Source organism: Chelonia mydas, chromosome 8 (genome assembly GCF_015237465.2).
Source record: "Chelonia mydas isolate rCheMyd1 chromosome 8, rCheMyd1.pri.v2, whole genome shotgun sequence".
Taxonomy (NCBI): Eukaryota; Metazoa; Chordata; order Testudines; family Cheloniidae; genus Chelonia; species Chelonia mydas.
Window position 1 is genome coordinate 102,955,870 of NC_057854.1, and position 266,549 is coordinate 103,222,418.

The following is a 266,549-nucleotide window of genomic DNA, read 5'->3' on the forward strand; positions in this document are numbered from 1 at the left end:
CCTCTGGGGCGGGGTCTGCAGGCGGCTCAGCGTTGGCCGAGCCGTGCGCCCGCGGACGTTGTGGTCAGTGGGAGCAGAGTCAGGCCAATGTGGGTGCTTTGGAGACTCCCCCATCCCCAGGCCTAATCCTGCAACTGGTTTTGGAGATGCTCAGGGCTCCGTGTGCAGAGCCAGCTGCAGGACAGGAGCCTGTGTCCTTGCTTCAGCTGGGGCCCGAACGTGAGCTACCAGGCATCTCCAGTGTGCCCGTCACTTGGAGTGTCTAGGCCCACGAGCTCAACAATTCTCTCCTGGCTTTGCTGAGAACGGGCATTTGCCTCTGTCTCTTGCAGGCCTGGCCGCCCAGGCCCGAGGTGTGCAGGGCCCCCTTCCTCAGAGCCCCTTGCAGGACGGGGCCCAGCGTCCGCTACCCTGATCACAGAGTGAAGGAGCGCAAAGAACTCCTCTCCGGCCTTAGCGCAGAGCCATGCCCAGCAGAACCTGCTCTGGGGAGCCCTGGACGGCTGCTCCGGCTCTGCCTTCACGTGCCTCGCAGGGGAGCATCTGTTCGTGTCCCCAAAAGCCCCCTGCCTTGGCGGCTGCCTCGGGCTTTGCAAGGGCTCGTTGATCCTGGGGCTGCAATGCTGCTCTCGGGGGTTCCCGAGGGAGTCTCAGAGGGAAGTGCCCGCTGGGTAACAGGCCCGGGCCGGTGGGCACTGAGCAGGTGCAGTTGGGTCCTGCAGCGCTGGGTGAGGCAGCCGGGCTGGTTCCTTGGAGGATGCCCTCGGCGGTGCTGGTTCCACACACGGGGGGGCGTTGGCCATTGTTTGCCCCGTGGCTTTGCCAGGGAGCGGAATGGCCAGATGGAAACCCTGGAATAGGCTTTGGAAAGATCTAATGATGGTAGGGCCTGATCCAGGGTCCTAGTCACACCCCACTTGGGGGACCCCCAGCCAGGGCCCATCACTCTGGCCACACCTCTTCGCGAGGTGGCAGGGGCCAGCTGCTCGCAAGCAGTGTCCTGGGCCCCTCTCCATGTCGGGAGGACTCAGTCTCCAGCCCTCCTCCTGTGTGCTGCGGGGGCCCTCCTGGCACCACCCCAGCCGAGCCATGATGGGGGGCTCTGAGATCCCTGCTAGGCTGGTGGTCGTGAGGGCTCCCCAGCACAGCAAGTTTCAAGGTTAACATCACAGTAAGGCGCATAGGGCAGCCCCCCGTCCCCGTCCCTCATGCCAGGTCTCAGGCTCCCTGCAGACTCAGGCATGTCCCTGTGTCCGTCACACTCTGGGCGGTCGTCCCGTCCCCCCCCATGCCAGGTCTCAGGCTCCCTGCAGACTTGAGCACGTCCCTGCGTCCGTCACACTCACATTTTGAAGGGTTTGGTCAGACCCAGAACAATTCGCGCCTTCACTTTTGGTTTTAGACAAATAAAGGCCGATTGTATCGTCGTTGCCTGACTCTGGGACCCAAGACCTGGGTCTCTCCTGCCTGTGCCTGAATCGGGCTCTGGGCTACATTAGGACGGTGACATCTCTGAACTCTGACCTAACCCAATAGAGTAATTACTGGGAGTCATATTGCTGGGGGGGGGGGGGGTGCAGATGTTTCCGGCCCCTGGCCCAGGGCTCAAAGCATCGCTGAATTCCCCAGCGATAACTCGTGTGGTGTCAGTACCCGCATCTCGTGTCTCCAGCGGGTCAGGGCCCCGAGCAGCGTTCTGGAATCTTGCTCTTTATCCAGCCCGGTCCGTGTCTGGCCCCTGCGCTGGAGTATCGAGCACCTCCCCACTAGCCATTAATTTATTTTACACCCCGCCCGGGGGGGCTGTGAAGTGCCATTATCCCCACTTCACCCCTGAGGAGCTGAGGCCCACAGAGACTGGCCCTGATTCAGCAAAGCGCTTGCTTTGGGCCCGAGGGACATGCTCCCGGGCTTTGCTGCATCGGGGCCAAAGCCATGTGCCCACGGTCAGGCGACGTGTGTGGCGAGCTGGGTGCGGGGCCGGGCTAGGCTCAATGCACCCGGCCTTTCTCCCCCAGCCCGGGAGGCTGGGAAGTGGTTTTTCTCGGTTCCCCCAGGAGCCAGAGGAGCCTCTGCCCCTGCGCTGGCTGCGGGGCCCTGCTCAGGCAGCTGCGTTTGGATCCGGCCCTGTTTGTCATTCTGATCGTTTCTTTACGAGCTTCCCAAATATTTCCTGCCACTTGGCCTGAGTCGGGCCACTCCCTGGAGCTCAGCAGCCCAGAACAGCCTCCCTCAGGACTGGCCAGGGGGAGTCTGGTCCGAGCCAGGCACCACCGCAATCACCACCCTGAGTGGCAGGGAGAGACGCCCTGGCCTCCCCTCCCCTCCTGGCCACCAGCTCGGCAGCCTGCTCTGCTGGGCTCCCCAGCGCGAGGAACCGGGAAGGGCCGGTTGTCTCCCAGGGAGCCGGAGGAGCGGGTCCCACTCCTGGACAGGGTGGGGGGACACAGAAGGAAGATGCCCTGTCTGTGCCGCGGCCCTGGGGCACCCGCCCTCTCCTCTCCGGGCGATCTCTCCCCTCGAGCAGCAGCCCCGCCCTGACGCCAACCACCCGCTCTGCTCATGGGGGCCGAGGCTCTTAATCCTAGACCAGGTGCAAGCCCCGCCCCGGCCCTCAGCCAGCTCAGCAGGCGGGAGACCAGGGGTGCAAGTCACTTAAAGGACTTACTGGTACTCGACGGAAGAGGCGGGGCCTTTAAATACCCGGGCCCTTTATAGCAAGAGTTAAAGGCCCCAGGGCTGCAGCTGGGAGCCCCGGGGCGATTTGAAGGGCCCCAGGCTCTGGCAGCCGCTACCGCAGTGGCGCTCCGGGCCCTTTAAATCACCGCCGGAGCCCGGCCGCCACTACCCCGGGGCTCCGGCAGTGGGGCTCGGGGGGGGGGCTTTAAAGGGCCCCCCGCAGCGGCTGGAGCCCCCGGCCCTTTAAGGCGCGGCCGGAGCCCCGGGGTAACGGCAGCAGGGCTCCAGCCGCGCTTTAAAAGGCCCGGGGCTCCGGCAGCTGCAGGGAGCCCGGGGCCCTCTCAAGCGCCAGCCTGGGGAAGCCGGTCCGCTCTGGCCCGGCGCACTGGCTCTTGCCAGTACCGGACCGGCTTACTTTCACCTCTGGCTGGGGGAAGCAGCAGGCGCCAGGATCCAGCCCATCCCAGCGTCTCCGTGGGGCTTCCGGGGCAGCCCGCTGGAGAAGCAGGCTTCAGCCGCCTCGGGCGTGACCCACCGCTGGCTGGACTCCAATCCGCTGAGAGGCCCGTACTGTGCCAACGCTCCCCGCCCCGGAGCCGGAGGGGCCTCTCGTGGGGCCTGGCCCTTGCCCCACTGGGGCCCGTGCGCCCGCCCTGCCAACTAGCGCCTGGCAAGGCGAGCCTGGGAGACAGGAGCTGTCCACCGGGACAGGGCGGCTCTCGAACCAAGCCGGCCTTCGGGCCACCTCCCTGCGCCCAGAGCAGGGATCCTGCGCGAGGGGCTCTGGCCAGCAGCCCGCCCTGCAGCGGAAGAGGAAACTCGCCGGACAGGAAGGAATCAGGGGAGAATATTCCTGTTTCTGGAGCTGCTGCCCTGGAATGGGGTGAGGAAGGCTGGGACTGAAGGCGGAGCCCAGGGCTAGCAGGGGCTGCGGGTCAGGATTAAGGGGCACCGGTGAAGCTGGGGGTGGGGGCAGCCCAGGGTTAGGGTAGCAGGGGGCTGCGGGTCAGGAGTGAGGGGCACCGCCAGGGCTGGGCTCGCAGGGGCTGCAGGTCAGGATTTAGGGGTGCTAGCAGAGCTGGGGATGGGGGGAGCCCAGGGCTGTGCATCGGGGGGGAGGGCTGGGATCGAGCGACACTGGCAGAGGGCTGGGCAAGCCGGGGCGATGCGGCGGCGAACTGGGGGTAGGAGAGCGTGACGTGTCGGCCCTGCTCCGTGCCCCCTGGATTCCCGCTCTCCTGGCAGGGGCTGGGGCTTCCCGAGGCCAGTGGCAGCCAGAACCACGAGTGGCTCTGCTATGCAGCATGGTCCCTGCGTGGGGGGGGGGGCCAGTCAGCACCCTGGAGCCAAGCGGACATCTCTGCTGGGGGTGGAGGGTGGGTCACTGGGCCTGGCCGCCCTGGCTCTGAACAGCCACCAGCCAGAGCACAGGTCCCTCTGGACAGGGCTGGGCTCTGTGGCATGGGGCACAGGGGTTTGAAACGCTCTTGGGGCAGGAGATCCCCATCCTCGTGAACAGACCAGGGCCCCACGCCTACCCCAAACAGGGCAGCAGGGGTGGGGGCTGTTGGCTCTCACCCGGCTGACTGGAGCCATGTGGCTTGTGGAGAGGAGCTTGGAGGTTCAGGCTGGATTCGCTCCCAGGCCAGCACCGGGGGCTGAGCGACTTTCCAAGTCAATCCGTTAGCTCCCTGGCCGTGGGTCTCCCTGTGGGCAGCACCCCGGGCCTCGGTCTCCTGGCGATAGTCAGGGCTGGGCTTGGTGAGGCCCAGAACCAGCCAGGGGGAACGGACCCAGAGGGTAACTCCTTTCCGCCCCGCCTGAAGTGCTGGGTCTGGCTAGGCTGTGGGCAGAGCCCCTGTCCTGGAGGGTGTCTGCTGGGGAGCCGAAAGCCCTGCCTGGCGCTCATCGGTGCCATATCATCTGGGCACTCACCCTTCGCTGCTGGCAGCCCCAGCGCCCGGGCCTGGGACGGGACCCAGAACTGAACGCCTCAAGTGCAGGCCTTGGGTCAATGCAGCCTCTAGGCACCGTCCTTGAGCTGGGGGACACCAGAGCCCCCACACCGGCCCCCTCCCACGAGCCGCCTGGCCCTGCCCTGCTGCTGTCAGGGCTTCGGCGGGAGCCGTCCCTGGATAACGCAGGTGGCAGGCCAGTCCTGAGTGAGCGCCTGGTGCGGGGAGCAGGGCACAGCCCTGGCAGCGATGGACGAACTGCCAGGATTTACCAGGCAGTGCTGGCACCTGGAGAGGGGATTAAATCTGTGCCACTCCCCTGTCGGCCCCGTCTCGCTTCCCGAGGTCCCACCCCCTGGCAAAGCCTTGGGCTCCCAGCAGTGCTACCGGCTGAGCAGAGGCAGCCGGGCCTAGGGGCCGCAGCGCACAGCCCTTCGCTGGCACTGATCTGCGGTGCGACCCCTGCCTCAGTTTCCCTGTCTATCAAACAGCCCGTGCTGCCTCCGAGGGGCTGCGGTGGCTAAATAAATTCATTCACCTTTGCCCCCCGCTAGCAGCTTCCGTCAGGAATCCCCCAATGCTAACGGAATTATCTGGCCAGCTTTCTGCCCCCGCTGGTCACCCGGTTAGCTCATCGCTCAATTAATCCTCCCACGGGCTGGGGGAGAGAGGTCAGCGCTGTTATTCCCATATGGCAGGGGAAACGGAGGCAGGGAGCGGGCAGGGCTGTAACCCGGCAAGGGTTTGCGTGGGGTGAAGGCTGTTTGTTATTCCAGCGGGAACGACTGCGCCTAGCGCCCCTGCCTGGCTGGAGCAATGAGGGCTAGGCTGGCGTCTCGGTTGGGGTCTGGGCCTTGATCTTGGTAGGGGCTGGGCAGTGCCGGCACAATGCCCCCCTTCTCAGTCTCCATTGCAGTCTCTAGACATGACTCTAAAGCTGGGGGGGTGCCCCCCTTGGGGACGAAGGCACAAGGGGAGCTGGTCCCTTAGCAGGATGTTGAGGGCTGGTCCTCTCCTTGCCTGCTGGGAGCCGGCTTGCGGGAGCCATGCCAGCCCTAGTCCATGCCCTGCTCGGTTCTCTTGAAACGGCCCCGTGTTTATTTCTGGGCACCGTCGAAGTGTGCCCTGACCTGCGGGCCTCAGAAGCAGACGACCCCCTCCCGCTCTTGGGGGGCGCGCTCTGCACTCGGCTCCCGCGGACAGCCGAGCCTGGCGGTTCCCCCAAGCACTGCAGCTGTGCGTGGTGGGGAGCAGGGCGCGGTACCCCGCAGGGGTGGCTGAGAGCTCGGGCCCCGCCTTCAGGCCAGGCACCTCGGGGAGCGAGCGTAGAACTGGCCGAGCGTCGCTGGTTGGAGACGGGCACCTTAGGGAGGGGATTATGCTGGGGGGGGCCAAGGCACCAGCTGGCAAAGGGGCTTGGGGCTCAGCCTCCCCTGAGCTGGGTTTAGGGAATGAGCTCAGGGCTTCAGGGACAAGGGGGAGCTGTGGCAGGGCCCCAGGGGAGGCTGTGCCAGACGGGCAGCCTCAGGAAAGGTGCCCCAGGAGGCCAGGCTGAGCATGGTGGTGGGGGCGGGGGCAGCCCCATTGGTCACAGGCCCTGACTGGAAACCCCAGGAGAGGCGGGTGTAGCCCAAGGGAAGGGCTGTGGGCTGCTGGGGACAGTCTGGGGGTGGGGCGGGGGGGTCAGGGCGGCGCCTGGCCTTGGCTAGAGCACCTAACTGCGCTGGAGAACCCTGCTACGCCGGGGGTAGGCTGGGGTAGGACTAGCGAAACCCACAGGCCCAAGGTCAGGGGCTGGAGGGGGGGGCTGGGACCCCTCCGGGCCCCAGCCAGGCACAGTTCCCAGGCGGCCTCGGGCCATGTGACCCCATCAGCCCTTTGTGCTGAGCAGGGGGAGTCCTGCCCAGCCCCGGCTCGGAGAGCCAGGAAAGGCCCTTCCCCCTTGGGCCGGAGTGGGGGTCCCCTGGCAGAGCCACGTAGCAGCATCCTGGCTCCCCAGGCGGCTCCCATTTCCCACAGCTGGCCCGGGGCGATGGGACCGGCTGTGCCGCTGCCCTGGCTGCCCGTGCCAGGCTCTACAGAGCTGCCATGTGGATCATCCGTGCCGGGGGGCTGGGCTCCCGTGCCGGGCAGGGTTAACATCACAGGTGGACACAGGTCCCACCGGTGGGGAGCAGGCACGTAGCCCCGGGTCTCCCCAGCCCAGGCAGTGCCCTACCGGCTGGGGCAGCCTCCCCCCAGGACTCCTCCCCCAGGAAGCAGGGCGGGCGCGTTGGGAATTTGGCATGGTGATGTGAGCCCAGTGCGCCAGCTTCACCCTGAGTGCGAGAGGGCACCGCTCCGGCTGAGGCTGGCTGGCGCGTCTGGTGGCGGCCCCCGGCCGGGTTCCCCCCCACACCAGACTGTGCTGGGAAACGAGGAGCTTTAATTCAGTGCCCAGGCCAGCCCGGCTGAGACCCCCACGCCCAGACAGCGGAGCCACCGGCCGTGCCCCTGCTCTGCCACTCGCTGGGCCGGCGCTGTGCAGTCCTCTCGCCGGCAGGGTCCCGGGCGGGCTCAGTCGGGCGTGCTGAGGTGGCGGGAGTGCGTGTGCACGGCTTCCACGAACGCGCCCACGTGCTCGGGGCTCATGTCGGGGTACAGGCCGTGGCCCAGGTTGGCGATGTAGCGCTGGGTCCCGAACCCCTCCAGCATCCTCTTCACCAGCTCCCCGATCTTCTCCTGCCAACCCAGGACACCCACCGTGAGCCCGGTGCCCAGGGTGCTCACCCACCAGCAGCCCGGGGCCCCGGTCCCCTCACCAAGGCCTGTTACTCTGCACCGGAGCTGGGGCCCTGGGGTGGGGTGATCAAATCCAGCTGCCTTCCCATGCCAGACACCTGGGCAGAGGCTCCCCCTTCTGTTGGGCTCAGCCCCAGAAGCCCGGGTGACTCTCACAAGCACTTGGCTCTCACTCCCCTTCCCCAAGTGCCTGGGAGTTGGGCACTGGCTCCATTGTGCATCTGGGGAAACTGAGGTAGAGGACGTGCTTTGCCCCAAAGGAAGGTGGTGTCGGTGCTGGGATTAGAACCCAGGGTTGCCAGCTCCTGGCCGGCCTCCCCCTTACCTTGGGTGCGTACAGGGCGCAGGGATCCAGGTTCCCTTGGAGGGTAACGCGGTGACCTGTCCGCTCTCTGGAACAGAAAGGAAGCGGGTAAGTCACTGCACCTGGCTCAGAGATGGCGCCACTTCCCTGCCCGCCCCAGCCCAGGCCTGCCCGTGCCCCAGAGGGGTCCGGCCCCTGCTGGGCCACAGGTCTTCTAAAGCACCAGCTATTTCCCCAGCTGGTTCCCTGGTGGCAGGGCTCATAGATCGGGTCCCTAGCGACCAGGGCTGGCACAACACCGCCCCTCCAGCTAGCTGACGTGCTTGGCACAGGCCCTTCTCAGGGGCTGGCCCCCAGCAGCGAAGCCCCCGGGAGCTCGGGGGCGGCTGGGACGCAGCCCCTGGGTGGAAATGCCTCTCCTCTCCCTGCACAGCCACAGCGCAGCCTGCTCCAGCCCAGCTCCCCGTCTCAGGGGAGCCAGGTGGAGGCAGAGCCAGGGTCGCCTCGGAGCGGACAGTGTCCCAGCCCCAGGGTGGTCCCTAGGGCCTTGGCGTCATGCCCAGGGCAGCTGGGCTGCAGGACCGAGGGCCGCAGATGCTACCTGGCCCCGGGAGGCAAGGAGCTGCCCTCCGGCTCCCAGCCCGCTGCCGGCTCCAGGCCTGGCTGAGCCCACGCCCCCTGGCTGTCGCCCAGCGGGCGGGTCTCTTACCGAGCCGCCTGGGGCTGGATGGTCCAATCCAGGCCGATCACCTCGTAGCCAGCCTGGGCCAGCTCCTCCAGCGCGTAGTGCGCGTCCTTGGCGAAGACGATCTGCGAGGGGGAGAGATGCGGGGGAAGGGCTCAGCTGCCTGGCTCTGGCCTGAGCCGTGTGCAATGGGACGCGGCGCCAGCCTCTGCCCACCAGCGGCCGTGGCAGAGCGGGAGCTCCCCTGCCCTACGCCGTCCTGGGGCCTGTGACCCGGAGTCCCTTCCAGACATTCACCACAGCCCTCAGGGGGAGCGGTGCTGCCATTCCCCTGGGGAAACTGAGGCACACCAGAGAAACAGCCTGGTCCATGGAGCCAGCCAGTGCCGTCTCCAGGGCATCCCCTCTGGCTGGTCGGCTCACGCCAGCTCAGCCCTCTGCCTTTGGCTGCCGCGGCTGCTTCCTCTGGCGCGTGCCGTCAGGCTGGGACCTTTGCACTGGTGCCGACGTCCTGGGGCACCTTTCCAGGAGCAGGGTGGCTGTGGGGCTAGCGAACAGGGCACGTGATGCACTGATTGTCCTGGTGTCACCTAGGGGCAGGGTGGTGTCTGGAGCCCCGGGCACACGCACTGTCCTGCTGGCCTGCTCAGAGGGGTGCCCCTGCTGGGATGTAAACACTCCCCCTTTCCCAGGGCCAGCTCCCACAGGCCGGGGCAGACTGCTGCTCTCCCTGGCCCTGGTCCCTGCTCTCCAGCCCAGCTGGCTTCTCCCAGCCACAGCCCTGCTCCCTCCTGGCTGGGAGAAGCCAGCTGGGCAACGGTGGAGCCCTCGTGGCCTTTCCCCTCCCTACTCCCTGAGCCTACTGGGCATCGGGATCCTCGCAGGCACCTGCCCTCACACACTGGGGCCGCCCCCGTGACACTCTCAGCAGCGAGGGGGGCTGCGGAAAGCTGTCGGGTCGTGAGGCGTCTCCCCAGCACACTGCCCCACAGCTGGCCCCAGAGGGCCTGGGAGTCCGTCAGAGCGGCGGGCAGGCGGGCCGCTTCCCCTTGGGGCTGGGGAGGCGCTGGCTGGCACGCGGGTGGCTGGATCTCAGCCAGATGGGCTCGGCTCACGCCCAGTGCCGCAGTGGGGCACCTGTGGGGCTCCGGGAAGCACAGGAGCCCGGGAGCTTGCCTTGCCGAGCAGCCGGGCTGTGTCCATTCCTCCCCCTCCCGCCGGCTCTGGCCCTGCGGCCTGGGTGCCCTGGAGCCCCGTGGCAGCTCCACCAGCAGTAGCGGGCTGGGCACTCGCTACCTTGGCACGGTGCTTTAGCAGAAGGATGCCCTGCAGAGGGCACGGCCTGTCTGCAGCAGGGCAGCGAGGAGACCTGGTTGCTGGGCTCAGGCCCCTCACCCACCCGCTGCTGCCCCACTGGGCGCATGGGGGAGTCTGGGTTTAACCCCTTCCTGCGCAGCCTGCAGCACCAGCCGCCGGCCGAGACGGGACTGGAGAGTCCAAGCGCTCTGGGGTCAGGCAGTCCCGGCCTTCCTCCACCCAGACCCCTCTCCGGGGTGGAAAAGCAGCAGCAGCCCCGATGCCCTCCCCCCATCCCCAATGAGGAGCCTCCCGGGCTGGGAGCTCTCCCTGAGCGTAGACCTGCTGTCGCTGGGGAACCTGCTCCGGGGACCCACCTGGCGGAGGGCACTCAGGGAGCAGAGCTCTGGCTGGCTCTCCCCCATCAAGGGACGGGGCCAAAGGGAAGCCCCTCCCACTTGCCTCGGGCCCCAGCCCTGCTGCAGGCTGGGGCAGCTGGGGGCGAGGTTGGCCCCAGAGCAGCGTCACTGAAACCCCCTCAGTGGCAGTGCCCAGCCAGGCCCAGCGCCCTCCTTACCATTGGCACCGGGGGCAGCGCTTCCGCCTGCAGCTTGTTCTTCACACGCTTGGCAATGTCCCGGATGTAGGGCAGGGCAAACTCCCGGAACTGCTCGGGGCCCAGGTGCCCGGCGTGGGACTCAAACAGCTGGAGCGCCTTCCGGAGCCAAAGGGACATCAGGTTAGAGCCCCCGGCTCCCAGCGCCCCCAGCCCAGAATGGGTCCCCCATCTCCCAGTCCTCAGCACCCCCAGTCCAGAACGGGCCCCCAACTCCCAGTCCAGAATGGGCCCCTCCCCGCCCAACTCCACTGGTCTAAACCCCTAGTGGATACACAGCAGTAAGACCCCCCACCCCACGGCTGTGCATTTCCGGGTGAGGAGTGCCACATGGCTCTGCCCCCCCACGGTGCCGTGAACCTCAGTAACCCACTGCCAGGCTCCCCCGGTGACACCCTGTTGGCAGGTCTCGTTCCACGAGGCTGCCCGAGGGACCCCCAGCTCTCCCCGCCCCACCCACTGCACTGTTCCCATGAGCCCCCCCCCCGAAGAAGGCGCACCTGAGCGCCGGCTGCCACCTGGCCCACCAGGTACTCCACGATGACATCCCGCAGCAGCTGCAGCAGGCGGTGGCTGGCCTCGGGGTGCCGGTACAGCCAGCGCTTGGCCTTGGCCATGGTGTTGGAGCCGCCGCCTTCAATCATGTAGGACATGAGGGTCCACTGGGCGAGGAAGGAGAGTCGGCAGGGCACGAAGAGTGAGCAAGAGAGCGGGTCCCGCCCTGCCCCCCAAACACCCCACCGGGGGCCTGGCTGGGCCTCTCCCTCACCGGGACAGCCAGTCGCCCCTCGCCCGAGGGCTGGCCTGAGATGGAGGAAGCACGGGGCTAGGCTGGAATGCACACGCCCTCACTCCCGTCCCGGGGGACAGTGCAGAAAGGGGGGTACCGGCTGGATCTGCCTCTGAGCCAACACCCCCCGCGCTAAAGGCAGGGTCATTTCCAGTCCAGCGTCCCCTTGTGCTCCCGGCCGCCCAGGCAGGCTGATCAGCAGCTGCAGCCCTGGGAGCGTCCTCCAGAGAACACAGCGTGAATCCCCGCAGGGGCTCCGAGCGAGGCAGCCTGAGCCCAGTGGGACTGCGTGCCTGGCTTCCCAGAGCCGGGGGGGTCGGTTCTTACCGGTGCCCCGGAGAAGCCAATCAGGGGCACTTTGCCCTCCAGGCTGTGCCGGGTCAGCGTGATGGCCTGGAAGACGTAGCCCAGCTCCTCCGACACGTCCACCTTCTGCCGCAGCTTCAGCAGGTCCTCCACCTCCATGAGGGGCTCCGGGAAAGTGGGCCCTTTGCCGGGCACCATCACCACCTCCATGCCCAGTGCCTGGGGGGACGAACACGGGACAGGTGAAGGAGCGGGCGCCCACCAGCCCCCAAGGGGATCCAGCCCCCCAACCCGGGGGCAGCAATGCAGACCTTTGCCTCCCTTACCTGGGGCACCACCAAGATGTCAGAGAAGATGATGGCAGCATCCAGAGGAAATCGCCTCAGCGGCTGCAGGGAACAGAGTCAGAGTCAGCGCCGGACACACATGGAGCTCAGCGGCCTTATGGCCAGATGGGACCATCGTGACCCTCTCGTCTGACCTGCTGCACATCGCAGGTTACAGAACCTCACCCACCCGCCCCTGTAACAGACCCTGATCCCTGGCTGCGTCACGGACGTCCTCAAATCAGGGTTTAAAGACCTCAAGTTACAGAGAATCCACCATTGACACTGGTTTAAACCTGCAAGTGACCCATGCCCCAGGCTGCAGAGGAAGGCGAAAAACCCCCAGGGTCTCTGCCAATCTGACCCGGGGGAAAATTCCTTCCCGACCCCAAATACGGTGATCAGTTGGACCCTGAGCATATGGACAAGACCCGCCAGCCAGACAGCTGGGAAAGAATTCTCTGTAGTAACTCAGAGCCCTTCCCATCTAGTGTCCCATCACCAGCCACTGGAGATGTTTGCTGCTAGCAGTCGCAGATTGGCGTCATGCCGTCATAGGCAGTCCCACCACACCATCCCCTCCATACACGTATCCAGCTCAGTCTTGAAGCCAGTGAGGTTTTTTGCCCCCACTGCTCCCCTGGGGAGGCTGCTCCAGAACTTCACTCCTCTGCTGATTAGAAACCTTCGTCTCATTTCAAGTCTAAACTTGTTGATGGCCAGTTTATAGCCATTGGTTCTTGTGTCCACATTGACGCTTATCTTAAATAACTCCTCTCCCTCCCTGGTGTTTGTCCCTCTGATGTATTTATCGAGAGCAGTCATAGCTCCCCTCAGCCTTGTTTGGTTGGGTTAAACAAGCCAAGCTCTTGGCGTCTCCTCTCAAGGTAGGTTTTTCCATTCCTCGGATCATCCTAGTAGCCCTGCTCTGCACCTGTTCCAGTTTGAATTCGTCTTTCTTACACATGGGACACCAGATCTGCATCCAGTATGCCAGGTGAGGTCTCACCTGTGCCTGGTTCAGTGGGAATAACACTGCCCTGTCTCTACTGGAAACACCTTGTCAGATGCACCCCAGCACTGCATCAGCCTTTTCACGACCACATCACATTGGTGGCTCATAGTCCTCCTGTGAATGACCATGGCTAGAAAGGGTTAAACAGCCTGCAAAATAAATAACCCTCAAAGGACATGTGGGGAGACAATGTTTGTGTTTTTGTGTATTTACATACTTATGAGTAGGGTCCACAATGTAATCCACAGTCCCTGTCTATGCTGTATTCTGATAATTCAGAGCTCAAAAGAAGATCCTAGCATTTAAATGAATTGTAAACACGGGATATCTCGGTATTCATCTCTTTGAAATACACTGTGAATGCTGGAGGAACAAGCAAATGGCCTTATGTTAATTCTATAGCTAAGTACCAGTGATGGACCTCCTCTAAAGTCATCCTAATGACCTTTTGTTCCCTGAGGAACCCCAGCTTGTCAAAGAGAACATGTAATTGTAAAAAGATCCTTGGGTCCTGATTCTGTCATCTCAGATCTGCTTAGGCTTCATCGGGGGAAGTTTGAGTCGCAAGCCTGAGGTCCCAGTTATGCTGGTACCCCCTGAATATGATAGTTGGGCATCGGACTATGACCTATGAACTATTTCTGAAAGAACTCTCTGCAATACGAAGCTCACCATCTCTGCTATGAAGCTGCACCTAAGTGAATTGAACTCATGTCTGTCTGTCTATTGATATTTTAACCTTACCGTCTCTCTTCTGCTTTTTAATACATTTTAGTTTAGTCAATAAGACTTGGCTGTAGCCTGTATCTGGGTAAGATCTGGAACATTCAATAACTTGGGCGGTGAGGTGTCCGATCCTTGGGGATTGGGAGAACCTTTTCTTTTATACGATGAAATAAGATTTACAGAAATTTTCATCATATTTGACATGGGTACCTGGATGGAGGCCTGAGGCTGGATCACTTTGAGGGAACTGTGTTGTTTGGACTTCTGAGTAACCAGTGAGGTAATAAAGAAGCTGTTTTATGCTGGCGTGGTGAATCTAAGTATTGGAATATCCACCAGCTTTATGGGGATTGTCTGCCCCATTCTTTGCAGTTCACCCTAATTGAGTGATCACAGCTGGCCCCCACTAGGACCCCGGTCACAGACCAATACACCCAGGTCTGTCTTCTCCTGCCACTTCCAGCTGATACATCCCCAGCTTATAGCAAAAATTCTCCTTGTCAGTCGCTAAGTTCCTGACCTTGCACTTTGCACTATTAAATTGTACCCCGTTTCAATGACTCATTTTCAAGGTTGGCCAGATCTTCTTGCGCCGTCCAGCAGGCCCCAGGTTGCTGTCAGCCTGGGCCTGGCCCTGACGAGTCCACAGGCTAAGGAAGAAGAGGAGGACTGCTGGCACCTTAGAGACTAACAAATTTATTTGAGCATAAGCTTTCGTGAGCTACAGCTCAGCATCCAATGAAGTGAGCTGTAGCTCACGAAAGCTTATGCTCAAATAAATTTGTTAGTCTCTAAGGTGCCACAAGTACTCCTTTTCTTTTTGCGAATACAGACTAACACGGCTGCTACTCTGAAACAAGGCTAAGGAAGGGCGCACATGGGCTCTCCATCAGGGAAACCAGGTCTGCAGCCTGGCAGGAGGGTGGGGGTCTGGTGCTTAGCCTCCCCAAGCTGTCACACATGTGTCTCAGCCTGGGGTGAGTAGGACGGCCCTGGGCAGGACGACGGCGCCTCCCTCTGGTGGCCTGAGGGGGGCACCCAATCGGTGCTGTGACAGCCTCCCGGGGGAGCTCGCAGGGCTTCTGCGGCAGTGAAGAAAAGCCCTTCCTGGGGAGAACATCAGCCCAGGCGCTGCGCAGCCGCTCACCTGCAGGGTCAGTTCGCAGCACATCTTCGGGCTTCGGCAGGTGGCGAAGAAGTCCTGGGCAGCTCGGGTCTCCCGGAACTCTGCAAGCAGATCAGCTGGGTGAGGCCCTGGGGAGGGCATCCCTGGGGGGCCCTGAGCCCCACCATGCCAGGAAGGCAAAGGGGAACATGGCACAGAGGTCCCAGCAGCACCCTCAGCTACCCTGGCCTCTGCCCAGTACTCTAAGGTGAGCCTCTTGCTCCATCTGCCACCCTGCTCCTGGAGCAATCCCCAACTCAGCTAGAGCCAGCCAGCAAGGGGGAGCGGGGACAGGCACCCCTGCTCCAAGTAGGAGAAGGGCCCTGCCCGGAGTGCTGGCCCGACCTGCCTGGACCCTGTGCCTTGGCCACTCACCTGGGAGGTATCGGCCAGCCTGCCTCATGCACCAGACTGGGGTGTACTCCGTCTCTTCCCCTCTCGCCGCTCGAAGGAACGTGTCATTCTTCAACGCAGGGAAGTCTTGGGGCCTAAAGCAAGGGGGGAAGTGGGGGCAGGCAGTCAGGAGACCCAGCATCACCGAGAGCAATCCCCTAGGAGCAGGGTGGGGTCAGGAGACCGCTCCTCCACAGAGAGCTGCAGAGCCTGGCTACTCCCACCCCTAGGGCAAAGGGCAATCACAGGAGCTGGCCCTCCAACACACTGGAGTCTGAGGCGTTAGCTGCATGGGACCATGCTCCACATCGGGGCTGGGAACTGGTGCGTTTGCCCACCTCTGCCTCCGTGCCTCAGTTTCCCCACCAGTAAAATGGGGCTGATATTTGCTGTAACAAGGCGGTCTGCCCTTTTAAGGCTCAGGGAGTAGCCCAGTAGGCAGGTGCTGGGAACGAGCAGACCTAGCTGAACAGCAGCTGCGATTGGGGCTGAGTCCCAGCTGGTGCTTATAAAGGAGGGACCCAGGCCCAGGAGGGAGCCTGGCAGCGCGCTTCCCTGGAGCTGCAGCAGGAGGTTGGGAGGGGGTGAGCCGGGCCTGTGGTCCCACCCCCCAGGCAGAGAAAGGACCTGCTGGAGGCCCCGCAGCCTAGGTGAGGAACAAGCCTGTTGCCTTGTCATTGTCCCATCGTTCCTCTTTCTGGGTGGAGATTAGAGAAGCTGAGGCCAGCCCGGCAAGCGGTCCCCCAGCCCGCACTTGCCTTCCGCCTGGGGGGCAGTAGACATTTACTCAGCGCTTTGGGAACATGCAGATGCCAGGTATAACTTGCCAGCAGCCCTGCCTGGGGTGATGCAGGGCAGGGTCCCTGCACCTCCTCATTCTGCTGCTCTGGTGACAGCCCCTGCAGACCCCCTCCTCACACTGCATTACTCCCCTGGTGGGTTTGTGTGCAGCCCCCAGCCCAGCTCTTCCTTTCCAGGGGGCTGTCAGCCCCTTGCCCGCACTCCCACAGCCAGGAGGAGGCTGACACAGGCCACTCTGCACCCAGGGAAGGTTTCCTGTCTGCTCCCTGCTCATGCAAGCCCAAGCTCCGGGGGAGAGAGACAGAGTCCCTGACCCACAGGAGAGTCAGAGCCCTCCTCTGTCAGCCCTGGCTGCTGGCCCAGAGCCGGCTGCTGGTCCTGCTTCTCCAGGCTGCCAGGGGCTAGGCAGCAGCACCTCGCTGGGACGACTGCTTCCTTGAGGGAGGGGAGCTCTCTGCGCTTCAGGGTTCGGGCTAGCCCCTCCCCACTGGCTAATGGCTGGGATGACAGCAGAGAGGAGGTTAACACCCTCCAACACCTTAAGGGGAGCGGTCCTGGCCGGGTGCGGCAGGGAAGGGAACTGGGCATTCCCCAGGCCGGGAAGGTCAGTGGTGTAGTATCCCAAGTGATGTAGGATCTGGCTTGTCTACTCATGCATGACAACGGGCTGGGACTTAGCAGTCCCTGCCTCTCACCCCCTAGAATCCCACTCCCTACCAGCCCCAGATCTCCCAGTGCTCTACAACTATCCAGCAAGGAGAATCCCGTTACTGGTACGAGGAGGAAGTGGGCGCAGAGCGACGGAGACCTGCCTGGATCTCCTGGGTTCCAGTCCTGTGTCTCACCCTCATGGCTCCCTGCGATACCTGCGGCAAAGACAGGACGTCCCAACCACACAGTGACTGCTGAAGCAGGCAGGGACGCTCTGCACTATCTCGCATGGGCCCCGACACTCCTCACATCTCACTGACTGGGGAAAGGTGCCCAAAACACCAGTGTCACTGCCCTACACATGGCCTGTAAGTGCCCCACAGAGCCTGGCAGGATTCAGTTGAAGGGCGTTGGTCACAGCATAGCTCCCTCCCCACAGGCTGCTGTAGCTGGTTTTCCTCCCAGGCCAGAAGGAGAACTGTGTGTGGCTTCCCTTTGATCCATTAAAGAGCCCCAAGGGCTGGTGGCTGCGGTAGGAATCTGCTGCCTTCTCTGGAGGCATTAAGCTGCTCTTGGGGGTGGTAACAGATAATCCTGGATGAAACGTTTTAACTGACTGAGAGTGTGGTCGCATTTGCCATCACTGCCCTGTTCTGTTCTAGCTGCACGCTGTGCAGGACAAAGCCAGCAGGAGGTGGGAGCGGGGCTGTTGAGGCCACCTTCCTGTTCTCCCGCCTCCGCCTGCCCATCCATCACTTGCACAGACAATGTGCGGTTAGGGAGCACCACAAAGAGACAGCGCTGATTAAGTTATCAGAGGCAGCAGCTGCTCTGGGGAGATTCTGGGGACGGTGGGCTCCACCGAGGGGCGTCTCTGATGTGGACTTAACTCCCACTCAGCTGGTGGTAAGGCTGTATCTCAGCTGTGCAGGCCTGGGAGTTGTTTAGGCCTAGGACAGTAGGGCTGTAATCCCCTACAGTCAGGGGAACAGAAGAGAAGCATTTTCTATTGCCACCTGCCCAGCTACCAGAGACTGGCAGAAGGGGCAGACCTTGGCTTGGTTTCTCATCACATGGGCTGAAGGCCCCTTTTTGCTACAGCTACCGGACCCAACCACACTCCATGTGAACTATGCTGGAAGCAAGGCAGGGGCCAGCCATGTGGAAACTAGGCCCCCTGACTGGGTTGCACATGGAGCGAAGATAGGATCTTGCAAACCCAGCCCATGCAGCAGCACGGGGGGGGGGGGCCAGACCTGCATCACAATCTTGTAGTTAAAGTTCTGTCGGTGCTCCTGGGGAATCTGGGTTTCTGCGTTGGCTTCAGTTTTATACAGTATATTTTTGAAAAAATACATCCGTGACTTATAGGGCACAGTGAGCTGGCTGGGCAAAGTCCAGACCAAGAAACTTGACTCCCTAAACCTACAACTGACGGTGGAAGCCTCAGTTCATCCAGGCAGAGTCTCCTAGGGGTTTGGGACCACCTAGCGGCTGCAGTCAGGATCAGGACTCCATTGTGCTAAGTGCGACCGGAGGACGCAGAGTAACTTGGCAAGTGTAACTGCCAATTTACAACCTAGTTAACGTTGAGTTGTGTAACTACAGCTACGGCACCTGTCCCCAAGTTCCCACTGCCAATAACCTTCTTCAGTCTAGGTGATTTTTCTCCTCTCTCTACGGCGGCGTGAAAGGTCTGCACAAGCAGGAGAAACCCAGCGCCATTAGCCATACAGATGGCAAATCCAAAACCGAGAGAGAGAAATTCTCTAGTAAAGCCAAAGGAACTTGAATGGAACCATGTTCCATGGGAAGATACAGTACTGTCAAAATCAAAACACTTTGCAGAAATCGGGCAATTTTACCAGAATTCTACTTCAGGAAAAAACGGAAAGCACTTCCCCCGGTGTTGGCCACGGCATGTAGAAATGTTGATCATGGATTGTGTATTGCAACATGTAACATTTATCAACCAAAATTTTTTTTTTTTTTCTGGAATTTATTTTCATTCTGACCAAATCTCACAATTCTTCTCAAACCAGAACTTCCATCCTTCAGGCAGCCCTGTCCTCTAGTCTTTCACTAATACTGATCAAGCGTTAGTTGCAACCACAGGCTTAAGGAAACGCTTTAAAGGGCTGGTCCTTTAAAGTTTCCATATGGTCCCAAATGATGGTCCTGGCTTAGGGCAAGCCTACACCTAGACCATTGCATGAGCACGGCCGCGCCGTGGTGGTGATTTAATGAAGACGCTCTAGGCCGGCGGGAGAGAGCCCGCCGGCCGGTGTAGTTAATCCACCTCCAGGAGAGGCCGTCGCTCCAGGGGAGCAGCTCTCCCGCCGACACGGGGCTGCAGACAGCGGGCATTACGCCCGGGCCGCGGCCCCCCGAGGGCGGATTTTTCACGCTCACACGGGGCCGGACCGCAGACACAGCGGAGTTTACAGTCTCGCTGTGGTGGCGTGAGAGTCAAATTAACGCCTCGGTGAAGAGGCGACAGCCGAGGGGAAGGGGGGGGCGGTGTCCGCCCCACAGCCCCCCCCCCGCAACTGGCGCCGCTCGGGGCTGGGAAGAAACCGCCCCCCGAGCGACACTGACCCCGCGCCACGGCAGCGGGAGATTCATGCTCCTGGGGGAGCCCGTTCCCGGGGGGGGGGCGGCCGGGTTCCCGGGGGGGGGGGGACGGGCCCAGCCCAGGCCCCGGGGGCGCTGACCGGGGGGGGGGGGGCGTTTAGCGGGGCCGGCAGTTACCCCCCCCCCTGCGCTCTCCCAGACCCGGGCCGGGCGCGACGGGCCCTCGCGTGCGGCGGCACCAGCCCCGCCCGCCCCGGGGGACCCCCGACCCCGGCGCCGCGACTCACCGGAGCGGGCTGCTCCCCTCCATCCTCCTGCTCCCGCCGCCCGGGCTCCGCTGCCCCCTCCCCCCCGCGCGGAGTCACGCCCCCGCCAGGGGCCCGCGGGCGCCGCCATCTTGCTCAGGCCGCGCCCACAGCGGGGGCGGGGGGCGCCGTGGCTGCCCCGCCGGGTGCCTGAAAGACCCCGCCGCTGGCGGAGGGGTGCCCCTGGCCCTGCCTGCGCGCACGGCCATCGACCGTAAAGCCCGGTGTAGCGGCGCATTGAGAAACGGGAACCGGCTCCCTGCCGCTCCCCGTGCGGGGCGGGGGCAGGGTCTGAGGGTTTCCACCCCCCCCCCCAGCGCGGCGGTGACGCGCGGGGCGGGGCAGCGGCAGGAGGGGCCGAGCCGAGCCGAGCCGGGCCCGGACCATGGGCGACCCCGCGGAGACCCCGCACCAGCTGCTGGGCCGGGTCCGCTGCCTGGCCGAGTGCGTGGGCTGCTTCGCCCGCGCCCGGCCCCTGCCCGCCGCGCTCTGCTTCGTGCCCCGCCGGGTGCGCTACAAGCTGTGCCGGGACCCCGCCGCCGCCGGCTCGGGCCGCTCCCTGCTCAGCGTCAGCGAGAGCCCGGCCCGCGGCCGCGCCGGCAAGAAGCTCGCCAGGCTCGCCGTGGAGCTGCGCAAGGGCACGTGCGTGCGGGCCACCGGCGAGGAGTACTGCAACAGCCAGGGGCTGTGGGTGAAGCTGTGCCAGGTACCGGGGCGGGCCGGCCGGCAGATGGGAGAGACAGGCGGGCACAGAGGGACACTGGGAGAGACGGACAGACAGACACAGAGATGGGAGCGACAGGCGGACAGACAGACACAGAGGGGAGATGGAAAGACACAGTAAGAGACAGGCGGACACAGATGGACATAGGGAGAGACAGGCGGACAGACAGACACAGAGGGGAGATGGAAGGACATAGGGAGAGACAGGCGGACACAGATGGACATAGGGAGAGACAGGCGGACAGACACGCAGGCAGGTGGGAGAGACAGGCGGGCACAGAGGGACATAGGGAGAGGCAGACAGACACGCAGCTGGACACTGGGAGAGACGGACAGACAGACACAGAGATGGGAGCGACAGGCGGACAGACAGACACAGAGGGGACACGGAAGGACATAGGGAGAGACAGGCGGACACGGAAGGACATAGGGAGAGACAGGCGGACAGACACGCAGGCAGGTGGGAGAGACAGGCGGGCACAGAGGGACATAGGGAGAGGCAGACAGACACGCAGCTGGACACTGGGAGAGACGGACAGACAGACACAGAGATGGGAGCGACAGGCGGACAGACAGACACAGAGGGGAGATGGAAGGACATAGGGAGAGACAGGCGGACACGGAAGGACATAGGGAGAGACAGGCGGACAGACACGCAGGCAGGTGGGAGAGACAGGCGGGCACAGAGGGACATAGGGAGAGGCAGACAGACACGCAGCTGGACACTGGGAGAGACGGACAGACAGACACAGAGATGGGAGCGACAGGCGGACAGACAGACACAGAGGGGAGATGGAAGGACATAGGGAGAGACAGGCGGACACGGAAGGACATAGGGAGAGACAGGCGGACAGACACGCAGGCAGGTGGGAGAGACAGGCGGGCACAGAGGGACATAGGGAGAGGCAGACAGACACGCAGCTGGACACTGGGAGAGACGGACAGACAGACACAGAGATGGGAGCGACAGGCGGACAGACAGACACAGAGGGGAGATGGAAGGACATAGGGAGAGACAGGCGGACACGGAAGGACATAGGGAGAGACAGGCGGACAGACACGCAGGCAGGTGGGAGAGACAGGCGGGCACAGAGGGACATAGGGAGAGGCAGACAGACACGCAGCTGGACACTGGGAGAGACGGACAGACAGACACAGAGATGGGAGCGACAGGCGGACAGACAGACACAGAGGGGAGATGGAAGGACATAGGGAGAGACAGGCGGACACGGAAGGACATAGGGAGAGACAGGCGGACAGACACGCAGGCAGGTGGGAGAGACAGGCGGGCACAGAGGGACATAGGGAGAGGCAGACAGACACGCAGCTGGACACTGGGAGAGACGGACAGACAGACACAGAGATGGGAGCGACAGGCGGACAGACAGACACAGAGGGGACACGGAAGGACATAGGGAGAGACAGGCGGACACGGAAGGACATAGGGAGAGACAGGCGGACACGGAAGGACATAGGGAGAGACAGGCGGACAGACACGCAGGCAGATGGGAGAGACAGGCGGACACAGAGGGACATAGGGAGAGACAGACAGACACGCAGCTGGACACTGGGAGAGACGGACAGACAGACACAGAGATGGGAGCGACAGGCGGACAGACAGACACAGAGGGGAGATAGGCGGACAGGCAGGCAGATGGGAGAGACAGGCGGACACAGATGGACATAGGGAGAGACAGGCGGACAGACACGCAGGCAGATGGGAGAGACAGGCGGACACAGAGGGACATAGGGAGAGACAGACAGACACGCAGCTGGACACTGGGAGAGACGGACAGACAGACACAGAGATGGGAGCGACAGGCGGACAGGCAGACACAGAGGGGAGATGGAAGGACACAGTAAGAGACAGGCGGACAAACAGGCAGGCAGATGGGAGAGACAGGCGGACACAGATGGACAGGGGGAGAGACGGCGGACACAGGGACTCCCACTGGTCCATGCGGTATCCATTCTGTGCGTTTACACTGCCTGGCCCCAGGGTGTCTAAGCCAATGCCAGCCCCCCAGGCGCGGCGCTTTCGGGGCGGGCTCTGGGTCTGGCCGAGTCTGTGTCCCGGGCTCTGAATCTCTGCGGTTACAACGCGTAGGGACTGGACGCTGGTGCCTGGCTCCTGCCCGGGTGCTTTGGCGGCAGGCTGGGTGCAGGGGGCCGAGGCCTCAGGCCGTCGGTTGTAAGGAGTGGGGGGGGGTGGCGCTGTCCAGCGTTTCCATTGTGGGGCGGGCGGGCAGAGGGCAGATGACAAAGCTGGGGTCTGTGCCCCACAGGCCGGGGGCGTTTGGATTTGGGCCTCGTTATTGTTCTTGCCCTGCTGTGGGATTTTAATCAGACAGCCACTTCCTGGTTTGATGGGTGGGGTCAAAGCCACCTGGCTTCGGTGCTAATTACAAGGTTAAAGGTCGGGGAACGCAGCCCCGAGACCGCCCCTCCCATGGGCAGCAACTGTCTCAGAGCTGGGCCCAGAGCCAGACCGGCTGCGGGTGACGGGGTGATCGATCCCCTGGATCCAGATTTCCTGGCCGTGCCTAGGGGGCACCCCTAAGCTTGGAACCCCTATCCCAGGCCTGTCTGCCAGCCGCCCCCAGCCGGGGTGGGTTTGGCCCTTGGCAACTGACCTGCCGCGCCAGCTGCGTTTAAAGCGTCTGAGCTAGGCATGGCCGGGCTTTCCCTCGCTCACCGGGCCGAGCCTGCGCGCCCGAGGCAGGGAGCTGGCCGGGGTGGTTTTCGGTACCCCTGTGTGGTGACGGCCGTGCGCTGCTTTACGGCTCCAAACGGTCCTTTTGCCTTAACCCTGGCGTAGCAGGCACTGAGCCCGAGGGCGCGTGGCACGAGCTAGTTCTTCCGGAATAACCCCGAGTGTAACGCCCGCGGGACACGGCTCCTCCTTGCACCGGTGTTTTTGCCTAGATGGTGCTTTTCTGCCATCCGGCCCCCCTTCGCTACAACACCCCGTCTTTGCTAGGAGTTGACGGCCGTCACAGCCCTCTGTTGACTGCCTTGACCCAGCAACGGGCCTGAGGGGGACGTCTGCCAATCAGCCAGCACCTAGATACCCTTTGTCCAGCCAACTTTCACACCGTGTCTTGTGTGCACAGACCGCGTCCCCTGGTACCCGCGTCCCCTGGTGCCCGCATCCTCTGCCATGCTAGAGCAGATGAGACCGCTGGGCCCGGGGGTGTAACGGCTGCTCACCATCCCTTGGGAGGGAGAGTATTAGTGAGTGTGTTTGTCCTAAAGGCTTTGGTGATTTCCAGGCCCAGGAGAGAGTCTCGGGGCTCCTGGCATGGAGTTGAGCCACAGTTATAGTTTCCATTATATCCTGATTTCGCCCCATTCTTTAAAAACAATGCACCAGCCTTGGGGTTCGCAGGTAGCTCTGGGGCTGAAGGGGAGCGTTTGTGGGGGAGTTGAAGGGAACCAGACCAGGGGTTTGGGCCTTAGGACGTACAGCTCTCAGACACGGCTCCACCAGGCGTCTGGCTTTTTATTTTTCTTTCCTGGCTAGCAAAAAAGCCCGAAGGGGCCTGGCTTGCTGGGGTTCTCAGTAGCCCCGCAGCCCGGGGACGGCCCCTGTGTGCATCCAGTGTCCCCCTGCAAGGGTCAGAGGAGAAGATCACAGGGCAACTGTCTCTCCGCTGAGGAGGGCCCCCCCAACCACCCTCTGAGCCTCATCAGGCTCATCAGGTGGCTGGCAGGTGGGGTGGGGGCATTGGTGGGTATCCCCAGGCTCAGGGGTTGTGGTGGAGGGGAGTCCCTGAACCTTCTAAGGCCTGTGATGGAGGAGGATGGGGGAGGACTCCTAGAAGCCTGTGAGCAGCAGGGGGCGTGGGGCTGGGGGGGTATTTTTTTCACTGGGGGCAGAACTGAGGGAATCTGTGGGGTGGGGGCATGGTTTGCCAGCCACGTGGCAGTGCTAAGTGTCTCTGTGGGAGAAGGGCTCGGCTAGCCGAGGGCTCTTGGTTCTAGCCCGATGGCAGCTAGAAGCTGAAGCCGGACGAATTCCAACCAGGAAAGGGCTCGTTTTACCAGGCGGGTGAACGGACCAGTGGGGCGACAGACCAAGGGGTGCGGTGGATTCGCCGTCACGGTCGGGAACAGGCTGGCTCTGGCTGCCCCAGAAGGGATGGGCCGGGTGTGGGGAGCAGGGGGCGGTGACGCAGGCGGGCAGACGAGGTGATCGCACGTCCCTGTTGGCCTGCAGATCTCTGACTTGGTGGCCGGCCTGTCGTGGTGGGCACCGGAGCTGAGAAACCGACCACCGGCTCCCCCAGGGCCGCGGGCGCTGTGTGAAGCCGGGGCGAAGGGCTCCTTGACGGGCCGCGCTTTGCATTGCAGGAGCAGCTGGAGGAGTACAAGGGCAGCTCTGAGCTGGAGGAAGGCTGGATCCTGGTGTGCAAACATGCCGAGGGAGGGGACCGGCTGGTCCCGGTCGAGTCCACTGACAGAATCCAGAGGCAGCAGCAGCTGTTTGGGATCGATTATAAACCCGTGATCAGGTCTGGGGACGAGGCTCTGGGGGCGTCGGGCTTGGTCCGGGCACCGCCAGCTTGTTGTGTCTCCGTGTGGCTGCTTGAGGAGGCTGGGTGGCGTCCGGGGCTGGGCAATTCCCGGGCTGTGTTGGGCATCATCCTCTAGCGCCCAACTCACAGGGGAGATAAAGGGCTTGTTGTTGCCAGAGGCCAGAGCTGTGTGCGGGGAAACTCGGGGACCAGGGTTCTGATCCCGGCTCCCCAGGGCCGTGTGTGTCCGACGTAGTGACCACCTGCCCCCTGAGCCTGCCACTCCCCCCGCTGGGAGCCCTGTGCGTGGGCAGGAATCTCCTTCGCCGGCCTCGCAAGGCCAGGCCAGCCGGCCCGCCACCTCGTTCCTCTCTGGGGCCACAGCCATTGGAACAGGCCCCACGGCAGGCTTCTCCTGAGCTCCGGGGTGACTTTGCTGCCCCGGGCCTGGCGTGGGCTGTCCCCTGCCCAGAGGTGCTAACAGAGCTCGCCGAGCCCCTCCCAGAGCTCTGGTCTCTTGGGCCCCGGACCTGGGCCCAGCTCTGACCTGCTGACGCAGCCGCAGGAGAAATAACGCTGGCTTTAAAAAATCACTTTCCACGGGGGGCAGCAGTGGGTTTAAACAGAGGCTGATCTTTGCTCTTGGTGGGGAGGGGAGCCGTCTACCTTCTCCGAGCCCCTCCCAGCCCCCCGCCCGGCTCCCCCGTGAGGCAGATGGGGACAGGCGCACAGAGATTTGTGCACAGAGGTCTGTGGCAGAGCAGGGTTTGGCCCCTTCCCTGCCCCAGGCTAGTGCCCCAATAACTGGTCCGTCTTTCCTCCCAGGCCTTCCCTTTACCCCGCCGTCCTTTGCCTCGTTTCAGGTGGGAGCAGGTGGTGGATCTGACGTACTCCCTGCGGCTCGGCGCGAAACCCAAAACCATGGAGCCGGACGAGGCGGCGGTGCAGAAGCTCCGGTAACAACACGTCCCGGGGCGGGTTCTGCTGCGTTACCGCCTTGCCCGGGCCGTCCAGCCGGCACGCTCCTGTCCTGGCTGGGTGGGCCTGGGATCGGGGTCTGTGCTGGGCGGGGTCCCTCGGACGGAGTGTGCGGCAGAGCTGGGGCAGGGGGCTGTTCTCTACAGCGCCCCCGGCTGGCAGGTGCAGGGACAGTGGGCGTGGGCTCTGTGGGGCGTCCCATCCAGCTCGCTGGGCTGTTAACCGCACGTGTGCCGGACAGGTTCGTGCCCCCGACGTGGAGTTACGAGTGCGACGAGGACCTGGTGCATTTCTTGTACGATCACCTGGGGAAGGAGGATGAGAACCTGGGCAGCGTCAAGCAGTATGTGGAGAGCATCGACGTCTCCTCCTACACGGTACGGGGTGGGGCCGCTTTCAGCTGCGCAGGGACTCGGGGGGCGCTTGGCCGGTGGTCCCGTCTCTCCGGGGCTGCCAGCTGGGTGGAAGACCTGCGCGGGAGAGGAGCGTCAGGTGCCCCCTCCAGAGAGGTGAGGATCTGGCTCTAAAGGGAGCTCCCGGCCCTCCCGGAGCGGGGACGGGGGCAGCTGAGTCCCCGAGTGGGGGTGGGGAAGCGTTAGGGCCTCCTCCAGCTGCGGGAGGCCCAGATGGGACCCCAAGTCTGAAGGAGGACTCTGCTGTGGGCTTGGCTGCTGACCCGGTCTGAGAGTTTGGCATTAGCCCCCCGCTGCGCTCTGGGGCACGGTGCCCGCTCCTGCCCAGTCCCCTGGTCAACCCCCATCCCAGCATTGGACCCCCTCGCCCCTGTGCTGCTCAATGAGTGCGTGTGCGGAGCAGGATGTGGGCTGCCTCCGTCTGACCCCTCCTTCACCCCCCCCCACCCCCTTCCAGGAAGACTTCAACGTGTCGTGTCTGACGGACGGCAACGCGGACACCTACTGGGAGAGCGACGGCTCCCAGGGCCAGCACTGGGTGCGGCTCACCATGAAGAAAGGCACCATCGTCAAGTGAGAGCCGGCACTCCCCTCCCCGCCATGGGGGAGCCTGCGGGGGGGACATGTCAGCCCCGGGGGCCCGGTTCATGGGGTGGCCAGGGTCAGGCATGACCCTCGTGATCAGCATTGCCCAGGTGGGAGCCAACGGGCCCATCCCTGCACCCCTCCACTCTCACCAGGGCGGGAGCTGGTGGGCAGGGAGGTCCCACGGCCGCCCCAGGCTGCGTCCCACAGGGCTTCGAGGGGACCCCCGGTCTGTGTGAGTCCTGGGCACCCCGGCTCTGCCCGTGACATGGGGATCACGGGGAGCCGCTGGGCTGGGGGGCTCTGTGCCGGGGAGCCCAACTGCTGCTCTGTCCCCTCCCCTCCAGGAAGTTGTTGCTCACGGTTGACACAACGGACGAGAACTTCATGCCCAAGAGGATCGCGGTGTATGGCGGGGAGGGCGACAGTCTGAAGAAGCTGAGCGACGTGGGCATCGATGAGTGAGTGGGGCAGGGAGATGGGGCTGGGCTAGTGGTCTGAGCACAGGCCTGGGGTCCCGGAGTTTTACTGACAGAGGCTCCAGCTGGTGCCTGGAGAAAGGAGCTGGCCTCTCTGTGCCTCAGTTTCCCCCTCTGCTCTGTGTCTGTGGTGTGTATTAATGCCCGAGTGGCATTGAGATGCGTGGCACAGACCCTGGCGAGGGCTCTGCTGTCTCCCCATGCGCCGGTTACAGGAGTGGATTAGAAATCGGCGGGTGGCTAAGGAAATCCCCAGCCCGATAGCCGTGTCCTGCTTTGAGGCTCTCCTGGCCAGCTGCAGGCCTGAACGCTAGGGGTCACAGCGCCCTCCGTCTTAGCCTGGCCGCCCAGCCCAGCAACCGGTGACTCCAGCCCGAGGGGTTAGAAGTGGGGGGTGGGGGCTGGTCATGTTGCAAATAACGAGTCACCCACCCCTGCCCCCCCACATGAGACCGAGCTACCGTTCCCCACAGAGGGTCTGCACAAGAGCCCCGGGTTCCAACGAGCCGGGATAGTTTAGGGGGCAGCCCCCCTCCCCTCAGCCCGTAGCGGAGCGGTCCCGGTTAGCGGCTGTGGTGCATGGAGGGGGGTTCTCTGGCAGGACGGGGGGACGGCCTGTAGCGGGGCAAACTGCAGGGCCGTAACGCTGAGCCCCGAGCCGCAGCCTGAGCATCAGCTCAGCGATCTGGCTACTCCCCCTGCGAGGGACCAGCCGAGGGCTCCGTCCTGGGGAAATCAGCCATTGCCAGGAGATCTCTAAGGCTGGGCTGGCTGCTGCCCCCTACCCGCCTTCCCTCCAGGGCCCGGCGCGGCTGCCCGTCAGCACCCATGTGTGGACTCCCCACCCATCCCTGAGAGTTCGGACGGTAGCGCTGTGCTCTCTGGAGGATCTCCGGGCACTTTACAGACGCAATGGTGCTAACGTCTCAAACCCATGGAACCGAGGCACAGGGAGGCTGAGTGACGTGTCACGTGGTCAGTCGGTTGCAGGGCTGGGAGACAAACCCCCAGGTTCTAGCTCCCCTCACCTCTTCTCACTAGGCAGCCCCTCCTCCCTGGCCCGGGGTGAATGGATGCTGGCTGGGGGGGACAGGCGGCTCTGAATCCCACTCTGCACTGTCGTTCCAGGAGCTACATCGGGGATGTGTGTGTGCTTGAAGACATGACGACGCACCTGCCCATCATCGAGATCCGCATTGTGGAGTGCAGAGGTGGGTGGGGATAAAAGCCTGCACGATGGGCAGGCTGCACTTCCGAGGAGCCTCCCCCTCCGAGATCACCCCCTCCCCCATTGAGAACCCCGCCCTCTCCTGTCGGGCGCTCGGGATGTGGTCTCCTGAGGATGCTCGGCCTCCGGGTCTCCTTGGCCTTGTCCCTAAGGGAGCCGGCTGTGCTGGTGGCTAGTCAGGTGGCCACCTGGCTGCTGGGAAGTGGGCTGAGATCCCCAGGCCATGGACCGCCTCAGGGGGGCTCTGGCACCTGCAGGTTGAAGAGCCCCACGCCCCCAGCCCCGCTCCCACTGCCTGATGCCCCTGGAAGCCCGAGCCCTGGGGCCGCTGAGGTGCCTGTTCATAGGGACGAGCCCGCATCTCGACAGCCCTAGAGTTTGGCGGCTCAGTCCTGTCTAAACCTGGTTCTAAACCTGCCCCATGGTGGGTGCAGCCTCCTGGGTCCCTTTGATGGGGAAATAGCCTCCCAGGGGATGGGGAGTGGGTGCCCCTGGGGTCTGTCCGTCTCTGGTGGCTGCGGCTCCATCCCCCCCACGCCGGGCATTACCGAGCCGCGCTGGCTGCTGCCCCGGCGCTCCTGGACCCACCGGATCAGCCCTGCTCTTTCTCAGCAGATGACGGGATCGACGTCCGCCTCCGAGGAATCAAGATCAAGTCGTCCCGGCAGCGGGAGCTGGGGCTCAGTGCGGACATGTTCCAGCAGGCCAGCTTGGTGCGCTACCCCCGCCTGGAAGGGACCGACCCCGACCTGCTGTACCGGCGGGCCGTGGTCATTCAGAGGTACTGCCCAGGGACGCCAGCAGGGGGCGCTGAGCGGGACGCACCTGCAGGGCTCGCTTCCTTCGCCAGTGAGAACGCCGCCCCGACCCTGGGGGCAGGACGCAGGGTGACGCGTTGATCTGCCCTAGCGACGCTCACAGCAGGCCGGGACAGGGATCCCGTATCCAGGGGGATTTGGGGAGGCAGAATGGGGTCTGGCCCGGACACCAGGGTTCGCTCCCCATCTCCTTCTGTGAGATTTCACCGCTTCCTTTCTCATCACACGTGGGCAGGGCCCGAATCGGATGCTCTCCATCCAAGAGATGCCGCTTCCAGTGGCACAGCACCCCCTAGTGCTGCACTGGGGCACTGGGGTCAGCCCTGCCTGCGGGGGGCGAGAGCGCCCCCTACTGAGCCCTCTCCCACTCTGCCTGCCGCACAGCACCCCCTAGTACCAGCCACAGCGGGGTGTCCGGGTCAGCCCAGCAACCAGGGGAACAGACCCCGGAGCGCTGCCGACCCCCCTTGGTGCAGTGTCCTGGGGCGCAGCCCCTGGCTTTGCGGTGCCCTGGCTGGGGCCGATTCGCGTGGGCCAGGCCTTGCCCTGTGTCTCGAGCGGCCCCCGTTGCTCTCCTAGGTTTATCAAGCTCCTGGACAGCGTCCTGCACCACCTCGTCCCGGCCTGGGACCACACGGTCGGCACCTTCAGCTGGCTCAAGGTGAGTGACAGCCGGGGCTCCCCCCTCCCTGGCCTCTGGGGGGCTGACGCACCCCCCTCCCGAGGACTGCACGCTGCCCTGGGGGGAGTGCCTCTGGGGCCCGAGAGAGGGAGCTGCAACCTGGGCGTCCCCTTGAAAGCGGGGGGGGAGGAGAGGTGGGAATGTCGGGGGCGCTGCGGGGAGCCGAGGCCCGGCGCGGGAGTAGGAGCGTGCAGGGGAGCTGGCAGTGCCGCGGGGGGCCGGGGTGCGTTCAGGGGGCACTTCGGTTAAAAAAAGAGAGAAAATTGCGGGGGGCGGGGGAGTTGTGTGAGCACAGAGAACGCGTGTGAGACACGCTGCGACTCCGGGGGGGTGGAGCAGATAGACAGATGGGACGGGGGGCACCCGCAGGTCTCTAACCCAGGCCCCACCTTGCCCGGGCCAGCACATCAAGCAGTTCCTGCTGCTGTCCAAGCGGCGCACGGCGCTGCTCACCCAGTGTCTCAAGGACTCGGAGACCAGCAAGCCCAACGTCATGCCGCGGCTGTTCATCAACCGGCGCCTGGCCATGGAGCACCGCGACAACCCCGCCCTGGACCCCAGCTGCAAGAACGCCGTCTTCACCCAGGTACCGCGCCCGCCGGCCTCCTTCCCGGCCGGGGCCGGGAGAGTCCGTGGGGCTGCGGGGCTGGCCCTGCCCGCCCCCAGCCCGGTGCCGGCGCGCCCAGCGAAGCTCAGGATCCGGAGAGGGCGGGGATACTGGGAGAGGGTGCCCGGTGCAGGGGCAGCATGGCGGGGGGAGGTCATGTAGTCGAGGGCCGGGGGGGGGAGACAGAAAAGACAGGAGTGGGAGGAGCCATGGGAGTAGGAGGGGCTAACGGCACATGGGGTACGGAATGGGGCTTGGCCTTGGTGTGCTAAGGGCAGGCAGCTGAGGGAGGGAGAGAGATGCTGCTGTCTGTCTGTCCCTCTGGCATGCGTCTGTCCAGGCTGGGGCGAGTGGGATCTGACCGTCTGGCTGCGGTTCCCTTTGCTGCGTCTCTGTCGCCTTTCACGCCAATGGCTGCTCGGCTCCCTGCGGGGGGCACAACACACCCCTCAGAGCCTCCTGCCTCCGCCTCGGCCTGCCCCGCTGCCGGGGATGATGGAGGGAAAGAGGGACCCGGTGGGTAGGGCGCTAGCCTGGGACATGGGAGATCTGGGGTCGGTTCCCTGCTCTGCCACTGACTCCCTGCGTGACCACGGGCAAGTCACTTAGCCTCCCCCATGTGTCCGTTCCCATCTGCCCCGGGGAACAGCAGTGCTGCCCTGCCTCCCAGGGACCGGGGCCGGGGCCCTGTAGCTTCCTGCGGGAGCTCCACGGCTGGCCGGCGGCCAAGTCTCATTCGTGTCTGCCTGCTCTAGGTGCATGAGGGCCTTAAACCTTCCGACAAGTACGAGAAGCCCCTGGATTACAGGTATGGGGGGCCCTGCCGGCTGGGGGGAGGGAATGTGAGCCCCATTCCTGCGGGAAGGGCCAGTGTCCCAAAGCCACTGGGCCCCATCTCAGCAGAGAGGCCAAGGAGCCAGCGGCCCCCCAGGGCTGAGGTTCTGCCCCCCGAGAGGTCCCTCCCTGCCCTGGCCCTGGGTTGCCCGGTTGGCCCCTCTCGTGGGCTCCGAATGCCCGGGAGCGACCTGCTTTCTGAGCTGTCACCTTGGCTCCCCGCAGGTGGCCGCTGCGCTATGACCAGTGGTGGGAGTGTAAGTTCATCGCCGAGGGCATCATCGATCAAGGTACGTCCCCAGAGCCAGGCCCGGGCCAGGCCCCTCCCCGCCAGGCGCTCCGGAGTGGGGCAGCTGGGACGGGCGACACGGTCCAGTTACCCTGCAGCCTTTGGCCCCAGCCTGGCTGCAGCTCAGCCGTGCTCTCATCAGGACCAGGGCACCTGCCCTGTGTGCAGTGTGGGGGGGGTTACAAGCTGTCCCCACTCAGTGCTTCCCCCTGGGCCCTCCCCCAGGATCAGGATGGGGTAGGGCAAGGGGTTGGGGGTCGCTTCTCGTAGGGCGCTTTAAAGACAGTGGGCCCAGCCGCTGGGGCGATCGGCAAGAGACTTCTGGTCAGTATCAAGCCGGGGGGGGAGCACAGCCGGCTGTCAGCCTGTGGCCGGGGTTCGTGGTGCTAAGGGGGGGACGGTGTCTCCGGGCTGCAGGAGGCGGGTTCCGGGACAGCCTGGCAGACATGTCTGAGGAGCTCTGTCCCAGCTCGGCAGAGAGCCCCGTGCCGCTGCCTTTCTTCGTCCGCACGTCCAACCAGGTACCAAGGGGCTGGGGGCTGGAGCCGGGCTGGTCCTGCCCCGCTCCGCTGCGTGGGCTGGACCTGCCCCGTGCTGGCCGTGGGAGTCCCCCCTAGTCCTGTCACTGCGGCTTTGCTCCCTGGCTTGGGGGAGCAGGAGCCCGTGTCCATCGGGCAGGCCCTGGTGGCTGCGAGACGCACCCTCGCTTTTGGGCGTGTGGCTGGCACGCTCGTCCGTCACTAGGCATATTGCTAGGGGCCTTAATGTAGTGTTACGGGGTACGTTCCCCACCGGCCGGGGCACTGTGCCTTGCTCCGTCGTGGGCTGCCCATCTGGGCCCCCAGACTGCCCTTCCCACTCGCTGCCTGGGACGTGGGCGCCACTGCCTGGCTTCCCAGCCTATGCGGGAGTCACCAGGGTCCATGGAGTCTGGGGGTGAGGGGTGTCACACAGCAGGGAGGGGCAGCATGGACAGTGATGGGATCTCTGCAGCCTGGCAGCCAGCGGGGAGCACTGGGGAGCGCGTCCTGCCCCCAGTGGCTGAGCTGTGCCCCCACCCCTGGGTCAGGGCGCTGGCCGTCCCCAGCTCCTGGCGCCGGGGGTCTGGTGGGGAGCCCTGAGCACGTCTCCGTTGCAGGGTAACGGCACCGGGGAGGCCCGGGACATGTACGTCCCCAACCCGTCCTGCAAGGAGTTTGCCAAGTACGAGTGGATCGGTCAGATCATGGGCGCGGCTCTGAGGGGCAAGGAGTTCCTGGTGAGTCCCATGAGGGGGGCCCTTGCTGCAGGCCCGGCCTTTCCCCTCCTTGGCGTGGTGCTCGGGACCTGGGCTCCCCCTAATGGGCCCCAGCCCTGCTCCCCCAAACACCTGCCCCTTGGCCTGAGCCTGGCAGAGCCGAGGGTCCCCAGCACCCCAGGGGGCCCTGGCAAATCCCTGATCACCCCCGTGCAGTCTGCGTCCCCTGCACACCTAGGGCCAGGGGACCCTGCTAGAGACAGCTGGGAGCTTGGGAGAACGGAGGCATTTCAGTGATAATTCGGCAGTAAATAGAAACCGAGGCAGCGTTCGCAGGCTCCTCCCCTGCTCAGCTCTGCGGCTGTGCCCTGGCGGTCGTGGGGCCTACTGGTCAGAGCCTGAGAGCGGCAGCCCCGTACCCTCGGTAGCGCCGTGTGTTCCTCCTTCCAAGAGGGGCCCTAAATCTCTCTCCCTGGGCAAGTGTCATTGGGGGCCGGACTAGCTGGGAGGTGTCGAAGATGGTTGACCAGCGCTGCTGCCCCTTCTGGGGCACTGGGGTGCAGCTGGTGAGGTGTCCCTGCCCCTGCGATCCCAGCCACGTGTCTCCTCCCCACTGCAGGTCCTGGCTCTGCCTGGCTTCATGTGGAAACAGCTGACTGGGGAGGAGGTCAGCTGGAGCAAGGACTTCCCCGCCGTGGACTCCGTGCTGGTGAGCAGAAGTGGGGGGGGCTGCCAGTTGGCCAGGCATGCCAGGACAGCACCCCCTCCCCATTGGCTGGCTCGGGCCGGGTGCAGACAGGACTCGGTGACTGGGGGCCGGTTGTGTTTGGCCGCCCTGTGTTGGGGCGAAAGAAACAGGAGCTCAGAGCCGCCCCCAGGGTCTGTAGTGCAGCTCCAGCCCCCTCATCTCAGTACACAGATGCAGCCCATGGACACTGCCAGTCCCAGCATGCAATGCTCTGGCTTGGGCCAAGGGCTGGTGCAGCCCATGGAGATGAACGGTCCCAGCATGCTGAGCTCTCCCGTGCTGTGGGCAGTTGGGCCCTGCTTTGGCCCCCGTGACATAGCCCCAATGCTCTCCGGGGCAGGGTGGGGCTGGGGGCTTGCCCGGGCGGTCCATGGTGTCCCTCTCCAGCGAGTGCTCTCGCCCGGCCGCCCAGGTGAAGCTCCTGGAGGTGATGGAGGTGATGGACAAGGAGACCTTTGAGTTCAAGTTCGGGCAGGAGCTGACCTACACCACGGTGCTCAGCGACCAGCGCGTGGTGGAGCTGATTCCCAACGGCGGCAGCACCGTGGTGCGCTACGAGGACCGCAAGGAATTCATCCGCCTGGTGCAGAAGGCCCGGCTGGAGGAGAGCAAGGAGCAGGTAAGGCCGGCTGGAGTCGCAGTGGGACCCGGCCCCAAGAGCACATTCCTTCCTGTCCCCCGGCCCCTGGAGGTGACTTGTGCCCTGAAGCATGGGGGTTCTGTCCGTCAGTGTGTAGCCCAGCGAGCATCGCGGGCTGGTCTCGCTGGCTGTGCTAAGGTCCAGCCCTTTGTGGAGTCCTGCCGAGCGCCTGGCCCTCCTGTGTCTGCGACAGGCGAGACTCTCAGGGCTCCGTTCCCCTCTAACACCGCGGCCGGAGCGCTCGCTGCACCGTCTTGTCGGTGGGCCCAGCGCTACGCGCCCCGGCCCTAACCCCGTCCGGGGACATCCCCCGGTTGCTCTGCTTCCCCTGCAGATCACTGCCATGCAGGCCGGGCTGCTCAAGGTGGTGCCCCAGGCCGTCCTCGACCTGTTCACCTGGCAGGAGCTGGAGAAGAAGGTGTGCGGGGACCCCGAGGTGACGGTGGATGCCCTGAAGAAGCTCAGTAAGTGCAGGGGCTGCTGGGAAATAGTCTGCGGGACCCAGTTGCTGGCTGTGGCCTGGCACCCGCCGCGTGCCCTGGTGCCCTGGCCCGGTTTGTAAATGCACAGCCCCGTGCACCCCGGATCTGCATGCTCACGGTGTGGGGGAGCGGAGGGGGTTTCTCGCCCCCGGGGGCAGTCGCAATGTCCCGGCGGGGAGCAGCCCTGACCTGGCAGGAGCTGGCTGCTGTGTGTCTAACCAGTTCTGTCTGTGCCTCCCCCACAGCTCGGTTTGAGGATTTCGAGCCGTCGGACACCAGGGTCCAGTACTTCTGGGAGGCGCTCAGCAACTTCACCAACGGTGAGCGGCCGGCGCGGCCCAGCCCTGCCTCCCCCGTGGCGCTGACTCCTGCCAGGTTCCGGGTCTCACCGTCTGTACGATTCACTCGGCCTTCCCAAAGCAGGGCCCTCAGTCTGTCACCCTGGCCTGAGCCCTCATAGATTCATAGATTCATAGATATTTAGGTCAGAAGGGACCATTATGATCATCTAGTCTGACCTCCTGCACAACGCAGGCCACAGAATTTCACCCACCACTCCCACAAAAAAACCTCACACCTATATCTGTGCTATTGAAGTCCTCAAATTGTAGTTTAAAGACCTCAAGGAGCAGAGAATCCTCCAGCAAGTGATCCGTGCCCCATGCTACAGAGGAAGGCGAAAAACCTCCAGGGCCTTCCAATCTGCCCAGGAGGAAAATTCCTTCCCGACCCCAAATATGGCGATCAGCTAAACCCTGAGCATATGGGCAAGATTCATCAGCCAGATACTACAGAAAATTCTTTCCCGGGTAACTTGGATCTTACCCCATCTAAAACCCATCACAGGCCATTGGGCCTATTTACCATGAATATTTAATTACCAAAGCCATGTTATCCCATCATACCATCTCCTCCATAAACTTATCGAGTTTAATCTTAAAGCAAGATAGATCTTTTGCCCCCACTACTCCCTTCTCTCAGCCGTCAGCAGCAATTCCCAGCTCCCCATCGGAGCCAGGGACTCCCTGCCTGCCGGGGGCACAAGGCTGAGTCCCCAGACCAGCCGAGCACGGGGCTCAAGCACCTTGGCTAGCCTGGTGGGCTCCCTCCCAACCCGGGAGTGGCTGACTTCTGTTCTCTCCCCACAGAGGATCGCAGCCGCTTCCTGAGGTTTGTCACTGGCCGGAGCCGCCTCCCGGCTCGGATCTACATCTACCCGGACAAGCTGGGGTGAGTGTCCCGCCCTGGGATGCCAGTGCCCCCTGTCGGGGTACTGGCGTCACTGTGCCAGGGGCTCTCTCCCTGGGTCGGGTCTGACCCGCTTGGCCTCTCTCCCCCAGCTCTGAGACGACGGACGCGCTGCCCGAATCCTCCACCTGCTCCAGCTCCCTCTACCTCCCCAGCTACGCCACGTGAGTTGCACCACGAACGGCCCCTTTGGCCAGCCGCCCCTGCGTCTCGGAGCCCTGGTCCTGGGGCTGGGGGAGGTGCCGTGTCAGCTGGTCTCGGGGCTGACGCGTGAGCCCGGGCGTCACGCAAGCTGGGTTCCATTCCCGGCTTGCCACTTGCTGGTGGGGGCACCGCCCCTTCCATGCCTCAGTTTCCCCATGCGTCCAGTGAGGCTGATGAGCCTTAAGCCGTGGCTTGGTCAGTGCCTGGCTGGCCCCCGCGTCCCGCAGGGCAGTGACAGCGGCTCTTCTTTTCCAGCGCCAAGGTGTATGAAGAGAAGCTGCGCTACGCGGCCTACAACTGCGTGGCCATTGACACGGACATGAGCCCGTGGGAGGAGTGATGCCGCCGTGGGGCCGAACTGTCCTCTTTAACCCCCCCACCCCCACCCCGTCACGATGGTTCCACTGGACTGGCCCCCTTCCCTCGCCCCCCCGAAATGTGTGTATTCAATAAACACCCAGGTCTAGGCTTGGCTCCCCGGGGTGCAGGCCAGAACCAGCATGGGTCTCCGGGTCCTTGGCTTTCAAAGCGGCAGAGACCGAACCAAGCTGGAGCCCGACCGAGAGCAAGAACGGAGCCTGGCCTGGCTAGCAGCGGCTAGCTGGGAGCCCTGGAGATGTGCTCTAGCTTAGACTGCGCGTCGCCTTTCGCTCGCAAGCACTCGCAGGACCAGTCGCTCTACCCGCCCCTGCAATGCAGCCACCTCTGGGGTGGAGCCCGGCAGCTGTTTCGCAGCCGCCCAGCAGCGCAGCTGCCCGGTTTAGGACAGGAAGTAAAGGAGTGTCTCCCAGTTGTTTTTCCTTCCCCCCCGGCTCAGTGAGAACAGCGGGTGATCGGACCCCGCGGCTCTTCCCAGACGGGCTGCACTGGAATCTGCGCGGCCCGTTTGTTTCCCAGGCCACGTCCTGCTGCAGCTCACTGGGGGGAGGATTGTCCCCCGAGCAGCCAGGCACCGGGGCCCCTGGCCTCGGACTATCTTGTTATGTATCCCACAGTCATGGGGTGCAGTTCCCAGGAAGGGTGTCTCTCTCCTCACCCTCTTCCTCCTCCATGGGGCCCCAGGCCTCCTGCCTCTTCCCACCCCCCCAGTTTAACAGCTGTGACTGGTTCCTTCTCCCCCCGAACCCCGCTGGCCCCTGCAGTGCACCCCTCTGGCCACCAGGTGTCGCTTTAGGCATGCGCCGAAGACCCTGCAGCCCTGGGTGGGGTTGGGGTCAAATCCACTCCCTGCCCCGGGTCCCCACGACCTCACGGGGCAGCAGCAACCACGGCTGAGCTGTAAGCGAGGCCGCCATGGCGCTGTCTAGGAAGGCGTCCTCCCCCCTTTGCCCGGCAGGGGCATGGTGCCATCGGCCATCCTCCAGGCGGCTGCAAGTCCTGGAGCCCCTCGAGCCAGCACTGCCCAGGGGCCCCCGTCCCTCGTGCTCTGGTGCGTCTCGCTGTGGGGCGGGTGAGAGCAGGGGCCTGGGGCTCAGGACTCCGGGGGGTCTTTCCTCGGCTCTCTGCCCTGGTTTCCTCTTCTAATGGGGCTGCTGCCAGGGAGCTGGGTCCGGGCCTGCATGGGGCACTCGGAGCTCTCGAAGGCTGGGGTGGCACGGGGAACGCCCCCACTGCTAGGCCATCTCCGGGGTGCTGTCTCCATGCTCCCAGCACTGGGCATGGCTGGCCCTCACTCGGGGTTCGTGCGTGTCAGCACGTGGGCATTGCCCATGCGCTGCCAGCCCTGGCCTGGAGGAGCACGGCGCATCCCAGGTGCCCTGCGAGTGCCCACCCCCTCGCTCACCCCCGGGCACAGCCCCCTCACAGTCCTGCCCTGCCAGCAGCATCCCCTGGCCTGTCAGACCCTCACTGTGCCTGGAAGGGGCCCGTGGGGCTGCTGGCGGGTGAGCTGGGGACCTGCCCTCACCCCCTGGCAGCCAACAACTCTCCTTCGCTGCCTGCCGGGGCTGGCTTTGAACCCGCGCCCTGGAATCCTGTGCTAGCTCTTCCCAAGTGACTTCAAGGGGCCTGGAAGCAGCTGCGGGAGATGGGGAAGTGGGAGGGAGCCGTCCCCGCCGGCGCTGTGCGATTAGACTCTGCCTAGGCCAACCTGCTCCCTCCTCCCCCGGTCCATGGGCCAAGCCCAGAGGCTAAGAGCTAGGAAGGCGGCAGGCTTCTCTGGGTGGATCAGTGCTACCCCCAGCTCCCGCCCCGGCTCGCCTGCGCCCCGAGCTCAGCGGGAGTTGTGGGTGCTCAGTGCTGTCTGGGCTCAGGGCTATAAGTGGCAGGCAACGGGGGAGGGGGGGGGGCTTTTTCTGCTGCCCTGGGGTGGTGCCAGCAGGCCTGGAAGGGTTAAACAGAAGGGCTTGGGTGGGGTATCACCTGGGCATGGGGGGCTCCTCTCCTTGGTTTGGGGGACGAAGGGGCAAGTGCTGCTGGATCTTTAACAAGGAAATCTTTCCTCCTACCAGCGTGGGGTGTGTTTGAGTTAAATGTTCACTGATTGCGGCAGAGCCAGGGCTAGACCCCTCCCCTGGAAGGCAGGAGATTCACTGCTTCAGCCTGGCAGCTGCCTAGTTGAGTCGGCCGGGAAAAGCAGGGCAGACGAGGGCCTGGCCCGGGCCCAGGGCCGTTCTGTGCCCAGCTGGTTGGGCTCTCGGCTGCTTCCCCCACCGGGTCCTGTGGCTTCTGCCTGCGGCGGGGTGACGGTTCGAGCGCCCAGTGGGGCGGTGACCAAGGATGGTTAGCGGCTGCTCTGGGAGCTCCTGCCACTGGGGCTCATCGAATCATCGAGGGGGCGAAGCGCCCAGGGCTCTGCCCCACTCGCCATTAGCGCAGGTGCTGAGCTGGTGCCTGCCCCCCCCCCCCCCGCTCCTGCCCGAGCGCCAGCTGGGGACACGGCACAGCCCAGAGCGGCCGTGAGCAGGAACGTGAGTCAAACCGTATCCGCTGCAGCCAGGCTAGGCCCAGCCGGCTCCCTCCAGGAACACCCCCCTTCTAGCTGGAATCCCGGGGCAGAAAACACCCCGGTGCCAGAGTCCGGCCTGGGCGACTCTCCCCAGCTGGGAGCCCTGCTCCCTGCCAGCAGCGGGGAGGCCTGGCCTGTTCTCCCTGGGACACCAGCCCTCTTGCAAACCCCGCCGGCCCACCCAAGTGGTCGCTGGATTCCAGGAAGGCAACTCTGCTGGCACGGGGGCCGCGGGGAGGGGTGGGGAGCGGTTGGTAATGAGAACTGGGCTGCTCGTGCCAAGGTGAGTAATGGCCTGTTGCGCCCAGAGAGTTCCCAGCCACCGGCTGAGGTTTCCGCTCCCTGCAACCGGGGCCTGACCGCGCACCGAGAAGGACGCTGGGGCATTTGGTTTGGACCCAGCACCCGTCTCTTAGCCCTGAGATCCCCCGGCCCCGCCCTTGGGTGACGTGTCGTGCTGCTGAGATGTACCTCGCCCTCGTGGGGGGTGCTGGCCTGTTGCTCCCCCCTTCTTGGCTCGGGCCGAGGGGAAGTATGACCAGTGTGAGCTAGGAGCTGCTCTGGGCCGGGCACCGTACGTATGGAGGGGAAGGGGCTGAGGGCCAGGGCATGGCATAGGTAAGAGGAGCACACTGGGAAGCTGGCACCCCAATACCTCCCCTCCATGGAGTCCAGCCCCATTTCTACCTGGGTCAGCACCCCCCATTCAAAAGCTGCCACATCTTCCATATTGTGTGTACCCTGGGGGGTCATTCCCCAGGCTGCTGTGGGTATCAGGGTTGGGCCCCCCTATGCCCACGGGAGTGCAGAGCCTCCCTCCTGTTCCTGGCACTGTCTCCAGCAGCCTGTGGGGTGCGGGGGGGGGTCAGGTCCTTAATCCCAAAATGGAACCAGGCAGCTCTGGGCAGGAGCTGCTGGACCCCGACAGCCCGATGCCATTCCTGGCTGGGAGCAGGCCCCCGCCCCCGGCTGCACTGGTGCCCCAAGGGCCCAGAGCGCGCTGCATGGGTGCAGGGCTTTGGCCCGCCCGGGACTCCTTCTGGGAGCAGGGCTGAGCGTCTGGCTTCTGCTTCGCATGACCTTTAACGTTTCCATCTAAACGCTCCTGCAGTGTTTGCAGGATGTCTGGGAAACAGCTGCTGCATTCCGCCCCAGAGGTGGCTGCATTGCAGAATCGGCAGGGGGGGCTGCTGTGAGGCTTAGGTGACGTTGGAGGTCACTGGGTGAAAGGCTGTAGCGAAGGGCAAAGTATTATTGTCCAGACTAAAGCATGAACCTTCAGCCCTCGATCCTGCATGTGCCTCTTCCGTACTTCAGCAGTCACAGAAATAAGAATGGCACGATTGGGCCCTCCTATCCCCCCTGCCCTGGTGCGCAATGTCCCGTGCTGTTGTCGTACTGTGTCACGCTGGTTTGGCCCAAGCAGTTAGCCGGTATTTGTGCTTTTGCTGCTGCATTGTTTCCATTAGCAGGAAAAATCGATGCTGGGTCAGGTATTTCTTTGATGCAATCCTGTTGGATAGTTGCCTCTCATGCACAGCTGCAACCAATCAAACCCGAAGCCCCTGCATTTGCAATGAATCCTGAGGAAACATCTTGGCCCATATGGCTTAGCAGCTGATTGGCCCAGCCAGGTGGACTGTTGCCATGGGCAGTGACTTCCTGTTGTTTCAGCTATCACTACACAAAGGGGCATTTAATTGCTCCTCACATTTAGCCTAATTGAAAGGTGGCTCATACACCCATTGACTTGAACCAGGTCTGTGATTGATCTACAGCTCAAAGCCACGCTTGACGGCAGCTGCTAACACCATCCTGCATAACAGTCCCACCAGGGTTGTATCTAACAGTGACTAAGCCTTGGATGAATGGACCAACCTGGGCACTCCAGCTAATTTCACTTCCTTATTGCGCATTGTAACACTAAACCATCAATCATCCAAGACTCCCTAACAATACCTGCAGGACTTGACTTTCCCCGGGATCACCCTCGTACGCGACCCCTCTTACGCTCCCTTGCTGTGTTGTCTGATCCGGCAGGGAGCTCCCTGGGCCAGGGCCTTCTCTCTCGGCTTTGAAGGCGCTGATGGTGCCACGTTGGGGTGTAGGGGGGGCGGTCCCGGCCCAGGAATGGGGCCGTGCCCTGTGCTTGGAGCAGATCAGTGACAATATTCCAGCTCTTCTGAGGAGGTGACCGGGAGCAGCTTGACCCTCTCCAGGGAAAGGGAGAGCCGACAGCGGGCACCCGGTGACAACGTTGTTACAGGGGGTGATGTAGACGCCCCCCCCTCCCCCAGCATGTCCAGTAGCCCGGCTAATGCCGTGAGCCGCTTTCCGTGGGGTCGAGGCCTGTGGGCGCTCCCAGCCGTGGCGTTCTGGGGTTGCTGGCTCGGCTACACTGGAGCGAGGCCAGCGACATTGTGCCTGACGTGGGTCTGTGTCAGTGGAAAGGCGAGGTGCCCTCCCCCTGTATCTCTCCTGCCCGTAGGTGACCATGGCCCATTTCTAGGGAGCTCTGGGTGGGCCCTAGGCCAGCTGGTAGGAACCCCGGCTCCATAGCACGTCTTGGGGGGGGTGGTGAAACGCTTGCTCCCAGAGCACCCTACAGGAGCTGGCTGGGCAGCTGGGTTATGGGGCAGCATCTGCTGGGACGGTCGGTGGATGGAGTGCCCCAGGGGCTGGCTGCAGGGCCCAATCCTGGCACCCCTCCCCCAGCGGCGCGTGCTCCAATGGCCCATACAAGAGGGAGAACAAGGGATGCCCTCAGCCTCGTGGGCCTCTCAGAACGCAAAGGGGCGAAGCGGTGCCCGGCCCTGGGGCATGGGGAGGGGTGGCACTGTGCCCTGGCCAGGAATGGTCTCTGTGGCCCAGCAGGCCTAGGGGATGGCAGTTCCCAGGGCGAGTAGCCCCGTTGCGGGTGGATCAGTCCTGCCTGGGCCCTGCCCCGGTACCCGTCTCCTGCTTTGGCAGCACTGGCAGTAAACTTGGCTTGAGCTGACCGGGACATTGTGTGTGCCGGGCAGCAAACGCAGCGTTGCCCGAGAGCCTTCCTGGGAAGGGCCCTGCAGGAGCCAGGAGACGGTGCAGCCTGCCCCCCTGTGCTCCCCCTGGGACCAGTCCCGGGCCTGATCTGAGGGGCTGGGGACCATGTGCCAGGGACCCTGGTACTTAACCCTTCGGGCTGCGGCCGGCGCTGAGGGGCTTTGGTTATGTTTCCGCAGCAACCGCCGGCTCTCAGGCCAAGCGACTCGGTTCAGATGAAGGGAAAACAGCACCAAGAAGGAACAAAGGTGAAGTCTCCCCGAGAGAGCAGGGCTGAGCCTGCCTGAGAAACGGAAAGGGGCATGGGGGGAGTGTCCACCTGCAGCAGAAGAGTTAATGGGCTTGAGGGCTCAATTAGCCGACTGGGTTCTGCTCGTTAGCGGACCCAGCTGGGGAGGAGCTGAGCTGTGTTTGTACAGGGCAGCGCTCAGAGCAGAGGAAGGAGGCTGCGGGATCCACCCTAACAGCCCAGCCCTGACCAAGGGCTGGGGCCAGGGTAGACCCCAGGAGTGGAGCCAGCTGCTGTGACGGGCCTTGGCTAAGGGGTACCGCCCTCGGGGGCTGGCGTCCCGGCAGAGGAGCAGTGAGCCGAGGAGAACCGAGGGAGACTCAAAGCTCCCTGAGCAGGTGAAGTGTTTGGGGGACACCAAGGAGGAAGCAGGAACCCGCCCCGCTGAACGGAGAGTGGGGTTGCTGAGGGGCCTCGTCGGGGCGGGAGACGGGGGGTGACTAGCGCTGGGTGGGATGCTGCTGGGTGGGGCATTGATTCCCTGGAAGGGGTGGATTATGCTGTGACTTCCCGGGGGGGGGGCAAGGCTCTGGCCCATGGGGGGCCCTGAGGACAGGAAGAGGCAGATGTGCTGCAGCGCCGGCTCTTGCCATGAGAGGGCGCCCTGGACAGTGGATCCGTCACCAGCGCGGCACACAGCTCCCCAGCACCACGCTGCAGGGCCCTGAGCCGCCTGCCCCACCCTGCCCCATATCTTCAGCCGGGGGGAGCCCCCCTACTATAGCCCTGGCTGTGACCGAGTTATTAGCCCTCCCGCTAGGGGCAAGGGGGTGTGGGCGCAGCTGGGGCAGGAGAAGGCAGGATGGGTATGCAGGGGGGTGGCAGGGAGGGGATATTTGCCTCAGTGTCTCCCGGTGTGGCGCTGCTCTGGGGGCATGGCCGGGCCAGGTTGGGTTGGCATCAGTGACAGCACTGGCAATAGAACCCAGGCGTCCTGGTCACTGGCAGCGACCGATCATGCGAGGCTAGCGTATGGGGGCAGCTTGGGGGTCGGGTGGAGGGCTGGAGCGGGTGGGAGCAGAGAACTGCCAGCCCCATGCATAGAGTGGAGATTGGTCGGGGTTATGGTGAGCACTGGGAGGGTCTGGAGGCCAGGCTGCCCTAGGAGAGCCCCCAGCCCCTGGGGGAGAGGGGGAGTTGCTGGGAGGGTGGGTGTGTGGCTGTCTGCACTCCCCAGCGCTGTTAGCTCCCGGGGCAGTGGCCCTGCTCAGACCACACACAGACCCCCGGCTGCTCCGCTGCCCCAGGGAGATCAAAGTCCGGCCGGTCAGGCCTGGCCTGCGGCTGATCGAGCTGGGGAGGCAGACTGTGAGGGGAGACCCAGCCCTGGGGCACGGGGAACCAGTGCCACCAGCCAGCCCTGGCACGTGGCAGGGTGCAGCTGGGCCGCAGAAACGCGGCCGTGGGGTTGCGGGGGGGATGGTCCCCTGCCAGCCCAAACCAGCACCGGAGAGCCAGCCCCTGGGTCCAAGGCCAGCAGTGCAGCCAGCACGGCTGGAGGGTTCTGGGGTACAGCCCTGGTGCTGAGGGGGTCAGGCCTGTGGGCTTTTCTGATCTACAAAAGGCCACGGCTTCCCCCAGCAACACCGGCTGGGTCAGAATCCTAACCACACAAGAGCAAGCCCTGTGTTCGCCAACAACTCGACAAGCTCCCCCATGCTCACCAACAGCCCAACAAAAACCCTGCCCCTGTGTGTCGAAGCGGGACTGTTCTTAATGTTTCCTCTGAATAGTGTGGAGGTGCCTCAGTTTCCCCTATGCAGTTCTTAAGTATCTAGGGGGTGGGGTAAGGGTGTATGGTTGTTGCAGAGCCCTAGAGGGCAGGTGTGTGCAGGGGTCTGGACACAGAGAATGGCCGACACCCTGTTTCCTGGCCACTGATGGCCTGGGCCCTTCCCCCCTGCAAGGTGAGAGCTAAAGGGCTGGAGAACAAAGGAATCAGGTGCCCTCCTGGCCTGGGAAAGGGACAAAGCCCGAGGGGGGGCGGGGGGGGCTGGAGAGAGTTTCAGTTTGGGGCTGGCTGGGACATGGAGTGAAGGGCAGACTTGGTTGTCTGGCTCGCTGCCCCCCAAAATGGACCCAGCTGAGGGGTCCTGTTCTCTGCACCTACAAACTCTGTTTTAGACCATGTTCCTGTTGTCTAATAAACTTTCTGTGTTACTGGCTGGCTGAGAGTCACGTCTGACTGTGGAGTTGGGGGGCAGGACCCTCTGGCTTCCCCAGGAGCCCACCTGGGCGGACTCGCTGTGGGAAGCACACGGAGGGGCAGAGGATGCTGAATGCTCCGAGGTCAGACCCAGGAAGGTGGAAGCCGGGTGAGCTGTGTGTCCTGCAGACAGGCTGCTCCCGGAGAGGAGACTTCCCCAGAGTCCTGCCTGGCTTCATGGGGAGCAGTCCCAGAGCATCGCCCGGGGACTCCGGGACACCCTGTGTTCAACAACAACCCCTGCCCCCTACAATCACAAGCAGGCTGACAACAACACCCGCCCCCGCGCTCACCAACAGCCTGACAACAAACGCCCCCGTTCTCATCAACAGCCCGACAACAACTGTGCCCCTGTGCTCACCAGCAACACCCGCTCCCTACGATCACCAACAGCCCGACAACGACATCCGCCCCGTGTTCACCAACTGCACGCCTGCCCCAGCTCTCACCAGCACACATGCTCACCAATAGCCTGACCACAACCAGACCCAGCGTGCTCACCAACAACCCAACCGTAACACACCTCCCTGCGCTCACCAACAACCTGACAACACCCGCCCCCCTGCTCACCAGCAGCCCTCTAGTAACAACCCATTCCCCCACCCCCACTCACCAACAACCCAACAAGAACAACCCAGCCATTCTGCTCCCCCCGCACTCACCAGCAACCCGGCCTGCACCCCCGCCCCGCTCACACTCAGCCCCACCTGCTCAGTCGTGAGTCGCGACCCTGGGACGTCAGTCCTGGGCACACGGGGCCATGGTGTGCAGACAACCACTCTTAACCCGTCGCTGGTCCCCGAGGCGCCGGGGCCCGGGCCCAATCCAGCACACCCAGGGCCTCCGGAGCCAGCAGCTGCTTGTGGGGCCTGGAGGAGACGCTGCCTTGACCGCACTGCCAGTGGGCTCTATGCCCGGTCTGGACCGGTCACTAACCAGCATAGTCCCCCGCCACGCTGCTGTGCTCTCTGGCACCCCCTGCAGGCCGAGGGGCAAACCCACTGCCACAGCACAGGGATGAGCCGCCGAGTGGGTACCTGGTACCAGCGCCCTCTCCCGGCAGGAGCTGGAACTGTTCAGCAGCATGTCAGAGACCAGAGGGGCATGGGCTGGGGCCCCAGGCCTTTGCTGGTCCTAAACCCTACGCCAGCTGGGGTTTCCTAGACACACAGGCGCAGTGCATGTGCCTTCTAATTAGCGTATAGTCTTTGAACCTCGCCGCCTTTGTGTCCGCAGACTACAGGCACTTCCAGCTCAGTCAGTCCAGCGGCTACACGCACACGGTCCCAGCACACGGGGCTTTTCCCTGCCACGGCCCCATGGTACGTCAGATATTGCAGTACAGCTGAACCCCCAGCCAGTATCGGCCACCCTTCGTGCCAGGCGCTGGACGAACACAGAGCGAGAGCGTGTCCCTGCCCGAAAAGCTCTGACAAGGCAGGCAGAGGGTGAGAGGGAAACTGAGGCCTGGAGGGAGGGGGAAGGGACTTGCCCCAGGTGACCCAAGTCTACTGCCCTGCCTACCTGTTGTTTTGTTTAACACCATCTCACTGCAGAGCTGCCTGGTTTGAAGGTGTATGTACGAGGGGGCAGAGTGAAGGGGAAACTGTCCTTCTTTACTTTCTGCCATTCCCACTGCCGCGGTGGGACCCAAATACCTGGGCTTTCCTGTGTGGCATTTCTTTCCTTTCTTAGCACCCTCTTTTTCAACCTCCATGTGTTCTCTTCATCTCGCTGGTGTGGTGACTTGCTTGACCTTGGGCTATTTATCTCAAACACCCCCACCGACTGCCTGCCAAGGCCGCCTCTTTGGCTGAGTTGCAGGTAGCGTCTGGTGCCCCCCCCCATCCCCGAGCCCCCCAATAAGGTGTGTGATTTCCTCAGACAGCGGGAACGGTCACGAGACGCGACGGCCAACGGTCACAGACGTGGTGACCTGGGAATTCCTCTCCTCCCAGCTCTGGACGTGACCTCCTGAAATACCCCCGTCCCCGCACTTTCCATTCGACGTGACTTTTTGGTTTTGTAGCCTTGTTGCCATGTGCTGCGCCCAGAGCAAGCTGCGTGAGGCCTGTCTGATTTCCAAGCCCGGTTTGATGTTAATTACGTTTTTCATGTGACTCCCACAAGAACCGGCGCTGCTCCCCAAGTGGGAGATTCATAAACAAATTGGCGGCCGGAGACAGGGCCTGGCAAGATTTATGGGAGGCGTGATCCTGGTTCCGCGCCCCAGTGCCCGTCGCGGCATGTCAGAGCCTCGCCCCGGGTCGGGGTTGGCTGGTAGACGGGGCAGCGGGTTTCATGCGCCAGGTGTGGGTTTCAGGCCCCCCGGTAATCGGCGAGGTAGCTGCCATTCTTCGGATTTCACACAAACAACAACAACCCACCTTCCCTCGCATCTCAATGGGCCCCTTTGTGTGCGGCCGCCCGCTGAGGGGATGATTTATGGCAGCTAATAAGCAACGCGTGTCTGAGGGCAGGCCCCAACCAGCCAGGTGACTCATCCCAGCCGAGCTGTGTTTCCCCCACAGTCATCCTGGGGGGGTCGGGGAGGAGCGAGACGGTGATTAACAAAACCTTTGGAATGAATCTTTTCCCTCCACCTGCCTCCCGCCCTCCCCTCGGCCAAAGCGCAGGCGCGGCGTGACAAACAGCTGGCGCCGTCCCTTCGGCGGCTGCTCCCTGGCTGTACGGGTCACCCGGGCCCTGCTTGGCTCCGCGTGGGCTCGGCTAGGACCTCCAGCGGCTCCAGCCAGCTAAGCTCTCAAAGCACGAACGGGGAGATCTGAGCCAGTGCTCGCGGGGGACCCAGAACAGTGTACGTTCACAACCCCCCCCGCCATTTAAACACCCCCACACTGAGTGCCTAGCCCTGCTGGGTGGGCGGTTAGCCTCCCGACTTTGACACAGCGACGCCTGCCTGGAAGCTTGCAGCAGAAAGGGGGTGCAGGGAGAGGGGCTGCGGCCACCCTCTGGGAGCAGAGCTGAGCGGAGAGCCCAGGAGGGGGAATGAGCTCCCGGGTCCTAGCCCTAGAGGAAGAGTCAATCCCAGAGGCATTGTGGGGACAGGGCAGACTTGGCCGCTGGTTACAGGGTCCCTGGGCTGGAACCCAGGCCAGAGGGGGCAGGCCTGGGGCCCCTGCCAGCCACTCGGAAGGCCGGGCTCCCTTCTCCAGCTGCTCGTTCTCCTTTGCTCATTAGCAGCCCCCTTTTCCCTAGAGCGATACAAACGGGACGTCTGAGCGGCAGGGCCGGTAATTAATGGCACCCAAACAAACCAGCGGCTAATAGCGGAGGCGGGGGGGCAGAGGGGGTGTTTTCCTGGCTACATTGGAAGTTGTTTCCCCTCAGAGAAAAAGGCATGTTGGTGAGAGAAGAAACCCCCATTGATCCCACCGCAGCCCCTAATGAGGAGGAAGGGGGCCAGCCAGGGGATTAGACCATTGTAGAGAGGCCTCTTGCTCTCCCATACACTCAATTGGTGAGTTAATGGGCACAAAGGACTCCCTGGGTCGGGAGAACGGCAGCACGAGCTGGGACTGCCCTCTCCTCTGGCATGGCCGAGGTGCCCCCGTCCTCCTGCTGGGGGGTGCTGCCCTGGGGGCAGGGATGGGCTGGGGGGGCCCCAATGCTGCTTTGGAGACAGGTGTGACATTGCACCCCATGTTCTTCATCGAGATATGATTACGGCATGACTCTGATGAGTTTTATGCAAGACTGGTCATGTAAGCTATCATTGAGAAGGTTTCGATTGACTGACTATGATTATCCTACTTGTATGCATGTATCATTTCGGTATCTGAAGTTAGGAATATTGTCTATGTATCTATTACAAATGTTTTTACCCCTGCAAAACCCTAGCTAGGCAAAAGAGTGTCTGTCTAGATGGCTGGCTGGGAAGGACCCATTCCAGTCAATGGACTATTGGGAGAAAACAACAGGTCTTAGAAGATGCTAATCTCCCACCGGAGAGCCTTCCTGGGGAGCCATGTCATGGCTTCTATGACACTCCAGGGGCATGTGACCAGATCACATCGTGCTGGACTCCATCTTGGGATACCAGTGCTTTTCCACTGAAAGACGTGGGAACCAAGCTTGGAGACAAAGGGTTCCCGCCATATGCAAAAGCTATTTAAGGTAGGGGAGTGACATCATTGTGGTTCTTCCCTGACTCCCCACCCAAAGAGACTCCGGGAAACACCTGAGGAACAAGGACTGGACTGAGGGGAAGTGCTGGACCCAGGCTAGAGGGATTTCTAGCCTGCGAAAGGAATACCTGGGGTTTTAAGCTGCAAGCAAGTGCAGCTGGCCCCTCAAGAATGCCTAAATCAACAGTTAGGGTGAGAATTTGCTATTCATATCCAATCTCTTTAGTATATTAAGCTTATATTGCATTTTTGTTTAGTTACTAGGTAATCTGCTTTGATCTGTTTGCTGTCCCTTATAATCACTTCAAAATCTATCTGTTGTAGTTAAAAAACTTGTTTTTGTTTTGTCTAAAACCAGTGTGTGGAAATCACGACTCAGGGCAGAAAGACTGGAGCCTGGGAGAGGGCTTGGCAGGCCGGTTGCAGCAGTATCGTGTAAAGGGAACCCAGGATGGTGGGTCAGGTGGGTCTTTCCCAGGCAGGGAGGGTGTAGGGGGGCAGGGAGCAGCCTGACAGGAGGGTGGGGGGCTCAGGGAGCCAAGCTGCCCTGAGCAGCTGGGCTCTTTCTGCTCCCCCCCGAAAAAAACCCCTCACAGTTCCTGGGGTGGGTGGGTGTGAGCGCTGCCTGCTTCCGCAGCAGCTCTGATTGGCTGCTCTTCCCCAGGAGGTGGGGTAAGTGGGGCAGGCAGCCAAAGAGAGGTGGATTTCCCACCCAGCCAGGCATAGGTGCCAACTCAGAGGATGCTCCGAGGCTGTAGCACCTATGGGGAAAAAATATGGCAGCTCCCGCCCGCGGCGATCAGCTGTTCAGTGGCGTGCCAGAGGCGAGGGGGAGGAGCGAGGGTGGGGTGTGCTTGGAGGAGGGGGCGGGAAGGGGTGGGGCCTTGGGGGAAGGAGGGAGTGGGGGCAGGACCTGGGGCAGAGCGGGGGTCGAGCACCCTCGGCGCATGTGCAGGCAGAGTTGAGACAGCCAGGATCAATGGCGGTTCTCGCCCCGGCTGGGCTGGCTCCAGCCCCAAGCAGAATCAGGCGAGCGGTGGGGAAATCATAGGAGCTGGCGGCGCTGTGGATGGGAACCACACCCTGGCCTTTCACCTCTGGGTGCTGTTTGACAGGACCTGCACCCTGCTCCACAGGCCAGGACTGACAGGGCCCGGCAGAGCTGGGGGCAGCCCAGCACTGGACTAGGAGGGGCTGCTGGTCAGGACTGGGGGGTCATTGGCATAGCTGTGTATGTGGGGTGAAGGGGAGCCCAGGGCTGGGATAGCAGGGGCAAGGGTGACCATCTCTCCAAAAGGCAAAAGCGGGACACATGCAGGAGCCCCGCCCCTTCTCCTGAGGCCCCGCCCCCAGCCAGGCTGGAAGCTGGAGCGGGCTCGTTGTAGGAGCCACCCAGGGAGCCCAGACTGCTGTGGGGAGCCCCAGACCTTTCATCTACCCTGGGCAGGTGCCCGAGAGCAGCCCCACAGTCCATGTCCCTGCCCTCCGGGACATGCCGCCCAGGGCAGGTGGATGGTCTGGGGCTCCACACAGTGGCCCGGGCTCCCTGCGCAACTCTTCTTACTGCCCGGCTCCGGCTTCTCACCTTGCCAGGGGGCAGGGCCTCGGGGGGTGGGGTCTCGGGGTGAGCGGGGGCTAAGGCCCACCTCAGCCCCCTCCTCCCCCCAGCCAGAAAGAGGCTGGCACGACCCCTGAGCTTCAGGAAGGCGCGGAGCAGCACCGCAGGGAATCCAGGACAAATGCTATCCTGGAGACATTTAGCCCAGGACTGGGACTTAAACTCTGCGTTTCGGGACTGTACTGCCCAATTCAGGACGGGTGGTCGTAGCAGGGGCCCTGGGGGTTGGGAGTGAGTGGCACCAGCTAGTGGATCTCCACGCAGGCATACAGTTCTGCCCACACAGATTCATTGCAGGATTGGGGCCTAGGTGGGTGAAGGAAAGTGGCAGATGCATCAGTGCTTTGTATAGAGGGCGTGGAGGTTTTTGGTGGGGAAGGTAAACGGGAAGGGAGGAAATCTCCTAGCCTGTAATTTCTCATTGTGCGGGTGCTTTGGGGCGGGGAGGGGGGCAGATGCGGTCGTGCTGAGAAATGCCTAGGTCAGCTGCTTGAGTGAAACAAAAGTGAGAGGCGATCCCTGTCTGGAGCTAAAATGGAAACGGGGAGTCAGCACATCCTGCCCCGCTTGCTAAAAAAAACATTCAAATTGCAAACAAATGTGGGGCGGGCTCCAGTGCTAACAAGCTCTCCATCCGGGGCTTTCAACAGGCACTGAGCTGTTTACTGATGTGGGAAGCCAGGAAATCTCAGCTAATTCCACGGACCCCCAGAGGTAACACAGCATCTACTTTCTCCTGCACTGAACAGAGCCACAGGAGCTGGGCCGCCAAAGAGGGATGGAAAAAATGACTCTTCTAACAAATCATTGCTTCCCTAGGGTTGCTGGCAGCTGCCACTCAGAACTCTGTGGAGACAAGGGATCGAACCTGTAGCATCCTACTTACAGGGACCAGCCCCTTCCCACCATAGGGTGGAACCAGGGTTAGCACTATAGAGGCTAAGGCGCACAGGTGAGCAGTTCTTGTCCCATCCCCTAGGGGGCAGCACTGATACAGACACTTTAGCTAGTACAGCTGGCTGGAAAATGGTGTTGGAGTTTTTTTCCCGGTGGAAAGTTTTGATTAAAAAAAGGTTTTGTCGAAAATTTCTACATAAGTTTGACTTTGTGGTGAAAACTAAAAAACTAAAAAGCCTGCAAATATCTGTATTTGGAAATGCTGCTGCAGTATATCATGGGAGCTATAGTTTGAGTGCCTCATGCTCCGGTTCTCCTCCAGGGCTCCTTGGTTGGACTCAATTTCCCATGATGCACCATGGAGGTCCCTCATGGTAAAGGATGCCAGTTGCATCATAGGAGTCCATGGTCAGGATGCATCCTGGGAGATGTAGTTTGGCTGGGGAGACTGGCCGAGAGAGGAGAAAGGAGACAAGGGGAAACTGGACTACGATTAATTCCATGAGGCTCCATAGCAGCCTAGCCAAATGGAAGTATTTCAGGTTTGGGCCACACTATTGTCAAACGTTTGGGCTTTGATAAATTGAAATTTCCTGCAGAAAGCAGGCGCTTTGCAGGAAACATTTCATTTTGTCAAATAACCAATTTTATACTGAAAACCAGTTTTGTGGCTTGTCTGATTCCCCATCCGGCTTCGTTTGACACCTATCTTTTGTTTGCCAAGAGCCCTCTGTGCTAGCCACTGCTGTCTGACTAGCACGGAGTGAGCCCAGTGCATGCGATACCTACCTGAGCACTAGAGGGTGCTGAGTGACGGAGTCAGGGAGCAGGGAGGATGGCAGACGGCAAGGAGCTCTTGTGAGCTTGCATGGGTGAAGAATCCAGCCTGTTCCTGCCGGGTGCTCCCTTGCTTCAGCCTGAATCCAACACCGGGGAGCAAGCTGCACAGCTGATCTGGTGTATCGCCACACTGTACTCAGCAGGTGGTGTGACTGCAGTGCTGCCTTCTGCTGGATGGAATCAGATCTGCTCCCCTGTGTGTCCCAGGCCCTTCACTGCTAATAGAGATTCCCCTCAGCTGACATGGTAGAGGCTTTTGCAGCAGGGAGCTCTGAGCTCTTGCTGTGATGTCCCGAGTGGAGCCATGGAGGTGGAGTTTACCAACGAAGCCAGCTTGCGGCCCTGGGACTGCTCTGCCGGCTGGTGTTTCAGTCGAGGCAGATCGCGTTGCACCCTGGCTGGAGAGGCCTTATCCACTCATCAGTTGCCAACAAGGGGCCTTGGGCGGGTTGCTTATCAAGACGGGCGTTGGCTCCTTTGGCTCTGTGCTCAGCCCTCTGACGAGATGTGTCCCAGTGAGTTATCGGCGAGGACGGCTCGGGAGGGGAACGCAGCACCCCATGCTGCCCAGCAGGAGAGTGCCCTGCAAAGCGACTGAGCGTAGATCCCCCGCCGGCTCCCCGCACCCTACCGCTGCTAGCTGGGCCCACAGAGCTTTATGCATTCGTATTGCACAGCAGCAGTATGATTGTTCTGCTTTGCTCGGGGCCGAGCGGCCTGTGCGCTCCCATCAAGCAGTCCAAGCCCTGCCCCTGGAGCTGGGTCAAATCGTGCTGCCGTTTGGGAAGCAGGGCAGTCCAGGCTCAGGCACCGGCCCGGGACTCGGGAGACCTGGGTTCCAGGCCTGGCTCTGCTGGTGACCTGCTTTCCCAAAGTCCAGTGGGCTGCCACTCCCCGTAGAGGATCCAGGGATCTCGTGTCTGCTCAGAGGCAACGCGTGGGCACCAGGCAGTGCATGGGAGACCTGGGATCCAATTCCAGCGTCTTGCCCCCCAGGCTGGGAGAGAAGGACTCATTCTCCTCTCATGTGGCAAATGCCATGACTCATGCTGACGGTTGGGGGGTTCTGCCGCTGGCCAGGCCCTGCTCAGAGCGGAGCAGCTGCTTGTGCCTGCAGCCCCAGGGCTGCTCTGCTCTGCTCTGGGGCACGCTGCAGTATTTTCACGCCGACCCCCGTGCGCCAGCTTGCATTTTGCTTTCCAGAATTTAACTTGGGTGTGGTCGTATAAGCAGCTCCCTTCTCCAAGCCAGGCCTGAGGCTGAAGCGCTGCCGTCTGGGCCCTCGAAAGGGGAAATCCACAAGGCCTTTAGCCCATTAAATCACAGCCAACCCTGCTAAGGCCACTCTGCCCAGCTCCCGCAGTGGCCAGATGTCAGCTTCCAAGGGAATAATGGACGCTGTTGAGTTCAGTGCCGCCCAAATCTCCTCTGGAAGGTGGCTAAGACGGGCCTGGCGGGTGCTTCCACCCCAGGAGAAGCAGAGCCGGGAAGCCTGACGCCTGCGGGAGGTGCACACAGAGAGACCAGAGAGGGAGCAGAGGTGCAGTCAGCCCTCCAGCTGTGATCTACGGTTAAATAAAGGTTCGGCCAGTGGCCGGGGGTGGACGCGGGAAGGCGCTACGTGCTGTGTTCCAGTGGCTGTTAATAGAGGCGAAACCAAAAATCCCAGCCCGGGCAATGTAATCCCAGGCTGGATTTTCCCTGTCGTATTCAAGAGAAAACCTGGGCTGGCAGGTGGGGAGTGGGAAAAGTCCTTAAGCACCTGGCGAACTCTAAACAGCTGCGCTTGCACCTTCGACGGCCTGGCAGTTGAGGCCCAAGTCAGGGCCCCAGGAGATCTGGCTTCTAGTCCCTGCTCTGCTGCTGACTCTCTGGGTCCTTGAGCAACTCCCTTCACCCCGTTTGTCTGTTTAGACGGGAAGCTGTGCAGGGCAGACTGTGTCTGTGCAGCACAACGGGGCCCTGATCTCCGCCCGAGCCCCAGAGGAGCTGTAATATAAAGACTCTCGCGTGATTACGTCTCCTGCCTCTCAGATGTGCACGGCGCTTTACGAACATGCAGGACCCAGCGACTCCCTGGCCTGAAAATCTTCCAGCAGGGACGAGGATAGAAAAGGATCGGTTCCTCCAGAGAGGAACATGTGTTCTCTAGGGCCAGTGAGCGAAGCGTGGAGCTCGCTTTTCGGGTGAGAACCAGAAACCCTCCCAGCAGCCTGCCAGGTGACTGAGGCTCATAGCGTTTAAAGATCTCCTGGAGCAACGTAGCACTTTTCATGTTGTTTTGATCGGGGCGAATCTGTGCTCCTTTCCTTTGTTAATTGCAGGGGAAAATGTTAAGGGAGTGAAGCCAGGGAGGGGCTGCCAATGTCGGTGAAATGGGATGGTAAAGATCGAACCCCCCCACTGCTCGCAAAGTGGGCATGGGGCAGCCAATGGGGCGGTAAGCACCGCACTCCAGCAAAGTATGCGGGGGAAGGACAAAAATCACTGGTGTTCTTTGCAACAGCGCAGGGATACTGCAGCCCGGCTAGACTGTAAAATGCTGAAATGAGGGGACAAGCCATCCCTGTGGAAGGTCACAGACATCACTGCAGAGCCACCGGGGCACATTGGGCCCAATCTTTCCAATTCTTCTGCAGGCTCTTGTGTTCCGCGGTTCAGTCCGAAGGCTCAAAATACAAGGCAGCCCTGGTCTGCGGGGCTGTAACCTGCTGGAGGCGTGGCAGGGGGCAGGTAAGCGTCTCTCTGTGTCCAATTTAGGGGCCCAATCCAGTGCCACTGACTTCAGCTGAACGATTCCCCTTTGGCATCAGTGGAAGTTGGGTTGGGCCCACTGGGTCTGAGCCAAAGCCAGTGGGATTCTTTCCATTGTTTTCCCTGGGGGTGGGATCAGAGCCGTGCCATTACCCGCTCCAGATGGGCGGTGGGTGAATGCTACCTGGGCTGGAAGGCAGCCCTTGGGCAAGTGGGTGTCAGCTCTGCTGACATCCGTGGAGCTGCCCCTGCTCTGGGGAGCTAGCATACACAGTTTCCATCTGTCCCCCCATCAGATGGCTGGGGCAGTGGTCGGGTTGCGTTAAAACCCCTAGAGCTGACAGTATGGGTTCAGCAAGGTGGATTCTGGCCTTTAACTGCAGCTGAATTGGGCCCCCGGCTCTGTGTTGCAGAGGGAATGTTGACCTGAATTGTGTGTAAGGGCACCTCCTAGGGCACGGTCCTGGCGGTGCTGCCATGTGCAGGCTCGTTCTGTTCCGATGCTCACAAGGCTTCCCAGGGAGAGTTGTGCCCAGAGGCATTTCTGTGACGGATCTTGTCCATCCCAGTGAGCTCAGCCCCTGGCCAGATCAGACCTAACGTCCTTCTTGAACAGATCCAACCTCATCTACACAGCCTGATGCTTAATCTCTCAAAAACTGTCCCAGAAGGCACTAGGCCTAGGGCCAAACCCTGGGCGATGGGCTGGGATGCCCAAGAACAGCCCCTGGCCTGTGTCCCCACCCCCTGGGGTGCACTGCTCAGGTGCAGGGGTCTGGGGCTCCCCACAGCGGCCCCGGGTGGCTCCTACTACTGCGTGGCTTTGGCTTCTGGGGGCATGGCTAGGGGTGGGGCCTTGGGGGGGAAAGAGGAGGAGTAAGGGGCAGGGCCCCCTTCTCTGGCTTCTTCCCAGCCTTTATAGCTCCGGACTAATAAGATTGGCAGTTACCAGGCAAGCACAGGGCTATTCACCCGGCCCCAATCCATCCCCCTTGATTGGGGCTGGAGCGGCAGGACCGGATTAAGGGCTTCTCAACCAGCACCCTGCCACAGGGACCAGTGAGGTCTCAAGTGGTGGAGTGCAAGGAAGCAAAACACTGAGTAGGTGAACTTAGGTTGTTTAAGACGATAAGGCCCTAAGTGCATTTAATGGATCATATATTGGTTAGTAATAATATAAGCAATATAATTGTTGGCTAGTTTTTAGTGTGGTTAATAAGACCTCTGAATAACCTTTTCGGGAAGGAGTGCAAACAAAGCCTTTTTGTCTTACTAGATATTCAGTTTCCGGAATGTCCTGAATACACCTGACTTGGGTACAAGACGACAAAAGCACAATCAGAGAAAGCAAGGGAAATCCCCATCTAATAATAAGACTAATAGCTTTGTTATTGTTAATAAGTAGCGTGACGTTCCCCGCTGGTGTCATCCGGACTGGTGATCTGCTAGGTCACTCCAATCCTTGACTCTGGGAGCCAGCCTTACCCTGCTCTGCTGTGAGACCCCCCACGCCTGGGCTGTTCACACACAGCCTCTAGCATGTAAGCTGCTCCTTGGATTGCTCAACCGAATGACACTAGCCAGTATCTCTGGTCCCAGACGCAACCCTAGGAACCTCCATCTTGCCGTGTCCAGTTATGCCCGCTGGATGCTGCAAGCTTATATGAGTTTGTCAATTTAACAAAGAAATTGATATGTACCAGGCTTGTTATCTCAAGGGGAGTCTCTGACATGCTTCAAACCAAACACACTGCTTCAGATAGGATAAACAAACAGATTTATTAACTACAAAGATACATTTTAAGTGATTATAAGTCAAAGCATAACCGGTCAGATTTGGTCAAATGAAATAAAAGCAAAACGCATTCTAAGCTGATCTTAACACTTTCAGTGCCTTTACAAACTTAGATGCTTCTCACCACAGGCTGGCTGGGTTGCTCTTCAGCCAGGCTCTCCCCTTTGATCAGCGCTTCAGTCACTTGGTGATGATGTCTGTAGATGGAAGTGGAAGAGAGAGGAAGAGCATGGCAAACGTCTCTCCCTTTTATCATGTTCCTTCTTCACTCTTTGCTTTGCCCCCTCCCTTCAGAGTCAGGTGAGCATTACCTCATCGCAGTCCCAAACTGACCAAAGGAAGGGGGGTCACTCACTTGAGAATCCAACAGATCTTTTTGTTGTTGCCTGGGCCGGCATCCTTTGTTCCTATGAGGCTGGGCTGGGTTTGTCCCATACATGCCCTGATGAGGTGTGAACTGCCCGTCTGCTCTTGGAGAGTTTTTGCCTGGGCTTATTTTAAGCCATGAAGACACATTTTCAGCCTCATAACTATATACATGAAATTATAACCTATAAGATTATTTTAACAATAATTACTATAACATCACTATACAACCATGCTCAGTGCATCATGAGCCTTCCGAAGACACCCACCATGACAAACTTTGCATTGGATATCACACAATCATTTTATAAGGATGAACATGGGGGTGTAAGGTGTTCCCCCGAGGTACAAAGTGTCACAAGTAGATAATATGTTATATAATCTAGTGTGTAGTGTGGAATTTCATATATGGCCATAACTATTAGGCAATGAATCAGAGGAGGGGGTGTCGATGAAATTGGATGTTGATAAAAGTAGGGTGTCCTCTTGGGTATAAAAAGAGTGTGCTGAGATAAAGGTTTTGCCTTTATGTATAGCCTTTGTTTGTGTACACCCAACTCATTGGCCTGTTACCCCCAATTGATCCCTGGGGTGTGGCATTCTGTACCTATGCTGAAATAAACCTGTTCCTTGGATTTGAATTCAGAGTCAGCAGGGATTTCTGGCTGCTACAGCAAGCAGTGGTTGTCTGCTTTGCTAAGTTCAGAAGATAACCTGTGGGCTTGGTTGGTGGTCGTGAGATATCCTTCCAGATATCAAGGAGGTCTCTGACTGGCTGCAATAATGCCTCTTCTGGGAGAAATTAAGACAGTTATAATAATTTTAGCTGCTGTGGGGAAGCTTTGGCGCTTTCCCAGAACCCTACTGGGTTGGACTTGAAAATACTATTCATCTGTGCAAATAGTTTCTATTGATCCAGCAGTGCAGATGCTTCTTAAATGGAGTGCCTTGGAAGGAAAGTGGGGTTCAAATGCCAGGAAAGAGATCTGGGGTCCATATTCAGTTGTTTAGCTCAAATTGGAATCAGAGCCCTGTCTGATCACGAAATATTTCCAATACCATATGCAACTTATCAAATAGGAATTTGGAAATAACAAAAATAACAGCAGTTCGGGAGTAGGGTGACTAGATTGCAGATGTGAATAATCGGGAGGGGGGTGAGTCCTAATAGTCCCAAATATCAGAACTGTCCCTATAAAATGAGGTGTTTACCAGACAACAGGTGCCCCGTGGAACAAGCGCTCTGCGTGATGAATGGTGCTTGGAGCAAAGACCAAAGTCCAGTGAATGAGGACGTTAAGAACACTTGCTCAGTGTTTCCTGACAAACTTGAGCATAACATTCACTGGGCGGGGGGGTGGGGAGAACATTCTCCACTCTGAGAAATACGTGCATGGTGCTGTTGAGGTAACAGTGCCACCAGCACGTTCTGCCTACGTGCTTTTGTCTGTCATGGTATTTGGTGGTTTCTTAAAGCCCCAGCGCCTGGAATTGTGTGATAATCTCAACTTCCGTTTAAAATGTAGGCAAGCTTCTAGGCCTCGTATGTGGGGAGAAAAGCTCAGAAATGGGAGCCACATGTGACCCTAAAGCTCAGGAACCAGAAGGCGAAGAAAGAACCCCCAAAATCTCACGAGGGCTAGGCCAATCTCAATGATCATTTGCGGCCTGACTCCTGAGGTTTGAACGTGTGGGCTGCCCATGCTGCTTCTGACGCCCTAGAAAACGGAGCTGCCAAGGAAGCCCCCACCTTGACTGGAGATGGGGTCCCCTTCACCCAGGTGTAGCCCCCCCTCTCTTCAGTATCCAGGTGCTGTCAGTGAGCCCTGTATCTCTGCAAGGGGGATCCCCCGCCATGATCCACAGCTGCCTTAAAGCCCCCCTTCATTGCAGTGTGTGCCCCCTGCCCAACCAGGGGAGGGGGCTGGCTGGCTGAGCCCCTTCTGCCCGCAGCCAGGGAGCTGCCCCCGGTGCTGCCCCCTGCACTCCAGGGCTTCCTCCCTCTCTAGCCTGCAGCAGGCTGCTGGGGATCGATGACTCTGTGCTCCTCCCCTCCCCGCAGCTTGCTGCTGGGGGATCGATGACTCTGTGCTCCTCTGTCCTTGCTGCAGTCTCTTCTGGGGGATCTATAGCTCGGCGCTCACCTACCCCCTCCCGCCGTTTCCGGCCGCCTATCGATTCTCTCGGCGCTCGTTGGGAAACCGCAGCGCAGGCGCAGTAGCTGCCGGTGCCGCCATTGCTGTCTTGGGAGAGAGAAGCCGGTGCAGGAGCCACCTGAGGTAACGGCGGGGGCGGCCCGGCCCGGCCCGGCCGCCGTGGGGCAGAGGAGCCGCCTTGCCCCGGCCGACAGACCCCGGGCTAACCCCCCGCCCGGCAGCGGGGGCGGTTCCCACCCCCCGGGCGGGCCCGGGGTCCCCCGGCTGCGGGGCGGCGGTTCCCATCCCTCCGGGCGGGCCCGGGGTCCCCCGGCTGCGGGGCGGCGGTTCCCACCCCCCCGGGCGGGCCCGGGGTCCCCCGGCTGCGGGGCGGCGGTTCCCACCCCCCCGGGCGGGCCCGGGGTCCCCCGGCTGCGGGGCGGCGGTTCCCACCCCCCCGGGCGGGCCCGGGGTCCCCCGGCTGCGGGGCGGCGGTTCCCACCCCCCCGGGCGGGCCCGGGGTCCCCCGGCTGCGGGGCGGCGGTTCCCACCCCCCCGGGCGGGCCCGGGGTCCCCCGGCTGCGGGGCGGCGGTTCCCACCCCCCCGGGCGGGCCCGGGGTCCCCCGGCTGCGGGGCGGCGGTTCCCACCCCCCCGGGCGGGCCCGGGGTCCCCCGGCTGCGGGGCGGCGGTTCCCACCCCCCCGGGCGGGCCCGGGGTCCCCCGGCTGCGGGGCGGCGGTTCCCACCCCCCCGGGCGGGCCCGGGGTCCCCCGGCTGCGGGGCGGGGCGGGGCGGTTCCCATCCCCCCGAGCCGGGCCGGGGTCCCCCGGCTGCGGGGCGGGACGGGGGGGGGGCGGTTCCCATCCCCTCGGGCCGGGCCGGGGTTTAATTACATGGTTGCGTGTTGTTTATCTTAATTTTCAATGTTCAAGCCTCAGGAAACGGTTGCCTGACATCTGCCGAGGAAGAATGGCTGGTTTGGTATTGGGGAATGAATAGTTTCCCCAAGTGGGGGGCTTCGGACTGAAATGTTCTGGTGTCATTTGGGTGATTATGAGGAGGGGCTGAACGCGTTATTCTATGGTGCCGAAAACACCCTCTGTTTTCAGTTGCAGTTTGTAAAGATGGAGTTTCAAGCAGTGGTGATGGCAGCTGGTGGGGGATCCCGAATGATGGACCTAACTTCCAGCATCCCTAAGCCCCTCCTGCCAGTAGGCAACAAACCTTTAATCTGGTACCCATTAAATTTGTTAGAGCGAACTGGATTTGAAGGTGAGAGATTGCCAGTTGCTAACCCATACATTAACAAATTAATTCCCCTGTCAGGGCAGGGTAGTTCTCTACATAACACACAGGCTTGGCAGAAATTCAGTGTTTATTTTTAATAATTTTTCATGGATAATATGGGTGTTTATTTGTAACTATAATTTAGATTTTTATTTTAATGTTTACAGTTCTGTAAAATTATGGGTTTTAAACTTTAATCATCAATGTAAATTTAAACAGTTGTGAGAAATGATGGGGGGGGGGGAGACAGTAATTACTTAATGACAGTAGACATTGAGATTCAAAAAGTTAAAGCTTTATAAGCGTTAAAAAACAAATTGTCAACATCACATGTCAAAATATACGAAGTAAATAAATTAAACTCTTATAAGTTCTCAAGCAGCATTTGTCTTACTTTGCCTAGCTAGCTGTAAATGTCTATTATTGTAAATGGAAATGTGTTTTGTCAAGTTGTGTGTGTATGGTGGAATTGACTCTGATGCTTCCAAGCCTAATAATACAGTATTTGTTATGGCTTTATCCGCTCTACCTTAAAGTGTGCAAAGCAATGGGATTTCCATCCCGTCCCTTGGGAGACTTTCCATAGCCAAACATGAAGTTTCTCCTCATAGTCAGCCTAAATTTTCCCCTTTCCTTAATTTTATCCATTACTCCTAATTATACCCTTTGTAGCACCCTAAATAATTCCTCTTCCTGCTTGGTGGAAACCATTCATATACTTGTAAATTGTCATTGTCTCTGCTACTTAGTTTTTTAGATTATTTTTCTCCATCTGTATTAGTTCATATTTTTCCAGTGTTAACGTTTTAAAATTACTTACAGATTCATAGATTTAAAGTCCAGAAGGGACCAGTTAGATCTAGTCTGACCGTAGAGTTTCCTATAAAAAGAACAGGAGGACTTGTGGCACCTTAGAGACTAACCAATTTATTTGAGCATGAGCTTTCGTGAGCCACAGCTCACTTCATCAGATGCATACTGTGGAAACTGCAGAAGACATTATATACACAGACACCATGAAACAATACCTCCTCCCACCCCACTCTCCTGCTGGTAATAGCTTATCTAAAGTGATCATCAAGTTGGGCCATTTCCAGCACAAATCCAGGTTTTCTCACCCTCCGCCCCCCCACAGACAAACTCACTCTCTTGCTGGTAATAGCCCATCCAAAGTGACCACTGTCTTCACAATGTGTATGATAATCAAGGTGGGCCATTTCCTGCAGAAATCCAGGTTCTCTCACCCCCTCACCCCCCTCCAAAAACCACACACACAAACTCACTCTCCTGCTGGTAATAGCCTATCCAAAGTGACCACTCTCCTTACAACCTGCATGAAAATCAAAGTGGGCCATTTCCAGCACAAATCCAGGTTTTCTCACTCCCCCACCCCCATACATATAGTTTCCTATAGTTACCCATGCATTGAACCCAACGTCTTGTACTTGACCAAAGCATTTCTTCTAAAAAGGCATTCAGTCTTGATTTTAAGACATCCAGAGATGGAGAAGCACTACTTCCCTTGGCAGTTTGTTCCAGTAGTTAGTCACTCTCACTGTTTTAAAAAATCGTGTCCAATTTCTAATTTGATTTTATCTGGCTTCAACTTCCAACCACTTGTTCTGCTTTTCCATTAAAGAGCCTGTTAGTACCTGGTATTTTCTTCCCAGGAAAGTACTTATACACTGTAATCAAGTCGTTTCTCAATCTTTTTGGCAAGATAAAGAGATTGAGCTCCTCAAATCTCTCACTGTAAGGCATTTTCTCCATCTCTCAAATACCTTTGTGGTTCTTTTCTGCAGTGTCTCCAGTTTTTCAACATCTGTTTTAAAATGTGAACAACAGAACTGTACACAATATTCTAGCATCTGTCTCACCAATGCTGTAGATAGAGGTAAAATCACCTTTCTATTCCTCCTTATTACTCCCCTGTTTATACATTCAAGGGTTGCATTAGCCCGTTTTGCCACAGCATTGCCTTGGGAGCTCTGTTGAGTTGCTTATCAGCAATGACCCCTAAATCCTTTGCAGAGTCACCTATGCAGTTTCCACTATACAGTTCCCCAGTCTGTCGGTATGGCCTACATTCTATGTTCCTAGTTGTATACCTTTGCATTTGGCTGTAATAAAATGAATTTTATTTAGGTGGGCCCAGGTTATTGAGCAATCTAGATCTCTTTGTGTGACTGCCTTATCCTCCTCATTATTTACCACTCTGCCAATCTTTGTGTTGGCAATAAATTTTATCAGCAGTGATTTTGTATTTACTTTCAGATTATCGATAAAAATGTTAAATAGTGTTAGGCCCGATAGGACTGATGATTGCGGAACTCCACTAGAAACATCCCCTTCAATCATGATTTCCCCATTGATGACTACTTCTTCAGTTCTGTCAGCTAGCCAGTTCTTGATCCATTTAACATGTGTTTTATTGATATTGTACAATGCTAGTTTTAAATCAGAATGTCATCCAGTACTAAGTCAAACGCCTTACAGAAGTTTATGTATGTTTGTCAAGGTTCCTTCCCCACTCTGAACTCTAGGGTACAGATGTGGGGACCTGCATGAAAGACCCCCTAAGCTTATTTTTACCAGCTTAGGTTAAAAACTTCCCCAAGGTACAAACTTTGCCTTGTCCTTGAACCATATGCTGCCACCACCAAGCGTGTTAAACAAAGAACAGGGAAAGAGCCCACTTGGAGACGTCTTTCCCCAAAATATCCCCCCAAGCCCTACACCTCCTTTCCTGAGGAAGGCTTGATAAGTTACAGGTGAACATAGACCCAAGCCCTTGGATCTTAAGAACAATGAAAAATCAATCAGGTTCTTAAAAGAAGAATTTTAATTAAAGAAGAGGTAAAAGAATCACCTCTGTAAAATCAGGATGGTAAATACCTTACAGGGTAATCAGATTCAAAACATAGACAATCCCTCTAGGCAAAACCTTAAGTTACAAAAAGACACAAAAGCAGGAATATATATTCCATTCAGCACAGCTTATTTTACCAGCTATTAAACAAAAGGAAATCTAACACATTTCTAGCTAGATTACTTACTAACTAACAGAAGTTCTGAGACTGCATTCCTGATCTGTTCCCTGCAAAAGCATCACACAGACCCTTTGTTCCCCCCCGCTCCCGATTTGAAAGTATCTTGTCTCCTCATTGGTCATCTTAGCTTCTTAACCCTTTACAGGTGAAAGGGTTTTGCCTCTGGCCAGGAGGGATTTTATAGCACTGTATACCTATCTGTGATTTGGGGGGGCGTGTCATAAAAATATAGGGAAGGGTAACCACCTTTCTGTGCACAGAAAGGTGGTTACCCTTCCCTTTATTTTTATGACAATGTTGCATCTACAAAATTTTCGTTATCAACTGAACTTCTATTTTAATCAGAAAATCAGGTCTGTTTGATTAGATCTTTTTTCTATAAAACTGTGTTGTCTGGCGTTAATTATACTTAAGGCTACATGTATGTCATGGAGGTCATGGAAGTCACGGAATCCATGAATTGTAGAGACCTCCGTGATATTCTCTGCTTCAGCCCCAAGTGTTGCTGGACTCTGGAGCTGGCAGCCAGCAGGCCCTGGCACGGTTCCAGTGACGGGGCCCCCTGCAATATTCCAGTGATGGGCGCCAGCCTCATGTGGGGGGACACACCTTGGGTGAGCGGCTGGGGGTATCCCATTTTCTCTTTGGGAAATATGGTCACCCTGCAGCTTCCAGCCACCGTGGGCAGAGGGAGTCCCCCCCTGCAGGTCCTAGCTGCCATGGGCAGAGGGGGAACCCCACAGCTCCCAGCCACTCTGGTGGCGGGGGAAACCACAGAGCCGCAGCAGCAAAAGTCACAGACAGGTCTTAGCTTCTGTGAAATTTTGTTTATTGCCCATGACCCCTCTGTGACTTTTACTAAAAATAACCATGACAAAATCTTAACCTTAATTATATTCTCATACTTCAATTCCGTATTGATTTTTTTTTTAACATTTCCAGCCTGTTTAGATCTCTTTGTATCACTGTTCTATTTTTGCCAGTGTTCACAGGTCTCAGTATATGAATTTCAGTAACTGGATGTCTTCCCCCAATCAGACAATTTAATAAAAATGTCAAATAAGACTGGATGTACTAACAACCCCTGCTCCACTGGCTGTTCCCCCCCCCAAGTCAAGACATTGCCATTTATCATTTTCCTTTCTTTAGGTCCTTTAGCCAGTTTTGAATCCAAGGCAGTTTTTGATTTTGTGGGACATTATAGCAACTGCTTTACGTAAAATCAATTGCAATTCCATGCTCCCTTCACATTCTGGTTTTATAATTCTAGTAAACAAAATAAATCAACTTTGAAAAGTAGCTCTTAGTCAGCAGTACCAAACTGCCCTATTGTTCTCGTGTTCATTAATTTTCTCCGTCTCATTAATTAGTCAATCCAGGATGGCTTCTTTGGTTAGATTCTTTTCATATTGGATCATTCGTTCATCTGTGTAACCTGGGGACATTTCTGGTGCATGTCTGGTTGTGTTTGTTACCTACCATAAGTTTTTGGGAAAGTCCCCAGGTGTACAGTATTTTGTGAGTTTTATCTACTTCAAGACTAATTTCAAGAAGTTTTGCTTTTCACCTTGTCCTTCGTTCCTGGGCGTCAGTAGTAAATGCCTATTGCGGTTGATGTTTTGTTTATAATGTTTGTTCCCTTACCTGGAATAGGCTTTACCACCATAGTCTTCATTTTCCCTCTGTATCTCCGTGGTGGTGTTAATGCTCCCACATACCACTCCATCTCCCCAGGTCCTTTCTGTCTTTCCTATCTAGAGTGATCCCAACTGTGTTGTACTCAGTCAAACTACAGTATTCCATTTCCCTCTCAGGCAGGTGCTAGGCGAGTTCATTTCACTGTTGTCTCTAATAGCACGTTTGGTGTTTCTCTAGAGCGAGCTGTGCAAGTTGAGAGGTAGGGGAAGAAAGTTAACTCTGTATCTCTCATTGGTAAAATTACTGATCCTTAGGTTCACCAAGACAGGGACATTCAAGGTGTCAGAGACATTATCAGACATGTAGTTTAAATAAATCGCTTGCTAACAGTACCAGGATATGTACCCTGCTCCCCTCTCAATTTCATACTATGCCTCTCACAATGAAGAAAAATGTACAAAAGGTTACTTTCATTTCAGTCAAAAACTTAATCCTCTAGTTCTGTGAAATTGATTAATCTGGATCTAGTGTTTTTTTGGATTTGAAGAACTCCGTTAAATCCATTCATGAAGCACAATGGAAGTTGGAGAAAGTTTGAAAGTGTGTGTGTATCCTGTACATTGGATAGATGAATACATTAATATTTGTTGCCTTATTTCCCCTCACCCCTCTCTTCTTTTCTACTACAGAGGTCATTGTGGTTACAACCAAAGAAGTCCAGAAGTTGCTAAATCTAGACACAAAGATGAAATTAGATATAGTGTGTATCCCTGATGATGCAGACATGGGTACTGCAGACTCACTAAGGCATATTCATCAGAAAATTAAGGTACAACTCTTTTACCTTGGCTAAAGGATGTCTCGTTTAAGATTTTTCTTTCACATGTGATTTGAAATCATAGCAGTTCTTTAGGAATTCTACTGTGTAATGATATGACTCTCTCTACTGTTTGTCATACAACACCCAGAACAACGGCGCCATGATCTTGGTTGGAGCCTATAATACAAATAGGCATGCAGATGATTTAATTTCAAACCACAGAAGTAAGGAAATTCTGAAATAGGTTTGAAATTGTCTGTTTTGTCTACTTATTTCAGTATGTATAATCTATTTGGAGCTCTCGCCAATACCTAGGCACACTGTGTAAGTTAAGGACAGAATTTCTGCCTTAATATTGAATTTACTTTTGTGGATTGAAGTCAGATGCTTAATGTTTTAATGTGTTTGGTTGTTTCTTCCCTCCCCCCTCCTGTGTTTTTTAATTCCCTTGCCAACTCATGGCGTTAAATTCTCTTTTGATTCCAGTGGAATGCCAATGGACCAGGTAAGGTTCGAAGTATCCATATCCCCCCCCCCCCATGTGGCATAGGAAGAAAGAAACACAAGTATAAGCAGAGACTTTCCCCTTCTTATGTGCAGACACCCACAAAGACAAGATAAGACTCTTAGGGTATATTTACACAGCAAAGAAAAACTTGCGGCTGGTGTGTGCCGCCTGACTTGGGCTCGGGCTGCGGGGCTCTTTCATTGCTGTGTAAACCCTGAGGTCTGAGAGCCTGGGCTCAAGCCCAAGACTAGAAGTCTACACACAAATGGAAACCCCCCCTCCTCCCCCCCGCCCCCCCCAAACCTGGCATGGGCCTGCCAGGGGTTTTTCTTTGCCGTGTAGACATATCCATACACGGCAGACCTACACTCTGGATACACGCAATGGGAGTAATTCAGGAAAGGTGATTCATAGGATGAGTATACAGAACAAAATAACTCCAATGGGCAAAGCTGTGCTACAAAGAGGACTGAAGTGCAAGTTACAGTTCGGAGCTGTTTGGGTGGTATTCTGACCCAAGTGTGTGAATGCAGTAAGGAAGCAGGACCACTGCTCTATCAGTTGTATTGGCTGGCTGGATCTATCCCTAATCAGTTAGGCATCGCTCTTTTTGGCCATCCTTGCAACTCTCTTCTGGAGACTTAGGAGACAGCAGTGAAGAGGGTAAAGGGTAGGGAGAAGAGTAGAAAATGCCATACTGCTTCAGTGGAGGTATATTTTTCAGAGAGACTAAAGAAGGTCCGGAGAGGAATTGAGGGTAAGAGTTGGAAGCAGCGTGAGGCTTTGCTTTAGTAAAGGTTTGCGCCCTGTGAATGTATTGGCGGCCTGCAGTTCCCTCTGCTTCCCATCTTTGTTTGCCCAGCAAAGATGGAAATAGTGCCCTCTCGTTGCAAATAATTTGGCACTGAATTCTTGAGCAGATTGCTGCATGGTGTGTATTTTGGAGCCATTCCACTGGTTAATGAATACAGTTGGTATACCTCTTACAGGATATGTCATCTCCTGTCTGGTATAGGTGAGAGAACTGCACAGTCGAGGAAGCTGAAAATTTGCTGAGTCTGTCTAGTAGAGCTCAGGTATAGCAGGAGAGGAACCTGGTTGGAGAAGCTGAAGTTTCCTTGCTGAACCAATTGATGCTTCTGGCAACAGTTTGCTGGCAGCCTTATCACAGCCACTGCCAAAAATTGGTGAGAAGTCTGTACTGGTTGTTGAAATTTTTATTTGTCACGATGAGTTAATTACCCACCAACAGAAGAACAAGTCTGTTTTACACAGTAAAAATGATGTAACGCTCTAGACAATTTGCCTGTATTTAGTGCAGGTGAGGGAGAGTAAAGCCAAGATTATAAAGTACAGTTAGAAATAACCCTCCGGCCAGTTCAACACCTGGTTGCAAAACTCAATAAATTATGAATAGGTATTAGACCACTGGAAATCATGAAATGCACATGACCTAGCTGTTCTGTATGTTCTCCTATGCAGGCATGTCACGCTGTTGTGACCCGCTGTCTCAGCACACTGCAATATAGAGGAAGCTATTGCAGCCATGGTTAAATTAAACATTTTGGTTTTGCAAAGGCTAGATGAGTCTCCCAAGATCTGACTTAAAAAAATTCGTACAACTGACATCAGAAGAGCTCAGGTCTGCTGAGCCTGTAAGTGCTGTGGGGAAAAGACTTTCTCCTTTCTCATACTTACCTGGCCTCTATCACAGTGGTATTTGAGTGCTTTACGATCTTGAATGCATTTGTTCTCACACCAGCCCTGTGAAGTATGATCATCCCCATTTCACAGATGGGGAACTCAAGTGCATAGAGACACTAAGGTCACAGAGGAATTGAACCTGTCTCCCTAGCCCTAACCACTGGACCATCCTTCCTCTGTCCCTTGTTACAGTACTAGTCTTGATTATTCAAACACAAGACAAACTCTCTCAGCTGAGAGCAGCAAGCAGCTGGTTCCACTCATCGTGGGCTCTGTCCCCTGGTTATTGAAATGAATGAGGGCAAAGCAAACTTGTGCAAAATCTCCTCAGTCTCCATTTCACCTGCTTTGCACCCCCTGCCTTTATCTGTCAGGCATGTCTGCTTTGAGATTTGACTCAGAAGGTGTTTATGCTGTATGTAGGTGTTTATGCTGGATTGGAACACCGGTCTGTCCAGTAAACTCTGCCACTCAGACAACATCTCATGTTTCATAATGATTCAATCACCAGCCCCCATCTTGACTTGTCAATATAGTAAATTCTTCCTACTCCAGCCCTTCCTAAGTAAGGATCTTATCCTTAAACATCTGTATTTGGGAGTTAATGGACAATGCTGATAACTTAATCCCATGAATTCTAGGCTTTGAGTTCCTAGGTAAAGGCATCTGGATCTGGCCTTTCTTTGCCTGAATTAGCTCCTTCAGAATTAATTTATTTTCAAGACCTTCTGTGGTGTTCAACACCAGTATTTGAACACCTGACAACCCGGTAACAGGTTTATCCTCACAACACTCCTGTGAAGTAGGGGAGTGGTATCGCCACTTTGCAGATAGGGAACCAAGGCACAGAAAAATGAACTCAAGTGCCCAACATCACACGGGCAGTCTGTGGCAGACCGGGTAATTGAACCCCAATCTGTAAAATCCTAGACCAGTGCCTTCGCCACAAGATCCTCCTTCCTCTCTTCCATGTGTGAGATGCCAGCTTGTTCCAGGTGGATCAGGACAATACACAAGTTCAGAGATTATTGCTGAAGTCGCTTTTTTATTGGAAACTGCTGAAATGCTATACCAAATAGAGGTGCAAGCCCTCAAGACACAGTGGTTGAATGAGCAAAGTGGATCAAAAGGAATACTTGGTTTAGTGGGAGTATGACTTTGTCTAAATTTTATAAGTAATTGAAGAATCATTTAATTTGAACTTCAAACTCTAGTTGGGATTGTTAATGCTGACATTAATTAAATGCAAAACACTGATAATGTAACATTAAGATCACATGTTTCAAATCACCAGGTCATGAAATACAAAAGTTAACCTGGCTAGGTTGCACATATGTAGTGCTGCTATTCCTGTATTTCTTAAGCCTTCCTTATAAAGGGTCACTTACAGATTTTATATCTGTCTGAAAACTTTGTACTGATTGTTACAAGTAACATCTAACAACCCCAATCCTTCAGTGGCTGCCATGCAGGTGTACCTTGTGCAGAATGTGGCTGAATTCAGCAGGGCTCCGTGTAGGTCTAGGAGTGTGCCTGCATTGAACAGTTTGCATGATTGGGGTTTTCAAATGTCAAATATCCCAAGTATACTGAAAAAATATCAAATTTTGTCTATGTGTTTGGTCAATTTCGTTGCTGTCTTTATAATCAGTTTCCTTGATATGTATGCATCTTTCACACAGCAACAGTGCGGAGAGAAATTTTTTTGTAAAGTAAAAAAGTGTGATTATAAAACCAAAAAGTTGGAAAGAGGACTCGGGCAGTTATCATTATCAGAAACTAATTTTAACTTAGGTTTTAGAAAATTGGCTAGATTTCAAGTTGACGGTGTTTTTATAGTGTATTAAACAGTATATGTTATAAAACATAAAGCCTCTTGACTGAGTTAATATTGTGCAAGTTTTAAATTTTGCATTTCCTGACTTATTTTCTTTTTTCTCTTAAATGTGCAAACATAATATTGCAGCAGTGTAGTTCTTTGCCGTTATTTATGGAAGACTCCAGTACTTTCTGTGGTGTTTCGATAGTTGCATCACCAGTGGAGCAGAAAACTTCAGACCCAGTGGTGTACAAAACTGAGATGGATACATACAAAAAATGAAACTCCTGTGGATCTCATCCACATTGTTTTGCTGGCAGCACAGAAAAAGCTGCTTAAAGTAAGGGAACAGCCTCCTTCATTGAACCTTTTAAGGTAGTTTAGCTGTTTAGTCACAGACAAGTGGCTTTGCTGGATTCTGCAGGAGAGAAATAAAGCCTCCAGTTATACTGGCAGTGAAGTCAGAGGCAGCCACAAACAGGCTGTTTATCTTGTACAGAATGTTAATATTCCATTCTTCTTATTAGCTCTTGCTGTATATTCCTGTCTGTTTTCAGAACCTTGAGTATCTATAAAGACTAGGAGTGAAAATTCAGTAGCTTAAATAACTAAGACCCGCTTATATCAACTTCTGCTGTATCTACCTACTAGAGTTTTCCATACCATAGGAAGGTAGCCAGAAGGGGTCACTGAAATTTTCTTCTTGACGTACAACTTAACTCTTTTTTTTTTTTTTAATTGGAGACCTGCTAATGGTGCACAGTCTATGTAACTATCACCTATCTTATCACCGTTCCTATCACCGTTACCCACCCTCCTTCTGATCGATTGCATCCACTTGTACCCAGGGTTGTGAGTTCAATCCCTGAGGGGGCCATTTAGGGATCTGGGGCAAAAATTGGGGATTGGTCCTGCTTTGAGCAGGGGGTTGGACTAGATGACCTCCTGAGGTCCCTTCCAACCCTGATATTCTATGATTCTATTTACTAGTGTCACATTTTGCCTTAAATCAGACCATAAGGCCCGATCCACTAAGGGACTTGGGCATTGCAACACTCAGTGTCAGGGGGACTAACTTTTAGGCACCTAGAAAATCACAGGAACAGCTTTGTGATCCACAAAGCCTGAGGTAGGCGCCTCGGATACCTGTACAGTACATGGCGGGGGCGGAAAGTGCCTCAGAATGTGATCCACTAGTCTGGGTGCCTGAGTCCAGGTGGCAGGGAGGCCCCTACTGCTGCTAGTGATCCATGAATGGGACCCCCTCTCTTGGAGTCAGGTGCCTTAGATGCTCAAGTAGGTTCTTGCAGGAATGAGTTAGGCACCTGCCTCACTGCACAAAAGTGGGAAGAGGTGGTGGGGCCCACCTTATACCTTTAGGTCAGTGCATAGAGCACTTGTTTGGGATGCGGAAGGCGAAGATTCACTTTCTTCTGCCTGAGCGGGGGAGAAGATTCGAACAGGGGTCTCCCACCTCTCAGGAGAGTGCTAACCACTGAGCTACGGGAGAGTCTGATGTGTGGCTGCCTCAATCTCTCCTCTCGAAGCTGTTCCTCTTTGCATGAGTAATTAAACAGTGATTGGACCAGAGGGGCTGGACCCTTTGTCTTCACCTACCAGGTCAGTGCTATAACCACTGGGCTGTAGAATATCTGTGTGTGTCTGTCTGTCTGTCTTCTCTGCTCTCTGGATATATGAAGCAGGTGGCACTTGCTTTGCCAGGATGCCTCTAGACTTTGTTAGTGGAAAAATAACTAAACTTCTAAAGAATAGGCACTCTAAAAAGTTAAGTCATCCAAAGTCCTGGTTTTCATTGGGGATAAATGTGAAAATAACTTTTAAGTAAGCATGGACTAGGCCAATCCATTTGAGTTGTGAGCAGACAAAAAATGAACAGTTTTCAAAAATAAAAGGAATACTGTTTTTTTCAGACTCTTAACTGTAAACCTGCTGTTCTGATTAATCCTTAACTTTCCCCAAATTCTCTGGAGTAAAATGAAGCATGCAATGTTTCAGGTTTGAGAATTTTTAATTTGAGTTAGAGTTTGATCAAAACCAAGTTTATAATAGAAATGGTCTTACAGTAAGACTGTAGAGCCTAACTCTGGTTGTTAAGTGGCCATGGGAGTGGAAAGTACTTGGCATCTTGCAGGAGGTCCTCAGCAACTCAAAGGATCATATTTCCAGCTTTGGAATCACTAATGTAAGTCCCTAAGATTGGTCAGGCAAGCAAATCTATTAGTATTTCAAAACAATAGCTGCCTCATAAGTAGCAACATTACTTTCAGAAAGGATAGCCACATGTGGCTAAGTAGAAGGGACTTGTACACAGTGATTGGCATCTTTATCAGAATCTGAATCTCTGGAATCTTTGTTGGAATTTGATTTCTCTGGAATTATTCATAGGAGTAATGGTGCTTATGTGTCAGCATTTGTCAGATCATGGCCCAGTCACTATTTGTTTAATGCACCTAAATTATGTAATCTCAGTTACTGGTAGTAGTAGAATCATTTAAAGTTTTAAAGATCAGCAACAAGATTTGCTCTACAAGGTTAGCGTGGGGGAAGATAGCATGGTTATAGAGTTAGGGATGGAGAAGACCTATTAGTCAGATTTTGAAACATTTAAGACCTCTACTAATTCAGAGGTAAATACATAAGATGAGTGGGGAGAGATAAGAAAGGAGTGTCATGTGTGAGGTCCAGCAAATGAGCCTGGCTGTCCTGGCACCAGCTACCAGGAATTAAGAGAGATGCTGAACTTGGTCTTATAAATTTGGAACTTTGCACTCTTGTAGCTGCTAGAATGGGGAAGGTGCTTTCTGTTTCTTCTCTACCTCTGGTGCTTGTTGTCTGCTGGTGGGGTCACCCAGGAGGAGGTCTCCATTAGACCTTCCCCAGCCTCTGTTTGGTTTTTTTGACTCCTTCCCAGTATCTGTTTCTAATGCTTACCTATGTTGCTGCCCAAGGCTTTTTACCAAGCCAGCAGCTTCTGGAGTATAAAATTGATGTAAATCTGAATATCACCAGTGAAACTGATGAGTCCTGTCAGTTTAACACCTGCTACTTGGCAAAGGTCTTAGCAGCAGGAAAGATGGTGGTGGTGTGTGCTGCAGACTCAGGAGGATGATACTGCATTGGTTTACAGGTGGTTCATGTTTACATGGTTACCTTCACAAGCAAAAGAACTAGACTGGCTTTTAATTTCTTTTGATCTCTGTTAACGTGTTCAGAAAGCTTAGATTTTGAAGTAGTTGATATATGTCCCTTTTCAACAGGGCGGGCTTCCTGCTCAGCTGGTGTGAGTGAATGGTTTTTCAAGCCCTGCTATTAGGTCATCTAATCCAGCCATCGGGGCTAGGTAGGGTAGCTCCATTCCATACATTTCCCAGTGCTTTGTTCAGTGTAGTTTCAGGGCCTGCCAACAGGTGTTTCAACCACTTCCCTGGAGGGATTGTTCCACAGTCTACTCGTTGTTGTAGTTAGGATGGATTTTTTCTAATATTCAGCTTAAATTTTCTTTCCGTTGATTTCGTCCCATCACTCTTAGTTATGTTCCCTTGTACAGCTGCTGGTAGATGGTTATTTTCTCACTTAGTTGCCATGTAGCTAAGCTATACATATTTACCTCCTGTTTAATTTTCTTACAAGTCAGTCTCTCCACAGTCCTTTTTGTGCTGGGCTTCTCTGAATTGCCTCTCATTTTTTGCAACAGAGAAGCAGTTTTAATAACTCTAATTAAAAGCTATAAAGGACACCATAGTGTTGAGCTCTTAGAGGTACTTTCAATGTACTACACTTAGAAAAAATAAGTTTTGAAAGTTTTTTTTATCTTAAATGGGGAGGAAGAATCTTCTAAATCGTGGGTCTTCCAAAGCAAGGGCTACAGCAAAGGTAAAATTTTAGCCTCTCCGTTGGGTAACTCGCCAACACCAAATTCATGATGTTGTGTTTGCCTGTAGTGTTCTGGCAGGCACTTGATGCGATCACCTCCTCTGGGTTAATCCTTTGAGCTGCTTGTGCCATTTATCAAAACTGCTTCAAAACTTTCTGTGATCATCATTTCTTTTTGAGAGTGTAATTTAAAAATGAGTTCTTTTTAAACTGAGGCTTCTCTCATTTTTGGCCACTCTGTTTTGATGCCAGGTTTCATCAGCCCCATGCGGTTGCTGTCTGGTGCCACCCTCTCAGGCTGGAGCCCTCTAGGTGGCAGGTTGAGAAACCTGGTTAGTAATGAAATCTGGGTTTTGGGCGGAGGGAGGGTGGGTATACCTGTGTGAAACATTTGTCTTCACTAAGTCCATATTTTTTCATCTTTTTAAGCTTTCCTCTCCATTGTGTCACCCACCTATACTCTGGCCAACTGTTAAAATGTGACATTCTAGGAGAGTAATAGCAATGAAACGATTTCACATTTTCCTTGATGAGCCCTTAGTTGTGTTAACGGAAGCCCTGACTAATATACTGTGAACTAATCGGCATGCCTTCTGCTACTATCTCCGGTAAGTGCTTGCATATGGAATGTTCCGTCTCAGGTGGTCCACCTGGTTTTCCCAGTTTCGAAAGTAAAATTTCCAAAAATTGTAATAAAAGCCGGCCATTACGGAAAAAAATTCCCTCCCCGAACAAATAAACAAAGATTGAAACTCCAGATTCTCCTGGTATGTGCATCTTTTTGAGCCATGTTGTGGAAATTGTGATGTCACAGTGGTGGTCTGTATGCTGCTGAGGGTCACTGATCCGTGTAGTCTTGGACAGCATGGCTAAGCGCTTCACTTCCTCTGTTGAAAAATCTCCTTTCCAAACACATGATGTAAGTAAACTCACTGTACTGGCTGGAAGGGGGGAATCTGAATCCTCCTTGTACAGTTGAGCAACATTTGGTGACAGTGGAAAGAAAAACTTGAATCCCCGTAATATACAGATATATATTTTTGTACTGTCAGTGGAAATAAAAAAACCGAGTGACATTCATCTATAAGAAGACAAACAGGATCTTTTTCTAAGCAGCATTTAATTTTAAACTCGATAAGCAGAATGTCTAGCTCGGTTAAAAGCATTTCACCAGTCTCCTCAGCATGGCTGTCAGCAAATGCAAATAAAAAAAGCCTTGTCTCACCCCTTTGTTTTGATGACTCTAAAGAGACTGTTCTGCTTTTCACATGACATTAATGTGCTGAACAGAAGAACTAGATGGCTCAAGGGGTTGGCAGTGGATGTGTAGTGTTCACCTCTGTCTCGGCCTCACATCCAGCCAAGGCAGAAGTGACTAAGAGTTACCACTGTCTGATGGCTGTTGGATGGCTTGGGTGAAATGAATTGTGGGTTCTATGTCATTGTCCAATTCCTAATGGACAGTGGACATGCCCAAACCACAGTCACCGCAGCTGACAGTCTTAGTGGTGAAGTACAGATACTGACAGGCAGCTCTTGCCCCCCGTTCCTGCTCCATGGGCCTCTGAAGCAGGCTGGTGACGCTGTGTGGGGGAAGCAAGCGGTGCTGTTGTCCTTGTACCTGTTTGGTGGCTATATACAAGGCTCCCTCTAATCGTGTTCTGTCTGGCACATTTCCAGAGTTAAATTGTTTTTCCAAACTTAAACAAACAAACAAATCAACAACCCCAAAGTTGCACAGCTTTAAAATGATATGGCTACTTATTTTGCTGCCTGTTTACTGTGGATTAGCAACAAAATGTTAGAAGCTTGCATGAGGCAATTGATATTAACCTGCAGAGCTGTGAATAATTACGATGATTCTTGATGCTTTTACAGTGCCTCGCAAACGCTGAGTCCTCACAAAATCTCATGTGGGGAAGATGAAATGAAGCAGGGAGTTTAACAGCTATTTGCAAGGTCCTAGAGGGAGTCACTAGATGGCCCCATCACTTATTCTGAGGGCCTAAAGTTCCAGGCATCCAGTCCTGTGCTGAGTCCACTAGACTGTACCTCTCTGAAGCTTGTTTGCACTTGGAAGTTGTTTATAGATTTTAATTGTCGATATTTTTTGCCCATGTTAATATGTTTTTCCATTTAGACACTTCTGTACACTTCCATGTGAGTTTCACAAACAAGATGGTATTTGAATTGCAAAAGTAGTGGACTCTTTACAAAAGTATCTAATTAAAATAGCTTTGCTAAAGTGATCCTGAAAAATTAATGATTTTATTCCATAGCAGTGCAGACTTTGTGTGCTACCATTATAGTTTTCATTTAATGGTGTAAACAGCAGAAGTTAAAATAGTCTTCCTCTTTATCAGTGAAGCCTTTGCAATCATCTAATGTTTTCCTTATTTAAAATAAATCACAACTTTTGTATAAATATTTTATTGCAATGTGTGTTTTAGGAAGAATTAATATGACTGAAATGGGAATATTTTAAACATAAAAAGTCTTAAGTAAAAATTAATCTGAATAAATCCCATTTGGAACTCCTCTATTAAAAAATATTTATATCCAGCTTTCATGGAGGTATACAGACGAAGTGTTTTAAGGGAATTGAGAGTAAAGGACTGTATGGCTCTGAGGTTGATAATGGAATACGGAACCTTTCACTTCTAGGTTGCTTGTTCAAATCCATATTTGTAGTGATCAAAAGTTGTTGCATTTGATGCATATTCAGAGGCTTGTATGAAATGAGTTTGGTGACCTTGTTCCCAGGAGATATTCTGCTGTTATGAGGGTGTAAAAATCTATACAATGTTAGTTCACAGTCTACACAATCTAGTTCAATGGCTGTTAGCCAGGATGGGCAGGGATGGTGTCCATAGCCTCTGTTTGCCAGAAGCTGGGAATGGGAGACAGGGGATGGATCACCTGATGATTACCTGTTCTGTTCATCACCTCTGGGACACCTGGCATTGGCCACTGTTGGAAGACAGGATACTGGGCTAGATGGACCTTTGGTCTGACTTAGTATGGCTGTTCTTATGTTCTTACACAACTGTATCAATATCTCAGACACTGCTGCCAGTAATTGGCAACCTTCTTGGCCATCTCAGTGGAGAGGCCAAGGGTTGAAAGAGCCTTGGAGACCTAACTATTCTCTCACCCTAGATTTGGGCCCTTCAAGTCAGGTTTGGGGCCATATTTAGGATGAGAGTTGTCCATGCTGTTCCTGTTATCAAGAAAAATAGAGAACTTTGTTCTGTGCGACTGGCAGTTCACTTGGGTGGTGTACATGGGCTCCTGCGATGCCACCTCGGAGCAGTGGTCATTGTCTAGGTTTCTCTGCTTGGTGTCCCCGTCCAGTGCCTTCATTTTTTATCTTTTGACCTTCACTCTGTCCCTGATCGTTCATTTTTTGTTCCCTGTAAATGATTGATTTCTGGGTTCATTGGCCAGTTCCTTACCTGGGGGGTGAAGGCTTTTGTTGCTTTGCTGGGCTCTGTCCACCAATTCCAGTTATCATGAAGAGTGACATTTTTTATAAGCACTAAATTGATCACAAATAAACAGAAGAATTGAGATCCAAGAGTTAAACTGAGGAAAATAAAAACAATGTAATGGGAAATTACATGTTAAACTTATGTTTAGGTAGTCCAAGTTTGTTGGAAAGTGAGTGGGGGAGTAGGTGACAACAAAATGAACACATGTTCTCATAATGATCCCCCAAAAGGGATTCTCCTTCTTTCTGAATTTGCAGTTTGGTGCTGTTACCAGCTGTAGTTAAATGCTGATGATGGGAAAAGACATGATCTCAATGGTATGAGATTGAGGATGCCCTTTACTTATTACCCTTCTTCCATGGTCTTCTACCTTGTTGAAGGTCACGTTGAGGGTAACTGAAATTGCTGCCCAAGAATTCAGCTGTGTGTCTGCTCGAGACCTAGTTATTTCTGCATTTGTTTTTACTCGGCCAGACACTGGAGAAGTGACACTTCACCAAGTACCAGATTTATCTGAAGAAATTCTTGCATTCTTCTGTCATTTAGGCCTCACTAATCACTTTGGACAAGAAATCTGAGGACTCTGGAAAGCTGCATGATGTTGGAGAAAACTATGAAGATTTCAAAGCCTTATTTAATAACAAATGTGGTGGAAAATTGGACAGCTGACCTGGTTTAGGAATATTCAAAGAGTGTGGATACAGCAGAACAATGGGTTGGATTACATCGGTGGTTGAGCACCCATAATTTTGATTTATCTCTCTGGCAGCTCTCTTTATTCCTGTACAGGCCAGTCACGTCATCATGGACAGTTCTGGGGGAAGGTATAGCTCTTGGTTCAAAGGAGGACATTCTGAAGCCCTATACAGTTGAGTACGTTTCAAGGTCTCAGTGATTCATTCGGCCTAGAATATAACGTGGAACTGACGAGGCCATGGTGCTTCTGTTCGTCAAAGCAAAGCTGAAATTGTTCTTTGCACAGTGACTTCTTTGAGGGTTTGATCTGGGAGATAAACGTATTCCTTCTCCCCTGCACCTCCCAAAAGCAGCGTATTTTATTTTAGAATCAAACTGATAATGACTGAAGAAATGATCTTCGAGGCCTCTGTTACTTATGCGTCTTTTCATCTTGCATGCTGCTGCTGTTTTATATTCATAGATTTGAAGGTCAGAAGGGACCGTTACAATCATCTGGATTGACCTACATGATACAGGCTAGACAATTCCTCCTAGTGATTCTTGCATTTAGCCCAACATCTTGTGGTTGTGCTAGACAATATCTTTCAGAAAAACATCTAATCGTGATTTAAGGACTCCAAATGAGGGAGACTCTACCACATCCTTTGATAACTTGTTCCAGTAGTTGTTTATCCTCACTCTTAAATATTTCTTATTTCCAATTTGAACTTTGCTGGCTTCAGTTTCTAGCCACTGGATCTTGTTATGCCTGTGTCTGCTCCATTACAGAGCTCTCCTGCTATTAGATGTCTGCTCCCTGTGTCAGCAGTTACAGACTGAGATCAAATCCCCTCTTAACCTTTTCCCCAATTAGCTAAATAAGTTGATCTCCTTTATTGTTATTAATCTGTATTATTGTAGTGCCTGGAGCCCTAATCAAGGGGTCAAGATCAGGACCCCATTGTGCAAGATGCTGTAAAAACAGAACAAAAAGATGATCCCTGGCCCCCAAACAGCTTGCACTCTGAAGATCAGACAGGAGACAACAGATGGATATGGACGGGGGAATACAAGGACCCAATGAGACAGGATTGGCCAGGATGACAGGCTATGGTCTCAGCCCACTGGTGGCCTAACCAGCATCAAGTTTTTTGTAGGCATCATAGAAAGGAGTTTGTAGGCAGGTTTTGAAGGAAGATAATGAGGTAGCATTCTGGATATTTATGGGCAGCTCCTCGCAAGCATAGGGGCAGCATAGGAGAAAGCACAAATTGAACAAGTGGGCAATGGAGGCTGGTATCATGGGCTAATTGGAGGCAGGAATCAACATCTAAGTAGTGAGAGATGCTAGGGAGGGTGGGGATGGGCAGTGAAGAGCCTTGAAAATGAAGACGAGTCACTTATGTTTGATGCATAGAGAAGGATTAGCCAGCGAAGGGATGCAAAGAGAGGATTGACTTGGTCATAGGAAAATGATCTTTGCAGCAGCATCCTGAATGGATAGAAGTGCAGAAAGGTTGCATTTGTCAAGAGCAGAGAAATGAATGTATTGTAAGGTATGTTTTCCAGACTTCAAATCTAGTGGTTGTTTCCCACATTTGAATAATAACGTCACTATACTGAAGTTTTGTTTTGAGAGCATACATTCCTGAACTCGATATGCTCATCCTTAACCTCCTGTTTTCAGGTGCTTAGGGTTTTTTTAAGTTATCTTTTCCATCCCAGATGTCAATTTTGGTAATATACTCTGGGCTGAAACGACTCATTCCTATTCTCTGCCTGTGTGAACTTTAAAAAATTTGAGTTTTGCATGGCTGTTCTTGAGACGTTGGGATAAGATAGAACAGTGTTTGCCTTGTGAGATCCCTCCTGAGATGGTGGGCAGGATGATCCGTACTAAAGGACAGGCTTTGGGTCTCCTCCCAAGCCCTTGTTGGCTTTCCTTCAGCTCACTGTGGCAGAGGACAGGCAGTGAAATGGGCAGGTTATATAGGTGAAAGTGGTTACGTGGCCTCAAGACAGCTTCACCTGGGAGTTCAGGGGCCTGTCCTGGCTCCTGGTATTTTCCCTATTTCTTCCGCTTTTTCCAGAAGAAACTATATCTTTTTTTTTTTTTTTTTTTTAAAGGGATTGGACTCTTCTTAAGTCTTCATCCCCTGCCCGCTGAGGAAGAACAGTTTTCTGATTCGGGGTACATCTACTGAGCAATTAAACATCCACGGCTGGCCTGGATCAGGTGACTCGGGTTCTCAGGGCTCGGGCTGTGGGGCTGTAAAATTGCGTTGCAGATGTTCAGGCTAGAGCCTAAGCGTTGCGTCCCCATTAGAAAGAGCCAACCTTGTAGGACAGAATTTATCCTCCTAAACTGCTTGAGGTTATACTCACAGGAGTGGCTAACGTTCTAGAGTACCAGTAAACTCTAGCGCTTGAGGCTCAGTGCACAGCCGGTGATCATTTTTTATTTTATTTTATTACTAGATAGGAAATCTTGGCTTGGTGCTAAATGCTGCCATTGAGTAGCAGTGAGAATTCCCCACCAAAGGTGGACGTTTCAGTGAGTAAGTAACAAAGTCCTATAGATTCTGAAAAATCAAAGCAGAAGGTTACGTACAGATTCCCTGCTGCACTTACAGCAGCAGCCAAAGAGCCTCAAATACCCTAAAAAGGTCATGGATGTGGTTATTGGAGGGGATCTTTAGAGACTGAGGGGGCAGCAGGCTCTGCTATCTCCTTGGATGCAATTTGATTCTTAACTTGAGCCATGGTGGGTAATGCAGTTCCTATGGAAGGCAGATGCTTAGTCGAAGCAGTTGCCCACAGCAGAACTGTTCTCTTTCCTCCATTTTTAGAATTACAGGGACACTTGATACAAAATCTGATGATAATGCAACATATCGTTAAGATTTTGCCTTCCCAAAAGTTAGGAACATCAAAGACCTGATTCCAACAGTAACTGTAACTTGGCCCCGTTTTGGTTATACTGTACTATATTAAAGTATGAATGCCATATAAAGTAAAGCAAAATATTTCATTTGTTCAAATAAATTGAGTTGTGCTTGCTGTAGAAACCAAACCTTTCAACTTCCTGCCTTTTGTTCCTGTAACATCTCAACTGTAATCTTGCATTACCATAATTATTTTTTGCATTTAACATGTCTTTCTTTAGTTCCCTTAGAAACTGTTTGTTCCCCCTGGTATGCATCCGATGAAGTGAGCTGTAGCTCACGAAAGCTTATGCTCAAATAAATTGATTAGTCTCTAAGGTGCCACTAGTCCTCCTTTTCTTTTTCCCCCTGGTGGTTATGTGTTAATTTAAATTGTATGTTAATGCAACTACTGAAATTTGTTCTTTTTCTCTTAACCCTGATCTTGTCTGAATTAGAGATTTTCCTTGTAGCATATGTTTTCTCATTTTTTGGACTCGTGTTTAGGTGACCGTTTTTAGTCTACAAAGGTCCAGCCCTTTTTCTGTAACTTTACTTGATAGAAAAACTATAATGGATGCTATTAAAAACTGAACATTCCCTGCCAGTAGCCTGTGGTTACCTTGATATCTTCCTATTAATAGAACAGGAGAGATACTTCAATCACTGCTGAGTAGGACATTGAGTTTTTAGCGGTGTCCATTGTATGCAGGGTGTGAGCAAATCCAAGGGGTTTGATTAGGCTGGGATATCACACTATATAGTTGTTGTATGCCTCCTTTGATCTATATTGTGAATTAGTTCCATTTCAAAATATGTTTTCTGTTTTTAAATCAATCTCGTGTTGAAATCTTAAGATGCTCTTTTGGGGATTTATTTTCTTCATTGTGTAGGCATCCCATGGTGGGCAGGGTTTAAGAAGACATATTGGCAAGAACTTCACACTAAAGTTTTTTTTATGATGCCTGTCACCATGGCATCTAAACTTCCATGAATATCTTGATGTTTTAGATTGCATTCTGTCCTCCTGTTGATGCCTGGTGTGGTATGGTGTAATGGATAAATACATTTTAAATACTTTCCTAATAGTACTGGCATGGATTATGCCGCTTGTAGAAGCAAAGTTGCTGAATGAATAATTGGGTTTCCGATTAGGCTGCTGCTGCACCGACCAAGTATTCGCCTTTTAAAAACATGCATCAAGGTGGGATTCCAGTAAAAACTTAAGACTGGGGCAGCTTTCTTATACTTATCTGCCACCTATGACACCGTATGGAGGAACGCCCTTCTCTTGAAAGCCATCAAAATGATCTCATGCAATGCAATGGTAAAATTCTTCCCAAGAGTTTGGAAAATGGTTTTGCATTTTCCTTGGTGACCAGGTCACCAGCGACCTTCCTTGAAAGTCGTCACGGAAATTTATCTATGCTGAGGACATTGTTATGGCTGCGCGGGATTTACTTATTATGAGAATCCTTTGGGAGTTCCATTGTATTCAAGGGAACAAGGATCTTTCAACACATGAAGACCTACATAACATACCAAGAGTCTGACTCAAATTCAGAAAACCTTTTTGGCTTGCAGTGCAAGAGCTTGACAACTCCGGGTTTCCCCCAAAGATCGATGGCAAGCAAAGTGGAAGGATTCATGTCCTGAACAAATTGCTGATCAAGGACCCAACTGAAGAAACCAGTGGCTTTTCTCCCCCGTGAAAAATATGATCCACTGATTTGCCTCTGCACATCACATGGCAGATGCACCTACCTTCCTCCTCCATAAATGGCGGCTGAGACACCATTCTATTTGCCGCTGTGGAAAGAGACTGAACTATAGAACACCTTGTGAACAGTGTCCCCAACGATCATATCCTGATGGTATTTCTGCCATCCACTCCACATCATCTGAAGCAATCAATTGGATCGCCAACCTAGACTTGGACATTTAACATTGCTGTCCTTAAGCCACACAGAAGAAGACGAATACTTACACGCCCCCTCTAGTATCTGGATACATCACAGTTATAATGCATTGTGGGGAAGTACTGTTATCCCCATATTACAGATGGGGAACTAAACATTTGAGAAACAAAGGATTTGTCTACACTGTACCTTAATGCGCCCCTGCAGGGGGGTGTAAATTCTAATGTGCATCAGCATCTCGTTCACTAACTAGTCCACGTGGACCCTGCTGGCACGCACTAAAAAGTTTCTTAGTGTGTATTAATGTAGTCCTGTTTTGAAACTGGACTATATTAATGTACACCAGGGAACTTTTAATATACAACAGCAGCATCCATACAAGCCAGTTAGTGCACACATGCTGGTGCACATTAGAATTTACCCCCCCTGCTGGCACAGATTAAAACATTGTGTAGACAAGCCCTGAATGACTTACCCAAAGTTACACAGGAGATTTTTGGTGGAGCCAGGGTCTCCTGAGTCCCTGGCTACCACTCTAACCACTGGACCATCATCCCTGACTGGGCTATCTTCACCTCATCTTTTATCGACCCAGTCTGAATAATAAGTTGCTTGTTTTTTTCTTTCCCTTGTAGTGACTGAGCTTGCAGGGTGTGTGCTTTTTAAGTATGACATATGCTGGGTTGGTTTTTTTTTAATCGGTTCATGTTGCTTATCATGTTTGTATAATAGTTTGGGGTTGGTGTAATCAGTGTTGCGTTTAATTTCATTAAGATTTTGTTGTGTGTTCAGTGTTTGCATAATTCATTAAATCGAGTGCTAAGGGACGTGAATGCCCATGTGTGCATACAGTATGTCTCCTTTATATCGATGCTTTGTCAGGCCTGTGCACTGTACTTAGAGTACGTCTATGGAGTACGTATTTGAACAAATACAAGCTGAGCCATTTGTTTTCTTTCTACTGCACCAGCCTTAAGAAAGTAAAGAAAAACACGCACTTCTCCGAGGGTGCTAGTAGGGTTTATTTTTTCATTCAGCCATTAGTTTATTCTTTCATGGGTTCAATGCTGGAAAAAAGTGCATCCATTAGACAGTGAGGGCTTTATTTATGGGGGGAGTGGGGTTTCAAAGGGGAGGCTGTTGAGTCCCCAAAGAGCCTTTCACGATGTATTCTCAGCATGCTTCTGAGGCCAGCGCTTTGCTCATCAGGAGGAGAGGCAGAAATGTGGGCTTTACAGAGCAGCTGTGTGTTTCACTGGTCCCTGTGCTCGCTGACGTTTATTTACATATTGGGAGAGTAAATGGGTAGAACAGATGGCAACCAGACATTTGGTGGTTCTGTTCCCCTGTGCTCCTCAGGGGTCTTGCATTCAGTCTTTGCAAAAGCTCGTCCTAAAGTGAGAGAGGGGAAAAACCCAGGGGCCTGTTCACAATTACGAAAGGCTTGTTGGCAGTTTACTACAATGATAGATTAAAGCACTTAGTAAAATGTTAAATAATTATGAGATTTGTTTTACAAGTCAAGATAGTCGTTCCTTACAATATGTCTGGTCTGTCTCGTTGTGAATGCATTTAGATTTAAACAGGGCTCCTTTCCCTCTACAAAATCAGGTAGAAGAAAAGTTGGTCTGTTTTTAAACGCCGTTGATAAATCCTTGCCCTTCTTTGAAAGTATTGCGACTAAATTCATGCTCTTGCAGAAAACCAAATATCTGGAAGTTTTACAGCTTAGAAAGACTGACTGTCTTTCAGAGTATGTAACATTCATTGCGTGTTTCACTCTTTGCAGCTGGAGCTGGAGGCTGAAATCGTTGCTTGTACATATTGGTTTGCTGATGTAGAGTTGCTCTTGAGTGGAGGGCAGCTGACATTGGATTGTTTGGTTTGTTTTTCAGATGAGATAATCATAGCATTTCTCCTAGGCGAAACCTCCATATAAAATATGGATTTTGAAAAGCAATATTAGACGGAGAGAGGTAGGTCACAATTTGGACCCGTCAGACCTCCAACCTGGATGTTATCCCTTCAAACTAAGGGGCCATAATCTTCATAATAATAAATTATTTGCGCAGATAACCTGCGCTACAAATGATAGGCATGGCCATGCACAGGACCAGCCATCTCCAGGTGCAGCCTGCTAACACTGTAGCTGTGTCACAGTCTGAGGCATTCCCCGAAGTGACAGGTGAACACCTGAAAATCTCCAAACCCTTTTGGGGAAAGACTCTGCAGGCCCTTCAGTATCTCAGACCTCAAAGGTTTCAGAGTAACAGCCGTGTTAGTCTGTATTCGTAAAAAGAAAAGGAGGACTTGTGGCACCTTAGAGACTAACCAGTTTATTTGAGCATGAGCTTTCGTGAGCTACAGCTCACTTCATCGGATGCATAGCCACGATATGCTATGCATCCGATGAAGTGAGCTGTAGCTCACGAAAGCTCATGCTCAAATAAACTGGTTAGTCTCTAAGGTGCCACAAGTACTCCTTTTCTTTTTTCAGACCTCAAAGTTATTCCTAGTTATGACTTTTGCATCTCCTAATATCGGATAAAGGGCTATCTTGCAATCCCATCCAAACTAAAAAGAGCACACTCATGTTTTCTCTTTGAATTGATGTGCTGTTCACAGTTAAAGTAGAAATATTGGCTGAATTAATTCAGCTCCTATCGCAGTGACGTATCGTGTGGTAGGAGCTTCACAAACAACATCAGTGTCTCTGTGCCAGAGAGCTTACATAGTAAATGATGGACTGATGAAAAAATGAAAATAACAAACACCAGGGAGGGAAGAAGAACTGTGTCCCTGAAACATAATGTTGTGATTATGCCATTTAGGAGCAAAATGATTGATAAAATTAATAAATAAAGTCCAAACTCACTAATTTTTCTGTTGGCAAAACTCTAGAAATAGGGTGTTAGGAGCAATTTAAATGAGGTGAGGATAGCTGTCTGACTAGTTGGTTTTGGAAAAGTAGGTATTCTGCCACTCATAGGAAATTGAAAGCGGATCCTAAACAAGAGAGCATCTGGTCTGACATGCGTATCTGTAATTGGCAATAGTGGGGAATCAGTCGTGTTTCACCTCAGAAGTGGCTGTACTTCAGTGGTGAGTGAAGTGGTTCTCTTGTATAGTTTGCAATGCACTTTGGGATCCTTTGAGATCAAAGTTAAATATAATAGGAGTTTGCTTATTAAAATTTGCTGCAGGACGATGTTGGCTTTTAGAAGGCATACTTATAAAGTGAGCAAACAGAGGTGTGATGTCTGAGTAAATCAGGTGCCAGATTTGTCCAGCATTTGATTTTCCAATAAGAGTGACTTCATTTAAATACATTTTAAAATTGTTTAGGCAAGATGGGAAGTTAACTATTCAGATTACTCCAGAAAGATCATTATTATTAATTAACTTAATATAGCCATGGCAAGTGTTGCAGAACTTAATGGCAGCACTGAAGGCTGTGAACTCATCTGTGTGTCCATAATCCTGCTCCTTGGGTTGCAAAGAGAGGATGACAAATTGGATGCTTGCATGAGCTTTATGTCCCATTCTTGGATGTGTGCTGGCAATGGTAACAAATTCAGTAACCTTACCGCTAGATATCCTCTTCATGCCAGTAAAAACATACACCCGGAACTCTGTCTGGTGGCTTAATGTGGATCTCAAATGAGAAAGCCATGAAACATTACAGACTCTTTGTTGCTAAGGCATCCCAAGTTGACAAGTATGTGGTATTTTGTGTCTTTGAAATGTTTGTTTTTTCTTCTGTGTTTTGGCAGACTGATGTCTTGGTACTGAGCTGTGATCTGATCACAGATGTTGCTTTACATGAGGTGGTGGATCTGTTTCGAGCTCATGACGCGACACTCTCCATGTTGATGAAAAAAGCTCATGAACCCACAGAAATGGTACCAGGACAGAAAGGGAAGAAAAAGCCAGGTATGTAGACTAACTGTTCTTCCTACTCAGTGCACATGAGCAAACTAAAAATCCAGCAGAATGGGGTCCTGGCTCCAAGGCACTAAAGTCATACAAAAGAATAACAAGAATATTACACCATTTGAGAATGGAAGGGCCAAGCCACCAAGTGACCTTAATGTGTGCCCCAAGATGGAGAGGCTTTAAAAGAAGACAGCTTAAACTATTTTGTTCGGCTACTGCTTTAGACTAAAGGATTTAAGGACAGGGAATAGGACTGAAATGAAAGCTTGGATCATCCCTCCCCTGAAGACCACTGAAAGAAACACTGCTTTATACAGCGAGGGTAGATAAATGACTACAAAATGCCACCTGAGAAGGGCGTTATTACAGTTTCAGAGTCAAGCACTCAGAAGTTAAGAAATGGCGCTAAATAAACCTGCAGCTGCACATTGAGCAGTGAGGGTAGAACAAAATCTGAAAGAGCTCATTAAGTGAGCACGGTCCAGCCCAGACACTGAGAGAGGCAAGGATCCTGTGGGAAAAATAGTATGTGATCATGTAATTAAAGGCTGTCTCCTAAGACATAGGCACAGGGGACATGCAGTTTTTGCCCCATTGGGCAAAAAGGGTCTGGGCAAAGAGCCAGAGAAGGGGAGCCTAGAACTGTGGTGAGAAGCCCAAGGAGACAGGGACTGACTAGGTGAGGAGAATGGGTCTGGGACATGGAGTGAGGGATGGGGCAGAGACAGGACTGAAGCGGGGCAGGGACAGCTTTGACAAGCTACTGTTGCTATCAGTTTTACTCCATTAGCTCATGTGGTGGAGGTCTGTTCAGTACATCTAAAGGTGGCAACCCTGCTGATGAGCCATGTGGATGTCCACACGATGCCACATGATGGAATCTGTTTTTTTACAATTTGCTCTTTTTTAAAAACCCTGGAAAATTGTTACAAAACCCTCTGTTGCGAGTATGCTATTTAGGTTGCACAGTCAAGCACTCAAAGCTCAGGGAATGCCACAGTTAAGGGTGCCTGTGGATCCTGAATCCTGGCAAGCTCTGTTAAACTAACAATGAATGTTGCCATCAGTTCATAAGTCTGTAGAAGTCAGAGATGAGCGAGATCTACCAGACCGCCCCAGGCTGATAGTTATTCCTTGTGGGCCTTTTTCTATCATTTCTAGATGTTTAATACCTCTGCTGGAGAGAACTGGTTTGAAATAAACTGAGTAGCTGTAGGACGAATTTGCTGCTGCAGTCCGCTTTAAACAGAGGCGTTAGCCACAAAGGCTAACCCACTGACCTTCTTTAATAATGCTGGTGCGCCTTGATGCCTTTTTAAAATGTGCGATATAATTCAACCGCAAGTTATGGGGTCACTGCAGCAAGTGCTGGGTGAGGTTCTTTGGCTTCTTATGTAGGAGGTCAGGCTAGTGATCATAATGGTCCCTTCTGGCCGTAACGTCTGCGGAACATAGTCATAGGAAGCAATGCAAACACAGTAGGACCCTGAGGAGTGATAGTAACCCAGACAGGCAGCGGATGTATGAAGAATGAAGCCCAGTATTCGGGTGCTGAGCTAGTCTATTCTTATCTCTGGGCATTGAGGCAAAGACCAAGGCGTACATGCCAAATGTGCCTGCCATGATTTTTCTGAGACTGTCGTGAGCAATTTAAGCATCCAAGCGAGACCCAACATATGTGCCTCAAACCTGTCCCGGTCTCTGCCTCAGTCCTGTCTCTTCCCATCCCTGGCTCTATGTCCTAGATCCCTTGTCCTCCCCTAGTCAGTCCCGGGCAAAGGATTTTAAACCATAATTGTTTATGCCTTTATATGTATGAAGAAAGACTGAAAGGATTGTGAGGGTGTGGTTCTTTCCTGCTTGTTTTTCTTACCTTAAAGACCTTAGGAATGTCACCGATAATCCGTAGGGTTGGGGAATGACCTCATGATGGATGTGGCCTGTGATTTCTCTCACCTGAATTGAAAATGGGTGGGAATGGTGAATTTTTAACAGATGTTTTCCCCAAATGTCAATTAGGCATTGGAGTTCAATAGGTTTGTTTAAAAACAAAGATTTAGAAATTTGACTAACAATTCCTCCCCTGAATTGCTCAGCCTCACTCTCTTGTGATGTCATCATTTCTCCACTTCTCAAAGTCCCCAAGGTAGGCAGAGCCTGGATTTCTAGGGCTGTGTCTACCCTGCCACTTTCAGCGCTAAAACTTTTGTTGTTCGGGGGTGTGAAAAAACACCCCCCTGAGCGACAAGAGTTTTAGCACTGAAAAGCGCCAATATAGACAGCACTGTATCTCTGGGAGCTGCGCTCCCGGCGATAAAGCTACCACCGCTCGTTTGGGGTGGGATTTTTATCACCAGAAGAGCTCTCCCCCGGCTATAAAGTGTGTCGACACTTCCCACGTCACAGTGCTGCCGCGGCCACACTGCAACGTGGGTAGTGTAGACATACACTAAGAAGAACTATTTTTTATTGGGACAAAAATCTTTCAAGCCATCTTTATCCAACATAAAAATACAGACCAGGGTTCAAGTCCATTTTTTTTCCCCATTGTGGGTCATCTTTAAGTTACCATTCCTGCACATTCTCCCTTTTCCCCTTCCTTTCCCTCAGGGACTAATTAAATTAGTTATCTGCCTGCAACCAGCCTGTTAACATCAGTGCATTTCAGAACTGTCCTTTTTCACTACAGGGTTTGGTGATCCATTTTGCCTGGTCTGCGGCACAAAAATAATCATCTCTCTTGCCTGTGCATGGGAAAGCACATTTTTATCTCTGTTTCTCCTAGGGATAAAACATAGTTCACTAACATTTATTATACCGTTTTTTTTCTATCCACACAGGGAAGAGAAAAACCTGTTTGGCCACAACCATGTTGCACAATTCTGTTTTAATCATGGTTCTATTTTTTATTGTAGACAGGCTTTTTGCTGTACAGACATAAAGATACAGTAGACTAGATGATGGCTTAGGACCTGACTTTAATTTAAGAAACATGATGCCCTTATTGAGAAACCTGTCGCTATTCTGTATGTAGGTGCAGACAAGGATTTCAAAGGGTTAGGTGCAGTAGGCATTTGTTTATCTGTGCTTAGAATTTGGACCATGGCATGTAGCTTGATTTACTGCCTAGAATGAATAGAGCCAGTGCTCTCAAGAATTTTGTGAGTTGGTTAGCTCGATCTTAATTTTTCACGTTGTGTGTTCAGGGCCTATTTTTGTGCTCCTTAGCTATATAATTAATTTGAGAGGGGAAGCTTCTGAAAGGAGCTAGCTTGATCACTTGGATCAAAGGCTGCCAGTGGGGAAGCTTTCAACAGCTACTTAGTTTTGGCCTTATTTTGGTGGTAGCTGTTACTATGGCAGCTATTAAGATGCAAATAGAAAGAAAGCAAAGGAGGAAAAGTGGAATTAAAATGCAATTTAGCTGGAAAAAAAGAAGACCGTAAGGAAATTATTTCTCCCAAGGCACTCACTTCTCACACAAGGTTGATGTGAGTTTTAGGAATTGGGGAGGGTAAGCATATGCCAGCAGTTGACCAAAAATACTGTCTCTGGGAAGAAAAAGAAAAGCTTGTGTCAGAATTGTGCCATTGCAGATATTCCTGTGCTTTCAGCTTCAGGGCAAGGGAACAGCTTGTGGATACCACCAAAGTTGTGTTGCATTCCATATTCATTGCAACGTGAAATCACCTTCCAACTGGCTTTCCCCCAGCTCTCCTGAGCTCTTCACTCTAGAACTGGTTTGACACGTATCCATAGAGATTTGTGAGAATGAAGTTTTGCTGTCACTGTATGCAGTGCTTGGGACGGACTGTTCAAAAAGAAAGTACTCTAGACCATTAGGCCAAAGTCACTCCTAGTGTATTGCCATTGATTTCAGTAGCGTTACTATAGAGAGAAATTGACACAATAGATAGTGTGAAAATGAGGTATCCCTTTGGGTGGGTGCCCTTTTTAAACCAATACGTGTCCTAGGGCATCCAAGTATTAGGAGTCTGGAGCTGTGTGTGCGTGTAGCCTAGATGTTTGTTACTAACAAAACGTATATGAAAACAGGATACTAGTTGCGAAGTCTTGTCTGAAATCCATAATCCTCTCCTCACCAGCTAATTGCGATATGAGAAAAGGAGAGTGATTTATGGTGAAGGAGAAGGCGCTGGCTCGGATGAGCTGTTAATTATCCTGGATTCTTTTTAGTGCAAATTGAAGTAGTAGTAAAGAAAGAGGGAAGAGAATTACACATTAGCTCAATCAAGATGAAGCATTGCATGCTGGGACCCGCTGTCTCCGCAGTTGGCATCTTCATATTAAAGATGTGGGTGGTTTCAGGGGCCATGTTTTAGATCTTCATGAGCCGCATTTTGGCTACCATGGTTGAAAGGATGAAATAAATGTATTTTGTAGAGCATTAATGCAGGTTCTTAGGCTTGATGGGTTAATCTCTGCTTATGTTTACGTATTTTGAAGTCCGGGGCAATTTGACCAATCCTCCTTGTTGTCCTGGATTCCATTAAGATAAGACTGTAAAATAGCTGTGTTTGATTTTCTACTTCAGTGGAGCAGCGCGACTTCATTGGAGTGGATGACACAGGAAAGCGGTTGCTCTTCATGGCTAATGAAGCTGACTTGGATGAAGAACTTGTCATTAAGAGATCCCTCCTTCAGAAGTAAGCCCTCTGGGTCTTAATGGAAATTTAGCTTGGAGTGGGGAAAAAAATTGGGGATGGGATTGATGGAGAAAGATGAACTGGGGTAAGTTGAGGAGGGGGAAAGAATTTTTTCCTGATGCATGGTAGCTGGCTCCCACAAATGGCAATGAAAGCACATGTTATTTTTCAGTGAAAAGTATTTTGCACCTACAACTGGCCAGTGTCCTTGTTTGGCAAGAACAGAAGGATTATCATGAGAAAGGGATGAGTGAAAGAGCCATGTGTTCTTTAAGAAAAGCCAGGGTGGCTAAATTCAGATGTTGTTCAAATTCAATAGTTTATATTTGTGATGGATGCGTTGATGGAAATGAAAAATTTGCCTCATTGATATATATCCAAGGCGGTCACAGAATTGTTACAGCTGGTTCCCGATTGATGTGCTTGCTGTTAGAATTGCGTTCTGTGGCTGTGATCATTGGCAAGCCAACGCTAGTTGTTCTCTGTGGGGCTAGTAAAGAATATTGCAGCTATTGTTATCGGAGGCTTTTCTAGGTGGTTTTGTCATTGCATTTACGGGTGGCTACGGTATGGCAGCTTAGCAGTTGCTGCAACATATGTGATTTTAGCTGACCTATGATTGATTTTACAGATTTATTTCACCAGTGGATTTTCACTCCTGTTATCTCACTTAATTTAGCTTCTAGCGTGAGAATTATTCAGTGTTCATCCTGCAGACCTCAGGGTTACCCATTCAACCCCATTGCCTTCAGTAGATTTTCACAAATGCAACTGACTGGCACTTAATGAATCGTAGTACTGATGATGTACAAACTGGGATGGCCTCTGAAGTTCTCTCTGTCTTGCCTGTGTTCGTTGTGTAGGCAGAGAAAACCAGTGAAATGTTACTTTTGTCACTCAGGTCAGCACATGTGATTCTGCGAGTGTGCAGGGAGAAGATCTGCTAAGAGAAGACCATTTATACATGATATTTTGGAGAAAACCCTATTTTAAGCTTCACAACACTCCCCTTAGGGTAGTTGAGAGTAAACGTGGAGTTTGCTTCTTGGAATGCACAAGGGGCCAAGATCTTGGTTTCACGCCTCACCCTGTAGGTGGCACTTGCAGCTGTTTGGCATTCTGGAGCACCACACTGAAGCTTGGGTTCGGTATTGATTCAGAGGAGGCAGCACCGCGTATTGAATCACCAGCACCACTGTGTTGTGTTGTGGCCACTCTGAGTAGTGTAGACCAGTGTTTTGTGTACCCTTGTGCAGTGATTCTCAAGCTGGGGTCCTTAGAGATTGCACAGGGGGTCCTCAAAATGCCAGCTATCACACCAACAATAGATAGACTCTGCAGTGAGAAGCAGGCACACCCATCTCACTGACATCTCTAATTACGCTGTTCTTTTTCTTAAAGCATTACTAACAGTACATGTTTATATGAAGTACACATATCCCTTTGTCCATCAGTTTCGGGTCTGTGATTAACATTGCATTTGAAAAGGGGTCTGTCGAAAAAAAAGTTTGAGAACCTCTGCCTTAGTGCTTCCATCTTTGGGAAATTTTAAGGAAAAGGCTTTTCCTACACTACACTGTTTGACTTAAAATTTCCCAGTGGTGCAATTCCATGGGGGTAGCCATCGAAGGAGCGCTCTCAGAGAAAAAATGCTGTCAGCCAATGACACGTTAATCACTGTGTTGTCTAGACCTGCTCAGAAGCTAACTTGCTCAAGACCTGAATTTTTCAGGTGAGAAACAAGCAAAACATTTAAACAAAATAACCTTTGAAGCCTCTTTTAAATATCATCATAAATCAGGACCTGGGGATTACAGTGGACAAGAAGCTGGAGGTGAGTCAACAGTGTGCCCTTATTGCCAAGAAGGCCAACGGCATATTGGGTTGCATTAGTAGGAGCATTGCCAGCAGATATTCGGCACTGGTGAGGCCAGATCTGGAGCATTGTGTCCAGTTTTGGGCCCCCCACTAGAGAAAGGATGTGGACAGATTGGAGAGAGTCCAGCCGAGGGCAACGAAAATGATTAGGGGACTGGAGCACATGACTTATGAGGAGAGGCTGAGGGAACTGGGTTTATTTAGTCTGCAGAAGAGAAGAGTGAGGGGGGATTTAATAGCTGCCTTCAACTACCTGAAGGGGGGTTCCAAAGAAGATGGAGCTAAGCTGTTCTCAGTGCTGGCAGATGACAGAACAAGGAGCAATGGTCACAAGTTGCAGTGGGGGAGGTCTAGGTTGGATATTAGGAAAAACTGTTTCACTAGGAGGGTGATGAAGCACTGGAATGGGTTACCTAGGGAGGTGGTGGAATCTCCATGCTTAGAAGTTTTTAAGGCCCGGCTTGACAAAGCCCTGGCTCAGTTGTTTTAGTTGGGGTTGGCCCTGCTTTGAGCAGGGAGTTAGACTAGATGACCCCCTGAGGTCTCTTGCAACCCTAATCTTCTGTGATTCTGTGAAAAGGGTGTGTGCCCAATCTTAATTCCCATTGTAGGTCATCATCCTTCAGCTAGTATCTGCTGGGTTGGTCACTTCTTGTTCTTTGGACTTCCCTCGTGTAGTGGAATTATAGCCCGTTGATCTCATGTAGAGAGAGAAGAATTTCCAGGGCACATTTGATTCCCCTAGAAAGAAATCTGTTTCACTTTCTATCTTTCTATCAATACTTTGAAAAGTTATGGTGGCCTTGTTGCATGATTGTTATACTCAAAAAAAAAAAAAAAATTCAAGGAGAACGCTCTCAATACATAGCTTGCTCTTCATTTCTGGTTTGTGTTTGATGGGTGGGTGGGTGGCGGGGCCGGGGGGGGGGGAGAGGGGTGAATTTTCTTTTACACTGTCACACCAAGAGAAGTTATCAGAACCTCGTTGACTCTCTTGTTTACCCATGGCAAAAATCTAGATCTAATGCAAGAGCTGGTCAAAGGAACTTTGCTTCCACCTGTCACAGGTGGGAAGCTCCTCTGACAAAAGATCCAAAGCTGTAGAACACTTATTTAAAACAAAACAAAATATCCCAGAAAATCCTTTGTTCTGACCTTCCCTGCCTTTTTCTTACCACTGGATTTCAAGCTCTTTGCTGCTGTAAAAAAGCAGTGGGAAAGGGCTAAATGCAGACTTTCCTGAGTACCTGTTGTGGATTAAATATTCATTTGCTCCTTACCCAGAGGGGGTCAGCAGTAACTAAATTACTGCAGAATGAACCTTTTTTGAGGAGGAGCAAAAGTTTACCGAGTGATCTAGTTTTCTCCCTAATATTCTGCTCTTCAGTTTGGCGTATGATTTCTTTGAAGTAGTGTTCCCTTTCTGCTAGCTGTGGGCAGTGATTGAGGTTAACAAAGGGAAGCTGTGCCACCTTATACATCAGACATGTGATTCTGGACATTGCTTCTTCAATTGTGAAAACATCAAGCCACGTTTTGACAAAGTATCTTGTTCTTCTGTTGCTTATATACCTGATCTCTCTCTTGATCAAGTCTTCATATCTACTCCTGAGGGCATTCCGTGCCAAAAAACTAAACATTCTGCACCAAAATATTTTAAAATTCTGCAAATTTTATTTGTTAAATAAATATGGATGCTCCAGCATGGGATTGGGGAGCACAGGCCTCTGGCTGCACAGAGGTGGGAGATCCCTGTGCAGCCCCTCCTTCCCCCCCCCCCCCCCCTCCTCCTCCTCCTCGGTGACACAGTCTCAGTGGTGAGGCTTCACCCAACCCTGACACAGTGCAAGAACCCAGCCTGCCCCAGAAACACTTCAGGGCCCTGTCCTTCCATGCCAGGTGCACCAGGTGTGGGCAGGCAGGCTCAGCAAGGCAGGATCCAGGTGTGGAGGGGCTTAGTGTGTGGGGGATGAGAGGGTTCTGTGTGGGGCAATCTGGGTGTGGGAGGCTCAGTGAGGGATCTGGGTCGGGGGTATCTGGGTGCACAGGGGGCTTGTTGGAGGGCTCTGGGTGCAACAGTAATGGGACTCTCCAGGTGAAAGTGGTTGGGGCTCAGTGGAGGGGGGGATAGAACTCAGCAGGGGGGTTTGGTGTGGGGAGCTCAGTGGAGGGGATCCAGATGTTGGGGGAGTGGGGCTTAGTGGGGTGGGGATTCAGGTGTAGCTGTTTGGGGCTCAGTGGGGTGGGGATCCAGGTGAGGGTGGCTCGTTGGGGTGGTGCAGGGGGAGTGAGGCTTGTTATGGGGGGTTCTGGGGGAGGGGGGGGCTCAGTGGGATGGTCTGTGTATGAGGGGATCTGGATGTATGGGGGTTGGGTGGATGGGGAAGCAACTCCCTGTACAGTGATCTCTCCTCCTGCAGCTGAGGAGCGATGGGTGCAGGAAGTGTGTGTGTGGGGTGGGAGGGATTCTGCAGAGCTTCCTACAGCTGGGGGTGGGTCTGAAATGGCCCCAGATGCCATGCAGGGGAAGAGGAAGTCCCGTCCTCCTCAGCCCAGCTGGGACTAGCAGCTGAGCCTGGCTCAGGGTAGGATTCACCAGCTGGGTTTTCCCCAGTCCAACCTCCTGCCCCACAGTGATTTACTTCTCTGCAGTATGTTTCAGGTGCCCAGGGCAGCCGGCAGAGAGGGTCCCTAATCCATGAACTATTACAAAACTTTTCTTACAAATTACAATTACAAAACTTTTCTTAAACATTACATGAGTATATTGTCTCATACCATAGAATTAGAATTTATAATCCCTATTCCGTGATGCGATATCTTTGAGCTATAATGTATCTTAATTAAAACTACCTTTAGATAGGTTTTTTCCTCAAAAAGCATTTGATCAAAATCCAATTTAAATAAAAAAAAACCCTGATTTTTTAAAATCATTGATTTTTATCCACCCCGCTTCCCCATCAGAGAGCCATTTTTCTGCAGGGAAATGAGGAAATCTGCAGGGGACATACATTCTGCACATGCACAGTGGCGCAGGATTCCCCCAGGAGTACATATCGTCACAAACACAACAGGGTCAGATATCCATGTGCAGCCCCATTTGTGGATATGTAACAAAACATCAGGAGGGGACAGGTAAGCAAATTTGTTGAGAGCACCTAAAGAGAGCAGTGCTGTTAGGGAAGGAATTTTCAAGGAAGAGATTTCCTGCTTGGGTAATAGGGGCTTATAGAAAAGTTATGAATAAACTGTATGGTCCCTTCCTTAGGTGAATTGTGGTAAATGGCTGAGAAATGAGGCATAAGAACGAAGGAAATGCCGTGGGGAAACTTCTGAGCCAAGCTGGGGTCCTTTAGAGAGAGAGAGAAATGAAGGCAGCATGCTCATCCCTGAAGCCTGAATTCACCAGTTACGTCTCTCTGACTAGGGCTTGGCAGGCCATCAAACTGAGAAAATAATGAGAATTCCATGGGCTTTTTTTCCCCCTTTTGAAAGAGGGGGCTGAAGCATTTGTTGATTACAGGGACAGGGAATTGTTTTCTCCACCTTAGACATTTATGGTCACACAAAGTAAGACAGTAAAAGACACCTGTTGGAGCAGGTCTAAATTTGGAGCATTTCCTTTTAAGATACCGTGGGATGTTTCAGGGTGAGTCGTCCCTAATAAACCATCCGTCTTCGTGGGTGTTCCATCTGTGTAAACGCAGGTGCTGTGCTTCTCCTAGAGGATATGCTAATAAATCACCAGGACAATCTCAGCTACTCATTACCTCATGTGCTTCAGACAGAAAAGAATACCTCATATATAAATGTAGGTAGTAATTATGGGAATAACTCTGAAGTAACACCGCAGACTTGTTTTTAAGATTTTTTTTTAATACAAAAAAGCAGGGGGGAGGGGGTAGCGTTGGAGAATCTTTTTCTTCTCTTCCCCCTCATGCTGTGAGGATACAAATTAATGATGTAGCCTCACTTTAAGGATCTGCTAATAGGAAAAAGTCAACATCATGTCAGGTGCCTAATGGGAGTTCAGAAAGAGCATTGGTACATATTATTTCTGTTGTATTGCCATACGATCCCACCTTCATTCTGCTCATAATTGGTTTTAAATAAGGGGGTCTTATAGACTCACGGTTAGTCACTGAATATTGATGGTCTGTGCAGCAGTGCACCAGTCAGGAAGTTATCTTTCTGAAATACTCCATGACTCTTAGTGTTACTGACTCATCTACCTTTTATTCTCAAATGTAACGCTATGAGAACGGGGAAGGGTGTGTGTGAGACATACACAAATGCAGTGACTCCCGTTGGGTAAAATATTTTACATAAGTTTGTCACTGTTTGTTCACATATGTTGGTAAAATTGGAAGGCTTCCGCATTAAAACTTACCTTAAAAACATCTGTCTTCTCTTTGCAAGCAGTGAGGGATTGGACACCATTGTGGAAAGATGTTTAATGTTAGGTTTCAGAGTAGCAGCTGTGTTAGTCTGTATTCGCAAAAAGAAAAGGAGTACTTGTGGCACCTTAGAGACTAATAAATTTGAGTATAAGCTTTCGTGAGCTACAGCTCACTTCATCGGATGCATTCAGTGGAAAATACAGTGGGGAGATTTATATACATAGAGAACATGAAACAATGGGTGTTACCATACACACTGTAACGAGAGTGATCACTTAAGGTTGTGGTTCTGCTCTGAAAAGTCACTTTTTAAGAACTACATGAGAGTCTATATTTGTCTTTTCAGGGACTCTAGATTTGTGCAGTTTATAAGTAAGAATATTTTCTAATTGATGTCTGAAAGTCAAGCTGGGTTCTTTCTGCTCATGCATCACTGAAAATGAAAATTTTCCAATTTGAATTTAGTTATTAATGATCCTGTTGCTGATGCATGAGCACCAAAGAATCCTGCTCCCTTTCTCAGGGCTGTATTGGCTCTATAGTGCTAACAGCAGTTAAAGTGTAGTAACATTTTTGCCAGGAAAGTAAGCAGAACTGACTCTGAATTAAACCAGGGGACCAGGTCTATTGAATAAAAAGCTGCGATTTTTACATACTAACTTTTCAGAGTAAAACCACACTTTAAAAACCATGGTATGGCTTTAATCATATTGCTTTACAAATTAATATCTTGCTGAATAGTTCAGCAACAGAATATTGGCAGGTTAGCCGCAGTATCAGCCACCGGTAGGGAATAGACATTCTCAAGGTACTCTTTGTAGCTCTTGCTTGCCTGTTTATAAGTTTCTCAGTTCATTAAGTATAACAGCCATCAGCTAAAAGACATGCATTTTTTTCAACAAGTCTGCATTTTTATTATGCTTTTAAACTTTGCTTAACTTTAGTTTGCTCTTTGCTGAAAATACATTGGGGATGGATATGGTCTCCAACTTCACACACTGACGTATTTTGGAATTACTTTTTTATGGTTCTTAAATAGATACTGGAGCCAAATAAAAATAGATGTCGTTTTTCTCTTCGGTGCTGTGTTTTTATTTTGCGCTTGTACAACAAACATATATTCCGAAAGCCATTTACTGAGTGTTGAGCTCTGTGTTTTGAAGAATACATATACATTACTGATTGGTATGGATCTTGGTATGTTTTGCTATTCAGGCGGGGGGAGAGGAAAAGATTGAGAGGAATATGGAATATACCCTTGCTTTATTTCTGGAAGAAGGAGCGTGCCTGCTTCCAGGTACTTGAATTGCGAACAGATAAAAATAGAGTTCCGAGACTTAAGAATCGAATCTGGAAATATTTGCAAGACCATTTATTGAATGTAGCTAGAAAAAAGTTTGGAGATGAATTTCATTTTATTATCTGATTATTACTAGCATTACAAAAAGTGCAAGACTAAAAAAGGAGAGGAAGATTCGGTATTTGGTTTTTAATTGTTACTGAGTTTGTGCTGAATTGACTGTCATTTGTCCATATAATGTTTGTTAGGGCTTGATTTTAGACCAGCGTTTGTCCTGAGAGTCTGTTTTATTATTCAGAGTTTCCAGAAGAGGAAGAAATTAGTGTTGCTTGGACATCTTAGGAGGCATGTGCCTGGTGATACAATATTTTGTGTGAACGTATCCCCTTAAACGATACATACGCTAATCCCCATCACTACCCTATCCAGACGCCTGGATCTTGAAACTTGATCAATATTTTGTTTTAAAGAGAGCTTTTGATATATTAAAATGTTCAGCACCATGTCTGGGATCTTTTATTAATGGAACAAGTTAGTGTATTTCACGGGGTCAGTGCGAAGCTTGCCCATCCTTGTTGGCTATTTTTATGGTATGTTAACTCTAATCAAACCAGCTGTTCCTATGAATACTTTGGGAAAAGACACAGCGCTATTAAACGTTTTCTCTTTGGGGTTATATTTTGATGCACAGAGTATATTTGGTGTTGTGTAGCAGAGCAGCCTGCTGAAATTTTGAGGATCTCAGTTTGTGGACTACGTTCCTGAAATAACCAGTAGGTAATAGAGGCACAAATGCGCTATTGTGCTGTTGGGACATCAAAGGTCAGAGGAGTTATCTATGCCTGTTTGAATGCTGTCAGATTCTCCTCTGCCACATGTTAGACATGTGTTACTCATCAGTGAATTATGGAACTCCATGATGCAGAGCAGGCAGGAATGCAGGGGAGAAAAAAAATCACCTAGTTTTAAAGCAAAGTAAGAGTGAAATGAGGCGCATAAAATTCTGTAAAAGTTAAAAGGTTCAATTCTGCTTGGAGCTGAGGTCCTGACTCCCTCCCCTGGCCAGAGCTCATGCTTGTAGTTGTCTTACTATTCTGTACTTTTTTTTTTTAAAGTTCCTTAATGTCATGCCTAACAGAAGGGTTTTCAGCTGGCAGGAGGGAAATACCTGTGGAATTCTTGCAAAGCATCATTCATCTATCTCACTAAGAAACCTTGACCTTAAAGAACTCTTTCTTAAGCATAGTCATTCAGATCTCAGATACACTGTACTGCAGGGGTACAGAACAGTGGTCTCATGTTAAAGTTAGCAACCATTTGATTGAACAAACTGTTACATAATCCTTCAAATGCCAATTTGTTACACCGACTGTCTACTGGGGCTCTAGATTGTGAATGACTTGTTCTTGTTGCTAAACACAGATCATAAAAATCGATAATGGAAAGGATCAGAATACACAATTAGCTGTGTAAAGTTAGATATATGTGCCTGAGACCCTTACAAAGTGAGCATTCTGTTTTACTTACAGTAATGATATGTCTTTTTAAATGATTCCACTCAGGCTAAAATTCTCCATTCCCTGTTGAATAGCCATTATGTGACTCTCCCAAAACAGAATTGTGCTGGCAGTTTCTGGCATTACACAGGAAATGAAGAGCATAACAGATTTTCTTTTCTCTTGCTAAGACGTGCTTCCCATGAGTTCTTCCAGTGGATGGAGTAAATAACACAGATATTTTTCTAAAGACAGTATGTCCTCTGCATTTCTATCTCATCCAGAAAATTCCCCACACGTTCCCTGGCTTTAGATACTTCCCCTCGCTAATTCATTTTGATGCTGCTAAGAAGCTTAGATGGAGGTTCCTTTTTAGGTAGAAAATTCCCTTCTTAAATGGTCCAGGAGATTTCTTTTAGCTTATATAAGGCTCTCCTTCCCCAGTGGCTCAGTCTGAAGTACTTTATTGTACTGTGCCCTTCCCTACTTCTGATTCAAGAGATTATCACAAATTGGATCTCCTAAATGGCAATGCAGAGTACGGTGCCATCCACTGTTTTGTATTTTATACATAATTTACATATATTTAAACCCTGGGCAATAATATCTATTAGTATTTTGCTGACTGGTCATCTTGAAATCCTTTCATCTGGAAAAAATCCAAGTCCTTAAACTGAGAACAGTGGGAGCTGGTGGGTGGTTGGCACTTCTGAAAATCTGGCCACTTTATTTAGTTGCCTAAATAAGCATTTAGGAGCCTAACTTTAGGCTCTCACATTTAAAACTTTGGCTGATGGATCTTAACTAACTCCAAAGGTTGGATACAAACCAGTAAAAAGCAAGGGAGATTCAAAGCTACAATTGAACTTATCCTCTTGTTTCCTGTATATAATTCTTTTAACAACTGGTGAACTTTACAAAGGCGTGAAGGACTGTCTTTCAGACTTCCCTTTGAATTTCCATGCCTTATTAGCCCCAAGTCATTGCATTAGATAGAATTTTGGAGACCTTAAGTATTTGCCTTATGTGTTCCTAACTTCTCTCCCCTTCATAACAGTAGTGACTACAGGGCTCTGGGAGCAAGGGTGAAGGCATCGGGGGGCAGAGGTGGTGTTTTCATCTACCTTCCCGGTTGAGGATAAGGACGCAGGTGGGGACACGTGCATTCTGGAGATTAACGCATGGCAGCGCAGATGGTGTCAATGGGAGGGTTTTGGCTCCCTTGACTCTGGGGAGGAGGACCCCTGGGAAAAAATGGGGTGTACTGACCAAGAAAGGGAAGGCCATCTTTTGATAACTCACCAACCTAGTGAGGAGGGCTTTAAACTAGGTTCAAAGGGGTCAGGCAACAAAAGCTCACTGGAAGGCATAAAAAAACGGTGATCTTAACAGAGGGCTAGATGTTACAAGAGGCTTGGAAAATTACAATAGTGCTGTTGGAGCGAAAAGAGGGAAAACCATGGGACAATCTGCTGAGCATCTTAGATGTCTCTACACAAATGCAATGAGTCTGGGGAATAAACAGGAAGAACTGGAAACATTAATACACAAGTTAAATTATGACTTCATTGACCTCAATTATGACTTGGTGGGATAAATAAATGGTGGCAGGAATAAATTAAACATATTCATTCATGATCTGGAAAAAGGTTGAACAGTGAAGTGGCAAACGGGGGGATATGGTAGAGGTCTACAAAATCATGAATGGTGTGGAGAAAGTGAATAGGGAAGTGTTGTTTACCATTTCATACAATGCAAAAAATGGGTCACCTGATGAAATTAGTAGGCAGCAGGTTTATACAAACAAGAGGAAGTACTTTTTCACACAGCACACAACTAACCTGTGGAACTTATTGTCATGGGTTGGTGTGATGGCCAAAAGTATAACAGGGTTCAAAGAAGAACTGGAAAAGTTCATGAAGGATTGATTCATCAGGGACAAAAAGAAAAGGAGTACATGTGGCACCTTGAAGACTAACAAATTTATTCGATGAAGTGAGCTGTCGCTCACGAAAGCTTGTGCTCAAATAAATTTGTTAGTCTCTAAGGTGCCACAAGTCCTCCTTTTCTTTTTGCGGATACAGACTAACATGGATGCTACTCTGAAAAAATGATCAGGGACGTAACCCCATGCTCTGAGTGACCCTAAACCTCAGACTTCCTAAAGCTGGGAGTGGAAGGTAGGAGTGGATCACTCCATGATTACCCTGCTTTGTGCATGCTCCTTGAAGCTCTGGTTTGAGTCACTGTTGGAGTTAGCATACTGGGCAAGATGGGCCATGGCCTGACCCAGTATCACAGCTCCTAAATTCTTATGTAAGAACTTAGAAGACCTGGGAATTTATAAACCAGGCAGCCTAACTTGGATACCTAGAGAGATACTGGAACAAACTATTAAACAATCCGTTTGTAAACACCTAAAGGATAATAGGGTGGTAAGTAATAGCCAACGTGGATTTGTCAAGAACAGATCATGCCAAATCAACCTCATTTCCTCCTTTGACAGGGTTACTAGCCTAGTGGATAGGAGGGAAGCAGTAGACGTGATCTTGGTTTAACAAAGGCTTTTGACACAGTCCAACATGATTTTCTCATAAGCAAACCAAGGAAATGTGGTCTAGGTGCATAACCAGTGGAAAGACCATACTCAGAGTAGTTATCAAGGTTCGCTGTCAAACTGGGAGGATGTATATAGTGGGGCCCTGCAGGGGTCAGTCCCGGGTCTGGTACTAGTCAATCTTTTCAGTAATGACTTGAGTAATGGAGTCGAGAGAGTGCTTACAAAATTTGCGGATGACACCAAGCTGCAAGCTTCCTCCTTTTGGAGGAAAGGATTAGAATTCAAAGTGAATTTGATAAATTGGAAAAGTGGTCGGAAATCAACCAGATAAAATTAAATGAAGATGAGTGCACTTAGGAAGGAAAACTCAAATGCACAAATACAGCAGTACTGTTGGAAAGGATCTGGGGATTATAGTGGATCTCAAACTGAGTATGAGTCAACAGTGTGATGCAGTTCCGAAAAAGACTAATATCTTTCGGCGATATATTAACAGGGGTGTCACGTGTAAGACATGGGAGGTAATTGCCCCACTCTGCTCAGCACTGATGAGGCCTCAGCAGGAGTATTGTATCCAGTTTTGGGCATCACACTTTAAGAAAGATGTGTACGAATTGGAAAGAGTGCAGAGGAGAGCAACAAAAATGAAAAAAATATTTGGAAAACCTGACCTCTGAGGAAAGGTTAAACAACCGGGCATGGTTAATCTTGCCAAAGAAGACTGAGGGGGGACCTGATAAATCTTCAAATATGCTAAGGGCTGTTATAAAGAGAGTGGTGATCAGTGGTTCTCCCTGTCTGTTGAAGGTAGGACAAGAGGTAACGGGGCTTAATCTGCAGCAAGGAAGATTTAGGTTAGCTATTAGGAAAAACTTTCTAGCTATAAGGATAATTAAACTCTGGAACAGGCTTCCAAGGGAAGTTGTGAAATCCCCATCATTGGAGGTTTTTAAGACCAAGTTAGACAAACACCTGCCAGGGAAGATTTAGGTTTATTTAGTCCTGCCTCAGCCCAGAGGCCTGGACTAGATAACCTCTTAGTGTTCCTTTCAGCCCTACATTTTTATGGTTTGATTTCTATTATATGCACTAGTCCTTCCTAATGTATTAATGCAGCATTTGTAGAACTGGATTTTTGTCTTTTGTCAAATGAACTATAGCGTTGCTGAAAGCATTTCTGAACTTCCCACTTTTGTGATTTTGAGTCTCAGCCAGGTAGAACAGTAATAACAGAACCAAGGCCAGCAGTGCTATAAATTTCAACTAGACTATAGAAAAAAACGCTGATTTCTGTTTGTACTTTTATTAAAGATATTTATGCAGGGCAGGTCTTTCAGCAAGTGTGATTATTTTCAGAGGGGCCCTATTTCCATTCGTGCAATAGAATGTGTTAGGGATGTGTGCTGAGAACAGCACCTGAGGGGCAGGCACCAGACAGAATGGATAAAACCCCCTGAGAATGAGACTTCTCCAAACTTCTGCTCTTTCTGTCCATCTTTGTTTCTAAAACCACTTGAAAAATATTGTTCCTCAGGTAGGTCTCCTTCCGAGGTCCCTGTTTTAGCATTTGAATGAGTGCCACTTTCCCAGACCAAATGGCTATTATAGATTTAAGCTTTTCAAGTAGGAAGGTATGTGAGCGCATATTTAGCAGCACCCAGACTCTATTGAAAGAATAATAGACTCTTCCCACAATCAACTCCATTCTTCATATCCATACTGCCAGACCTCTGGAGCCACCATTGTGTCAAATAATTTTATTTCCCTGCTTATGTTCTGTTTCTTCCTCCTTTCCCCTTCCCAACCATAAAATCCTTCTCGAGTGATTGATTTATGGAATTTAGATTCCTTTTAGATCAGTGCACACTTAACAGCAAATATGTCTGTTTATTGAGGGCACATCTCCATCAGCCCAATTACTACTTTCTGGTATGTTTTTGATATCTTTCCGCTTCAGAAAATAGTATATATCTAAAGTCTAACGACTGTATCTTTTGCATTTGTTTTTTTTCAGATATAAATGCATAAGCCCTGGTGATGTAGGTTTAGAATGCACTTTTAAAAATTGCATTACTGTATGGTGGCGGAGGCCTGAAAAGTTTGGACTCTGACAAGTCTCACTATAGCATTAGACTTTATCTAGCTGAAAAAGGGGAAGGCAAGGCACAAGCAAAGTAAACCGTTCTGCCGGCTGTGAGCCCTCGCATACAGAGAGCCTGAAGCCTCATGGTGCTTGGGAATATAACTGATCTCTTAATCTTTTTTTAAACTCTGATATTGCAGGAAGGTTGTCTGGTCTTAACTCAAAACATCAACTTCACAGTGCTCTATTCGTGTTTTTGTGGAGAAATACAGAAGTTAATTTGTTGGCTTACTATAGACAGTCACTGGGATGAAAGCGTCTGTCTTTTCTGTTTCCTCTGGGATTCCTTTCGGTGTATGTGCTCTGGTGCCTGAACGGACAATAATACTTGCCTGCCTCATCAGTGTGTCAAGACTTAATTCATATTATTTATATAAGCTCCTTACATGCAAAATTCTATGTAACGGCAGTCCCCAGACTGTAGGGCGTGCCTCCCTAGAGAGGTGCAGGGGGCACATGGTGGGGCCCGGGGGTGGGGGGGGTGGGATGGAGTGCCACCCAGCTCTGACCCCCAGACGTAGCTCTGCTCCGCCCCGCCCCCTGTTTCATTCCCTCTCTGTCTCCAGGCCAGCTCCGCCTTTAGCCCTAGCTCCTCTCCTCTCCCCAGTTCTGCCCCCAGCTCTGCTGTTGAGGAAGCTCTGGCTGTGCAGTAATGGGGTGGAGGGCCTGTGGACAGATTCCATTACTGGTAAGGGGGCGGGAAGCGACAGGAAAAGTTTGGGCACCACTGCTATAGGAGTAAAAAGTAGTCGTATTAACGACTTGCTACTTTGTAGAATCCAAATAATAACTGTTCAAACATAACCAGCAAGAAGCAGCTGCTGTAACGTTTCATACTTGTATACCGGATGAATTAAGGATCCTATTTAAACCTGGATTTTCAGTCTTGACTTTGGATTTTCTGTGTTTGTCAGTCCTCTAATATTTAAATATATTATTATATGGTTTATTACATACTGTAATGTTCCATAATATTTTTAATGTAATTACTACAGTGCATGTAATTTCCTCTCAGATTACTTTAGTTTCCAAATGTTCACAATAAAACATCAAGGATGTGGAGTGAATTACTGGCAAAACAATTGGGTTTGCCCAATACTTGTTAACCCTGGTGTTTATTTTCCAGTCATTTACTTCTAGACAGGTTGACCCAATGGTAATTTTTTAAGGGGACCTAAGCTCCTTGGGGTGGGGGCTGGCTTTTCGTTGTACAGCTGTACAGTCTTGGGTTGGGCCTCCAGATGCTACTACGGTACAAATGTTAAATAATTGCAAAAATCTATCGTTTCTCTCACTTTGGCTAGTTTACTTTCATATGAAATGAATTATCCAGAGATTGATTTCATCAGCAACAGTCTCTGTCAACGCTTCTCCTCCTGCACATTTCTTCTAACCAGTGTTTTTAAAAACCTGCCAACAGTTCCCCTATATCTAGTCTTGGTTTTTATTCTCTTTTTTGCCCTGTTCATTTGGGCTGTTGTTTGGGCTTCTTGCATGTCTTATTAATGAATATTTTATGTTTGAAGTGACAGACTAGAAACAAAACAAGAGGCGATATGATTGCTTTACTAAGTAATGACCTCATGAAAGGTCAATTTCATAAGTGAAGATATAACAAATTCATCATAGGTTAAGAATGCTATAAATGGAAGAAACACCAAACCAGGGGTGGGAGTGGGGCTGGGAGTAGAATTGAAAATAACATGAGGGAAGGAGGTCCACGTTGGTGGCTTCTTTTATCCTTAGATTCTAAGGCCAGAAAAGGACCATTATTATTCAGTCTGACCTGCATAACGTAGGCCATAGGACTTCATCCAGTAACTCCTGGTGCAAGGTTAATACCTCGTGGTTGAACTAGTGTATGTTTTAGAAAGGCATCCACTCTTGATTTAAAGACTGTGAGTGATGGAGAGTCCACCACACACCTTGATAAGATGTTTGGGTAATTACCCTTGCTTTAAAATGTACTTGTTTTTTTCTAGTTTGAATTTTTCTAACTTCAACTTCCAGTCATTGAATCTTATGTTTTTTACTGCTCGACTGAAGAGCCCTGTAGTATCAGATCTCATCCTGTGTACTACTTATAAACTGATCAAGTCACTGTTTAAGCTTCTTTTGGTGTGTCTACACGATGCTGCATTGCGGAGTATGGGGGCGTGAATTGCAGAGTGCACCAAAGTGTTGCACGCCAACTGCCTTGTGTGATGCTGTTGACATGAACTAAAAGGCATCTGGTTCACATTAACATAGTCCTCTTTCAAACAGGGCTCCCTTAATGTGAGCTGGGTACCTGTTAGTTCACGCCAGCAATGCACTCTGCAGTTGTCACCCACATAGTACGTGCTGCAGCGCAGTGCAGACTGCGAAGCGACACAGATTGAGCTCCTTACGTTTCTCAATGTAACTGGAGGAGGCATCACAGAAAAGGAGAGTTTTAATAAGGACAGTGAGAGAGCTTTGCAGATAATAGTAACACGGTTATGTGGTTCCATAGATAGCTGTTGTAGCTTCTTAGATGAACGCGCTTCTGGTTTCTGCGTCAGTCAGAAACAGGTGGGTTTTATAAATCATAAAAGTGGGCTATTGCTGCATTTCTACCATTTAAATTTTTCTGTCTTCTCTTATAAGGCATCATTCATACTTGACCCTCTCATGAGGAGATAGCACTATAGAGCTTGTTACCTCCCTTTGCTGGAGAGGAGTTTTCTTGTTCTGTCTTGTGTAAATGTGAATAAATAAATAAATCTTGTGATTATGGAGCAGGAAGATGTGGAATGCTGTGCTAGGTAAGCAGAATCTCCTAGCTACATCTGGGTATAGCTGGAAGTGTGCTCCATTTGGAAAGGGTGGCGACTACCTCTCGAACTTTATTCCACGCTCAGAACGTTCCCTAAATACTGCAGGTTTATGGGCACACAGCTTTTCTTAGTAAGACGACTCTTCAAATCTTTTTATGGTGCGGGAAGTCTTTTCATGACAAGCGAGAGCCTTAGGAGAGAGGTGTTCTGTTCCAGGTCTTGTAAGTGCTCGTTCCTTCTCAGTGTCTTAGCTTTCTTGGTGCAGATGTGGAAAACAGCAAGGATTTTTGGCCACTCAAGGAGAAGGATCTGATCAAAATAATAAATTCTTGCCAGATGACTGTCAAAATAAACCACAGAATACTAGAAATTAGAGATTGGGAAGGACGTTTTAGATCAGCTAAAGCATCTCCTGCCAGCCTAGACTTTTTCTCTCCTTAAAATTGCAACAGGATGGAGCAGGTATTCCTCAGAAAGCTGAGCTACATGTCACTCCTCACTTCAGTTTTTCCAAAACTTTTATCAGGACAGCATTGAATGAATCACAGCTAGCCATCTTCTCACCTTTACAGTGGTGAAGTCCAAGGGCAGTTTACAAATTAGTTTATCCATTTCCTGGTTTCCTCCCCCTCACTCAATTATGATGTTATTAATTATTCATATCACAGTAGCAGCTAGGAGCCCCACTTGTGGACCGGGACCCCATTGTTCTAGGCAGTGTACAAACTGAACAAAGAGCCAGTCCTGGCCCAAAGAGCTGCCAATCTAAATTCAAGACAAGAGACAACAGATGGATACAGCCAGATGGTGGAGTACAAGGGAACAATGGGACAGTTCTGGTCAGGGTGACAGGCAGTGCTCTCGGCACACCTGATCTCCTAAACGAGGGTGGAGTGTGTCCATTGAGAAGTTGTCCATATGATTTTGTTCACCGTTTTTGAAGACTCCAATCTTCATACTTGTTAAGTTGCCAGCTTCATCACTAACAGCCTTTCTCACAAGGCACTAAGAAAAACAGTCCTAAACTTTAATCCAGAGGAGTGCTAAGTCTGTCTGTCTTGCTCTGGGTATTCTACAGCAGCCTCTCACAATGGTATCTGAGTGTTGACAGTGACCAGCACTTTGCAGGTTATCAGGTAATAGAGAAAAGGAGGACTTGTGGCACCTTAGAGACTAACCAACTTATTTGAGCGTAAGCTTTCGTGAGCTACAGCTCACTTCATTGGATGCATACTGTAGCTCACGAAAGCTTTTGCTCAAATAAATTGGTTAGTCTCTAAGGTGCCACAAGTACTCCTTTTCTTTTTGTGAATACAGACTAACGCGGCTGTTACTCTGAAACAGGTAATAGAGAGGCAGTCAGTGCCTTGTCAGAATGAGCCCTTAATCTGCAGAAACAATAATACATCTGTTGGAATGAGTGAGAGTAGCGGGAAGATACTAGATTGCAGTGATTCTGCAGAAAGCCCTATTCATTTGGGTGTTTTAAGTCCAGGCACCTTTACAGATTTCCTTTGTCAGTCAAAAGAAGAACAAAATTATACCTCTTTCTGATCCTCTCTTGGTCTCTCTGAATCATCTTTGTCCTTAACCTTTCCTGTGGTACAGAAATGTTTTCTCTTGGTCTCTTTGCTCCTCTCCTAAACTATTCTATTCCCACTGCTCTGCTCAGAATTCTTGGGCAGTATCGCAGATATCCCCTCCTGGGAGGACGTTGATGCCCGCTTTCTGCGACTTCTTGCCAGGAATTATTCAAACATTAAAGAAAAAAATATACACCATTCATTTTCTTTAGACTGCAGCAAAGGGCTTGCCGTGTGTGAGGGTCAAGGATGGCACCAGCACATCCAGCTGAAAGCTAGCAGGCCAGGTCTTTAAAAACCAAATCCAACTTCTCTAAATTGGGTTAACTTGTTAGAATTGTTTGATCCCTGCCTGCTACAATACTGTAAATAGTCAGGTCTCCCAAGGCTCTCTACTGGGGCAGTGCTGTTGAACATATGCATAAATGATCTATAAAAAGGGGTAAACAGTGAGATGGCAAAGTTTGAAGATACTAAATTAATCGAGATGATTAAGTCCAAAGCTCTTTGTACAAAGAGTTACAAAGGGATCTCACAAAACTGGGTAACAAAATGGCAAATGAAATTCAGTGTTGATAAATGCAAAGTAATGCACATTGGAAAACATAATCCCAACTATACATACAAAAATGATGGGGTCTAAATTAGCTGTTACCACTCAAAGGGTATGTCTACACTACGAAATTAGGTCAAATTTATAGAAGTCGTTTTTTTAGAAATTGTTTTTATACAGTCGATTGTGTGTGTCCCCACACAAAATGCTCTAAGTGCATCAAGTGCATTAACTCGGCGGAGTGCTTCCAGAGTACCGAGGCTAGCGTCGACTTCCGGAGTGTTGCACTGTGGGTAGCTATCCCACAGTTCCCGCAGTCTCCGCTGCCCATTGGAATTCTGGGTTGAGATCCCAATGCCTAATAGGGCAAAAACATTGTTGCGGGTCGTTCTGGGTACATGTCGTCAGGCCTGCCCTCCCTCCGTCCGTGAAAGCAACGGCAGACAATCGTTTCACGTCTTTTTTCCTGAGTTACCTGTGCAGACGCCATATCACGGCAAGCATGGAGCCCGCTCAGCTCACCGTCACCGTATGTCTCCTGGGCGCTGGCAGATGCGGTACTGCATTGCTACACAGCAGCAGCTCATTGCCTTGTGGCACCAGATGGTGCAATAGGCCTGATAACCATCGTCCTCATGTCTGAGGTGCTCCTGGCCGCCTCGGTAAGGTAGGTCAGGAGCTCCTGGGCAGACATGGGCGCAGGGGCTAAAATAGGAGTGATCTGACCAGGTCATTCTCTTTAGTCCTGCCGGCAGTCCTATTGCACCATCTTCTGCCGAGCAGCCAGGAGATGAGGATGGCTAGCAGTCCTACTGCACTGTCTGCTGCCAGCCAAAGCTGTAAAAGATAGATGGAGTGGATCAAAAACAAGAAATACACCGGATTTGTTTTGTATTCATTTGATCCCCCCTCCCTCCCTCCGTGGAATCAACGGCCGATAATAGTTTCGGTGAGGTCTGTCAGGGGCACCTTGAAAAGTTTAATGGAGATTCAGTCCTGCCTGAAATACCAGGGGGAGGGATAGCTCAGTGGGTTGAGCATTGGCCTGCTAAACCCAGGGTTTTGAGTTCAGTCCTTGAGGGGGCCATTCTGTGACAGTTGTTTTTGTTTCTCCATGATGTAAAGCCACCCCCTTTGATTTTAATTTTCTGTAAGCCAACTCTGTAAGCCATGTCGTCAGTCGCCCCTCCCTCTTGTCAGAGCAACAGCAGACCATTGTTCCGCGCCTTTTTTCTGTGCAGATGCCATACCACGGCAAGCATGGAGCCCGCTCAGATCACTTTGGCAATTAGGAGCACATTAAACACCACGCGCATTATCCAGCAGTATATGCAGCACCAGAACCTGGCAAAGCAAAACCGGGCGAGTAGGCGAAGTCAGTGCAGTGACGAGAGTGATGAGGACATGGACACAGACTTCCCTCAAAGCACGGGCCCTGGCAATGTGGGCATCATGGTGCTAATGGGGCAGGTTCATACGGTGGAACGCCGATTCTGGGCCCGGGAAACAAGCACAGACTGGTGGGACCGCATAGTGTTGCAGGTCTGGGATGATTCCCAGTGGCTGCGAAACTTTCGCATGCGTAAGGGCACTTTCATGGAACTTTGTGACTTGCTTTCCCCTGCCCTGAGGCACAAGAATACCAAGATGAGAGCAGCCCTCACAGTTGAGAAGCGAGTGGCGATAGCCCTGTGGAAGCTTGCAACGCCAGACAGCTACCGGTCAGTCAGGAATCAATTTGGAGTGGGCAAATCTACTGTGGAGGCTGCTGTGATGCAAGTATCCAACGCAATCAAAGATCTGCTGATATCAAGGGTAGTGACCCTGGGAAATGTGCAGGTCATAGTGGATGGCTTTGCTGCAATGGGATTCCCTAAGTGTGGTGGGGCCATAGACAGAACCCATATCTCTATCTTGGCACCGGAGCACCAAGCCGGCAAGTACATAAACCGCACTTTTCATTAGTGCTGCAAGGGACGTTTCATCAACATCAACGTGGGATGGCCGGGAAAGGTACATGACCCTCGCATCTTCAGGAACTCTTGTCTGTTTCAAAAGCTGCAGGAAGGGACTTTATTCCGAGACCAGAAAATAACCTTTGGGGATGTTGAAATGCCTATAGTTATCCTTGGGGACCCAGCCTACCCCTTAATGCCATGGCTCGTGAAGCCGTACACAGGCAGCCTGGACAGTAGTCAGGAGCTGTTCAACTACAGGCTGAGCAAGGGCAGAATGGTGGTAGAATGTGCATTTGGATGTTTACAAGTGCGCTGGCGCAGTTTACTGACTCGGTTAGACCTCAGCGAAACCAATATTCCCACTGTTACTGTGCTGTGTGCTCCACAATATCTTTGAGAGTAAGGGGGAGACGTTTATGGCAGGGTGGGAGGTTGAGGCAAATCGTCTGGCTGCTGGTTACGCGCAGCCAGACACCAGGGCGGTTAGAAGAGGACAGGAGGGCACGGTGCTCATCAGAGAAGCTTTGAAAACCAGTTTCATGACTGGCCAGGCTACGGTGTGAAAGTTCTGTTTGTTTCTCTTTAATGAACCCCCTCCCCCCCCCCCCTTGGTTCGCTCTTCTTCCCTGTAAGCTAACCACCCTCCCCTCCCCCCTTCGATCACTGCTTGCAGAGGCAATAAAGTCATTGTTGCTTCACATTCATGCATTCTTTATTCATTCATCACACAAATAGGGGGCTAACTACCAAGGTAGCCCAGGAGGGGTGGTGGAGGAGAGAAGCACCAGGAGGGGTGGTGGAGGAGGGAAGGACAAGGCCACACAGCACTTTAAAAGTTTAAAACTTATTGAATGCCAGCCATCTGTTGCTTGGGCAATCCTCTGGGGTGGAGTGGCTGGGTGGCCGGAGGCCCATCCACCGCGTTCTTGGGCGTCTGGGTGAGGAGGCTATGAAACTTGGGGAGGAGGGCGGTTGGTTACACAGGGGCTGTAGCGGCGGTCTGTGCTCCTGCTGCCTTTCCTGCAGCTCAACCATACGCTGGAGCATATTAGTTTGATCCTCCAGCAGCCTCAGCATTGAGTCCTGCCTCCTCTCATCACGCTGCCACCACCTTTCAGCTTCAGCCCTCTCTTCAGCCCGCCACCTCTCCTCCCGGTCATTTTGTGCTTTCCTGCACTCTGACATTGTCTGCCTCCACACATTCGTCTGTGCTCTGTCAGTGTGGGAGGACCGCATGAGCTCAGAACATTTCATCACAAGTGCTTTTTTTTTTTGCCTTCTAATCTTCGCTAGCCTCTGGGAAGGAGAAGATCCCGTGATCCTTGAAACACATGCAGCTGGTGGAGGGAAAAAAAAGGGACATTTTATAGAACAATGGGTACACTCTTTCACGGTAAACCTTGCTGTTAATATTATATACGTAGCACACGTGCTTTCGTTACAAAGTCGCATTTTGCCTCCCCCCACCACGTGGCTAACCCCTCCCCCCTCCCCGTGGCTAACAGCAGGGAGCATTTCTGTTCAGCCACAGGTAAACAGCCCAGCAGGAACGGGCACTTCTGAATGTCCCCTTAAGAAAAGCACCCTATTTCAACCAGGTGACCATGAATGATACCACTCTCCTGAGGGTAACAGAGAGAGATAAAGAACGGATGTTGTTTGAACACTAGCAAACATACACTGCAATGCTTTGTTCTGCAATGATTCCCGACTAAGTGCTACTGGTCTGGCGTGGTAAAGTGTCCTACCATGGTGGACGGAATAAGGCTGCCCTCCCCAGAAACCTTTTGCAAGGGCTTTGGGAGTACATCCAGGAGAGCTTTATGGAGATGTCCCTGGAGGATTTCCGCTCCATACCCAGACATGTTAACAGACTTTTCCAGTAGCTGTACTGGCCACAAATGCCAGGGCAAATTAATCATTAAACACGCTTGCTTTTGAACCATGTATAGTATTTAAAAAGGTACACTCACCAGAGGTCCCTTCTCTGCCTGGCGGGTCCAGGAGGCAGTCTTGGGTGGGTTCGGGGGGTACTGGCTCCAGGTCCAGGGTGAGAAACAGTTCATGGCTGTCGGGAAAACCAGTTTCTCCACTTGCTTGCTGTGAGCTATCTACAGCCTTATCATCATCATCTTCCTCATCCCCAAAACCTGCTTCCGTGTTGCCTCCATCTCCATTGAAGGAGTCAAACAGCACATTTTGGGGTAGTGATGGCTGAACCCCCTAAAATGGCATGCAGCTCATCATAGAAGCGGCATGTTTGGGGCTCTGACCCGGAGCGGCTGTTTGCCTCTCTGGTTTTCTGGTAGGCTTGCCTTAGCTCCTTAAGTTTCACACAGCACTGCTTCGGGTCTCTGTTATGGCCTCTGTCCTTCATGCCCTGGGAGATTTTGACAAAGGTTTTGGCATTTCGAAAACTGGAACGGAGTTCTGATAGCACGGATTCCTCTCCCCATACAGCGATCAGATCCTGTACCTCCCGTTCGGTCCATGCTGAAGCTCTTTTGCGATTCTGGGACTCCATCATGGTCACCTCTGCTGATGAGCTCTGCACTCACCTGCAGCTTGCCATGCTGGCCAAACAGGAAATGAAATTCAAAAGTTTGTAGGCCTTTTCCTGTCTACCTGGCCAGTGCATCTGAGTTGAGAGCGCTGTCCAGAGCGGTCACAATGGAGCACTCTAGGATAGCTCCCGGAGGCCAATACTGTCTAATTGCATCCACAGTACCCCAAATTCAACCCGGCAAGGCCGATTTCAGCGCTGATCCCCTTGTCGGGGGTGAAGTAAAGAAATCGATTTTAAGAGCCCTTTAAGTCGAAAAAAGGGCTTCATCGTGTGGACAGTTGCAGGGTTAAATCGACTTAACGCTGCTAAATTCGACATCAACTCCAAGATCTCTTTGCTCAGGTCTACACTAGGAGTCATCCTGGATAGTTCTTTGAAAACATCTGCTCAAAGTGCAGTAGCAGTCAAAAAATCTAACAATGTTAGGAACCATTAGGAAAGAGATATATAATAAGGCAGAAAATATCATAATGCCACTATAGAAATCCATGGTACACCCAAACTTTGAATACTGCGTGCAGTTCAGGTCGCCCAATCTCAAAAAAAGATATATTAGAATTGGAAAAGGTACAGAGAAGGGCAGCAAAAATGATGAGGGGGATGGAACAGCTTCCATATGAGGAGAGATTAAAAAGAGAGGGACTGGTCAGCTTAGAAAAGAGACAAACCAAGGGGGGATATGATGGAGATCTTTAAAATCATGAATGATGTGGAGAAAGTGAATAGGAAAATGTTATTTCGCCCTTCACATAATCCAAGAACGAAGGGTGACCCAATTAAATTACTAGGCCGCAGGTTTAAAACAAACATAAGGAAGTACTACTTCAGGTAATGCAGAGTCAGCCTATGGAACTCATTGCCCCAGGGGATGTTGTGAAGGCCAAAAGTATAATTGGGTTAAAAAAGAATTGGATAAATTCATGGAGGATAAGTCCATCAGTGGCTATTGGCCAAGATGGTCAGAGATGCAGCTTCATGCTCTGGGTGTCCCTAAACCTCTGACTGCTAGAAGCTAGGACTGGACGACAGGGGATGGATCACACTCAATAAATCTGCCTGTTCTGTTGATTCACTCTGAAGCATCTGGGACTGGCCACTGTTGGAAGACAGTATACTGGGCTAGATGGTCCTTTGGTCTGACCCTGTATGGCCATTCATATGTTCTAATTCTTTATGAGGATCTTTTATTAATATCATTATACCAAAGTGTGGTATACTTTTATACTGTACTGTCACTTCTAGATTCATTTTAAAAGGGAACGTCATCCTCTTTACAAGAAATGGAACTGCAGAGCTGCAGCGGTTGTATTTCCAGAAATTCCTTCATGTAATTTGCGTTTGATTGTTGGCAGGTTTGCAAGATTATATGAATATCTGATGCAGTCACATTTTTAATTTAAAACATATAGTCTGAATACATGTAAAATGTATATTATTTGCTTGTAAAAGGGATCTTGTGGGAGTATATTTGGGAGACTTCTTATCTGCACATGGTCATTTTTAAAGTAGTTCAGTAAATACTCATGCTTCTAAATACCCTCTCCCCCCCCCCGTGTGTGTGTGTGTGTGTGTGTAAGTACACATTGGAGGCCTTAGTACAAATCCAGTGCTCTATGCAGGCTAATTAAATTAATGCCTCCATGGAAGAACTTGCAGTTTCTGGAACTGCTCTTATAAATCTCAGTTATAAACATAGACCTAATTTTTGTGTAGTTTCTCTCTGCCTCGTGAACATTGTTCTGGGAGTTTGAGTGTTATATGTTTGTGCCCTTATTTTTACAGCAGAATATTTTTGTTGCAGCATAACTCAAGCCTTCATTACAACTGAGCAAAACTACCGGACAGTGATGACGTATGTGAATTTCACATTCATCATAAGTTCTTGTGCAATTTTGTAGGACATCTGGGCTGCGGGTCACGTTTCTAAGTGTTTCTTAATCACTTGAGTGTTTCTGCCACTTTTTGCAGAAACTTTGATTTCAGTCTCTGACAATGATTGGGAAGCTTTTCCCTATAGTCCTGGAGTGTAAAAAGTGCCTCCTGTGGTCCACGGAATTTTAGTCTGTCTCTTTCCCTCCTCCCTGCTTTGACTTACCTTTTAATGTCCGTGGACATTACAAATCCCAACGTACAGGATTCCATTTTATCTCCCTTGTACATTGAGATGAGCAGTCTCCAGAGGCTCCATTAAAGGTGAAGTTGACTTCAGTCTTCCCCAGCTTTTTTAGCGATCGCTACTGAAGTAGTGCCTAGCAGCCCTGGGTGCTGTACAAACAGAGCAAAGACACTCTGCTTGCCCCAGAGAGTTTACAGTCTCAGTGGATTATGGAAATTGGTTGTGGCCTTTGGTTGGATTTAATTTTGGAACCCCAACTGTGTGTGTGGTGGGGGTTGGGGGGAAACAAGCTAATTTTCAGTGAATCACTGAGTAAATTAACAGTCCTGCTCTGAGGACTGCAGATTCTCAAGTTCAGATACTGGATCCTACCTGCTCCTGTTGAAGTAAATGGAAAAACTCCCATTAACTTCAGTGGGAGCAGAATCAGAACCCTTGTATTTTGAGGAGTAAGCATGCCGCTGGATTTTTAAGGTTCATTTTGTGTGCTGGCCACTGATTCTTAACCCCTCCTACTTGATACTTCACTCCTCAGAAGGAACAACTGTAGAGTCAAGCCTTTATCATGTCTGCATTACAGTCTAGGAAGCCAGCATAGCTCTTTATAGTTTCAGATGGTTTCTAATACATTTCTTTCTTTACAAGCTGAGGGCAGGACTGGACATGAAACACTCTGTTATTGTACTTTCACTCTCTGCACTTGTGTAATTTTTGACTGTTTTACAAGCCAGTAATTTAGGAGCCACAGGCTAGGAAGCTTGCCCAGAAATCTGGCATATTTAATTAGTGCTAGTAAACAAGCAGAGTTTCAAATTTAATTCTTCCTTCTTTCATTCCTATAAACCTCAAGCCATTGAAAGCCTACTTCTGACATTAGTCTCGTTGGGGCTGCTGGGGAATACCGAGGCAGGTTTTAGCTACGTCTGGGGAATGGGCCTAGTCTCTTCCAGGCAAGAAGGGAAATGGGAGTTGTTTTTTTTAATAAAATTTGAGATTGTTAAAAAAAAATTGTAAGTGATAATCTGCAGGTCATCAACCACAAGGGTCCTTTTTACTGTTTGTTATGCTAAATCGTTCAAGATGGGAGAATTGTCCTACAAGGCATTTATCCTCATTGAAGTACAAGGAGCTGATTTGTTGCTACTCTGGTACTTGCATGGAGATGTTTTTAAAGATCAGATTACAGAGCATTTGAGTTCAGCAGCCAGTCATTGCCAGTACATTTCCTCTAGCCGTGAACCTTTAGGTTGGTGCCACAAGTGGACAAGCTAAACCGTAAAAGTATCAGTTGCTGTTTGTGTTTTTGCTCCTCAGCCACATCCTGTGGTCTGTGATACATGTCCTGTGTGGAAAAGGCCATTCTGTGCCACTGCACTAATATTCAGGAACTATTTTAAGTCTGGATTAGTAACATCTCTTCTACCAATTCAAGCATGACAGCCACGGTATGTCTCCAGACAAGCAATATACCGGTAAACACGCTAGAAAACCATAAAGCTCTTATTAGTTACAACTAGAAACCAGACTTTGTAACTGCAACCACATAAAACAAAGAAATGACACCAGTATTTACATTTTAAAAATACAGTGATGGACACCATCTTGTTGGCTTTCAAGACAGCTGCTTTTCTTTTTTAAAAAATGTTTGTTTAAACAGACAAAATCTCTGCTCTGTGGAACCCAAAAAGCTTGTCTCTTCCACCAACAGAAAAGTTGGTCCAATAGAAGATACTACCTCACCCACCTTCTCTCTCTCATATCCTGGGACCAACAAGGCCACAACAACACTGCAAAAATCTCTTGTATTTATTCTAAAAGCAGTTCCCCCACCCTCAACCCGTCTTCTGCATTAAGTAAGTTAACAGGTGAAGAACAAGGTTCAATTTGCATGGAGCTTCTATTCTGCAGTAGTCCTACAAAGGAAGGTACCCTACTGCTCTAAACACTGGCTTAATCCATTGGGTTAGCCAAGATTCCTGCTCTAATTTTCCTCTGTTCACTGTGCTATTTTAACCGCAGTCTGGTCACTTTGTAAAAGGAACAAAATTACCAGCTCTCATTCTTGAGCAGTTATGCAGGCCCTGGTAAGTGGGTGAAAGATGAAAAAGACTCTTTAAATACCTAGACCTGTCTTCAGTGTACGGTGTGTGTGGTATGTTTACATTCAGTTGGAGTTTAAGGATGTAGGGTTCCAATTTTAACATCCTCCCGAAAGCATTTTAGGTGTAAGCTCGTTTCTTCCTAGTAAGTAATATGATGCAGTGACTTCTGTTATTGCCATTAAAAGATCTGGAAATTTTAAATCACGAGTAATCTATTCTAAACAGAAAATAAGCCAGTGTGGTTCCAACCACTGTAATTTTGTGTTTAAAAATGTTAATTTGAACTCTTGGTGAACATCTTATTCTTTTTGCAGTAACGATAGATTTTTCCTGAGCTTTTTTTCTGCTGGCGCTTACATCCGTGGCCCCATGGTATTTCTGAAAGTGTTCTTTATAAACTAATAATTAGAACTCTCTGCATGTAAACATTTTATCTGAATTAAAGTGATGATCGGCAATCTCTGTTAATTGGTTTTAATCTAATTCCAGCTCTGCTTTGCTTTTAAGTCTGGTTAGAGATGGCAGTCGTACTAGAGTTCTGTCTTTTCTAATTACTAGGTTAGTTTTCATTAACTAATTTTATACCTTTGGAATATCATTAGACAAGAAACAAATGTGTCCTGTGTAATTTATGGCTGTTGAGGAAAATATTATTTAAATATCCTAGTGTGTGTTTTCTATAGCCCTTATTACAGAAAGGTATAACTTCACTGCAGGTCTCTAATCTGGGTGTTGCCTATCCCCCCTGCCGTTTACACACCTCTCACCTGGGCTTGTTAAGCCCAGGGTAGCATGCATGGCTGAGGAATAGGTTTGGGCCAGGGTTTCACTGAAGCCTGGGCTGGCAACCCACCTATTTTGCAATGAGGATGCAGGCTAATCAAGCTTGGGTGCTGGTTATTGACCAAAGCCTTCCACAATTTCAGCTGGTATTTTGTTGCCCTCTATCTCTTTAGCACGGTAGGGCTTTCCAGTATGGATGTATCACCAAGGATAGGTAAGCCTGGGCTGCTCTGGAGTGAAGATATACCCAAAGTGATGTTCATTAACTTCTGGCTAGGCTGGAGCCATTCAGTTGATTGCCCTTACCTGACAGACTAAATAGGTTTCCATTCATACATACTGAGTGAGATCTGTCAGGGAGCAAGGTGGGGCTGATGTGTTACCGGCTCGCAAAAGGGCAGCAGTTCTGTGAATCTGCAATGCGAATCTGTTTACTTCTTTGTTTTAAATCCTTGTTGTGTATCAAAAGTGAGACAGAAGCACTAGGCCCCGAAGGAAATTGCAGTTCAGAACACTAATTCAGCAGAGACGTGACCACAGAGAGCATGAAATGACAGTACTTCTCTCACCATATATCAAGGTCCAAGGAAATAACAGTGCTACTGGATTTACTGCAGAGGAAGTCCTATATGGGCTTAGACCGAGACACCTTTAATAATGTCAAATATAAGAATACTTGACTTTTTCCCTTTGGGTTTATACATGCTTCCTGTCCCCTCTCTCTTCCCTCCTACGCTGTAAGCTTTTTGTGGGGCCAGAAACAGTCTTACCCAAGTTTTGCACAGCACCACACTCATAGCGCTAAATAATGATGAGATCATAAAAACAAGAGTTTAAAAAAAACAGAAAAAACTCGCTCCTTCTACCAGACAGTCTTTGCAGGCTCTTCTTGGGCCCCATGGAACGTGATTATGGCAAAAGAGATGAATATTGTGTTGGATTTGCCAAGCAGGGGACTCCAACTCCCGTCAGCCTGCTTCCCACTGCGCATCCCCTTCCTCCTGGCCAGGTGAGGGGGAAAGGTCCTAGACCAGGAATGGCTGGGCTCAGTTTGGAAGCCTCTGGTGTACCTTGGCTAGCCATGAGCTGCAGAGACGGTGAAACAGCAGCCAGGTGGCAAGCAGGGATCTTGAGAGAAGCTGAAATCAGAGCGGAATCCCTAGAACTGCACTGAGAGCTGCATGTGGAACAGGCTGTGACTGCCGAACCATACAGCTGGGTGCAGGCCTGTGTGGGACTTGCTGGGGAGCAGCAGTGGTTGGGCAGGGAGTCAGTGCAGAGGGGCCCCAATGAGAGATGGTAACTGAGCCTGGTAAACGCTTGAACAGAGACTGGACTGAGGAGGGCACCCCAGGCATTATCCCTGAAGAGTCTTGACTCTTTACTGGGCTACCCAAGGTACCCAGAACAACTGCTGCTGCTCACTTTGAATTGTAACTGTCTAAGGGTATGTCTGCACTATGAAATTAGGTCGATTTTATAGAAGTCGATTTTTAGAAATCTATTTTATACAGGTGATTGTGTATGTCCCCACTAAGTGCATTAAGTCAGCGGAGTGTGTTCTCAATACCGTGGCTAGCACCGACTTATGGAGCGGTGCACTGTGGGTAGCTTTCCCGGAGTCTCCACTGCCCATTGGATTCTGGGTTAAGCTCCTAATGCTTGATGGGGCAAAAACATTGTCGAGGGTGGTTTTGGGTACATGTCGTCAGTCGCCCCTCCCTCCCTCCCTCCATGAAAGCAACGGCAGACAATCATTTCGCGCCTTTTTTCCTGGGTTACTCATGCAGACGCCATATGACGGCAGGCATGGAGCCCGCTCAGCTCACCGCTGCTGTTGTGAGTATTGTAAACACCTTGCGCGTTATCCTGGAGTATGTGCAGAACCAGGCTAAGAGACGCCAGCACGAGGACGATTGTGATGAGGACATGAACAGAGATGTTCCTAAAAGCACGGGCTGTGGCAATTGGGACGTCATGGCGGCAGTGGAGCTGGTTGATACAATGGAATGCCGATTCTGGGCTCGGCAAACAAGCACAGACTGGTGGGACTGCATAGTGTTGCTGGTATGGGATGATTCACCATGGCTGTGAAACTTTTGCAGGCGTAAGGCCACTTTCCTTGAACTTTGTGAGTTGCTTTCCCCCACCCCGAAGCTCAGGAATACCAAGATGAGAGCTGCCCTGACAGTTGAGAAGCAAGTGGTGATAGCCTTGGGAAGCTTGCAACGTCTGACTGCTACCGGTCAGTTGGGAATCAATTTGGAGTGGGCAAGTCTACTGTGGGGACTGCTGTGATCCAAGTAGCTAATGCAGTCACTGATGTTCTGCTATCAAGGGTAGTGACTGGGAAATGTGGAGGTCATACTGGATGGCTTTGCTGCAATTGGGTTCCCTAACTGGGTTAGAGTGATAGACGGAACACATATCCCTATCTTGGCACCGGACCACCTTGCCAACCAGTATATAAACCGCAAGGGATACTTCTCAATGGTGCTGCAAGCACTGGTGGATCACAAGGGACGTTTCACCGACATCAACATGGGATGGTCGGGAAAGGTGCATGACGCTCGCATCTTTAGGAACTCAGGGCTGTTTAAGAAGTTGCAAGAAGGGACTTACTTCCCAGACCAGAAAATTACCGTTGGGGATGTTGAAATGCCAATATTTATCCTTGGGGACCCAGCCCTACCCCTTGCTCCCCTGGCTCATGAAGCCATACACAGGCAGCCTGGACAGTAGTAAGGAGCAGTTCAGCTATAGGCTGAGCAAGTGCAGAATGGTGGTAGAATGTGCCTTTGGATGTTTAAAAGCTCGCTGGAGCTGTTTGCTGACTAGGTTAGACCTCAGCGAAACCAATATTCCCATTGTTATTGCTGCTTGCTGTGTGCTCTATAATATCTGTGAGAGTAAGGGGGAGACGTTTATGGCAGGGTGGGAGGTTGAGGCAAATCTTCTGGCGGCCGATTTTGAGCAGCCAGACACCAGGGCGATTAGAAGAGCACAGCTAGGCGCGCTGAGCATAAGAGGCTTTGAAAACCAGTTTCATGACCAGGCCAGGCTACAGTGTGACAGCTGTGTGTGTTTCTCCTTGCTGCAAACCCGCCCCCTTTGTTGATTTTAATTCCCTGTAAGCCAACCACCCTTCCCCCTTCGATCACAGCTGGCAAAGGAAATAAAGTAACTATTGTTTTGAAACCATGCATTCTTCCTTTTATTAATTAAAAAAAAAAAAGTGAGATAACTGACAAGGTAGCCTGGGTGCGGTGGGGTGCAGGAGGAGGGAAGGACAAGGCCACATTGCTTATTGTAGCCACTCTACAAATCAAAACTGTTTGAATGACAGCCTTCTGTTGCTTGGGCTATCCTCTGGAGTGGAGTGGCTGGGTGCCTGGAGCCTCCCCCACTGTCTGGGTGAGGAGGATATGGAACTTGGGGAGGAGGGCAGGCAGTTATACAATGGGTGCAGCAGGAGTCTATGCTCTTGTTGGCTTTCCTGCAGCTCCAACAGATGCTTCATCATGTCCATTGGCTCCCCCATTAGCCTCAGCATCGCCTTCTGCCTCTGCTCTTCATGCTCGCATAATGCTTTCTGCCACTGAATGCCTCCATGCATTAAGCTGTGCCCTATCAGTGCTGGAGGACTGGGATAGGGATAGGGAATGCTCAGTGGTTTGAGCATTGACCTGCTAAACCCAGGGGGTTGTGAGTTCAATCCTTGAGGGGGCCATTTAGGGATCTGGGGCAAAAATTGGGGATTGGTCCTGCTTTGATAAGGGGGTTGGACTAGATGATCTCCTGAGATCCCTTCCAACCGTGATATTCTATGATTCTATAACTGCATGAGCTCAGAAAACATGTCATCACGAGTGTGTTTTTTTTCGCCTTCTAATCTGCAGTCACCTAAGGGACGGAGATGTTTGGGGGAGCATAGAAATATTTGCACCTGGGGGGAGATAAAAAGGGAGAGTATAATTTAAGTTGATACATTTCTGAGAACAAAAGGGAGACTCTTTCACAGTGAATCAAGCAGTTCACAGCAGACAGCACATGTGCTTTTGGTACACGGTCACATTTTGCCTTTTATATTGAGCACCTGCCAGTATGGTGACACATCACACATGGCTGGGCAACAGAATTCGGTTTCCAGGCAGCCATGGTAAGCCTTTTGGTATGCGGGGTTGGCTTCTTCCGCCTTCATAACATGTGGGAATGGTTTCAAACTGTGGCGCCATCCTTTCCCATAGCAAGCAATGCCGGTTGGGTTTCACATTTAAAAGGAGGGGCTGCAGTTTTCGGGTGGATGTGCAGCACACACCTCCCCCCACCCCACCGCATGGCTATTCTCTGGGATGATCCCTTCATCCCTCCCCCCGCCGCATGGCTATTCTCTGGGATGATCTCTTTTAGCCAAGCACAAAGAACCCAGCATGAATGGGGTCCTTTTACTGTTCCCTTACAAAAATTCCCCTATTTCAACCAGGTGACCATGAATGATATCACTCTCCTGAGGCTAACACAGAAAGATAAAGACCGAATGTTGCTCGAATGCGACCAAAACCCAGGACCGTTCGCTGCCATGCTTTGTGCTGCAGTGATTTCAGACTACTTGCTACTGGCTTAGCGTGGTAAAGTGTCCTACCATGGAGGACAAAATAAGGCAGCCCTCCCCAGAAACCTTCTGCAAAGGCTTTCAGAGTACCTCCAGGAGAGCTTCATGGAGATGTCCCTGGAGGATTCCCGCTCCATCCCCAGACACGTTAACAGACTTTTCCAGTAGCTGTACTGGCCGCAAATGCATCCCAATTCTTCAGGGCAAATCAAACGTTAAACACTATTGCGTTTAAACCCTGTACTGTAGTTACAAATGTCCACTCACCAGAGGTGCCTTCTCCAGCTTCAGGGTTGGGGATCCCGCCTTGGGAGGGTATTGGCTCCAGGGTGATGCAAAGGTCTTGGCTGCCGGGGAGAACGGATTCACCGCTTGCCTGCTGCACATTCTCCTCCTCTTCCTCATCCACAAAATCCTCCTCCCTGTTGCATGAGACTCCCCACTTGCAGGTGTTCATGGACAGTGGTGGGGTAGTGGTAGGGTCCCCCCCAGAATGCCATGCAGCTGATCATAGAAGCGGCATGTCTGGGGCTCTGACCTGGAGCGACCGTTTGCCCCCTTTGTCTTTTGGTAGGCTTGCCTGAGCTCCTTAACTTTCATGCGGCACCGCTGTTTGTCCCTGTGTGTCCCTTGTAGCCTCTCTCCACCATGCCCTGTGCGATTTTTGGCATATATATTCGCATTTCTTCTTTTTGATCAGAGTTTGGCCTGCACAGATTCTTCTCCCCATACAGCAGTCAGATCCAGTGTCGCCCTTTCTGTCCATGCTGGAGTTTGTTTGCGATTCTGGGGGGACTGCATGGTCACCTGTGCTTGCCACGCTGACCAAACAGGAAATGAAATTCAAAATTTCCCAGGGCTTTTACTGTGTACCTGGCGAGTGCATCGGAGTTCAAAGCGCTGTCCAGAGCAGTCACATTGGAGCACTCTGGGATAGCTCCCGGAGGCCAATACCGTCGAAATTGCGTCTGCACTATCCCAAATTTGACCCATCCTTTAGGTCGATGGAACAGGGTTGGTTGTGTAGTTGCATTCATTTTCAAATCGACCTAACACGGCTAAATTCGACCTAGCGCCATAGTGTAGACCAGGGCTGAGCCTCTGAACCTAGGGTATTTGCAACCTTTTCGTTTCCTGCCAGCCCTAGTAAAATACCCCTTCCCTTAGCTGTGTGTGTCTGAGTGGTTATTGGGACCTACCGGGGTTAGTGCCTACCAGGCCCAGCTGCTGAAGCAACTTCAGTGCCTGCCTGAGTCGTGGTACGCCCGGCACGCTACTGGCATCCTGCAGGTTTGGTGCCCTCTGGCTCTGAGCAGCCACAGTAGTTATGAAATTACACCAGTGTGTTTTGCTTTTTGTTTGCATTGTAAAAGCAGCATGTGAAGAGGAGCCGTATTTGCTGGTGTTTTATGAACATGCCACTTTTAGCTTCAAACGCTCTTTTAGCTTCAAACGCTCTTTTAAAAGACGTTCTTTTAAGACTACACAAGTTCAGTCTTGAAAAACCCATGCTTTCCAAATGAGGATTTCAGCTCTGTACCACTCGCTGCCCCTCTGCCCATGTGTGGGGCTGTGCACAACGGGGCAGGTGGTGGAGGGGTTTTCAAATCTTTCTTTAATGAATTGATTGGGCAGAAGGGGATGGCTTTCATTGGCTGCCCATTAGGTTGCCACCCTATGGGAGCCATAGAGCACAGTGAAAGCTGGTGATGTTATCCTGCTGCTGGCACCACTCATTTTCACCTTGTCTTTTCTGCCCCCGGTTAAGTTTTTAGTTGCATTGTGACTATTTTAGTTGCAGTTTGGGGTGCCTGTTTTAGTCACCGTGTGGAGCCCAGCAACTGCTTTAAATCTGCAGATTTTGCAGACCATAGATTTCCTTTGAGCCAACCACTAGTAAAATCCACCTCATCTCGGAGATGACATTGGTGAAGGGGACTTGAAAGAAAGCTTCACCGAGAGCACACCTGGAGGACTCTGTGCAGTTTCTGGAGTCAGGTCCACGTTACAGCCACCTACAGCTTTGACCCAGTTTTTAGTTTCACTATTTCCCATGCATTCGTTGTACTTATTTGATTTAAGAAAATTTATTGGATGTCTACTGCTTGGCCCTTTGGGAACTGGTGTAGAAGGGAGCAACTGGAGCTGCTCTTCAGTAGCATCCCTACAGTCCTTTGACTTCTGATGTTTGCGTAAAGCTTGTTCCCCTTCTGGGTTGCCATCTTTTCAGTCCTGCCGATTTCATGGAATAATTCTTTACCCAGTGACTTTCCACTTGAGCATGTGTGTTGGGAGGGATAAAAAGAGCTAAAGGTTGTAAGTCTTTAAGTTGCAGACCTTCAGTTGTTACTCCTTCCTTAGTAAAACAGAAAATCTTCCAAAGCTTGATTATCTTCCTTAAATCATTTTCTAGCCCAATATAAGAAAAATGAACTTGGAGACTGGATCTGATCCAAACTGACTAAATCAAGTTCAGTTCCAGTTAGAATGGAATCACTTTTAATATGCAATAAATGGCTATGCTGTTGGCCCGATTATAGGTGTAGTTTCAGATGTTATATGGAATGTATATAATATTGGTGCTTACCATTTTGGGCTTTAATTTGTGCTTTAAATGTTCACAGCTACCATTTGTGCTTTAAATGTTCACAGCACTTGGCAAACATTAGAAAGAACTTTTCCTGTTGTGTATGGAACAAATAACTGCCAGAGTTCCAGTTTAAAATCTGTGAATGCCGTCTCTCCCTCTCCCATTCCCTCCACCTTTTTACTGTGCTACTTCTCTTGTCAGTCTCCTCCTTCATTCACCCATTCCCTCTTCCCCCTCATTCATAAGAACCCCCTCATTGCTTAGTGCCTCCTCTCTGGCACATGCTCTCTCCCTTTCGCTTTCACAGTTTCAAATCAGAGTAAGCTACTGCAGAACAACATGTCTACCCTAGGGCAGTAGTTCTCCAACTTTTGTACTGGTGACCCCTTTCACATAGCAAGCCTCTGAGTGTGACCCCCTCCCCTTATAAATTAAAACCACTTTTTTATATTTTTAACACCATTATAAATGCTGGATGAAAAGCGGGGTTTGGGGTGGAGGCTGACAGCCCATGACCCCCCCATGTAATAATCTCACGACCCCCTGAGGGGTCCTGACCCCCAGTTTGAGAACCCCTGCCCTAGGGGATTGCATCAGTGCAGCTACACTGGTGCAAAATTACCCCAGTGCAGGCAAGTCTTTCCACGCCCTATCCCACATCATCTCTCCATCCCTTTTTCTTTGCATGCATGTGTAAGAAGGAGAAAGATCAGAGAGAGAGGGGGGGGGATGGGATAAGAGGAACTCGGTGCCCCCTTTTCCCCATCACTGCTCCCAGTGAGCGCCCCCAGGAGGGGAATCCAAGCCTCTGCTGCTCTGGATCCCCAGGGCTGTGTTAAGCTCCTAGAGCCTCCGCACATTGCAGCACTGGTTTCTCCCTGGCTCGTTTCCAGGGCACTGACTCTCTGGAAATGGGGTTCTTCAGCCAATGTGTCCTAAGCCCCCAAGGTCAGCACTGCCCGAGGTACCCCAGTCACTTAAACACTCTGCCAGAACTGCACCCAAAGGTTGGAGTTTACAGTGCAAGGCTCTTTGGACATGTATATTTTGCACAGCCTAACACCTTTATACTCTGTTATACTTATCCAGCTTCTGTGACCTTGCTCTCTCCTGGCCTGAGCTTCCTCTTCCTGTCTGGCCCCTGTTCCTGTGTTTCTCTTAATTTTTAAACCTCTCCTGGCCTTTTTTGTTCTTCTCTTGATAAATTTCCACTGATCCTACCTTACTGCCTCCCTTCAGAGGAGACACCTAAACTGTTATTTCCCCTAAGGATGCAGCTGCCTTTTTGCAGGTTTCAGAGTAGCAGCCTTGTTAGTCTGTATCCGCAGAAAGAACAGGAGGACTTGTGGCACCTTAGAGATGAACCAATTTATTTGAGCATAAGCTTTCGTGAGCTGCCATGGCATATCTGATGAAGTGAGCTGTAGCTCACAAAAGCTTATGCTCAAATAAATTTGTTAGTCTCTAAGGTGCCACAAGTCCTCCTTTTTTTCCCTGCTTTTTTGCATAACCCTTTGAGGTTTAAGTACTGTCGTCAGCCTTAAGTATTTTGCTTTGTATCTGTCTGGGGTTATCTGCTACAGGCCCCATCCGCAATATTGGATCCACATACATACAGGCACTCGTAATACAGCAGTCTTTCATAACACAACGTCACAGTATCAATCGGAATTAATAAATTGTACAGATCCATCACCCACCCCACCTCCATTCGGCCACTTGCCCTGGGGATGGCCAGGAGGAACTGCAGACCCAAGTGGAGGAAAGTGCGGTCTGCAGCAGCAAGCATTTAGCTGGGTAGAGAGCATGGGCACTCGACGACAAAACCAGCCGGAAAGCAATGGCACTTACAGTGTCCCTGGGAATTGGGGAGGTAGATAGTCTTGCTATTCCTATTTTACAGATGGAGGAACTGAGGCAGAGTAAGTGATTTGTACAAGATCAGACAGTGAGTTAGCAGCAGTTCTCTGTCTAAAATGTAGATGCAGGAGATGCTGGATGAAATTCTCTGGCCCATGTTATGCAGAAGGTCAGACTTGATCATCATATATCACTTTGGCCTAAAACTCTATTAATCCTGTGCTCTGACCATTAGCCTATACAGCTGTATACCCTGGGTAGAAATGTTTCAGTCATTAGCGTTCTGTCTCAAGGGTAATCAGCGGTAAGAAGTGCTCTGTTGAGAGGCATTGTTTATCAAACAGTTTCATGGTTGTAACAACCCGTGTTGTATGGCATTCTTAATCATGAGTATTGTTTCAGTTTAAAGAAATCTAGAGCTATGGCTTTATCCTTTGTTTTATCACTTGCATCATATCTAGGAGTTGAGAGAGAGAGATTCTGAATCATAATATCCTGAGACCTTTATTTCTGACCCATTTGCATCACAAACCATTATGGTAAATAAAGCCACCTTCCTATTGCAGGTGCTGTACCAATGCACTGACTCTTTGGAAGCAATAGTGTATTAAATAGCTAGGTACAAAAAATTATATTCCTTATGTGTAATTTTTTAAGATCTCTCCCATCAGCTGGTGGTAATGTGCTACTGGAATTAATGTGTGAATATGGCATATCCACTCTTTATAACTGTCCTAAGAAACTAAGTTGCGTCTTTCCTCTGTCAGTAGCTAATGTTCTAGCGTGGTTTGGGGGAGTCCGGAGCTGCTGCAGGGGCCATACTTTGGATGAGATATAAAATAGGTTCCAGTCACACATGCTCACGGCACATTTTGTAAGACTAGCAGTATTAGCCCGTGTCCTTGTTAAATTCCAGTTTGGGTAATCCCATCTCTGCCAATTTACATTCCTCCCACAGTTTCCTTTGGATGGAGTATTCACTGCTAGTTGTAAACCAGTCTCCCAAACTTGTCACGAAAGCTTACCAGCCCAGGCACAAAATCTACTACTGCTATTTTACTCCCCCATCCAAAACCCTGTCTGATCTGGGTGGGTGGGTGCACAGAATTTTGCAAGGCTGTCCTTAAACTATGCCGCTGTGCACGGTAAACAGCTACTGCATTTCAGCCCAGAGGTGACAGCATTTCGCTGGTGGGCAAAGTGCTCCTTAGTTACAAGTAGGTACATTCATTTTGTTACGTGCTTTGGGATCTCTTTGGATTAAAGGCACTGTATCAAGTTGAGGTTATAAGTGGCTGTGATTTTGAAGAGCTGAAGTAACAGTGGGTTTTTTCCCACTGGTAATTTTTACAGCCAAGAGCTGTACTGTAAATGAGCCATACATTTTATATGGACTTTTCTTCTTTAAAAAAAGGAATGCCTGAGATATTTAAAGGTTGGCTAGCAGCTTTTGCTGTAAGATTTCTGTTAGCTCTGAGCTGTACACTGCTTTCACATCCACAGCTTTACGTGAGAATGGCATCTCTGTGTTAACAGTCGAGAACAGTGATGTACATTTGGAACAGGTGCTGACCCTGTGAGAGTGTAAGAACATAGCACGTAGTGCAGGAGATAGGAAAGATCGGTTACAGTGTGTGGGTTATACAGAATAGAAGTGCGGTATGTCCTTGAGTTAAGAAGATTGAGTGAGGAGTGTGATGCATACTTAGAGGATTTCATGGTGTGTTTTAAAGGGGAACAACGCACCCTAACCACCCATGACTACAGGATGCCTGTAGATCACACGCCAATGAGTTCAAAGGTCAGAGGCCAGATTAATCCTTGCAGGTGTGAGTGCCTTTTCCTTAGGACAGGGCTCCTATTAGTGTTAGAATATGGACAACTTCAAGTCCTTGGGCTTCATCAAGGGTATTTCTGCTTTCAATCCACAGCTGTGCGAAGTTATGGGGAGATGCCACAGGATTCCTTGTGCTCAGCTGGTTTATTTGTGAGGTGGTGGGGTTAACGTGGCAATATCTTATGCTTAGCAGAGAGACTTTTTGGCTTTAAACGTTCCCTGTGCTCCCTGTAGATTTATGGTTTTGACCCCAGACTGGCATTACTGCACTGTCAGTGGGAGTGCGAGGCTGGTTTGAACCTTAAGCTCTTAGTGGTCATCTCTCTTAATTAGTTTACAGTCCAAACGAGTGTCCATTTTTTTCTTCAAACAAGAGGAGTCTCCACTATCAGTGGCTGATTTCCCTGATGGAGGAAATCCTGAGCGAGAGCGGTTATCGGGCAGAAAAAGCTTGGAGCTCCATTTTCAAAGCGGTGGGAGGGGAGATGTCTGCATGAGTGCTGTCAGCGCTGCTGCCCGTTTCTGAGCGGCGTGTGAGGGGCTGCACGCACAGACCTTTCTGGCTGCTCGTGGGGGTTTTAGTGCAGACACATCCAAACGCAGGATTTCATAGAGCCGCCTGCCACGGAGCGCTAATTTGACAAATGAAATAACTTTTTTCATTCATTGCAAGCCTCCTCTTTTTATCCCCCATCTTCCCCTGACTTCTCGTAGCTTCACCAATGTAGATTTTCCTCCAGTGAGCCCCTCAGACCTCCTCATTAGGGCTTGATTTTTCAAACACTTACTGCCATGAAAGGCGCTTACTACTGTGAGCAGCCCCCTTGGCATCCGTGGAAATACGCATGGTAGTCAGTACTATAGACTGATCCTGCACCATTGCATTCAGTGCGAGTTTTGCCATTTCATTTCAGTGAGGCTGGATCAAACCCTAAGTTCAGTAGCATTTGCTGGACAAAAGTGTTGCTCGGTAGCTTGGTGTGCTGCTTAGGAAGGTTTCCTATGTGACACAAAAGAATTCAAACAGTGGAGGTTATAATCGCTGCCCATATAATGCTCCACCCAGAGAAGTGTCTGGCAAGTTTTTTAACAAACAAACCTGCATTAATTATTTAACGCTTACCCAACTGCAACCAGCTCCTCCTAGCAAATACTGTGTGACTTTGATGCTGCCTTATCTGTTCAGGCTGATAAACCTGGGTGTATCAGTATTCAAGACAGGGGTTATTCAGTATTTGTTTCTCTCCCTATCAGCTGGTCCTTGTGGCTGTGACCTGTTTTTCATACTCTTGCAAAGATTGTAGCAGGATGCCATCCTTCTTTTGATCTTCGTTACCACGTGCTCGTTTGAACGGGTGATGGAGTTTGCTGCCCGATTAGATTACTTCCCTATTTTTGCTTTCACCTGAAGATAACACTAATACATTAAACCAAATTTTTTCCTTAGTGGTCTGTTACGATAGAGTGGTATTACCAGTCTCGTCTAGCGTGGCTGTCCTCACCAGAGGCTTACAGTGTTTAGACCAGAGCTTCATCCACTTGACATTTGAAGCTGTGATTATAATGGAATCTGTGGCTCTGTTCTGTTGCAAATCACTTAGGTGATCTCTGAAGCACAGGAATCCTCCTCAAGAGATATCTTTGCTTTAGCCAGCCTATTATTCCCTTCTTGTCCACTTGTGCCAAACTGTACGCTAGCCTGGATACTTACCATCGGTTTGTCTTGTTGATGGAGCAGATATTATTTGATGGCGTTGTGAGCAGGATAGCCTCTTGCTTCTGGCTGTACAGTGTGCAGGGCTGTAATTTTGTAATAATGATACTTGGACTTAAATATATTTGTTTCAAAATGTTGCGGAAAGATCAGCTTGTAAATGCTCACAATGCCACAGGGAGGTAAGTACTATTGTCTCTATCTTGCCGGTGGGGAAATGGACACACGGAGGTTGTGACTGACTCTGGACCACACATGAAGTTAGTGTCAAGCCATTATTAACTGAGGAGTTCCTGGTTTCCGCTCTTCTGTTTGAGACATGTAATAGGGTTGGCTGCCTCCTGAGCTCCCCCTGGTGGCCAGAGATCACTGTGCAGTACCCTGCCTCTGTTTCCTTCTCTTCAGGACCTCTTAAGAACAGTACATAGGCTTCTCTTTGGGTTAAAGCCACCCGGGCCTGGAGCTGGTTTAATAACAAACATTTCAAAAATCCTCAGGGTCCCTAATTTAAAGTCCATCCCCACAACCTAAAAGCTCAGACTTAGCTCTGGCATCTTCTAGCCGGAGCTCATCTCCCCAGTCTGTTCTCACAGCCCGTCCTCCCAGCTCTTCCTAGCTGCAACTCAACCTTCTGGCTCTGGCCTCAAGGCCCAAACCCAGTCTGGGTTCCCCCAGGAGCTTCCTGCTCACTGGGCTCTGGCCTCCAAACTCCCCTGATATCAGTGTGTTCCCTGCAGGAGCCTTTCTCTGTGCAGTTTCCTGAGCTTCCCTCCTTTTCTTTGCAGCTTCCTGCTGCTCTTTGTAGGGCAATCACCTGATCTCTCCCAGGTGTGGCTCCATAGTAATCAGGGTTGGCTGGCCACAGGCCTTCCAGCCCTTAGGGCAAGCCACCCTGGTAGTATTCACCTTTGCACTTAAGGGTGATTGCCAGGTCATGTGCATTCAGGAAGGGGAAACCCAGCATTGTGTAGGGAAATTGGGCTTTTTGAATTAAACCCTAAAGCTAGGAATTGCCTCGCGGCGTTTTCCTTGCTTTTCCCACAGCTTTGTTTTCTGTCTTTCTGTTGCTGAGCTGTCTTTTCCCTCTTCCTTTCTCACATGTCTGTTGCGTCCTCCCATTATTTCTATTGTTTTTTCCCCCTCTCTTTTGCTTGCTCCCTTTCCTTTCACTGTGTCACCTTTATATTTTCTCGGGGAGTGGAGGGCGGGGGGAGAGAAATGGTCCTGGCCTTTTGCAAACCTCTTTTCGTGAGAGAGACTATCAGAATTCTCCATCCTACATAGAAAGGAGGAAACCGTTCCCAGGATGCTGTGCAGGAGGACCTCGAAACTCTTTAAAACTAGTGGGATTCCCTATCTTCTTTGCATGTAGAATATTGCTATAAGGGCTTCCTTTCATAGCCACATCCGGCCCATTGATAACATCAGTCCTGGAGCATTACTAGGTGAGCTCATGTTTTTGTTAGTGAAGTAATCCCCTCCAAGTTTATATACCAGTTTTTAGTGTAACACACTTTACATTACAGTAAAGTGCTACACTATTATTGCAAGATCTTTCCTTTACAAGTGGGATGTTAAGACAATGTATATTTAGTTCATAATACCGTTAGCTTGAGCTGAATGACACACTTGAGAAATGCTCCTAAATTAAAGTAGAATTGTCCTGCTTATATGCCTTGATAATCCAATCCAATAAATAAGAGACATACACAGAAAAACATTTTCAACAGAACACTCTGGTGTTCGCTGTAGTCAGGTATAAAGAAATGTTCCCTGCATACTAGTATTATGGGTTTCTGTCACGCTCTATACAGAGAACTCCTCTTTCCACCTCATCCCAAGACAACTGGCCCAGAGTTGTAAGTGATCCTTTTCCTGCTCTAACTAACTAATAAAAGTAAAAAGGCAAGTGCTCTTGATCCTGGTGAAAGCAGAACAAAGGTGTGTGCGTGTGTGCGTGTGTGCGCGTGCGGGTGGGGGAGTACACACTGGTAGGATGTGTTGGGTCAAGCTTCATAATTGAATTCAGACATCAAAGGGGAAAGAGCTAAAAATGAAGTCCGGTGCAGGTGGGAGTTTCTCTCCTTACTAACCCTTCTTGGTTGATGAGTCTCGTTAAAAATATCTCCCACAACTTGATAGTGTTTTATTGTTATTGACTAACCTAGCACGGTCCCTATGTTCTGCTCTGGCAATAGGAAAGGTGATCAGTCATCCCTCTCCTTGTGCCAGAATGTTTTTGAATGAGACGAGTTTAGTATGGAGAGAAAAGCAAAATCAATGTGAAATGCCAGAGTCCTCCGTGTATGCTGTAGTACAGGGCTTCACACCGTCTTTAAAGAGAAAGAGGATGCGCAGGGGGAAGGAATAAATGGGCCTCACTGCTCTAGAGGATGTGAACTGTCCTTTGTTCTTAACACAGATTCAAATCAATAGAGAATACTGAGAGTTGCCAGAAATACTACTGCTGCGACCAGTTATAGGTAGGACCTCTGCATTCACAGCTGGTCAGCGAGGGCCGGTGATGAGAGAGTATTTGAATGGCCTTTTCTGGGTGACTCCATCACATAACCACGTGCTCTGTCCTGGAGCTGTAACCTAGTATGGCGTTCCAGTGGGAAAGGTGTGCCGTCCTCTTCTCTCAAAGGCCCCCCCAACGTGGTGTTGGAAGAAATACAATTATTGGCTCCTTGAAGTGAGTCGTGTTCATTAGAGGAGTAGGACATTAAAAGGTGCTGGAGTTGCAATGCCCACATGTTAGTCTTTAAATGACTGTACCCTGACATTACCCGCTGTAACTTGCAGCAGGCTGGGCCCGTTACCTTGGCTTTCTCCCCAGCAATATACAATCTCAGCTTACAAAGGAAATGTAGCAGGAATAATGACTTTTGCGGGGAAGTGTTTTCCCGTGTAGTCGGTCAGTACAGAGCCAGCAGGTGTACATTTATAGACAGACTCCAGTGATGGCAGTCATCGCTGTTCACCTCTTTGTTAAGCCTGCAGTAGGTGGGTAGGAATACATTTGCCCCTTGTAAACTTTTATTATCCAATGCTTTAACAACAAGGTAGAGCTCTTAAAAATGGCTGTGGTGTGAGTTCCCTATTTTCTTTTCTCTTCCAGGCATCCTCGAATGCACATCAGGACAGCGCTGGCGGATGCCCATCTATACTGCCTGAAGAAGTACGTGGTGGACTTCCTTGCCGAAAATAGGTAAGGAATGGGCAGAGGGAGGTGGTGATGCCAGACGTTTAATGTGATACGTAGCTGTCTGTCTACAGGGTTCTGTTAAACTGCGTTTTGCATCTGTTTCTAAAATCAAATAACTTGTCCAAACACTTAAGCTGTGTTTAAAAATCTCTGATTTCTAACCAGAGCCTTTGTTTTAACTCCTGCAACAGCAAAATTAAAAAGCAGACAAATTTGCCTCCGTTCTGATAATGTCACCATGTCCCTTGCTTCTACCTACACAGCTGTACTTCCTAGGCTATTCGTTTCTTCTAGGGTTTCCTCACTGAGTCGAGTCATAAATACATTTCACGCCTATTTCTTTTTCTTCCGCACACGCTCAGTAATCACCTTTTTCTCTCCCCCTCCCCACCCACTAAACCTGTAGGCTATCTCTGTAGCATCCTGTGCTCTTAGTTTGTGGTGTTCCCATGTGGAAACTCTGAGACCACCCACCAAGGGTGAGAAAAACATCCATTTATGGAAGAGGAGAGTGATCCTGGCTATAACATTTCATGAAACAGGAGAAAAAAATCAACGTGTTTACCTTAAACCAAGCACAGCTAGTAGTTCAGCCTGGGGACGACTTTCAGTTCCTAGATCTTCTGTGGCATCTGTCATGCCCACTACAGATCGTGAATGTGCACCAAGTTCTCGGCTATATTTTCCCCCTTTGAAGTGAGGTGGAGGCTAAAGGTCATGACTAGATGTTGAATTCATAGCCATATTTCTTAGCAGAGCAACTGACAGGAGAGAGAACATTGAGGAAGGAAGGAATTTCTCGTGGCCTTGATCACGAAGGAAGGCACAAATACATGATGCATGCCCTCTCTGGGGTATTTGGTTGGCGGTTCCACGTGTGGAAAGTTTGCAGGATCAGGGCTGTATGTGTGTGCCTTTTAAAGGGAAAATCAGTAACAAATCCCCAGGGGACACTCTCACCACTGTTGAGTGTAGTGCTTCTCTGTTGCTGGGACTGGTACTTGGGATCATTTGTACCAGTCAGTTGAATTAATCATAGGCACTGGAAACAAATCTGCAAGATGGAAATGCTTGATTGGCCCCGGGTAGCTGGTTCTTGGAGCAGTCAAAGCTCCCAGTGCTCTGTGAGAGTTCATTTTAGAAGGCAGGTGGCATTTGTGGAGTCATGTTTATGGGTCACATGACATCAGAGTGAAACATAGTTTGCTCCTTTCTTTCCTAAGTGAACACATAGGGCCAAATTTTCACAAAGGCCTCAACCCATTTAATTTTACAGGTGCAAATGATGATGTTAGATGTGTCATGCCTTTCACAGCCTCACTGTCTATAATGTGCTCTCCTGGTCTGTTTCTTGTCTTAAATTAGCTGGTAAACTCTGGGTCATCTCTGTTATATGTTTGCACAGTGCTTCGCATAACTCAGGCCTGGTCCCTGTGTGCTAGACAAATAATCATTTCAGAGGGATAGAAAGCAGCATCTTTTTATTGGCATCCATAAAAGGCCTGTGCAAAATTAGATAGCATTGTTGAAAATTTGTCTCATAATATTTTTGAGGCTTTATGCTACTTTCTTTGAAGCCAGGTGGAGGTTTTACTTCGGCAAGAGCAGGATTGCACTTTCTGTTATGAAAATGCCAAATTCTGTTCACACCTACAACTGCTCCCTGTCCTCTTTACAAGAGCTCTTCATTTGTGCAGTTATCATTGGTTGTCTTTTATCTGTGTGCTGAACATGTCCACATCTCTTAAATTAGGTCTGATTTTCTAAGCCCTTTAAATTATAATTGACTTCTTGGCTGCATGTGTCATACCATTTAGTTAACATTTTCAAGACTTGATAACAAAACTCAGATTACCAACCACAGGTGGCTGCTTGTTTATCTTTATTCAGCTACATGTTTGTTATTCAACCAATAACCAACTGCGAGAGAGCCAACTATGGTACAGTATCTCCATGCTTGGAAAATGGGATTCCTGCCACAATGAATAACCCAGGCTTTCAGGCTTCCGGCATTGGTGGGCATTCTCAGCTTGTTTTTCTTTTCTGGGGGAAGGGAAGGACAGTGCATACTCAGAGATCTTTCCATGCTCAGTAGCAGTATTCCAGGACTTTTGAAAGATCCTGTGGAATATTTTTGCCTCAAAATTACTGACGTTTATATGATTGTTTTTTAAATACTTTGTTTTTCAGTCCAGAGAAAACTTTCATTAAGATTTTATTTCTCTGCAATTCCATGCTGGAGCTGGAGAAGCTCAGATGCCTTGTTTAAGTTTGAGTGTGGTTAAAACTAACAGCAGTGCCTGAAGTGAACAGTGAAGCTGTTGTACTGTGCCAGGAAGCACTGACACAGTGTACTTCCTTGGTATTGCAATATTTACATTGTGTTAATATTGGAACCTGGGGATGTGATGGTAGGAATAACTTGTCTTTTTCATTGTTGCAGCATGAGTGAGGGATCCACACTTTGTTTTCATTGTATTTTAACATACAAAAGGAGAAAACACCTGGCCTAGCAGTTAAAACCTTGGCTCCCAGGGCCAGCTATGGTGCAGCATGTTGCAGAGGAAGATTATGATTACTGGCAGGTTGAGGGATTGCCTGGGGAGCAGTTGTGCTTTTGTCCTTTATTAGGAAAAGTTCAACTTTTACAATACTTTTCCTATACCTTTTTTAGAAGGATTTCTTCCTCCAGATATGTTAACTGCAATATCAGGATACTTTATACATACTACCTTTCAAAAATAATAGTAATGAATCTTGTGAATCCATTTTTGTAAAGTGGTAGGGAGCACAGAGTGCCTGTCATTCCGGACAGCATAAGGGACTTGTCTACACACAGCGTGGCACCAGTTTAATTGAAGATGTGAGTTTTAAACTGGTTTAATTATATCAGTGCACTTTTGGGAGGGGAGGCACTTAAATCAATTTGAATGTCTTAAATTGGGCTACCTTAAATCAGTTTGTAGTCCATTTAAAACCATCTGATTTAATATACTGAGTTGCAGTTTAAATAAACTGGTGCACACACTGTATGTAGACAAGTCCAAAGTTGCTGAGCATCAGCTATAAAGGGGGGGAAATATCCTTTAACAACAGCTTAACCAATTCACAGTTGGTTGAAGTACGAGTGTTGCTTTGGATATTAGAGGGTCACACCCCAGAGAAGCCATCCAGTAGTGCAACATTTCTAGAGAAGACCCTGCTCTTGTGGTTCAGGAACAGGATACAGTGTCAGGATTCCGGCATTCTGTTACCAGCTCTACCACAGGCTTCCTTCGTGACCATGGGCAAGTCATTTCGTTTCTCTGTGCCTCAGTTTCCAACTCTGCCTGGGATATTGGGAGACTAAATTAATCAGTGTTTGTAAAGTGCTTAGAACTATCTGATGGAAGATGCTATGAGAGGGCAAATTCTTATTAACCAGTCCATAACTCAGCTCTCTGAACTTCAGGCTTGATAATATATTAAATGTGATGGAGTAACTGATATTCCTGCTAGAAGTTCTGTTATATTACAGCGAAGTCTGTTGGCAAAGCAAACGAGTTCTAGAGCTTCCGAAAAGCAAGGTTCCCTAGTGCATCTGAATGATAGTCTGTGAAAACTGCCATTATTTTTGTCTATGTATTATGTGTACATCAAATACTGCAGTTTTTGTGTCCTTGCAAATCAAGAGGTCACACACCCTTGCTATTGTTTGTTTAAACCTGGGAGAGGTTTTTCAGGGTTTATTTCTTCACAGAAGGAAAAACACTCTTTGCGTGTGAAAAAGTAGATCTTTTTGGCAGTTAAAATACCCCCCAAACCCCACACATCTCTCAAACGCTATCCCAATTCTGAATTCCAGCGGAATAGGTCTATAGACTTGTGACAGTCCCACCCTGCCCTTGGCATAATACACACACGTTACACTAAGTTGGTCTAAACTTGCTGTCTTCCTGGGGAGTTACCTGTAATGTAAACTTAAACACCGAGAAACAGACTTGGTCTAAAATTTACCCTGAGCTTGGCTGTTCCTAGGGATTTTCCCTGCAGGACCCTCTGTTCCCTCTGCCTGCGAGAGATTGGAGCTAATGGGACCACCTTGGTGTTGGCGCCATGGTGAGTCAGCAGAATATCCCTACATCTCTGAGCAGGAGACCCTGATACCAGCGTGACTCAATAGAAGACCTTACTTCTCTAGGCAGGGTCCTAAACATGGCACCTGTGAGAAAGTTTTTCCCTTTTTTTAAAGCCTCCTTTATGAGGATAAAGATAACTCGAGGGCCAAATTGTTAGTGTGAGGAGACCCTCGGAGTAGTGAGGGAGAATGGAACAGTGCTGGCCGTGTGTTAATTACAGGAGCCATTCTGCCAGCCTGGGGCTGGACGGCTCCTGGTGAGCCCTGCACCTCCTGGAGAAGTGCACAATATTGCTTCTCTTAAAAGGATCAGCACGCAGCAAAGGCCAGCACGCTGCAGACAGCATGCTCACACCCCACAGCTGGCAGGCCTCACACCCTTGGGGCTCTGTGATGCTGGCCAACATGGGAGCCAATCCCCTTTTCTGGCACTCTCTCTTGAGCACTAGGTTGGAGTTCTGCCTTGCTGCTGCTTGCAGGGGGATGGAAAAAGAGTCCTTACCCCCTTTTCCCTCATGAGCCCAACCGGTAGCAGAGGGAGGATCTGAGCCTGTGCTCTTCAAGCACGCATGCTGTGCAGGCAGGTGTTAATATCCGTGCAGTACGTGCTCAAAGTTGGCTTGCTTACAATCCCCAGGAAACTTTTAGTGGAAAAATTGTGATCTACATGAAATAACATGGTAGATTTTCATTTGTTCCTTTTCCAAAATATTTCCAAAGCTCTACCCTGGCACAATTTCTGTTTAAAAAAATAACACAGCACCTTTTTTGCTTTACAGAGCTTATCACTGACACCCCAAAACTCCCTTTGTGAATTTGGCAGAGTGGAGAATGGGTGTCTGTGCAATAGGTATGGGGGTGTGTGTGTGTGTGCGTGCATGCAATGTGTGTTTATAGTACACAGGATGTATCAATAATTTTGTGCCCACAGTCAGTTACAGGCACAAAGGATAGCATTTATGGTGATGGCTAACTACTTGATTGTACCCACAAATGTGGCCTCAGCATCTGAATGCCATCATTTTCACCCTCAATTGATGGTGGGCAGTAAATTAGAGGCCAAGTTGAGGCCTCTTTAAAAAATATAGCCCTACTTATAATTTTCCCCCCAAATCATTTTTATTGTGTATATAATATATGAAAAATGTGGTTCTTGGCTAAGATCACTTTTGTCAGACTTCATCTTACTGCAGATTTTTTCTGACCCCATAAAATACATGTTCTCCTTCGAGTCCGTGTAGATCCCATTGGAACTGCACATGCACCCCATGCATGCGAGATCAGAATCTTTTGCCTACCAGCCTGTGTCTGGGACATGCGTGTACCCTGAGTCACCTCATGCTCCCATAAGAGGGCTTAAAGAGCGGAGCGGCCCTGCGCCCTTTGATTCCTTCTTACCACTCATGGCAATGAGGTGCAAGGTGGACTGTATCTGATCCGGTTCTGACTTTCAAACCTTACTTCAGTAAAGAAGCTTCTTCCCGGATTCCTTTTCATTCCTTTCTTTCTTTTAATTTTCTTTAAGAACATAAGAATGGCCCTACTGGGTCAGACCAAGCGTCTGTCTAGCCGAGTATCCTGTCTTCCGACAGTGGCCAGTGCCAGGTGCCCCAGAGGGAATTAACAGAACAGGGAATCATCAAGTGATCCATCCCCTGTCACTCATTCCCAGCTTCTGGCAAACAGAGACGAGGGACACCATTCCTGCCCATTCTGGCTAGTAGTCATTGATGGACCTATCTTCCCTGAATTTATCTAGTTCTTTTTTGAATTCTGTTATGGTCTTGGCCTTCACAACATCCTCTGGCAAGGCGTTCCATAGGTTGACTGTGCGTTGTGTGAAGAAATACTTCCTTTTATTTGTTTTAAACCTGCTGCCTATTAATTTCATTTGGTGACCCGTACTTCCTGTGTTATGCGAAGGCGTAAACAACACTTCCTTATCTACTTTCTCTATACCAGTCATGATTTTATAGACCTCAATCATATCTCCCCTTAGCCGTCTCTTTTCCAAGCTGAAAAGTCCCAGTCTTATTAATGTCTCCTCATATGGAAGCCATTCCATACCCCTAATCATTTTTGTTGCCCTTTCTGAACCTTTTCCAATTCCAATATAATTTGTGTGCCGTCCTCCCACCCCTCCCCACCCCGCCCAAAAAAGAGGGAGAGCGAGCAGTTAGAACAAACAGAGGGGAGACCTCCCTGTACAGTGGGGTGAGGTGCTTCTTGACAACCGCTAGCTATGGCGGACTCCAAATCCTCGGAGTTTAAACTCTGTACTCACCATAGAAGGTAAGAGTAGCTGCCTGTTCTGTCTCGGGGAAGCACATGACCCCAGCAAGTCTGTTGGCTGCTGCTCCTTTTGGTCTTGCATGTGAAAATCCTGAGATGTGAGCCTCAAGTTACTCCTCTTGGAGCAACCCATAAGGGTAACTTCAGCTCGAGGATCTTGGCTGTCCTCCAGGCAGGAAACTAGGATTCTTCGAGTGCCGTCCCTGTAGGGGGTCCACTTCAGGTGACGGTGCGTCCCGGAGCCCTTGATCAGAGGCTTTTCCATAGCAGTGCTTGGCTGGGCCGTGCGTGCACGCTTCAGCTGTCTCACGGCACCTGTCTGTCCCGTTGAGTGCATGTATGCAGGCCCTCTCTCTCCCCCATCCTCCCTCCAGTTCCTTCTCAACCGTCCTTGACTGAAGACGGAGCTCTCCGCAGTGCGACAGCCCTTTCTCCCTGGAGTATAAAAAAATCAGTAGTTAAATAAGTTTTCTTCTATTGTAGTTTCGTAGTTCATTTAAAAAAAAATTTCTTCAATACTTAGTTTTTTAGTTCTCCTTAGTTCATAGTCCCTCTCTCAGGGCACGAACATTAACATTAACGACTATGCCAGGTTACCCTGGCTTTAAGAGATGCGGCTCCTGCCACGAGGCAATGCCTAGATCTGATGGACACGCTCAATGTGTGAGGTGCCTCGGAGAGATGCACATTCCTTCCAAGTGCGTCCATTGCAGCAACTTGTAGGCATGAGCCCGCCGAGACTGGGACTTCCGCCTGAAGATGATCCTAATGGAGAAATCACTTCTCCCAGAATCAGACAAGGATCCCCCTAATCACTTCCTCCCCCAATAAGGAACAAATCCATCCGAGTCATGACAGACAACGTAGCAAGCATGTTCTACATCAACAGACAAGGGGGGGCCTAATCCCACTCCCTGTGCACCGAAGCCATGATGTTATGGAACTGGTGCATCCGCTACAATATAGACATCTCAGCCTTTTACCTTCCTGGATGCCAAAACACCACCGCCAACACCCTCAGCAGACACTTCTCACGGGAACACGATTGGGAAATGACCCTCCACCGAAAATTCAGATAATGGGGGTTCCCTTCCATTGACTTATTTACCATGCCCCAGAACAGCAAATGTGCCTCGTTCTGCTCCAGAGCAGGACTCTGCCCCCGATCCCTAGGGCATGCCTTTCTAATCCGGTGGGACAACTCACTTATGTACGCATTCCCACCAATACCACTAATCCACAGAGTCCTACGCAAAATAAAGGAAGACAGCGCTACAATCATTGTGATTGCCCCAGCGTGGCCCAGACAAACGTACCCATACCTGTTATGTCTGTTTACCCATCCGCCACAGACTCTCCCATTAACATGAGACCTTCTGTCACAGGACAACGGACAGGTCCTATGTCCGCAACTAGAGAAGCTCCACCTGAAAGCGTGGTTCCTCCATGGTTCCACGAACGCGAGCTAACCTGTTCAGAACAAGTGAAAAATATTTTACTAAACAGCAGACGCCAATCTACACGCATTACTTACCTGCAGAAATGGAAGCGTTTCTCCACGTGGGTGTTCAAACAAACGGATCGCTACATGTACCGCACCATTACCGGCGGTACTAGACTATTTGGTTGAACTGAAGAATTTGGGACTATCGCTAAGCTCTATCAAAGTTCACCTCGCGGCGATTAATACTTTCCACGACACAATCGAGGGGTTTTCAGTTTTCACATACCCTATTACAAAGCGCCTCATGCTTGGCCTACAAACCCTCTATCCGGAAATACGTTTTCCCCACCCCCACGTGGGACCTGATCTTAACGTTCAAGGGCCTCATGAGACCTCCATTCGAACCAATGGCTACCTGCTCCTTACTGCACCTGTCCATGAAGGTGGCTTTCCTAGTAGCCATTACCTCCGTGAGATGAGTTAGTGAGACTGGTGCACTAATGGCCAACCCACCCTACACCATCTTTTTCAAGGACAAGGTCACATTACGACCCCATCCAAAATTTCTCCCCAAAGTGTCATCAACCTTCCAGATCAACCAACCCATTCACCTTCCCACATTCTATCCCAAACCGCACACGTGCTCACAGGATGCTGCCCTACACACCCTAGATGTCAGACAGGTGATAGCCTTCTACCTGCACAGGACGAGATCTTTCCGAAAATCATCAAGACTGTTTGTCTCGACAATGGAATGATCCAAAGGGTCAGCAATATCCAAACAACAACTTTCAAAATTGATATCAAACTGTATAGAACTCCCTATGGGCATCAGATCCCATTCCACACATGCCATGGCAACTTCCGTGGCTTTTCTTCACAATGTACCCATTTCAGAAATTTGCGAAACCGCCACTTGGGCGTCAGAACATACCTTTACCGATCACTACGTCATTACACAAGACTCCAGGGACGATGCCATACTTGGCCTTTCGGTCCTCTCTACTTTGGTTAGCCGTATACCTCCAAAGTCCACCCATCCTTCATGGGTACTGCTCTACATTCACCTGAAGTGGAGCACCCACAGGGACAGCATTTGAAGAAGAAGAGAAGGTTACTTACCTTGTGCAGGAACTGAGGTTCTTGGAGATGGTTGTCCCTGTGGGTGCTCCACTACCCACCCTCCTCCCCTCTGCTTTGAAGTTTGATAAGAGGACTCTAAGGTAGAGAAGAAACTGAGTGGGGGCGCGCTGTGCATGTGCGCTCAATGAGACAGACAGGTGCCACGAGACAGCTGGCCCGGCCGAGCATTGCTATGGAAAAACCTCCAATCAACGGTGCCAGGACGCACCGCCACCTGAAGTGAAGCACCCCCAGGGGGACACATCTCAAAGAACCTCAGTTACTGCACAAGGTGAGTAACCCTCTCTATTGTCTCAGTGAGCCCCTTGGCTGCTGGGCACCACACTCTCACTTCCAGCAGGGAAACAAAGGTGCCAGAACCCCTGACAGCAACATCCCTGACACTGGCTGCGTTTACCTGTGCCCCGAGGTGTCGGCAGCACTCCAGGGCAGAGAGACCCAGCTCTGTCCCCTGAAAGGGGCAGGTGCTTCTGCACCAGGCATAAACAGCTCTTAAGTGGGCAACACATCCTCCCCACAGGGAGGACTCTAGGTCAAGGGATAAGCCCTCAGCACAGGCAAAGGACAGCACCAAAACACCACAAGAGAAATTGAGATGAGTCTGGCCAATTGTACCGACTTCCAGGCTGGTGCCAGAAGGTTTCACGGCACTGAGATATGCTTTTACTCCTCCCTCGCTGCCCCTCTCAGCACTGGACTTGGCAATGGCCCTTGCACGGGCCATTCACCAAGTAGGCATTGTGAGTGGGTAGAGCATGCCCAGTGCAGAGAAACTCTTGGAAGAATTTAGCTGAAAAACAAAGTCTCTTCTGAGTATGTGTGAACTGTGATGATGATTATTATTTATTTATTTTTTTGCACTCTTATAACTTGGCCAAATTTGGGCATTTTTTCATGGGGATGGCAAATGACACATCCCTGACACAAAGGTGAACTTGTGCCAAATTTCAAGTCTCCGCACCAAAGCATGGAGGCTTCTCATTTTTAAAGGCCGGGGGTAGAGGGAGGATTGTTTGTTAACGTGGACAAAACGACACATTTTCCCCTAATCTCAGTCTTGGAAACGACTGAGCTATTTTTGCTGAAACTTTCCCCCAAAAAAGCAGCCTGAGGCAAACACCTGGTATGGGTGCCACTAGTATTCCTTTTCTTTCAGCTGAAATAGTTAAAGGTTGGCAAAGTTTATAAGCAAGTGAAAGCAAGGTCTTCTGCTTCAAAGTGCTGGTCAGCCTTAACATTGGGTGGCACCACTTGCCTGTAATAAACATAGATGACAATTTAGGGCCGGAGTTTTCAGAAAGCAGATACCATATTGCATCTGCCCTTGTGTAGTTACTTCCCTTGTGGATGTGAATCTTGCGCAATTTGTGTGCACAATTGTGGTAACTGCATTTGATAATGCAAGTGGGCCTTTGGCCTTAATTTCCTGAAAATGAGACTCTTAAGCATGTGTATAAAAGAAATGACCATGGTTACTAACAAATGCGTTTCTTACATATTGGAGCACTTCTCCTGTTCCTATTTCTTTTCAAGATCTGGGTATAATCTTTTATGTGTCTGTGCATATTAAAAACCACATCTGTGGTTTGAACCTAGCAATCTTGAGTTGTTTGATGCAAGATAATATACTGCTTTTATTTACAGCCACTTGGACAGTGGAGAGTTTTATTTCATGGCGGGACTCCTGATACTAACAGGGCAAATTAGAACTACAGTGAAGGACAAAAATAATAGAGAGTGATAGTGTGATTACTTTGGAAGGTCTGACTTGGGAAAAGTAGGCATGATAGCCACAGTTCCCCCGATACAGTTAACTTGTCACTCACCACCCTAATGTCTCTCTCACTCCCGGCTGAGCACTCTGCCCGCAGGGGCTTTATGGAATCAGAGGGAGCTGATTGAGAGCTAAGGAAAAGGATTAGATCTTCACTGTTTTTTCTCAGGACTGTGGACCTAACAGCCGGGGTTACCAGCCATGAACTGTTCCCAGAACTGAGGGCTAATCTCCTTTACAACAAACTGTGTAATGAAAGGCCAGCTCGATCTGCTGGCTCACTTTTAATGAAGCTAACCGTTGCCTTTTGCACTGCCGAAATAAATAGGAATAAACTGGGCTTTTTCTCCTCCCCTGTGGAAAAAACAGGACAGCAGAGAGACGACCTGGGTCTTTTAAAACTGGGGGTGAGGGCGAATTTGTATGAAGGCTCATGCTTGGATGGCTGTGTGGTAGGTTGTACATGGAGGCCCCTTGCAAGTTTACGTTAAGGTGCTGCAGACTAAACCTGTGCGTTTTCCCCTTTTCCCCTGTAAATGCCTTTTTTATCATTCAGACTGTCACCTGTGTTTTCTGGCAAGAGCTGCTGGCTGGGGGAGGTCTGGCAGAGCTAAACTCCCGGCTTGGTGGTCTTTGTACGGCCTTAAAAACAGAACCTGCTCTGTGAATACCTGCAAGTTAACATGTGTCAGCCGTATGGTTGGAATGTTTCCCTCTTCACTGTAAAGAGGGGTTTTATAATGAATACTTTCCTTGTGATCCAAATGGGTAAATAAACAAACAGCTCCTGCAGGAAGTGTACTGTATGTAGACAGAGCAAAGAGCTTGTAGCTCTCCAAACCAGCAAAAAAAATCCCAGCCTCACCCAGCAGTGTGCATTTAAGCAAGTGGAACATGAAAGGTGAGTTTATCGTCTCCATTTCCTTTCACATCAGATGTTGCCCCTTATCCGGCATGACACGACTCAGAACTTGCCAGATCATTGTCCTTTTCTGGTATTGATTCAGCCTGTTGATGCAAAATTCGTTTATTGAAACTTAAATGGAAAAAACCTCAACTGTTCAAATTAGATCTGAGTAAATTCTCAACAAATCCTATCTCTGATGAATGCAGCTTCTCTTTCTGTGTGTGGAATATCCACAAGCAGACCTCAGCTTCCGTGAGTTTGCTTATTTGATGGGGTCAGTTTAATTCTGTGGCTTGATCAGACATAGATCCTTTGGTGTGAGAGCTCAATATGCCATATTTGAAATTTGAGCCATGCTGGTTGGTTATGATTGGTCCAAAGTCACATGGTGGTGTTTCTGATCCCTGACTGGGTGAGCATGCAGGCACCTCTCTGACAAATACCTGAAAGTGAAAATGTTGCTGTTTTGGTTTCTGTAAATACTTGTGCGTATGGTGTTGAAATTTGCGGTCCCTGAGCATTTGTGCTAGTACGATTCAATAGGCCTGATCCTTAGCCATTAACTTCAGTAGAGGCACTCTGGCTGAGGATCGGGCCCATTGACTCTAACTGCAGAAAGTGCATTCAGAAAGGACATGAAAACATCCAACGCTGATTCACTTAACAATTAAAGCAGTTTTGAGAATTCTTTTTGCATTATTCAGGTCCTGTAGCCTCAGTGATTAGCCCCCAGTCAAATTGAACTTTGTCTCCATGTAACCCTTAGTATGTTTTTTGAGCCAGTTATGTGACTCTCAAGCCTGTCTCCTCTAGACTTTTTAATCTTTGTCTCCTGGACAATATTATCCAAGCTTCCCCATATCATTGTACTACCTTGTTCTTTTCCACACAGTGCCTCTTGTGTATAAGGCAGGATAGGTCCATTTACTCCTGCCATGCATTCCTCACTTGATGACACGGTCCCCTATGTATACGGTGACAGCATACTGCACCAGTTTACAGCTGGAACTGAATAGCCTAAAACTTTCCTCTCCCAGGTTTCTTTCTCCCATTAGAATTAAAAACTGACAATTTCCCCATGTTTATACCAGGAAAATAATTACCGGGGGGAGGTGCTAGTCCCTCCCGCCAGGGTTAACTTGGAGGCTGGCTTCCAGTTCTTTTCTCTCCACCCCAGATCCATCACAAACTGTCTGATCTACCTGAATGATCTTGATCTTCTCTCATCCCAAGCTTGAATTTTTTCTGGAAAATTAAGGAAAACTTTAACAATTCCGCTGTTTCTCTCTCTCTCTCCAAGGATTTTTCTAAAAACGTTTGGTTTCCTCATAGCTCTAAACCCATTTCTATAGAAACATCAAATATCAGTGCTCTGTGGCAGGGTTAGATGAAACAATGGGGAAACACACTAGAGCTGACAGGTGCAGTGGGAAATGACCTAGTGCAGGCGAAGCCCACAGCTCCTTCACAAGCAGTAGGTACTTTCATAGCTTGTGGAGATTATGGAGATATTTTTCAAAATTTTTTTCAAAAATACGAAACAGACATATTGTGAGAATATAAAATTCACAATAAATGTGTACACATCTATCCACTTACTATAGAGATGTCTGTATTTTGAAGTGTATACATTCTGTAGGCACATCTTTTAAGATGTATTTTATATACGTTTATCTAAATGTATACATAATACACCATTTTTTGATATACAGACACCAGTTTGACTGGTGTGTTATATACACACGTGTTGTCTAGGCATAATATCAGAAAGCCTCTGTTTGATGCACACTTTGCAAATGAGCCTGGCCCCCAGGCAGATGCGGGGGAGGTGTTGGCAGGGAACTGCAGGTGGGGCTGATCTGGCAGAAGGGGATGCTGTCTGGGAAAGATTGTGATCCATTACTGAGCAGTTGGTGAGGACTGCCAAACTCCCTGGGTGGCCTCCAAGGGCAGCAGAGACTTCCGTTTAAAGAGCAATTCTGAAAACGTGTTGGCATTCCCAGGCAAAGTATCTGGAGCTGTCTGGTGTTCCTGGGTGGCTCTAGGTGGGCAGAGTTAAGGGTGTTTGGGTGACCCTGGGGATATGCCTCTCTGTGTGTGTGCGCATACTTTCAGATGGTTTGAGCTTTTAGTTAAGAGGAACCTTTGTTTCTATGGTTTGTTTTTTAGAAAGCTACCTAGTTCTCTTAATGTTATTTGGCTGAAGTAGATTCCTGGGAATATGACTGCTGGTATAAATGAACCCAAACACTGATGGAACTCAAGAACAGTTTTGCTGTGTCCTGCCTTCACTCTGTCCCTTCCATAATTTAGTCCACCCTACTTTCAGGTTTGCTGTCTGTGATCATAGCCTGTGTGCTCCCTCTGGCCGTCATCACTGCCAAGAGTCCTGAGATTTTAGAGGCAATCCTGGGGGGTTGAGAAATTCACTCAGAAACTTTGGCCTAAGGTCAAAAGCCTGAGGCTAGCCAGGAACGCTGAATGATGGCTGTAGAAAGGGTCACATTCAGGTTATGAAAGCAGAAGGTGGTCAACTTGTCAGAACCAAAGGTCCTAGTTAACGAAAATCTGGGACAACAAGTATGGCAGCAGGCAGGAGGACTTGTTTTTCAACAGAATGTTTCTCAAAGTTTCCATGACTCATTTGTGGATTTTTAGCTCCAATAATATAAAAGACGCTGACAAATTTCCTAATTAACGTGAGATTTAAAAAATATAGATTTACTCTCTTTGCATCAAAAAATTTTATAGCAAAACAAGGGGGAAAATGAAAGAAGCACTAATGTTTGTTCAGTGCCCTGATTAATGCTGTGGGTTATCAGGTTAGGTACAAGGAACTGCCTAACAGTTTACTGGCCCACCTGGTTACTTTGGTTAAAATTAGTCTTGGGTTAGAACAGTGGTTCCCAAACTCGGGTTTGCGAAATGTTACAGGGGGAAAAATTCCCTAATGGCGGACAGAGCTGTCCCTAGAGAACCTGGGCAGCACGGGGCCAGCAGCCAGGAGCCCCTGGCCTTCCAAGAGCTAAGCAGATCAAAGCAAGCATAACTATCACACTGAGAAGATGTAAATGTCAAGACTCCTTATAAGAAATAGAAAGGGAGGTGGATATTTTTTGCTGTTTTTAAAATTAAATAGGCAGCTAGTGTTGTTTTTAAAATTATTATGAAGAACAAGTTTTAAGTTTTGTTGTAACATGCATTGTTCGCCTGTTCTGCTCAAAACCTGAATGCTTGTGTAGGAGGAACTCTGAGTTGGCTTCTTAAATACCTTCATGCTGTTTCACATCTGATACTCCTTGATGAAACCTAGGAGCCTTGTCTTATAATAGGCTCATTCAAAGTGATTCAAGCTACGAAAGTGAGATCTTGTAAGAGTGTTGCCATTTTCATAATGTAATAAAAATACTGTGGTGATAAATAATAATTAATAATAAATAGTGTGTAATAAGCATGTCATAAAAACAAATTTTATATTTCCAAGATCACTGCTTTTATATTCAGGTAAAGGAGGCAATCCCTGGAAATATTCATTTTTAGGAGGGGGTTCGCGAGACTTGACATTAGTGAAAGGGGTTCACAGGTTGTTAAAGTTTGGGAACCACTGGGTTAGAAGAAAATGAATGGGGAGAGAGGTTATTGAGAGATGTGAGGAAAAATATGTCTTGTAGCAGAACGCAGTACAACCCCCCACCCCCATGCTGTTTAATTTTTGCTGCTTTTTTTTCCCCTTCTGCATGTAACCCACATCTGCTACCTCCAAATTCTTAGCGTGTCTCAGAAATTCCAGAGTTTTTTGCCCCGAATCAATAAGGAGACGGGAAAAAGGCTTGTAATTGCTTCTTCCATTGTGCTCGTTAAAACCACATTGTGGGAAATGGACCCAAACACTGTCTTTTAAGTGGTGTTGAGTCTGAGGCAGGTGGTATTAACTGAGGACTGCATTAACTCTTTTCAAATCTCTTTCCTATTTCCTTGAGGAAACATGCCTGGCGTGTATATATGGCAAGGGCTGTTTCCCTGCCTCTTGCATTGACATTTTAATTTGGTCCATGATATAAATATCATTTCCCTAATCCTCCTTGCCCTGGCCTTGTTTTGTCTTTTTCTTCAAAGTGAGTTGACTTTTTTCTTTAAGGGAGAGTGGTGGCGGGAGGAGGGGATGGGAATGGTGGCTGCTGCTCTAGTTTAGAGAATTCAAAGCTGGGGGGAAAATCTCAGAGTAACTGTTGTTTCTTTCTTTGTATTCACATGGAAATTTTTAATCTCCATCAAAGGATCACGAGAAAATAACATTGAGATTCAACAAGAGAGCTCCCGGCTTACATGGAATTTTTAAACGTTATTTGGCTTTATCCCTTAAACGATGAGAACCATGAACTATGTTACCTACAAGCTTCATCATTAACTTTTCTCTTTCTTCCTCCACCCCTCTATTTTTTTCCTCTTTCCCTTTTTCTTAGATCTTTATTATCCTATGTAAACATGCAAAGCTCATTTTGGCCGATGCTATAATATTCTGTAGGATTTGTTAGTTGTGTATATGTAGACACTTTGAACTTTAACCAGTAGTTCTGATTAGAAATATTGCGCTATATTCTACTTTTGATGTGAATCTGGACTATCTGCAGCAGTCAATGGAATCACTCCGGTAACAGATATCAGAATCTGACCCACTGTGTTACATAGCACTACACGAACGAACATTATACTGCTAAAAAAGAAAGGGACAGTGCTAAATAAGGAAAACACAAACCAGTTTCTCCTTTGTGGTTGTGAATCATAAACACTGTCTGCATCTATGGAAATAGCTGATTCTAATTAAGACGTGTCACCCCCCTCCCCCCCCAGTAACTAACCCGTGGAAAAGAGTGACTGGTTTTACAGGTGGGTCCTGGCAACAACAGTAGATTTCACGCTTTCACACAGATAAATTAAAAAAAAAAAGTGGGGGGGTTGGGGTTGGTAATAACATGCAAATTCTCATTAGTGCTGTTTTATGGTGTTTAATGTTAAACTTGGAAGATAAAAACGAATGACAGCCAGTAAATGGGGCTGACACTTCTGTTACAAATGTCTCCAGCAAGTGCAAAATAGCACAGGGAAATAAAGGCTGTGGGTGCTTCCATTCCTGCTGTGGGTCAAGCCAATGGCACCATCCTAGCACCTTGACTTAATGCATTTTGTGGGGGAGGGGAATACATCAAATGATGTGTTTAAGTAGGCAATGTGGTTTGTGATTTTTTTTTGTTAACGATGTTAAGGAGTATTGTGACACAGGAAATCAAGGTTCTAACCAGTTTTGGTTAATAAAAACCATTTTATAGCAAACCGAGACTAAATTCCAATTTAGCTGATCATATTCTGCCTCAACTCCACCTTTTGCTTCAGCTGGATCCATTGTTCTTCACTTCCTTTTTTGCCATGTTTTCGCAAGCTATAATGCTGCTGTGTTCTAGCCAAGAGGCGGCTTGACGTGATTCCTCTGTGTGTGTGAATGTACGTGTGTGAGAGAGAGAATGTATAGAAATGCACAACACAATCAGGGCACTCAAACAACCTTATCTCTGTCACGGACTCCTCTAACTTTCTGTACAGTTAAAACTCATGGAGATCTTGTGCAAAGGCTACATTTGAGTAGTATTTTGGGGGAACGAATGGTAATTTTTCTCCTTACTCCTCTTCATAACTGAAAGTTTTTCCTCTAGCAGAAACCTAAACTCTGCATAGTGACACCATGCAAAAATCATACGATTATGATTAAGGCATTCTAGTATGTGGGACCCTGATTAAATTAAAGTGATTTTTAACGACACACTGGATTCTCTCCCCCCACCCCATGGTGTCATCAGAGGGCAGAGTTAAGGTTGTTTGGATGCTCTAATGATTGTTCCATACCTTACTGTGTTTGGATTTTTTAAAATTTAACTTTAATTGTGAATTTCTTAAGTTTAGAATGCCTTGGTTTTGGGATGATTACAGCATCCTGGTATTATAGTTTACCCTGAGTTACTGATATTACTCTCAACTTTGACTCTATTTTAACATAGTTTTTGTTTGGACATCTTTTTAAAAGATTTCATACACAAACCACTCGAAATTCAACTTTTCTCTTGCACCCCCTGTCCACACACCACCAAATTCCCCCTGCCCATGCATCCCAGCTTCTCCCTCTCCTCCCTGCAAACACACATCAATACACCCTTGTTTCCCTCTGCCTCCTGGCCTGCCTGTTGAGTAGCTTTTGAAGGTATTTGGAATTAATGGTCATTTTTGGCTGTTATTTTTCATAACTGAAATTTTGAGTCATTACAAATTGACCCCTTCAAAAGAGCCACCTTCTCCCATTGTTCTCAGCAGGACTGGAGCTCCAACGTTTTGTTCTCTCTCTTTACACTTGATAGAGTCGCAGCATGTCTAACACTTGGACAGCTATATTGAAATCCTACTTTCTGCTGAGATGAAAGCAGACAGATGTGAACATTTAAAAATAGAATCGTAGGGAATGGAAGCTGAAAATGGCTTGTGATTTTAATTACAATTTATGAAAGTCTTAAAAGCGGGTACATCTGCTTCTTATCCCCCATATTTTTCTGTTGGGTGTCAGAACACAGTCATCCAGACAGGCTTTTTGCCTTAACTTTGCATTACCCCTTACTACTTCACTCTGGAAATAGTAGAGGTTTCCTTATGTCATTTTCATTGTGTGTTTCGGCCTTCCTTGGTGCTTGAGTCAGAGTGGTACTAATACAGACGCCATGGTGGTAGAATAGGAAAGACTCCTTTTCCCAGATTTAACAAGCTTATCCTTTCTTCTCTGACTCTTTACATAGGCTCTTGTAACTGCTCTTTAGGATTTTATTATTATAAGAATATTTTTATAGCGCTGGGCCAGAAACCCTTTCTTCTTTAATTTTCCTGAATCTGTGTGCAGGGCAGTTGGCTTCCTCCCAAATTCTTGTTAATTTTTTTTTCCTGATTAAGGTTTTTCAGACCTAATCCTTCTGTCTTTCTCATTCCTTGCCTTCATTCTTGCCCCGGCCAGATGTTTGTTTGCCACTTTTCAGACTCTCAAAAAATGTTCTTACATGGTTACTTTGAGTAGCCACATTTGCAAAACATGTCAAGAGAAATTTCCAAATCTTGATTACCAAATGCCTCACTGCTAATATTTTCAGCAAATTCCCTTTAACAGTTCCATTAATTCTTGTTTAAACAGTGTGAGAGTGAGATATTCTATAGGTGACTGGAGTTAGGCCCACCTTGTAAGTGAGGAATATGGATCACATTTCAGAGAATGCTGGGCAGATTGTAAAAGTATGGCCAGGAAAGAATAAAACATCCAAAATAGGACAAAACTTTGTCTTTCCCCATTTCTACCTCTTTCACGTCCTACTCTGTTGTGTTGTTCTCTGCTTCAGACTCTTTAAGACTGTGCCAAACACTCAGATATTTTATAGGTAATGGATCCCATAAATGCCCTGGCCAGCCTCTGAGGGAAAAACATGGTTGTCGGTTTTGGACAGAGTATAAAACCCAAGCAGGAAACCGTTGCTGAATGGCACAGCTGCAGGCAAACATTCTACGCTAGTAAACTGCCCATCTGCATACCCACACGTATGTCAGAATGCAGGGTTAGGAGACCATGGCACAGAGAGTCTGTAAATGGTTAGCCGTGAGAGATGTTGTGATTAAAGAACGAAGAGTTTTGCTTCATTAGTTCCTGAAATATGGCTACCTCAAGATGATATATAATTATGTTGTTTTGACGATTAAGGACAGATTGCCGGATAGAGCACATGGGCTTTCTCTCAGGACAAAAGTGAGACGATCAAAGGCTTAGATTTGGGATGATTCAGATGGTTCCATATGCAAAACCTAAAAAATTACAGGGCAGAATATGTAACACAAATGTTGCCTTCCAACCTCTGTTGTCAGTATGCCAGGATAGTGCTTCATTCTGGTCTTTGTGGTAGGTCTGATGATCTAATCTGAACTTGCCCAGGGAAGCTACAGATGGAAAAGACCTTTTTGGTTCCCAAACCCATTCCAGCGTCACACATCCCAAAGGATACTGGGGCGGGATTGTTCTGTGCTGCATATTTTTCAGGACTTCCACCACTTGAGAGTCTGTTCTGACATCTAATAGATCTCACCGCCTAGAAAGCATTTTCCTAATATTCAACCTAAATATTTCCTTCTTTAATTGAATCCATAGTTAACTCCTAGTTCTGCCCTGGGTACCACCCTTTCTTTCTCTGATGTCTGCATCTTTCCACTGATTATGGATATCCCCTGCTATCATTTAGCCAAGCGATACATATTAACCTTTCCTCACACATTACAGAAGTTATACAATCCCCTTTGTATAGGCCAAGTTGGATTAGTTTGCTAACTGGTTTTCCCAGCCTTTAAATAATTAGCAGACCAGCAACAAAATGCATATTGTTAAAGTAATGAAGCAATAACAATAAAACTGGTTTCAGACCCAATGTAAAGAAGTTATAGGCCACAGGCTACTTCTCCTCACGTAGTAAGTACATCAGTGATTACATGTGTGTTATTTTCAAACACTTTTTATTGCAATTTCAAATGATCTTCCAATGTTAGCTCTCCAATAAAATACTAGCCTTCCAAGCTCATGTGCAATAGACATGGCATTGGCCTTCCTGGGAGTGGGGGGAGAAGCAGGCTTTATTTGTTGTTGTAGAAAAGCAAAGGAGTAGCCCAGTGGAGGGCACTAGCCTAGGACTTTGGAGACCAGGCTGTAATCCTGCTCTGCCACTTACTTGCTCTTGCCCTTTGGGCAAGACACTTCGTCTCTCTCTGCCTCAGTCCCCATCTGTACAATGGAGATAACAGCCCTGGCTGGCCTCACAGGGGATGGGGTGTTGAGGGTAAATACAACAAAAGTTTGTGAGGTGCTGAGTTTCTTTGATACTGGGGCCAAATAAGTACATAAGACAGAAAGAGCCAATGCCCAGTAAAGTCAGTGGGACCCCTTCCATTGACTTCTGTGGCTGTTGGATTGAGGCCCTTAAAGAATATGACACCTCATTCCTGAACTTGTTAAGATATGTGTTAAACTTCCTTTGGTTAAGGAAATAAGTCTGAAAATGTTCTTTGGGTTTTCAGATGTGCAGTGGAACAGGACATCGTTATGGCTTGTGATTCATTGTTTTCATTTAAGGATTGAGTATTTCAGATATTCTTGAACGTTTCACTGTTCAACAAGTAGTTTCTTTATTGTTTTTCCTTGAGAAGGGCGTTGCAGCAGGCGCTGGATTCTCTTATTTTCCTGGCACTGTGTGTCGTCGTTTGCAGCCATGCACTGTGGGTTCCAAGCATCACCATTGTGATCCAGTAGTGTTTTATACTCCCTTTACAGACCTGAAGGATTTGAGTTAGAGAAATGGGGAATTTGCTGGGAAGGTCAGAAGGTTTCTTTGATTCCGTATCTCACAAAGAAGGTTGAGTGAAGTCCCTTCTAGGTTCGTATATAGTAGGAAAGCACACGTTTAATGGAAGCTGTCTGAGTGCCAGTTGCTCTTCAGCATCTGGCATTTTTATTTCTGTTAAATAAGCAACCTGCAAAATGTCTGCTAGATCTTCTGTGAAGAAATCAGATGCATATCAGCACTTAATGTTCATGGATTTCATTTGTGGTCATTGTTTTTTCCTAGGTCATTAACATCTATCCGAAGTGAACTGATTCCGTATCTAGTTAGGAAACAGTTCTCCTCTCCTGCATCCTTACGACAAGGACAGGACAGCAAAGAGCAGGATCAAAAGAAGGATCAAAAGTCATTAGGTGAGTGAAAGAATCAGCTGGTTTAATGAAGATCTTGAAGCATTTATGCTGCAGTTGAGCTACTGGATAGACTCCAAAGTTTGTCTAAATCAGTGGGTCCTTTTTCTTTTTTATGTATTCAACATGCTTATTATGGTAATGTTTAAGGACCAGGCAAGAGGGGAGCACCATTGTGCGAACCACTGCACTAACACGAAGCGGTAGACGGTCCCTGCCCCATAGAGCATACAGTGTAAACAGACAAGACAGGTGCAGTGTGAGGGAAGAGGTGGAACACACAAGCAGGGTGAGTAGTGTGATGGTGGTAAATGTCATGTTAGTTCCATTCTTCTGGGGAGAGGGATTAGGGGGTTACTTGAGGGGAATAAGCTAAATGGAAAGAAAAGGGAAGGGCATAATTTGTTGGGGAAAAGTCAACATGGTTTTTGTAAAGGGAAATCATGCCTCACCAATCTGCTAGAATTCTTTGAGGGTGTCAACAAGCATGTGGACAAGAGAGATATAGTGTACTTAGATTTTCAGAAAGCCTTTGACAAGGTCCCTCACAAAAGGCTCTTAAACAAAGTAAGCTGTCATGGGATAAGACAGAACATCCTCTAATGGATTGGTAACTGGTTCAAAGATAGGAAACAAAAGGTAGAAATAAATCATCAGTTTTCAGAATGGAGAGAGAAACAGTGGTGTCCCCCAGGGTCAGTACTGGGACAAGTACTATTCAACATATTCATAAGTGATCTGAAAAAAGGGGTAAACAGTGAGGTGGCAAAATTTGCAGATGGTACAAAACTGCTCAAGTTAGTTAAGTCCAAAGCAGACTGCGAAGTGTTATAAAAGGCTCTCACAAAACTGAGTGACTGGGCAACAAAATGGCAGATGAAATTCAGTGTTGATAAATGCAAAGTAATGCACATTGGAAAACATAATCCCAACTAGTTCTCTGAAAACATCCACTCAATGTGCAGCAGCAGTCAAAAAGGTAAACAGAATGTTGGAAATCATTAAGAAAGGGATAGATAATAAGACAGAAAATATCATATTGCCTCTCTATAAATCCATGGTATGCCCACGTTTTGAATACTGTGTGCTGATGTGGTCGCCCCATCTCAAAAAAGATATATTGGAATTGGAAAAGGTTCAGAAAAGGGCAATAAAAATTATTAGGGATATGGAATGGCTGCAATATGAGGAGAGATTAATAAGACTGGGACTTTTTAGCTTGGAAAAGAGACTAAGGGAGGATATAATAGAGGTCTATAAAATCATGACTGGTGTGGAGAAAGTAAACAAGGAAGTGTTATTTTCACCTTCGCATAACACAAGAAGTAGGGCTCACCAAATGAAATTAATAGGCAACGTGAAAAACCAAAACTCTTCCCTGTTTTGTTTGCCTGCTCTTTTTAAAGACCTAGAACCCCAAGATTTCTTGTTGTGCTTTCTGGATTTCCCCTTGTTCAGGGGTTAGAAAGTCAAACTTCTTTGGGCATTAAAGAGGAGTTTCTGAGATACAGGCTTCTTCCCCGCTGGGACAGGCGGATGCATTATGGGGTTTATCCTGATCTCCCTTATGTTGGTGTAAATCAGGAGTAACTCCATTGTAATCAGTGAATCAACCAGATTCTGGCTCTGTTTTTCTTCCTGTGCCACAGTGCAAATCAATTTAATTGTGAAAATATGGGTAGTGGGTAGGGTACTAGACTGGAACTTGAGCCCTGGCTTCTGTTCCGGGTCAACCACAGACTTCCTGTGTGACCATAGGCAAGTCGTTTAACGTGCCCTGGGCCTCAGTCCCTCAGCTGTAACATGGGGATGGTCGCACTTCCCTACCACACAGCAGAAAATCCTTAATGATTGTAAAATATTCAGGTGAGGGCCATGGACAGGTTTCCCCTCCCCAAGATATTTTAAAGCTGCTGTGTCTAGAACCCTTCTGTGGAGAGTGTTGCTACCTCTGTGAAGCCTGCCTCATGTTGCATATGTATGTTCTGCAGACATCTACAGTTATGTGAAGGGTGATAGCTTGCTGGAATTTGCCCCAGATAAATCATGTTGGAATGATCACAGCGGAGATCTGAATGGAGGACAAGTGCGTTGCTACGTCCATATCATGAAAGAGGGGCTCTGTTACCGAGTGAACACTCTTGGGTTATACATTGAAGCAAACAGACAGGTAAAGAAAATATAAAAATTGTATATGGGACTACAGCATGTGTGTGTGTAATGTTGTTATCTGTAGGGATAGCTTCATCAGTGACACGCCTCCTTTTGGTGAGGATTGCCTGGGGACTCCCTCAAGTATCCAGTTGCTGACTGAGCACTTCAGCATGGTCACTGCAGAGGGTATGCGACTTGGGATTTAGTCCCAGTTGTACCTCTGACTCGCTGGGCAACCTCGGGCAAGTCATGTAAATCTTCTGCCCCCGCTGTAAGCTGGGGATGATGATTCCCACCCCTGAGAGCTACAGATGAAAACGAATGTTGTTGTTGTTGGGGGGCGCTGATAGCAACCCACATATTTAGGCTGCCTAATAGCTTCCATTCTAAACGTACCATTGCTTGAGCAGATTTTTGTCCAGTGTAAACAATGTAATGCAGGGCACTCCAGCTGACAGAGAAGATAACATCGATCAGTCACAATTCCAGTTCACATTTACCCTGATATAGGGCTTCGTTAAATATGGGATGGAAGGGAAGGGCTAGAGAGAGAGTGTGGCGTTAGTAGAAGGCGTTAGTGACCTGAGGATTAAAAGCTTTAACCCTGAGGATCCCATTTTTTGCCAAACTGGCAGCTGCCCTGTACACATCTTCACTTCACCTATCAAGTGATGGGGTGTGCGCAATCAGGACTGGCTGATTTCTTTGGAGTTTGGGGAGGCTGGTGAGGACTGGAGGGATGCTGCGGGGGAGGAATCGGGGACTGTGGCTGGGAGATGAAGGGGCTGGGTTGGTATTTCTGGGAGCGGCCAGTCCTGTATGCCTCCTGGTTCCGTTTGTGGTATCTCATTGGAATGGATGGGTGAATGAACGCAAACCATAGCTGGGGGCAGGGCAGAACTGGTATGAACCCAGGAGTTGTGGGCTTAAAGGCTCTGCGTGCATTGGGTGGGGAGGAGCTGTTTTGGTGCCTATAGCAGAGCACACAGAAGGTAGAAAGGGCACAGTGCTGCTGACAGAGGGCAGCGAGCAAGTTCTGTTATAAGCCCAAGGACAAGTGGGTCGGAAGGGTTAAGGGAGAGCGCCACTTGCTAGCAGAAGTGAGCATGTGCATTTGGCAGCAGTCGCTTGAGTGAAAAGTTATTGAGTTGAGCCAGTCAGGCTCCATGTGGTTTGGGTTTGGGTTTTTTTTTTTTTTAACCTAAATATTCTACATTTTGGTCAGTGCTGGAAATGCATTTGCTCCTGGGTGGTACGTAACGTTAGTACTTTGAATTCACTTTGGGACCTGCAATGTTGGGGAAGATTTTCCTTGAATTTTTAGCTTTCCGGAATGGTAAGGGTCCTAAGGAAACTCTGCGGAGGTGAATCATATAACAGAACTGAACGAGGAGCCCTGGAAAAGGAGCTCTTGTTGTCAGTCCTGCTGCATTTTGTTTCTCTTACCACTGCGGGTAAAAGATGCACCCTTCATTTTATCTGTGGTTTTCTCCTCTATTGTTCTGCTCTGAGGAATCTTTGAGTCGCAATTGCTCTCCTCTTGGGCTTTGTAGGCAGTTCTGGTGCCTTCTCTCTACGGCTGCGACTGGCAGCTCAAAGCGAGCTGAGTGTTAAGAAGGCAGGCCTATGGCTACTGCACTGTACTTCTAATGCCAGAAGAGGGGCAGCATTCTAACCCATTGCCCTCATGGGGAGGAGACACTGGACCTGAATTGTTTCACTTCCAGCTGGGTTTCTGGATGCCTGAAGCCAGTGTGTGGGCAGTGGGTTGAAGGGGGAGTTAGCTTCAGTAGCAGGAAATAGCTTCCTTCTAAGATGAATTAAAGGCAAAACATTAAACTTTCCCTTGACCCAGACACTCCCTCTAGCTCCTGCCCCATCGATAGCCTTCCTTTCCAGAGCAAAAAATGCTTGAGCTTGTAGCCTTCTCTAATCATTCTGGTCACCTCCTGTGCTGTGCTACCCTTGACTGATTTCAATCTGGGTTTTGCCCTGGCCACAAATGAGAAATCATTCTTCACGTATGTAACCACCTCCTCCTTTCTGCTGATCAAGGTTGCTTCTCCCTCCTCATCTCCCAGACCTCGGAACAGCCTTTGACACTATGGACCATTCCATGGTACTTCATAGCTGTTCATTTCTCTCTTGGATCCCTTCTGTCATGGCTGCACTAATGTGTCTCAAGCTAGGACAGCATCCCTGTGCCAGGGCATAACCACTGGGGTAAAATTGGCCTCGTTGGGATGGCTCAGTGAGTTGTTGCTTTTCAATAGTGGCTGCATCTTATGCATCAGGATCTCACCTTTCATCCTTTAAACAGCTCTGTCTCTAGCCCTGGTGGTGGCAGAGACAACCTTCAAGATGTGAAGAGTGGCAGATGCAGCAATGACTGCCTGGGGCTGCTGGCAGCCTGAAACGGTTGCTTTCTGAGAGGGGTGAATTTAGCCATTCATCTCATTGCAGGGTCTACTCTGAACCTTTACGACCGTTTAAAAGCCAGCATTGTGAACTCTTTCTGTGTTGATCAGAGCATGTCAGAAGGGAGAGGGCTCATCATATCTGTACAATCCACTGTGAATGGCATCTCATTGTGAGACCACAAGTTATTTTCTTTTATCTGATCCCTACACCTCCCACCAGATGGAATCCCATGAGGTTCAGTTCTCTGCCTTCTGCTTTTCTTTACCGACCATTTCCCTTTTGGTGATCATACTTCTACTATTACCTTCACTGCCACACTTGAGGTGATACTTGGATGTCTGTACAGAGGTGCTACTCGGACTCCTCTCTGTCTGTCTTAACCGAATGTGGCTTTGTCTCAGCTCCGTTCAACTGAATATCTTGAAAGAAGCGGGAGTATCCTGAAACAGCCCCATGACCTCTCTTCTCAACATGGACCTTTCATTGTCCATGACCTTGGCATCCTTCCCAACCCTGAACTGTTCTCCTCCTGCATCTTGCATGTCAGTCTGCCCATGGCCACCTCTGCAGCATTGTCTGTGTGCCCCACTGCCCCTCCGCTGCAGTCCTCAGCCATGCTGTCATCTCCTCTCGCTCAGTCTGTGCCCCCCTGCTCTCTCTGTGCCTCCCTAGCCTGCCTTCCCTCCTGCACAAAGAGGAAGGGTGGGATTATCCCGTCCTCCTGTAACACTAGCTCCCCATTCATTTCAGGAGCCAGTTCAAATTGCTTTTCATGGATTTGTCCCTGGCTACTTCCTGGACCTCGTCTCTCTCTATTACCTTCTCTGCTATGTCTTCCTCTCTAGCACCCGCCTTTTCCTCTGCAGCTTCTGCTCTCTGGAACAGACACCTCATCACCTTTTTGTTTTCCCCTCACACATCTGAAATAGTTCTCCCTTGCCTGTGCTTCAGCTAGCTCCCTTCTGACTAAATGCTTTAATTTAGTCATCCTAGGATGTCCGAGTACTCTGTTGTGTAATGAGTCCTGCATAGTTGCTGTGTTGTGTCAAAGCATGCGGAGTTACGTTCTGTAGGGGAGACACTGTACGAACTCAAATACTGCGCGTCCTTTGAGTTCTGTGGGAGCCTTGCAGCTTGCTGCTGGTTCCTGATTAGACCTACCTACGCAGCAGGGTGTGCAAAGAGGAGACATACTAATAGCCAGCACTGTACCAGTACAGCCTGTTTTCTCCTGTGGAGTGAAGAGGGTAACTAGCACGCATCTGGTGCAAACTTAAACCACAGGTGGTAAAATGATATCTTCTGTAAATGAGCAAGTTGACGATATATACCGAAGTGCCATGAAACAAAAGCCTGCTTGGATTTGTCCATGTAATACACTGATGTAGCATTAGCTTGTTCACCTGTGACTTGGGCTCTCCTCTTCCAGGTTCCTAAGCTGTTACCTGCTCTTCTGTGTCCAGAAGAACCATTGGTTCACGTGTCCGCTCAAGTCACTGACAGAAGCCTGGTGAGTGACTGTTCCTGTGGAATGTGTGAGGGGAGGTGGAACTATCTGCTAAGCCTTAATTTCGAGAGCTGCTTCTTGTAATTCAACTTCTGTCTCAAAAACGTAGCCAAGGTTCTGAAGCTCTGAGCTAAGATATGACTGAACACAAAATAAAATGTCCCGATCGTGTATTCTCCTTCAGCTGCATATTCTAAATACTACTGAGTCAAACAGAGTGATGGAAAACAACCCAAAGCACCCACATATCCTTGTCCATCAGTTCCTGCCCTTCAATCTTTATTCATTAAAAACAGGTTTTACTGTTTGTACTATACTGTTTGATACTATACAAATTTTACCCCAAACCACTGCAGCGTCTTGTCCCGCAGCAGGTTGATGTGAGGTTTGGCAGATGAGGCTAGACAAGCAGTTGGCTTTCCAAAGGCCAAAAGCTTAGCGGGGTTTAGTATTTTAGTGCTGGCTCTTAGCTAAAGTATTTTAGCTGAATCCCAGCTCCAAACCCCTATGCTTTGGGCCCACTTTGGTGAGTTCTGCACTCACGCAATTAGTCCCACTGACTTCAATAGGACTGCTCACATAGGTCCTTGCCTTCATGTTAAAGAGCTACACAGCTGGGCCCCGTGTACTGAAGTCTTCCTGAGCTGGGAGGCTTGTGGAAACTGGCCAGCTGTCTGTCTGGGGAATGGTCACCAGGCTGTGCTCAGTCAGGGGTCCTGTTGAGCTGGCCACCGCAATTTATCCAAACCCTGGAATCCATAGAAGTCTTAGGTGTTCTCCAAGACATTCAGATCATCAAGGTCCTGCTTTGTATGTATTCAAGGGTAATATCTTATTTCTTTGCCACTTCCTGTATTCCCCATTTTTTTTTTGATGCGGTATTGCTCTGTGACTGCCTGTTTCAACACACAGGGCTTGTCTCCGGGAACATTTAGCTTGCAGCAAGCTGGGCTGTGAATTTCCCCCGCACTAGTCTGTCGCTTACTAAGAATCCATCTTGACCCTGCTGCCGCACACTAACAGTTCCCTACTGTGCTTTGATCTAGTCCCATTTCAAAGCGGCATAGATCAAAACGCACTACAGCGTCCACACAGACACTTGGTGTCTGAGGGCTTCCTGCAAACTAAGCGTTCATGGAGACAAGTCCATAGATTCTTCTTTTAAATCTGCACTCTACAGATCATACATGCTTTAGACCTGTCCACCAGGCCTCACCCACACGTACTCACTTCTTTGAGGTATATGCTTTACTTCCAAAACTGCATACTGGGGAAAAGATCTTCCCCTTAATCAAGAGTAAGATAGTTAACCTATGAAGGGTCACTTTTAAGTGTAGCTCTCATCTATGAACAAAGTCATCATCATTCACTCCTGGTTATGATATAGGTTTATCTCAAAGGTGAGGTCTTTGCTGTAGTTAACATGATAAAATATAATTTCTTACCCTTAAACATGCTCCAGACTGCGAAGACTTTACAAGCCTTTGGGTAGTTGAATTTTGATGTTTGCTAGGTTTTTTGAAGATGCAAAATATGTTGACAGTAACTGTGGAAGTGTCTTGTGTGTGCACAAGTAAACAAGGCCTATCGCTGACTTATAGCTTGTATTATTCATGGTATCTAGGTATATGGAGAATAGTCATGTTTTTTTGATAGAGATCCTATACGAAGAACATTGATTTGGGGATGACTTAATATATAGCCATGATAGTTTGACTAAGTTTCCACTCTGTTCCTCTCTAGGTTGGATCTGACAGCATCATTGGTTCATCCACGCAGGTTGGAGAGAAGACATCCATTAAACACTCCATCATTGGCTCCACATGCACCATAAAAGACAGAGTTAAAATAACTAACTGCATCATCATGAACTCTGTCACAATTGAGGAAGGGTATGTTACTTCTTTGTATCTCCCTGTCCTAAGCTGTTTCCCTCTCTGAGAAAGGCACTGGGATGCTGGCTGTCCTCGTGAGAGATTCCTGGCCATGGCAATTAGTCTCAGGAAGAAGCTTGTTTCTCATCTCCTGTGGGATGTAAGAATGAATCAGAAATAAGTCTTGTCTAGTCTCAATAGAATACTAATAACAAGGGAAAGAGTTAACTAGAGGGGTCCAGAGAGGGAGGATTAATTCCATCCCATCCTTCTGGAGAGCCTGTCATCTGCACAGTGTATTTTAAGTCATATAGATGGAATGGATTCACTGGTCTGTATGAGGTTGGATTGCATCCTTCCAATACTGAAGGCTTATTTTAAAGGCTTAGACTTCAACATTTTTGGTATAAACATCTGCATACTCCTATAAAGTTGCTGATGTAAAAATTCCACATTTACCAATAAAAATCTTCCTACTGCCTCAGTATTTTGAGAGCCTCCACTGACATTCTCTTAGGTCTTTTCATTGTCATCTTGAATCTTTACATTAGCATTACAATTGCTGGAAAACGGGGCAAATAAATAAGCTTTCCCAAAAGGAAATCTGTCATATGGTAGAGGTTCCTTGTGTGTGAGACTCTAGCTAATGAATGGGTATCCACACAAACAGTTACCACCAATACTTAGGCGTTTAAAAATGAGACCTCCTCTGTCTTGGCACCATTAAAATTCTAGCTGGTCACTGTGGCAGGACAGGAGCAGACTCGTTAACTTGTTAGCCTCATTAATTCGTTAGCCTGGCATGCTGGAAGGGCTTGCAAATTGTAAAAGATTAAACCAATAAAAATGAACAGTTTTGAAGCTAGTTGATCTTTCATCCTGCCTCGGTGCTTCCCAAACCTGGAAGGTCAGTCATTACTTACTTGCAACGTCCTCTTCATGAGAGGATCTGCTTCGCAGATCAGAAGAAGAATCAGCCCAGTCATCAATGATTCCCAGACTTACCTTCCATAGATTCCCCCTGCCCCCCAATACACACAAGTTCTGGGGCTCCTGTTCTCTCACGAGTGTCTTTGAGAAGCGACCTAGGTGCATGTAGACCTTGCTTTGTATTGTGTGTGTTAAATATTCAGGGAGGAGCTCGCTCTGCTCCTAGTCTCCAAGGTAGATGATATTTATCCCACTTTTTTTGTGTTGTGCTACTGAAACGTCCCTTGACTCTTCAGTGAGGGGAAAATGACCAAGCAGTTGCTGCCTGAAAGTTCCCACCTCGTCTTACAACCAGCTTCCTGTGGGTGTCAGTGGAAAAGAAACTGCTCAATAGAGTCTATACAGGCCTTTATTAATTCCCTGCTCCTTCATGCCATGAGGTTTGCTGAGGGTCCTTGTGGGAGAAGTCAAACCCTTAAAAAATGCCAAGTTGGCTCTCACGGTCACATGCTTGAAAACAAAAAACAAAAGGATGTTGGGTCTGTGGAGAATACTACTGTTACAGAGCTAAATTACAGGTAAGTAAGTATGGTACGTCACTGCCAAGTGTTTAGTCTTTAATAGAAATCCACAGTAATTTCAAGCACATCATAAATCAGAATTCCTTGGTGTGTAGATAATAGCTGATCTCCAGTTCATTTGTAAATGGCTCCAGTATGGCAGTCTCGCAGAATTTGCCGTCCTCTAAGCACCAGGAAATACTCTGATTTGACAATGAGCTACACTGTTGTCTTGATTAATGGATTGGTACCACAGGCATTCTGGCAGGGTTTTGCGTACGAGGTAAGCTGCTCTACGGTGAAATCACAAAGGGGCCTAAATATATAAATAGGTAGATAACAAAAGTAGCTAATGAAATCCGTATGTGTTCCTCTGCACTGAATACACAGCAATGTTCTGTTCTAAACCCTCAACAGGGAATGTTATCCTAATAATCATCATTCAGAGTGTGCCTTTCAGTATATTCAAATATTGATTTGAACAGCAAAATACCATTGTGGGCACGCTGGTTTTGTTTTCTGACTAACCTCCTCTTCCTAGCCATTATTGTAACAAAGCCAGTGCAGCCGCTCTCAGCACTCAGTCATGCTCCAAAACGTAGCAACAGCCTTGATAGTTCCAAAAGTCTATAAAGGTTTGTTTCAGAGTTCAACATGGTTCATATTGTGTGTGATAAGCTTGTGTAAATATTGTGCTGATACTTTATTCCTGTATCACATTATGTAAATCTCTTGGGTTTGCTGGCATGGGAAGCCTCTAGTGAACATCTAGGAATGTTTGGAAATTCATCTGGAAGCTGAGTTTTGGTAAGAGAAACCATACTCATAACTTAATGAAAAGGAAAAATGACTGCAGTTATTTTGACCTTCATTTCTTTCAAATCCTTAATTGCAGCTGGTGGATTTTTTTTTTTTTTTTGGTGATGTGTCCATGGCTGTAGCTTCTGGATACAGCACATAGATTAACTTTGTTGATGTTGTTTTAAACTACCCCCAATAGACAGCTCCCCTTCTCAAACAGGTACCCTATCTCTCCTGCTTCAAACATCCATAAATAACCCAGCGATCATCCCAGAAAGGACTTGTTAAAATGGTGTCCTGCACTGTGGTCAGAAAGTCGGTAAACTCTGGCTCTTCCGTACCACCAGAGGGAATGATTTTCTCACATGGGGACCATCCAGTGACAATGCTCTGCCTCCAGTCCCCCAAAGGTACGCAAATGAGTTCCAGTAGAAGTGCCACAGCATATCTAAGCCATGTTGGTGTTGCATAGGAAGAGAGGCAGTCCTAAGGCAAGCCAGGTCTATCACCGGGTAGGTTTTTAGATATTAGACATGACACCTTTGAATTGCACCTTGAAGCAGATGGAAAGCAGTGCTGTTTACAGAACACAGGTATATTATTGCAAAGTTTGTATCGAGGAAAGGAGAGAAACACTTAGTTAACCAAAAGATGTAAAAGTCAAATGAGCCACTGCTGCTCCTTGGGAGCCCGAGAGCTGATGGGTGCCCCAAAGTAGCCCAGCATTCTGAGCCTATCTGGCAAGGTGTGTTGGTACTCTAGGGACAGGTGTCACTGCCCTTGGCAAGACCTTTTCTTGCTTCCCCTTGCCAACCAGTTTTCACCACTTGCTTTTCTGGATTGAACCTCGGCTAGTTCACGTTTTCCCTGTTTCACATCTTGGCCAGGTATAGGGAAAGCAGAGAAGCTGCCCCATCTGTATCTGATTGAAAGGCAATGTAGAATGATCCCTAGATGTTACAGTGATGGTTGCCTTAAAAATAAAAAAGAGAAATAGTTGAGTGTTGCCAACATTTTGGTGGCACTGCAGCCCAAAATACTTCAGTCTCTCTAACGGTTTCATGGACCCACTGAACTGGAGCTGAGAGAGAGGCCCTGTATGAGAGGGCCTATAAGGCTGCTGAGCAGCTACTCCATACTACCCACTGAGGCCTATCAGAAAGAAGGGAGAAGAGTTACTGAAAACCAAGCCCATGCTCCCTACCTGGTCTCTTGGGCACATCAGCAACAGCTCATGATCAGCCAAATCAAGAGCTACTGGAAAAGCTCACAAAGACAACATGCGTACCCAAACTTGTGGGCTGGATTAACTAGTGACAGTAATTCAGTCCCCATGTTATGGCCAGTCGTGACATCGGAGTGTTAGGGATCTAGAGAAGTCAGAGTGATTTAGATCAACCCAGAGCTGCCTCACCGTGACCTTTCTAATAACTTTCCCCAAACAGGAATGTTTATGGCAGCTCACACATGGCAAGAACACAATCACCAAAGGATGATTTCTTGAGCAAGGGCCTAGTCACCATTTGGTTAAGGGACATTGCCCTCCTGGAAGGAAACATTCATGATCTCTGTCCGTGAAGGAGGTGCAAATCTTCCAGCATCCATGGGCACATTGCTCCATCTTGCTGGTTAGCGCAGTAATTGCCCATCTGGGGGTGAAGCCAGAGGCACTCCGAAGAACCTGCATGAACACTGCAGAGTGTGGTTACAGTGTTTTGAGGCCAACCTCAGAGGCTTTGATTCACTAAGTAAAGTGCAAGGGAGGCAAGGAGGTTTTTCTCCGAATCTCCTGGGCACATCACTTTGCATTTCCATGAGATATTGCAAACAGTGGTGATTCCAGTGTGAACCCAAGATGCTGTCGGAACTGCTGCATTTCCTGATATTTAAGGATTCACAAAATTCCATTTCCCAACCAAAGAGTTTTTTTGGAAGCCGCCTCATGAAATTTAACACCTGCTCTTGGAGACAGGTAAACAGCTTCCATGGGAGCAGATGGGACGATCACAAGGTGCATCCTCATAAAACTGGATTGGCATTCTGGGGTTGTGGTTAGCTAGTCATGCAAAAAAACTGAGCTAATCACCTGGATGATACTTCCAGACTGAGACAACTTCTTCCAAAAGAAATAAACCGAGGAATTTTGGACCCTGTCTTACAGCAGCATCTTCATACTGTTCTCAGAGTTCAATCCATTTCTCCATTGATGGTTTACATTGATCGGTCCAGTGGACCAAAAGCAGTTTTACTGTGGAATCTTCAGAAGAAAGCAGGCATAGTACAAAGTTATTCTGTAACCTGGCTCTTGTCAAATGATTTGGGTGGACATGAATCCTTGTCATAAGAGATTACAAAAGGATTAAAGAAGTTAATAACGTAGGGAAAATAATCAGCAGTTCCTCCTTAATGTGTTTCCCACTGCACAGCTAATTCTTCCATCAGTTAGACAATAAAATAACAAGTATTACATATGTGCTGAATGATGGACATGCTTGACCAAGTTTGGAGAGACGGGCAGCTGAAAGCTGCTAGAGGAGGTAATTCATAGAACAGTGCAAGTGCTGAGAGATGCTGAGTGCCCAGGTGACATGCTGCAGTGTGGAAAATGTTCTTGTTCCCCTCTGGACAGCTCCCTGGAGCTCAGTGACAAATGACTGCACTGAGTTACATAGAGGAAAACTACTAATCGAGCTGAAATAATAAGTCACCTGAAAACTCCTGCCTCTCTATCTACACTGCACAGTAGCTGTGAGCATCTTCAATCTGTCTAGCAGCTGGGGCTGACCTTTCTACTTATTGTTTTGGTTGGGGTGGAGGAGGTGCAGTACCAAGGGGTTCTGAGATTTGTGTGTCTGAAAGTCTTTGATGTAAAAGTCCTCTGACTACAGGTCATTTATAGTGCAAGCACCCACGGCAGTGCCAGCCTGATGGTGATTGAAACTAGCTACCTGGGGAGACAGTGCTGATTACAGAGAGCGTTGGTATCACTAAATTCCATCCTGGTCCCTCTGCTGAACAGAAAGTACTGCTTGGAAACAGTTTTGTAACCATCATGATTCTGAACTGAGCTCCCTAAACTTGTTTCATGCAGTGCCTCGGAAGTACACTGGAGCTGGGGTCGCTTACCTAGATCATCGCTCCCAGCAGCTCCCCGCAAAGCTTGACCTCTCTGAAAATCAGGCCACTTCTTTAGGTGTTTCAATATGGATTTAGGAGCCTAACCTTAGCCCCAGTTTTTTGAAATCTTGGCTCAAGGTTTTGAGACTGATTGATTGATCCTTCAGTTTTCTGCACTGTGGGATTTATTTGGATTGTAAACTCTTTGGGGAAGGGACTGTGTTTCTGTTCTGTGTGTGGGGTCCAGGTCCATGACTGGCCTCCTATGAGCTGTGGTTATAATAATCATGGAGAGGGCCATTGAAGATTTGCAGGTAGGGGTGTGGATGGGCATAGGTGTGTAAAAATGCACTCTTAGTGTTATAATTACCGGAAGTACCCTGTGCATCATCTCTGCTCTTTGAACGTGGAATCCAAGAGTTTCACTGGGAAAAATTCGAGAGATGGGAACATAATGGAAGATTCTGGTTCTTGGGTAGCTCAGAGCTTAGTTGAGGGCGCAAGACGTCAGGAGCTCAGACAAAGTAGCACAAGGCTCATGACCAGCTTTATAACTAAACGCTATTTTAGAATTGTCTTGTTGAATTTTGGAAGTCAGTACCATAGTAACTGTATGGTAGATTGATGAACTGAAGATACATATTTTGCTGCATCCTTGACTAATACCTTTAGCGAAACAGCAGGCAGGCATAACCAGCTCTTGGTAAGTAAGAGTTTCCACATCAGCCATAGATACTGTGTTTGGCACTTTCCTTAGAAAGTAGGAAGCCATCATGGTGGTGATGGCAAGATGCTTATGATCCAAAATTACCTCAGGATTCCCAATTAAATCAACACCTGTGAGGCTTGGACCTTCTGAGTACAAGCCAAGGAAGCTCCTCCTGCTACACCAGTGCTTTAATCAGAGTGGATGGAAGCAAAGCCATTATTCAGAGATATTTTTTTTTAAGGCCAGAAGGGACCATTATGATCATTGAGTCTGGTCTTCTGCATAACACTGGCTAGAGAATTTCATCCAGTTATTGCATCTAGCCCATAGTTTCTGCTTGTGCTGGAGCATATCGTTCAGAAAGAGACGTCCAATCGTGAGCTAAAGATTTCAGGTGATTCTGAATCCACCCCAGCCCCTACTGGCAGGTTGTTCTAGGGTTTAGTTTACATATCTGTTAAAAATGGGCACCAGAAGGATCCAGGCTTGTCAAATTACAGCCCCTGTCCTGAGTCGCTTGCCCTCTGAAGTCAGCATGCTCCACATGGATGCAGGGGCTCACCTGCATGGATGCAGTTGCCCCATTAAGGTCTAAACCTGGAGAGTCCTCAGGGGAGGGGCTGTATCTCCCTTCATGTCTTGTGTGCTCAGCTCTCTCATGTGGCCACTCCCCAAGAATGCTTTGCTTGCAACTCTGTAAGGCTTCGACTGTAGAAATGTCATGGTTTTCCCAGTCTCAGTTGCGTGGCTTTATTTGAAACTGATGTGTCATAAGATTCCCCAACAAAAAATGGTATTAATTCCTGAAGCAGAATGCCAAAAAGCCAAAAGGGACTAGGGAGGGAAAGATTCCTTTCAGAAAGGAGTAACAGCCACCACTCGCCAGCCAGCCGGACACAACTGGCCATCTCGGTTCAGGAGAGGTGCAGGACTGGAATTGCAGAAGGTGGCTCAGGTCAAGTTTAAAGCGCTTGACTGCTTTATGGTCTGGCTTGTTTGAGTGCAGCTAACCGGAGTTTACTAGGTGTTGAAAGAAATAGCATAACAAAGTTAAGATTTTAAACAGATTGTCATTTCTGGCAACTAAACGACAGTAAAAAAAAATTTCTGGGACGTTCAAATGAGAGAACATTACAGGCATGAAGAGTAAGTGACTAAGTCTTTACATGTGCTGGTTAAGCTTTGGCTCTAGGGAGTCTATTGTGACTCACCATAGTGCCGTATGTGGTGAAATGGTACTAATTTTTCAATGGCAAACCCAAAGCACAAATGTATTTCAATTCTTGTGTGTCGGAGTGTGACACGTGCCCAGGCAAAGAGTGTTGCGGGATTTCAGTGAGATTCTTACTCTCACCGTAGTGTGTAAGGCAGAACTAGGTGCGTGGCTTATGGTGATATGAGCATTTCCGTGCTAGTGGAAGTCCTCACCAGTGGCAATGATGTTGAGCTCATTGCTGAAGTGAGCAGGGTTCTGACTTTGACTGTATATTAGCCAGATTTATTTTTTATATTGTATGTATAATCAATAGATTTAAAGGGACACTGTCAAATTTGACAAGTAACAAACATGCCAATCTTGCAAGTCCTATAAGGTCAGCCTCTCCTTGCCAATAGGCCTTGTAGATGAGACGGTGTATCCTCTTTCTTCGGTGTATCATGAAATCCAAGTGCAAGCAGAGTTGGCAATTTCCTGGAGAAAAATTAGGTGAGGAAAGTAAATACAGGCTTAACCCTGGGAAAAATAATGGTATCAGTGTCCAGCAAACACAGAGTGAATCTTTCCAAACTTTGGGTACATCCATTCAGAACTGAGGAATAGGCTCCGTCTGTCCACTACATCAAGGTTGGTCTTCTGCCTCAGAGGGCTGCGTGGCCGAATGGACCTAGACTGCTAGTCTGCAACTCCGCATGCTTCTGCTTGCTTAGTGCTGCAAGCCTACAGCACTGCATTATTGGTGTTTTCATACAACTGAATGCTTTAACTTTTGTTTATATAATACTGAAAACAGAAATGAGTCATGCCCTGTAACTTCCTTGAGAGGAAAACCCAACCAAAATGTATGCAGACTTTCTAATGTTCAGTATTCTAGTTACATATGTTTGTACTATGCCCACTGCAGTTTTATGTTTTATTGGTATAACCCTAAACTAATCTATGAATCTATGTAGCCTTATGTAGCCACAGTCTGAATATTTAACTAAAGCTACATGTAATGTGGTATGCATTAATGAAACAGTTGAAATAATAAATGCCTTAAACTGGGATTAACTGTTTTTTCCCAGGGTGGTAAAAACCACCTCTGTTAAATATCATGCCATCCCTGAGTGCAAAGTGTATGGTTTATAGATTAGATTGTAAAAACTTCTGAGCAAGGACCTTGTCGTCTCATGTATTTGCAAAGCGTATAACGTGTTGGCACTATATAAATAAATATGAATACCATCTAAACCCAGCGTGGGTAGAACTCTCCGTGTGTGTCTCTTCCAGTACTGCATTGCTGAGGAGGAAGAGAGAAAAACCTACATGCTTTAGGTCAAATTCACCACTGGTATAAGCAGATGCCACTCCATTGAACTCCATTACACTTGGAAGGAATTTGTCCCTTTGATTCTAAGACTGTTGCAGTATGTGATAAAGGGGTTGATGATGATTTCCAGGTATGGGGCATATTTGTGTCCTTTATAGTGTCTCTTTAAAGGAAGGTCTGTAAAATCAGTGGACGGAATTTCAGCTGTTTGACCACACACCAGCAGTGTCTGGACATCACTAAGAATTTTGGGTTCAGATATCTAATTTTTGTAAAGAGACATTCTCACCTGTACAGCCATTTGACCATACCTGTCTGTGTAAAGCAGTGGTTTTCAACCTTTTTTTCATTTACAGACCCCTAAAAAATTTCAAATGGAGGTGCGGACCCCTTTGGAAATGTTAGACATAGTCTGTGGACCCCAGGGGTCCGCAAACCAGAGGTTGAAAACCACGAGTGTAAAGCCATCCCTTTCCATTCTCGCTCTCCGGTATGTACTTATCACAAAGTAAATGCCATGACTGCTGTATCTCGTTTTGCGACCCGGAAGAGCACTAGTAAGAATAGGGAAGAGTTTTAAAGAATACTGGCTCATTAAAGGAAACTTAGTTATAGTTCTTCCTCTTTTTCTTCTGTTTCTATTTATTATGGCAGTAACAGCTATTAGGATGGGGGCCCCACTGTGCTAATGAACTATGCAAATGCATCCGAAGACACAGTGCCTGCCCCATTTAGCAACCAACCTAAGTAGACAAGGTACATATTAAGGGGAGAGGAATACAATCAAGCATATACAAAATATGTGTATGCATATATTAGTTTGCAAGTTTTCATAACTATATAAATGAAGCTCCAACAATTCCCATCTGTGCCATCGTTAATAGGCTGAGTCCTTGGGGGCTTTGCAATGGAAGTGGGTTTGGCGAGATCTGGAGGATTTGTCTCTCTCTTTAGGGCGGCTTTTCCACATGTAAGGAGCTAAGTGTAAGACAGAATAGAAACGTGTGTGTGAGAAGCTGGTCAGAGTAGTAAAGGTGAGCGAACAAACGGATGAAGTTGTAAAGGGCCTTGAGAACAAGAAGCTGATGTGGTGAACCCGAGGGAGCCGGTGCAGGGTTCAGCGATCGAGGTGAGGTGGTCTTAGCAGCTGTCTTTGATATCAACCTGAGGTGGGACGGAAAGAAGGAGCTTACAGTGATCAGGATGGGAAATCATAGGAGTTCTGGGTGTGTAGGAAAAAGAAAAGGATGACTTTTAAAACCAGTAAGGAGGAGTAAGCAGCAAGATTTGAACATGACCTGCTTTTACAGGGCAAAAGATGAGCAAGAATTATCACCATTGATTCTATATTGACCAAAACTGGGATCTTCCCTGATCAGACATACTGAGATAATAAGCTACATGTTGGATTTTGTTAAACAAGTTCCAGCTACCTGTCTTGAAGCAGAAAGCACAAATGCTTGCTGTAGTTGTTACTCAGCTAACGGGCTTAACAGGGACCACATGTGTCTAGTTGAATGCTGTTCTGGTTTACCACATGTCTCCAATTTAATGCTACTTTCTATGAGAACATGTACAAAGGGAGAAAACAACAAGCAAAGCAAGCTGGATTGACTACTAACTGCAGATTGATTGTGAAGTTTATTGGTTGTTTCCTTGATAGTGCTAAATCAGCACCTGATGTATGAAATGGAACGATTTGAAGAAAGCTCTAATTAAAACCAGGATGGAATGAAGAATTTTATAGGGGTTCAGCACAGAAGTGGTCTTATTTTTCCCTTTGGATAATACCAGTACAAAGGAGAGATCCCTTTGCCAAGGCACCATTTGTGTGGCATTGTAAAATATGTTTTACAACACGTCCCCTCATGAGACGGAATGAGGAGATGCAGTTGCTTCGAACCCAATAGTTTGCAAAGCTGGAAATAAACCTGAGCTCATGCCGTGACCCTCAAACATTTTATGTCATGCCCCACTTTTTAAGATGGCAGTTGTCTCCTCCAGCACCACTTCCACACGTTCCCTGTGGCAGCTGTAGAAGTAGTCAAATTAGGGCAGTTATGGAGAAATATTTCAGCATGTTCTCAACTACTTTGCTTAATAGGGATGGACTTTATGTACATGCTTAAAGTTAAGTAGGTTTGTAAGTGCTCTGCTAAGTTGGGGCCTGAGCTTCTTAAATGTGAGCTGCATGGCTGCTGGGTTATGCAGTCCGTTCTGGGCTCTGTATTTCTTCTCCCTGAATGTAGGGCATTACGTTTAGCAAATCTCCACTGCAAGGTCTAATCCCTCCGGGTAACGCTGTGATTGGGTTCCGTCCTCTCTCGATCTCTGTTTGTTGCGCCTCCAGTGTTGGGTGTTGTCTGCACATTTGATCAGTTGTTGTTGTTTTTGGTGAATTATGTGTTAACCAACAGCCATTAAATGGAAAAGGTGGGTCTTTCTGGGAACCTCGAGAAAGGAGTAACTTTGAGCTACTTAGAGGACTGATTTTCAGCCACCTTCAACTCTGTTGAAGTCCACTTTATATATTTAGGGCATTCCTCCTCATAAAATACCTACATCTTTTGGATGTTTGAGCTGCTTTTATCACTAATCCCCCAAAAGAGATTATTTTTGGCTAACGTTGTTTTACATCAAGCTGCATTACATATATTACCACTTTTTTAACATGGATACAGATGTTTCCCTGATAGCACGAGGAACTCTTGCCGGTTTTCAGAACATTTGGTTCAAATAAAAATTACATCAGAGGTTAAGCTTAAATCATTGTTCCACTCTGAAGAGTGACTATGTGAAATGACCACTTCCAGCTCAGCCGATCTGATCCTTGTGTCTCATCAGAGTTATCTGGCTTCAGAGACACCAGTAAGTTTCTGCTCCTGCTAGACGTGTAGATCCAAGAGGGGAGGTTTTCAAAGGCACATATGGCAGTTAAGCACCTGACTCCCATTGACTTCCAAAGGGAATTCTGCACGTAAGTACCTTTGAAAATCTCCCCACGTGGGTATGGGAGAGTGAGGTAAACTTCTGTAGCATCAACACAATTGTTAACCAAGTTCCTGTGGGAACGATGGGGTTGCACAAGTGTAAGAGAGGGGGTCATTTGAAGACCATGAAGAGTGAACAAATGTAGCCTAAGGCAGAACTGGGATGAGGAACTTGTTTTACTGCTAATGGGAGAGAAGGAAAGAACCTGGCTTGGCTGTCAGGTCCCAGGCTCGATTGGCAAGACAGACATTTAGAAAAAGACTTCTCAAATGGGGTTCACTTTGCACTGAGGTTAATGTGATGTCCTAAATGGGGCACCCCACAATACCACAAAGATCTGCGCTTGGAAAATCCCAAGGAGAGTGCCTTCCTGTTATGTACTCCAAATAGCACGGCATCTGCCTGGGGTGGGTCAGCTAGCAAACCTGAGGATTAAACCAGAGTTGGAAATTAAGGAATAATTGTTCTGTTTCGAGCCTTTGAAATGAAGAACAAATGGCTTCTGCATCAGATGAGTATCCATGTGATCACGGGCGATACAGCCCTCCTAAAATAAGACCTGTAAACGAATGAATCCTGAGAGACCAGATGTCATGCTCTGTGGTTCCTACAATGAAAAAGGCTACAACAGATCTGCCATGTATTACAACTGGACTTTAGCTAAAATGAAGGGCCACGGATGAACTTACTCCAAGATCAACAAGAGGTAACTAAACTGAAGTGTCAGAGGTGAGGAACCACTTCCCAGTCCACCTTACCCGGAAACCAGTATCTCACCTTCTAAAACCAGTGACGGTAGCTCAGAGGCAGTTCTTCTGGGTCAGTTATGTGAAGGATCCCATGAATTGTAACTGGAAAATATGAATGCAGGCAAGTACATATAATGCATAGTGCAATATTTAGGGTGTGAGGCAGGAGAAGTGTAAAGCAATCATACCATGGTAATGAGCACAGTACGTATACCTGTCTAGAAAAGAGACACGAAACAAGTTCCTCAGCAAGTACACCCTCAGAGATAATACAGATTGCTTAAGAACTTAGGGGGTTGGTAGGAGTTTTGTGTTACCTCCCTAGGGGGAGAACTGGAGATCAAAGCCCATATTCTTTTAACAGACTGGTTTCTTTAAAAATTATCTCTTAAATTTAAGCACATTCAGTTGTCATCTACTGTAGCCTTTGGGATTTACTTGAGTATATAAATGGAGGAGTTGCATTATCCCAATTCGTTATTAACATGTGAAAAGGTATTTTTATGAAAGTGAAGTTTCAGGATTCTCTGGGTTCTGGCTTGGAAGCTCTCCATTTTCCCCATGATCATAGTGTTTGACCCCTTTGATTGTGTGTCATGGCCCCCATGTCACTGGCTGGGAGAGACTAAGCGGGACTCCTTTGGAAAGTATCGGCAGCTGCTAGAGAACCATGCTTTACTCTTTCTTTCCTTGCTTTTCATCTGCCACCCTGATGGCCTCTTGTGGTGGCTACCATCTTTCTGGCCAAGCAGGACTGGCTGGACCTCCTTAGGGATGCATCAGTGCTGCCCTGTGTTCAGCCGGCCGTGTAGCTCTGGAACAGCGCTCTGTACCCCATCCCTCTTAGAGCTTGTACATCTCCATTCCAGAGCCTGTTCAACCTCTCCTCCACTTCTCAAGCCTTTCAGTGAGAAATCCTCCGTCTGATGTGTAACATCCCTAGCTTGCCTTGTTGCCTATCACCTTTTGTTGCACAACTGGATTAAGCTAGCGGCCCTGGATATTTTCCATCTCCATTTCAGCCGTTTTGCTGTAAGGCAAACGTGTGACATCCATACCTTCCTAGCTTGTACGTCGAGGGCCAGCGCTCCACTTGAGGTCTTGACCTCCGTTATTTAAGCCCCTTTCTTCCAGGAACGTTCATCACTCTAATCACGGAGTCCTAAATAATCAGTGGGTAGCCTGTAATTATGGGTTGTGTGTTGGATTCCTGCAGACCGTTCCTTGTGTGCTGAGCATTGCATATTTTGCAAAGGTTAAGAAGAATCCAGGACCACAATTCCTGGGAGATCTGACTACCTTAGGTGGTAGATGCTTTGCTTTTCTTAAGTCGCATGTTACAACTGCAATTGACAGATTTGATTTAAGAGTTTGATTTATAGACGGATAGCCAGCCTGAAAGTCAGCAGTTCCAGGGCTGCGTAAATCAGTCTGTCTCTGGGACTAATATTTCCTTATTTATAAGTTTGACAGGAGATGGAATTCGTTCCCAATTCTTTACATTTCTTTCAAATGCAATCGACCTCCCTGTCCTCTGGTTTAAAGCTATGAGATTTTGCCACAAATTGGGGGGTGGGGAATGGAGGGAAGTATGCCAAGTCCAGGGACTGCTTTGCAATAAAAGCTCCATGTTGTGTGTGTTTGGACATTGGCTCAGCCCACACAAGAGATGGACTGCGTTTTTGGCTTTCTTCTCTTCCCCCCCCTCCCTCCCCCTACAATCTCTGACCTTTTAGAAAAATAAATAGAAGATAAAGAAGGGCCTGGAATGTTGCAGAATGTGTGTACATTTTGCTCTCTGTTGTTTTCTGCTGGGATTAGTTGTTTACAATGTGGGGAGGAGGGGAGAAGAGGTGGGGGTAGTCTGTGGCTTTACTGAAATTAGTGGCATTTCAGAGTGATCTTGTTAGGTGGTCTGCAGCTTAAAGACCTAAATCCTTGTAATCCTCCCACCCCCCCGCCTCCTTGGCCATTACTCTTCTTCCTCTTGTTCCCTCCCTTTTTTTAAAAACAAAGTCAGTCTCTGTCTTTCAGAGACACACATACTCACGCTCTCACTTGCACATTGTACCTGTGGAGCAAACTAATATGCTTTGGCTAGCCGACATCTACATCTGTTACCACTGCAGGACTGGGCTTGTAAAACACTCGCTCTAGAATGCAGACACACACTGCATATTTCTATTTATTTTCAGCAAAACACCCAGCTGCCAGACTTTTCAGCTGTGCAATCTCACTTAAAACAAATTCTAATTGAAATTTCAGCTGTAAATCAAACGACTCAAATTAGTTCTTGTGGGTTTGAATGTCGTCCTCAAGTTTTAAGGTCAGAAGATATCCATTTTCACAGTGCTGAAAAGTTGAAAAATATAGTACGTTTTAGGAAGAAAAATATGGTTCCCATTAGAATGCAGTAAATCAACTGTGTGCATGTACACCACATGCAACAATGTTCATCAAACTGACAGCTATCAGAGCTCTTACCAGGATAAAATAGTATTGAGTATTGGACACAGCCAGGAAGTACAGTGGCCAAAGAGTTAGAGAACACAATAGACTTGTCCTGAGATGTAACATTTACCCTGCAAGAGAATAAAAGTTCCTTCCTCGCTCTTTATGTTAAAAAATAAATAAAAATAAAATAAACACACAGAATACTTCTCTTGGCAGCCTGCAGAGCATACTTTTTAAAAAGGCATTTACAAGTGGTTTCAAAATGGCTGCATTACATCTGTCAGCGATTGCAAGGAACACCCACAAAATGTGTTTATATCTGTTGAAGTTTTGCTCCACCCGAACAATAAAAACTGGATCCGCTGCTATTTTATGGGATTGGGGGGACAATGTTGTGAATGATTTTAAAATTCTAAGCGCTTGAGTGCTTTTATAAGCTTTGGAGGTGGTAATTCCCCCCCCCCCCCCCCCCACTGGCGGTGAAGAAGGGCAGGTTTCCCCTGGTTTGCTAGCACCTGGCCTGCATCAGCAAGTTTCCTCTGGTTCCCTGGCATCAGCACAGCCTACCCCAACCACACACCCACTTTGCAGGAAAACTCGCTTATCATTGATGCCAGTACAAAGATGATGACAGCAGGAGCAGTTTCTAGGTTATAACCCCAGCTTCTCCTTATCGAGCCACCTCCAAGATTTTCTCCGCGCTCAGATCCAGCATTCTCCTGTCTGAGCCTTGTCAGCCACTCCTGAAATCCCTTCTCTGCAGACATGTGCACTAGTGGGAAGTGGTTAGGGCTTATAAACCGTTGGTGGAATCCTGAGACGTGCTGAGCACTTGCAATTCCTTTTGTAATCAGGAGGAGTTAGGGGTGCTGGGAATGCCCAGGATTGGGCCCTATGTGAGGCTGGGAAGATATCCGCTAGAACTGGCCCACGCAGTGCTCACACACTGATAAGGCTCTCTGAGCGTGGGGCACGCTGTGAATAGGTTTTTCCTTGCTAGGAAAACGCACAGAAGCACCGGGCAGTCTGTGCTGAACTGATTCATTCCTTAACCTGACCTTTACTTATAAACATTATTTCTAAGCTAATACTCTCTTCTGGAACATGATGGCCTCCAAACTGCTGTGCAGTACTGGAGCTGCAGGAAAGGCAGCAGTTGTGACAGTGCTATAGTAACAGAAAGCAAAGACAGGGTGGTGCCTTTTCCCCCTTTGATTATCTTATTAACATTTTCTTCATAGAAACCTGGCAAGGCAACCTGAGCTGGACAGCTCCAGAGTAAATCCCTATCGCCTTTCCTCCGGGGGGAGGGACAGGGCTCACGCATGGTTGTAGTCAGAGCACATGTTTATGGTTTCCCCTTCTTACACCCCAGACCTCCTCTTGTATACTCCTGGGTCTGAGCTGATAACTTCTACTGACTGAAGTGAGGGTTTGCTCCTTCTAGCTCCTGTTAGCCCTGCAGACTCGGTGCAGCTGTCAGAGGGAGCTGGAATCTGCCCTGGCTCATACATCAGCAGGAGAATTGCTGTCTAAGTTTGGGTGGCAGAATCTGTGTCTGATGATGGTGTGTGAGCGGGAAGGAGCTTAGGGTGAGTTTGTAGGGCTGGCAGGTGGTGCTGGGGAAGCCTGTCTTAACTCGGGTCACCGCAACCACATCCGCATGGTTCTGCACTGAATTCTAGAGCTCTGTATACACCACATTCAAAGCCCTCATGGGGTTGGCTGTATCTAGCTACACGATAGATTGCCTGTCGATCAACCACCGGGACCTCCAGTGGCTGCAGCATTCTGCCAGAACAATGAAACTGTTAACCAACCAAGGGGGATGCTCCTGAGCAAAGATCAGAGTGGCTGGGGGCTTCACCACATGTAAAACTGTGGAACTCCATGCTGCCGGAAATCACTGAAAGCAAGATTTTAACAAGATTCAAAAAGGGACATTATTTGGAAAAGAAGAATATCCAAACTTGCCATAATTAATGCTAAAAATAGTTTTGTGTAAGGGATATTGAACCTCATGCTTTAGGAGGAGACCTAATTTGGGAGGCAGATTACTCCACATCTCCCTGCTGTGGGGTTCTTACACTTTCTTTGAAGTATCTGGTGCTGGCTTTTGTTGGAGACAGAAAACTGGGCTAGATGGACCCTGGTTAGTCCCATGCTCCCCTGTTACCACTCAGCTAAATGCAAAAATCATCTCTCAGTGTAACTGTCTTTCAGTAACTTCTACATGCACCCATTCTTTGTGTACCCATTCTGACAGCTGGTGGGAAGGTTCTATCAGAGCAACTAGTGCAATGGTCAGGGAACGGGTGGAATTTGGGGAAAGTCCAGGCAAGATGGGGCTGCATCAAAGCTTGGCCTGCCTGCAGAATCCTGTGTTAGGCTCCTCGGATAGCGTGGAGCAGTTAGTTATTACACTTGCTTGAATCCCTAGTTAAATTCTGTATCCAACTTCTTTTTGTGTTCCCCTTACAGGTGCAGCCTCCAGAGCTGCCTCATTTGTCATAACGCCGTGATAGAGAAAGGAGCTGACCTCAGGGACTGTTTGATTGGAAGCAGCCAGCGTCTGGAACCCAAATGTAAGCAGGGGGCTATATTTATAATGGTCTTAGAATTAAATAAAGGGACTGGGTATTTCCTGTACTTCCTACCCTAGGTTTTATCCTTGTTTCCACCTGGATGCAGCAGTAAGCTAATGGGCAGGTTCTGCTCCCACAACATGGGGCCTTGTCGCGTTAGGATGGATTTTTTTTGTCCAAGCGACATCCTCTTGAATGAAGGGGAGTTAAGGGACTGGTGCTCCCACTGAAGTCACTGGCGAAATTCCCATTGACATCTCTGAGATCAGCACTGGACCCCGAGACAGTCTGTTCCCAGAGACCACAATCAGCCTGCAGGTTGCCATTGGCACAGGGCATCGTTATTTTGACTAATAATCTTTGTCAACATCCAGGGGAACAAACGCAGCCCACCAAGTTGGCCCGTGCAGTCCCCTGCCTCCCGTGCCTTTGAAAGTCCTGCTGCCCACAGGGACCAGCGCACATCCCTCTCTTGAGCCAAGGGGACGTCGTTAGAGTCAGGATTGAGTGTTACATGCATTAAAATCTGCTCCATATTAGCTATCAAGGCACCTGCGACCAGCTCTGTTTTATGCAAATGAAAAGCACCTTCTGGGCACTGAGGAAGGGAACAATCTTTGCCTCCTGGGTAAAGTCGAGACACCATGTTAGCACTAGCATCTTGGCAAATGCCGGAGTAAAATTGTCCTGCCTTCACAGATGACAAAGGGCAGATTGTCTACATGATTCTATCACAAACAGGGGCTTTAATGAATATTTATGGGGTGGGGAGCTGGCAGATCTCTACTTCAGGGTGTGGAGTGATGACAAAAGTGAGAGTCTGGACAGACTCCATGTGAAGTCATTCCTTCTGACCTGGATTTGGTTACTCGCTTTTATGTTCAGAGTGTACTTTTTAATTTTAACTGGCTCTAGTGCCTGGGCTCTGTGTTGTTAGCCCTGCTGTAGACTTGTCTACGCTACAGTTTTCTCTTTATTTGGAAACTTAAGAGTGAAACTGTTGCTCATGAAAGGGAAGTGTTTACATGGTGGATGTGATCCACAGATACAGCAGGCCGGCCCCATGCTGGTGTTCTCACAGCCAGGCCAGCACACCATCGTTTTGCAGCACATGCAGCTTTGCCAATACACTTCAGTTTGAATCGACGGGATCTCCTGCTCCTGCAGTCCTGGCCTGCCAGCCCCATGTCCTCACAGGTTTGCCAGTGTACCTCAGTCCTGCTGCTGCTCCGTGGAGCACAGATTGCCAACAAGGCTGAACTGTGTCACATTTTGTTAGTCTCTGCCATGAACCCATTTTCACTTATCAGTGGCATGAGGCTGTTTTCCAGGGATGAGAAAACATGTGTTTTGAGAAACCATGTGGTTTCCCAAAGCCCTCCTGAGCTCCAGCTGGGCTGTAAGTTTGGGGTCTGAGAACGTCAGCTGCATTCAGTTTCTTTGGTGAATCCTATCAAACAGTTTGCTGTCCGCATGGATCACTGAATACTTCATGCTGACACCTAGACGCTGCCTCTTCTCCTCATGGTCCCCGAGTGCTCTGACGAAGCAGTCGGGGGTGCGGGAACCATTGGATTCACTGGCTCTCTAACCCCTTTTGCAAAATGAAACCTAGTTACATGCGAGCAGGATGTCAGAAAACTGGCTACCCCAGCTAATGGGCAGTTGTAACTCACACCAGTTCACCTCCCTTTCCTTATGGGGCATGCGTAGGGTGGTTCAGACGGCACAGCTGAGAGTCTTGGGGTTGAGTTAAACAAGTTGGGCTGAAAAGCTGGAAGATGTTCCCAGCAGTCGGGCCTGTGAGGCTGTGGAATAATCTGATCAGGGCAGTGGTGGGAGCCCCTGTCACTTCCTGCGGGGCGTGGCACAACCCTGCAGACAGGGAGCAATCCTGCATTAGCTGTTGGCGATAGGTTGGAGGCAGCCTGCTAAAGCTTCTCTAGCTCTAGGGTCCTGAAAATCAAAAGAATATTAGGCACCCGAGAGGCTTGAGAGCTGATAGTCTTCAGCACCCTTCCAATCCTGGCTTGACCTCAGTCCCCGCTGCAGCTAAATGCCACTGATACAATGTGGGCGTGGAGCTGCTGTGTCGCTTTAGTAAACATCTGAATTTGTGCAGCTTGGTTCCTGAAAGCCCTCTCTCTTGCTTGTTGGTTTTATTACCATGCTTAGGAACCCTCCACTTTCTTGCCACTTTGATGCCTTAATTGGGGGAACGTGTTAGCAGAGAAATAACAGCCAAGCTTTCTGAAAGCTCCCTGGCCTGGGTAGCAGTTTGAAAGACATGTTGGTGCCGAAGATAAGGGAGGTAAAGGGATGGATGGCAGTTCTAGAAGAACTTAATTCTGCAAAGCTTTTGATGGTTCACTGTTTCCAGAACTCTGTTAGGTTTACACTCAGCCTGTTTGAAAAGATGAGCTGAAAAGAGCCATAGACATAGGGATATTTTATATCCCTGGAGTAAGTGGGTGCAACTCCCCAGGGAGTAACTAGGCCAGATTCAGCAGAGAGCAAGTCACGCCTCTGGTATAAGGTAGTCAAAAACCAGGCTTCAGTAGTAAATTGACATAGCCTTCCTTCAAAGCAGCGTTAACAAAATAGATGAGACCGGCTCACGGAGTGTGGAACTAGCAAAACACATGCTAAACATCCCCACTGTTCCCTGGGTTTTGATGCCTCGTCTCAGCCTTCATCTCTGTTGCGCTGGGGCAGGGCCCTTGCCTGTCCATTTGGTTGTTCGGGGGCTAGCATGTTTTAGGGGCTCTAAAAATAATAACCCTCCCAAAACTACGTGCAAAGGATGTTACAGTTGCACAGCAAACGCCCAGAAGTTAGGAAATGTTAGAATGAAGATTGGGCGTTCACCCTTCATTCAGCCCCCTCGTGCGATGCTCCAGGAGCCAGTCTTCGCGGGATTGCAGGCTCTCTTTTGTCCGGCTCACAGGATGGACGGTGCACACGGTGTGAGCCGCTGCTCAATATTTGGTTTTCTCCTCACTGAACAGTGTGTGGCTCCGGGATTTACGCACTATTCCAACCCTGTGAAGACAGAATTCTTGATTTCCTCCAGGCTGTTTTGTGGCGCTCATCACCAGAGTGTCGGCGAGCTTCACCAACAGGCATGGTGGTGTTTTCCCTCACCCCTGTGAGGGATGGGGATGTTGTTACCCCTAGTTTACAGATGAGACACACAAGCACAGCTCCTTATGGTATTTAGGTGCCTAATGCCCATTGGTAGTAATGGCAATTAGGTACCTAGATACCTTTGAGGATCTGGGCCAGAGAGGTTAAGTTCAAAAGGATCCACCAATTCTGGGTGCCCAGTTGGAGGACTTCATTTTTGCAGAGCGCTTAGCCCTCTCTAGCACTTTATATGTTCAAAGCAAAGCTCCCATCACCTTCCCTTGGAGCTGTGAGTGCTCTCAAGTTGGGCACCCAGAAAACAAAGCACACACAATTATCAGCCACCTGTGAAACTTTGGAGTTGCCCAGCATCTCCCAGGAACTCTGTAGCAGAAGCAGGGATAGACTCAAACTCTGCATGGCCGTCTTTACCGTAACCATACAACACTTCTTTCTCTGCCTGCACTTCCCTAACCCTTCCCCAGAGCAGGTGCATTCTGTGCACTGAATGAAGCAGGGGTCCTATGGTCATTGGCACGTTTCTGACTGATCCCCGTATGTCTGTTTTCCAAACACTGGATAACGATGCTGTATGAGATCTGGCCTTCGGTGGTGGTATGTAATTTCCCTAGGACATCCATTCAGTAATACTTTGTCCTCTACTTCCTGCTGTTGCGGACTTTTTGGTTCCTAGCCCCGGGATTCTCAGCTGGGGAAATTCAGGCTTCCTGCATGAGAGGGTTAAGTGAACTGCCACATAGTCTGCCTGTTGATTGTGAAAAATCTGCCTGGGAGGCCTCAGTTCTTACCCTTGCGGGAATATTTTCACATGCTCCATCCAGAGAAAATTACCACTTGTGCGCTCCTAGAATTCAGCCACATTAAAGAGTCCGGAGAAATACCCTGATTGCCTACGCGAGGAAAGGAAAACTCGACATGCGCTCAGCACAGCAATCAGCAAGCTCTTGTGGTGACAAGCTCCTCTTACTAGGCACATGCTGCCTTGGGGAATAAAGTCCTTCAAGTTGACATTTCTGACTCCCCCTGCCAGCAGGAGTAATTTTGCTGATAGTTAAGAGTAACAGTATGGGAACACTCAGTGTAAGCCACTTCCCAATCTTCAGCCCAGTAGGCCACAACTTTTGTACAATCAAAATGCCAAGTATCTCCTTGATAGCATGTCAGTATCCTCCCCCACTGTCATTCCTACCTGGGTTTCTGAACTTTGGCCACATCATCTGCCTCTCTCCCCTGTGTCCCAATGTGTGATTGGATCCCCTGAAAAGTCAATCTCCTGCCATGCTTGCCAATCCTCCCAGCTGCGTCTGAGGTGCATTGCTGGTGGCATTCTGGTTCCTTTGAAAAGAGCCAAGGATCTCTGCCTGTGAATCAACAAACAATTCAGCACCCGCTTCCATTTTGCTCTGCTTGTTTCTTGCATGTGCAGTGAGGACATCCTTCATTTCAGCCAGATCATTTGAGCGACTCTGCCCTGAGCTACTGCTCTTCCTTGTACTCTCTCTGTTAGGCCACTGTGTAAAGACACCACTGCAGTCTGTCCCCTGTCCCGTCCCCCCCTTCCTCCCCCGCCACACCCATTCAAGTTCTAGCTCCCACTGACTCCCTCTCCCATCACCTTGGCCAGCCTGCCTTCTGAGGCCCCCTAGAGCAGACCCACCATGCTTCCCAGTGGCCCCTGCTCTCCAACTGTTCCTCCCCACACCGGAAGTCTGATCTGACCCACAGGGACAACTGCCTCACCACCTGTTGCCTCCCGCCACCCCGTCCAACACGAACAGCCCAGCCCCCCAGGAGGGTTCAGGTGTGCAGGGTTAACACAGATTGAGCAGTCAGAGTATGCCTTTGCTGTGTCAGCCCAAATCCTGAGGGTACCATCCTCCAGAGTGGCACACCAGTGTTAATGCAGGCTTGCTGCCAGGTGTGTGTTGACCCTACCACTCAGCCAGAGTTCCAGAGATGCTCACTTGACTCCCGGGCACCCCCAGTTTTCTGCCATGTGGCCCTCTGGATTGCTGGGCAGAGCAATGTGGCTGCTGCTTCCTTTGACTCAGTTAACAGCTTACTCTCAGCTTTTCTCCTTGCCTTCCTTTGCCTCCTCAGCACCATTTCCAGGCCAGCCATGCCCATCTGCTTGAGATTGCAGCCTCCTGAGCACCGATCCAGGGCACCCCAGATTCACGACGTCTGCAGTCTCCCCTTGGGTCAGACGACCAAGCGGGCAGGCTGCTGCACAGAACACTGGGGGGCCGCACTTTGGTCACCCCTGATGTGTGCTGGGGGGCGGGGAGGGGGCGCTACAGCAGGCCTTGGCAAACCCCCTACTGCCTTGTAAACCCAAACACCTTGGCCTCCACCACCTGCTTCCCTTCTTTATCTCCACATGCCCCTTCCAAACTCCCCCCAGCCTGCCAGTGTCAGACCGCAGCTGCTTCCCCTCATCCTGCTCTCCCTTCACTTCCTCCTCAGGGCTAGCCACGGCGTCCATGCAGAGAGCCGAGCAAGCGGTGCTTCTCTCTTGCTCTCCCATCCTTTCTGTCCAGGGGAGATGCTGCTAGGAGCCACCCAATGCGGGTTTTCCTGTGGGTTTCTGTAGCTTCCCCTCCCCCGCCTTAGTTTTAAAGAGAGCAAACACCCAGCAGTGGCTTTCCTCCCTGCTGTACAATGGAGCAGTAATTCTGTGCCAGGAACTGTTTTCTATTGGATTTTAACGGGTTTATAAAACAGTGCATGTAATTGAGTGAGTAAACGAAACGTTTTCTGGAGCCCCCGAGGGCTGGGCCTTCGGGGTGGTCCCGGGCCTCCACCCTAACCTTGTTTTTCCCCTCCTCCTTCTCCCCTTTACAAGGGAGCGTTGCCACCACCAGCAGTGTGTCTAGGGGCTAACTGAGCAAACAACAAGGAGATGCTTTCATGGTGCTCTTACTGGGATGCCACTGCGTCTCCTTCCCCCAGAAAGCACGGCCCGTGCTGGAGAGGAAAGCCCTGGGCCATTAGCGCCCAGGATTATGGCTGGGTTTGTGCTGGGATTCAGAGTAATTTCCGCCCCTGTGTTTATTTGCATTACAGTTTGTTTTGAATCGAGCCACAGAGGCTCTATGGCTCCCCACATACCGGGCTTGCGTTTCTAAGGCGCTTGGACGCACAGTGCCTGTAAACAAACGCCTTGTGAAGCAGAATTGCATCTGTAACCAGTGACAGATTTTTGATTTGCACCCAGTGAAATCTCCACAGACATTCGGCTTGAGCGCCCAGACCAACTCTGGGCTGGGCCGCGTCAGCAAATTGCAGCAAAGTGCTAATTGGGTGTTTGAAGGTGTCGAGCCGCTCTGCGTTTGCATAGCACCAGAAGATGCTTTAATCCCTCTTCTTTCTGCGCAGTCTGAATGCAGCTGTAACCCTGGAAGTGTCACAGAAACCTGAAGGGCGAGCGGGATGGGGCTCCAATGCTCCTCTCCCTATGCCCAGGGGTTCGGCATGAACTGAGTTCGCGGAGATCAGGCTGAGCCACTGGTGGGCAGAAGCCGTGTCTGTAACTAAACACTGTCTGTATTCAGCTCTCCTTAGGCTCTGATTGGCACACAGCAGGGGCTCAGAATGACCTTTCATCTGTACCTAGGGCTTTCCAGAGAGGTCAGGGAGGAGGCGGGCAGTGGGCATATTCTCTCCTGCCTCTTGCATGCCTGCCAGGTAGCTGCTCCGCTTTTAGTTTCTAGCCAAACCATTTCACTTCGTATTAAAAACCAGTACACGGATTTAAGTTTCACCCCCAGACAGGTGAAAATGGGTCTGGTGGCTTCATTGTAGTCTCTGATCTAGCAGCAAGGCCCAGGGGAGACTACAAACTTTCAGAGTCACTGGCCCACTCGTGCTAAGGCCACACATCACATACTGGGGCTGGCTGGCTCTCCTTGGTGATACCAACAGGCAGTGTAATTCAGCAGACCGAGCGAAGGGGCTGGGAGTCTGGGAACATGGGTTCTTTCTCTACCGTATCACTGACTGACTTCATGACCTTGGGCGAGTCACTTAGCCTCTCTGTGCCTTGGTTTTCCCATCTGTAAAATGGGCATGGTGGTGTTCAGCCGCCGTTGTAAAGCATTTTGAGTTCGTCCAATGTTAAAAATGTGAGCTATTGTAAATAATTGTGAGCTGTAGAAGTGCAAAGTACCCCAGAAAGGTGGCAAAATATTTTACAAGATACAGCAAAGCTCCACAAGCCTAGGACAGGAACTGAGGGACACGGGATGAAATGAAATGAGGTGCGTGTTAGAATAGATTAGTGCCACAAATGAATATACAGAAACCGAAATTGACATGGGTCTTTACAAACTTCAGTGAAGACCCATTTTATCTGCAAGCTATAATGTGATGAATCCTGCTGGAATCTATCCAGGGTCTTATCCCCATCACACAGATCAACATGATTGGCAATCTACTTGGAAGGGGTTCAGGAATGGAGTAGCAGGAGTTGCCCCAGGGCCTGTCTGAGGTGTATTGGGAAGGTTGCGAGGGGGCGAGGAAAGGAATAGCAAGACGTGCTGCGGGTCTGGTTTGAGGTACGTCAGCAAAGCAATGGGGGGTCCAGGACTGGAGAGGGAGTAGGTGCTACAGGCTGGGACTCGGGTCTGTTGCTTGCATGGTGCCTACCTACATCGTGTTCATACGTGGCACCAGGACAGTCAGTCCTTCATTATGTAGAGCACCGGATTTTCCCTGGCATGCCTCTCTGGCCAGTGAGGAGTCTAACAATAAATAAAGACACCGAACCAAAAGAACAAATGGGAGCGAGTGGTGAAGATTAGATTTCGAAGTTGGAAATCCAGGCTGGGGCTCTGAGGCATGCCCCATGGGTTGGAAGGCTTGTTAGGAGCAAAGTGTCCAATTGCCCACTATGGTACTGAAAGTCACAGGCGATTCTGAGTTGTTCTCCCTAGACTGGTGGGAGGGCCTCTGGAGTGAGTCCCTGATTAGCCCATGCAGTCCCCATGCTGAAGAGATGAAGGATCGGCAGGAGTGGTGCAGGGATAGGATGACAGCTGGAAGGAATCTTGTTGCAGGGCCAGGGCTCCTTGAAACTTGGCATTATGTTAAAATGGAAGGTCTCCTGGCATTAAGTGTGTACCTGGAGCACATCAGCCGCGAGGAGAACACCTTGACTTGCCAATGGATCGGGACTGCTAAGGATTTGCTTAATCTTGGCTTTCCAGCAGCCTGGCAAACTCCTCCTTGCCCAGGAGAGTAACGGAGATGGGCAAGTAAAAGAGCACGAGTCTTTACCATCATTATGGCCGCCACCCGCCAGCATCTTAGTCAATTCCCTGTGTGTCCTAGGCCCATCACTGCAGTGTGTGAGCACCTCATGACCTTGCACAGATTTGTCCTCACACCGTCTGGGAGGCGGGGCAGGGCTGTGATCCTCACTGGACAGCTGGGCCCTGAGGCACCGAGAGGCTAAGTGACTTGCCCAGGGTCGCACAGGAGTCTGGGGCAGAGCAAGGGATGATTGTGCCTTGGCCACTGAATAGTCACTCAGCTGGTGCAAAGCTGGGGGAGTAGCCAGAGACGGGACCTTGGCAAACTGGCCCCTCCTGACAGCTGGAAGTCTGAGTCTCGTTTTCCAATTTCACCTCTCCAAGAGGTGGGATACGGGAGTGTGAGCTGGGGTCTGCCTTAAGGGTCCCTGCTGTTAAGCCCACAGACCCTTGCTCACTGCTGATGTTGGAAAGGGCCTGTCTGTATTCCTGGATCCTGGGGGCAGGAAGCAGCAAAGGAAAATCCTGCCTGTTGACTTGTAAAAAGAAAAGGAGTACTTGTGGCACCTTAGAGACTAACCAATTTATTTGCGAATACAGACTAACACGGCTGTTACTCTGAAACCTTGACTTGTAAAGTGAGCCTGTTTGATCAGGGATCATAGATGCTCACAATCCCTTCACAAGTTACTTGTGACACTGGGCCTGATCCTGCAGGGTTCTGAGAGCGCCCAGCCCCTGCTGACTGCAGTGCAAGTTGTGGGCACTCAGCCCTCTGAAAGGCCCAGCCAGACGTAACGTTCCTGTCACTGTTTCCCCCCGGGTTTGATGCTTCCATGCCGGTGCCTAGACATACACCTGTCGGTGGCAGCTGTGCCTTGTGTAGTAAGTGGCACATACGTGTGAGAAATCTCATTCCATTACCCTTCTGGTGTTTGGTCAGTGGTATAGGCCTTCACCATGTGGGTGGGACAGTGACTAAGACACACGGGGATGGGGGGAGGGGGATCAGCCAAGCAATGTGGAAATTCACTGGAATCTGCTTTTCCCGTTTTCTCCTGAAGATGCTGATTTGAAAAGTGCTGGGTTCCAAACTCTGCTACAAACCCCAATTCCTCCTCCTTTTTTTAATCTTTCAGCCAAACACATTAACGAAGTCATTGTGGGCAGCGAACAGCTGATGGAAATCTAACATGCCGGTTGTAAAGATGCCTTCAAGGAAGCCAGAGTCCGCACCTTCGGAAGACCCTTCGTCTGGAGCGGGCCTGGCAGAGCTTACAGTGTCATCGCTCCTTTCCCATGCAACTTTGTATTTATGTCTCAATAAAGAAGCATTTCCCGAGTTGTCTGTCTCTCTCTGGGCCCCTCCCCACCTGGCTGATCTGCCTGCTGCTTTGTAGAGTCCGATATCGGTGCCTGCCCGCTGAGCGAATGCACTGTACTTTTCCAGTAGCACTAAGCTGGGACCACACAGACTGTGCCCATTCAAAAGAACAACTTAGCTGATCTCATTCTGATACAAACCCAGGCTCTGTGGGCTTGCACCACCGTCCCAGTACCTTAGGGAAGCCAGGAGCTGCTTTATGCATCTTAAGGACACAATGGGAGGGCTGGAAAAGCTCAGCAACAAAGCAGGGTTACTTCCTTGCTGTTCCTGCAGCTTCTCCAACTTTCCCACCCCCTTCTTCCCTGGGACAGACACGTTGAATCTACGCAGCTGTTTTTAGTCTATACTGTGATTGAGGCTGGTGCGCCAAAGGCGTTCCCATTCGTACCCTCTGGATTTGGCCTGTTGCTTTGAAATTAAGCCCGAGACCGCACGTGTGGGGAGCGGGGAAGGAGGAAACCTGAACATAATTAGAGGTTATGTCACCATCAGTGCTATCAGCCTTATTTTGACGGCCCCTTTGCTCGAAAGCCCAGCATGTGTGAAGCCATGAGGTCCCTCTCCACGCACTTAAACTGTATGTGGGTGACTCACGAGGCGAGATGAGTAACAAGCTGTCGTGAAATCCAGGGCCTTGTGGTTGGTCGTCCTGCCAGGATGGGAAAATACCTAGATGGGATTGAAGCGCAAGCTGTTCTTGCAACTCTGCGGATTGGACTGGGGTTCCTGCCTAAACGCTCTTGACTGGAATCCAGTTGGATTCAGCGGGGCGCTTATCTGGGCCTGGCAGTTTGGCATGGAGAGGCACTTCCAGCTACTGGCTGGGAAAGATGACATGTCATTACTACAGAGATCCATTCAAAGGCGTGTCTCGTGGGCACAGACCCCCTGGCGGAAAATCTCAGCTTCCTGGCCCAGACAACGAGGGAGAGGTTATAATCCAGCCCTGCCCTGCCTTTCATATCTTAAAAACCCACATTAAAGACCCGCCTAATAATGGGAAGGGTGGTGTGCTGGCTCGGAGGGCTGTGTCAGGCTGTGGAGAGCACAAGGCAAGCTAGAGTTCAGTTCAGGTTAGCATCACCTGCGAGGCTGGTGGGTGAATAGATGTCAAATCCCTTTCCTCCAAGGATCTCAGCTGTTTTGTGTATGTTAATGAGCTATGCCTTGTATGGGAGGTAAGTATCAGACCCATTTTACAGATGGGAAACGAAGGCACAGAGAGGCTTAAGTGATTCACTTAATGTTCCGCTAGAAATCTGTCAGAGCCAGGTGTAGAGTCCCGATCTCCTGAGTCCTGGGGCTTCCCCTTCAGCCCAAAGCCATCCTTCCCTTCCGTCTATTGATTTACGCATCTTCTTAAAAACCAGCTTCCCCTAGGTTAATAGCTTCAGTTTTCTCTCCTTGGGCCGTAGTTCTATGGTAACGCCTCGCTTTAGCCCTTTGGTTTAGCTCATTTAAGGAGAGGCTCTTCATTGTGCAGTTAGAATTGTAGTATTAATTTAGCGTTCTCTGACACTTTCAAACCTCGCCGGGCTCTGAGAAGTATTCTTTTCCCTTTATGACCTGCAGGTGTTTGGTGTGAGATAAAAGTAGATCGCAGAGCAAGATTTCACAGCCCGAATTATCAAAGCAAAGAGTCCGTCTTGATGTACTCCACGTGTGTGGCAGTAATGATGAAGAGTATTTCGGAAGAGTAGTTCCCTCACAAACCCCCAGGCAGGCACCGGGAATTAACCCTTGCCGACCTAGCGTGGTCTTCGTTGACCAGGTGAATCTACGAAACTAGCTATCAGGGTGAAATTTTCAGAAGTGCCTCTGTGACTAAGCGCCTAAATGACTTTTGAAAATAGGACTTAGGCTCCTAAGTCACTGACGTGCTTTTGAAAATATTACCCCATAGCTTTAACGCATGACTCTCTGGGAGTGCAAACGTGGTCTTCCATACAGTACACATGTGGCTCTTCTCACCGTTGATCTCCCATGCTGTAGCAATTGAGCGAGTTGGTGTCTCTTACCCATTTGCAATGTGCCCATCACCAGGGTCTTTAGGCACTCTGACCGTGATGTACAAAGCAGCGTACTTTTGAAAGGATCAGACTTGCCAACCCTCTGTAGATGTTGGCGCTTTTGGAGAAGGCTTGTTCTTGAACGTTTTCAAGGGGACACGGAGCTGGCTGTTAGCGTCACTGTTGTGAGAAGGCTCATGAAACAGGGAAATCCTGCAGGGCGCCCTGAATGCAGCAAAGCCGGGGCTCACCATTTCCAGTGACAGGAAGCTCGCCAGCGGAGGGCCTGGTGCCGCGAACATCCAGCCCTTGGCTCCTGAGAGTTTTGCCCTGGGCTCTCATCCCCTTCAGCGTCTGTTCCCTTCAGCTGCCGAGAAGGGTCTCAGAGAGAGAATTGGCATCTGACTTAGCTAGGCGTCAGCCCATTGGGCGCTTTATGGCTTAGTAGCTCGGGAATTGGCGAGGAGGCAGTGTCAGACCTGGAGTGCTGATGTGCGATCTGGCCGCTGAATGCTGGTCCAGCCAATGGTCCATGTGGCCTTCACCTTCAATCCTAAAGAGAGCCTGTTGCAGACATCCAACCTTAAGGGGGTGACAGCATGGACAGCTATTGCTTTGGCTGCATCTAACAGGAAAGAATACGACCTGCTGGCTAGGCAGAGAGCGGATGGCGTTTCAGGCCGCAGCTGCTGGTCGCGGGGCTAGGAGCACAGAGAAATCCAGAAGAGCCCTAAGAGTTCATTTGCCTTGACAGTGGGAAGATGCTGTCAGTGGGAGGCAGGCTCAGGGCTCCTGGTCTAGGCCCCTGCTTCCATTCACTCCTGTGGTTGCCCCACGTTGTTCAAAACAGGCAGCCCAAGGGCGTGTGATCTCCATAACTCCAGTGGCCAGGCCGTCCGGGAGACATGATGAGCTGGTAGGAAGAGAGAAGCAGCTGGTTGTCGATTGTGCCCAATGTCATTGACCTGGGGCTTCCCCTATCGGTCGGGGTAGATGGGCACAGAGATAATCAGAGCTTTCAAATCCACTGACCTTTGGCGACTAATCGTTTGGACTTTGGAGTGTAGCCTGGGGGGCACAAAGGAAGGTAAACGGACCTCCTGCTACAGACGCTCAGTGCATCCACTGAGCATCCTGGCGTCCTTCCCTCATCCATGTGCCTGGCAACAGTGTGTCCTGCTGGGGTTAGAGGACAGAGACCAGCTAGTATTTACTTGGGGAGATGTCGCTGCTTTGTTCACCGTGCTAACCCCAATGTGATCCAGCTCACAAAAACAGACCTGAAGCCGAAATCCTGGGTCTGAACCTTACGTTACGTTTCACGTAAGTCAGAAAACATTGCTGAGCTAGAAGCCACATGCCCTCCAATGTTCTTCACCCAAAGCCGCATCATTCCTGCCAGCTTGCTTGCTTTCGCCCCTCGTCTGCCTTTCAGGCTGGGCTGGCTTGGGCTCCGAGAGGAGTATTTGTCAAGATGCCCTGCTGGTCCCACCAGCTGTGCCTTCACTATCAGGCCAACTGCTGTGTGGCCCAGGGACAGAAATGTTCTGACATCTCGCTTTCTGCACGGCCGGGCTGCACTGGCCAAAAGCGCCAAGGAGCAAAGGCGGGTTCGCCTGGGTTCTAAAAGGGCAGCTTGGTTGTCTCCACAGGCCGGGCCCAAATGCGACACTTTTCCCAATCCCCTTGTCAGCGTGTCAAGATCCGCCAGTGCTGAGACCTGCATTCGAAATGGGGACAGCGACTCCCTCAATCCGCAGCTTCCCCAAGCACCTGGAACGCAGCCCATGCCTTTGGCAGCGGCATGCTGGATCACGAGCTTTGATTGTCCTTTGATTATGCTGAGCGCACCCACGAGTGGCTTCCCAATAGACAGACAGGGTCCCTCTCCCGCAGAGCCTCAAATCTGGACTTCGACACGACCCCCAAGGAATGGTAACACACCGGAGGGAGCGGAGCAGGAGTCTTGCAAGGGTTGAACAGTGACGTGCTAATTGATCCCCCGTCTCGGTGTCCGTTCTGTCCAGCCCTTGTCCGTCGGGGAGAACAGAGCCTGTGCTAAGGCACAGGCCTGAGAGTGACACAGACCTGACGCAGCTCTCCGGTGCCAGCTCCAGCCAGCTGCCTCCCCTCGATCTCCTTTCGCCATCAGTAATGGGGGGGGATACCACCGTGCCAGGGCTGCGGGGAGTCGGTGTTCTAAGCTTGGAGATCCTCGCGCACAGGCTGCGAGGGGAAGAGCAAGTCTTGTTCTCTCGCCTGCCGGGGCACAGCACTGGGCGAGGAAAGCAGGCAGGCCAGGGGTGAGATTCAGCACGAACAGCGCTGAGGGTAAAATCTGCCCTGGGAGCTGACAGTGAGAATCCCAGCGAGTGGGTCCTGGGGGATTGAGGGGTCACTGATTAGCTTTCAAGAGGGACCCTGAGCTCCCCAACTCTAGCAGGCTGAGCATCCACTGATGGCTGCAGGAGCTTGGCTGGGTGAGTGCTGCAGGATTAGGCCCATGTACAGTTTCTTTCTTGTCTCTCTCTCTGGATCCTGCAGGTTTTTGGTTTATCTCCTGGGTGCCAGGAGCCAAGATGTGCAGCCTTGCCCCTACCTCCCAGACCAGTCAGCATAGAGTAATTCCTGAAAGGCCTTCTAGTCAGCAATCTCAGATCTGTTCGGATATAAATAAGTAAGGCAAGAGATCAGCAGCCGATATAAACTTGTGTGTTTACAGCTTTTAAAAGGCCAATACTGAATTATTATCTTTGTAAAGGAAGCAGTAGGGTTGTTGGAGTGAATCCAAGGACAGCTGATGAGCCTGGATTGGTGCCTTTACAATTCAAGGCAAATGGTGGGCTGATTTGGAGAGGAAAAAGGGATTTTCTTATTTTTGTTTTTCAGAGAAAATAAAAGGGCAGCCTGCCGCTTCCCCCTCCGTCCCCCGCCCGCAAAGCAGCGAGCTGCTGGTGTTGTATGCATAAGCTACTCCTTTGTGCACCGTCTAAATGGTTAATTGTGTTTGAGGAAGATGTGCGGGCGGCCTGGGAGACCACCCAGCACGACACAGACAAGAAAGAGCAATCTCTGCGCGCTTTCAGCAGAGAGAGAGCAAAGTTGTTTAAAAATATTTAATTTACTGCATTCCATTCTGCTGATTATAAATTGGCCATCCAGGGAAACGCGGCTGCGTGCGGGGAGGGATCCAGGAAGCAAGAAACAAATTCTTGGGATTGGTTTGGGGTTTGTTTTTTAAATCTTCCTCTGCTGGTTTATTGTGAGTTTTAACCCTGGGTTGCCAAAAGCATGTAGATCCAGTCACTGCCCGCCTTTTCCACGAGCTGAAATCTGATCAGTTTGCTCGCGGCCGGCTCTATGGTTGCGTATTGGTCATCAAAGCCTCCTTGCTTCAATCCAAGGGTCTGTTAGAGCCCTGTTATGTTTCACAGGCTGCTTCTCTCTCTGCTCCTCACTTACGTGTGGGGGGTGTTGGGTTTTTGCCCAGGGTTGGCACCACAGTATCCTGGTGGCCTTGGCGTGCAAAGCACTGCGGTGTGCCCACCTCGGGAGGGCATTGTGAACATTTCAAACCCGTTTCTCTCTGGCACCCTCGGGCAGGAAGAGGGTTTAGGGCTTAGCTGGGGGCAGGGGAGGGTCGAATCCAATTTTGACCCTTTTTTTGGGCTTCGAAGAACCCTCTTCCAAAGGACTAAAATGCTCCTGGACTCCCCCTGCCCTGCGTGCCACTGAGGGGAAAGCCGCAGGTGCTGGTCGCGAGGTGGCAAGCGCTGACGAGATGTTTTCGAGCGATGCCGACTTCAGACTGTTGTCGTCTGTGCTTGGATGCGAGTCCAGCGGGAGGGAGCACGTACCAGCGAGCTGTAAGCAATCACCCGGCTGGGGGTGCCATGATCGGGCCTGGTTTGGTGATGCGGGCGCTGTGAAAACACCACCACTTGTTTTGTGTCGAGATCTGCCATGTACAAACGTGACATCTGTTCCTCCCCACCCCTGCGCCAGCCCCAGAGCCCAGCGATCCTCCCAAAACGTTCTGGGGCACGAAGGGTGTAAGGGAGGTACAGAGAAGAGCCACCTGGTGTGGGGTGCTCTCGCGCGCGCACCGCCCCCCAACCACGTCTGCAGAGGCTCGCCCTGAGCTGGTGCATCCTTCGATAGCGTTGAGGCATCTCGTGTGCCCTCGGGCAGGTCAGCCTGTCTCGGGGAAAGCCCCAAGATTCCCCAGGGCTGGCACAGGCTGAAAGCCTGGATGGATGCTAGAGCGCTGTTTCTTAGGATGATTTATTCTCTGTGTTACCGTAGCGCCTAGGAGCCCCACTCAGGGCCCAGGAGCCCAGCGTGCCAGACGCTGCATAAACCCAGACCACAGCCCCTGCCCCAAAGAGCTGGTAATCCAGGGATATGCCAAGAGGCAGACGGATGCTGACAGACAGGCGGGAGTACAAGGAAACCAGGAGAGGGTGCTGGTTGGCAGGGCAGGCTGGGGTCTCTGCACACCCGCAGCCTCACCTTTTCCCAGGCATCATGGCAAAAGCGAGGGCTGAGGATAATGAGGCCGCTCCATGGGTGTTCCCATGGGCTCCTCCCAAGTGTGAGAGTCAGCACGCCGGGCCTAATGCGAGGACTGTGGTGTGATTTGGGTTGGTGACTGTTATGGGTCATTCCACTCGATCTCACATCCCTCAGATATGCAAAGTATGAAACCTAACCACGAACACCGCTGCGTGAAGATGATTTCTGAGTCACTTGGTAGCTTGATCCATTGCCTGGTCTGTTGATGTTGTTGTTATGGCAGATGTCAGCAGGAGGCACCAATACACACAGTCTTCTAAGCCCTATTTCATAGTGTGCGAGCAAGTGTTCAGTTTTGGGAAGACATGCTGCTCAGGGCAGAGGCGAGGGCTCCGTGGAGGAGGAGCTGTGCGAGCAGCTGCAGAGGTTGCTCTCTGCTGGGGGCTCTGAACAGAGTCGACGCTTGAAGCAGTTGATGCTTAGGAAGTGGGCATTGGTGATGGGCTGAGAGCCCTGAAAGAAAGGATTTGCCTGTGTTCTGTCTGTGACCGCCTCTGTTCCATGCCAGGGTAAATAACCAGGTACACTTAGAATGTCCCCTGACTCCGTATCCTGGATTTCTCCTCCACTGGGAAGCTACCAAGGCCTGGACAAAAGGCTACTGGGGGGCAGAGGGGCAATGCTGGAGCTGGGCAAAGAGGGCAGCTTTGCCCAGCATTGGTGGAGCGCCGCGATAGCTCTGTTGTTGTTCCAGATGCCGAGCTCCCATTTCCACTGTATTTGTGGGCAGTGAACACTTCACTGTAGTCCTGCTCCTCGGGAAGCAGCGTGCTTTATCAGTGAGTCGGGGGAGCAGGACTCCTGGGTTCTTTTTCTACTCTGCCGCTCACTTGCAGTGTGACCCTGTGCAAGAGAAAGGTGCCTCTCACGTCTGCTTCACCGGGCAGAGCCTGGCCAGTCCCTTTGCCATCTCCTCCCAGCTCCGATGCTCCACATTGTCTCTCATTTCTGTGTCCTCTTAGGGACGCTTGCCAGTTCCAGGCTGTGTTTAAAAACAACGTGGTGCCGGACTCTGCCTGCCGCATATCCTCCGCTGAGCCCAGGCGAGAGCTGGGGGGGTGCGGAATCGTTACCCGGGCCAAGCTGACTGGGGTCCAGCAGGCGCAATTCGAATGTTCCCAGACCCCTCCCTGCGGAGCTGAGACTCACCCCGCTCTCTCCCCTGGCCGAGGCTGTGACCAGGGTACCCGACACCACCCAGCGTGCCGGCTGGCCCACGGTCCAAGCCGTAGAGCCAGGACTGGAACCCAGGAGCCCCCCTAGCTAGCAAGCCAGCGAGAGGAGCGGCTCTGCCTTGCCGCTGGAGTGGAAGGTGGCTCTGCTCTCCAGCCCCTTTCGTGCCCAGCAGTTCAGGACAGGAAGTGGAGAAAACCGTCTTCACTTCAAAGCATAGGAGGCCCGTGGCTCAGGCCTGAACGCTGGTGGCTACCTGAGGCTCCAGCTTGGCCGGGACACGGAGAGGAAGGGTCCAACTCCGGGAGCAGGGCTGAAGGGGGGGCGGGTTAGTGAGCAGGTCAGGACTCGACCTCGCCTCCAAGCCTGGCCACGTTGTTGGTCTCAACAATAACAGTCTGAACAGTTGTAAAACGGAGCTGGTGTCAGCCCCCTGTACATGTCTGTGGGTGCTGGGCCCCGGGAAGGGTCTGTGGGTGTGCCCCCCACCCCGGGAAGGTGTGTAGGTCTCAGCCCCCCATTGAAAGTTGGTGTGTGTCAGGGCCCCCTGGGAAGGTGTGTGGATCTCAGCCCCCCATTGAAAGTCGGAGGGTGTTTGCCCCCCCACCAGGAAGGCCGGCGTGTGTCGGGCCCCTCTCCCTTGGCAAGGTGGGTGGGTGTTAGGGGCCCCCCGCAAAGCCGGTGGGTCTCAGGCCCCTGTGATGTCTGCCTGCCTTCCCATGCGAGCGGCTGCTTTCCACGGTTACTCTCCTGCTGCGCCCTGCGAAGGGCCAGCTTGTGCGGCAGGCTTTGCACGGGGGGATCCTCGAGCTGCTGCCTGCACGTGGATCTCGAAGCCCGGAGCCCCTCACCGCTGGACTTGGCTCCTCACTGCACTTACCCGCTGGAGGCAGGATGCCCCAAAGCGGCACCTCCCCTCGGCCAGGCAGTGAGAGCCACCTCTCCGTGGGGCCGTGCCACGGGTGGGCGTGGTGAGCTTCGCGGCTGGGCTGGTCCAGCCAAGGCCTGACCCTGGGAGCGTACAGCCCAAGCCGGAAGGAGGGGATCTGTACTGGGGGCGAAGGGGCCTGGTGCCCCCAGATAGAGACCTCCCTCCATACCGGCTGCTGGAGCAGCAGGGTGTTAACACCCAGGAGCAGGGACCTCGCGGTGCAGCGCACGGCTGGAGCGAGGACTGAGCGATGGTGAAGGCCGCCGAAGAGGTCGGCTCAGCCTCCCCCCGCCCCATTTGCTGTTTCCTTCCCTTTCCTCTTCCGCACCGTGGGGTTTCCTCTCTCCTGTGCGGGTTGTGCCCACAGAGCCCTGGGGTGTGGCGGGGCCGGGCACCAGGGCGCCGTTGCTGGGTCCCAGGGGGCTCTGCCAGGTGCTCCCCACCCCTTCCCATGCAGCTCGTCCTTGTCCAAGGTGGAGCCTGCAGCTCCCCTTCCCTCAGTGCCTGAACCGGGGAGCTGGGCCAGCCCGGGGCAGGGCCGGCTGCCTTCGGAGCACCAGGTGCTGAGAGCTCCCCGTGGGGCGACGCCGGCCCGCGTCCTTGTTCTGCACCTTCGGCCTGGAGCGGGATGGGGGGGTTGCTCTCCAAGACCCAGGCAAACCATACTTCTCCCAGGTAGCTTCTGCTTTTCCCCTGCAGGCAGGTGGGCAGCCCGGGCAGCGCCATGGGGCCTGTGAGGGGCCGAGGGCAGAACCCTGCTGGCAGGGAGGGAGCCTGGGCTGCCTTGGACCTGCGACGTCTCCAAGGGTGCCGCCGTGGCCTGGGCCATGGGGGCGCCCTCCTGAGCTTGGCTGGGGGCGAGCTCGGCCACAGGGGAGCGTGGAGCAGAGCAGGGCCCAGCCCGCTCCGGTGGGCCAAGAGCGAGAGCGGAGACCAAAGGGCTTGTGTTAGTCTGCCAGTGTCACAGGCCCCGGGCAGAGTCCAGGCTGCCCAGGGCACTGGGGCTGGGCCAGGCTCCCCAGCCCCACCCCGGAGCCAGCCCTCGGGGGCTCATTACTGAGGGGGGAGGCCCATGTGGATCGGAGATGATGGGCCCAGAGACACCCCACTGAGCTGTCCAGTCCGACACTCGCCCTCCCTAACACGTCTCAGCGACCGCTCACACCTCCACCATCTCCCAGGGGCCAGGGGTCTGTTCCTGGGCCCAGCTGCTCTGACGGGGAAGGAGTTCTCCCTAGGCTCCAGCCTAACTCCCTCCACCCCAGCGTCAGGCCTTTGATCCTTGCCCTGGCACCACCTGCAAGGTGCTTCCAGACCGTGACCCTGCCTCCTCGGAGCCCCCACGCTGGGGCAAGGTTCGCTCCATCAAGGCGGATGGCCAAGCAAGCTCCTGTGGGCTCAGTCTCTCCTCGGGCATTTCCTCCGATCCTTGGCAGTGCCCTCATTTGTACCTTCTCTAGGGCTCCCATGGCCTCTGGAAGGTGCAGGGCTCAGACCTGCCCGCGGCGATATCCCCTGGGGAACTCCCTGCCACAAGATATTCCTGAGGCCAAGAGCTTAGCAGGATTCAAACAAGCTCTGGACATTGGTGCAAGCAGGAAAAGCCACAAGCTTGGACAGGAGCCAGAGGAGATGAGGAATGCCCCAGGGCATCACCCAGCCACTGACTGATGCAGGAACAGAGCAGATTTGCCCCAAACCCAGCTTATCCCATGACTGCCTCTGGAGTAGCTGGCCACGGCAGGCACCGGCCACGGCCGAGGAGGTAAGACGTTGCCTTGATGTCTGTGGGCCTGATTCAGAGCAGCAGTTACGCTTGTGCTACGCCCCCTGGAAATCAGTGCGAGTTACCCTCGCAGACGTAAAGTTGCACCTGTTTTTAGTGGTGTCTCGAGTAAGGCTGGGTTTAAGCCCGGGCTTCGGTGCTTTTCTCAATGGGGTCCCTGCCCTGGATCCAGGCCCTGATCCTGACTGGTGCTGAGTGCCCTCCTGTTTGGCTTCACAGGGAGCGGAAGGGATCGGGCCCTCAACAAGGCACAGAACCTGCCATGTCGTCCTCTGCCCCTGCCTCCCTTGTGCGTCTAATCCCCCTGCATGGCCCTGCCTCGCCCCCAATCCAAACGCTTGCACTGATGTCACATCCACTTAGTGCCTTCAGAAAACATCTCGCCCTGACACCTAGTTAACTCCTCGCCCGGGGTCCCGGGCTCTGGCTTTCTCCTTCCTGCCGCTCCTCAAGCCCGCTGAGCCGGCCCTCCGGCAGGCGCTCCCCTGCACTATTAAATATCTGTCGGGGAACAAGAGAGCCAGATCGCTTACAAATTAATCTGGAGTTAAACCTACAGAAAATGAGAAACGCTGCTTTGCAGGGGATGGGGCTTGGCTGGGGCTCAAGAAAAATCCATCAAATCCGCCCTGTTTGGGGAGCGCGGGGGCGCTGCTGTTTTCTTTGTGGCGGGGGAGTTGTCAGCGGCACTTGCAGTGGGCCATGGCCTGTCCTGCCAATTCAACATCCACCAAACACACCAACCGGGCAACCTGCTCCCCTGTGCCGGGGCAGCGGGCCGCAGAGCACAGCAGGGATGGGCTGCGGGCGAAGGGGGATGTGAGCTCTGGGGCGAACCAACACCTCTCCGGCCCCAGTGCGATCGTGGCCAGGGCCTGCGGGCGTGCAGTGGGCAGGGCTGGGTAGACCGGGCGATGGGATGAGAATGCACCTTGGAGAGGGTGGTCGCTGCGGGGGCATCGCCCCGGTTTAAACCAGTTGGGGGATAGTCAGCAGCGTCTCTGCAAGGGCATGTCCAAGGAGCCTGTCGCCCCACGCAGAGGGTGAGCACAAAGCCTGTTCCCGTGGGGCCGGGGCTCCCTGAATTTCACCCCCCAGGAGCTACGGACCAGGCTGCGTGTTGGATGTCGGAGGGCTTTGCAGCCGGCCCCTCTGACTGGCTTTGTGCAGTGGCACTGAAAGGGGAGTTCTCCCTGGAGCTAGGGAGGGTGCCCCAGGCGCGCAGCCGCCTCTGGGGAGGAGCACGGCTGTGGACCAGCCCGTGGCAACGCTTCGTGACATGGCAGGGCGGGAGGAGAAAACGAGGCTCCAGGCCAGTGATAAAGACATGGGAGCCCCGGCTCCAGGTGAGGGCTGAGATTCCTGGGGCTGGGGACTTCCCGCCGCGGCCAGGCTGTGACCTCCACAGCCCATCTCACCAGCCCCCGGCATGTGCTGCTTTCCCAGGCTAGGTTGCCAGGTGTCCAGTTTTCCAGTCAAAAAGGGAGCCCGGCAGTGTCCGGTCAGCTGTGCTGACTGGACGCTGAAAGTCCAGTTGTTCGCAGTAACGGGACGCTGCCAGTGGGGGGCGGGAACAGCAGCAGCTGTGGCTGGAGCCACTTGCAGGAGCTGCTGACCCCTGGCAGAGAGCAGGGGCTGGCTTCCAGACGGGCTCCTGAAGGCAGGTGCCACCGCCCCGGGGGGGAGGGCGGGATCCTGTCCACCCCCCTTCTGCCTGGCCATGCCCCAATTGCCCCAGCCCTGGCCCCTTGCTCCGGGGACTGAGCTCCCCCTCCGCCCCGCGGTGCCCCGATCGGGCACGCTCCCTGTCTGCTCCTCCCAGCCCGGCTCTGCAGGCCGCAGGTGAGTCTGGGGGGGGTAAGCGAGGGGAGGCGAACGAGAGATGGAGGGGGGGGGAGAGAGGAGGGAGTGGGGGCGGGGCCTCAGGGGAAGAGGCGGGGCAAGGGTATTCGGTTTTCAGCCATTAGAAAGTTGGCAACCCTACCCCAGGCACGGGGGCCCAGCTGCTGCCCAAAGGCATCTGGGCTCCAAACGCCCCGCGCGCCAGGGAAGCCAGGAGCCTGAATACCTTTGGGGATCTGGGGCTGGCTTCCTTGGGTGGCTAACAGAGCCCCGGCAGGAATCCGCGTCCACAGCAGCATCTGGGCCGGATCTCTTCCCCCGGGCCGCCGGAGCTGGCTTGTGGGACCCCCGCTGCTGGCCCGGGCACATCCCGCAGTATCAGGCTGCCTGTGGGAGCAGCCAGGGCCTTGGCTCGTGGCTGTGCCCTGCTCTGCCACGTGGCGTGGCAGGGACGCTCCTGGCGAGCCGGAGATTCCCCTGCCCACGCTGCGCCCCAGCCCGGGAGAGACAGCTGCTTCCAGGCCTTGCTCTCGCCCCTGGGGCCAGCCGTGTGCCGGGGCGGGGCGGGGCAGCGGGGTTCCCCTTGCTAAACGTCTGCCTGGCCTCTGCCGGAGACCCTGGGCCCGGGCTCCGCGCCAGGCTGAGCCGTAGTTCGGCTTCCGCAGGCCGGAGGGAGCAGCCAGCCCCTGCGGTGCTACCTGACCCCGGGACGGGGGAACCACGGCACGAGGCTGCTGGACTACAGCCGGGTTTCCCAGGCCTGGTTAAACCTGGCCTCGGGCAGGAGCTCGCGCTGGCCTGCGGCGAGCTGACGCCAGGCTGGGCCGTGCGGGGCTGACAGCGCGGCTGCCAGCAACCTGCCTGATTGGAAGCCAAGCTCTGATGCTCCTTTCCCGGGCCCAGCACCTCAATCCACCACCCCGCCCCCGTGCTGCCTTCTCTGGATCCTTCTAGCCCCCAGGACCCCCCTCCTGCGCAGCTCAGCTCGTCCCGTGGGCCTCGGGCAGCCACACCAGCCCCAGCCCTTCCCCAAGGCCCTTGCAGGCGGCCCGGCTGGCTGCTCGGGGTGACTCATTCCTGGTGGGCCGGGGGTGGGTGAGTGGGGGGTGGATCTCAGGTGCCCATGGGTCAGCGCTGGCCGTGTCCGGGTCAGGCTGCCCTGCAGTGCTGCGCCTTCCCTCTCCTTCTCCCAGCTTGGGCCTCGCTGCTCTCGGGTGGCCTCTGGTAACACCAGGGAGTCGCACCCTCGGGACGCCCCGTCCCTCAGCCTCTCCTCCCGTCGAGGGGCGTGTGGACCGGCTGGTCAGTGGGATCTGTGTGCGCCCACCTCACTGGCCCCCGCTTGGCAGCCCGGGCTCTGCAGCTCCTGCTTTTAGCCTGGTTCCGGGCTGGAAGTGCCAGCCCGGAGGGCAGCCGTCCTGCTTGCCCCGGCGTTCCCTTCCCAGCGTGCCCAGAGCTTTCTGCCACGTCTGCTTTGCAACGCCTGGGTCTGGCCAGAGTCTGCCTTCGTGTGCCACCTTCCTCTGCCGCGGGGCAGCTGCCCGCCATCGCGCTGGGCCTGGACCTGCACCCGGGTCCCTGCGCCACCCCCTGGGGCTCCGGGACAAGCCCAGTGACTGGTGAGAGGGCGCAGGGCGGGGCGGCGAGATAAGCCAGGAAGCAAAGCGGGGATGAGATGTGAGAACAGAGGCCAGGCTGGCGCCGCTCGTCCTTTGGCTGGCGCAAGTCAGCCACCGAGGAGCCAGCCGCCATCCAGCGGTGGGACCAGCTGCCGAGAATGTGTGCGGCGCTCTGCTGGGGGGGGGGGGCTCTGTCCGGCTCTCTCGAAGGGGGGGTAGCTTAGAACTTAGCCCTGTGCCAAAGCGAAGTCAAAAGCTCCTGCCTTGTTTCCTCCAGGCCAAATGGCTGGGAGCGGAGGAGGGGATCTGTGCCAGGGGGGCAGAGAGCCAGAAGATAAAGGCTTGGCATTCCCAGGCGGCAGGGGAGGGGCCAGGAGTCGGCTGGGCGGTCACCCCAGCTTTCGGGGGGCTCTGCCGCTGCTCCTGACCCTGGCCCCTTCACAGGGCACTTCCGAAATTTGTCTCCTGCGCTGCTGAATCACGAGCCAGTTCCTCCCCCCTAAAACCGCCACGGCCCGAACGGAGCCGCCGGGAGCCCCAGGACCGAGTTTAGCCCGGCGCTGCTGAGCTGGCCGGTGGCTGCGTCCAGCCGCAGTCTGTTCTCCCAGGCCAGCGCCTGGCAGGACGAGCCACGGCCCGGTTGGAGCCCGGACACACGGGCTCTCCCTGCCACCGGCTCCTCGCTCCTGCAGGGGGCGGTGCTGCTCTGGGGGCACTGGGGGGCGTGTCGGTTGACGTCCCGTGTCGGTTGATGGCTGGAGGCTGAGCTGGACTGCACCAGAGCACCCTGCGGCCTCCCGGGGGCTGCGTGTCCCTGCTGCTGTCGTCTGCCTGGGGCAGGGCTGGAAGGGGGCACCCGGCTTTGGTTTTCGAGGAGCCGCAGGTGCCCCAGTGCGGGGGTGGGAGGATGAGGCCTGAAGGTGCTGGGCTGACCAGATGCCCCGAAAGAGGGGCATGGGAGCATGGTGGGTTGGCAGGCTCTGGGGCTGGCTGGGGGACTGGACTGTGCCCTCGGGCCGAGCACCGTCCATGTCCTAAAAGTACCTTTACTCAGCCGGTGGGAGATCTTTCTGGCTGCCTCTGCTGTGTTGGGAGGGGGGGCTGCTCCCTGGGTGTGCCCTGAAGGGGGGATGCAGGCCGCAGAGCAGGGCATGCAGCTGGCATCCCCCTGTGCCCACTAGGGCCAATGGATGGCACCAGCTTCCAACTCCCTGCGGCCAGACTGGATGGGCTCTGGGCAGGTGCAGCTCGGGCCCCACCCTGGCTCAGCTCACGGGCACGGCAGCAGCGGGAAGCCATAGGTGGCAGGGGGCTGGATATGCCTCCAGCCCCGTCCTGGGATCAACAGGGGCAAGGACCAGGTGCCCGCTCACGCCAGGGCCCCCTTGTCTCAGCAGAACACTGACCAATGCATGGCTGGAGCCAGCCCGGCGCAGACATTGACACGCTAAGGACGTGTTCGGCGTTTCGAGGTCACTGAATGCTTGGGAGCGGCTGCAGCACTGATCTCAGGGATAGCAGCCGTATCCCAGAGTGTAAGGCGATGTCCGAGCCTCTGTCAGCGTGTACATCACCCGACAGGAGAGAGCCACCAACTGGCGAGAAGTGCTGGTCTCCACCAGAAGGCGTCACGTCCTGCCCGATGCCGGAGGCCCAGTGACACCAGGCGGACCAATGGGGAACGTTAAAGAGGACAAAAGATGTTGTTTTCAACTCTTCGTGCCCTCAGTGAAGGTGTTTTGCAAGTGGATTCCTCCCACTGGCAGAGCTCACAGCTCAAAACACCTGCGGGGAAGGGAATAAAACCCCCAATAGAAGGAACTGGATCTCTGGGGGACAAGCGTTACTAGGCATAATCAGAAACTCCCCAGTGCTTAGCCTGGCTTCGCCCTGAAGGACAGACAGAGCTTGCTTATTACAGAAGCTTCTGTTACATTTGAGACTTCAGCTTGGAACTCGTGTGTGTGTATCCGTGTTTATCTGCTTTATCCCTGTAAATAACTCTCCGGTTTCCTTTCCCTAGAATAACTCTGTAGATGGTTTATTATGAGCTGCTGTTTGTGGTGTGAGATCTGAGGTGCAATTGACCAGGGTAAGTGACTGGTCCTTCAGGACAGGGAGTAACCTGAATATTGCTGTGATCCTTGGTGTAAGGGGCCCTCTGTCACAGAGGCCGGCTCCCTGGGGGGTGAGACAGGTCAGATCACCCAGGGGGCTGTCAGTGACTCCATGGTCTGGCAGTTACAGCGCCTGGGTGGTGAAATCTAAGGACAGAACTTGAGCCAATGTGAGGTGCATGCCCGGCGAGGCTGGTACCCACGCTCATGTCACGGGACAGAGTGACCCGGGATCACTCCCAGGCCGGGGCGGGTGTCCCTGTGCTCCTACCTGCAGCGAGAGCAGAGGAATAGGAGGGGGGAAGTTCCCGGGGACCCAGCCCCACCTGGAGTAGCTCCGCTGGGCCCTGGGTGCATGTGACCCCCCAGCAAAGGGTTAATGAACTCTTCTTTGATGCTGCTGGCCGAGCGTCCCTCCCTTGGACCCCGCTCGGCCAGTGGCTGACTGGCCAGGGTCTGGTCTGGGTTTCCCTGGGTGACTCTGCTGCCACGCGCTCTCCTGGGGCCGAGCCGCGGAGCCGGTTCTTCCTCCTCTTCGCTCCTGTCGTTGAATTGAGCTTCTCTGGGCTTGTGGAAATTTGCTGACCCCCAGGAGCCGGGGAACGGGGGTGGCCCAGCTCTGCCCCCCCAGCTCAGCCGCTGCCCCTCACTCCCGACCCGCAGCCCCTGCTAGCCCAGCTCTGCCCCCCCCAGCTCAGCCGCTGCCCCTCACTCCCGACCCGCAGCCCCCTGCTAGCCCAGCCCTGCCCCCCCCAGCTCAGCCGCTGCCCCTCACTCCCGACCCGCAGCCCCTGCTAGCCCAGCCCTGCCCCACTCCTCAGCGCAGCCGGTGCCCCTCACTCCCGACCCGCAGCCCCCTGCTAGCCCAGCCCTGCCCCACTCCTCAGCGCAGCTGGTGCCCCTCACTCCCGATCCGCAGCCCCTGCTAGCCCAGCCCTGCCCCACTCCTCAGCGCAGCCGGTGCCCCTCACTCCCGACCCGCAGCCCCCTGCTAGCCCAGCCCTGCCCCACTCCTCAACGCAGCCGGTGCCCCTCACTCCCGACCCGCAGCCCCTGCTAGCCCAGCCCTGCCCCACTCCTCAGCACAGCCGGTGCCCCTCACTCCCGACCCGCAGCCCCCTGCTAGCCCAGCCCTGCCCCACTCCTCAGCGCAGCCGGTGCCCCTCACTCCCGACCCGCAGCCCCCTGCTAGCCCAGCCCTGCCCCACTCCTCAGCGCAGCTGGTGCCCCTCACTCCCGATCCGCAGCCCCCTGCTAGCCCAGCCCTGCCCCCCCCAGCTTAGCCGCTGCCCCTCACTCCCGACCCGCAGCCCCCTGCTAGCCCAGCCCTGCCCCACCCCCCAGCTCAGCCACTGCCCCTCACTCCCGACCCGCAGCCCCTGCTAGCCCAGCCCTGCCCCACTCCTCAGCACAGCTGGTGCCCCTCACTCCCGATCCGCAGCCCCCTGCTAGCCTAGCCCTGCCCCACTCCTCAGCGCAGCTGGTGCCCCTCACTCCCACCCCACAGCCCCTGCTAGCCCAGCCCCCCCCAGCTCAGCCGCTGCCCCTCACTCCCGACCCGCAGCCCCCTGCTAGCCCAGCCCTGCCCCACTCCTCAGCGCAGCCGGTGCCCCTCACTCCCACCCCACAGCCCCTGCTAGCCCAGCCCTGCCCCCCTCAGCTCAGCCGCTGCCCCTCACTCCCACCGCCCAGCCCTGCCCCTCCCCAGCTCAGCCGGTGCCCCTCACTCCCGACCCGCAGCCCCCTGCTAGCCCAGCCCTGCCCCACCCCCCAGCTCAGCCGCTGCCCCTCACTCCCGACCCGCAGCCCCCTGCTAACCCAGCCCTGCCCCTCCCCAGCTCAGCCGATGCCCCTCACTCCCGACCCGCAGCCCCCTGCTAGCCCAGCCCTGCCCCTGCCCAGCTCAGCCGGTGCCCCTCACTCCCGACCCGCAGTTCCTCAATCTCGGGGCTCCCCCAGCTCTGCTGATGCACTCCACCAATAACCCCCCACTATCCTAGCTCTGGGCTCTACAGCCCCCCGCCCCACACACACGGGCCTCTCCTGAGCACAAGCTGTGCCCATCCCACGGGCCTGTGCCACCCTGCGGTGCCCTTCTGAGCTATGGGAGGCCACATGCCCTGGGGCGGGGAGGGTGGTTTTGAGCACCCGCTGCCCCCTCCAGCAGGCCCAGGCCTTCCTGCTTTGCACCGCGGGGGAGCCTCAGCCATGACTACCCCTGATCCTGGGCTGCATTGGGGGGGAGCAGGTCTCCAGCTGGGCCCTGCTCTCATCACCTGGGGACGTGGGGGCCTGGCTCTGCTCCAGAGCCGGCAGGGCGGCCTCGGGGCCCCTCTGGGGCCTGAGACCCACATGGGCAGGACGGGCCCTGCCCTTGGCAGCTGGCGCCCGGAGCCACCCTCATCCAAACGACTGCCAGGGCGCAAATGTCTCCGCCCCGCCCCTGCCCCGCTCAGGCTGGGGTGAGCCGGCGTCGAACCCACCACCATGGGCAGCCGAGGGGGAAGAGCCCAATCCTGACACCAGGCGTAAATCCCCAAAGCGGGCTTTGCAGGGCCCCACCCAGCCATGGAGGGCTCATGGGGGGCTCTCGGCAGGGGCTCATGGAGGCTCTCGGTGGGGACAGTGGGGACAGCACTGGGGCTGTTTGCAGCACCAGGGTCAGACAGTGCTGTGAAGCCGCTGAAGGAGTTTCCCGGCCTGCCCCCCCTTTGCATCCCAAACCAGCCCCCCCCAAGCCTCCAAGGACGACAAAAGGGCCTGTTTGGGGGCCCTGCCACCTGCTCGCCCCCACCCGCCACTAGCCCTTAAAAAGGGGCCAGACAAAGGGCCTCGCCATCTTAAAGGGGCCCATTCATTAGGGTGACAAAGGAAGAAAGAAATCTATTAGCATAATTAATCCGGGGGCTGGCGGTGGGTGGCAGGGCCCGCTGGCTCTCGAGGGGGCGTGGGGACGCCCGGCCCCACCTCCACACGCTAGGGTAGCTGCTAAGGATATGTTTAGCTTTGTAAACAAAACAAGCCCCCTCCCCCCCCCGGCCCGGTGCCCCCCATCTCACTCCCTTGCTTATTTGGGGTGGCCCCAATGTATCCCCCTCCTGCCCTTGCCTAGGGAGACACCCCCGCAAGCCAGGGCTGCCGGGGGAGCCCTGCTGGGAGCAGGGCGCTGAGCTGGACCCGGCCGGGCACACGCGCACGGTGGTGCCTGTTGCCAGCCAGCTGCCATGGGGTAATACCTGAGGCTGTGCCTGTGTGTGCCTGACCCACGGCCTAGACCCACCAGCTGCCTGTGTGTGACAGGGTGCCCCGGGCATGGGGCTCAGCTAGGCGTGCAGGGGGGTGGGTGTGACGGGTGCCCCGGCACTGGTCTCGGCTGGGTCCCTGGGCGCTGTGAGGGTGGGGCTCAGCCGGGGTAGATATTCCTTTGGGGGCTATTTTACATTTGAGCTCTGCCCTAGTCTGGCTGCCGGAGGTGGGATGAGGTGACTGGGAGGGTTTAGGGGGGGCTAGTCTGGGCCTCTTGCTGGGTGAGTGGGCAGTGTCGGGAGGCATCCAGATGGGCACCTTTGGTGTTTCTGCTGCAGGGCAGGTGCTGGGGGTGCCCATGTATGCCCCAGAGCTGTGCCACAGGGCAGGCAAGTGCCAGATCTGCTGGCTACGGCCCATCACCATGCCGGCTCAGTGGGACGCTCCCTTCCCCCGGAAAGACACCCCAGTACTCAGCCTGCGAGCGTGGGCTTGCCTGCCTCCTCTTCTTCACTAGACTGCTGCCTGGCCCCGGGGGGGAAGCCTGCTTCATGCCGCCCTCCTGGCTACTGTGCCCAGCAGCTCAGGGGGTTGCAGATCTAGCTTCTTCCCCCCCCACCCCAATGGAGTCATCAGTAGGAAGCCTCGGCTGTACTCCGTCAAGGGAGAAGCTCCTCTAGCGGGCAGCTGTAGTAGGCTCTTATCCTCCGATGTGGAGCAGCCACCAGCGGGGGCAGGAAGCCGCGCGGCATGTGCGGTGAGGGACACGGGGACTGAACTGCGGGTCTGGGAGGTGTCTGGCCATGCGGGGGGGAAAGGGGGCAGCACTGGCCCTCCGGCACCGCTCTTCCCCTTGTCTCCCTGTGCTGCTCACTGTCTGGCTTGGCTCACCCCACGGCCGCCGCTCGGTCCTGTCCCCGGCTCCTCAGCGCAGGCCCGGGGCACCCAGCACGACCGGGCTCCGTTCTCCCCCAGGGGAGCCTGCGGGTTGGTTGAAGGGCCTGGGCGGAGAAGGCCTGTCGGAGCCCTGGGCGGCACTCGGCCGTAGGCCCTGGGGGTGTATGTTCCCCAGGCGGGGGCCAGGGCAGAAAGTTCCCTGTGTCCCCAGTTCTCACCTTTTGGCTCCTTCAGACAGGCTGGGCCCAGGCCCCTGAGACCCTGAACATGGCTCGTGCCCAGTTCTTTTGCCATCCGGCCGAGAGGGACGAAGGGAGAGTGACCCAGCCCGGGAGCGACCCCATGGATCTGCTGGGGCGGGGGGAGTGCGGCCTCAGCGTTTGCTCCGTGGTCTGGAGGGGCCAAATGTGCTCAGCTCCCCAGCCTGCAAGAGATGGGCTTGGTCCAGCGGCCTCCTCTCGGATCGGGACCAGAGACTTTGGCTCTGCCACGGCCGCCCCGGCTCGGCCATGGCCCGGGCCTGCCGCATCAGAGGGGCCGGGCAGGTTCACCGGCGATGCTGGCAAAGTGCTTCGCCGGGAAAGCGCTGGGTACTAGCTGCGTTTTCTCTGCTTTCTCCTGGATTGGTAGAGTTTAAAACCAGCAGGGCCCGGCAGCTCCCCCGCCCCGGCACCTGTGTCTGGGCGCTGCCCATGGGCTCAGAGGCAAAGCTGGGCAGCCGGGGAGCCGCACAGGCCTCGGTAGGGGATGGGTGGCGGGTGGCTGTAGAGGGCAGCAGGCGAAGGGGCTGTGATTTTGGGGGGTGGCATGAGGGGTGCCCCCAGCCCTTCCTCAGCCCCCCGGGGCAGCAGCAAACCCCAAGGAGAGCCGGGCCATGGCACGCACCGGGGAGCCGTCTCCTCCGCAGCATCCGTGCAAAGCCGCCAGCGTGTGACTGGGTCAGGGCCGTCTGGCTCACCCCCAGCCTCAGGCAACTGGGCCGTGCCTTTGTGTTTGGGTGGCACCCCTAGGCAGGTCCCCTGTTTGCACCTTGGGCAACGGGCTTGTCTGTGCTAACAGGAGGGCCGAGCCAGGGAGCCGCGGGGCACCACTTCCTGCAGCAGGAACTGATAACTTTCCTCCTTACCTGGCACTACCGGGGTGCTCCTGCCTGGCCAGGCCCCCAGTGTGCCCATATTAGCACTGGCCTGCCTAGTGTGGCTATAACACTGCTGCCCTTTGCTGGATGGAGTCAGAACTGCTCCACTGTGTGTCATATGCCCTATACAGCTCACAGCGATTCTCCCAGGGCTGAAGTGGCAAGGGCTTTGGAAGCAGGTGGATCCAAGTGCTGTCCTTGGTGCCATGCTGAAGCATATGAGCAGCGTGGCATTAGGCATGGGCTGCTCTTCCAGCACCCTGGCCTCCTCCAGGACTGTCCCCCGAGGCTGGCGCCTCACTCGGCAGCCGTTAAGGAGTCCGGTGTGGCCAAGCAGCCAGGCCTGGTTCACAGGGTGGGGTGGCTCCAGGAGTGGGACTGGGCCATGAAGGGCTGTGTCTCCTAAGGGGCAGCTACCCCATTAGAACTGGCATTAATTGGCCTTTGTGGGCAGGCCCGGGGTCGGGCTCTGCCCATTTCACATAGGCCCATCACCAGGGTGTCTGAGCACCCCACAGATGTTCAGGAGAACACTGGGTTCCTTCTAGACAGCCCAGCCCTCCTGAGATGCCCGCTGGGAGCTCCAAAGCCGGCCACCCAGGAGGGCTGAAATTCAGGCCAGCCACGTTCACTGGTGGCAGAAGCCCTCTGCCCAGAACGCTTCGCTCCCATCCCCCACTCTCCATGGCGCAGGGCTGAACGGGCGGTGCCCAGCCTGTGCCCTCCAATCCCTGCAGGGCTGGAAGGACCCGCTGTTGTACGGGCAGCCAGGGCAGGGCAGAGCCCGCGGGGCTGGGTGCTCACCGCTGAAGGCCGGGAGTGGACGTGGGCTAGTCTAGCCCAGCATGTGGGTCTGGGACTGGGGGGCAGATGCCCTGGCCAACAGGACAGGGACCAGGCCCCTGGGAGATAGAAGGCGACGTTTCTGTGGCTGGAGTCATTTGCCTGTCTTATGGCCCTGAAGACCTGACAATCTAAGCAGGCTGAGAGTGGGAGGGAAACTGAGGCAGGGAGCAGGGGCGTGACTTGCCCGAGGCCACCCAGGGGCAGAGCTGGGAATAGAGCCCAGGTCTCCTGAGTCCTGGCCCAGTGCTCTACCCTTTAGGGCACCTGGCTGCCAGGCACCTTTTGGCAGTCGGCGTGTCCAGCAGCAGTGAAGCCAGGCTCCCGCCCCACCTTGGTGCGCCCAGTGGAGGGTGGGTGACGGCTCCCGCCCCACCCATCCGCACCACCTCTGTCTCCCTGGGCAGCTGCCTTCCCTCCAGCCCAGGCCGGTGGGGCAGGGGCCAGCCCAGGGGAGTTAGGAGCGTGCGGCTGAGTCGGGGCTTGGTGGGGAGCTGCCCACACTGACAAGTAGCTCATTAGGGCGGCGTTTCACTTGCCCTGTCTGAGGCTGTGGGCCTGCGCGTGGCATGGCTGGCAGGACTCAGGCCCCCGCTGGGGCCGGCGGTGTCCCAAAGACATCGGGGACTGGGCACTGGGAAGCCTGGCTGTAAGTCTGTGCCAACCTCCCCGACCGTCCGGCCAGCCCACCCCGCCGGAGGCTCCTGCCCGCTCCCTGCCCCGTTTTCACCCCCAGGGACCACAGGCCCCGAAGGCTGGGCCAGGCCAGCGGGGGGGGGGGGGGGGGGGGGGGGGGGGGGGGGGGGGGGGGGAGAGTCAGACAGGGCAGGGGATTGGATGATCTCCCACAAGTGAATGCCCCTCCCCTCCCCCACTCTCCAGGGGCCTCTGCAGCTGGCGGGAGGCAAACCGGCAATACCTGAGTGCAGGAAGCTGGCATTGCCCCTACCCGCCCTCCACCCATCCCACCGCTCTTAAATTCTCAGCAGCTCTGCCCCCTGGAGCGCCCCCGCGGGCGCAGTGAACGTGAACGGGCTACAACAGACAGAATGCCCAGTCCCTTCCGGCGCCCCCCACAGGCCGTGGGAATTCTTGTCTCTCTCTTTCACAGATGGGGAAACTGAGGCCCAGGGAGGAAGGGACTTGCCCGGGGTCCCCAAGAGGGCAGCAGCCGTGCCAGGAGACGGTAGGCAGAGCAGCGGGGGCAGCTTCCAGCCAGTGAGGTCTAGGGGGCAGGGGAATCATCTCCCAAAAGAAAAGGGGAGAAACCCCAGTGCCTGGCCAGAGCCCTGGAGAACACACTGCAGGAGCAGGCCACTCTGGAAATGGAGCAGAGAGCGACTGTCCGTCTGTCCGTCCATCCCCGGAGCACCCAGCCACTCGCTCTCCTCTCGCTGCGTCTCCCTGTGTCTTCCAGGGGGACCAGCAGCTGCCTGGTGCCTCTGCCAGGCCTGACGCTGCCCCGGTCCCGGCTGAGGGCAGAGGTTCTCGCGGGGCAGGATTCGCGGCTCTTGCAGAGGCATCTGGGGCACTTTGCGGGTTTCTTTCTGTGTGGCCCCGGCCCCAGGTGCCGGAGGAGACTGTCTGCACGTGCCCCTGGCCCTGGGTCCCAGGGCCGCTGGCGTCGGCCCTCTCTGCGCTTTGTTTCCAGCAGAGGCTCCTTCGATTGTTCTGGTCTCTCTTGCCCTGTTTTGTGGCGCGAGGGACGTGCTCTGCACAGGCCAGAAGTGCCAGTCCCAGCACTGAGCCCAGCCAGGGACAAGTCACTGCCCCTACCTCAGTTTCCCCACCTGTGTCGTGCGGAGAATGGGCCTGGCATCCCGGACGGGGCAGATTCTTTAGCTGGCGGGGCGGGGGAGGCTTGTGCTCCGGAGGGGTGATGGCGAATCCCACCGAGGAAAGCATTAAGGTCGATGAGTTACATTGAGAAACGCCAAAGATACAGGTCATGTGCAGCCCCCCTCGGCCCCTCGTGCCAGGCCTGCTCTGCGGCTCAGGGCTGGGAGAACGCTTGTGCCCCGTGCGATGCCGTTCGGGTGCCCAATCCCCGCCAGAGCTCGATGGCTGGATTTGGCCGCTGGCCTCGCACCCACCTGTCAGAGAGGGGGCTCAGCTCCGCCGCGGGGCCACCCCGGCTGGAAGCACCCGCCCGCCGGTGCCTTGGTGCTGTCACTGCGCCGCTCTCGTGCCAAAGCCTCTGGCACCATCTCCAACTACGCGATCCCGTCGGCTTTCCTTGACGCCACAGTGCAGGAGAGGGTGAATTTCTACCTCGGCTACGGCCATTGTTCTACGGCCTGAGACAGCGCGACCGGCGTCAGCCCAGGCGCTGCCCAGTTCTTCCGTCTCCCGTTCGCAGCAGCCACCGGCTCGGCCAGCTCTTCTCGGCAAGCACCGGACCCTTCCAGCAATTCATGGGCTGAGCTAACGCCCGCCCATTGGCATTGCAAAACCAGCCCAGGCAGAGACCCCAGCGGCTTTCCTCCTAAATCGCTAGCCCCTCCCACTGGAGCTGAAGGCGAATCTCTGTGAGCACCTCGCAGCGTGGGGTCTATGACCCGCAATGGCAGTTCTCACGCCATCCAGCAGAGGGCGCTGGTGCACATGCACACTACCAGTTAACCCTGCTCTGCATGTTCACTCACTTCCTAGTCAGGGGATAAGATATTTGCTAATTATATTGCTAGGTGCTAGTTACCTGTCTGCAGCCTTGGGACCTGCCTGTGCAGCCTTCCCTGCAGCTGTGGGGAAATCCCAAATAAACCCCTGTCCAGCCCCCGCAGTCCTCTTCCAGGCCTGGTCAGCTCCGCGGAACCTGCCTGCAGGAGGCGCAGTGCTCAGCAGCTGCCATTCTGGGCATGGTCCACTCAGCCCCACTGAGAGCAGCCCTGCCCCGCGGGAGTCCCGCTGGTCCCACTCCGGGGACCAGAGAACTCAGGCCAGCCACGCGGATTTCATGACACTTTTATTGGTCTTATTAGAAGATGATCAAATCTTGGAATCAAATGGATCAAATGTTGGAAATCATGAAGGAAGGGATAAATAATATGACAGAAAATATCATAGCGCCTCTATAGAAATCCATGGTATGCCCACACCTTGAATACTGTGTGCTGATGTGGTCGCCCCAGCTCCAAAAAGATAGATTGGAATGGAAAGATTCAGAAAAGGGCAACAAAAACGATGAGGGCTATGGAACAGCTGCTGTATGAGGAGAGATTAATACTGTGACAGGATCCCCCCGGGGGATGCAGCCTGGGACCGTGGGACCGCTGGGCCCCCTGAACTCTCTCCAGCCTGGGCTCTCTCTCACATTGCCTTGCTAGTGACCAGCAGCAAACCCCTCCAGGTGCTGTGATCACTCAGCGTAACCATATGTGGAGCCCCACACTCACCTGGATTGCTTGAATGCTCCCAGAGCCATTCACGAATCACACAGAGAAAGGCATCAGCCAAATCCCCCCAGCTCCCAGCACTGTACCCCAGGAATATACCGTCTTGCACTGCTCAGGGTGGGCAGTGCAAATTTATTAATTGGTTCACCACTTCATCAGTGGAAAGTGGATATAGACCAGCCTTTGCAAACCTGAGCAGATTTGCCCCGCACTTCATACAAACTCACTGGTAAAGGTAAACAATTAAACAAATGTACTGACTATAAAAGGTAGATTTTAAGCGATAGGCAAAAAGTCAGTTAGTTACCAAAAGACATAAAATATAAGCACAAAGTCTAAACGCTCAACCCTATTCGACTGGGTAACAGCTAGATGAAGCAGTTTTTCTCACCCCGCTGGATATTGCAGTCCTTCATACACAGGTTTGTTCCTTAAACCTGGGCCAATTCCCTTTGTTGGAGTCTTGTCGTCTTCTCAGTGTCTTGGTTGCTTGCAGAGAAGGTGGTGGCCCAGGAGAAGGGCCCGGTATGTGCCCTGTGTCTGTTTTATACCCTCAGTCTAGGTGCTTGGGGAGCACAAGTCCAGGCATATCTGGGGGGGCATTGCTGAGTCTCTCCAAGCAAGGTTGAGCAATTCCCCTGGTGTGGCCTCATGCGGGTGAGTCATTGCATGGTAGCTCCCTTGGTGGACAATGGCTGTTGATGAGCTATTTGACACCCCGCCCGGGCTTTGGTGACTTTCCTTGCTGCTGCCTCTGGGGAGCTAATATCTGGCTCATTCCCCAATTTACAGCATGTTTTAGTGATCACCATACAACACAATTCTCATAACTTCATATGCATTAATGATACACACCTATGGACAGAGAAATGACTTTCAGCAGATTATGACCTTTCCCCCGATACCTTACAAGGCCTGCTTTAGATGTAAGATCACAATTATATACAGATGAGGAATATGGAGGGTTACAAGGTGCTCCCCCAAGGTACAGAATGTCACAAATATGACTGGGACTTTTCAGCTTGGAAAAGAGACTACTAAAGGAGGATATGATTGTGGTCTATAAAATCATGAGTGGTGGGGAGAAAGTGAATAGGGAAGTGTTATTTACTCCTTCTCATAACACAAGAACTAGGAGTCACCCAATGAAATTAATAGGCAGCAGGTTTAAAACAAACAAAAGGAAGTTTTTCTTCACACAATGCACAGACAACCTGTGGAACTCCTTGCCAGAGGATGTTGTGAAGGCCAAGACTGTAACGGGGTTTTAAAAAGAACTAAAGTTCATGGAGGATAGGTCCATCAATGACTCCTGGCCAGGATGGGCATGGATGGTGTCCCTAGCCTCTGTTTGCCAGAAGCTGGGAATAGGTGACGAGGGATGGATCACTTGGTGATTCCCTGTTCTGTTCATTCCCTCTGGGGCACCTGGCATGGGCCACTGTTGGAAGACAGGAGACTGGGCTAGATGGACCTTTGGTCTGACCCACTATGGCCGTTCTTACGTTCCTAAGCCCAGAAAGGAGGTTGGCGTAGCAGCCAGGCAGAGGCGGGTTCGGTGCTCGTCTTATTCTCTGCCCTGATTTCAGTGCTTTGATCTCACAGGGATGGGTGTCTAGAGACCCCACCTCGGGGTAGAATAGAGTCGCTCTTATTTAATGTAATTGTTACAACCAGCGGGTCTCTCCTGGGCTCTCGCTGCCTCGCTCTGCCTTTCAAACACCAGCCATAGCAGCAAATTCCCCCGCCCCCAGCGGAACACCCCCTTCCCCTCGCCGAGGCCTGGCTGCAGAGCTGGGCTTGGCGCTGGGGCAGGGAGTGAATTCCAAACCAGAGGGGCCCTCGCAGAGAGTGTCTGCTGGCGACAGGGATGCTCGGCGTTACAGTCATGTCACAAGGTGCCAGCCGAGATGGGAGCCCCGCGGTGCTGGGCACCACCGCAAAGACTCACAGTCTAAAGAGCCAAGACAGACAAAGGGTGGGAGGGGACACTGAGGCACGGAGCAGTGAAGTGACATGCCCAAGGACACCCAGCAGCTCAGTGGCAGAGCAGGGAACAGCCCCAGGTCACCTGAGTCCTAGCCTCTGCTCCAGACTCACACGCTGCATTGGCCAGATGGGGCTCCTAGAGAGTCAGTGACTCTGCAGTCCTCTCCTGCCAGCTGGGCACGAAGGGCCATGGCTGGGATCCGAACCCGCTCCCTGCTGCGGTACCGCCAGGCCAACCCATGCTCCAAAGTGGCTCCCCCTCCAGACCAAGGGGGGGTACATGCATTCCCGCCCCCCCCCGGCCCCCCATGTGCTGCCCAGAGCGCTGGGTTAGCACTGACTGCTGGTACTGCAGACTGGTGCCCGGTGCAGATGCCTTTAGCTGGGAGCCCCAGGACCGTGTCCGGAGTCTGTGCAGAGCAACGCTGCTGGCTTTGCTGGAGCTGCTCCTGGCTGATGAAGGCGGGCTCGGGCCTGGGGCTGGGGAGGAGCAGGGGCCTGAGGGACAGACCGGGGCAAAGCTTCGTGCGCTCGCCAGGGCTGAGTGTGGATCCTGCTCTGCCGTTTACCTGCCGTGGGACCGAGGGGAAGCCATTCCCTCTCTTGGTTTAGTTGCCTCACTTTATTCATCACCCATGGCCTCCTGCCTGTCTCCAGTCGGCTTCCCATAGCCACCCAAGCCTTGGGCTCCAAAACCACAGGCCGCTCCCACAGCAGCTAGAGGAGAATCTCTGCTGGCAGTGTAGGGCCTATGACACGCCGTTGGGCAGTTCTGATTCCGTGCAGCAGAGGGCAGCGGTGATGCACAGCAGCCAGCTCATTGCAACGGGGCTAATCCCGCTGCCTCCCAGGGATGCCGTGGGGACAAATCCATATGTCCTTGGGGGTCCAGCAGACCTGCCAGTGATGGAGCGGGCAGCAGGCGGGGTCTAGCCAGGTTCTGGAAGGAAGACGGGCCAGGCTCTTGGCTCTCGTTGGAGCCAGGAGCACGACTGGCCTTGCAGAGAGGGGACATTTCACGTGGCTCTGGCTCTACGCACAAGGGGTGCTGGGTGAATGGGCTGGCACTGGGAACCAGAGGCTGGGCCCAGCACACCCAGCTTTCCCCAGCACCTCTGGGCTGATCCTCGCCAGGGGCAGCCGCTCGCTGGGCCCTGGGAGCCTTGGGGGCCTCCTGGGAACCCCAGTGCTCCCACCGGAGACAAAGTTACGGGGGGGGGGCAGAGTCAGCCAGGAGAAGTTGCCCTGTGACCGTCCCTTCCGCTTGTCTGGCTGCCCTATGGGCCTTGCCCTGGGCGATCAGGTGCTGATTCCCCTCCCCAGACTTTACAGAGACTCTTCCCGGGACAGCCAGCCGGGCGGGACCGGAGCCGGGAGGGGCCCTCTCAGACGAAGGCTTCGTCTCTGAGAACCCCGACCGGTGGCAGGGCCGGGTTCAGGCCCAGCGGAGCCGCAGTGGGCCGTGATGGCAGCCTGTTACGTACGGCGCCAGGTATTACATGGGTGGGGGAGGAACGCTGCCCCCTGCTGGATGGACCGTCCTGCCCGCTCGAGGGCTCCCGCTCGTGGCTGTGGCCTGCAGGGGCCGTGAGCAGGAATATGCGAATGGAGGGCAAGAGTCAGAGGGTCGGGCGGCCCGATCCCCAGGCCCCGTGTGTGCGGATTGCTGCCCCCGCAGCACGGCGAAGCCGGGAGATCTCGGCCCAGGAGATGAGCGCATGGAGCAGGGGCGGTGTGCCGGGGAGGTGACGGCGGGTGCCCTGAGCGAGCTGAGTTGCCAGGAAGGCACGTCTGGCAAACACGGCTCTGCTTTGGTGCTGCCTGGCATTGCTGGGTCTCTTGGTGCACAAGGCGCCTGCTGCCGCCGTTTGGGGTGGACGCTGATTCACTTCCTGTCCTAAACAGGTGGGCTATGTTGCAGCGTGCCGTTCAACAGCCTGTGTGGGGGCCATGAGTCCCGCGTCTTGCTGGCCGGTACTTAATGTCTTGAGCGTGCCCATTGCCATGTCGGGGTGAGCTAACCTGCCTGGGAGAGGATCGGCGTTAACCCACCGTTGCTTCCAGGAGGTGAGTTTAGCAAGGCTCGTGTAGATCCCCGCCGTGGCCTGGGGCACGTGCTGGCCTGGGGCACATGCTGGCAAGGCTCGCAAGTGCAGCTGCTGGTGACCCTGTGGATGCTCAGACCTCCCAGTTCTAGCTTGCCCTAGACGTCTTTACCACCCCACTTTACCACCCCCCTTTCCTGCACAGAAGAGCTGGCCTCCCTGAGTCTGCACTGGCCAGCCCGAGTCAGGGTTACCACAGCTCTGCTGGGCCCAGGGCCACTCCCAGAGGGATGGCACAAGCTTTGTCTCCCCCTTGCCCTTTTGGGTGACTTCGTTCCGTCTCTGCCCCCCCAAAGTTCCAGGAGGGAGGACAAAGGGGGAGAAATTTGCTGGTTGAATCTCTCTCCATGTCCTGCAGCTTCTCCGCACATCCCCAGATCTTCTGGAGTTCTCCTTCGGGAAACCAGCTTTTCACGGCTCTCCTGGGCTTCCAGATCCTGCTCCTCCACCTTATCAGTGCTCAGGGTTAATAACCAAGGCACCATGGAGCTCAGCAAAAAGCTGGCGAGGGACCTCGGATGGTGGAGCCCGGGAAGCGTGGAGACAGAGAGAGAGCTCTGTTTGACTAGACAGAACTGGAGGGCTTTAAATCAGAGAGTGGCTGCTTGCCTGGGGCAGAAACCAAGGAGGAAGGATGTCTCTCTTCTTTCTCTGGATGAGACAATCCTGGAGTGGGACTGTCTCTCTGCAAAGCAGGACCCTGACAAAGGAGGGGCTGCGATTATTTTTTCATTCCAAGATGGTTTCATAATAAAGCTCCTTACCAGATTGCCGGGGGGGGGGGGGGGGGCAGCTCTGGCCCAGACCCCATGTGCCAGGGCTATACATCCTCTTCACCTCTTAATGTCTGTGTGCATCGAAGTCCCCACCCTATCCCACTTCCTGCGTCTTCTCCACGGTCTTGGGGCTGCAGATGGAGACACAGAGGACTTTCCCCTCAGCCTCCGCAGCACCGAAGAGTCAAGGTCTCTAATGCGCCCCTCCACCGGCCTTTCCAGCCAGGCGCTGCTGACGAGATCCCATGCCAAGTCCCGGCGTCTCTGGAAGTTTGTGAGGCCACATGCTGCTGTGTAGAATTGGGGGACGCTCCTCTTCCATCCAGATCGATCATTTCGACCGGGGAGGGGGACTTCATGGAGCCCAAGGCCAGAAGGGACCATTGGGCTGATCCAGTCTGACCCTTGGATACCACAGGCCAGAGACTATCCCCCCAGCGTGATCCCTAGCACAGATCTGTTAGAAAAACAGCCCGTCTTGATTGAAAAATGGCCAGTGATGGAGAATCCGCTACGCCCCCCCGGGGGGAAATGGTTCCTGAGGTTAATTACTCTCACCATGACAAATATATGCCTTATTTCCAGTCTGAATTTGTCTAGTTTCAACTTCCAGCCACTGGCCCACGTCATACCTCCCTCTGCTAGCCTGAAGAGCCCATCATTAGATATTGGTTCCTCATGTAGGGCTGTAGATTGCAATCAGATCCCACCTTAACCATCGCTTTGTGGAGCTAAATAGACTGAGCTCTCAACCTGCAACTGTCGGGCATGCTCGCTAATCCTTTAATCCTTCTCCTGGCTCTTCTCTGAACCCTCTCCAATTTATCACCATCCTTCTTGAAGTGTGGGCACCCGAACTATACACAAAAGCCCAGCAGCGGTCACACCAATGCCCAGTCCAGAGGTGAAACAACCTCTCTGCTCCTACAGGGGATCCCCCTGTTTATACCCCCTAGGGGGGCATTAGTCCTTTCGGCCAGAGTGTCCCACTGGGGGCTCATGCTCAGCGGAGTAGCCACCAGGCCCCCCAACATCTTTTTCAGGGTGGCTGCTTCCCAGGGTAGAGTCTCCCGTCCTGTACATGTGGCCGGCAGTCTTTGTTCCTGGATGGATACATTTGCATTTAGCCGTATTCAAAGCCATATTGTTTGCTTGTGCCCCATTTGCCAAGCGTCCCGTCGCAGCGACCTCGGGGAAGCAGCTTTGAGCTGGTTCTGTCCCTTTTCTAACAGAATAAATCATATTTCTGGATCGGAGAGCCATCTGTTCCAATGACCCCGGAAGGGTTCCCGCAGAGCCGCTTCTGTGGCCGGGGTGCAGCTGCGCTTCCCATCAGGCTTCGGGCATTAGCCGGTTGCTAGCTTCGGGGGGTTAGGAAGCAACTTCTTGGGGGCAGGTTATGCCAGATTTGTCCACAAGGGGGTTCCTTGCAGCTGGTGTTTGCCACTGTCTGGTGGAGGTGCACCGTGGGTCTGAGGCTGTGGGGCCCAGCCCAGCACTCCCGCAGGGAAGGAAGGAATTGCAGGCATTATCTACTGGTGCCCATCATTGTGGCATTGGGTTGCATTTTGCTTGGCTTGAGTTGGGTCGTTGACATTCCCAGTAAGAGGAGCAAACCAGCCCCAATCCCTTGCAGCCCACCAGGGGAGCTGGGCTTTCGGCCCTGGGACGCCGTGGAGAGCAGGAGCAGCCCCCCAGGAATCTGTCGGGGAGCACGGGGTGATCTACACGCTGCCATGCATGCGTCCCACAGGAGATGGCGGAGGGCCAGCTTCTGCTCAGCCACCACGTCAGTCCTGGGTGGAGCCAAGGTCAAGGGGACAACGAGGTGCTGCAGACCAGCTAAACCCCGCCATGCCCTGCCCCCCAGACCCTGGCTGCTTCCTGGCTGGCTGACGGACAGAGGAGGCCAAGCGGCCTGGAGCAAGCCAGGTGGAGGGGGCTGCCAGCCACGAGGGATCTGACACCAGTGCTCAGGGCCCAGGTATGGAATGGGGGATGAGGGGGCAGAGCAGCTACCCCCACCACTGGGGGGGATTGTGTCCATCTGGCAACCTCCCCTAGCAGAATGTGGGGGGGTGATGAAATGCTGCAGTCACTGCAGGGTGGGGTGGCGCAGGGCGGGGAGCTGCCCCCAGGGGAGGGGCAGGGCTTGGGTTTAACTGGTTCACACTCTGGGAACAGCTGGGCCCCACGCGTCTGTTCTAACAACCCCCCTCCCTGGCATGTGGCACTGTCCAAGAGGCGATGCTGGGTTCAGTGGGCCTGGGGCCTGACCCCCTCCCAGTCCTGGGCCCAGCCAATGGCTCAGGACTTGCCTGCAGCCGCTGCCCCTCGGGTCCAAGGGCTGGGCCGCTGGGCTCACGTCGAAAGTCCCTGGGCCCCGGCAGCTGGCTGGGAGCCCTGTGCACCGCCCGGAAGAAGTGCAACCCATTGATCGAGCAGTAGATGGCAGGTTGGCCTCAAAACTGCTCCTTCCCGGGGGGCGGCACTTCGGGTCGGCGAGCGAGGGGGAAAGGGGCATTTCCAAGGGGGGTCCAGTGCCTTGCCTGTCCTCAGCGGGTAGGCCCTTAGTCAGGTGCGGCTCCGATCACGGTGTCTCTTCTCACGCAGCCCAGCAGCTGGGCCGGGAGGGGTCTAAGCCGTCATTTGTTCGCAGTAATTAAGCTCCTTTGGGGCTCCCCCCGCCCCCACACCCTTTTCTTCCTTCCTTTCCGTCTCCCTGCCTCAAGCCTTGCAGAGGGCGCTGACCACAACATCTGGCACTGGGGGGGCTCTGCTTTGCATGGTGCAGCCCCCTGGCTTTCCCACCCTAATGGCGGGGGGGGGGGGCAGGGGACTGCTGTTACTCAAGTGGACTGAGGACAAGAACTCGCTCTCCTCGTGGGTGCTGGAGGCTCCAGCTGCGTTTTGGAAAGGGTCTGTCCCTAGAAGGGGCAGCCCCCCACTTTCCCTGCGCAGGGCGTGAGAGGGAGGGGGCCCGGGAATCCCATAGTCCATTTTCCCACCAGAGCCACTTGCAAGTGGGGTGCTGTGTTTCCTTGAGCCAGGGGGTCTGTGCCCCTAAATTGGCTGCAAAACTCCCAAAAGAGCCAGCCAGCTTTCCCTCCGGGCCTGCGACCGCGGCTTCTCCTGTGCCACCCCCTCACCCAGGCCTTCGGGAGGGGGAGAGTTGCTGGCTTTCTGTTTGCGCTGGTTTGTTGCAACTTTCCTAGTGTTTCTTTTTGAAATCAATTATACTCCAGTGCCAAGCCCAGGGGCTCTTTCAAACCAACCCCCCCCCCCGAAATTCTCCCTGTTCCAGTTTAAGGGGGGGGAATGTTTGGTTTTTTCCCCCTTCCCCTCCTTGCAAGGGACAGTTTGCAGCTGTCTCAATGGGGCCATGTCCGCTTGCAATAATAAATAGAAGAGGCAGGCCAGGAGCTGGGGAAGGCTGGAGCATTTGAAAGGCTCTGGAGCAGAATTCCTGTGTTTAGTGAAGTTTTTTCTTCTCCAGTCTCTGCCCTCATTGATTTGCGGGAGGGAGGGAGCGAGGGGGGCTGCCTGGGTGGTCTTCCCTCGTCTCCACTTTGGTGAGCTGTTGCTTAGCAGCTAATAATAGGAGATGTTTGCAAAGTAATTTGCCTCTTCCTTAGCCAATGGGAACCGGAGCGCATTCCCATCACCCCCCCCCCCCCCTTCATGATCTGGAAGGGAGGCTGCGGCTCGCTCCAAATGTTGGTGGGACAGGATCTGAGGCGCACGGGGGAGAGTTGACGATCGGCTGCTGCCGCCGCGCTTGTGGGGGGCTTTTCCCCGAGCTTGTGGGGGGCTGCGTGTGGCTCCGCGCTGGGTCTCCCCGCACGCCGGGGCGCTTCAAGACGCCGCGGTAGCGCGCAGCCCAGCCGGAGGGCGCACGGGGCCCGCTCGCATGGCCCCGGGGCTGGCCACATAATGTTGGCAGGGGCCCCCCGGAGCAGAGCGGAGCCCTCGGATGCTGCCCGCTGCCCCCTGGATTACCGCCCTCGCCGTTCCGCCGTCCCCGCCCGTCCTCGCTCGACCCCCGCTGGAGCCGGACCATGGCCTCGGAGCCCCGCGTTGGAGAGCGCGCCCCGAGCTCAGCTCCGCCGGGCCGGGGAGCCGGCTGCGCCCACGCCGCCGCGGCGCTGAAGGGGATCTCCAAGGTGAGGGGGCTGCAGAGACCGTCCCACGGAGCCCCCAGGGACACGGCAACGGGGCGGCCGCGGCCAAGGGTGGGGACCTAAAATCTCTCCCGCCCTGGTCCCGGCAGCTTGGGGAGGGAGCCGCTTGGAGAGGTGCGTGCGCCCTGGCGGTGCCGCGGCCGGTTCCGGGAGCTCGGTTTCCCGGCCCCCCTTTCCTTGCCGGGTTGGCGCGGCGCCCGGCCGGCGCCCCCGGGATCCGGGGGTGAGTTTGCTGGAGGGGGGCCGGGGAGTTGCGCCAGGCCCATCTGGGGCGAAGTTCGCCCCTTGGTCCCATCCCCCTGGGGCCTCCCGGCGCCCCCCCGAACGTGTGACACACTGCGGCCAGCAGGTCTTCCCCCAGCCCTTGCTGCGCGGAGCCGGAGGGGGGCGCTTCTGGGGGAGCCCGCGGAACCTCGCACCCTCGTCACTGACCCGAGCCAGTGGCCGGGGGAGGAAGGGTCAGGCTGGATGGAGCTGACCTGGGAGGAAGCAGGGAGGGGACCGGTGCGTGGGGACGCGGGGAGCCTGGGGGGTGCAGGAGGCGGGGACTCAAGGAGCCGGCCCCGCAGGGTGGGGGACGCGGGGAGCCTGGGGGGTGCAGGGGGGGGAGGCAGGGAGCCGGCCCGGCAGGGTGGGGGACGCGGGGAGCCAAGGGGGCAGTAGGGGGGGGCCCGCACGGAGCCGGCCCGGCTTGGTGGGGGACACGGGGAGCCTGGGGGGCAGTGAGGGGGGGCGCAGGGAGCCGGCCCGGCAGGGTGGGGGACGCGGGGAGCCTGGGGGGCAGTGAGGGGGGGCGCAGGGAGCCGGCCCGGCAGGGTGGGGGACGCGGGGAGCCTGGGGGGCAGTGAGGGGGGGCGCAGGGAGCCGGCCCGGCAGGGTGGGGGACGCGGGGAGCCTGGGGGGCAGTGAGGGGGGGCGCAGGGAGCCGGCCCGGCAGGGTGCGGGACGCGGGGAGCCTGGGGGGCAGTGGGGGGGGGCGCAGGGAGCCGGCCCGGCAGGGTGCGGGACGCGGGGAGCCTGGGGGGCAGTGAGGGGGGGCGCAGGGAGCCGGCCCGGCAGGGTGCGGGACGCGGGGAGCCTGGGGGGCAGTGAGGGGGGGCACAGGGAGCCGGCCCGGCAGGGTGGGGGACGCGGGGAGCCTACGGGGCAGTGGGGGGGGTGCAGGGAGCCGGCCCGGCTGGGTGGGGGACGCGGGGAGCCTGGGGGACAGTGGGGGGGGGCGCAGGGAGCCGGCCCGGCAGGGTGCGGGACGCGGGGAGCCTGGGGGACAGTGGGGGGGGGGGCGCAGGGAGCCGGCCCGGCAGGGTGCGGGACGCGGGGAGCCTGGGGGACAGTGGGGGGGGGGCGCAGGGAGCCGGCCCGGCTGGGTGGGGGACGCGGGGAGCCTGGGGGACAGTGGGGGGGGGGCGCAGGGAGCCGGCCCGGCTGGGTGGGGGACGCGGGGAGCCTGGGGGGCAGTGGGGGGAGGGCGCAAGGAGCCGGCTGGGGGAAGCTTGTCCCGCGGGGCAGAGGCAGCGGTGGGGGATGCTGAGCGCAGGGGGCGCCCTGCCCCCCAGGACACCCCCGGGGGGAGGGGAGCCAGGCCCCTGGGGCTGCGAAGAAAGGGGATCCTCGGGGTCCCTCCCGCGGCGCTGCCCCTTGGCCCAGGCAGAGCTGGGGTGGGGGGTGATGCGAGCACCTGTCGGGGCCCCCCGGGGCGGGGGCCAGCCGGGCCGGGCCGCGGGTAACGCTGCCCCTCTCCCGCAGGGCGAGGCCGGGGGCCCGCGGGCCCCGCTGTGGCTGCGGGCCCGGCTCCAGGCGCTGCTCTTCGCGCTGGGCTGCCGCATCCAGCGGCACTGCGGCAAGGTGCTGCTCGCCGGGCTGCTGCTCTTCGGCGCGCTGGCCCTGGGGCTCCGGGCCGCCGCCATCGAGACCGACCTGGAGCAGCTGTGGGTGGAAGGTAAGAGCCGGGGGGCGGCAGCCTGGGGCTGGGGGCTGCTCTGGGGGCGGGGCTGTCTGGGCGGGGGGGGCGGGGCAGTCTGGGCGTTGTGGGGCGGGAGGGCCCTGGGGGGGTGGGCTGTCTGGGTACAGTAGGGCGGGATGGCGCTGGGGGGCAGAGGGGCAGGGCAGTCTGGGCGCCGTGGGGGGAGGGATAGCTCAGTGGTTTGAGCATTGGCCTGCTAAACTCAGGGTTGTGAGTTCAATCCTTGAGGGGGTCATTTAGGGGTCTGGGGCAAAAATTGGGGATCGGCCCTGCTTTGAGCAGGGGGTTGGACTAGATGCCCTCCTGAGGTCCCTTCCAACCCTGATAGTCTATGAGTCTATGAGGGCGGGGCTGTCTGGGTGCTGTGGGGCGAGAGGGCGGTGGGGTGGGGGGATGCAGTGGGGCGGGAGGGTGCTGGGGGGGCGGGGCTGTCTGGGCGCAGTGGGGTGGGAGGGCGCTGGGGGGCGGGGCTGTCTGGGCGCTATAGTGGGGATCTCCGTGCCCCGTGGGTGTAGGAGGAAATCCTGGCAGGTGTAGGCAGGGAATGTATGATCCTGGGCTGCTGAACCGGAATCCAGCCGGGCTCGGCTCTGAGCCGCTCCGGGAGTGTTACTGACGGGATGCTATACGCGCCCTCCCACGGGGTGGGTGGGCAGCTGGCACATACCAACACGTATGTGAACGTGCATGTGACCCACCCTCCGCTCCGCTTCGGTCTCAGCTTTGACACCTTGGCTGTGGCATAAGAGAAATGCATAAAGCGGGAGCCCAACGCTGCACGTGCGTCAGCCTGTGAACCCGTGCAAACATATATGTCCAGACATGATCGTACACGCGTACCCCGGTGTGAACGCTGGTAGAGCAATGCACGGCCCCGATGGAAGTGTTTGCTGCCTTGAGTCCTCTGGCATTCCCAGAGCAGCTCCCGGCGCTCGGATGACAGTTGGGCAGGCGGGAGAGGTGACCGATGAAGTTGTGCATCCCCCAAGGTTTCGGTAGCTTTGGGGCACCCTTGGGTGCGCATATAAACGGGAGTGCTTTCCTGGGGTGGGGGGTGCATGGGCATGCATGCCAGGGTGGGTGCGCTGGGTTCTGTGAGGGGTCCAGATCGCGGTCGATGCGCGTCTGGGTGTCCGTGGAGGCGCGTGTAATTAAATTTGTTCCCTCCGCGAACGAGCCGCCCTCTTCCGAGATTGCAGTATTGATCTGAAAATCGGGAAGATGCTGCCGGAGGAGAGAATGAGACCTCTGACAGTGCTGTCAGTTAGGGGCTGGCTCGGGGCCCGTGCGCCTGCCCCCCGGGGGAAGAGGGAGCAGGGAATCCAGTGAGAACACAAACAGCCGAGAGCAAGGGGCAGAGGAGAGCAAAGCCTCATTTCCTAGTGGAAACATCTGATAAAAATGATTCCTTTGTTATGAATAAGTCCAGCCTGGATTTCGGCACTCTTCCCGCGGCTGCCGGGCGCTCCGAGTTTCCCTTCTCCTGCTCTGGGAGGACTTTCCCTTTTTCGGGGTCTCTGGCCTCTCTTCTCGCAGCCCCTCTCCGAGGCCGCATCGGGTGGGACCTTCACACCCTCCGGTGGTGTCAGCCATCTTTGAGCTCCAGCGCTCCCCGCCCCCCGGCTTCATGTGTGGTCCTCAGCTACTCCTGGATTTTGTTCAACAATAGAAGCAACTTTACTTTAAAAGAGCCCCCCCCCTCCCCCGTGAGTGCCAGTAAAGTTTACACACCTGTTTCACACAGCGAAGAGGGGTGTCTGCGCGGCTGTTAAGACAAGGAGGCGAGGTCGTATCTCCTCCCCCCACCCTTCCTCTGCATTACACAGATCTGTGGCAAAAACAATAGATCCATCCCAAACTGCAGCTGTTCAGCATTTAAAGACGGGAAAGACCCCCCCGCCTTTATCCGCCTGCAAAGCGAGGCCGTACCCTGTGGGGTTTCCTTCGCTTGGGTTCAGCAGCTTTCGGGACTGGTGTCTGTTGAAACGGGGCAAGGACCCAGGAGCTCAGATGGGTTCCTGGGGGAGATGAGAGCTGGCCTGCGAGTCTCCAAGGGGGGTGGGTGGGAGGGAAGAGTGCGGCATGGGGGGTAGAGATGCGTGGGGAGGGGTGCTTTGAATCAAGGTGTGCTGACACGGTTAGCTGTCCTGCTGGAAGCTCACGCTGCTCCATGTGAGATCTCAGCGCACGGGGGGAGTTTTAGGTGACATAGAAGCCCAGGATTGAGGTTGTTCTGAGATTCTCTGTGTGCCATAGGATGTCCCAGGGGCTGGCCTGGGTGCCCTGCTGTCTGGCTCAGGCCTGGCTCCTGCTCGCCCAAGAGGCCGCTTTGTGCTGCCTGGATGTTGTTTCGCGCGCCGAGCAATGGCGGTGGCTTTGCGGGCGCTTCGGGCGTGCGATGGGCAGCGTGGGTGAGAGGAACGGTCATGGATTGAGGAGGCAGGGTCCAATTCTGACTCACCTGCTGGGCTTTGGGCAGCTCCAGCGGCCCCTTTGTGCCTCGGTTTCCCCACGTGTGAAATGCAGATGATAACCTTCACCGGCTTGGTAGTGCACTGCAAGGAGATGTCAAGTGGCATCTGCCCAGTGCTTTGAATGGGCAGATGGTAGTGCCAAGCACTGCCACTAACTGGGTGATATTTGCCGACGCTGTGTGAACCTTCTGGCTGTGAGATGATCACCCGGCGGAGACGAGCTTGTGCGGTCAGATCTGTGCCCCCGGGATTTTGAACTCCTCTGGGCAGTGGCTCAGCATGATCTTCTGGCCAGTGCTGAGCATGCAGGTGCTCAGTGATGGGTAGATGGGGGGCCTCCGTGCAAAGGGGGGGCCCAGTGTTGTGTCCTGCCCGTGGGCCGTGCAGGGTGTCAGGGCTGTTGGAGAATCCGGAGCAGGCCGAGCAGCTGCAGTGTCCCCTGGCTCAGGGCTGGGCCGTGTGTCGGACCCGAGGGAAGGTTCTGGTGGCAGAGGTCCTGGAGGGCCCCTTGACGTTGCCGGGTGGGGTGTTTGCTTGGGCATGGCAGGTGCTTGGGCATGGCAGGTGCTTGGGCATGGATCTGGCTCTGTTCTGGTTCGGCAGGATCAAACTGGCCCACTTACCGATGTCGCTCAGAACCTCCCTGCCACCCCACCGACTTCACCGGGCCCTGGGTGCAGATGAAGGCCGCAGTAACTTTTCCAGTGCTAATGTGGGATGTGGGTCAGACTCTTGCTAGCCCCCATGGCCTGCACGTAGCTGCCCTGCGCTTGAGAGAGCTGCTCCTCTCTGCCTCCCGCCCTGTACAGCAGCCCCTTTGCCGTCCGTGCCTGGCTTGCCCCCGGCGGTGGCTGGAGGATTGGGCCCTTGGCTAGCGGGTTTTGGGAGGCTGGAATTCATGTCCTACTGGAAGCCCCCAGTGCAGGGAAATCTGCTCTGCAGGGTTTTCTGGCTTTGGTGCCCTTTCTGCTGCCTGGGAGCCAGGCAGGGGTGTGTGGGATGGAGACCCAGGAGCCAGGGCATTCCAGGAGAGGAGTTTGCCAGACTCTGCTGCTGTCCCCCCTCTCTAGGGGTCATGGATGGGCCCCCAGAGGAGGAGGCCAGGGCGAGATGCTTGCGTAGGACTGTGCCCAGGTCAGGAGCCAGGGTAGAGAAGGGGTGACTGGGCCCAGCCCCGCCATTTACGTCCTATGACCTATGACTGTGCTTAACAGCTGCCCCCGGTATCCCTTTGCCATCACACCTCCAAGCAGCCAAGCTCTGTGCCCTGGTCAGTGCCTGGGCAGGTCACTCTGCCCACGGGCATTGCCGTGTGCCGCTCCCTAAGGGCAGCATGTGCCGATGGCTTTCGCTCCTGGTTCCCAGCAGGGCAATGACACAGCCCTTCCCACAGGGACTCGGGCCACGTCTAGCTCTTCCGTCAGCCGGCCCTACCCCCGTGCCCTAGGGTTTCCCATCAGTCTGCTGAGCTAGGGCTGACCTCTTCATCAAGTGGGCATGGGGGCTAGATCTGTGGCAGGGGCTTGGCCCAGCTCCTGCCTTTCGGGCTACATGTGCTGTTGAGCAGGATGGAGAGGGTCACACCGAGGAGTGGGGCCGGCGTGGGTGGCAGCGAGGGGTCTCACTGTCCTGGGAAGGGCTGGGTTTGATTTTCCGGTATAAGACAGCTCAGGACAGCTGCTGCGTGTATCTCTGTGGGGCAAATGATAAATCATCTGCAGAGGAAAGGCCAGAGCAGATTAGTCTGGGTCCAAGACAGGGGTGGAGCTGGGTCAGCTGAAGTCCCTGATCTTTTCTGTCGCTGGTCAGAACCGGGGGCCTTTGCGCTCGGCCTATGAGTAGAGCTGCAGTTCCCTGTGGATCCGGGTCACTGGTGACAGAGGGGCTGGGATCGGATGTTGGCCAGGGCATGGGGATGCCAAGGGTCCGTCTCCAAAGCAGCCGCCAGCACAGTGGGTACTGAGCAGACCTAGAGCAGTTTCGGTCGAGAGACTGAGGACAGAATAGGCCAGGGTGGCTCAAGTCCCCTCTCTCCCCATGGCAGGGCCGAGTCCCGCGGGCCAGGGGCACTATATGGGAAGCTTACACTGGCCTGTGGAGAAGCCAAGGGCTCGCGGGTCCTGTCAGTGGGTACCTTGCACCAGCACTTGGCTCCCTGACAATGCAGCTAGCTACCCGCTGCCCTGCACGCAGCAGAGCATTGCCCAGAGCACGCCTATGGGGGGCAGAGGGGAGAGGCAGAGGGGAGCCACGGACCACAGCAGCAACTGATGAAGCCCCCAGCCTGGGAAGGGGCTCCACCCCCAGGACGTGTTGCTGGCTGCTGTGGCCTTGGGCTTCTCCAGAAGGTGACGGCAGGGATGGGCCCATGGGGGAAGGAAGCAGGCAGGCCCCAGCATACAGCACCGACCCTGCCGCACATCCAGCTGCTGCGTGGAGCCTGCCCCAGGCTGGGACTGGTGCAGAGAAGAGCTGTGAGGATGATCAGGGAACTGAGAGCCTGGCCGCTGAGCGGAGCCTAGGGGAGCTGAGAGGGGACTTGAGCTTTGCTCTCTCGCAACATGCCCGGGGTAAATGCCAGCTAGGGAGGGGACGAGCTCGTTAAGCTGAAGGGCAGTGCTGGCCCAGGAACAAATGGGTACAAACCAGCCAGGGGCCAATTCTGGCTGGGAATTAGAAGAAAGTTTCTCCCTGTCGGAGGGCCCAGGTTCTGGAACAGCCTCCGGACAGAAGTTGTGGGGGGCAAACCAACATAATGAGTTTGAAGAGAGGGCAGGATACATACGAGCATGACTCTCTAGTGGGACCGCTTGTGATGGTGGGGGCCCGGCTCAGCAGCCCTGGGGCTCACTTCCAGTTTGTGGCTTATGTTCCCAACACTCATGCTTCAGGGTTTCAGATCCCCACTGGCAAGGGTCAGGAAGGGATTTCCCCTCCCCCAATGCATTCTGGGATTTTTGTCTGCTTCCTCAGAGCTGTCCCTGGCTGGAGATGGGACATGGGGCTGGGTGGGTCAGGGCTCTGAGGTGGCAGCGAGCACTCTCTCCTACAGGTTCATGCCATATGTGAGGTCAGGAAGAAATTTTCCCCTGGTCAGATTGGCAGGGACCTCGGGATTTTTTTGCCTTCCTCTGCAGTGTGAGGGTGTGGGTCACTTGCTAGGTTATCTGGGTGTCTCTCACCTAATCATTTTCCTGCATTGGGGGGGCCTCGGGTACTGGGGCGCTCCCTCTTCCCCTCCCCCCGCCCATTCTCTGCCTGTGGCAAGTGACTGTCTAGTCTCCTGAGGGCTGTAACCCTTTGGTTGCTGCGGTGACGGTGGCCTGAGATGTCCAGGAGGTCACACGCGATGGCCTGGGGTCCCTTCTGCCCATAAGCTCTCTGCCCTCGTTCTGCTGCCCCTGCCCGATGCCTGAGCTACCGTCGGACTTGCAAGGGTGCCCGCCGTCAGCCGCTTCCTCCTCGGGGCGGGCTGGCCTGTGCGGGGCCTGCTCCGTTCCCAGGGCGGAGCCTGTCCTGAGAGCTCGTCTCCTGTGCCAGGCCGGCGGGATCGGGACCGTTGCAGAGGGAGGGGCCAGGGCAGGGTGTCGGCTGCCGCTGGAAGCAGGAGGGGTGGCCCATGGAGAGGGGCTGAGAGATGGAAACCAGCCCAGGCCCGGGCCATACAGGCTGTGCCCATGCTGGAGAAGGGGTTGTTGACCGGCCTGATCCAACGGGGGCGATAGGAAAAGAGACGGCGGCGCCCGTAAATTGGGATCGCCTGTGGAAATGTTCAATTAGGTGCCTCTAAAGCGATTAGCTTCTTGAAGGCTTTGAACACCACCCCCCCCCCCCCCCCCGGGCTGAGTGTTGAGTTACCTCCGGCCACCTGGCAGCTGTTCCTGGCCGTCTGAGTGTGTTTGCAGGGCCAGGGGGCTGGGCTGGGGCTGATTTATGGGGCCGAGGGCTGGGTCAGGGGAAAGCTGCGTTAGCCTCTAACTGGAGCAGCCACCTGGCGTGCGGGAATCTCCCCTGCTCCCTGTCCCCGGTGGAAGGACTGTGGAAAGCGAGGGGCTCGCTGCCCCCCAAGCCCCCTGGTATGTGGGACCAGGGGGGCAGGCGAATCAGCCTGGGGAGGGCAGGGCGGGACTTAGGGGAAGGAAGAGAGAGCAGGCGGGGGAGGGAGGCAGCCGTGGGGGGAGGGCAGAGGGAAGTTGGGGAGTAGTCGTGGGTAGCAGATGCTGGAGGGAAGCTGTCTGGCAGGTGCTCAGCGGCCCTCACCGAGATCCCACCTGCAGGTCCCCCCCCCCACCCCCGAGCTCCTGGGCAGCAGCGCCCCCTGGAGGCTGATGTGCGTGCTGGCCCCATCGCACCGAGGACTGGTACCATCTGCCCCGCTCAGCGGCTAGGCTGTTGGACCCTGAGTGCCAGGCCCGGCCCTGGCTGGCGCTGGTGGCCTGTTGACCGGCCTGGTGTGGCAGGAGTTCCTGGCCTCTCTGTAGCGCTTGGTTTTGGGCAGAGCCAGCCTGGCCCACGGGGCTGTCTGCTCGGGGAGACGTCCGCACTGCGCCGGCATGCACTGGGCTGGCAGGAGGGGGGATGAGCCCCTAGGCACGTTCAGCTTGCTGGGGGGGCGGGGCTGGGCGACGGGGCCCGGGGGGTCCGGCTGGAGCTGACCTGCCATCTCCACACAGTGCCACTTGAAAGAGGAAAACCAACGGGCAGACGAAGCCACCTGTCAAAGGGCCAGCGTGGGGGGACTGGGGAGGCGTTTCGGGGGCCTGCGCGCATTCCGGGAGCTGCGCCCTGGCCTCTGCTCCCAGCTGGGCCGGGGGCGAGGAAATCCAGTGGGAGAGGAGCGGTGGCGTCTGCAGAGCGGAGGCTGGGGGTGAAAGGTTCCTGGGTGGGCACTGGGAGTGCTGGGTGGTCTCCTGGCGAATGGCAGGCTCCAGAGAGGCCCTGGGGGTGCTAGTGGCCAAGCCAGGAGCCGGCCTGCGGGAGGAGGGGTGTAGGCACTGCGAGAAATCAGCCGGGCTGCTGGAATCCAGGCCCACCGGAGCCAGCTGGCAAGCAGTGTGTGCGTGGGGGGGAGGGGAGCGTCTGTGGATGCTGCGGCTCGCTAGCCTGGGGAGGGGGAGCAGCGCTGAGGGTGGGGGGCTACAGACCATCAGGGCTGTCGCTGGACGGTGCGGGGAGCAGAGGTCACGGGAAACCAAGCCGGGGCAGTCGCATCGGATCCCCCGGCAGCCGCTTCCTGGCTGCGGCCGGAGGAGTCGGGCGGGGGCGGCAGACCTAGTGGGGAGACCGTGTGCAGGCCCCGTTTCCCAGAGGGGCGTGGGGAGCCCAAGCTGGGGCGCGGTGCGGCCGCGGGGGCCGCTCTGTCGGGAAGCGCTGTGCAGCTGCCCTGTGAAGCTCTCGCCCGTGGAGATGGCTCAAGTTGGGCGCCCCCCAAAGTCCTGCAGCCATTTAGAGCTGGCGAGGGGACGTCTGACTGACTGGAGCCTGTGCTTAGTAGGGTCCCACTGACTGGGCGCGTCTGCTCCCCCTGCCGTGGGCTGCCCCATGCAGAGGGGACTGGCAGGGGTGCCCACCTCTGCCTGGCATCCCAAGATCACTTTTACTCCGGACTTTTTTGTGGATGCCACTTTGCTGCTGCCCTCGGCCAGGGCATTGCCCTGGTTCCTTTGCGTCGCGGTGTCGTGGCTCAGCTGACTCGGCCTCCTTCCCCCGGCCCTGCTCTTTTTTGGGGGGGAGGGGGCGACCCATAGGCTAGCCCAGACCCTTGGGGACAGACCTTGTTCTCCGCACCAGCAAAAGAGGGAGCCAGGTTTGCATTCAGGCAGCGAGCGGAAGACCCTGGCCTCGCCCGCCCCCCAGCACGCCCGCAGCCTGCTCCACTCGCTGATATATCGGCTTTGTTTGCTCCCTCCGCGGTGCCGTTTGCTCCGAAGCATCTTCCCCCTGCAGCCGGGGCTGGCTGTGAAAGGCGCTTTCTTGTCTGAAGCCAGCTCAAAGTCGGAGCCCGGCTCAGTTTGCCAAAGCTGCGTGGGGGCAGAAATCGCTTCTTTTTCTTATGGTGGGGGGAAGTATCTTCCTGGCTCTCTTCCCTGCAACCCCTCCCGAGTGACCCGTTGATCACTTGTGATGGACGGAAAATTTGCTGATTTGTTGTTTAAAGGCCCAGCAAGAGTTTTGTGGACAGCAGCGTTTTAGTGTCTGGTGTTTTCTACTGGGGGGGGTGGGGGGGCAGCAGGGAGCGGGGCCGAGAAGAGTTTTATTCTCTGCTTCCTCCTCGGGCCTGGAAAAGTGGTCTGAGTTCAAACCCTTCATTTCGTGCCTGAATGAAGGCAGCAAAGTGGAAAAATTCCCCCATTCAGCGGGGGATGAATGTATGTGTCAGCCCCGCATTAGGGCACATTCGCAAGCAGTGGAGTGCCTAATGCAGCCATTTCTCACAGCGCCCGACAGAGGAGATGATTAGCATAATTAGTCCAGGCAGCCCTATACATATGGAAATAGCCAGGGCCTAAATGCCAACACCAGTGGAAATTTATGTCAGTGCTGACAGGAGTCTTAGCAGTGAATGGTTCCCAACCGACTCTCCCCCTCCCCCCCCCCCATATTTTGGGGGGTCGTGCTGCCCCTCATCCCTGGCCATGGCTCTGGGAGCTCCTTCAGGAGAGGCCTTTTCCCTCCCCCGCCACCACCCCCAGAAGCCAGCCCTTGGGATTTCGAGTGATAAAGATATTTGTTTGGCTCCGATCGACACAGGCCGGGCCAGGGGCCCGGCTTCTCCGCTGGCTTGGGAAGCTGGTCGCCCTTTGCCTTGTCTGGTTGGAAAGGCGGCTGGAGAACCTGCTTTTGCGGGGCCGGGGTTGTTAGAGAAGGGTCTGTGGGGGGCACAAACCGCAGAATTTATCCCCCAGCCTGGGGTCTTCTCCGCCTGTCGGGGGGACCCCCAACAGCTGGCGGCGAGACTCCCTGTTGGGGCGCTCTGAGGGGAGGCACTGGAAGGGGGCTGCGAGCCACTCACCCTCCCGTGCCCACCCGGGCACCCAACTGGCTGTATTTCCTCTCCCCCCCTCACCCCGGGCACAGGGGCTGTGGGGCAGAGCGGGGCCCCCGCAGCCGTGTTGTGACAGGCGAGGCTGGTGGCCACAGGCGGGCCAGGTGAAAATGGCTCTTTTAGCCTGCCCTCGGCGCGACTTCCTCCGAAGCAGCACGGCTCCTTTCACCCGCTCCCTAATCCCGCTAATCCGCCCCACAACACTTTGAAGGTGGCCCCCGGCCTGCGTGCATCGCAGCCCTCGGGGCCGTGGCTAGCGAGCTGAGTCAGAGCGTGCAGGCGCGTGTGTGTGAGTGCCGTGGCTGGGGGGAGGCCACGTCTCTCGTTCGCCCCCCTGCCCTTGCGTCAGCTTTCATAGCTGAGCCCCAAAGGGAATTGGGGCCTGTCCCGGGGCAGGGAAGGGCTGGGCTGCTCCATCGCTGCCGTGGGGCTGCTCCTGGCTGCAGGAGTGGGGCACGATACGCTGGGCGTTCCCTGGGGTTGGCGGTGCCATGCCAGAGGCCCTGGCAGGGGCAGGGTTGCGTGCACTCAGGAGGAGATGGTCATATTTAACTCGGCCAGGCTGTTAAACCTTGTGCATGGCACCGCGTGGCCTCCTGCCCACCAACGGGCATGGGAAATAGCCCAGAGACCGGTGCATGCACAGACGAGGGCCGTTTCTGAGTGGGGGCCTTACCGGGTGTATTAGAGTAGCACCAACCGGTCCCCACTGAGATCAGGGCCCTGTTGTGTCAGACAGCCCCTGCCGGCAAGGAGCTCCCAGGCTACACAGAGAAAGGCAGGATTATTAGCCCCTTTGCACGGATGGGAAACTGAGGCACAGTGCGCGTGCTCCCGCATCCTGGGACTTGCCCAGAGTTGCAGAGTGGGGAATTGAACTCAGGTTGCTGGAGCCCCAGCCCAGCATGTTGCCCCCCACCCTTTCTTGGGGGGTCATGATGTCACGGTGTGTCATTGTGAGGGGCTGGACATGGGCGGTGGGTATCGTAGGCGGGGGGAGGCTGTGCCGCCCCAAACAGCCAGGTGTGGCCCCACCCATGCTCCGCCCCCAGAGCTCCCTTCCTTCTTCCCGCTCTGTGGCTCCCCCTGTGTGCTGGCCCCCGCTTGGGCTGTTCCCCCGCCCTCCCGGTGCTCCGGGGCTGAGGGCACTAGCCTGGGGCAGGGGCCAGCGGCCGTGGTGGTGGGGCTCTGGGCTCTGGTGGGGGGGAGTGTGTGTGGAAGGGGCAGGGTGGGGGGCTTTACTTGCCACCCGTGGTGCTGGAGGCCCAAAGGTGTGATATCATGTGTGCCACAGTGTGATGTCGCAGTTCTTATAGAATAGAAGGACGGGAGGGGATCTCGAGAGATCATCCCCTGCACTCATGGCAGGACTAAGGATTATCAAGGCCAGTGGTAATCAATTATTTCTTGGCCCAGGTACAGTCAAGGTCCAGACTCCAGAGATAATAATACAGAAATGATGACAATAATGATGACAGTAAATAAAGATTGTGTGGTCTGTTCAAAAGCGTCTGGCGGACTGGATTTGGTCCACAATCCACCTGTTGCCTACCCCTGATCTAGACCGTCCCTGGCAGGTGTTTGTCTAATCTGCTCTTACAAATCTCACTTACAATGATGGAGATTCTACAACCTCCCTGGGCAATTTATTTCAGTGCTTCCCAACCCTGACAGGAAGTTTTTCCTGATGTCCAATCTACACCGCCCTGGCTGCTATTTAAGCCCATGGCTTCTTGTCCTGTCCTCAGAGGTTAAGAAGAACAATGTACCTCCCTCCTCCTTGTAACAACCTTTTAGGTACTTGAAAACTGGTATCCTGTCCCCTCTCAGGCTTCTCTTCTCTTCTCTACATTAAACAAACCCAATGTTTCCAACCTTCCCTCAGAGGTCATGTTTTCTAGACCTTTAATCATTTTTGTTGCTCTTCTCTGGACTTTCTCCAATTTGTCCACATCTTTCCTGAAATGTGGCACCCAGAACCGAACACAATACTCCAGCTGAGGCCTAATCAGCGTGGAGTAGAGCGGAAGAATTACTTACTTACTTACAACACTCCTGCCAATACAGCCCAGAATGATGTTTGCTTTTTTGCAACAGTGTCGCACCGTTGATTCATATTTAGCTTGTGGTCCACTCTGACCCACAGATCTCTTTCCACAGTACAGTCCTTCCTAGGCAGTCATTTCCCAGTTTGTACGTGTGCAACTGATTGTTCCTTCCCAAGTGGAGAACTTTGCATTTGTCCGTATTGAATTTCGTCCTGTTCACTTCAGACCATTTCTCCAGTTTGTCCAGATCATTTTGAATGTTAATCCTGTCCTCCAGAGCACTTGCAGCCCCCCCAGCTTGGTATCGTCCGCAAACGGTAGACGTGTGCTCTCTCTGCCATTGCTCAGCATGCTACATCGTTATCTGAATCATTCAGCAGGTGAGCCGGCGAGTGAGCGGAGAAAGGCTCCGGTCCCACTTCGTCACACAGCATCACACCGTGTCTGACGTCGGGGGGCCTGGCCTGTGTGTGACGCCGTCGTGTGTTACGCAGGGCGCGGGGGGAGGGGAGGGCTGTATGGGACACCATTGTGGTTACGCGGGGGGCCTGGGCTGTGTGTGACACTGTTGTGTGTTACGCAGGGGGCCCAGCCTTTGTGTGATGCTGTTGTGTGTTATGATGGAGGGAGGGTGGTCTGTGTGTGATGCCAGTGTGTGTTACGCAGGGAGAGGGGAGGGCGGGCTGTGTGCGACACTGTTGTGTGTTACGTGGGGGGTCCAGCCTTCGTGTGATGCTGTTGTGTGTTATGATGGAGGGAGGGTGGTCTGTGTGTGATGCCAGTGTGTGTTACGCAGGGAGAGGGGAGGGCGGGCTGTGTGTGTCACTATTGTGTGTTATGCAGGGGTCTGGGCTGTGTGTGATGCTGTTGTGTGTTACCTGGGGGGGCTTTGGGTGTCTCCTGTCTGTCCTGGCCCAGGAGCCCCGCAGCACTTTGTACCCACGCTATGCCCCCACATTGGTGCCGCTTGGCTCCCCGTGGGTACGAGAGCAGGGCAGCCCCATTGGAATAGGCCTGACCCTAATGTTTGAGGCCCCAATGGGGGGAGCCGTGAAATCAGTGGGTGCCAGTAGCTGCTACCAGAGGGCTCGTCACAGGGAGAGGAGAGGAGATTCCAGGAGCCCAGATACCAGGGCGATGGGCTCAGCTTAAGATCTCCTGGGATCGCGAGGCTGAGCAGTACAGTGGGCGGGGGGCCAAGCAGGACTGATCATGCCTCCGAGCCCATGGCAGGTTGTAGGGTGGTATTAGAGAGTGTGCCCCATAGCTGGAGGCACCCAGGTGCCAGCATGGCCCCCATGCTTCATAGTGGTGTCCAGCCCAGTGGGCCAGCTCCATGACCGGGGGCTGGGGAAGCCCCAGTGTCCAGAGGCCCCAGGTTGCCGTCTGTCTGTGTTCCTGGCCCTGGCTTTCTACATCTGCCTGGCAGCCCCCTGGCTGTGAGGAGAGAGCTGGCTTCACACGGGGCCTCTCATCTGGGTGAGCGAGCCATTTCCCCCTGTGTGTGTCTGGAACAGCCCTGGGATTTCTGCCCTTTGTCCCAGGATCTCCAAGCACTTTGCAGACAGTATGGCACACGGCCTCCCACCCCGCAGGATCCTTAGTCCCATTGCTGCCAGTGGGGAAACCGAGGCACAGGGGCTAGAACCCAGGTGTCCTGACACTCTGTCCCGCCTGCTCCAGGTGCTCCTCCTCACTGTCCTGCCAGGGCCGGGGGTGGAATTGCAGTCGTCATTCCTGGGCAGCTCAGCCTCTAGGTTTCTAAGCAGGGTGACCAGGTTTTATAGGGACAGTCTCAATATTCGGGGCTTTTTGTGTAGGGAGCAGTTTGGGCGCCCCTGCCCTGGAAGCCCCGCTGGGTGCTCTGAGCCTCTGGGAGGTGAGGTGGGGGGCAGCCCACTGGGAGACCGGGGTTCACAGGCCTGTCAGCTCGTGACGCCCCTGGATTGGCCAGGCGGGTCAATGCTGCGGTTGGGGGCGAAGGGGGTTTGTGACGGGTAGGCGGGTTTCCTGGAAGCTCTGCTCGTGTGGCGGCCGTCAGAGCGGGAGCATCTCGGGGAGAGGGGCAGGCGCCGGGGTCCAGCCTTCGCCAGCCCTGCCTCCTGGCCGAGGCTCTTGGGTGGCTCATGTGATGAGTTGGGGGGGCTCAGCTGGGCTCCCAATAGGCCCAGAAGCCGCCGTTGCCCGTGGTTCTTGCTGCCCCCTTTTTGGCAGCCTCAGCAGGGAGGCCCAGGGCTCGGTGGGCCCCAGGTTGAGCTCCTGGCTCTGCCCCAGAGCTGGTTCCTGTGGGGCACGTGGGAGGGGGCACTGCCTGCCCGCAGCGAGATAGGCCGCCGGCCGGGGTGTGTTTGTGTGTGTGTGTGTGTGTGTGTGTGAGACTTCAGGACCCGCGGGGCGGGACACTGCTGGGCTGCAGGTGTGAGTGCCGGGGAGGGGGCAGGCAGCACGACGCAGTGGGCAAGGAGCTGAAGGGTATTAGTGGTGACAGGCCCCACTGCCCGGGAGCGGCTGGGGAGATCTCTGAGGGCAGGTTGCAGCCCAGTCTGCTCAGGGAAAAGGGGGAGGCCCCCTGGCTCCTTGGTGCGGGGGTGAGAGGGGACGATGGGGCAGTGGGCCCGAGGGACGGGATGTGGGCCCGAGGGACGGGATGTGGCCCATAGGCCTCTCCTTGGTGCCCATTCACTCGTCCGCTTAGCTCCATGCTGGTGCGTCCCCTGGACCGTGGGAGCCCCACGCTGAGAGGTGCAGGGGTAGCCTGTGGTGACACCCCAGCCCCCAGGAAATACCCGCCCGCTGGGCCGCATTGCTGGGCTGCGTGCCAAGGGGGGTGATGCCTCGGCCAGCAGGGCGCCAAGGAAGCGACTGGGCCGTGCTGTTTCAGAGACGGGCAGAGCCCACGGCAGGGCCTGATGCAGGGGGCCTGGTCCATCCTCTGTGCAAGGCAGGGCAGGAGCTGTTCCTTTGGGCATGTCCTTTGGGCGTCAGACAGGCCCCGTGGGGGACACTGCCGGGGGCAGCACTGTGCACCCCAGCTCGGAGCAGGCCTGGATGATGGCCGGTGGGCGCCATGCTGTTGCTGTAGCAACCAAAGGAGAGCGACCCTCAAGAGTCTCGCATGGACCGGGCTGGCGCGGCATCAGCCCCACCTCTCTGCCCATCGGTGGGCACCTGGCTCGGAGCCCCAGCGCCGTCGGAGTGGCCCTACCTCCGGCAGCTGGCCTGGGCCCTCTGTTGCCGTCTCTCCCGCTCCCTGCAGGGGGAAGCTGGGGGGGCAGCGTGGTCCAGTGGGTAGAGCATGGCACTGGATGCCTGGGTTCCCTGGCTCTGCCTGCTGGAGGAGCTCGGCCCAGCACCTTCCCCATCCACCCTGGGCCTGGCATTGAGGCTGTGGTGGGGCAGGGCCTGTCTCTCGGGGGGGGGTGCAGCCCCTGGCACGACGGGCCCCCGAGCTCGGCTGGACCCTCCAGCCACTGCTGGCGTGCGAGTTGTAATGAGAATCCCATTGGTTTTGCGGCAGAGAAAATGCTCTGAAGAGATTTTGCTCGGGGGAGGGGCGTGGGGCGGGTAGTGCCAGGCCGAGCCATGGGCAGAGGGGCAATAACTCCCCAGGCCTGGCATGCTCAGTGGGGCTCCCCGGGCAGCCTCCCAGCCGGGGGTGGCCTGGCTGGGTGGGAGGAGATGCCTGGCGCTGTCATTGAGCTGAGGACTCTAATTACGAGGATCGTTCGGCTGCATGGGTGGCTACTGGGGAGACGCTGCCCTGCTCCTTCTGGGGCCTGGCCAGGAGCAGGCGGCGGTGCTGTCCCAGGTGGTGCTGCTGGGAACCAGGGGAAGAGCCGCCCGAGGGAGCTGGTACCACCCCGGGGAGCAGGGCACCCTTAGCTTGAACGTCTCTGAAAGCACCCCCTCCTGGCTGCTTTCCCCGGTGCATGTGGCTCCGTGGTGGGCTACGTTCAGGGCACCAGAGCAGGGTGCAGCCTGTCTGCTCCTGCCCCCGTGCTGGGGACGCTCCGCCCTCGCCTGGCAGCTGCCCATGGAGTGCGCGGCCGCGAGGGCTCCCGGGTCTCTTCCCGCTGCTCTGGGTGCGGCTGCCCCGGCCCAGGAAGGATGGCCGTACTGCCCAGAGCAGCCCGGGAGCGTGAGCGGCACCCGGGCTGGGCTGGCCCGGCTCTGAACTCGCCCCGACTGGCACTGCCCCTGCTGGCAGGCCCAGATGTCAGCTCCCACCGAGCTGCCCTGGGAGGGAATAGGGCCCCCCCCCCCCGTGCGCTGTGTTTGGAGGCCGATTGGCACCAGAACTGGCACGGCCCTGTTGGTCCTGGGGGGTCCGTCCCCTGCTGGCAGGGCCAGGCCAGGCCGTGCTCTGCCAGTGACATGAGGGGTCTCTGGTTTTAACCCAGCCCCGGGCCTGGTGCGTGGCGAGGCCCAGCTTAGAGTGCAGGGCCGTGGGGAGCCGGGCTTGTTCGGGGGCATGCCGGGGGGCTCAGGCACTGCCCTGAGGCTCCCCAGCCCAGGGGCCCTGGCACTCTGTGTGCAGATCCCCTCAGTGCCTGGACGCTGAAGCACAAGAGGGAGAGGGAGGGTCCGGCACCCCAAGCCCTCAGGGCTCAGGGGAGATGGGGACCCGGCTGCTCCCCCTGCAGGGCTGTGGGGGGGCTCCAAAGCCCCACTCAGAGGCAAAGGCATTAATAAGCCCAAGGGGGGGCGGGGGGCTGGAACCAGAGGGGCCCTGTGCATGAGAAAGCCAAGTGCTCCATTTGTTAATTGGAGGAAAGGAAAATTTTCATAGCGCTCCTCATTAACATGCTCGTTGTTGCTATCTTGCTGGCTGGCGGAGCCCCCTCCCCCCACGCAGCCCCCTTGCCCCTGGGACGACAGCGGCCAGCCGCGGCTTACTGACACGATGGCACTCCCTCAGCTCAGATCTGGGGGGCCGGGGTGGGCGCGTGCCCCCCTGTGCCAGCGCTGGGGCCTGGCCCGGCCAGCCAGCGACCCTCCCGTTGGAAGTGCGCTTGGCAGGCCTGGGCTTCGGCCTTGTCTTTTCATCTCGCTCCCTGGTTAATTAGGGGGTTGGAATTTGAGGCTTCCTCAGTCGCCTTTGAAGCTCTCCCGTGGCTTGGAGCGCCCTGTTCCAAATTAACACTAATTACTAGGGACGCCCCCCCCCCCCCCCCCAGCACTTGCAGATGTGCAGTTATTCCTGCAGTGGCAATTGTCGGTAACGACAGACACACCATGGAAATCCCCAGCAGCTGGATGGCCGGGACCTTGGGGGGCAGGCTCGCTGTGGGGTCCGTGGGGCATGCACGGCAGGAGGGGCTAGACAATAGGCCTGCGAGCTCGCTAGCTTGTGCTGTCTGTCCATCCTCCTAAACCCCCCGCCCCCCCAAGCATCCCATCTCTCTCTCCATGCTGGGTTTCTCCTGGGTGGCTCAGTTGAGGCCAGAGCAGCTCAGTGCACCTCCCGCCTGACCTCCCAAACAGCTGGCAATGGTTTGGATGCTTCCTCCGACACCCACGCAGCACCCCCTGCGTCTCACTGTCCCATTTCACAGGCACAATGGCTCTCCCCCGCCCCAGGCCGCCTTCCCTGGCAAGGCATCCTTCACAACTGGCATCCAACTGTCCCCAGCTGTTCCCCCGGCCCTTCAGGGAGGGTGGGACGGAAAATAAAAGCATGAAAGAAATAATAAGTCATTAAAGGCGAAGATTCTGTTGCTTATTTGTGGTCTCGCTCTCGCTGCGCCTGGCCTCCCATGCGCTGGCCGGCAGCCAGAGCTGGCAGCGTGCCGCAGTGAGCCGGCAGCGGGAGGGACAGAGAGTGGTCCCAATCCTGCTCCCTTGGCCGGGCGCTGGGGCCCACGGAGTTCCTTCCCTCCCAGCCCCATGGCCGCCGTAACCCAGGCTGCTCCTTGCTGGGATCTGTGCTTTAGGACTGGTCCATCCGGCGTCTCCAGGCGCTGAGCGGCTGCAGCCTGAAGAAAGACTGACTGTAAACGGGGCTCCAGCAGCCAGCCATGTGGGGGGCTGGTGCCAGCTGGGTCACTGCCTGGCTGAGCGACAGGGGCAAGTCACCCCCTCCCTGGCGCTGCTTCCCCTCAGTGTGTCCTGTCGGGTTAGATTGTGAGCTCTTCTGGGCAGGGGCATGGGCAGCACCTGGCACAGCGGGGCACCAGGCTGCAGAGGGGCTGTAGGTGCCACTGTAATAAACAGAATGAGAGAAGGAAACCTGAGCAGGCCCAGCCCTCCGTGTGGTGCCCTGTCCTGGGCCGTTCCGTGGGGTGTCCCGGGCCTGTTCCCTGCTGGGCCTATTCCACGGGGTGCCCCGTACTGCACGGCGTCCCGTCCCCGGCCTGTTCCACGGGGTGCCCCGTGCTGCACGGCGTCCCGTCCCCGGCCTGTTCCACGGGGTGCCCCGTGCTGCATGGTGTTCTGTCCCAGTCCCGTTCCATGGGGTGCCCTGGGCCTGTTCTGTGGGGTGCCCCATCCCATCTTGGGCCTGTTCCATGGGGTGTCCTTGTGACGAAGTGGGACTGTTCTTAATGTTTCCTCTGAATAGTGTGGGGGTGCCTCAGTTTCCTCTATGCAGTTCTTAAGTGTCTAGGGGGTGGGGTAAGGGTGTATGATCGTTGCAGAGTCCTAGAGGGCAGGTGTGTGCAGGGGTCTGGACACAGAGAACGGCCGACACCCTGTTTCCTGGCAACTGATGGCCTGGGCCCTTCCCCCCTGCAAGGTGAGAGCTAAAGGGTTGGAGAACAAAGGAATCCAGTGACTTCCTGGCCCAGGAAAGGGACAAAGCCCAGAGGAGGGGGGGCTGGAGGGCGTTTCAGTTTGGGGCTGGCTGGGGACATGGAGTGAAGTGCAGACGTGGTTGTCTGGCTCACTGCCCCCCAAAATGGACCCAGCTGAGGGGTCCCGTTCTCTGCACCTGCAAGCTCTGTGTTAGACCATGTTCCTGTCGTCTAATAAACCTTCTGTTTTACTGGCTGGCTAAGAGTCACGTCTGCCTGAGGAGTTGGGGGTCAGGACCCTCTGAGGGGCGTCCCCTCCCATCCTGGGCCTGCCCTTGCTATGGTCCGTCTCAGGTGGACGGGAATGTGAGGGCCCATGGCCGATTGGGGGAAGAGCGATAACACCCGCTTCTTTCTCCGTTCTTCACAGCACCCCCGCAACCTGCCGCCGCCCCGGGGAGGGGGAGAGTTGGTGCTGGACAGAGCGGGAGCCCTGGCCAAGGTCCCGTGGCAGAGCTGGGAACGCAGCCTAGGGCTCCTGTCACCTTGTGCTCCTGCCTTGGGGAAGGGCTGCAGGATCGGGTGCTTCGGTCCTGCAGAGTCACACCCGGATGGCGCCCCTAACACCACGTTGACACGCACCTGCAGCGTCGTCCTCCCCCCCACTCCCCCAGGTGCCCCGTTCTGCATGGTGTCCCATCCTGGGCCTGTTCCGTGGGGTGCCTTGGGCCTGTTCTGTGGGGTGCCCCATCCCATCCTGGGCCTGCCCCCGCCTGGTGCTGGTGCCAGCTGCTTTAGAGGACGGGGCAAGTGTCAGGTTTGCCAACCCTGCATTTTATTTCCAGAAAACAACCCCCTGCCCCCGCCGTTGCCCTTTCTCCGGAAATGATTGGCCTGGCCCCGGCTGAGACGGGAAAGGCAGCTAGAGTCTAGAGACGTTGAGCTGCGGGGCCAGCCGGGGAACGGAAATCTCAGGGCTTCTCAAGTGAAAACGGAGGCGACCAGACCCCCCAGGCTACGGGGAGGCCTGTCAGGAAAGACCCGGGATGGTCTAGAAGCGCAGCCGCGTGGAGAAACGGGTCCAGTCACTGGCAGCGGCGAGACGGGGGTGCTTAGCGGGAGCGATCGGCCACCTTTGGGTGGTGACGGGCGGGGGGGCCAAGGGGCTGGGGCTGCCTGAATGTAGGAGCCGCTGGACAGTGGGCCCAGCCGGCGCCTGCTGAGGTAGTGCTGGACACATCTGCTTTCCCGGTTTCCACTGTGTTGAATTCACAGGGTTGTTCTCAGGGCGGGGCTGGTCAGGACGGCAGACGGGAGAGTGAGGAGCCTGCCCCACAGCGGGGTGCGTCGCCGGTGCGCCAGGGGCTGCAGGGCGTCAAGGGACAGCGCACTGCTCCTCTGACGGGAGATGGGAACGTGATGGCGACTGGCCGCTCAGCAGCGCGGTGGACTGGCCGGGGGCTCCCGTGGGAAAGGGCCGGAAATGGGTCCCTCGCGGTCAGACACGCCGGAGAGCAAGGGTGGAAGGGGGGCGGCAAAGACGAGCTTGACAAGAAAGGTGCAGCCGCCTTGTGTGTGCGATCAAAGGAGCGGGCTGCAGAAATGAGTCCCCTGGAGAGAGGCTCTCGGCCCCGCTGCTGGGTGGGGCGGGAGCAGAGGCAAACCAAAAGGAAGGACCGAAACCTCTCCAGTGTCTGTCAGACGGGGGCCACGCGAGGAGCGCTCTGAGATGGCTACAGGGGTGCAGGCAGGAGCGCTTGGGGAGCCTGCGTCTGGGGAGGAACCAGTGCGGGCTGTGTAGGAGGGGCTGAAGACGTGTCCGTCCCCGGCTGCGGCCGCAGGGCTGATGTTGACGTGGGCCCGGACCCGTGTTTCCTCTAACTTTTTACGTCCATGTGCGGAATGAATTTTGTTCTGTGCCCCAATCTGGAGGTGATGTGTGACACGACTCTGTGTGACACATCACGTTCATACTGGTGCACGTAACAAAATTCATGGGGTGGGGCCGAGGGGTTCGGAGTGCGGGAGGGGGCTCATTTCTGGGGCAGAGGGTTGGGGTGCAGGGGTGGTGAGGGCTCTGGCTGGGGGTGCAGGCTCTGGGGTGGGGCCAGGGATGCAGGGCTCGGGGAGCCAGAGGGGGCTCAGGGCTGGGCCAGAGGGTTGAGGTGTAGGGGGATGCAGGCTCCGGAGTGAGGCCAGGGATGAGGGGTTTGGGGTGCAGGCTGCTCTAGGGCTGCGGTGGGGAGAGAGGACTCCCCCCAGCCCTCTCTCACTGCAGCAGCTCCGGGATGGAGGAGAGGCTCTGGCGCGGCTGGGCCAGGGGGAGGGACTCCTCTCCCTCAGCCACCGCCAGTCCGGGGAAGGTCCGCGCTGGGGCTGGCGGGGAGAGGCGGCTCTCCCCGCTGTGGCAGGTCCGTGCTGCGGGAGGGGCGGCTCTCCCCGCTGTGGCAGGTCCGTGGTGCGGGAGGGGCGGCTCTCCCCGCTGTGGCAGGTCCGTGGTGCGGGAGGGGCGGCTCTCCCCGCTGTGGCAGGTCCGTGCTGCGGGAGAGGCATCTCTCCCCGCCGCAGCCCTGAGCCCCTGGGCGGGGCTGAGTCGGCAGCTGGGCGGCCGCGCAGCTGAGAGGGAACTTAGGGGACAGCGAATGGGAAATGAAGGCAAGGCCTGAGCAGTCCTGGGCTGCCACCCAAGCCTCTGTCCGCTTCGCTGTGGAGCAAGGGCTGCCTGATGCCATCCTGAAACACAGGCTGGAAGCTCAGAAACTCTTCCCCAGGCGCCCCGAGGCTCGGAGCTGGCAAAGGAGGTGAGGGTGCCAGGGTCCCAGCCACCCGCTGGGGTGGGCTGCATTGCTCTGCTTTGCATCCAGCTGCCAACAATGGATTGAAATTTGTAATGAGCCGAGGGAGATTCGGGACAAACCCACGGCGCGCCCCTTCCCCGCACCGAGGGACTGGCCCAGCCAAGGCAGATTCCTGACGTCGTGATCTCCGAGCCAGTCTGATTTATCTAATGAGCAGCAAAGCACAAGGAATTGTTGTTTGTTTCAGTGTGCAGAGGCCAGCCAGGTCCAGGCCCCACCCTAGAGAGGACAATTCCCTGCCCCAGAGAGCGTGCAGTGCGTTTTACGGACCCCACACCTGGTCCCAACGGGGCAGAAAGAAGAGCCGGATGGGATGGCCCATCACTCTGATCCTGTCCCTCTCATCTCGCTTTGAATGGCGGGTCCGACGGCTCCCCCTCATCCGTGTTAGTGAAGGAAGGGTGGGTGGGGCTCGGCTTGGGGCATCCGATGAGCGGGAAGAGCGGGACGGCACAGCTGAATTGAGAATCGACTCAGTTCCCAGACATCCTGCCCAGCCAGGGTAGTATCTGTCAAGGGGGTTTTTCAGGTGTTGGGTGGGTTTGGCCAAACCGCTGTCATGCGCTAGGTGCTGAGAAAGCAAACGAGAGTGTCCGTATTTACAGGCAGGGGCGCCTTGCTCGCAGAGCCGCAAGGGTGCGGGCAGCAAAACCGTGCTTACGAGGCAGCTCGGGCTGGACATGCCGGGGGTGGGGGTGGGGTGGGGTTGCTTCCTCTTCTGTTTCTCTTCTGGTGTATCCGGGCGGTACCCCATAACGTAATGCAGTCATTGTCCAGGGTTAAACAAACCCCGGGGCTTGGTGGACAGAGACTCAGCCCACTTCCTGCCCCGGCAAATGCACCCTTAAAACCCTTCTAACCTTTCATTAAAGATACAGAAAAGAAGGGAAAACGGCTAAAGCCTTTGAAACGTCAAAGATAAACTACGGCTTTTATTGGAACCCAGGCCCCATTCCCGCTCCTGTCAGCTGGAGCCCGTCCTTAGAAGGAAAGGCCCCCTTGTCTGATCGTTTTAAATGGTATCAAAGATGGTCAGAATGGTCCACCCAGCCGGCGTTTGGGATGCGGCTGGAGCCGATGGGGCGGTGACGTCGGCTGGGTCTGTCTCTCTCTGTTCTGATCAGGAAAGGTCTCCGGATCAGCGTGATGAAGGCCCGGGGCCCCAGGAGGCAGTGCGGGTGGCAGCTAGGGTGGCGGGGCTCACTCCAATAGCCTCTGTCTGGTCTTTATGTCTTTCCCCACAAAATCTCTTTTTTTCATGATTTTGTCCACCAGTGAGGCCTAATATCAGACATATCAACTTTGCACATTAACTTCCGGCTGCACCTCGCCTGCTAAGTTCAGCACAGTCCTTGAGTGATGTCAGCTTGGATTACATCAGTTTTTCTGTCGCCCTTTTGGACCTTTGCTCACCAGTGTTGGTTATTGTAACATCTGATGAACCTTTTACAACTGAGCTCACAACTGGGGTAAATTTGTAGGCCCAGCCTGTCTCAGGATCCATAGAAACGTCTGATCCCCTGCTGAGCTGTGTGATATCCTGTGGCAAGGAGTTCCAAGGGTTAATTTTGCATTGCATAAAAACATGTTCTCTAATTTCTTGCCTCCTTGTTTCGTTAGGTGTCCCCTTGTTCTAGTGCTCTGGGCAGAGCTGAGCTCCAACCAGTCTCATCTACAGGGGGTGTCCGCCTTCTCCGGCGCTCTCAGCACAGTGCAGGAGGGAGCTGGCTCCAGGAGGGTCCCCAGCCACCTCGGGGGCAGTGCGTTAATTGGAGTTCTCTCATTCTCTCCCCAGCTGGCAGCCGTGTCAGCCAGGAGCTCAGGTACACGAAAGAGAAGCTGGGGGAAGAATCCGTCTACACGTCCCAAATGCTGATCCAGACTCCAAAACGGGAAGGGGAGAACGTCCTCACCCAGGAGGCGCTGGAGCTGCACCTCGAGGCGGCGCTGGCGGCCAGCAAGGTGCAAGTCTCGCTGTATGGAAAGTGAGTGTGACACAAAAGGGCCACAGATCACGGGGGTCCCAGGGTCTGGATTCCACCCTGCACGCCCCTCCTAATGCCCCTGGCCCCCCGCCCCTCCTGACGCCCTAACGCCCTGCCCCTCCTAACTCTTCCTAATGACCCTGCTCTCTTGATGCCCTGCCCCCTCCTGATGCCCCACACCCCGTGTCCTTGCCCCGCCCCTCCTAACGCCCAGCACCGTACAGCTCCCTCCGCCGGTCTCACCTTCCTTTAATTTCTCTGCTTATTTCCCCAGATCCTGGGATTTGAACAAAATCTGCTACAAGTCCGGTGTCCCCATCATTGAGAATGGCATGATCGAGCGGGTGAGGCCCTGGGACCAGACCGGGAAATCCCCGACGTCCTGCTGCCTGGGCCCCATGCTGGCGTTGCCCGTAGGGGCAGAGAGCATGGGGCACGAGGGGCGCTCGGTCTGCATCGCCCGTTGGCTGCCAGGGCCGGTGGCGATGAGAAAAGACTGGGTTGGATCCAGAGCTTGTCTGGCCCCAGCGCAGAGAGGCCGGGGGGATGTCTGGCTCCGCATAGCGGGGAGTCCCGCCACTTGGGGACGGTATCAGGGAGGCTGCTGGAGTTGCAGAGGAGAAGCCAGGGGTGGGGGCCGTGGCCGGCAGGGGAAGAAGCGAGTGGAGGGTGGTGATAGTGCCCGGGGGATCCAGCGTCTCTGCCAGGGTTCTGATCCCTCCCCCTGTGTCGCCCCCGCCCCCCCAGATGATCGAGAAGCTTTTCCCCTGCGTGATCCTGACCCCGCTGGACTGCTTCTGGGACGGTGCCAAGCTGCAAGGAGGCTCCGCCTACCTCCCGTGAGTGCCCTCCTCCTATCGCTCTGCAGGGGGAGCTGGGTCCCCCTTTCCCAGTGGGGTCTGCCTCCGGGGTATCAGTGGGGCAGCGCACGCAGCCAGCTCTGCCCAGTTACCTCTTGCCAATTAGCTGCTGCGCCAGTCCCCAGCACCCCTGGCGTGCGCGGTACCCCACTTCCACCACCCTGCAGGAGCTAGCAATGGACACAGCCAGGGGTTCCCAGGCTGGTCCGTGCAGGACTCTTCTCTCTGCCCACGTGGCCCTGACCGCTGCTCAGCCAGGGACCCTGCAGGCAGACCTTCTCCGGCCCCCCCGACTGTTTTCATGGCTCTCCTCTGAGCGCCCCCCAGCTTGTGATGAGGCTCCTGGGCACTGGGCATGAAGTCCAGAGGGCTCACTTCCTCGCCAGCTGGCCTCTCCCGTCTTGGGGGCCTCCCCAGATCCAGGCTGTGGGAAGCCGTAGTGCCTGCCAGTAGCTGGGCACCCCCTGGCGATAGTCCCTCGGCGACCCCACGGGGCAGGGTTGCTGCCCACCGGGCTGTGCGGAGTCTCCATCTGCTCCTGGACTGGATTGTGGCTCATCAGAGGGCAGCAGGCACAGCGGGGGGTCGCAGCCCGTGGGGCCAGAGCTCAGACATGTGACCTCACCCCAGGGCAGGGCATGGTAGTGACCCTGTGTACGTGTCGGGCTGGCGGGTGACGTGGGGCCAAGTGCCTCCTCCTTACAGTGCAGGCTGCAGCCCTGGGCCGGGGCACCGCGCTGTGGAGCTGAGTTGATGCTCCTCTGTGCCCAGCCCATGTGTCCGCCCTGTTGGCGCTGCCCCTGGAGGGATGGGAGGTGCAGAGGCTGAGAGACCCTCGAGTGTTTTGCTGGCACTATTTGAATTAAGTCTCCCGATGAGTGAGCAGCAGAATGCAGGACTCCTGGGTTCATGGCTCCGCAACTGACTCCCTGCATGACCCTGGGCAAGTTGCAGTGCTGCCCTGTGCCTCAGTTTCCCCACCTGTATATGGGGACACCGATACCCACCCACCTCGGAGAGGGGGCAGAATGTCAGCCGTCCGTGTCACTGTCCCTGTTATACAGACACGGAAACTGCGGTGGGGAGAGTTGGCCAAGGTCGCCTGGCGGCTCAGTGCCAGAGCCAGCAGGAGAACCCAGCTTTCCCAGCTCCCAGCTGGGTGCGTTAGCCGCCGGCCCTGACGCCTCTCTCCTGGCTGGTCCTCCGGTTTCTCTGAGGGTGGGTGGGTGGGTCTGGAGGGGGAACCCTGGGCCGGGCGCAGGGAGGAGGGGGTGGGGAACCATCCATGGCGTTCTTTCTGTTTACACGGCTGTTTGTCTGCGAGGCCCTTTGTCAGCAAACGGCAGTGCCTGCATTCTCATGCTAATGCTGCCCTGAAAGCCCGAGTTGCCCAACAAATGAAAGAGTGGCGTTATTCAGCCTGCTGCCCCACGAGAGCGGGAGGGAGAGAGGGGGGCTTTCAAACCCCAGCAGATAAAGGGAGGGAAGGCTTGTAAAACACCCCCCCCCAAAATCCTGGACGACTCCCCCCACCCCCTTGACTTTGGGATGGGTGGCAAAAGGAGGGGGTGCTGGAGGCAGGGGAAAACGTGGCCGGGGGGCTGTGATCTGCCATGCCGGGGGTCAGAGTCAGCCGGGAGGCTGCAGCACCCTGGCTGGTAAAAGGGGATCTTGTGGCCGCACGCCGAAGCGGTGTCAGCAGAGAGGGGAGCAGGCACAGCCAGGGCGGGATGACCCCCTTTCCAGGCCCGGCTCCTCACTTCTTCCTTCCTCTCTGCCCCTGCGCCCAGCCCCTGGGCCAGAGGGAAAGGGGCTCTCTCTCTGTTTCCCAATTCTGAATGTGAACCAGTCTCAGTGCGGAGGGGCTGAAATCTCCGGGTCTTTTCCCCCGGCCCCGGCTTCCACTTCACTCCAGCGGAGGGGTTCTCCGCGAGGGGGAGGGGGTCAAAGCGCAGCGATGGCTGGAAAACAAAAGGGGCTGACTTGGCTCAGTGAAGCACGAAGCCGCAGATAAAGGAGCTCTCTCTGGCAGCGGCCGTTCGGTATGTGGGAATCTCAAAGCGCTCGCCCAGTTCCGAGCCAGCCGCCGTGAATTATTGGAGTGAGTTTCTGCCTCATGCCCAGCTCCTCTCTGCCTCGTCTCGCTCCCTCTCTCGCTCTTCCTTTCTCCTCCTGGAGCTCGTTATTCTCTCCTTCGTTTCTTTATGAGAAAGGAGGAGAAGTCGCCCGCCGGCCTGGACCCTGCCATCCCTGCTTCTTGCTCTTGTGTGGGATCCAGAAGGAAATACAGTGGAGGGCTGCGGCATCGGGACTCAGCAGAGGGGCTGGAACCAACGGCACCGGCTCAGCAGAGCTCATGCAGCGGGAGGTGGGGCCAGGGCTGCCGACCGCGTCCGAAGAGGGAGCTCTGCTTTGCTGTGCCCGGCTGGTCCCATGGGCACTGGGAAGGGGCGTTGGTGTGTCCAAGGAAAGGCCGGCTCCAGATCCTCCCTGAGGCACTGGAATCCCTTGGGCCCTGGAAGCTGGAGCAAGCAGATGCTGAGGCTGGGACCCATGCTGTGCTCCTCCTGCCAGCCGGCGTGGCTGGACCGAGCTGCATGACCAAAGCAGCAGGAGAGTCCTTGGCACAGGAGACTCTAGCTTCTGCCAGCCCCCGAGATCAGGGCCATATGGGGCCCGCTGGGCCATACGGTGGCTGGTGCCCATTGGCCAGGGCTAGTCCCTATCTCCAGTGCTCGCCGCGATCGGCCAGTGGCTGAAGCCCACCTCTAGCCACAGGCTGTAGAAGAGGAAGCTGGTCTGGTCCCACCACACCCATCTCCGGCTGCCAGTGCAGGGTTGTTCCCTACGGGCCGATCTCTGAGGTCGGGCCAGCGTCTCTGGTGACAGGGCTTCCCGCCCTGCCCTCGGGAAGCCGGCCCCCACAGTCCGGAGTCGCGCCCCCGGCTAGATCCTTCTGGGGCTCAGCTGACGCGTTCGTCGGCTCGCTCCTCCCCAGGCTTGTAGAGACGCCCGTTGGGGTCTCCCGGGTTGCCTTCCCTGCGCCCCTGCAGGTTCCACACACATCAAACGCTCCGAGACGTTTTCCCCGCCTAGCCCCCCAGGGGCGTGTCGCTTAGCCAAGCTATCCAGAGATCTCACTTGCCATCTGCCCTGTGCCTCAGCCCCAAGGCCACCGAAGTCCCTCCAGGCTGGCCAAGTCCGTCGGGCGCTGACGTGTGGCTGGCACCCCCTCTGCGGAGTGCCCCTGGCCTCCTGGGCTGTGCCCTTAGCCTGGCCCGTCTCTCTCGGGGCCTGCGGGTCAAAGCTTCGGTTCGCAGCCCCCCGTGCGGTGCTGGAGGAGGCGGCAGAAGGTGGCTGTGCTCGGGGGGCGTTGGGTCAGGCTCCCTCATGCCCATCCCGTGGGGCCCATGTGAGCGGCAGATCCCGGGGCTGACACGGTGTTAGTGTACGGCATGGATGGCAGCTGGCCCGGGCCTGATCCAGGGCAGAGGATGGGGTAAGCGGCCAGGCTGACAGGAGAGGGAGGGGACGGCTGTTACTCCCACCCTGGGCATTGCTCCCCCTCCTCCACTCAGACGTGCCCCACTTCCTGCCTGGACACCAGGGGGTGCAGGATTCCTGGGCTATGACCCCCTGTGGGTCTGCCTGCCTACAGCCCCTGCGCCAGCGGGTCCCCGCTGGTCCCTCTCCACCCCAGGCCCAGTCCAGATGGACGGGGCTCTCACCCGGTCTGTGGGGGCTGCAGGGAGCATGGGACCATGCCCAGCTGCTGCCCCCCTTGTTTACGTGGTGTGCACTAGGGGTCCGGGCAGCTTCAGTGAATGGAGATTTGCTGGATCCCTGCGTCTGGGGACAGTGAGGAGATGGCTAAGGAGCCAGGCCGTCCCAGCACCCACCCCCTACTCTCAGGGTGTGGCCAGCTGGGCCCCCCCCAAGGGGGCAGGGTGGGAGGCAGGGCAGTGCTGCCATGCGTTACAAGCCTGGCTGGATTGTAAAGCCTTTCCCCCCCTTTGTGATTTCCCAGGGCTCTCTGCGGTCTGGCTGTGCAGCAGCGCTCGTGCCCATGGGTTGGAGCCCTGGCGTGCTCTGTGCGGGTGGTGGGGGGTTGGCATGCACCCTGGGCTGCCCTTGGCAGGGCGGGGCTGGGGGGAGATCACACGCATGGCAGCAAGCAGCCCCTGCCTCAAGCAGCCTACAAGCTGCGTAGAAGAGGCTGGCGCAGGGTGGAAGGGGAAACTGAGGCACGGTGGTGGGACTCGCCCAGGGTTGCCCAGCTGGTCAGCAGCAGAGCCAAGAAGCCCCTTCCCCACTGGACCCGCTGCCCTGCTTGTGAAGCAAATGCCAGCAGCAGGTGCCAGACTCTGTCCACTTGTGCCGGCTGCATCCTGCTCTGCACCATCAACAGCTGCGGGCCAGGAACGGGGCGGGGGGAGGGGAACTGAGTACTGCGGGGGGGAGCAAGGTCTGGGGAGGAGAGGGGAAGAGATGGAGGGGGGAATGGAAGGGGGCTAGAGGGGACTGGGGGCAGTTTGCTGTCCGTTCTTGCTTTCCCCTGCCTGCCCCGGGGTGCTGCCCTGTCCCCTGCTGCCTGGCCATGTCCCGGCCGCCTGCTCCCCTCTATCAAGACGTCAGGGCGCGGGCGCTAATTGCCCTGACTGGCGGCACAAAGGAGGGGCCGGGAGCCACGCTGGGCCGGGGGCGTGTAACAGGATCAGCCATGCTATTTGACTTGGCATCTGGCGCCGGCTCTGGGGGCAGCCGCCTTGCAAAGGGGTGGGGGGGCATGGGGCCTGTCACAGCCCCACGGTGGGGAGGCGGTTGGCAAATCCTCGCAGCCCCATTGCTACAGCTCCCATCCCACCCTTGCCCTAGTCCCTCCTGCATTGGGTAGGGGTGGAGTCTGGCCGGTCCCGCGGGGGAGTCCTGGGCGCAGGGAGAGGGGCGTTTGCCAGGGACCCAGGGACTTGGGACAGAGGTTGCTGGGTGGCTGGGGAGTGTGGGAGGGCACCCTCCTGCGTTACTAGCCTGGGCGTGGCCAGAGGGCAGGTGCCACTGGGAAGGGGGCCCCGATCCTGCCCGGCCACATCACCACACATCAGTCCAGGGGCAGGTGTCCGGAGGGCAGTGGCCGGGTCCCTGATTCTCTGGGCGCTTGCTCCCGTTTTGGCAGGGGGCGGCCGGACATCCAGTGGACGAACCTGGACCCCGTGCAGCTGCTGGAGGAGCTGGGCCAGTTCACCTCGCTGGACGGCTTCCGGGAGCTGCTGGACAAGGCGCAGGTGGGGCAGGCCTACGTGGAGCGGCCCTGCCTCAACCCCCGCGAGCCCGCGTGCCCCACCAGCGCCCCCAACAGGCTGAGCCAGCAGGTGGGTGCCACCGGACGCAGGGGCGGAGGGGTCCTTGCTGCGTGTTTCCCTCCCTGTCTCGCTCAGTTCAGCTTGCAGGCTCTGGGAGCGGGACGCTGCATGGGGACACTGTCTGGGTGGACATGCGGGGCCAGCCGCTCCCTGGTGTCCTCCATGGCCAGCCGTGGAGGAGCCGTCCGTGTATTTTAGACAGGCCATCCCTGTAGCCCAGGCCCCAGCTCCGACCCTGCCAGGGAATTGGGGACGTCTCGAAGCTGCTCCCCTCTCCGTCTCCATCCCTGTCTCCGCACCGTGGCCACCAGCCCTTTCAGGGGCTGCCGGGGCTACGCTGACCCCTTTGCAATGGGCCCAGTGACCCCTGAGACTGCCAGGACGCAGGAACCGGAGAGCAAAGGGAACCACCCCCCCTCACACACACACACACTGCAGGGGGGCCCCTCTGCTGACAGCTAGTGCTTTGGCAGGGTTTAGTTCTCTGCCGCCCTCCCGGCAGACAGCGCTGGGCCCCTCCATCCCTGGATCCAGAACCGATCCAGAACCAATGGCTTTGCTCCCCTGGCAGAGTAAAGTGCAGAATCTGCAAGGTTGGTTCCTAATTTTAGCCACGCCTGATGGCTCGAGGCAGCTGGAGAGCTGTGCCAGCAGGGCAGCGGGCTGCCAGCGGGCCGACGCAGGCTGGCACGGGGCAAACACAGCCTGGTGGGCAGTTCTCATTGGAAGGCCTCCCGGAGCAGGGGGCAGTTTGGGAGCTGGGGCCGGGGGTGAGCGTGGGGTGGACAACAGGGCCACAGCGGGCGGGAGGGTCAGTTGTAACACCTCTCCCCCTGGCTTGAAGGGCCGTGCAGTCACCCCAAACAATTCCCCCCGCCTGGCTGCAGCAGCCAGAGGAAGACGCTGTGGGATTTGGAGGGGGCGCCCGGGCAGGGCAGCACACAGCCTGCGGAGGGCAGGTGCTGGTGGGTATCTCAGCCGTGGGCACTGCAGGGGCTCCACAGAGCCCCTCCGGGAACGAGAGCCGTGCCTGGGGGGGGTGGGGGCAGAAAGGGCTGCCTGGCAGGTGGTGAGTTTCTGCTTTACCCACTGGGCTGGTCCAAGCCCACTGGATCGTCCCTTTCCAGGCAGGGACAGAGAATAAGCCCCAGCGGGACCCCAAGCCAGGGGCCAGGGCGGTCTGACTGCACTGCCGGCTGCCCAAGGGTGACCGCCTGCCATGCTGGAGAGCATTGGGGGTTGCCAGCCAAAGCCTTGCCCAGGCAGAGCGGAGGTTGGAGGTGGAGGCCCCCGTGGGCAGAGCGCCGGGGTTCAGACAAGTGACAGCCTGGACGGTGTCGGGTCTTGTAAACAGCCTGGACCCTTCCCCAGCTCCTGCCAGCAGGGCACGGCTCCCGGCGGCTGGAGCCGGCAGCAGGGAGGCCTCGGGCCATGTCCTGCCAGGGTGACTCTGCTCCAGATTGGTGCCCGCGTGGCTGAGGGCACAGCTGGGCCCCTGGCACCGGCCCTCACAACATTTTGGGGCTGGGAGGTGCACGGCCTGGCTTCCCTGGCTCCTGTGCCTGCCCTCACCCACCCCACCCTCCTGCTCCCCCCAGGACCCCGACATCCCCTCCGAGCTGACGGGGGGCTGCCACGGCTTCTCCCGGAAATTCATGCACTGGCAAGAGGAGCTGATCCTGGGTGGCACCACAAAGGACCCGCAGGGCAGGCTGCTGAGGTAAGCGGGAGCACGGGGGGTGAGGCCTGGGCCTCAGGGTCCCCCGTGTGGGGCTGGTCACTTTCCCACGGACGAGCCCACGCGGCGGGGTGGGGAACTGGCATGGCTGGGAGGGCGAAGGCGCTTTGAGTTTTCTCCTGCCCAGGCTGGGTCAGGGACAAACCCACGAGCCCCCTGTTTCCACCTAGGCCAGCCCAGGGCTCTGCTGCCTGGTGCCTCCAGGGTTTGGGGGCTGGCCGCCCAGCTGCAGTGCTCTGGAGGGGGCACCGGGGGCAGGGCTGGCCGCCCAGCTGGGGCGCTTCGTTTAGCACTGGGGGTGCCATGGCTGGGCCCATAGGTGTGTCCTGTCCCGGCAGCGCTGAGGCCCTGCAAACCATGTTCCTGCTCATGAGCCCCCGGCAGCTCTACGAGCACTTCAAGGACGACTACGAGATCCAGGAGATCGGCTGGAGTGAGGAGAAGGCGGCTGCCATCCTGGAGGCCTGGCAGAGGGAGTTCGTGGAGGTAGGAGGGGCTGGGAGCAGGGGGCTGATCCCCACCCTGTGGGGGGATGGAGGGGATGGCCGCTCATCAGCAGTGCAACACGGGAGGACTTGCGGGGTGTCTACGTGCACACACCTGTGCTTGCGGCTGAGCGTGCCGAGGTGGGCGTGAGCGTGCTGGGGTGTGTGAGAGCGTGCTGGGGTGTGTGAGAGCGTGCTGGGGTGTGAGCGTGCTGGGGTGTGTGAGAGCATGCTGGGGGGTGTGAGCGTGCTGGGGGGTGTGAGAGCATGCTGGGGGGTGTGAGAGCGTGCTGGGGTGTGTGAGAGCATGCTGGGGGGTGTGAGCGTGCTGGGGTGTGTGAGAGCGTGCTGGGGGGTGAGCGTGCTGGGGGGTGTGAGCGTGCTGGGGGCCGTGAGCGTGCTGGGGTGTGTGAGAGCATGCTGGGGGGTGTGAGCGTGCCAGGGTGTGTGCGAGCGTGCCAGGGTGTGTGTGAGCTGCTGGGGGGTGTGAGCATACCGGGGAGTGTGTGAGCATGCTGGGGGGTGTGAGCGTGCCAGGGTGTGTGTGAGTGAGCCGGGGAGGGTGAGCATGCCAGGGGGGTGAGCGTGCTTGGTGAAGGGCAGCATGATGCTACGTTGGCCGTGGCCATGCTCTGGGGGCTGCCCCGGGGCTCTGGGGAAATGAGGGCTGGGGGGGGGGACCCCCAGTGCCCTCTCAGCGTCTGCGCTCAGCCCCCCATGGGAGTCGGAGCCCCACATTGGGCACAGCACGCCTGGCATCGAGGGCTGGCTGGGGCTGTGCCAGGGGCAGCTCTGGCTGGCTTGGCATGGGTTCAGGGCTCCCCCCTTCCCCCAGCTCTCAGTGCCAGGTTCCCACAGGGGCCCTTGGCTGCAGGGCCCAACAGGGTCTCAGCCAGATACGGCCCAGGGCCTGGGGGTTTGGCTGCGGCCTCCTCCTGCTTTGCCCCATGGGGAGGTCGCAGGCTGCCCACTGGGAGGGGTGTGGCGGGGGGCATGGGCTGCCCACCGGGAGGGGCGTAGCAGGGGCTCGGGTGCTGCTGGGAGGGGTGTGGGGTAGCCGGGGTGGGGTGCCCACTGCAAGGGGCGGAGGGTGGGGGGAGGGCTGCCCCCCGGGAGCAGTGTGGTGTGGCGTGGCCTGGGGCGGGCGGCCCACTGGGAGGGTGGCAGGGGGGCTGCCCACGGTGCTGCCCTGGGCGCGGTGCCCGCCGGCCGGGTCTCTGAGGCCCCGTCTCTCCCCAGCTGGCGCAGGAGTCCCTCCCGCACAACAGCTCCCAGGGTGTCCACGCCTTCTCCACCACCACGCTCAGCGACATCATGAAGTCCTTCTCGGACGTGAGCGCCATCCGCGTGGCCGGGGGCTACCTCCTGATGGTAGGTACCCACCCCCTCCGCCAGCCCGCCCCCCGCCCACGCTAAGCCCGCCTGCGCTCACCCGCCCCCGCTCTGCTTCCAGCTGGCGTACGCCTGCGTGACCATGCTGCGCTGGGACTGCTCCAAATCCCAGGGGGCCGTGGGCCTGGCCGGCGTCCTGCTGGTGGCCCTGTCCGTGGCGTCAGGACTCGGGCTCTGCTCGCTGCTGGGGATCTCCTTCAACGCAGCCACCACCCAGGTACCGCACGCCAGGGCCGGCAGGGCCATGGGGAGACCCTGCCGGCCCGCCGTGCCTTGCTGCCCTCCTGCGCGGGGGCTGCTGGGGCCAGAGCTGGCACCTCTGGGGCCGGGACCCACCTTCTCACCCGCTCTGCAGCGGTGTGGGAGACCTGCGGGGAATAACGCTGGCACTCTGCCCTCGCTGTCAGGGCTGGCCCCAATACCGCAGTGTGGCACTGGGGGGCGCTGTGCTGAGGAGCAGGGTGGGGGCTCAGTGGGGGTACTCTGACCTTGGTCCCAATACCGCAGTGTGGCACTGGGGGGCGCTGTGCTGCAGGGAGTGGGGTGGGGGCTCAGTGGGGTACTCTGACTTGGTCCCAATACCGCAGTGCGGCGCTAGGGGGTGCTGTGCTGAGGAGCAGGGTGGGGGCTCAGTGGGGGTACTCTGACCTTGGTCCCAATACCGCAGTGTGGCACTGGGGGGCACTGTGCTGCAGGGAGTGGGGTGGGGGCTCAGTGGGGGTACTCTGACTTGGTCCCAATACCGCAGTGCGGCGCTAGGGGGTGCTGTGCTGAGGAGCAGGGTGGGGGCTCAGTGGGGTACTCTGACCTTGGTCCCAATACCGCAGTGCGGCGCTAGGGGGCGCTGTGCTGAGGAGCAGGGTGGGGGCTCAGTGGGGTACTCTGACCTTGGTCCCAATACCGCAGTGCGGCGCTAGGGGGCGCTGTGCTGAGGAGCGGGGGGGGCTCAGTGGGGGTACTCTGACCTTGGTCCCTATACCGCAGTGTGGCACTGGGGGGCGCTGTGCTGCAGGGAGCGGCGTGAGGGCTCAGTAGGGGGCGCTCTCCCCAGCATCTCAGCCTGATGCAGAGCGCTATCTACTCTTGTGGGGGGGCAGACCGGGGGGGGCTGTGCCCCAGCCTGGGCCGGTTGCCCCTGTGGATCCCTTGCCCTGTTCCCATGGGATCCTGGGTTCTCCGGGTGGAGCTGTGGCCGGTGCTTGTCCCCCAGAGGTGGGCGCATTCTGGCATGGGGTGGTGGCAGCTGGACCGGCTGCAGACGCTCAGTATCGAGGCGGGTTCCTGTCCCCACAGGTGCTGCCGTTCCTGGCCCTGGGCATCGGGGTGGACGATATGTTCCTCCTCGCTCACGCCTTCACCGAGACCAGCCAGCACGTCCCCTTCAAGGTGAGGCCGCCCTGGCCTGGGTGACCTGCCTCGGGGGGCAGGGGCTGGCACGGGGCGCTGGGAGACCTGCCTCGGGGGGCAGGGGCAGGCGCGGGGCGCTGGGGGACCTGCCTCGGGGGGCAGGGGCAGGCGCGGGGCACTGGGTGACCTGTCCTGTTTGTTTCCCCCACAGGAGCGGACAGGTGAGTGCCTGAGACGTACGGGCACCAGCGTGGCCCTCACCTCGATCAGCAACATGATCGCCTTCTTCATGGCAGCCCTGGTGCCCATCCCCGCCCTGCGCGCCTTCTCCCTGCAGGTACGGCCCCCCCGACACCCCTCACCCCATCCCCGCCCTGCGCGCCTTCTCCCTGCAGGTACGGCCCCCCCGACACCCCTCACCCCACCCCCGCCCCGCCCACCTTCTCCCTGCAGATACTGCCCCCCTGACACCCCCTCACCCCACCCCCGCCCCGCCCGCCTTCTCCCTGCAGATACTGCCCCCCTGACACCCCCTCACCCCGCCCCCGCCCCGCGCCCCTTCTCCCTGCAGCTATGGCCCCCCCCACACCCCATTCACCCCGCCGCCCCCGCCGCCCCTTCTCCCTGCAGGTTCGGCCCCCCAACACCCCCTCACCCCTCCCCCATGCTGCACCCCTTCTCCCTGCAGGAACCCCCCCCCCGCTCTTCCCCTGTAACTGACCGAGGTGTGACATGGTCCCACACGCGTGTCGGACACGCAGACCCTGGCTCCCCGGCAGGGTGGTGAGCCGGGTTTAACCCCTCGAGCCCCGTGGCCTGAGCTCTGCGCCCCGTGTCCCCGCAGGCTGCCGTGGTCGTGGTGTTTAACTTCGCCATGGTGCTGCTCATCTTCCCGGCCATCCTGAGCCTGGACCTGCACCGGCGCCAGGACCAGCGGCTCGACGTCCTCTGCTGCTTCTACAGGTGCCGGCCCGCAGGGCAGAGCCAGGCCCGTGCCGTGCTCCGGGAGAGGGTCGGGGAGGGGGGGCCAGGGCAGAACCAGGCCCGTGCCATGCTCCGGGAGGGGGGCCGGGGTCGCCCAGGGCAGAGCCAGGCCCGTGCCATGCTCCGGGAGAGGGTCGGGGGGGGGGCCAGGGCAGAGGCATGCCCGTGCCATGCTCCGGGAGAGGGTCCGGCGGGGACCCAGGGCAGAGCCGGGCCCGTGCCGTGCTCCGGGAGGGGGGCCAGGGGAGGCCTAGGGCAGAGCCGGGCCCGTGCCATGCTCCGGGAGGGTCCAGGGGGGCCCAGGGCAGAACCGGGCCCGTGCCATGCTCCGGGAGAGGGTCCGGGGGGGCCCAGGGCAGAGCCAGGCCCGTGTCGTGCTCCGGGAGAGAGTCGGGGGGGGGGGCCCAGGGCAGAGCCAGGCCCATGCCGTGCTCCGGGAGAGGGTCTGGGGGGGGCCCAGGGCAGAGCCAGGCCCGTGCCGTGCTCCGGGAGAGGGTCTGGGGGGGGCCCAGGGCAGAGCCGGGCCCGTGCCGTGCTCCGGGAGAGGGTCCGGGGGGGGCCCAGGGCAGAGCTGGGCCCGTGCTGTGCTCTGGGATGGGGGCTGGGGACACCCAGGGCAGAGCCGGGCCCGTGCCATGCTCCGGGAGGGGGGCGATAGGCAGCAGAGCCCACGTGCCTGGCACAGCTGGGCCCAAGCCTGAGCCCGCAGTCAGCCCCTGTGCGGATCCTCCTGCCGCGCCAGAATCGGGGCCCAGCTGGCAGGGCTAAGCAGTGGCTCAGAGGTGCTTGGGGCCTTGCCCCCCGGCTTGAGCACAGCTGGGTGCCTTTCCTGGGGCGGCCAGGAGGGGTCGCTCCAGGGAGAATCCCACTCCCTGCTAAGCGGGGGCGGTGCTGTGCCCCAGCAGCGGGCGCATGCCAGCGTGGGTGCGGTGACCACCAGGGCAGCCGTGCGTGGGCAGAGGGGCGCCTATCACAGCTCTCTGAACGTCCCCCGGCTCCTCCTCCCCCAGCCCGTGCTCCTCCCGCGTCATCCAGATCCAGCCGCAGGAGTTCGCCGACGCCAACGAGAACCATGCCTCCCACCCCTCACCCTACGGGCACCCGGCCGTGGCCACCCGCACCCAGATCACCACCACGGTGCAGGCCTTCACCTGCTGCGACCCCTCGGGCCGGCACATTGTCACCATCCTGCCACCCACCGCCCAGGTCTGCACCGCGCCCGCCGTGCCGCTGTCCCCCGCCGACCCGCTGGGCTCCCAGCTCTTCGCCCCGGCCAGCTCCACCCGCGACCTGCTGGACGGGGCCAAGGGGGGCCGGGAGTGCGGGCCACTGCCCCTGTGCCGCTGGAATCTGGCCGACTTCGCCAGGGAGAAGTACGCCCCCCTCCTGCTGCAAACCAGACCAAGGTAGGGGGGGCTGGGCCTGCCGCCCCCGGCTCACGTCGGCCCTCATCCCCCTGGGGAGCGGTGCAAGGTGGGGGGGCTGGAGGCGGACGCTGGCCGTGCTGGGGAGCTGGGGACTGGGGCTAACTCCCAGGCTCGGCAGGGGAATGCTGGGGGGCTCCCTGCCGCTGGGGGTTTGGGGGGCACCCGGGCATGGGGGAGGTGCTGGGGTGACTCCCTGGCACTGTGGCACACTGGGAGGGCGCCCTGAGAGCTGGCATGAGACCCTGGCACTGGGGTTGGGAGGCTCCCTGGCACTCTGGGGGGAGCTGGGTGCCCACTGCTTGCTGTGGGCCTGTGCGGCAGGGCAGGGCCTGGTGCCCGGGCAGGGCGGGGGGTCTGTGCCGGGGTGGCTCTGCCCTGCCCAGGGGGTGCCCGGCACAGACTGACAGGCTCCCCGTCCCCAGGGCATCGTGGTGCTGCTGTTCCTGGCGCTGCTGGGGCTCACCCTGTACGGCACCACGCTGGTGCACGACGGGCTGTACCTGACGGACATCGTGCCGCGGGGCACCAAGGAGCATGCCTTCATCGCCACCCAGGCCAAGTACTTCTCCTTCTACCACGTCTTCATCGCCACCCAGGGCGGCTTCCACTACCCCAGCTCGCAGGAGGCGCTGTACGGCCTGCACCGGGCCCTGGGCGGCCTGCCACACGTGGTGCGCGACCGCGCCCGCCAGCCGCCCAAGATGTGGCTGCACTACTTCCAGGACTGGCTGCGAGGTGAGGGCCCGGCTGGCCCCCGCCTGCCCTGCCTGCCCCGATGCCAGCCTCCGCCTGCCTGGCTGGCCCCCGCCTGCCCTATGTGCCCCCTGCCGGCCTCCGCCTGCCCTGCCTGCCCCGATGCCAGTCTCCGCCGCCCGGCTGGCCCCGCCTGCCCTGCCTGACCCTATGGCCAGCCTCCGCCTGCCCTGCCTGCCCCGCCTGCCCTGTGTGCCTGCCCCCTGCCAGCCTCCGCCTGCCCTGCCTGCCCCACCTGCCCGGCTGGCCCCGCCTGCCCCCGCCTGCCCTGTGTGCCCCCTGCCGGCCTCCGCCTGCCCCCGCCTGCCCTGTGTGA

The 266,549-nt window shown here is 53.6% G+C and overlaps 4 protein-coding genes across 6 annotated transcripts in view; 3 read left to right on the forward strand and 1 right to left on the reverse strand.

Moving 5' to 3' along the window:
• Window positions 1-7,042: 7,042 nt before the first annotated feature.
• Window positions 7,043-19,504, reverse strand: UROD (uroporphyrinogen decarboxylase). The gene is made up of 10 exons (XM_037906664.2): window positions 19,351-19,504; window positions 15,020-15,132; window positions 14,627-14,706; window positions 11,739-11,801; window positions 11,434-11,631; window positions 10,817-10,978; window positions 10,278-10,415; window positions 8,429-8,529; window positions 7,741-7,807; window positions 7,043-7,355 (listed from the first exon to the last, which is right to left on the reverse strand). Exons 1-10 carry the CDS (start codon window positions 19,371-19,373, stop codon window positions 7,191-7,193), a joined length of 1,110 nt encoding a protein of 369 aa, XP_037762592.1. The 5' UTR covers window positions 19,374-19,504; the 3' UTR covers window positions 7,043-7,190.
• Window positions 19,505-19,639: 135 nt separating this feature from the next.
• HECTD3 (HECT domain E3 ubiquitin protein ligase 3) lies at window positions 19,640-36,579 on the forward strand. Of its 2 annotated transcripts, none has more exons than XM_037906654.2 (21): window positions 19,640-20,074; window positions 24,445-24,605; window positions 25,472-25,564; window positions 25,828-25,963; window positions 26,457-26,572; window positions 26,932-27,045; window positions 28,192-28,274; window positions 28,904-29,072; window positions 29,689-29,770; window positions 30,195-30,377; window positions 31,154-31,206; window positions 31,458-31,522; window positions 31,939-32,042; window positions 32,660-32,779; window positions 33,378-33,467; window positions 33,919-34,125; window positions 34,481-34,610; window positions 34,874-34,948; window positions 35,777-35,858; window positions 35,969-36,040; window positions 36,336-36,579. In XM_037906654.2, exons 1-21 carry the CDS (start codon window positions 19,754-19,756, stop codon window positions 36,418-36,420), a joined length of 2,541 nt encoding a protein of 846 aa, XP_037762582.1. In that variant the 5' UTR covers window positions 19,640-19,753; the 3' UTR covers window positions 36,421-36,579. The 2 variants fall into 2 exon arrangements, with proteins under 2 accessions (XP_037762582.1, XP_037762583.1); XM_037906655.2 differs by having other exon boundaries at window positions 19,645-20,074; window positions 28,907-29,072.
• Window positions 36,580-52,358: 15,779 nt separating this feature from the next.
• EIF2B3 (eukaryotic translation initiation factor 2B subunit gamma) lies at window positions 52,359-192,116 on the forward strand. Its single transcript, XM_037906661.2, has 13 exons — window positions 52,359-54,800; window positions 59,094-59,261; window positions 60,228-60,390; window positions 65,783-65,922; window positions 86,624-86,783; window positions 91,342-91,453; window positions 135,424-135,513; window positions 156,871-156,998; window positions 158,987-159,165; window positions 163,000-163,080; window positions 164,821-164,969; window positions 182,272-182,375; window positions 191,914-192,116. Exons 3-13 carry the CDS (start codon window positions 60,243-60,245, stop codon window positions 191,964-191,966), a joined length of 1,344 nt encoding a protein of 447 aa, XP_037762589.1. The 5' UTR covers window positions 52,359-54,800; window positions 59,094-59,261; window positions 60,228-60,242; the 3' UTR covers window positions 191,967-192,116.
• A 34,187-nt stretch (window positions 192,117-226,303) lies between these two features.
• Window positions 226,304-266,549, forward strand: part of PTCH2 (patched 2) — a 56,771-nt gene continuing 16,525 nt past the window's right edge. Inside the window, exons 1-15 of one of the 2 annotated variants that reach the window (XM_037906679.2) lie at window positions 226,304-226,765; window positions 228,530-228,722; window positions 251,698-251,887; window positions 252,162-252,231; window positions 252,635-252,726; window positions 257,921-258,116; window positions 259,706-259,827; window positions 260,184-260,331; window positions 261,570-261,701; window positions 261,784-261,939; window positions 263,016-263,108; window positions 263,281-263,406; window positions 263,914-264,032; window positions 265,064-265,458; window positions 265,901-266,215. In XM_037906679.2, the coding sequence (XP_037762607.1) occupies window positions 226,661-226,765; window positions 228,530-228,722; window positions 251,698-251,887; window positions 252,162-252,231; window positions 252,635-252,726; window positions 257,921-258,116; window positions 259,706-259,827; window positions 260,184-260,331; window positions 261,570-261,701; window positions 261,784-261,939; window positions 263,016-263,108; window positions 263,281-263,406; window positions 263,914-264,032; window positions 265,064-265,458; window positions 265,901-266,215 (2,452 nt within the window). In that variant the 5' untranslated portion in view covers window positions 226,304-226,660. Of the gene's footprint in view, window positions 226,766-228,529; window positions 228,723-251,697; window positions 251,888-252,161; window positions 252,232-252,634; window positions 252,727-257,920; window positions 258,117-259,705; window positions 259,828-260,183; window positions 260,332-261,569; window positions 261,702-261,783; window positions 261,940-263,015; window positions 263,109-263,280; window positions 263,407-263,913; window positions 264,033-265,063; window positions 265,460-265,900; window positions 266,216-266,549 lie in introns of those variants that run through there. The other variant, XM_043552500.1, reaches the window with a different exon arrangement.

Excerpts from the sequence above, each read along its gene's own strand:
- UROD (XM_037906664.2), bottom strand. The coding sequence starts at position 19,373 with ATGGAGGGGAGCAGCCCGCTCCG. Across the intron at positions 8,530-10,277 it reads CGCTGCCCCCGGTGCCAATG|ATCGTCTTCGCCAAGGACGC; the intron begins GTAAGGAGGGCG and ends TCCCCCTCGCAG. Across the intron at positions 7,808-8,428 it reads ATCCAGCCCCAGGCGGCTCG|AGAGCGGACAGGTCACCGCG; the intron begins GTAAGAGACCCG and ends TTTCTGTTCCAG.
- HECTD3 (XM_037906654.2), top strand. The coding sequence starts at position 19,754 with ATGGGCGACCCCGCGGAGACCCCGCACCAGCTGCTGGGCCGGGTCCGC. Across the intron at positions 29,073-29,688 it reads CGGGCCGTGGTCATTCAGAG|GTTTATCAAGCTCCTGGACA; the intron begins GTACTGCCCAGG and ends TTGCTCTCCTAG. Across the intron at positions 35,859-35,968 it reads ATCTACCCGGACAAGCTGGG|CTCTGAGACGACGGACGCGC; the intron begins GTGAGTGTCCCG and ends TCTCTCCCCCAG.
- EIF2B3 (XM_037906661.2), top strand. The coding sequence starts at position 60,243 with ATGGAGTTTCAAGCAGTGGTGATGGCAGCTGGTGGGGGATCCCGAATG. Across the intron at positions 159,166-162,999 it reads ACATTGAAGCAAACAGACAG|GTTCCTAAGCTGTTACCTGC; the intron begins GTAAAGAAAATA and ends CTCCTCTTCCAG. Across the intron at positions 182,376-191,913 it reads CCAGCGTCTGGAACCCAAAT|CCAAACACATTAACGAAGTC; the intron begins GTAAGCAGGGGG and ends TTAATCTTTCAG.